This window comes from Eumetopias jubatus, unplaced genomic scaffold (assembly GCF_037043125.1).
Source record: "Eumetopias jubatus isolate StellerSeaLion01/CBP00866 unplaced genomic scaffold, mEumJub1_p1.0 scaffold_12, whole genome shotgun sequence".
Classification (NCBI taxonomy): Eukaryota; Metazoa; Chordata; class Mammalia; order Carnivora; family Otariidae; genus Eumetopias; species Eumetopias jubatus.
In genome coordinates, this window is record NW_028274818.1 from 93758145 (window position 1) to 93989213 (window position 231069).

Here is a 231069-nt window from a genome sequence, read left to right on the forward strand (position 1 = left end):
GGAAGCAGCAGGAGAGGGAGAAGGGAGAAACAGCCTCCCCGCTGAGCTGGACTCTGGGATCCAGGACCCTGGGATCATGACCTGAGCCAAAGGCAGCCGCTTAACAACTGAGCCACCCGGGCACCCCCAGGAATTTAGTTATTCCCAGTGTTATTTGAAAAAAACTTATTTTTCATCAATGGCTTCAATTATCATCTATACACTGATTATTCAAAAATCCCTATCTCTAGGCCATACACTGAAGTCAAGTTTAAGGTCCATATTTTCAAATGTGTTTTTTATTTTTTAAGATTTATTTATTTTATTTTAGAGAGACAGTGTGTGTGTGTGTGTGTGTGTGTGTGTGCGCGCGCGCGCGCGCGCGCGCGCGAGCGCGCGCATGTGCACAGGGGAGGGGCAGAAGGAGAGGGAGAGAGAGTCCCAAGCCGACTCCCAGCCAAGCACGAAGCCTGACGTGGGGCTCAATCCCACAAGCCCCAGATCATGACCTGAGCCAAAACCAAGAGTCCAACGCCCAATGAATTGCACCACCCTGGCACCTCTCAAATGTCTTTTTATTTTTATTTATTTTTTAAAGATTTTTATTTATTTATGGAGAGAGAGAGAATGGTAGAGAGAGAGCATGAGAGGGAAGAAGGTCAGAAGGAGAAGCAGACTCCCCGCTGAGCAGGGAGCCCGATGCGGGACTCCATCCTGGGACTCCAGGATCATGACCTGAGCCGAAGGCAGTCGCTGAACCGACTGAGCCACCCAGGCTCCCTCAAATGTCTTTTTAAAAGCTCCATTCATGGGCGCCTGGGTGGCTCAGTCGGTTCAGTGACTGCCTTCGGCTCAGGTCATGATCCTGGAGTCCCGGGATCGAGTCCCACATCGGGCTCCCTGCTTAGTGGGGAGTCTGCTTCTCCCTCTGACCCTCCCCCCTCTCATTTTCTCTCTCTCTGTCATTCTCTCTCTCTCAAAAATAAATAAAATTTAGAAAAAAAAATAAAAGCTCCATTCATTTGGGGCACCTGGGTCGTGCAGTTGGTTAAGCATCCAACTGGTGATTTCCACTCAGGTCATGATCTCATGGGTTTTGGGATCAAGACCCATGATGGGCTTCATGCTCAGCAGGAGTCTGCTTGAGATTCTCTGTCTCCCTCCCTTTTTACCTCTCCCCTCACTTATGCACACACACTCTCTCTCTTTCTCTAAAATAAATCTTTTTTAAAAATTAAAAAAAAAAAACTCCATTCATTCAACAGACATTTGTTGAGTGTCCCCTGTGTGCCATGAACTGTTCTAAGTTCTGGAGATCTAATGGTGTGGACATAATCTCTGGCTTCAAGAGTTCATAGTTTTGTCTATTCCTGGTGTCTTACAGGCACCTCACTTAGTATATTCAAACTGAGCTCATGGAATGACATCGGTGAAAAGGGCAGAATAGAGACCTCTAGCAACCCATCCTCCCCAGAACTACCAAAAAAAAACAAAACAAAAAAACAACAAAAAAACAAAAACAGAAAAAAACCTGTCAGAATGAACATATCAGAACTCTGGAAGATAGAGGTTTACAGCAACCATGTGAATTCTTAACCAACAGGAACTGGGTAAGAGAGCTTTGTGGTGTTTTAATGTTAACCTTACTCCACCCCTTCCTGGCACAGTGACAGTCTTGATGACTGTTTCTGGTGTGGGTACCTGGTCCCAAAGGGAACAGAATGGACCTTGTTCCCAAGGAATTATATTTGTGTGTTTTGACCTGCTATGGGTTCCCTGAAAGACTGATGCAATTATTTTGTCTAATTCAGAACACCCTCAGGGCAGAGAAGCAGCTACATGGAGGACCTTTCCAGAAAACATTAAAAGCTAAATGAGGGGCGCCTGGGTGGCTCAGTCATTAAGTGTCTGCCTTCGGCTCAAGTCATGATCCTGGGGTCCCGGGATCGAGCTCCGCCTCGGGCGCCCTGCTCGGCGGGAGCCTGCTTCTCCCTCTCCCTCTGCTGCTCCCCTTCCTTGTGCTCTATCTCTCTGTGTCAAATAAATAAAAATCTTTAAAAAAAATTTTTTTAAGTAAATGCTGAAAAAAAGTTGCTATTCTTGAAGCTCTGTTTGTACTTTATATTATGTAAGATAAAGATCTTGAAATATATATCTTTATTCTGTCAGTGTTGTTCAAATCTGGGATAAATACTAGTATATAATTAGATCATGTGGAAAGAAATTCAACACAGTTTCATTATTTATGACTGCTAAAAGTCTTTGGGGAGCCTGGGTGGCTCAGTTCGTTAAGCGTCTGCCTTCGGCTCAGGTCATGATCCCAGGGTCCTGGGATCGAGCCCCGCATCGGGCTCCCTGCTCCGCGGGAAGCCTGCTTCTCCCTCTCCCACTCCCCCTGCTTGCGTTCCCTCTCTCGCTGTGTCTCTCTCTGTCAAATAAATAAATAAAATCTTAAAAAAAAAAAAAAGGCTAAATGAACAAGTCAGTGCCACCTGGGGCAAAAGATAATAGATGAGGCAAACAATAGATATACCAAAGGCCAGTGAGGAAAAAAAAGGGAAATGAGAATCTTTGGAAAATAGGGCTTTGAAAAACTCCCAGGGCAGGATACATGCTCAGAAAATACATGAAAAGATCATAGGTTTCATTTCTGGCTGGTCTTTAGGTTCAGCACGAGCACTAAATGAAGGCAGAGTTGTGAGTGGCCAGGCTAAGTGCTGAAGGAGTGCCCCAACACAGAGACAAATCTGAAAAGACCCTGAAAGTATTTTTTTCTTTTATTTTCCTTTCCTCTCCTCTTCCCCTCCCCTCCCCTCCCTCTTCCTTCTCTCTCTCTTCTCCACATCATAATTTCAAAATGTTTAGTTTTCAGAAAAAATTACAAAGCATGCAAACAACAACAACAGCAAATAGTAAAATATGGCCCACTCACAGGAAAAAGAAAGTAATAGAAACTGTCCCTGAGGAAGCACAGACTTTGGATTTCTGAGACAAAGACTTTACATTAACTGTCTATAATGTGCTCAATAAGCTAAAGAAAACCGTGGACAAAGAACTGAAGGAAACCAGAACAAGATCTCAACAAATAGTATTAATAAAGAGATAGAAATTATAAAAAAGAACCAAATAGAAATTTAGTAACTGAAAAATACAATAATTTTTTTAAAAGTACAATGATGTTTTAAAATGTGCACAGGATTTATTTTAATCAGGTATGATATGACATGGAAATTAATGTCATAAAGGAAGAAGTTTCTTTTTTTTCTTTTAAAGATTTTATTTATTTATTTGAGAGAGAGAGCATGAGAGGGGATTGGGTCAGAGGGAGAAGCAGACTCCCTGCTGAGCAGGGAGCCCGATGCGGGGCTCGATCCCGGGACTCCAGGATCATGACCTGAGCCGAAGGCAGTCGCTGAACCAACTGAGCCACCCAGGTGCCCATGAAGGAAGAAGTTTCTATACTCAGAGATACCTAGAAGCAGGAAGCACAGCACAGCACACAGGGCAACGTGGAGAAGCAACAGGATCAGTCATGGGGCAGAAGGAGAAGGAGGAAATTTTCTGCTTGATATTCTCTCTCTCCCTCTGTCCCTCCCCCTGCTTGTGCTGTAAATAAATAAATACATAAATACATAAATACATAAATATAAAATCTTTTAAAAATTAACTCAGGGGCGTCTGGGTGGCTCAGTCGGTTAAGCGGCTGCCTTTGGCTCAGGTCATGATCCCAGGGTCCTGGGATCGAGCCCCACGTCCGGCTCCCTGCTCGGCGGAGAGCCTGCTTCTCCCTCTCCCTCTGCCTGCCGCTCTGCCTGCTTGTGCTGTCTCTCTCTCTGTCGAATAAATAAAATCTTTAAAAAAAAATAAAAATAAAAATAAAAATTAACTCAAATGGATCAAAGATCTAAACTTAAGTGCTAAAACTATAAAAATCTCAGGAAAAAACAGAGACAACTCTTTGAGATACTGTATTTGTCAATGATTTCTTGGATGTGACACCAACAGCATAAGCAACAAAATTTTGAAAAAAGATAAATTGGACTTCATCAAAATGTAAGTTTTGTGTATTCAAGAATACTACCAAGAGAGTGAAAAGAAAACCCACAGGAGAAAATATTTGCAAATCACGTATCTGATAAGGGGTTAATATAGAGCATATAAAGAACTCCTAACCAGTCAAAAACAGCAAAGCACAACCCAACTTTTAAAATGGGCAAAGGACTTGAATAGACATTTTGCCAAAGGAAATATACAAATGGCCAATAAGCACATGAAAAGGTGCTGGGCATTATTAGTCATTAGGGAAATGTAAATCAAAATGACATAATACTTCACATCCACTAGAAAGGCCATAATAATAGCAATAAAGAAAGGAAAACACATGTTGGTGAGGATGTGGAGAAATTGGAGCCCTTGTACACCCTGTACATGGGTAGTGGGAATGTAAAATGGGAAAGCCATAGAGGCAGGTAATCAATAAATTAAACATAGAACTACTATACGACCCAGCAATTCCACTCCTAAGCATATACTGCCAAAGTTGAAAACGGGTGTTCAAACAAAAACCTACATACTAATGTTCACAGTGTCTCTATTCATAATAGCCAAAAGGTAAAATTACCCAAATGTTTATCAGCCGATGAATGGATAAACAAAATGTGATGTATATGTATACGCACACACAATGGAATATTATTCAGCCTTTAAAAGGAAGGAAATTCTGACACAGGCTACAACGTAGATGCCCCCTGAGGACATTATGCTAAGTGAAATGAGCCAGTCACAAAAAGACACATACTGTATGATTCCACTTATATGAGGTCCCTAGAGTAGTCAAATTCACAGAGACAGAAAGTAGAATGGTGATTGCCAGGCACTGGGGGGAAAGGAGATTGGAGAATCATTATTTAATGGGTACAGAGTTTCAGGTTGGGAAAATGAAAAACGTTCTCAAGGTGAACAGTGGTGATGGTTATACAATGTGAATGTACATTTGCCATTAAACTGTATACTTTGTAAAAAATTCTTTAATTAACATATAGCTGAATCGTACACTTAAACATGGTTAAAATGGTAAACCTTATGTTATGTATATTTTACCACGATAAAAAAGATGGAGGAAAAAAAAAAGAATGAAGTACTGACACCCACGAAACAACATGGATGAACCCAGAAAGCATTATGCTCAGTGAAAGAGGCCAGACACAAAAGGTCGCATATTATAGGATTCCATTTATATGAAATATCCAAAATAGGCAAATCCATAGAGACTGAAAGTGGCTGCCAGGGGCTGGGCAGAAGAGCTCTAGGGAGTAACAGCTTAATGGATCTGGGGTTTCCTTTGGGGTGATGAAAATATGTTGGAACTAGATAGAGGTAATGATTGTACAACGTTGTAAATGTACTTAATGCCACTAAATTGTACTCTTTAAAATGGTTAAAATGGTAAATTGTATACTACATGTATTTTGCCACAGTTTTTTATTTTTATTTTTTAATTTTTATATTTTTTAAAGATTTTATTTATTTATTTGCCAGAGAGAGAGAGAGAGAGAGAGAGAGGGAGAGAGTGCACAAGCTGGGGGGGGGGGGGTTGCAGGCAAAGGAAGAAGCAGGTTCCCTGCTGAGTAAGGAGCTGGATGCTACACAGGACTTGATCTCAGGACTCTGGGATCATGACCTGAGCCGAAGGCAGCCGCTTAACCAACTGAGTCACCCAGGTGCCCCTTGCCACAATTTTTTATAAAACACTGAGCTTACTAATAATGCCCAGCACCTTTCCCCACTCTCAGAATGGAGACCCACCCTCATCATGCCTTTGCAACACTCCACCATTACAGTACCCAGCACCCGGCTTTCCAGCTTTCTTGTAGAAAATCTATCTCCTTTGGATTGCAAATTCCTGAAAGCAAAGTCTGTTTCACGTTCTCCTCATCTCTATAACCTTAACACTCACCTGGTGGCTGCCACATGGTAGTCTCAAAATGTTGGAGAGTTCCCTCTCCCATTCTCCTCAGTTAACTGTTCCAAATCTTTCCCACTCTCCTCAAATCCTTTACCCAACCTCTGAAACTTCCATCTGAGGTGTCAGCAGATGACCTCACCAGAAAGAGGCCATCAACCACGAAATCCTTGAACTTCCTGCCCTTGCCACATACCCCCAAGCTCCACATACACACTTCCCTGCATACTCATCCAAACTTCCCTCCTTGCCTCTGTTCACAGAAGAACATGCATGTGTCCCTCCTCCCGCCCAAGGCCACTCCCCTCACTATGCTCTAGATGCCCTCTCAACTCCTCAGTGCTTCCGCAATCATCCTTCTCTGCTTTTCCACCCGTATTCATTGAACAAAAATTTACAGAGCAACTCTTTGTGCCTGGATGCTAGGATTATAGTGGGGAACAAATTAGATAATGCTCCAGACCTCATAAAGCTTCCATTGTGGTAAGAAAGATAGACAATTAACAAGTAATTTTGAAATGGATGTGAAGGAAATGAGTATGAAGATATAGGGAATAAGAGGTCATTTTAAATAAGGAGGTCAGAGAGGTATTGTGTTTTGCTTTTGTTGTTGTTGTTTTTGTGAGTGTGTGGAGGTGACATTTGAGCTGATGCCAGAATTTTTCTGTGTGAAAGTCTGGGAGATAAGCATTCTGGGTAGAAGGAATAGCAGTGTAAAGATCCAGAGAGGAAAGGACTGGCTTGTAGAGAGCTGGGGTGATCACAACATGAATGAGGGGAGGGTGGTGTGAAAAGAGGTTGGAGAGCTACTCCAGGGCTGGGGCCTTGTAAACCATTGTAAAGAGACTGGAGTTTATTATAAAGAGGAATGGGAAGCCAATGGAGATTTTTAAGGAGAATAATGATATGATAATATATACGTTTTGAAGTGATCACTCTGGCTATTAGAAGGAAACAGGTCGAAAGGAGGCAATAGTGGGAAAGAGGAAATTAGGAACAATTCCCAACGTGCAAGGAAGATATGATGGACTAGTGCCAAGGTCATCAGATGGGATTGAAGAAAAGTGGTTGAACTGAAGACACCAGAGGCAATGGGACTTGGTGATGGAGGGAAAGAGAGAAATCAAGGACTCTTCTCTACTGGTTCCCATCCCTCATTCAAAACACACTCATATGCATGGTTTTAATTATCCTCTGATGACTAATTCTAATGGATCCAAAATCTCAAGAGCAAACCTTTTGGCTAATATATCTAACATCTGACTGTCACCTCCAACTCAGCATATCTAAAAGGACTCATAATGAGCCCATGTTCTATCTGCAACTGCGCCCCTCCACTGTTCCCTGTCTTGGTTGACACCACCACCTGTACACTTACCAAGCCCAAAACCTTGGAATCATCCTTGCCTCTTCCTGACTCCTGAACCCTCATATCTAATCAGTCTGAAACCTTACTGCCCTACAGATATTTCTCAAATCCACTCTTCCCTCTGCCTTTCCCCTGCCACTGCCTTTGTGCAAGCCCTCAACACCTCTTTTGCCTGGACTATTGAAGCCATTTCCAGACTTGTTCCCCAGCTGAAATACCAGTCTGATCATTCATCTCCCACTGCTTTCGTGGTAAAATTGAAGCTTCCTGGTTTGTCCCATAAGGCCCTTGGCAGTCATATTCCTGCTGACCTCTGCAGCGCCATCCTCTACTGCTCTCACCCCCTTGTACTTTAAACCCCAATAAGAACTGGGCGCCCGGGTGGCTCAGTCGTTAAGCGTCTGCCTTTGGCTCAGGTCATGATCCCAGGGTCCTGGGATCAAGTCCTGCATCGGGCTCCCTCCTCGGGGGGAAGCCTGCTTCTCCCTCTCCCACTCCCTCTGTTTGTGTTCCCTCTCTTGTTGTGTCTCTCTCTGTCAAATAAATAAATAAAATCTTAAAAACAAACAAACAAAAAAACCAAATCCCAATAAGAACTGAGCATTTATTGTTCCCCAGACATAAGTTACTAATCCAAATATTTATGCCTAAGCTGTTTCTTCCATGTGGATCACTCCCACCCTCATCTGCCTGAAATATCCATACTCATCATTTACATGTTGAATTTATATTTCTGGTCTAGACTTCTCTCTCTCAAACTCCACATTCATATATTTCACTGCCTGTTTGCCATCTCCACTTGCATGTCTAATAGGTCTCAGAGACTTAACATATCCCAAACTGAATACTCAGTCTTTCCCCCTGACACTTGCTTTACCTTCAGCCTTCTTATCTCAGTTTGGGAAACTCAATTTTTTTTTTCAGTAGCTCAGGCCAAAACCATTGAGGTCATTTTTAACTCCCTTCTTCATCTCTCATGCCACTTCCTGCTCAATGGCTCCACCTTAAACACATATCCAGAATCCAACCACTTCTTACCATCTCCACTACTACCATGTTGGTCCAAGCTGCCATCACCTCACTTCTGACTTACTGTATTCTTTGGTTCTACCCTTGTCCCCATCCCACAGTCTAAATACAACATCCAGAATAATCTTTTTTTTTTTTTTTTAAGTAGGCTCCACACCCAGCATGGAGCCCAATGCAGGGCTTGAACTCACGACCCTGAGATCAAGACCTGAGCTGAGATTGAGAGTTGGATGCTTAACCAACTGAGCCATCCAGGTGCCCTGATCCAGAATAATCTTTAAAAAAATTTTTTTTAAAGGAAGATCATGTTACTCCTCTGCTTAAAACCATGCAATGACTTCTCATTTTACCTAGGGGAAAAACCAAAGTTGTCTCAGTGGCCTAAAGGCCCATATCATCTCTCTGACCCCCGCTCCTACTAGCCTTCCACTGGCCTCCTTGCTGCTCTTCAAATATGTCAGGCCCACAGTTACCTGAGAGCCTTTGTGCTGGCTGTTGTCTCTACCTGGAAAGCTTTTCCTTAGATATTTCCTAACTTGCTTTTGTCAAGTCTTTGTTCAAAAATCACCTCCTTGACAAGGTCTACCTGACCACCTTACTTAAAATTACTATTCACATCCCCCTCTACCATAGACACTCCTTATCCCTCTTACACTATTTTGCTTGTTTTTCCATAGTGCCTATCACCTTGCAATATACTGTATAATTTACTTATTCATTATGTCTACTCGTTATTGACTCACTAGGACATAAGCTTCATGAGGACAAGAATCTTTATGTCAATAATATATCCTAAGAACCCAGAACAGTATCTGGCATATAACAGACACTTAACACATGTTTGTTAAATAAATGAATTCTTCAAAACTTATCTCAGATATTGGGTTCTTCACCAAGTTTTCCCTAGCTGTGAACAAGCCCCACTCTCCCTCAAACAGATGAAATGAACCCCTCCCTTCATTGTGCTACCTATGTACCTTGTACCGTTGTTGCATTTTCCAGATAATATTGTAGTTTGCATGTCTAGATTATGAGGGCAAGGTTTAGGACCTGTCCTATTAATTTCTACATTCTTGTGCTCAGGTCAGGACCTGACAATAATTTACATGGATTATTTTGATGAATAAACAAATAAAACCACACCAAGATTAAATGTCTGCAAATACCCCGTTGGTGAGGGTACGGGAAAACGGGCCCACCCTCAGTGTTGATGGCAGTCTAAATTGATTTAAGCTCCCTGCAGGACAGAGTGAAAATATCTATCAAGGTGGACATAACCTTGGACCCAGGAATTCTACCTTTAGGAATTTATCTGACAAACTTATTCATGTATTTCAAGATGCATTACAAAGATATTCATTGTAGCATTGTTTATAATATCAAAACAAACAAAGAAAACCAATGGAATTGTCCCATCAGTAGGGTCGCAATAAAATATGATTCATCTACTAAATAGGATGAGACATATCTACATGTACAGACCGGAAATAAGCTCCAAGTGGAGCTTATTCAAGTGGAAACAGTATAATGTAGGAAAACCTATAGTATGTTAATATGTGTATTTCACAAAAAGGAGGAGATTAGATACACACATGCTTATATATGCATAGTATGTTTTGGAAAGATAAAGGAGAAACTCTGAACAGGGGCTGCCTCTAGACAGGAGAATTAGAGGTCAGGGTGGGGGCGGGAAACATTTTTACGGCATACTCTGTTATTGTTTGAATTTTTTATCATGTGTATCAGCTTTTCAATAATAATTAAAATTTTTCTAAATAATAAAAAAAGCTTCAAAGGTGCATATTGGGCAAGGATGGAGAAGAGATGCAGCCCTCCATTATGCTTCAGGTGATTGATTGATTGAAAAATGACATCTTTTTTAGGAGCCTCTGTCCCAGTATCTCTCTCTTTCTCTCCCTCTCTGTCTGTCTCTGTCTATGTCTTTAAATCATTACTTTTTTGGTCATCTCTTTCAAACTGAGCAGCTTGGCCAGAGAGATGTCTTGTCAGCAGAATGGTCTGGTGGTAAAGAAGACAAGATCTGGGCTGGGAACCTGATCTGGCATAGAGCCGCTCCTTGAGCAATGTGGCCATGGCGCACTGGACTGTGCCCAAAGCATCTTGATTCAGGCTGTTAAGATCCACATAGTACATGAGGGGCAGTCGGAGACTCTATGTAGTGGCTATATTCAGAATGGGGTTCTGAGTAATCAGTTTCTTACAGCAAGGCTCACCCTGACATTATGAGCACAGGAAGACAGTCTTGACTCCAAGGGCCAGCACTGTCCAGGGGAGTCTGGGATGCCAAGGAGTCAGGGCTAGGCCCAGTCCTAGGGAAACTGTTTTGACATTCAGGGAAACTAAGGCAGAAACCTTGGTCCACAGAGCAGAGCAAAGGGGAAAGGCAGGGGCTGGGTGGGCTTAAGATTCCCAGGGCTCTCCTCAGGCAGTCAGAGGAAGCCATAGGTCCCTGGACTTTTTAGAGAATAGATGGAAGGACATATTATATGGGAAATGGCAAGGATACAGAAAGGGAAGTGAGTTAGTGGGTATAAACTCCAGCACCTAGCCTAAAGCTTTTTCTGTTCCTCCCACTTTCACAAGCCAAAGTTGTCATAGAATTGGGTCCCTTGCTCCTATGATTCTAGTGCTGGAAGGGTCCTGAAAGATTCTAACCAATGCCCTGGGTGATGGCAGAATCCTAAATTCTAGGCGCGATTCATATACTCACAGAACTGGTAAAGCCTTCAGAGACCGTGGGACCTGGTATACAAGGCCCTTCTCCTGCTTTCTCCTCGGGAACAGCATGCCTGGAAGAATTTTCCCCACAGCCTTTTCCTGCCTGGCCCCAGTCCCAGCTCCCAATAAGCCCATACCTGAGATAGCTCTGCTTTATCCTCCTCCAGAGCCAGCTGAAAGTCAGGAGGCAGCACACTGCTGCGAAGCCCAGAAAGTCCCCCAGCTTGCTGGTAGTCAGACCAGCTTCATTAAAATGAACTTTGTTCCCCAGGGATTTGATCATGGAGGTGTTATTGTGTACTTGATCACAGTTCCTATGGCTACAGGCTCACAGTGGGAAGGAACCGGTATACATCAGCATCTTCCTGTAAAATAGGGATTTGACCTCATTTATAGTCAAACATGCAGCGGGCAACCTTGCAAATGGCACAGCATGAATAGAATTCAGAGAGTTCTGAATGGCTTAAGTAGAAAAGAACATTAAATAAAACAGTACATGTGAAAGTGTGGGTTCAATCCCTGGTTCAACTTAGGTACTTAATGGCTGTTAACTATTCATCTTTATATTAATCTTTACATCATCCAACTGAAAGGTTGCAAACTGACAGCCCTCAGGCCAAATCAAACCCATAGACCTTACTGTATAATTTCAGACTGCTTAAAACTTGTTTTGAGTTAACTTTTTTATTTTTTAAAAGATTTTATTTATTTTTTTGATAGATAGAGACACAGAGAGAGAGGGAACACAAGCAGGGAGAGTGCGAGAGGGAGAAGCAGGCTTCCCGCAGAGCAGGGAGCCCGATGCGGGGCTCAATCCTAGGACTCTGGGATCATGACCTGAAACGAAGGCCGACGCTTGACGACTGAGCCACCCAGGCGTCCCTTGAGTTAACTTTTTTTTAAAATTTTATTTATTTGAGAGAGAGAAGGACAGAGAGAGAGCATGGGGAAGGGGTGGTCAGAGGGAGAAGCAGGCTCCCTGCCCAACAGGGAGCCAGATGTGGGACTCGATCCTGGGACTCCAGGATCATGACCTGAGCCGAAGGCAGCCGCTTAACCAACTGAGCCACCCAGACGCCCCTTGAGTTAACTTTTTAAAAAATCAGTATCTTTCAGTGGGGGAAAAAAAAAAAACGCCAATTGCTGATTTCCAGTGACAATGCCCTCCTGTCAAAGGCAACCAAGAATACACCTATAATTGAACAAAGTTGGGTTTATTGACTCATTGCAATGAGGGAGACCACACCATATGGGAAATTGTAGGGCATCTCAGTAAGAAGATATTAGAAATGACTTATCATAGGACTTGAGCTTGTGTTAGGTTTCTGGGGAAGGCTCAAGGAAAGGGGATTTGCTGTGGTTTGAACGCTATGAGGAAGTGGGGATAGTTCTGTGATTGGAGATCTTAAAAATTTTTTATTTTATTTACGTATGTATGTATGCATGTATTTAATTTATCTGAGAGAGAGAGAACACAAACAGGGGGAGCAAGCAGGCAGAGGGAGAGGGAGAAACAGGCTGAGTAGGGAGCCCTACCTTGGGCTTGATCCTAGGACCCTGGGATCATGACTTGAGCCGAAGACAGATGCTTAACCGACTGAGCCACCCAGATGCCCGTGGATATCTTAAAAATTTTTATCTAAAAGGTGGGAAGAAAGGAGCAAAACTAAAGCTATAATTGATAAAGGAGCATAATTATCATATTAGCCAGGATGGGGATGTTTGGTCATTTCTGTTTGGATAATGTTCTTGTTTTTGTCTGTGTTCAGTCATGATAGAATGGTCTTGTTTTTGTCTTGATCCATCACAGTGGTGGCCTTGTCTTGTTGTGTTGGTGTTTTGTTTATGTTCATCAAGAGAAAACCACAGTCTAGTTGTGTCATACGGGCTCCTATCAACACCAAAGCCTAGATGCTAGTGCCAGGCCAGCTCTAGGCTGTCAGAGGATGCTTTCTTTTTCCCGGTCTCCTTCTTAGCCAAGGGCAGATGGAGTCAGCCTCAGGACTTTAGTCTACTACCCAGCTCTTCACCATTGCCACGATGTTGCTCATTAGGAGATTGTGGAGAGAACATTCATAGTTAGATTTAGTCGGTCTCACCTTTTCCTTTTGTTACAGCATGAGTTGTTGAGTCCTCTGGCATGATGATGGTTGCACAGTAGCATTTGAGACTCTGAAGTCTCAATTTGGTACATCAGCCAACTACATTCCAGGAAATTACCAGAAACAAACTGGTTATTATTTCTTGTAATAGGCCCTGAAGATAGGGGCCCAGGTTATCAAGTCCAGGCAATGAAAACGTCCCAAAGTCCAGGTTGTCTTTTTTAAAAATTCAAGTGACTTCTTTTAGCAGAGTCACAGACTTTTCTACTTGACCTGTATTTATGCAGGTGCAGCAAGAGGTGTTTGCTAAAGTATAACTTTCCCCTTGGTTAATAAATTTAAATTTAAATTGGTTGTTGGCTGCTGAGTAGATGTTGTATCATTTATGATGTCTGCTGAGGTTAGAGACAAGTTTTGGATCATCTTTTCCAGTAGTATTATCCCTCTTTGGGAGGTGAAGCTCATATTGTATGCATGATAAGAGAGTAGGTTATCCCTCCTGGGAGTTTTCCTGACTAGCTTGTTCTTGTCTCATTTCAGAGATTTCTAGGTACCATTGTCAGAAAAACATGATCCACTGGAGAGGTGGTAGTTGAAAATATCTGAGAGGCTCTAACAGTCACCCTGAATATGCAGGATAAGTTAGTGTGCCGCAGCAGGTAAAAGCTTGATGTCTAAATAAGAAGTAGGACCCTAGTGAGGCATAGGTTGAATTGAGGGATAAATATCATTTATCACAATAAGCGTATACAATATTTGGACTCTTGAGATGGACAGATTCCTTGAGCGGAATTACACAATTACTGTAAGTAGGTTAGAGTGTCTATAGTAAGAATAGCCCCAACATTAATTCCCATTCCTGATAACCTAGGTTTAACTGGTACAGATATAATGACCTCAGCAAAAGCATTTTGTTCAGGTCCAATTTTATAGGACCAAACTTTGGAATTAATTATGTGAGGAAAACTTAAGACCGGAAAGGACTTGTGGAAGGAAATCTACCTTCTGACATATCCGAAGCTATTACTTTTTTTTTTTTTTGTAAGCAGGATTAGGTGGGGAGGCAACAGATCCAGCAATGAGTTAAATTTGGAACAATACAGGGGCGCCTGGGTGGCTCAGTTGGTTAAGCGACTGCCTTCGGCTCAGGTCATGTTCCTGGAGTCCCAGAATCGAGTCCCGCAGCGGGCTCCCTGCTCAGCAGGGAGTCTGCTTCTCCCTCTGACCTCCCCCCTCTCATGTGCTCTCTCTCTCTCTCATTCTCTCTCTCAAATAAATTTTTAAAAATCTTTAAAAAAAATTTGGAACAATACAAATAACAAGTGTTGGTGAGGATGTGGAAAAAAGGGAACCCTCACTGCACTGTTGGTGGGAATGTGAATTGGTACAAGCACTGTGGAAAACAGTATGGAGGTACCTCAAAAAATTAAAAATAGAAATGCCATACAATCCCAGCAGTAATTCCACTGCTGGGCATTTACCCAAAGAAAATGAAAACACTAATTCGAAAAGATATATGCACCTCTATGTTTATTGCAGCATTACAACATCTAGGTGTCCACCAATAGATGAATGGATAAAGAAGATGTGATATACATAAACAATGGAATATTACTCAGCCATATAAAAGGATAAGATCTTGTCATTTGCAACAACATAGATGGACCTAGAGGGGTTATGCTAAGTGTAATAAGCAGAGAAAGACAAATACCATATGATTTCACTCATATGTAGAATCTAAAAAAAGTAAATGAACAAACAAACAAAAACAGAAACATAAATACAGAAAACAAACAGGTGGTTGCCAGATGGGAGAGGGGAGGAGGGGATGGGCAAAATAGATGAAGGAAATTAAGAGGTACAAACTTCCAGTTATTAAATAAATAAGTTATGCAGATGAAAAGTACAACATAGGGAATGTAGTCAATAATAATACAGTCAATAATACTGTAATATTGTTGGATGGTTACTACGCCATATTATTGTGGTGAGCATTGAGTAATGTATAGAATTGTCCAATCACTACGTTGTACACCTGCAACTAACATAATAACATTATATGTCAACTATACTTTAAAAATAGAAAAATAAGGGGCGACTGGGTGGCTCAGCCATTAAGTGTCTGCCTTCAGCTCAGGTCATGATCCCAGGGTCCTGGGATCCAGCCCCGCATTGGGCTCCCTGCTTGGCAGGAAGCCTGCTTCTCCCTCTCCCACTCCCCCTGCTTGTGCTCCCTCTCTCATTGTGTCTCTCTCTGTCAAATAAATAAAATCTTTAAAAAAAATAGAAAAATAAATTTATCTTTTTTAAAAAAAATTTTATTTATTTATTTGACAGAGAGAGATAGCAGGAGGAGCAACAGAGGGAGAGGGAGAAGCAGGCTCCCCATCCAAGCAGGGAGCCGATGAGGGGCTGGATCCCAGGACCCTGGGATCATGACCTGAGCTGAAGGCAGGCGCTTAACCGACTGAGGCACCCAGGCGCCCCAATAAAAATAAATTTAAAATGACATATTGTAGGGCAACTGGGTGGCTGAGTCTGTTAGGCGACAGCTCTTGATTTCGGCTCAGGTCATGATCTCAGGGTCCCGGGATCGAGCCCCACATTGGGCTCCATGCTCAGCAGAGAATCTGCTTGAAGATTCTCTACCCCTCTCCTTCTGCCCCTTCCCTAACTCTCTCTCTCTTTCGAATAAATAAATCCTAAAAAAATAAAAATAAAATAAAATGGTATATTGTACTTTACTTAGATTAGTGATAGATAACATTTAATAGGTGATTTTAATATTTTTATAATATGCATATTATGTAAAATAATAAAGCATTGCCTGCCTATCTGTGAAAAAAAAAACTCAGAGCAGTAGCTAAGGTCTGAGAAATATGCAGCAGCATATTTTTTTTTCCTTAGGTAAGAAAGAGAAACCACTGGGAGGCAAAAGTAATAGAATGATGGAATATACAGAAGATCATATTTTTAAAAGATTTGATTTATTTATTTGACAGAAAAATGTATGTGAGAGAGCACAAGCAGGGGGAGTGGCAGAGGGAGAGGGAGAAACAGACTCCCCGCTGAGCAGGGAGCCTGATGCGGGGCTCAATCCCAGGACCCTGGGATCATGACCTGAGCTGAAGGCAGATGCTTAACCGACTGAGCCACCCAGGTGCCCTGATACAGAAGATCATATTAAGAAAACTTTAGTCAGTTAAAGAGGGGGTGTTAAAGACAATAATAGGTAAGATTTCCAAGAGAACAAAGGGTATGGAAAAGGATACTGAAGAACTAAAAAAATCAATCGTGTTCTATTGTCTTCTGCAGAAGCTGTTCAATTAGCATCTCGTTCCATCATCTGGGAGAGACGCTGCCCACAGTCAACAACTTCTAAGAGAATTGCTAAGAATCCTCAGTGTGAGGTCCACTAATGGACTAGATGCCCAGTACTCAGGAGAAAGTGATATATGTCTTATTTGGGAAATATGAACACAGGGATCAACAACTTGGAGTTTATTGTTGTGTCAGTTATTTGTTAAAAGTCCTTTTTGTAGAGGCTTATGGGCAGTTTTTTCCTGATCCTTTTCCAGAAAACCAAATCTCCAGGTATCAGATCATGCAGAGCTGCTTAGGTGGGTGTTTTGGCAATACAGCTTGTTCTTATTAGTGATAAGTCTGGAAGTATTATACGAGTCTCTGCAGAAATTAGTCATATAAGTTTACAGTGGGATCAATCTAAGATTGAAGTAATTCCCAGATGCATGGAGCAGTTAACTCAGAAGGAAATAACTTCTGAGGATCCTGGAGGGAATTGATCTTGTTGTACCATGGGCAGGGGCAAAGCTTGGGGTTTCTGAGAGTTTTGATAATTATGAGTTTTTGAATTTCTTTTAGTTCTCTTTTTTTAAGATTTTAATTTATTTATTTGACAGAGAGAAACAGTGAAAACAAGCAAGTGGGAGAGGGAGGGGGAGAAGCAGGCTTCCCGCTGAGCAGGGAGCCCGACTTTGGGCTAGATCCCAGGACCCTGGGATCATGACCTGAGCGGAAGGCAGGCATTTAACGACTGAGCTACCCAGGCGCCCCCTGGTTCTCTTATTTTTGCTAAAGATGCCGGATGATATAAAAAGTTTATTTTCCAAGTAGATTGAGAAAATAATGGTACCAGGGAAATATGTGTTTCTATTACCAGAGAGATAAATTGAAACCCCCTCCTTGGGAATTTTAAAATTAAGTCATTTTTTTTCTCTACCAGTATGCGCATAGCTCTCTAGCAAGAGAAAGCCTCAATCCATCCTCCTCAGAATAAACAAAAATAACCAGAACATACTCAGAGTTCGTTTGGAGTTGTTCACAGGGCCTGGAGGTTTTGGTTCCTGTTCATGTCCTACCTTTATAGTACTGCAAGGAATATGTCATTGGCAGTTAGGGTATGCGTTGGAAACATCCTCTGCATTACCCTGCAAGTCACCCCCACCCATGTTGGTTCAATGTTGTTAATTTATCTCTGCTATGTTGGCAATATCAAGTAGCATTCTTGCTAAACTCCACTTTGACTATGCTTACCTCTTAGATAACAACAAAACATCTAAAAGTTCTTAATTTGCTGTCCATATTAGAGGGAGATGTCAGGAAATCTGTTTCTTTTTAAAAATGTAATCACTTTTTATTTGGAATAATAATAGATTCACAAGTAATTCCAGTAATTCCACTGGTGGGCATTTATCCAAAGAAATGATAACAATGTAAATGTAACATCTTACATCACCACAGCACGGGGTCACAATCAGTTAAGTGCTACTGGTACAATCCACAGACAATTCAGATTTCACCAGTTTTATGTGCATTCATTTGTGTTTGTCTGGGCACATACTGAATTTTATCACATGTAGATTTATGTAGCCACCACCATCAAGATACACAACTGTTGCTTCACCACAAAGAGCCCTCATATTATCCCTTTATAGTCACACTCATCCCCTCTCCCTACCCAACCCCTATCTTAACCTTTGGCAACCACTAATCTGTTCTTCATCTCAGTGATTTTGTCATTTCTAGAATGTTATATAAATGGAATCATACAGTATGGAACATATTGTGACCGGCTTTTTTCATTCAGTATAACTCCCCTGAGGTCTAAGCTGTTGCATGTTTCAATAGTTTGTTCCTTTTTCTTGCTGAGCGGTATGATAACGATGGCTGAGAAGCCTAGCAAGAGATGGTAAGGCAAGCCAAAAATTAACAATAGCAGAGAGCTGTTACCACTCCTGGGATGGAGGAACAAAGTGTTAGTGTTACCAGATCCCAGGGCCAGGGTCTCCTGTAGAAGCTGTAGAATCATGGCCGGCCTCTTCCGTGGGAGCTGGACCCATGTGAAAGCTACAGCCATCACAGGAGAAGCTACCTGACATGGGGATGGCAGTGAGGGTGGAGGAGGGTGCTGGGAGAGAAATACCCTGGCTTCTTCCTTCCTTCTTCTGCTTTACATTCTCCCTCCATTGCTTTCCTTTGCTTGAACTGGAAGCCAGCTGACATGGCTGCCTGAGATGTGTAGCCTGTAGCAATCACCCAGCCAAATAACCGAGCACATCAAGGGACTGTGAGGAGTGGATCTGAGGGCAAACAGGCCCAGAACCCGCACAATAGTACATGTGAGTGTTCAATTTTATGTAATAATGCCACATGGATTTTCTAACTTAGAATTTCTATTTCTGATGCACCTTGAAGTCATGAATTAACCTGAAAGTGTAAACCAATAGCAGTATAAATTTTTGTTGTTGTTGTTGTTGTTTTGGTAAAACCTCTTATATTAAGGATATAGACTTCTGTCTTTTACACTCATAAACTGTGGTAAGTGCAAGAGGGAGGATCAAGGATTACAGAAATAACATTATTTGTAAAGAAATAAATAAGGAACTCCCAGGTGACAGTATTTTCCCTATAGCCCAAGGTGCCTGCCCTGTTGAAAACTTTTGTTCTCAAAGCAATGTATAGGTGTGACAGCAATCGTTCCTGTTTAAGAGATAACCTTTAATGCAACTTTTTATCCCCTTTAAAATGGATGCACACAGTGTTTTAGCCTAGGCTCAAAGCTGAATATTCTCCCATCATTTTAATAATTGTTTAGGCATGTCCTATGACAATTATACCGAGTTTCCTCAAACAACCCCCCACCATCACCACCCCTATGTTCTGCTTGTTCATATTCCCTTTACCCTTTTCTCTGCTATTATCACTGGTATCTCTGCTTGTACTTGAAAGTAAAAAGCAATTCCAGATTACAGCCAACTCAATGGCCTTGCTCCATAGTATGGCCCCTGATGAAGAGACAGAAAAGGGGAGAAGCACGAAGGACCATCATGGGATGAGATCAGGCAGAAGCCTGAAGCCCAACTTGTTTTTTAAAAAGAGGCTCTTAGACATGTTCCCAGCAGATAAGTCTTCACTGGCTTGGAGAACAGGAAGGACTACTTCACAAACACCACAGTGTTTGAATTTCTAGAGGCCACCCAGGCCAAGAAGACATCCCTGCAGTGCTTCACCACACATTCATTGCTGCAGTACTCATTGTCCCAGTCCTTACTCACAACAGGAGGGTTCTCACAACCGGATCTCACACATCGAGGCTGGGGTGAGAGTGTCACGGGAGACCCACTCACCAGTTCAACATCCATTTGAGAAGGAGACTCAACCTCAGGAACTACATCTGTGATCATCTCACAGATTGTCTCAGGAGAGGTTTCCTCCACTGTGTGGGCCTCGGGGCTGTTGTTCACAGGCCGCTCAGGACTACTTTCCACAGCTGGTGGGACTAAAGGCGTCTGCATTTTCAGAGTGGGTGGAGGCACAATCTTGATCTGCAGAGGTGGTGGCTGTTGCTGTAAATTGATTCGAACTTTCTGAGGTGGAGGCTGTTGCATGGCCTGCAGTGGGGGAGGCTGCTGCAGAATGGTCACTTGCTGCTGAGTGGGGGGCTGAGGCATCTGTTGCAGTGGAGGGGGTTGTAGTCGGGGTGGAGGCAGTTGCATAGAAGCAGCAGCTGCTGCCGCTGCCTGCAACACTGAGCGAGTGACAATTTGGGCTTGTTGACTGGGCTGGATAGTGGCTGTACTGGTTTGGCCCAGTTGGATCCCCCGGGAGGTCACCACTGTGGCTGGGATAACGGTAACCATCCCTCCTTGAGACATAGTAATAGAAGAGGGCAACATCTGTTTGGTAATAATCAACTTGGTGATATTGGGCTGACCCCCAGCCCCAGAAGATGCCTGGTTTGCCACGTAGGAGGAAAGAGTGGAGTTAACAACAATGGAAGGGGACAAGGCAGGGGGTTCTGTTGAGGCTGGTGCTGGAGATGCTGGGTCAACAGTAGCCATAGGAGGTGGAGAAGGAGTCTGTGATGGTGGCACTGGATCCAATTCTACTGTTTCCACAGTGGCCTGACACTCTTGATTGTCTTTATATGCAGCCAGAGCCTTCAGATACTCTTTCTTGGCAGCTTCAGTTTTCCTCTTGTACACCTGTTTTTGCTCCTCTCCAAGACTATCCCACATGGAGGCCACAATTTTTGAAACCTCCCCAAAAGTGTCATTGGCATTCTGTCCCTTAATGGCAGCCTGTGTATCACGAAAGAATAAAGCATATGCTGAAACTGGCTTCTGAGGTTCATTAGGATCTTTCTTTTTTCTCTTCTTTGGGGCCTTCTGCTTTTTTCCTGCTTCCACCACAACTGTCTTCTGGCTGGGAAGTTGCCTCCGGAAATCCTCAACACCATCCTCATGAAGTGAACTAGTAGGCGAAGGGGTGGTTGAAAGACGATCCTCAGGTGACTGGGCAGGTGGCAGGATGGTGCCACCCCCTAAGCTCAAACCAAGTTGAGAACTCAGTTCTGACTGATCAATGGTGGTCAACTGGCTATGCCCCATCAAGCCAGATGTCATGTCTGTCATTGGTACATCAATTGTAACAGGTGGGTTGGCACTATACTGAGTTCCTATAGAATGGTCCAAGTCCATGGTCAAGCCCCCACTCAGGAGCCCCCCGCCCTGCTCCATCAAGCCATGGGTCATGCCCACAGGCATGTCCAATGTCTGGACCCCATATTGGGCTGAAAAGCTGCCAATCCTGAGAGGAGGAGGGGTCTGCCAGGTCATCAAAGTGGCCAACCACATCTGAGACAGCCAGTGAGGGATCAGAATCCAAGGAAATAGGTGGGATTTCAAATTCCTCATCTCCCAAGCTTGGTGCCTGGACTGTCTCGGCCCCTGACAGGAAGGGGTGCGAGGGCCCTGTGATCGTCAGGCAATTGTCATTTCCTCCGGGAAACTCCATCTTCACACAACGGCTACCACCGTCTCAGTTCAATTTTTTGTTTTTAATATTTCATCAGCATGCAGGATGGGTGAAGGTAATTAATTTACCATCTGAACTGATTTAATATCTGGGGACAAGCCTATAAGGATAAATCCAAGGTTGTGATAACATAGGCTGCTTGGAATTTTTTTGTTTTTTCTTTCTTTTTTAAATTATTAATTGTGGCAAAATACACATATGATAAATCTTATCTTATGGCTTGGCATCTTAGCCATTTTTAAGTGTATAGTACACTTTTAAGGTATTGTTCAGTAGTGTTAAGTGCATTCACTTTGTGCAACCATCACAACCATCCATCTCCAGAACTTTTTTCATCTTGCAAAACTGAAGCTCTGTCATCAAATAATGACTCCTCTTTCCCCCCAGCCCCTGGCAGCCACCATTCTACTTTCTGTCTCTATGAATTTGACTACTCTAGTACCTCTTAACAGTGAAATCTTATAGTATTTCTCTTTTTGTGACTGGCTTATTTCACTTAGCATCATGTCCTCAAGCTCCATCATGTTAGAGCATCTGTCAGAATTTCCTTCCTTTTTAGGGCTGAATAATATTTCATTGTATGTAGATACCATATTTTGTCTATCCATTCATCTGTTGATGAGCACGTGGGTTGCTTCTACTTATTGACTCTTGTGACTATGCTGCTATAAATATGGGTGTGCAAACATCTTTGAGACTCTGCTCTCAATTCTTTTGGTGATATATCCAGAAGTGGAATTGCTGTTCATATGGTAGGTCTATTTTTAACTTTTTGAAGAGCCACTATACTATTTTTCATATGGCTGCACAAATTTATATTCCTACCAGCAGTGTACAAGGGTTCCAATTTTGCCATATCTTTGCCAATACTTACTATCCATCCCCCTTTTATAGCAGCCATCCTAATGGATATGAAGTGGCAACTAATTGTGGTTTTGATTTGCATTCCCCTAATTATTAGTAATGTTGAGCATCTTTTCATGTGTTGTTGGTCATTTGTATATCTTCTTTGGAGAAATAGCTATTTAAGTGCTTTTTTTTAAAAAAAAGATTTTATTTATTTGAGAGAGAGTGTGTGTGTGCACAAGTGGGGGGTGCAGAGGGAGAGGGAGAAGCAGACTCCCCCACTGAGCAGGGAGCCTGATGCGGGGCTCGATCCCAGGACTCTGAGATCATGACCTGAGCTGTAAAAGTATAAAATCATACCTGAGCTGAAGGCAGCTGCTTAACCAACCCAGGTGCCCCTATTTAAGTGCTTTGTCCACTTTTTAATCAGGTTAATTTTTGGTTGTTTCTGTTGTTGAGTGTAGGAGTTCTTTATGTATTTCAGATATTAACTCTTTAGCAGATACCTTGGCAAATATTTCCTCCCATTCCATGAGTTGTCTCTTCACTCTGTTGATTGTGTCCTTTGATGCACAGAAATTTTAAATTTTATGTAGTCTAGTTTATCTAATTTCTTTTTTTGTCTGTGGTTCTGGTGTCCTGAAGCTTTTCCCCTATGTTTTCTTCTAAGGGTATAATTTCAGGTCTTATGTTTAGTTCTTCCATGCATTTTGAATGAACTTTTGTACATGGTGTAAGGTAAAGGTTTAACTTCATTCTTTTGCATGTGGATATCTAGTTTTCCCAACACCATTTTTTGAAAAGACTAGCTTTCTCCATTGAATGATGTTGGTATCCTTGTTGAAAATCATTTGACCATATGTTTGAGGGTTTATTTCTCTATTCTATTCCATTGGTCTATATGTCTATCCTATGCCAGTTGCCACACTGTTTTAATCACTATAGCTTTGTAATACATTTTGAAACCAGAAAGTGTGAGATCTCCAATTTTGTTCTTTTTCAAAATAATTTTGGCTATTCAGGGTCCATTGAAATTCCATATGAATTTTAGGATGTATTGTCCTATTTCTGCAAAAATCGCTGTTGGGCTTTAGATGGATTTGTGTGGGATCAACATCTGAACAATATTAAGTCTTCCAACACATAAACATGGATGCCTTTCTATTTATTTGGGTCTTCCTTAAGACGTTCCTTTCAGCAACGTTTTGTAGTTTTCAGTGTACAAGTCCTTTGTCTCCCTGGTTAAGCTTATTCCTAAGTATTTTATTATTTTTGATGCTATTGTAAATGGAATTTTTTTTAAGATTTTATTTATTTATTTGACAGAGAGAGAGAGAGAGAGAGAGCACAAGCAGGGGGAGTGGCAGACAGAGGCAGAGGGAGAAGCAGGCTCCCCACAGAGCAGGGGGAGCCTGATGTGGGACTTGATCCCAGGACCCTGGGATCATGACCTGAGCTGAAGGCAGTCGCTTAACCAACTGAGCCACCCAGGTGCCCTGGAATTGTTTTAATTTCATTTTCATATTGCTCGTTGTTAGCATATGGAAACAACTGATTTTCATGTGTCGATTTTGATTCCTATACCTTTGTTAAATTCCTTTATTAGCTCTAATGGTTTTTTTGTGCAATCTTTAGGGCTTTCTACATATAAGATCATGTCATCTTTGAACAAAGATGGAGCTCCTGGGTGGTGCAGTTGGTTAAGTGTCTGACTCTTGATTTTGGCTCAGGTCATGATCTCAAGCTGGTGAAATTGAGCCACGTGTCTAGATCCACTCAGTGAGCAGTCTGCTTGAGATTCTCTCCCTCTCCCTCTGCCCTTCCCCCTTCTCGTACTCTCTCTTTAAAATAAATAAATAAATCTTTAAAAAAAGATAATTTTACTTCTTCCTTTCCAATTTGGATGGCTTCCCCCCCCCCCCAATTTCGATGACTCTTAATTTTTCTCTTGCCTAACTGCTTTGGCTAGGACTTCCAGTACTATGTTAAATAGAAGTGGCGATAGCAGGCATTCTCATCATTTTCCTGATGTTAGAGGAAAAACTTTCAGTCTTTCATCATTAAGTACCATGATGTTAGGTATTGGTATTTTTCTTTTTTAAATAAGATTAATCAACAAACATCATTAAAGCAGGGATGTACATGGTAATCTCTAGAAGGTCCTTCCAGGATTTGCTAGTTCCCTAACAGAGAAAAACAACCATGGGCTTCTCCTTCTTCATGTAAGAAAAGAAGGGTGGCTAGGCTTACAGAGTTGTAGTAATGGACAGTAATGTGTAAAAGGAAAATAATAGTATTTCATAAGCAGATAGGCCACCAGCAGCTGAGAACTGGAGTGTTTTCTGTCAGAAGAAGAGTCTTTAATATGGGGAACCATATAGTTAGCAGAAACCTTAGAACTAAAAAGGGAAAGTTTCACACATTCTGCTATTGTTTCTATAGCTCTTAGACAAGGTAGCTATGCCCTCGCTATTGGATCTAATGAAAAACTGACATAAGCAGTAGGCATCTGATGATCCCCATGTAATTGACCAGTGCCCCTAATGCTTGTTCAGACTTTTCATGAATAAAAAGGAAAGATGCTTGTGAATCTAAAATCCTAGAAACAGATCTTTTCATAGATAGTTCATACCAGTCTTTGTGCTTAAAATTGATTATGCTTTTTTTTAAACTGAAAACTATATAACAATGGAACAAAAAAGACCCTAGAAATAAACTCACACTTATGTGGTCAATTAATCTACAACAAAGGAGGCAAGAATATACAATAGGGAAAAGATAGTCTCTTCAACTAATGGTGCTGGGGGAACTGGACAACTACATGCAAAACTGGACCACTTTCTTACATCATACACAAAAATAAACTCAAAATGGATTAACACCTAAATGTGAGACCTGAAACCACAAAATTTCTTAAAAAAACACATCGGGAGTAATCTCTTGGACATCAGCCTTAGCAACATTTTTCTAGACATGTCTCTTCAAGCAAGGAAAACAGAAGCAACGATAACCTATTGGGACTACACTAAAGTAAAAACCTTTAGCACAGTAGAGGAAGCTATCAGCAAAACAAAAAGGCAACCTACTAAATGCAAGAAGATAAATTTGTAAATGACATATCCAATAAGGGGGTCATTGTCTGAAATATATAAAGAACTTATACAACACCAAAAAAACCAAACAATCTGATTTTAAAATGGGCAAAGGATTTGAATAGACATTTTTCCAAAGAAGACATACAGCTGGCCAACAGATACATGAAAAGATGCTCAACATCACTAATCATCAGGGAACTGCAAATCAAAACCACAAGGAGATAATCACACCACACCAGTCAGAATGGCTTGTATCAAAAAGACAAGAAAAAACAAGTGTTGGCAAGGATGTGGAGAAAAGGGAACCCTGGTGCCCAGTCACTGCAAACACAAACTGGAGCAGCCGCTGTGGAAAACAGTAGGAAGGGCCCTCAAAAAATCAAAAATAGAAATATCATATGATCGAGGCACCTGGGTGGCTCAGTTGGTTAAGTGACTGCCTTCGGCTCAGGTCATGATCCCGGAGTCCCGGGATCGAGTCCCGCATCGGGCTCCCTGCTCAGCAGGGAGTCTGCTTCTCCCTCTGAGCCTCCCCCCTCTTGTGCTCTCTCTATCTCATTCTCTCTCTCAAATAAATAAATAAAATCTTTTAAAAAAAAGAAATATCATATGATCCAGTAATTCCACTACTAAGTATTTACTCAAAGAAAATGAAACTACTAATTCGAAAAGATATATGCACCCCTATGTTTATTGAAGCATTATTTACAGTAGCCAAGATATGGAAACAACCCAAGTGTCCGTTGGATAAATGAATGAAGAAGATTTGGTAGGTATATACGATGGAACATTACCCATAAAAAGGAAAGAAATCCTGCCATTTGTGACAACATGGGTGGACCTTGAGGGGGTTATGCTAAGTGAAATAAGTTAGAGAAAAAGACATACCATATGATTTCACTTATATGTGGAATCTTAAAAAAAAAAAGACTCATAGAAACAGAACAGATTGGTGGTTGAAAGAAGCAGGGGCTTGGGGTGGGGGAAATGGGTGAAGGGGGTCAGGAGGTACAAACCTCCAATTATAAGATAAATGAGTTCTGGGCACCTGGGTGGCTCAGTCGGTTAAGCCACTGCCTTCAGCTCAGGTCATGATCCTGGAGTCCCGGGATCGAGTCCCGCATCGGGCTCCCTGCTCGGCAGGGAGCCTGCTTCTCCCTCTGACCCTCCCCTCTCTCGTGTTCTCTCTCTCTATCTCATTCTCTCTCTCAAATAAATAAATAAATCTTTAAAAAAAAAGATAAATGAGTTCTGGGAATGTAATGTACAACATGGTGACTATTTAAAAAAGAAAAATTTTAAGGTAAATAATATATGAAAACTATGAAATTAAATTAACTTTTCAAGTCAATACAAAACGAGCACCTGGGCGGCATGTTAAGCTCCAACTCTTTTTATTTTTTTTTAAGATTTATTTATTCTTGACAGAGAGAGGGAGCATAAGCAGGAAGGGAAGAGGGAGAGGGAGAGAAAATTCCAAGCAAAGAGCAGAGTCCCACCTGGGGCTCAATCCCATGGCCCTGAGATCACAACCCAGCTGAAACCAAGAGTTAGAAGCCCAACTGACTGTACCACCCAGGCACCCCTAAGTGTCTGACTCTTGATCTCAGCTCAGGACTTGATCTCAGGGTCATGAGTTCAAGTCCTGCCTTGGGCTTCACGCTGAGTATGGAGTCCACTTTAAAAAAAAATCAACATAAAAAATAAGAAGGCTTAACTCATGAGAAAACTAATGCTGATCTAATACCAACAAAAATATTGTGTTGGTATTAATTTTACATGGCAAATTAAAATTTAAAGACATTGGATTATGCCCAAAACTCTTCGTTTATCTTAGAACTGAGGCCTTTTCTTATCTTGTACTATAATAACAAAGCCCATTACACAAATACACTTTTCATTGCCCACAAAGGAAACATACATAGTTTAACAATTCATTTAGACATGTTTGACTGTTTAACTATACTAGATGTTCCTAGACTGCACACATTCAAAAGAATAATTTTTGATTGGTTATCTTTTAAGTCTTCCAAGAGAAGAAAATGAACAGCAAAAAAAAGTGAGAGGGAGCTACTTCAGACAATTATAAAATTATCACTCTAAAAGGCTAATCCAAGGGTGCCTGGGTGGCTCAGTCGTTAAGCGTCTGCCTTCGGCTCGGGTCATGATCCCAGGGTCCTGCTCTGCAGGAAACCTTCTTCTCCCTCTCCCACTCGCCCTGCTTGTGTTCCCTCTCTCGCTGTGTCTCTCTCTGTTAAATAAATAAATAAAATAAAAGGCTAATCCATGTTTCTCCTGCAAGGAGAAGGAAAACAGTTTAAACATAGAAAAACACATTGTGTTTGCTTTCTTTCTTTTTATTTTCTGAGAGAGAGAGAAGAGAACATGAGTGGGGGAGAGGCAGAGGGAGAATCTTTTTAAATTTTTATTTATTTATTTATTTATTTTTTAAAAGATTTTATTTATTTATCTGACAGAGAGAGAGAGATCACAAGTAGGCAGAGCAGCAGGCAAGAGGGAGAGAGAGAAGCAGACTCCCCGCTGAGCAGGGAGCCCAAAGTTGGGCTCGATCCCAGGACCCTGGGATCATGACCTGAGCCAAAGGCAGACATTTAACTGACCGAGCCACCCAGGGGCCCTGAAACAGGGAGAGAATCTTAAACAGGCTCTACACCCAGGGCGGAACCTGAGGTGGGGCTTGATCTCACCACACTGAGATCATGACCTGGGCTGAAATCTAGAGTCAGACGCTTAACCAACTGAGCCACCCAGGTGCCCCAAAAAACACGTTTGATGTATATATGTACACACACAAAGAAGAGTGATATTCCAGCCTATTTAAAAAATAAGTTAGGAACTTGGCAATTTAATAGAGCTATACAATTAAAAAGTCAGCATTTATTAATCTCCAAAGTACAGAAATGAAATAATCACCTATGTTAAACAAAATAATCTCTCCCCCTGGGCGCCTGGGTGGCTCAGTCGTTAAGCGTCTGCCATGGGCTCAGGTCAATGATCCCAGGGTCCTGGGACCAAGCCCCGCATCAGGCTCCCTGCTTAGCGGGAGGCCTGCTTCTCCCTCTCCCACTCCCCCTGCTTGTGTTCCTTCTCTCGCTGTCTCTCTTTGTCAAATAAATAAATAAAATCTTAAAAAAAAAATCTCTCCCCCTTCCTTTTTCTTTTTTTTAAAGATTTTATTTATTTATTTATTTGTCAGAGAGAGAGAGCCCGCGTGCACGGGCAGGGGGAGGGGCAGAGAGAGGCGCATTTTCCCTGATGAGCAAGGAGCCTCATGTGAGACTCGATCCCAGGACCCTGGGATCATGACCAGAGCCAAAGGCAGATGCTTAACTGACTGAGCCACCCGGCATTCCCCCCCACCTTTTGTTTTTCCTAAAGTAGGCTCCACACGGGGTGCCTTTTAACAAACCAGACAAATAATCTTCTCGTAAGGGTTTCTTCCTTCCTTCCTTTTTTTTTTTTTTTTTGGTTCGAGGTTCTTGTTAGGAGCCACTGCAATTCTAACTTGTCCCTAGTGAGATTGTGTCAGAGAGATAAGGGTACAAGTTAGTGTTATTGTGAGAAGGAAGCAGAAATTTGGCTGTGCAACTTGTATCTGCAGAACTTGGCCAAAGGCCAATTATCATGGACAGGGGCCAGAGAAAATGTCCTGATTCTGGGCAGAAGAAATGAAACAAAGCAGTTCCCGGGGACACAAACAAAATTGAGGAAGGTGTCCTTACAGCAATTTAAAATGGCAATCTGAGGGGCACCTGGGTGGCTCAGCTGGTTAAGCATCTGCCTTTGGCTCAGGTCATGATCCCAGCGTCCTGGAATCAAGCCTCAGCAAGGAGCCTGCTTCTAACTTCTCCCTTTGCCCCCACCCCGCATGTGCTCTCTCTTGCTATCTCTCTCTCAAATAAATAAATAAAATGGCAATCTGAGGAAAAGTTTATCCAAAAGACACAGGTCTGAGGATACCTTTTGAATTCCATAGCCTCTAAGGCTGGTTGTAGTACAGACTTACTGGACATTTGTTGATGGAGTGATTTTTCTGGTTTATCCTGGTAACAAATGACACTCAAGCATGCTAACTAGTTATATGACCCCTGAGTGGTTGACATCTCCAGCTTCTTAGAAGGACAATCGCTAGAGTTTGAGCAATAAAAGATTTGTGATGCTCTTAGACATTCAGGGCTGCATACCTGTCCTTTCCCTATAAATATTTCCTCTTATAGACAAATGGCATTCAAAACACTAGACAAGAGGACAGATCATAGGAGCAGGTATAAAAAGCCAGCAAACAATTTTACCAAGGAAAAATAAAAATCTAATTGGATAACCATAAAACCAAAGGGGACCTTATTGTAAGGAAAACAAAATAATTCCAACACTGAAGGGTCTTAACAAAACATCAGAGCTCACATTTAGTGAGAACTTACCCCCCAGCCATGGGCAGGATGGCACCTCAAACAGTTAGAGACACAAAGGGTCTCAGATGTGCGCATTATTACTAGAGTTGAGGGTCCCAGTCCAAAGTAGTGAGGGCTTCAGCTGAATCTCTGTGGATTCTCCATTTTTGGCAATGCCCTCCAGTTAAAGACCAGCAGGAGCACACCTGTAGTTGAACACGGTTTCCCGTGTTCCCCACACCATGAGGAACCCATCATGGACATCTCAGCAAGAATGTGTTAGGAAGGACTTATCATGGGATTTGGGCTTGTATTAGATGATTTTCGAGGAGGGCTTGAGAAAAGGGAGATTTGCTCTAGGTTGGATGTTGTCAGGAAGTGGGGATAATTCTTTTTGGTTATCTTAATAATTTTTATCTAGAAGGCAGGAGGAATGGATCAGGGATTAAAGCTGTTCTTGTTAAAGAAGTAGCAGTCACTCAAACTGTGGGGGTAGAGGTTATATTTGGTCATTTTTGTGGTTTGGACGATGTTCTTGTTTTTGTGTTCAGGCATGATTATGAAATGGTCTTTCTCTCAATCCATCAGAGAGTGTCTTTGTCTGATGTTGGTGTTCTGTGAACTTGTTGATGCTCAACAGGATAACACCATAGCCTAGCTGATAGTGCCAGGCTGGCTCCTAGCATTACCAAGGCTTCCAGAGGGAGAGTGTAAACTAGCTCCCAGCAGCCATGGGGTGCTTTTCTTTTCTTTTCTTTTTTTACCAGTTACACTTGAAAAATCAGAATTGGCAACCCCTTTTGGTAAAACATGAGCTCTCTGGGTCACAACAGACCCCGTTACTCCCCAGTACTTTATAATGCCCCACCCCACTCATTTACACTCCTCACTGTCCCCTGGCATTGAAATCTGCACCCCTCACCAAGCAAAATAGGAACCAAGCCCAGAGAAAGGTGACTTGCCAAGGATCACCCAGTGAACTGTTGGTAGGGTGGAAATTACAACTCTGTTTAAATTTTCCTTCCAGCACACCCCCATGCTAGACATTAAGATCCTTTGTTAAATCTCTGAAGTATCAGCCTTTCAAAGGAATGTAGATCCAGTCAGATAAAACACTTCTCAGCACACTTTCTTGTCAATAACGTGTTCCTATCTTATTCCTTCTTTTTTGGGGGGACTAGGTGTCTCGCGATCTTAGCTGGGATTCTCAGACCTTTTCTTGGCAGGTTGCAGCCACCCCTGACATTCATTCCGCTCCTCAAAACCATCAGGCGTGTTCCTGCCTGGGGTCTGTGTATGTGCCCTTCCCTCTGCCCGGAGCTCTCCTCCTTCACACCTCCATGTGGCCCGGTCTTCTCAGCTTCAGCTCTGCATCACCTCCTCAGGGACGGACTCCCTGACGACCTTACCTACTCACACCCTGCATGCCCTAGCACTACTGTCACCTCCTCTAGGAGGCCACCTCACTTTAGCCTCTTGTACAAGTCTCCCTTTGATGCTTTGTTCGAAGCTCTCCTCAGTCTGTCAAAAGCGCGGGGATGGTCGGCGGGAAACCTTGCCCTTCACGCCCGCGAAGCGCCCTGAGGGCAGAGACTAACCACCCGGCGGAGACCTCGTTTTCCGCAGCAGCCCTGTGGCAGAGCGCGTCTTCCAACCGCGGGAGGAGCGCACCTCGCGCCCGCCCCGACCCCGCCGCAGGTGGCGCGCTACCGCTCAACTGGCCCAAGGCCACCACGCATGCTCCGCACCGCCGGCGCGCGAGGTCGGGGGCGGGACCGTGGCGCGCCTGCGCAGCTGCTGGGCCCCGGCTTCCGGGCGGTGTCGGCGCGATGGGGCTGACGGCCAGTGTAGCTGAGTAGCGGCGGCGTGTGGGCGTGCGGGCCGGGCGGGCCGGCTCCAGGGCTCGGGTCTCGGGGTCTTTGGGAGCCGCCGGAGGGCGCGGAGAGAACCTGGGATCGCCGTCCGCCGCCACTCTCTGGCATGTCGGCCGAGGCCTCGGGCCCGGCGGCGGCCGAGGCCCCCCCGTCCCTAGAAGCCCCTAAGCCCTCGGGTCTGGAGCCTGGCTCCGCCGCTTACGCTCTCAAGCCACTGACCCCGAACAGCAAGTACGTGAAGCTGAACGTGGGCGGCTCGCTGCACTACACCACGCTTCGCACCCTCACGGGACAGGACACCATGCTCAAGGCCATGTTCAGCGGCCGCGCGGAGGTGCTCACCGACGCGGGAGGTACGCCGCGCCGCCCTTACCTGTGTGGTCCCGCATCCTCCAGATCGCCGTCAGCCTTCCGTCGCCCAGTCTCCCCATACCCTCTCTCTCGTCTCTCTACCGTCCAGTCACTCATTTCACCTCCCTCCAGCCCCACGTCCCGTCTCATCGCCCCTTTCTCATTCATAATCCCCCTCCTCTCTCAGTCCTTTATCCCCAGCAATAACCAACATTTATGGAACTTCACACGCCCCCGTCCAACAGGTGCTGTGGTAAGTGATTCAACGTGTCACTTCAGAATTTTTATTACCAGTCCCCTCCAGTTCTCCCACCCTTTATTCCTCAGCTCAGACGACTTGGAAACCAGCCCTGCTGTCAGCAGCACCCTTCCGGGCAACGTACATGTTCCTTCCAACTGCCCAGCTTCATGTTTGCCTCTCTACCTCAGCACTGCTAACAACCAGCCTGGAGGAGTTGTCTGTCTCTGTGTTCCTCTAACACAGGTCCCTGTACATTCTAGGGATCCATCTCTAAATGCAGACTGTAGGAAAAGGCTGTTTTGGGGTTTGCCATGGACACCAGAGAGGAGGGTGGACAGTTCTTTGGCAGGTGAACCTCACCTTCGTGGAGTGTTGCCTTCAGGGTTGGGACCCACATGCCCAGGTGGAACTGTGTAAAGTTTTTGTGAAGGTGGGGGAAGGTATTCAGAGGGGGTACAACAAGGATTGTAAGAGCAGAAAAATTAAAGTTTGGGAGGTGGAGGTCAGTCTTAAAATATCTGAAGTTGAAGAATTTACTTATTTTAAACAAGTATTTGTAAAGTGCCAGTTAGTGGAAAATGAATCAGACAAGGTTAGTCTTATGGACTTTTTTGTGGGGACAGGAGGAAAACAATAAGCAAATACACGTACAAAAACACATGTAATTGCAGATAGTAGTAAGTTCTCTGAGTAATATAAAGGTTAAAATGGTAGTGAACTGGAGGGTGGGGTGGATATTTTAATTAAATAGGATGGTCAGGATTAACACTAAAAGTTAGAGTTTGTTGATAAGGTAATCTGTAATCCTTTTCTCATGGTGGGAACTTTTTCAGTGTAGAACAGACTTGGAAGGGAATTCTCTGTCTACGAATGTTAAAAAGGGGTCTATGGGGAACTCACTGGAGTTTTAAAGGATTTTCTTGGATATGGCAAAGGTTTGAGACAGATCAGTATTCAGACTTGTAGCTTTGGAATCTGTTTTTCATAAAAATTTAGTAGCTCCAGGGCCCCCTGCAAAGCCATCCTTCCTCCTGCCTCTCTCCATTCCACCAGGTTGGGTGCTGATTGACCGGAGCGGCCGCCACTTTGGTACAATCCTCAACTACCTGCGGGATGGGTCCGTGCCACTGCCTGAGAGTACCAGAGAACTGGGGGAGCTCCTAGGCGAAGCACGCTACTACCTGGTACAGGGCCTGATTGAGGACTGCCAGCTAGCATTGCAGGTGAGGGGCCCTGCGTCCCACCCGATGCCCATGTCTCTGGAGAGCTGCCCAAGCAGTTAGATACTGGGACATTAAATATAGACGGGAGGCATATGGGGTACTGTCTGGAGAGGCTGCCTGTGGCTGTGACTAGCCATGACCGCAGAAAATTTGGGGGTGCTTTCCTGTGTATCCCTGCTGCCTCAAGAAGGACCTCTCTTACCACCTCATGCCAGGACTGTTGCAGTAGTTAAATGATTGCTCTCTCCTTGCGGTTCCTCCCTGCCTAATCTGGCAATCACACTACCACCCGAGTGATGATCCTTAAACACAGTCGCAATCTATTCTCCCCCTTGCTCAGAAATCTTAAATAACTCCCTGTGCTACCAGGGAAAAAAATATCTAAATTTAAATTATAATGATCTCTGTGTTTTGGTCCTATCCTGGGAGGCAGCATTCTACCCCCAGCCAGGTTTTGGGTTTTTTTTGTTTTTAACTTTTTTTTAGCAATGAAATCTTAGAAGCAGAGCTGCTCCTAATAAAACAGGTTGGGGGTTCCACAGCCCCAACTGCTGGGCTTCTCTTCTGTGGATCTCTTAGGGTTCTGAGGAGAAGAGCTTAGAAAGCATAGTCAGGACCTGTGGGTTAAGTGTCACCTCTACCACAGCTGATTGAGTGACTTTGATTGAGTCATTTCCTACCTCTGGCATTCTGTCCTCTGTTCCAAAAGATAGGGAGACAAGAAAAATAGGTACAGTGTAATGAGTTTTACATAAAGCCTTTTATTCTGTTCTATTTTTACAATGTTAAAAATGTCCTTTCTTGTATGATACAATATTAATAGGAGATTATGAGAGTTTCTTTTTTGATGCCCTTTATATATTAAAAAGTGGCAACTATGAACAACTTTCTGTTGGCTTGGTGAATACTTACTGGTTCTTGAAATTCAAAAGTATAGAGTTTCTTTGGGCAGTATCCATGTTTTTCAGACTTCATCCCATAGGAAAAAAAATGTATTTTATAGTCACATATATATAACTTCAGTCAGAGTTTTATAAATACACGCTGATATATTGTTTTCTTTCTTTTGACTGCTCTTTGGGACTCATTAAACTTACTTCAGGACCCATGAATGGGTCACCACTTGCAGTTGGAAAACCATTGAATTAGATGATCTTGAAAGTGGGTTCCTGCTCTGTAGTCGTACATTTATCCAGTGTTACCTCATATCCACTGTGTGTTGGGAGTGATTCTGCTATCTGCTTGTGTGTACATCTTGTACCCCTGTTCGATACATAGGTGGGAGGTTGGGGATATATCCAAGGTCAAAGAGCCAGCCAGTAAGCCACAGAGCTCAGTTTCAGCCCCAGGTTATCTGACTCCCTGGTGCAGTGCTTTTTCCTCTGCTCCAATTGCCTCCTTTCCAGGTTTCCCTGACACCGTTCCCCATCCTCACCGCACTCAGAGTTTGCTTGTTCGTGTGGAGGTTTTGGTTTTTGTTTTTAAGGTTCAGGTATAGAGGATTGCGTTTATCCTACTCCTCAGTGTGTGGTACTTAATCATCATGGGTCTCTACAAGTCTTTTCTCTTTTTATTTTTCCCCTTTATTCCCAGCCCCTTGCCCACTTCCCTTTTACCCATAGGTACCCCTCCAGTTCTAATGTTTTGATACATATACTTAGATTATGTTTGTACCCTTGAAAAGCTAAAAGCCTCGTTTTGTATATGTATTCGTTTTAAATTTCCATAAATGGTTTTGAGCTATGGATTGTGTGTTCTGTTTCTTAATTCAACACTTCTTTCAAGATCTATTCATGCTGCTGTTTGTACATTTAGTTCTTTGCTTCTAACTGCTACACAAGAATCTTTGGCGTGTATTCACCGTATTTTATTTATATATTCCCCTGAGGTTGGAGACCTAGATTGCCTCCACCTTCCTTCCCCTGCAAACGGTGCCAGCTGCCACCATGAGCATCCTTAAACATGTGCCCTTGTGGATCCTGGGCCAGGGTTTCTCATGTTTGTAGGTGGAAGTGGAATTGCAGGGTCACAGAACACATACAAATGGATTTCAGCAAGTATCATCAGATTACTCTCCCGAATGACTATAGCACTTTATACTCCTGATCAGCAGTACATAACGGATCCCGTTTCTGCATATTCTCAGCAACACCTGGCATCAGCCAGTGTTCTGATTTTGCTAATCTGATTGGTATAGAGTGATCTCATTTTAATTTGCATGCCTCTAATTACTAATGAGATTGAGCATCTTTTCATATGCTTACTTGCTTTTGTGGTTTCCCTTCTGTGAATTGCCTATTTATATTCTTTACCAAATTTTCTACTGAGTTTCCTGTCTTTTTCTTGTTGCTTTGCAGAAGATCCTTGCATATTTTAGTTTAGTTCCTAGGGAGAATTAAGCCCGAAGACATGTAGCCGAAGACATGTATTGTACACAATAAATCTACTTTCCTCATATGCCTCTAGAATGGTACTGTTTTCCTATCATCCTTGAGAGTTGAGAAAATAGGTACTCAAATTATTTATTTGCTGGATTTTGAGATTCAGGTGAGGAATCCTAGTTGAGAAAGTCTGTTTCAGATAATTTCTAGTCAGTTTTAGTTGTCGCCAGTATTTTCTCTTAAAATGTCACCTGTCTGTGGCATCTTTTGTTGAATTGAAATCCTTGATTTTTTTATTATAAATAACCATTTGTTATTTTTAAAGCAGTATATGTATGTATTGTAGAAATTTAGAAAACACAGATGATCAAAAAAATAAAAGCTCCAGATACCCTTCCAGGTGTGTGTGTGTGTGTGTGTGTGTGTGTGTGTGTGTGTGTGTGTGTGTGTGTGTATTTGCCAAAATATATATGATCATGCTATATGTGCTGTTTTGTAATTTGCTTTTTTTGTTTGTTAATAATTGCTCTTTCCATGTCAATAAAATTTCTTCTTATCTAACATCCAGAGTATACACAAATTTCTCCATTTGTTCCAGAAACATCTTTTATGCCTGATTCATCTAAACCAGGACCCAGTCTAGATCCTTGCATTACATCTGGTTATTATGTTCTCTCAGTCTCTTCCAACCCCAGACCATCCCTTTTTTGCTCATGCTGACTTGTTAAAAGAGACCACCAGTTGTCCTGCACATTGACCCACTTTCCAAATTTGCCTGGTGGTTTCCTTATGGTATCATTTGGTTTGGTACTATACCCTGTTCTGAGTTTTTTGTAAACTAGACAGTAGATTTATTTTTTTTAATTAATTGATTAATTTTTTTTTAGTAATCTCTGCACCCGACATGGGGCTCGAACTCAGGACCCTGAGATCAAGAGTCATGTGCTCTTCCAACTGAGCCAGCCAGGTGCCCCAAAAGTAGATTTAAAGGCTTGATACTAAAACATTTTGATTAGAATATATTTTAGGCAATTTTCTATATTTTCTATTGTGTTGAGAGATCCATAATTTTGCTAATATGACCCATCATTAGTAATACTCAGAGTTAGCCCTACATTCAGGTGATGATGGTTGGATCCCTCTATTATAGTTACGCTTCCTTGTTGCCAACCATAAAGTAATCTTTGTGATGTTTAGGCACTGTGTGAGTGGCAGTTACCTATCAACCACACACCAATTGAGAATCCTTACCTGAATCAATAATTTCATTAGAGTTGTAGAGTAATTATAATTGTCATTCCTTCAGAGTTATTACGTGGGATTATTTGTAAAGTCACAGTTTCCGTTGTCAACTGGAGAAAATCTTGATTTTAATGTCAAGTTCCTCTTTTTTTTTTTTTTTTTTTTGCTTAGTGGTATATCCTTGTACGGTCTTGTTTAAAAAGGTTTTTTTTCCATTCTATCTACATCTTTTGTTAGCTTTATAGTTTTAGCTTTCATACGTGGGTCTTGTAATCTAAATTCACTGTTACAAATGTGAATTATGAAGGGATTTAACAATTTTTTGTCCTCCAGAGAGTGAGCTAGTTTTTCCAATGCCATCTACTAAACATTCTGTGGTATCCTGTGTCCAAGATAGCCACCAGCAGTTCTTGCTTCCTCCTTATTCAGGCTCTTGTGTAGTCCCCTCCCACGCTGAACAAAGCTGACCTATGTAACCAATAGGATATTGCAGAAGTGATAGTGTGGCTTCTAAAGCTAGGTCATAAAAGACATTGCAGTTTTTGCCTCTGTCTCGGATCACTCACTCTGGGGGAAACCAGCTGCCACATAAAGACACCCAGTCAGCCCAAGGGAGAGTTTACTTGGTGAGGAACGGAAGCCCCCTGTCAATAGCCAGCACACAGAGCCGGGCATATGGGTGAACTCTCTTCAAGCAGATTCTCTAGGCCCAATCAAGTCTTCAAATAACTACAGCCCAGGCCAACATCTGGACTCCCAGCTTCCTGAGAGACCCTGGTCCAGACCACCCCCAACTAGCCAATCTCAAGTTCCCAACTCACGGAAACTGTGCAATAATAAATGTTTATTGTTTTAAGCTGGTAAATTTGTAGTAATTTGTTACCCAGCAATGGATAACAGATTTGGTATCTGGGTGGGTTCTGTGGTAACAAAAGCCTCAAACGTACTAGTGGCTTTAGAACTGGGAAGTGGGCACCAGTTGGCAGGACTTTGAGGAGAATGTTAATAAAGGCCTGAAGAGCTTTAGAGGGTCTGTTCATGGAAGCCTGATGACCTCAGAGGAGGCTGCAATGGGGAAAATGTTACTGGAAACCGGTGCAGAGGGAACCCTCATCATGTAGAGGCAGGATTTTGGCAACAATGTCTCCTGCAGTAATGTAGAAAGTAGAATGTACCTAATGAACTGGGTGATGTAGCTAAAGAAGTTTCCAGAAAGAATGTTGAAGGGCCCACCAGGTATCTTGTTGCCAACAGTAAAATAGAAGAGGAGAGGATAAGCAAGAGGGAACACAATTAAACAAGGAGGCAGGAATTACTGGGTTCGAAAAGTCCCAACCTTTCCAGATAACACATGATGTTACAATTCACAAATGACTTTCTAGCAAAGATCAAATACAGGGCATTCTCAGTAAAACATGGTCTAAAAGATGAAGCCGAGAATGTGATTGTAAAAACCTTTGTTAAGACTTCAGAAACATCCCAGATGATGCCTCGGAGCACTGTTGATCAAACAACAGTGCTGCCCCTCAGCCATCTCGGCACATGCCCAAAGTAGAGGAGAGCATATCTCACAGAGATTTGTGGGTATGACATCTATCCAATGAACTGAACCCCAAGACTCAACGAGTATCTGCCTATTAAGTTTTTACAAGAATTACATTGGCAGAAACACTGCCAGCTTGGACCAGAAGTGATCGAGACGGTGCAAGAGAAGAGGCCTTTGGGCCCCCAGAGCTCTACAAGCAGGAAACCACGGAGCCGCAAGCATGGACTTTCATGGAAAAGAAGGACGATTCAGGGCAGAGCCAAGAGCCGTAAAGAATCATTTCTGGCAAGAGTAGGCATCAGAGAGCTCCCAACGTTTGTCCAACTGGGTTGCAGAATTTCTACGAAGCAGTGACTTTTGTATGCCACCTACCTCCCCTCAAACCTTTTGAACAAGAGTCCCCCACTGATTATCCTAATGCCTGTTCCACCACTGCATATTAGGTATATGGGAGAGAGAATTTGTCTCTTTAGTTCACAGGTCTTCAGATCAAGAAGAAATGTACTTAAGGAGCTATAGTTAAGGAACTACACCCAAGGAGCCTCATCCCCACCCGGACTGACTTAGGTGACGGGATTCTGTACTTCAGGCTGATGCTGTAATGAGATGAGACTTTGGGGATCTTGGGAGGGGGTGAGTGTGCTTTTCAATGGGAAGGGTTTGGATCAAAGGGGCCAGAACGTGGCCTGTGGAGCCAGCCTCCAAGGCAGTCCCCTGTGATTCTTACTCCCTAGTACTCATTCTTTCGTGTGGTTCCCTTTCACACGGAACAGGGCTGACAAAACCAGGTCATAAAGGACATTGAAACCCCCACCTCGCTCTCTCGGATTATTTGCTCTGGAGAAGCCAGCTGCCACGTTGCAAGGACGCTCAAGCAACCCTACGGAGAGGTCCAGATGACAGGGATCAGATGTTTCCTGCAGAGAGCCAGCACAAACTTGCCAGCCATATGAATAAGTATTCTCAGACCAGATCCTCCAGACCCAGGCATGCCTTCGGATTCCTGCAGCACTGGCTGAGTTGGCTACAACCTCAAGACAGACCCCTATAACAAAACGACCCAGCTAAGCCACTCCTGAATTCCTAACCCACAGGAACTGAGATAATAAATATTTATTGTTGCTTTAAGCTGCTAAGCTTGGGGATAGTTTATTACACAGCAATAACCAATACACACTCCATACTTGCCCCACTGATATGTGGTATCCCCTTTATAAATATCAGTTCTCATATATACATCAGCCCATTTCCAAACTCTCTTGTGTTCCATTGGTTTTGTGTTTGTTCCCCAAAACCACACTGTTTTCATTAGTATGGCTTTATAGGATATCTTAATATATGATAGCATCAGCCCTTCCTCTTGGCTCTTTTTAAAAATTGACCTAAGTAATAAGAGACTTTTATTCTTCCATATTAATGTTAGAAAAAGGTCTCTTTTTTTTAAGATTTTATTTATTTGTCAGAGACAGAGAGCACACACAAGCAGGGGGATCGGCAGGCAGGGGAAGCAGGCTCCCTGCTGAGCAAGGAGCTGATGCGGGACTTGATCCCAGGACCCTGGGATCATGACCAGAGCTGAAGGCAGGCGCTTAACCGACTGAGCCACCCAGGCGTCCCTAATGTTAGAAAAGGTCTTATAAGTTTCTCAAAAAAAAAAAAAAAAAAAAAAGGAAAAACTTCTGGAATTTACAGTTGAGAAAAAGATCTGGTTGAGAGAGGTGAAAGGGGTTTTGGCATAAAGATTCTGGAACAGAACAGAGGAAAGAAGCCCATGTATCTGGTTCTGCCTCAGACCTCATCTCACCCAACCAGGTTCATTTATTCAGCAGACACTGAGCAGCCACTGTATACTAGGCACTCCCTGGGGGAGAAGAGACAGATCATAAGCAAACATATAACAAAATGAGAAAATGTGAGGACCTCAGTGCTGCGAAGAATGAGCTGCTAACGTGTAAAGAAGAAGGTAGAGGATGATGTTTTAGTCAGGGAGCTTTAGGAGACGGACCAGCACCCTCTGAGGTGTACTGTTTTGAGTTAGCTGAATGGCATGAAAGGGCCAGGCACACAGCATCGAAGACCATTCCAGGCAGGGGGAACAGCAAAGGGTTGGGTGGGCACAAGGAACAGGCCGTGGGTGGGGCTGAAGCCCAGCAAGCAGGGGAGAGTGGTAGAGATGAAATCAGAGAGGTTGGAACTTACAGAGCTCGGTGGACCTCTAAGGAGTCTGGATTTTTCCCCCACGGAAGGCAACAGGCAGGTTTGGACAGCTTTTAAGTGGGGGAGCGAGTGACCTTTGTGCTGTTAACCACCTTCCGCTTCTTCTCCAGCAAAAAAGGGAGAACCTGTCCCCGCTGTGCCTCATCCCCACGGTGACATCTCCCCGGGAGGAGCAGCAGCTCCTGGCCAGCACCTCCAAGGTGAGGCCCCTGAGCCCTGTAGGGTGGAGGCTGTGGGCCTCTCCCTGCAGCCTGACCCCACCCTTCTCCGTGCTCTCTCCCCCCACAGCCCGTGGTGAAGCTCCTGCACAACCGCAGTAACAACAAGTACTCCTACACCAGGTGACCACCACGGGGCAGGGAGGCGCCCTGGGGTGGGGGTGGGGGGGTCTGGGCTCAGGCACAGCCCTGATGCGGGCCCCTCCGGGGTGAGGGGGCTGTGGCCGCCCAGAGGGGCAGAATGCCTGCCAGGAAGCAGATTCCGCTCTGAGTACTGTGGGCAGGTCATTGTCAGCCTGGAGGTTCAGTGTGCTCACCCGCAAACTGGGTTTCAGCGAGGATTAGATGAGAGTGGCTAACATTTATTTACTAAGGGCTTTTCCGCAGCAGACGTTGCTTCCCGTGCTTTACCCATATTAACGCCCATAATCCTCACGGTTGTGTGGGGTAGTACTATCTCCATTTGACAGAGAGGGAACCGAGGCACCAAGAGGTGAAGGAACTTGCCTGGTGTCACTTGGTTGCAAGAAGTGGTGCAGTGAGGACGTTAGGTGAAGCCACGGGGGCCCCTCTGCTGTGCGGGGATTTGCTCAGCAAATGATGTTGCTTCTCTGAGGCCAGCTGAACCAGACTCCAGACGCGGGTGGGGGCGAGGGGGAGGGGGACGCGCAGAGGAAGCTCCCTGCTGGGCCCCAGGGCCTGAATGCAGGGTAGGCGGGCCCCTGTGCTGCGGAACAGAGGGAAGGAAGCCAGTGTGCTAAGGCCTCCTGGCCCCCTGGTCCTCAGCACTTCAGATGACAACCTCCTTAAGAACATTGAGCTGTTTGACAAACTGGCCCTGCGCTTCCACGGGCGGCTGCTTTTCCTCAAGGATGTCCTGGGGGACGAGATCTGCTGCTGGTCCTTCTACGGGCAGGGCCGCAAAATCGCCGAGGTGTGCTGCACCTCCATTGTCTATGCCACGGAGAAGAAGCAGACCAAGGTCAGAAGGGGCTCAGGGCCTGGTCAGGGAGGGCTGTGGTGGTGGGCGGCCACCAGGACCCCCGCCAGAGGCGGCGCAGCTGAACGGGCAGCGAGGTGTCCTGGGAGTCAAGAGCTGCGCTTCCAAGTTCTGGGGTCTCGTGTAACCATGGGCAAGTCACCTTCCCCCTGCGGGTCTCTCTTCCTCTGGCATGAAACGAGAGTGTTGGATTAGAGTGGGATTCTTTACCTAGCCCATTTGGGTCTCCAGGCTCCCTGAAGTGGTGTGCAGATTTGGGAGTGTGCATGCATTTTTCCACATAGAAGGACCATAGTTGTTAGAATCTCAGAAGGGTCCGTGACCCAAAATATGTTCTTACAACCTCAGGGCCTTAGAACACACAGGTCTCTTAGAACATGCTGAGTTTGTAAGCCCTGAGTCATTAACCTGGCAGTCATCAGCAGATACTTCCTGAGCACCTCCTCTGCACCAAGCACAGCGCCAGGCTTGGAATCCAGGTGAATGAAAGGCCTAGTAAAGTACCAGCCCTCTGTCGTGTCATCTGTTCCCTTCTGACTTTGATATGAAGGAAGTGCCTCAGATACGCAAGGGTCTGAGCACCCAGTGCTATTTCATACCTCTCCACCTTTGCACATGCTAGTCCCTCTTCTTGGACTTTTTCCTCATCCCCATCTGCCTAATGAACTTGTGCTCAATCTTTAAGACAGAAGCCAAGCACAGCTTTCTTTGGGACACCTTCGCTCATGAGCTTTCAACCTCTCACAACCCCAAAGTTGGTCATACTTCCTTCCTAGTCTGCAGCGGTCAGGAGGGTGTCACATCAGCAGCAAGGGGTTAGCTCCTTGAGGGTAGGGCTCTAGCTTTTCTTCCAGTCTCTCTAGCACTAGACAGGCGCTTATCATGCAGTGGAAGCTAGGAAGCATTTATCGAATGCATGCAGGAATGAATGACCCAGCTTCCAAGAAGTTTCCATTGTAATTGGGAAGACAGGAAGATAAACCAGTAATGAGAATGCAGCTTGTTAAGTTATATTAGCTCTGTCCCTCCGGGCCACACGACACGACACGACACCTCCTCTGTCCCTCTCCAGCACCTCCCCGATTCACCCCTTTCTACTCTCCCTCCACTGTGCCTCCCTCCTGCTGATCTTCAAATACTGTACTAAGTGCACTCCTGCCCCGAGGCTCTTAGCCTTGCTGTGGCCTGTTCCCCAGGCTGCCCTTTCTCTACTTACCCACCTGGCTCCTTCCCTCCCTCCTCTGACTGCTGATTGAATGTCACCCTTTCAACGAGGCCTTCTCTGAACGCCCTCTCTAAAGTTGTAACATTTGTGGCCATGACCCTCCCCACCCCCTTTTTCTGCTGTATTTTTTCCTGTAACGTCACCATCTGAGAGTTTATATTTGATTACACGTATGTCTGGGTCCTCCCCCTTGAACGTAAACTTCCTGCAGGCAGGAACTTTGTTTAGTTCACTGCTATATTCCCAGTGCCTAGAACACCTGGGACGGGGCCGTCACTCAGTATTTGTCAAATGCAAGAACATACCAAGAGACTTGGCAGCAAAGGAGAGAAAACAAGTAACTCTGCCTGACTTCGGAGTTGGACCTTGAGGGATAAGTATGACTTTGCCGAGTAAAGAATTTGCCAGGGGGCTGGACAGTCCAGGCCAAAGAACCTGTGACTGCAAAGGCTAGGGGGTGCGCCCGTGCAGGAGCAGCTGGGCCGGGGGGCTGTCTGTGTAACTGCATCAGAGGGTAGGAGCAGGGGCTTGCTGGCCTTTTGCAGGTGGAATTCCCAGAGGCCCGGATCTTTGAGGAGACCTTGAACATCCTGATCTACGAGACTCCCCGGGGCCCAGACCCAGCCCTCCTGGAGGCCACAGGGGGTGCAGCCGGAGGTGGTGGGGCAGGCCGAGGGGAGGATGAGGAGAACCGAGAGCACCGTGTCCGCAGGATCCATGTCCGGCGCCACATCACCCACGACGAGCGTCCTCATGGCCAACAGATTGTCTTCAAGGACTGACCTTTGACCTTTCTGTGTTCCTCCTGCCACTGGAACGCAGTTCCTCTCTCTTTCCCTCCCCTTCCCAGACCTTAGCCCCGGCTTTGCTGGCCAAGTCGTGGGTCTTCCTTCTGTCCCTTCGTCGCATGGTACAGTTCACTGTGGCCCTTTTCCATTCATTCCCACCTCACTGCTAACAACACGGTATGTTCCAGCCCCTTCCATCAGTCAGAACCCTTCAGAGGGCCTGTTCCCTCATCCCATCCTTGTCTTGCTATCTTCCTCACCAGCTGGTTTAGAATGATTTAGAATTCCCCTTTTCTCTTTCTCTCTCTCTCTTTTTTTTTTTAGCACATCGTACATGCCAAAGTGTCAAGCCAGTCCTTACGGACACCCACCATGTTCTGAGCCGCCTCCCCACCATTGTGCAGGGCAGTTTCCCCCCCGCCTCCTTCCCCCACCAGTCCCCCCCACCCCTTTGACTTTGTACGAGGCTGGCCTGGGCTTGCACCAGCTCAGCCATCTTCTCAATCTATTACATATTATTTATTTTAATTTTCTATTAAATTATTGGAATAAAGTTGAGCTGAGGGTCTGGTGCTGGCTCCGGGGGAGAGGGTCAAGGAGATGGCTTGTGTTAAGGAGGTACTTGGCTAGTTGGATGGGAGAGGACAGGAGCCCCCGCCCCAAGCCTTTTACTTGGCTGGTAGCTGGACGAAGGAGTTAGGAGAGGACTTAAAATCTGTATTTCAGTGTAGGCTGGCCAGTTCCCGCCCGCAGCCCCACCCCACCCCCTGCAGCGGAGAGGAGGTCCTGGCTACCACTCAAGCCATCCCTGAGTAGTGCAGCACCTCTCCAGCCCAGGTGTCTGAAGGGAGCCCCTTCCTTCAAGGGTCTGGCGCGAAGACAAAGTCAAGGGCCTGGCGCTCGGCCCCGGCCACGTTGGGGTGCCAGAGGTCCACGATGAAGACCACCCGAGGCCCGTCTTCAGGGGAGCCTAGGGCAAATGGGGATGGAGACAAGAGAGTGGCTGACATTAACTACTTACCTGCCAGAATACTCACCACATACTCATAACAGCCAGCACTTGGCGATTAAGTGCCAGGCTCTGTTCTAACCCCTTAGACCTGTTAACTCTTACTCATCAAAACAAACTGCAAGTCAGTACCATGATTATTCCCATTTTTATACGAAGTAACTGAGGCACAAAGAGGTTAAATAACTTGGCCAAGCTCACACAGCTAGTAAGTGCCAGAGGTAGGACAGGAACCCGGGCGGTCCAGGCCCAGGGGCTTGTTAACCACTTTGCTGTGCACCTCCATGACCTCATTTAATCCCTGCAGTTACCAGATAAAGCAGGTGGTCGCCCTACTTCACAGGGGTTGGGGGAAGTTACATATGACTTGTTCAAGGTCATGCAGCTGGAAAGCGGAAGTGCCAGGACAGGGAGCCAGTTGGGCCTGATTCCGCAGCCTCTAGTCTGTGCCCCTCCACTCGGTCTCTCTTTCCTCCTAGTAGAACTGGGGCCCATTACCATTATGAGCCACTGTGTGCAGGAAGGAGTCGTCCACCAGTAGACAGTGTCCCTCAGCCCAGCACTGGGGCTCGCCCCCGACCACCAGCTCACAGCCGGGAGGAATCTTCAGGCCTGTGGAAAGAGACCCAGGCATCCAACACCCCCCGCCTCCATCAGAGGGGCCCACCCTATTTGGTCAAAAAGCAGCTTGAAGGTCTTCAAACGCCCCATGTGGTGTCCCTCCTTGCTCTCTGGAAGGTGTCCCAGATGTAATGACAATATAGTAGCAGATGAGAGAAGTGCTGGGAGATAGGGGAAAGGCAGTGCAAAGCACAGTCTGCTGTTCCAGAGAAAAGGGAAGGCTTCCTGGAGGAAGCGGCATCTCTTCTTGGGCTTCTGCCAATTTATTTAGCTGAAGAACCCACTTACTGTGTGCTCGGCCCTCATTAGTATAAAACTAATGGATCCATTTTGGCCCAAGGACCACAACACAGTAAAGTGCCGTGAGAAACCTGAGCAGCCAACTCCAATGATGGGGAATAGGAGGACCCCCCTGCCCAGAGGAGGTGTGGCACCAGAAAGTGGGAGTCCTGAAGGCTGAGTAGGAGTTTTCCAGGAGGTGATAGGTGATAAGGGGGAAAGACATTCTAGGCTGAGGATCAAGTGTGGCATCTGCCAGGATCAGCCAGAAGGTTCTCCTGATCTGATGTGTGGTGGGAGGGAAGGGGAGGAAGGGAACAGGTGGGAGATAAGGTGAAGAAAGAACCTGGACTTGATCCTGAGGCCAGGGTGCTTTGAAGTGAAGGACACATCAAACTGGTGGCACAGGACATGATTTTAGGCAACACAAGGTTTTAAATAACCCTGCATTAAATAACAAAATTGTTTCCTTTTCCATCTTCTCTCAGTCTTTAAAACAAGAAAGGAATCTCAGTTTGGTGCCACCATGACTTTAACACCCCCCTAACACCGCTCCCTTCTAAAGGAAGAGAGGGTAGGCTTCGGTCTCAGACTACAGTATTTAACTAGAATTTTTAAAGCTTTTTTTTTTTTAAGTTTAAATTTGTTTTTATGGGTACTTTCCATTCAGTGCAAGTAATACTGATTATCATTGTTCTATAAAGGTTCCTTTTAAATAAATAAGTGAAACAAAATGTAAGGGGAATCAGTATCAAGAAACATAGTCCAGGTGGTAAATGACCATGGCAAAGCTTATGAAGATGGTTGGCAGGTAATCGAAGCTTAGGAAATGCCGCTGTGGGCAACAGGGAGTCATGGAAGATTTCTGAGAAGAGAGGGATGATCAGAAGCACAGTGTAGAAAGCTTTGGTGGCAGAGAAGAAAGTCTGGAGGAGGAATCGTGGAGGCAAGGAGGTTTTCTGTAGGCAGCATCTACTTACCCAGATGGCATCTGACCCGGGCATTGGTGGGCCCACAGCGACCCTCAAGCCGAGCCCCAGGCAGGAGGACAGAAAAGCCAGCATTGCCGAAGGTGTTGGCACTCATAAAGCTCCGCAGCCCCCTCAGTGCCCGATAGGCCCCCGGACACCGGCGGCAGTTGCTGGGTTGGCACCGGCCTGCTTGGTACAGCAGGAGCTGGTAGCACCCAGGGGCCAGGGGCGGGGACCAGCCCCGAGGCAGAGGAGTAGTCCCTGAGAAGTCCCAGCTCACAGCCCCGAAGTCCCGCAAAATGGCAGGGAAGCTGCTCTCCAGGAGCTCCACGTCATGCCGCTGGGCATCCCGTGGCACGAAGGGGGCTGAGGGCAGGTCTGGCAAAAAAAGCAGGCCTGGGCGCTGAATGCCCAGGACCCCCGGCCCTTCCCCAGGGCCTGGGCCACCTTGAACTGCCCGCCTCACCCTACCCATGCCCGCCCAGGAGTAGCGCCTGGCGTAGGCCCGCAGGCGACGGCTCACTAGGCCTTCTGCCCTGAGTCCTTCCCCAGGCTCCCCAGAGCTCCCTGGGCTTGGCCTGCCAGTCTCAGAGCATCCCCTAGGCCCCCCACTGACACTCCCAGCCCGACTCCCAGCCCCGAGAGCCTGCATGTCTTGGGAGCCCAGGCGGTAACAGTACCAGAGGAAAAGGGAAGTGAGGGCTCCAAGGAGCAGGGTGAGGGCTGAGGAGGCCAAGGGCGATGGCCACGCAGGCATGATGGGCAGGGAGGCCCTGACCAGGAGGCCTGGGGCATCTTCCAGACCCCAGTTCCCCTGTCCTCCCAGTTCTCCACCGGTTCCCTCTGTGGCTGCTCCCGGGTTACCCCCTGGGCTGTTTCCCCTCCACATTTCCCACTCTTGGTTCTCTCTCCTGAGGTCTTCTCTTCACCTTCTATCTCCCTCTTTCTCACCTCCTTCAAGTACCTCCCAACCCTCCTTTCTCTTTCTTTCCTTCTATCTCTCTCCCCTTCTCCTCTTCTTTCTCCTTCAACTCTCTCCTCTTCCTTCCCCCCACCCCCTCTCCTTTCTCCTTCCGGCAGTTTCTCTCCCTCAGCCTCTCCTTTCCCCACCCTCTCTGTCCTTCCCTCTCCTTTCTTCTCTCCTCCCTCTCCTCCCCGCCTCTCTTAGCTCTCCCTCCTTCCTTCTAGCTTCCCCCGACAGCAGTTCCTACCCCACCTGGACCCGGGAGCCCGCAACCAGTTGTCCTCCGCAGCGGCTTCTCTCTCTCCTTCCAACCCCTCGTCCCCTTCTGCCCTCGCTTCTCAGTCGACCCGACCCGCGGGTCTTTCTCTCTCTCTCTCTCTCTCTCTCTCTCTCTCTCTCTCTCTCCCTCCCTTTCTCCTACTCGTTCCTTCCTTGGCTCCCACTCACCCTGACGTCACCCCTCCCCACAGTCATCTCAGCTTAGCTATCCCCGCCCCCACCCAGCGGCAGTCGCATCTCAGCCGGGGTGGGGGGGGCGGTCGTCTCCGGATTCGCCTCCCCTCCCCGCCCCGACGGGGCGCCACGTGGGGCGCAGGGGGCACTGTGCCAACCTCCAGCCTCCCCGCAATGCGAAAAGAAGGGGCGGGGGCTGAGGGAGGGGCGTGGCAAGACAAGGGGCGGGGCGAGCGCGTAGACTGATGGGCAGGGCCGGCGCTCGCGGACTGAGGACAGGGACACTGCCGCCCGCCCGTAGGTCTGCTGATCCCCTGACCAGTCGGCCTGTGACTCCCCTGCCCCCTCCGCCTCCACTAGAACCAGCCCCTCACCCCACCCCCGGGAGCCTGATTGACAGTGAGGGCGGCTTCAGCCAATCGCCCGCGGCGTCGGGGGCCGGGCCCGCTCCGGCGGGGCCGGGAAGAGCTGTCCGCTAGCTGGTGGTGCTGAAAAGGGCGCCCAGAGGCGCTGTGAGGGAGGCCAGGAGGAAAAAAAAAAATCAAAGTTGAAGCTGCCTGGCAGCTGGCCGGGGTAATGTATGTAAGAGAAGGGGTCTCTCCTCCCCAGATCTTGGCCTGTCGCCCCTTCGACTTCTCATAAACGTGGAAATTTGCCATTCTCCTGGAGGAGGGGAAAGCCCATTTCACAGGAGCTGTAAAAGGGAAAGGGAAGTCCCGTGGGGAGGGGGGATGTCTGGATGTGTCTGGATGTGGGCAGGGGGCATATTGGGGAGCTGAGCAAGCGTGAACCCAGCTGTGCCGCCCCTCGGCACCCTGGGAAGAGGAGATTCAGATTCCAGATGTGCTGGAAAGGCTGGGGGAAGGGGTTGTAATTACAGCTAGGACCAGAGTTTCCTTTGCCTCCCCTAGGGGCCGCGGGAGGGAGGATTACGGTCTGGCTCATGTGGTCCCTCCTTCCTCCATCTGCACTTCCTCCTTCTTCCTCCCCTCCCCCGGCGCCCCCAAATAAATCCCAGGCCCCTCCCTTCGCCCGTCCCCAGGATCTGACGTGGGCTCGACACCTTTCTCAGCTTCTCCCTCCCGCAGCTCTAGTGCCCGAGCTTCGGCTCTCCAGGTTCCGCAACCCCCTCCCCTCCCCACCAAGCCCCGCTAGAGCACAGTAGGGACCCTCCCGATCCTCGACCCCACCCCAGACCCCCAGAAGCTATCTTGCCTCTCCCCAGTCCCCCAGCTTGGGATCCAGCTAGCTCGGTGGACCCAGGCGCCCGAGCGAGAGGGTAACCCAGGCGACCCAGCCCCTTCGGCCTTCTCGGTCCCACCCCCTGCAGCCGGAGCCGCGCCCCCTCTCCCAAAGACCTGATAGCAGAGGACAGAGGAGATTGGGCAAGGAGGGGCGGGATCCAGGCGACCCCCAGCTCAATTCTGCCCCTCCATCCCAAGGGGCAGAGAAATTGTCTTCCTTGCTAACTGCTAGCGGGGGGTGGGGGGGGAGAAAATTAAAGGGAAAAATAAGAGGAGACAGAGGAAAGGTGACAGCTAGATTATTTAGAAGAGGCGCAGAGGAGAGAAATCGGTGTGAGTCGCCATGGGGACTCCCAGGGCCCAGCACCCGCCGCCTCCCCAGCTGCTGTTCCTAATTCTGCTGAGCTGTCCCTGGATTCAGGGTAAGGACATGGGAGCGTGGGGGTAGGCCCCGGGAAGGTCCCCAGCTGGGTCCTCTACCATCCTTTCTCTGAACATCCTGGGCTTTCCGAGCTTCTGGGGGAGGGGAGGGGTACAGCTGACAGGGAAGCGGCAAGCCGCGGCTTTCTGGCTTGTACCTGGAGCCCTAAACCCCAATACTGAGAAGGTGGGGAAATGAATGAGGGGAGCTTTTACCAGCGTCTCAGGGGTTAAATCCAGGAAGAAGGGCTGGGGAAGTTGGGGAGATGTCTGCGGAGGCGGCAGAAGCAAGCAGGGTACCTGGGTGGGAGAGATGCCAGGCATTGCACATGCAAATGTTCTTGGATGTATGGACAAAGAGAGATGAACAGAGGCAGTGCTCAGAGCCCACATATTCAGTCCTCTATTCTGACCCCTTGCCAGACTCCAGGGAAGCGGGCAGAGACTGCAGAGAATGAGAGAGAGAGAGAAAGAGAGAGAGAGCCACACTGCAGAGATAGAAACCCGGAGAGAAAGCTGGGCATTGCGGAAGCGAGGGCTGGGAGGTGCTGCCAGACCCTCCGCAGAGCTCCAGGGTTGGGGGAAGAGCACCATCGAGGGGAAAAGGAAGGTAGTTCCGTGGCCCCTCTCCCCTCTGCTGGTGCTGTCCAGGGTTCATAAGAGCCAAGAGGCTCACCGAAGGCCCACACAGCCTGGGGGTGGGGTGGGGTGGAGAGGAAGGTGTAGGAGTGTGAGGGGCAGCTGGAAGCCCCTCCTCCAGTCTTGGCTCTCAGCCCAGTCTGGGACCCTCTGAGCTCCCGCAGGCCTAGCTGACTGAGGAGGGAGGAAGAGTTCTGGAAAAGATCTTTCTGGAGAAGGAAGGAGTGTGGGGCAGTGGAAGGGCTCACACAACTTCATCTCCTAGGTCTGCCCCTGAAGGAAGAAGAGGCACTGCCAGAGCCTGGAAGTGAGGCCCCCACAGCAGCCTCTGAGGCTTTGGCTGAGCTTCTCCATGGGGCCCTGCTGAGGAGGGGTCCAGAGATGGGCTACCTGCCGGGTGAGGCCCCCAGAGTGGTAGGAGTGACATAGAGAAAGAGGGAGGGACATTAACTCGGGGAGATGGGGACCCAAGCCAGGGACATTCCGAGAGAGATGGTTAGAGAGAGTCAAAACGGCATAGACAGAGAACCAGGGCAATTGAGACCAAATGATCAAGAGCCAGAGCCAGACAGAAAAACAGACCGTCAGAGAGAAAGATAGATGGAAACTCAGAGAACCAGAGTCTGAGGAATAGGCGGAGAGAGACACAGAAAGAGAGAGAAATGCAGAGAGTAGCAGATTTAGAATCATAAAATCAGAGAGCCACAAGAAGACTAAACAGAGAAGAGTTCCAGAGAGAGCAAAAGAGAGAAAGAGGGAGGGGAAAAGTGGTGCACAGGAAAGGGAGCCAGGTCTGAACGGGGAAGCATGGAGAGGCTCAAGGAGACTGCCCAGAGAGAGCCAAGCGGAAGGGCCTGGGTAGAGAGGTGGAGAGGGAGGGGTGGGGAGGTCAGGCTGTGGAAGCCTTGGGAAGGGGTGAAGAGTTCGGGTGCGGAAGGGAGAGGTGGGGGGCCTGCACCTTGTGGGGGAGGTCTTTTGGGTTCAGTGGGGGAACCCCCAGTTTCCCTCAGCCTTGCTCCCCCACCCATGGCCCAACAATTTGCTCCTTCTGCGCCCTGACTTCCCTTGCACTGTCCCAGGATCTGATCCAGACCCCACACTAGCCACCCCTCCAGCCGGCCAGACTCTTGCAGCGCCCTCCCTGCCACGGGCCACTGAGCCAGGGACAGGGCCTCTGACAACAGCTGTAACCCCTAAAGGGGGCAGGGGGGCCGGCCCCACCGCACCAGAGCTGCTGACCCCGCCCCCGGAAACTACGGCCCCGCCCCTTCCTGGCCCCGCCTCCCCAGGCCCGCCCCTCGGGCCTGAGGGAGGAGAGGAGGAGACCACGACCACGATCATCACCACGACAACTGTTACCACCACGGTGACCAGCCCAGGTGAGGCGTTTGAAAGGGGATGGGGACAGTGTGCAGGAGCATGAATGTGGGAGAGCAGGGTGGCATGCAGTGGGAGAGGCTGCTGGAAACGTGCGGAAGAAGGAGTCTGGGTCCCGATGGGAGAGGGGCCTCTGCTCAATAATAATAAAGGCTGGCATGTGTTTCTCCTTGCTGTGTACCAGCACCGTGCTGTGTGTTTTCTCTCTATTACAGCTGGGGAAGGGAGTTGTGGGCACGGGTGGGAGAGGGAGCAGCGGATAAAGATGGCGAGGGGTGCTGGGGACAAGACAGGTGAGGGCTCCTGGAGTTGCTTGGCTGGGAGGGCAAGAACACAGGGATTCACTCAACTCCAGCCACTTGTATCTCTTTAGTTCTGTGTAATAACAACATCTCGGAGGGCGAAGGGCACGTGGAGTCTCCAGATTTGGGGAGTGCCGCCAGCCGCACCGCGGGGCTCCTGGACTGCACATACAGCATCCACGTCTACCCCGGCTACGGCATCGAGATCCAGGTAACCGGACTTTGAAGCCCCCAAGCCCTTTCCTCTGGGCCCAGGTGTGTGCACAGGTTTGGCCTGGGAACCAGAGAAACTTTTCCGACTCAAATGGGCCTGTTTTCTGAGGATCTCAAAGACTCTCCTGGAGGTCTATAATCTGGCCAGTGTCACGGTGGTATCTGGGCTGCCACATTCAGGGGAAAGGAAAACAGACGGTGGGGGACTTAGGGGTCACCCACCCTGACTTACTTGTCCTGGGGGGCGGGGGTCTGGGTCTGGCTTCTTTAGGTGCAGACGCTGAACCTATCTCGGGAAGAAGAACTCCTGGTGCTGGCTGGTGGGGGGTCCCCAGGCCTGGCCCCCCGACTCCTTGCTAACTCCTCCATGCTGGGAGAAGGACAGGTCCTTCGGAGTCCAACCAACCGGCTGCTCCTGCACTTCCAGAGCCCACGGGTCCCCAGGGGCGGTGGCTTCCGGATCCACTATCAGGGTGAGGATGCTGGGGTGCTGGTGGAAGGGCAGGGCCCACACTGGGCACAAGAGACATCTCTGCGGGGCTTCTAAGCACAAGGAGATATCAGGGCCTTTTCCTCCAGACTAGGACCCTGGGGGGCAGAGCCCTCAGAGGAGATCTATACACACATATTTCACACACTCACAGACCTGTGTCTGGGTGTGCTCCCATCCAAGTGGCAGTTCATCCATTCACTCAACAAATGTTTATTGAGCACCCATTTCATACCGGCCCTGTGTTGTCCGTGGGGAGAGGAATGAACAAGCCAGATATAAATCTTCAAGGAACTCAGAATCTAGGTAAAGAGATGGACAAGTCATCAGGATGATTATAATTCAATGAGATAAGGGCCTATATCCCTATGAGGAAGGAAACACAGGCAGAGGGAACAAATTTCAAAGGGACCTAAATTTCTCCTAAGGAATATAGGGACACCTTCTTGGAGGAGGTAACGAAGCTGGGACCCAAAAGACAAGCTACTAGGGAAAGGTGGGAAGGGGAGAAAGAGAAAGGCAGGTGTCCAGATGGATGAAAAAGCATGACCCCCTTGAGGAGTTGAAGTAATTCAGCATGGAAGTTAGAATTGTCCTAGCCATGTGACCTGGGGTGAGTTACTTAACCTTTCTGTGCCTCACTGTCTCATCTGAAAAATGGGGATCATAATACTTGGCTCATGGTGTTATCAGGAAGACCAAATTAACTAATAATACATATCAAGGGCTTAAAATAGTGTCTAGTACACAGTGAGAGCGCAGAAATGTCAGTCACTGCTACAAAAAAGCCCAGAAAGTGGTGGGAGAGAAGCAGGCTACAAGAGAGCAGACCAGGAGGCAGGTTGGATTCAGATCACGAAGGGCCTCATCAGCTTCGGTAAGGAGTACAGACTACTTTATCCTGCAAGGGACATGGAGACATTTTGAAATGTTTTAAGCAAGATAGTGACAGCCTCAGATTTGTGACCTAGAAAGATCCTGCTGACTTCAGGGGGTGTGGGAGGGGATTGTATCCATGCATGACTGCATTCATGAGCACCACCCACAGAAAACCTACACACAGGTGTACATCCGTACTCACCTGTGTGTACGGGAACCTTCCCACAGTGCAAGCATATGTTCTAGCATATGTGTGTGTGTGAGGCCAGGGGCCCGGCCCACTGTCCCTTTCCAGACATTGCTGCCATCTCCAAAGTCCCTTCCTGTGCTGCTCAGAAACAGAGAGGGAACTGTGTTTTGGGCCAATGTCCCCTTCACATCACCTCATGGCCTTGCCTGCCCCTTGTGTGCTCTGCTGACCCCAGATCCCTTGTGGGCCTTATCCAGGACACATACAACCCGTCTCCCTGCCTCACACCCTCTCCAGTTTCTCCTGAGGCCTCTGTTTGGGCCCCAGGGACTCATATGTGCAAGCTGGAGAGACCTATTCACGGAGGGGCCAGTGAGTTGGGGGCCACGTAATTGGCGGTCAGGTCAGCAGGGAGCAAGGGCATGCCTGAGGGCTTAGGGCCAAGGGCTGGACTTCCAATGGTACAAAATGGCTCACTGCTGGCTCCCTTACGCAGCCACTTCCCTAGGGCACTGAAAATAGGACTCTTTAGACAAAGTGGAACATTTGGGGAAGCAGGGCTATTGCATAAATTGGCCTTCATTACCTGCCTCAGTCTTCCCTGCCTTGCGGCTTCTCCAGGCACCTCTGGGACCGAGGCCCTGTTTAAGCCCTCCCCAGTCAGCACTAGCTGGGGCCTCTGGTCCAGAGTGGCCTCATTAGCTTCTCTGAAAGGCCAAAGGCTCCGTCACTGCTCGCCCCAAGCCCAGCAAACATTCCCGTTTACAAAACCCTGGCGCCAACTGTTGTTTCGTGCACTTCTCGCAGCCCCCCGAGGGTGGCCACTGGCCACTCCACCCTGAGAGGAACAAAGGCTTATAGGGATCGCTCAGACACCCGCAAGCACACCGCAGAGTAGGGAGGCACATCCTCAGCCCCGACTCCCAGTCGTTCGTCAATCGAGACTGAGGGACAACTGCTTAAGATTTTCTGAGCACTTTCTATGTGTGAGGTGCTTTGCGTGTCTCTTTCCTTTAACTGGAAGGCCGGTTGTCAATGATGGGACTTATTACTGCTATTTACAGGTGACAGCCACCCCCCCTGCCCCGAGGTGGCATCACCCGCTCAAGGTGACACAGCGAATAAGTCGTGGAGCTAGAACTGGAAGTCGGGTGTACCCGTCTCCCAATCCAGTTTGTATGGTTGCATACCACCTCTGGGCTGCATCGATGGATCGGTTAGGCTAGGCTTTTGGGAGACAAAATAAATAAGGCCTGGTTCAGTCTCACCATACAATAGGCAGCAGTTCATGTGATGATAAAATTATGCATGCACAGGTGTGGAGGCAAGAAAGAGACTAACTCTATGGGAGAGGGGAGGGGTCAGGAAGACTTCCTGGAAGAGGTAGTACTTAAGTTACTCCTTGAAAGATGAGAAAGAGTGGGAAAAGGGCCTTGCAGGTAGGGGAAATGATGTCACAAAACTACACTGTGTAGGCTATATGGGTTGTGGGTGCTAAGAACTGAAGCTGGAGGTGTTGGGCTGGACGCAGTGGTGGAAGGGGCTTGAATGTCAATCCAAAGCATTTGGGGTTCATTCTGTTGGTCGTGGAGAGCCATCAAGAGGCTAATATTCATTTAAACCACTGTGTTCTAGAAGCTTTTGGGGTCTATCTCAGTAGACTGTGGACTCTCAGAGGACAAGGCCTGGGTCTTTTTCACCTCTCTGCACTAGCACCCAGCCAAGGAAATGCTTGTTGAATTTTGAAGTAGGGAGACCAGGTCTCTGACAGAAACACTCAGGGCTGGAGAGTCAGCAAAAACAAAGGCCCACACAAGCTGGAACCTCCCAAGCATGGCTACCCAGAAACAGACACACAGAACTGTGTCAGGACCAAATTTAGGGTCCATTGTCTACTGCCAAGTCACTTCCTTCCTTCTTTCCTTCCTTCCTCCCTCCCTCCCTCCCTTTCTTCCTTCCTTCCTTTTTTTAAAAGTTTACTTATTTAAGTAATCTCTACACCCAACGTGGGGCTCGAACACGTGACCCCAAGATCAAGAGTTCCACGTTCTTCCGACTAAGCCAGCCAGGTGCTCCCCCCGAGTCACTATCTATTTATTTGTTTTATCTCTTGTGATTCCACAAGAGTTTCAGGAGGCTTGCAAAAAAGAGTGCAGCAAAATTAAATGAAATAAGAAAATGGGTACCAGGAAGTGCTTATAAAGATGAAAAAAATAGAATGTGGATGGACAAGCCATCGTTGCTAGGGACAAGCCTTAATCTGGTTCTGAGCTTCTTAGCAGCCAGCACAAAAAGAGAGATCACTCAGTTCTCACTGCAAGAGAGAAGAGAAACCAGTTCCTTAAGGAAAGCAAAGCCCTTCCTAGCACTTCGGCTTCATTGAGGGGGGATTCATTGAGGGGGCACTGAGTATTAAGGTCTGCAATGACAAGATAGTCAAAGCTCCTAAAGGAGTTTCATGTGGCTCCTCTGGATGAAAGCTGAGGGTCTATTCCCACCATGCACCTCAGTGAAAGAGCGTGTGTGCAGAGGGGAGAAAATACTATGAGGCACTTAATAACCAATTGCTACATCTGGAAAATGGATCACAGCCTTACTCTGGCTACCTCAAAAGCACTGCATGAACTCATTTTAGAAGCTGGACAAGCTCTGCAAATACTATATGTTATTATTAGAGCTGGATGGGTTCACAGTGGTCAACTGATTTGCGTGAGGTCACCACAGCAAGTGAGTGCTAAAAGCCAGAATTTCTTTGGGTCTCAGATACTTCATCTATAAAATGGAGGCCAAAGTGGGTGGATTACAAAGACTAGGGGAGAGAAGGAATGTTGAGATTGCCTCTTCGTGAGACCAAGTGCCCATATGAGAACTCCAGTATGGAGCTGTCTGTGCCACCAGGGGACCTGGGAAGAGGGAAGGAAATGCTAGGGGGTTGGTGAGAGAGGTTGGCATGGGAAAGAAAGTCCTCCTTCTCCCTGCTCTGCCTGATCCAGCCTACCTCCTGAGCTGCGGCTTCCCTCCCCGGCCAGCCCATGGGGATGTGAGTGTGACTGACCTGCACCCTGGGGGCACTGCCACCTTCCACTGTGATTCAGGCTACCAGCTGCAGGGTGAGGAGACCCTTATCTGCCTCAACGGCACCCGGCCAGCCTGGAGCGGTGAACCCCCCAGCTGCATGGGTGAGTCTCCTGCACGATAGGTGGGGCTTCTGTTCTGGAAGCCCCACTGGGAGGGTACTATCTTGGCAGTCCCTATCTTTGGGGAACATCCATCTTGAAGGGGTTTCTGCCTGGAAGAGGGCCTATCCTGGTGTCTCCATCTGGAGCTCTTTACACAGAAGGTCTCTACCCTTGGAGAATCTCCATCCTTGGCGGGCGCGGGTGTCTCTATCTGGGGATGTCCTACCTAAAGTGTTTCCATTTGGGGAGTCACCGTTCTGGAGGTCTCTTCTTTCAGAGACTCCTCATCCTCCAGGAAACCGTTCTGGAGGTCTCTTCTTTCAGAGACTCCTCATCCTCCAGGAAACCGTTCTGGAGGTCCGTATTTAGAGGATCTCTGTCCTGGGGAACTTTCATCCCAGGGACCCCATCTTGATTTCCATTTGAGGGCTTCAATTTTGGGGATCCCTCATAACTCCCCATGCCAGGGAGTGTTCATATTAGCAGGATTTCCATCCTAGGGGGTGTCCATTCTGGGGTTTTTCTATTCTAGGACTGGTTCCCTCCTGGGTGATGGCCTTGGAAAAGGTCCCATCCTCTGGGCTGAGCCCGTAAGGCAGAGACCACTCTGAGTCCAGGTCTCAACCAAAGGTGTGGATGTAACAGCTCTGAAGACATGAGGACAAGTCACCTTAACATGTCTCCCCTCTACCCACAGCATCCTGTGGTGGCACCATCCACAATGCTACTCTGGGCCGCATTGTGTCCCCTGAGCCTGGGGGAGCGGCAGGGCCCAACCTCACCTGCCGTTGGGTCATCGAAGCAGCTGAGGGGCGCCGGCTTCACCTGCACTTCGAGAGGGTCTCACTGGATGAGGACAATGACCGGTGAGGGTCTGGGCCTTGGGTCAGAGGTCCCCACCTCCGGGAAATAGGAAGGCTGCAGTGGGGAGTCAGACAGATCCAGGGTGGATCCCAGTTAAAATGTGTGTCAAACACAGATTAGTCCTTCCCCTTTCTTAGGCGGTACAGCTGTGCAAACTTAGACGAATCATTGACCCTGTGTGTGCTTCAGTTTCCTCTTCAGTAGAACGGAGATCATAGGACCTCCTTCTGACGGTTTCTATGAGGACAAATGCGTTAAGATACGTGAAGTGCTTAGAAGGGTGCCAGGCACACAGTGAGCCTGGTAAATGTGTTTGTCTTCGTCATCATCATCGGTACCATCTCTTGCCTAACAAACCGATACCTCAGCGCTACCACTAGTGATGTTGGGCAGGTGACTCTTTCTGGGCCTCAGTTTCCTCATCTATAAAATCAGGGATAATAAATCGTACTGACTCGAGGGCTCTTCTGAAAAGTAAATGAGATAAAATGTGTGAAGGCTTAGCGTACATGGTACATAGTCAATGCTTGAAAATAATAGCTGTGAAAGTGAGTTAGGAGAGCCAGCAAGAGGCGAGGCAGCTTCTGAGGGGAAACTGAGCTCCTGGCCACCCTTCTGTTCATCCCAGGCTGATGGTGCGCTCAGGCGGGAGTCCCCTCTCCCCAGTCATCTATGACTCGGACATGGATGACGTCCCAGAGCGGGGTCTCATCAGTGATGCCCAGTCCCTCTATGTGGAGCTGCTTTCAGAGACACCTGCCAATCCCCTGCTGCTAAGCCTCCGATTTGAAGGTAAGTGCCCTCCTCCGGGGGGCCCCAACTCCTGCACTTTCCCGTCTTGCTGATGGCCAGGTATGATCACAAGCACATACCCTGTCCCTGCTCATCTCTGTGTTTGGATCTCCGGAAACTAACTTCCTCCCCACCCCAAAACTACAAGGATCCCCTCATGTGGACCCCTTCTAATTCCTGGGGTGGGTTTTCCCGTTTAAGTTTCACAGAGGGCTGGATCCAGGTGCACAGCCAAGACACCAGGCACCTTCATGTCTCAGTGCTTTCCTCTGTGTTGGCTTCACCGTCAGTCAGGCTGTCAGTCTGTGGTGCACCTAGCAGTTCCAGACTGACGTACCACCAACATAGTAAGTCCATCAGAAAGAGAAAGGGTACCACTTTGCTAAGAGCTTCAGCAAAAATGCCAGGAAGGGCTCTCATTTTTCTGGCTTAGGTCATTGTGTCCACACCTGAGCCAATTACTGAAGCTCAGGGCAGGTGGTGTTATGATTGGCAGATCCACATCATATGACCATCCATAGTTGGCCCTAACTGGACCTCATAGACTGGAAATGGGTGAGGCATGTGTCCCAAAATGAAAGTAGGAGTGCTATGAACAGAAGAAGGGGGACTAGATGCTGGACAGGTAGAAACAAGGAAGTCAGTGCTCATGGGAGAAGGAAGAGGCATTTGAGCTGGGCCTTACTGGATAGAGAGAATTTTATTATTTTATTTTATTTTATTTTTTAGAGAGTGAGAGAGAGGGGGGTGGGGAGAGGCAGAGAATCCCAAGCAGACTCCATGCCCAGTGTGGAGCCCAATGTGGGGCTCAGTCTCACAACCCTGAGACCATGACCTGAGCCGAAATCAAGAGCCAGACCCTTAACTGCTTGAGCCACCCAGGTGTTCCTAGGATAGAGAGAATTCTAAAAGTGGGAGATTAGGGATGAGCATCTCAGATGAATGGAACAGTGTGAGCAACAGTAGAGAAAGGCCTGGTATTGTATGGGAAATAGAGAATTTCAGTGTGCCTGGAGCAGAGGATTTGTGCAAGCAGTAGCAGGAGAGAGACAAAGAAAGTAAAATGCTCAGAGAGGGGAGGGGCTGGTTTCTGGTGTGAATCAAGGGAGAAATGGAATTGGCACTGGGCCCTGATGGATGCATAGGATTTGGACATGACACCTCATCCGGTTTAAGTAACAGTGAACTAGAACAGTAGATCTAGTTAATAAAATATAAATTGCCTGTTAGATTTGAAAATGTGAAAACAATTCCCAGGTTTGAGGTCTGCCTCCCTAGTTGTGGACCACTGCTGCTCCATGAGCTTCAGATTCCTCTGATCGTTTTGCAGCTAAGACACGATCACGTGGGCAAAAACTAAAATGATCTCCAAATGTTCATTTTTGCTGAGTTAGTCCAAAGTCAAAATTGAGTAGCTTCTGCATTCACTGCATTTTTGGATTCTAGCTACAGCATGGATAATCAAGGGTGGGGAGAATCTGTTCTTTTTTTTTTTTTAAGATCATTTATGGGGCACCTGGGTGGTCAGTCATTAAGCGGCCGACTCTTGGTTTCAGCTCAGGTCATAATCTCAGGGCCGTGAGATCAGGACCCAAGTTGGGCTCTGCACTCAGCAGGGCATCTGCTCAAGATTCTCTCTCTCCCTCTCCCTCTGCCCCTCCCAACCCCTGCACTCTCTCTCTCTTTCTAAGATTTATTTATTTACTTTAGGGAGAGAGAGAGAGAGAGACAGAGAGCATGAGCAGGGGGAGCGGCAGAGGGAGAGAAAGAATCCACAAGTAGACTCTCCGATGAGTGCAGAGCCCAATGTTGACTCCATTTGATCCCACGACCCCGAGGTCATGACCTGAGCTGAAACCAAGGGTCAGACACTTAACCCACTGAGGCACTCAGGTGCCCCTCTACTGTTATTTTTGAGGAGAGAACACACCTGCATGAGCCAGTTCTCCAAAGGCACCCTTTCCCCTCCCTCCTCTGCAGTTTCCAAAACCAAGTGGCTCTGGCAGGGAATCAAGCAATCTGGGTTTGAGACCTGATTCTGTGTGACATTGGGCAAGCGATTTTTTTGTCTGTAGACCTCAGTTTCCTTATCCGTAGAATGAGGGCTGGGATTTGACTAGCCTAAGGGTTTCCCTCTAGAGGCCAGGAAGGTAACATATATGTGTGAGTGAGAAGGTTAGGATTTTCGGGAGACTGGAGAGTGAAAGCTAAGCCCAAAGGCATTCCATTTTAAACAGCCCACCAAGTGGCCAAAGCACACTTGAATTCAGCCCAAGTCTCCCCAACTCTGAGATCCCCTGAGGCCCATCCTCATGCTTACTTTCTGGGACTGACCCCCTCTCTAGCCTTTGAAGAAGATCGCTGCTTCGCTCCCTTCCTGGCACACGGCAATGTCACCACTACGGACCCTGAGTACCGCCCAGGGGCACTGGCCACCTTCTCGTGCCTCCCAGGATATGCCCTGGAGCCCCCTGGCCCCCCAAATGCCATCGAATGTGTGGATCCCACAGAACCCCACTGGAACGACACAGAGCCAGCCTGCAAGGGTGAGCCCTCCACGTCCGTAGGAGCTCCTTCGGTCTGCAGACTACCCTGAGCTGGGGATCTTAGGGAGGCCATTCAGGAAGGAGACTTGCATATCCAAACCCAGTAAACCCAGGCCTTGGGTAAATCCTTGTCCTTTTCAGAGATAGTTTTCTTAGCTGAATAAATTGGTGGGTTTGTTACAGAATTTAGGGGTCACAACCCAAATGTCCTGAAGAGCTCCAGCTGGAGCTAAGTCATGTGATGGGGGTAATGCATAGGCTGGAGAGTGGGTGGGGTTAGGTGAGAGCAGGGCCGGGGGTTGGGCACAGGTAGCAGGTAACAGGGAGCCTGTGAGGCGGTCTGGTGCACCCAGCTGGGAGTGGTGAGGCCCTTGGTGAAATGAAGACTGAGTTCCGATTCTGCCCCCCCTTGTCCCCAAGCCATGTGTGGAGGGGAGCTGTCAGAGGCGGCTGGTGTGGTCCTCTCTCCCGACTGGCCCCAGAGCTATAGCCCCGGCCAGGACTGTGTGTGGGGCCTGCACGTCCAGGAAGAGAAGCGCATCTTGCTCCAAGTTGAGATGTACGTTCAGGTGCTGCTGGGGGTGTGATGGGTGTGGGCTCAGTGAAGTGTGGTATGACAACACCCTAGCCTGCGCTGTGAGCCTGGCTGGCTGCGCAAGATGAAAGAGGCGACTAAGGGTTCAGGATGGGGGTGTGGGTTGTCAGGTAGACCTAGGTACAAATCGCCTTGGATTTGTCCAGGCGACTCTGGACAAGGACACGGGTAATGCAGCCTTCTGCAGGGGCTATAGTGTGAAAAGAGGGCTCTGGCCTGGTGTCTCTCACTCTTTGGCTATTTCTGAGGCTGCCCCTGGAGGGGTTTCCAGGAACCCAGGCCCAAACTGCGGCCTAGTCACCAACATGCGAGGTGGTGGTGGGTGTGGGGAGAAGCCAGTGAGCTGATTTAGTATGAAATGGCCATGTGACCAGATGGAACCAGAAGTGGGCATGGCCCCAAAGTGGATACTCCTGGCAGGGGCAGGGAGTTGGGCCGCACTTGAGCGAGACTGTGCATCACCTGGGGATGGAGGAGGGGCCAGAGAGTTCGAGGAGTTCCTAAGGAGTTGGGCTGGGAATCAGGAAACAGGAACTGGTAAGAGCCACAGAACGAGTGGAACCCTGAGGGGCTAGCACAGAGAAGCCCATAATTGCTCAAAGGGCGGCCAGACCTGGGATGGGGGAATGTGGACAGAGCTGGAAAGTAGGTAGGGTTACTAATGAACTGGGTTAGGGATTGGGCAGAACCGCATAGGAGGGGCCAATCGTAACCCAGCCTGCACATCTGGTTCCACTCCCTGCAGCCTGAATGTGCGTGAAGGGGACATGCTGACATTGTTCGACGGGGACGGTCCCAGCGCCCGAGTCCTGGCCCAGCTGCGGGGACCTCAACCGCGCCGCCGCCTCCTCTCCTCTGGGCCTGACCTCACGCTACAGTTCCAGGCACCGCCAGGGCCCCCAAACCCGGGCCTGGGGCAGGGTTTCGTGTTGCATTTCAAAGGTACCGAGGTCTAGGGTCCTGAAATGCGCAGGGGTCCGGCAGGCCAGGGATCCCGGGAGGGGCGCGGCCCCCGAGGCTGGAAGGGCTCCCGGAGTCGGTCGCAGGACAGCCTCCAAACTCGCTGTCACCCCCCTGCAGAGGTCCCGAGGAACGACACGTGCCCGGAGCTGCCACCTCCGGAGTGGGGCTGGAGGACGGCCTCCCACGGGGACCTGATCCGGGGCACGGTGCTTACTTACCAGTGCGAGCCTGGCTACGAGCTGCTCGGCTCCGACATCCTCACCTGCCAGTGGGACCTGTCCTGGAGCGCGGCGCCGCCCGCCTGCCAAAAGAGTGAGCCCGGGCCCCGCCCAGGTCTCTCATGGCCCCGCCCCTGCCCGTCGGGGTTTGGCCGCTCCGCTTGGGCCCCGCCCAACCCCTTTGCGGCCAGCTTCTGTCCCTTTTTGCCCCCGCCCCTGTCCCGGCCGAGTTTCTCAACCCTTCGCTGTGGATTCTGCCCGGATCTTACTCAGGCCCCGTCCCTTAAGCCTTTGGGTTCCACTCCTCTGATCCTCGGTGTCCCGAAACTGTCCCCTCTGGACCCCACTCTCATCTCCGGTTTGCGCCCCTCTCCCGTGCACTGTTCCGGGCTCTGACCGGGTTTCCTCTGGGTCCCGCCTTACCTTCTCGTGGTCCCGCCCCCACCCCCTCCTGGCCCCGCCTCTGTCGCGTCAGAATCCCGCCTCTCCCCGGGCTCGCCCCCGTCAACTCTGTACTCAGCTCTTCCCCTTCTAGACCCTGCTCCAGTCTCAGTCCCCCACCCTTGACGTTACGGGGAGTCACTTCGCTGGGGCCTAGGCTGGTCAGAGAACTTGGTTTATTTTAATGCAGTCATTGAAGCCCCATGCTGGGTTGCGGTTATGCAGAGGGGCTGGGGTCCCTCCTGATCCTGGCGGAGCTCGCAGTCCAGAAGGGGGACGTTTAAACAGCTCAGGATATTACAGAGCCGTAACTGCAGGGTGATTCGGTGCAAAGTACTTAACATCTCTGAGTCGTGGCTGCCTCACCGGTGAAACAGGAATAAGGGCTGTGAAGAGTTTTCACACAGTACCTCTGCATGAACAGTTTAGTAGCTGCTATAAATAATAAAGAAGCGCTGTGGGAAGTGGGGTGGTTCATTGTTCCGGGGAGAGGACAGGAGATTTCACAGAGGAGGTGATATTTGAAGGAGCTAGGAGTGTTTATCTCTTAGAATAGCAGAAAGCGGTGGCGTCTTGTCATTTTCTCCAAATTTGGGGAAGCCTGCCACAAGGATATGGGATTGTAGGTCTTCCACCTGGCCCTGGGGGGCAATGGTGGGACCGATGAGGTCAAGTTCAGGAAAGCAGATTTGTGCTGGACACAAGGAAAACTTTCTGGTTGACCCAGCTCCCCATCTCGAGAAGGACTGACAGGATGTCCAGTCTGAAACCCAGACAGGACAGGGGAAGGGATGGAGGCAGGGCCCAGAGGGGATAGGGCCCGGCCAAGGCAGCACATTGAGCCTGAAGCTGAGCTGAGACCCAAGTCTCTGAGTCTCGGCCCAGTGCTCTGGGCCTCTGACGGGGCTGAGGGGCCATGGGCCAGTTATTTGACCACCCTGAGCCCCGCTAGATGAGTCACGGTGACGTCTCGGGATCCTCAGGGTATAGGATACTGTTTGTAAAGCATTTAGCAGAGGTCCATATACAAGAAATGGCTCTGATTGTTATTTGCACAAGGTTGTAAACGAGCACCCGCAGGGCAGGCTGTGCGAGTGAGTGGAGGGTGCTGGGGATGACTGGACGAGCGGAGCAGGAGGGCTGGGCCCCTCTAAAGAGCACAGCTGCCGTGCCGCCTAAGACCACCGTGCGGGGCCGGCGGCGCTGGGATGTAGTCACATGCTCTGGTACGGGGGCAAAATATTTCACATTTCATCCTCAGATGGGGGCCTGGCTTGTCCCCACTGCTCTTTTCTGGAAGAAGCCTGAAATCTAAAGTGCACCAAATTTTCCATTTTTCCAACTTCTGATCTCTTCATTTGGAGGAAATGGTGGGAGATGGGGGTTTGCTTAGGGCGAAAATGGCCCATGGCTCAGGCAGCTCCCGGCCCTCAGCTTCCGGGAGATCTTTTAAGGCCTGAGCTCCCCCTGAACTTGCCCTCCCGCCAACAGTCATGACTTGCGCCGACCCTGGTGAGATCACCAACGGGCACCGTACCACCTCAGACGCTGGCTTCCCTGTGGGCTCTCACGTCCAGTACCGCTGTCTGCCGGGGTACAGCCTGGAGGGGGCGGCCGTGCTCACCTGCTACAGCCGGGACACGGGCACACCCAAGTGGAGCGACCGGGTCCCCAAGTGTGCCTGTGAGCCTGGGGACACCCTGGGAAGGGTGGCTGGGTGGCCTGCTCAGCAGCGAGCCGGGAGGTGACTGACGTATGCCCTGCAGTGAAGTATGAGCCGTGCCTGAACCCAGGGGTGCCAGAGAACGGCTATCAGACGTTGTACAAGCATCACTACCAGGCCGGCGAGTCTCTGCGCTTCTTCTGCTACGAAGGCTTTGAGCTCATCGGCGAGGTCACCATCACCTGTGTGCCCGGCCACCCCTCCCAGTGGACCAGCCAGCCCCCACTCTGCAAAGGTGCCCGGGCAGACAGGGCAGGAGGGGGCACGGCAGGGTCTGGGGAGTGACGGGACTGGGAAAGTCAGGTAGTAGCAAATTTGAGAGCAACGGTAACCCTGCTGAGCTCCCCATTCACCGCCTGTGGGATCTGGTCCTCACAAGTACACCCAGGGGTCCTGGGGAATTTCAAGGTCATGGAATTGTCCTAAGGGATGTAGCAGAGGGGGCCTTGGCTTGGAAGTCTCTTGCCCTCTGGGTAGGTCTCAGGTTCCCCATTTTTGACAAATTCTACAGACCCGATTAGTTCAGACTGCCCAAGAACCCTGAACTTCTCGGGGTCTGGAGAAGGAGGAAGAAGGCCCTGCCCTGACTACTCCTCCCCTGGCCCCCACCAAAGGAAGGCTAAAGTTTATGTTGAGCAGAGGGCAGAGAGAACCAGGCTGTCCAGCCCAGCCCCACTGGGCTCCCGGCCTCTACCCAGCCTCCTTCCCTCCCTGGCTCAGACCCCGTCCCCTCCCCCTCCTCTCCCTGCAGTGGCCTATGAGGAGCTCCTGGACAACCGAAAACTGGAAGGTCAGTGAGGGCACAGGTGGAGACCCAGGCCTGGCCGAGTCGGGAGGGCAAGGCAGAGGCCGGGGGCAGGAGGCCAGGCCCCGGAGGGGTGAGGCCCAGGGTTTGAGGCCCAGGGTTCGAGGCCCAGGGCAGGAGGCTGGGAGAGGCCAGTGGGCTGGGCCCAGCCCCAGCTCACTGGCCTCTCCTCTCCCCAGTGACCCAGACCACAGACCCGTCGCGGCAGCTGGAGGGTGGGAACCTCGCCTTGGCCATCCTGCTGCCCCTAGGCCTGGTCATTGTCCTCGGCAGTGGCGTTTACATATACTACACCAAGTAAGTACCCTACTCGGGGAGCTGCTCGCCAGGGCAGACGTCCTGCCTGCCTGGCACAGATGCCTGGGTGAGGGGGGGGTTGGGGGCTCACCTCTCGATAAGCCCCTCTATCTCCTCCCTCTCCCAGACTACAGGGAAAATCCCTCTTCGGCTTCTCGGGCTCCCATTCCTACAGCCCCATCACTGTGGAGTCAGACTTCAGCAACCCACTGTATGAAGCTGGGGTGAGCTCTTCCCCTCCCCCTGGGGAGCCACATCTCAGCTCCCCCAGGGCTCCAGATCTTTCTCTCAAAGTCTTTGTAATACCCATCTTGGGGATTTCAAACTCAGCTGCAACACAGCAGGTCGGGTGTGCCTGTCGGGAGTGGAGGCATGGTGGGGACTGTGGCTAAGGGGCCAACTTGTGCCCCATCTCGTCTGTAGTGAAAACTTAGGCCCAGTTGCCAGGTCTTCCAGTTGTTCAAGACAACCCAAAAACTCAGATTTGTGTGTGATTTTAAGATACCGTAAGATGAACCAAATATCCCCAGGCCAGATTCAGCCCCATTCCCACCCCATGGCTCCCAAACCTCAGGATCCATGTTATTTTAAAAACCCAGGTCCTTCCCCTCCCTGGTGGATGCCTCCTCCCATTTTGTTCCCTCCTCCATCCCCGTCCCGCTCCAGCAACTGACCCCATCTCTCTGTCTCCAGGATACACGGGAGTATGAAGTTTCCATCTGAACCCCAAGACTAAGGCTGCAGGACCCAGGACGCCCTTCCCCTCCCCACTCTGGGCAGGGAGGAGTACAGGACCTCATCTCTGGCTCCTTTCCTCCCTGCTGTGTAAATAGTCTCCTGGTCCCACGAGGGGGCTTTGACGGCCCCGGGACCCTACAGTAAATAAACCAGCATCCTGCCGCCCAAGCCTCCTCTTCTCAGTTGCCAAACAAGGGGCCTGCCCCTCCCCTCCCGCCCTTCTGGCTTTTGGACCCTGGGAGGGGAACTCAGCCCCTCTGCAACTCCTGGGGCCCCTCCGGCCCAGGGCACCGCCCCCCCCCCAAGGACTGCCTGAGAGTTCTGCTATTCCCTTGGCCCTGAAGGCTCTTCCCAGTTGCTCTGGCCACAGGCCTCACCCCTGGGCTCCGGAGGGTCAGAAGAGGGATGAGGGGGAAAGCAGGAACAAGGCCCCCTACCCGCTTCATGCCATCACCCAGCCCACCATCTCCCCACCTTTGCTTCTGGATTTTTGGTTTTGAGCAATAAACAGAAAACCACCATTTGTAACTGGGCTGGTGGGGTGTGGGAAGGTGGGTCACGGGTGGGCTGGAGAGAGGCCTGGGGGAAAGGGAACAGTTTGGGAAATCGATGGAGCTCCAAGACGGGGAACAGGGCAATGTCAAGGGGGCTGGCCTGGGGACAAAACGCCCGGCTTTCGGCTCAGCCTGTGTGGAGGAGGAGCCCCCTCTGGGCCTCAGGTGTCTCTACCCCCATGCTTGATGCTTCTAGGCTCTTTTAGCCTGAAGATAGCAGCTGACAGCAGCTGCCTCCCCTGAGTGGCAGGAGCCTCCCTCCCTCACGGCTTGGCAGGACGCAAACAGCTCTCGGTTCCATGACCCGTTCACCTAACATGCACGCTCCTTTTGAGAATGTTTGTATCTATCCAAGTGTACCATTTTTTCCCCCAATCTTTTTGGCGCTGTAAGTATATCTGCTGTTACATGTCTACTAAGTAATGGTCAAATCTGTAGCATTTCATAAAGAATGAGCTTGTTTCGTACCCTGTGGGGATCCTTTTCCAGCTTATTTGCTTTTGAACATTTGTCTAAAGGGTCTCCAAATCAAGTGAATTTCACTTAATTCAAATTTTATATTTAAATATAATTACGCATTTTTAGGACACTCAAAAGGACCCTGACATACTCAGAGGAGGCTGAATTTTAGCGCACGATGCAAACTGATCCTTACAATAGCCTGCGTTTCTGGGCCTTTCTTCTGTGCCGGCCATGGTGCTTAAGCACTTTGTATGTGTTCTGTTTTCAACCTCTACAAGGAGCCCGCAAGACAGGGATAGTTATTCCCGTTTCTCAGATAAGAAAACTGAGGCTCAGAGATGTGAACAGACTTCCTCAGGAGGCTCAAATAAGCGACCAGATTCAGATTTAAATGTAAACGCCACCAAGGTGGCTGCATTCCCTTCTGGCGAGCAATGGGGGTGACATGTTCCCCAGGCATGAGGCCCCGGAGCCTGGAGGGGAGGCCTCAGCCCTGACGTTGGCGGCAGAGGTGGCTTCTCAGAAGCAAGGGTGGACCCTCTCAAATGCCAAAGGCCTAGACATTAAGGTGCTGGAGTGTGGCTGGGAGGCTAGGTTCGGATCCGTGAGCTCATCTCCGCCAAAAGGCTGACAGAAAACAGGTCGTTAACTGCCCAAATTAAAGCCATTCCAGTAACATGGAATATGCCATTTCACCCATGTGCCCACATATCTGGCAAGGGAAAAAAAAGAAAGAAGAAGAAGAAGGAGAAAAAGGAAGGAAGGAAGGAAGGAAGGAAGGAAGAAAAATAAAGAAAAAGAAGAAGAAGAAAGAAGAAAAAAGGAAGAAGAAGGAGAAGAAAGAAGGAGAAGAAGAAGAAGAAAAAAGAAGGAAGAAGAAGGAGAAGAAAGAAGGAGAAGAAGAAAAGAAGAAAGAAGAGAAGAAAGAAAGGAGAAGAAGAAAAGAAAGAAAGAAAGAAAGAAAGAAAGAAAGAAAGAAAGAAAGAAAGAAAAAGAAAGGAAGAAAGAAAGAAAGAAAGAAAGAAAGAAAGAAAGAAAGAAAAGAAAGAAAGAAAGAAAGAAAAAGAAAGGAAGAAAGAAAGAAAGAAAGAAAGAAAGAAAGAAAGAAAGAAAGAAAAAAAGAAAGAGAGAGAGAGAGAGAAAAGGAAAGAAAGAAAAAAGAAAGGGCCACCCTTTCACATCTCCACCCCAGAGAAGCCACTCCAGAGCCAGGCCTGGGTTGGGAGGAGGGAAGGACCTCTCTCGGTCTTTTTATTAAAGCCTTTGATTTCTGGTGATGTCCTTGCCAGCTGAGTCCTGGAAAGGTGTGAGATGGTTCCAGAACACCTGGGAGGCTTCAAGTGTGCTGCTGCTTATGACCAGGAGTCCCCAGCAAACCGAAGCGTTAGTGACTTGTGAATGAAGAGGTCTGACGCATGTTCTAGGAGGACACAATGGGGGAGAGCGTGAGAGGCCAAGAGCAGCACTGCAGAAGGTTGCGGTCATCCTCCAGATGTCAAGCTGCTAAGCCCAGCTCCCTAGAAAAGTAAAAGAGCCTCCTGATTCTTTGGACCTAACACTCCTATGTTCTCCTTCTATCCCTCACCTCTCCATCCAACCCCTATCCCCCACTCATCTCTCTACCCATCCACCATTCCCCATTTTCCCCCACCCATTCACCCACTATCCATCCATGCACGTATTTATCCACCCACACACCTACCCATCATTCTATCCATGCATACATTCTACTCATCCATCTGCCTGTCCATCTATCCCTCATTCACCCATCCACCCACTCAGCCCTCTTCTACCTAATAACTCAGCCCCCATTTAAACTTCTCAAAAGCAAGGGAGTCTACCTTGCTCACTTCTATACTCCGGCCCCTACAGCAGCACTGGCACATAAACGTTCAGTGCCTAATAAACCTTCAGTGAATTTGTCCATCCATTTATCCATTCATCCATTTGCCTACCCTCTCCATCGGCTCATCCGCTCACCCATGCCCCGACTCAATATTTTGCCCACCTACAATGACCTATAATTCGAGGGGCAGTTCAAAGATCTGTAGGCTTCCATGTTCTTGAGGATGAGGAAGGGAAAGTCTCTTGGGACCATGGGGTGCTGCCCAGGGGATGAGAGGGTATTGGCTCAGGATGAAATTCTCAATCAAGTGCCATTTGGGAAGGAACAGGAAACCACTGTAGGGACAGATAGGGCCCTTACAGAGCATCTTGTCCAAGGCCCCCATTTGACATATGGGGAGAAAGGAAGCAACTTGCACAAGGCTAACTATCAGGTTGAGAGCAGATTAGCTGTTAAGGCCCAGGGCTCTCCTGCTACTTCAAGCTGCTTCTACCACCAAAGCCCAATTGGGAAAGTTCAAATGTCCCAAAGGCACTAGACGGCCAGCTCCCTGAGGTTAAGAATTGTGCCACTGGTCTTGGTCATGAACATTGGAAGTAGCAGCCCCAGAAAACTGACCATCCCTAACACTTGGTGGAGCCGGCACATACTAGACACTCAATAAACAACTGCGGTCAGCTCCTTCTCTGCCTTCCTCATGACCCCCTCTCTCCTCCTCCACCAACTCCTCACATGGAGAGATTCTTCCAGACTCCAGCCTCAGCGCCCTCTTCCTGCTTACTCTGCCTACCGCCCCCCCCCAACAGCCTTCAACTGCTGACTCCCTCCTAAATCCAATTTCTATCACCAGCCCAGACATCCCTGGTGAGTTTTGAAGCCCTATTTCCAACTCTCTACATGGTATTTCCACCTGGTCTTCCCAGGGGCACTGAGGTCAACCTACCCAAAGGTGGGAGCACGGCTGCCGTGCTCCAGGAAGACTGAGGAGGCTGGCATGGCTGAGAACAGAGGGAGACAAGGCGAACAGTTCTAAACAATGAGGTCAGAGAGACAGTGGGGTGGGGGGGAGGCGAGAGGCCCTGTAAGCCACTGAAGGACTTCGGCTTTTCCTCTGAAGCGGGGAATTATCGTTATCATGGTGTTCAGAGCAGAAGCATGACATCATCAGACTTAAGTTGCAGAAGTCAGAAATGTGGGGGCGGGTCATCTGATTTCCTCTTTTTTTTTTTTTCCCCCTACCATTTCTATTCAATGACCAAACTCAGTTTTCCTGGTCTTTATTTCTCATATCTGCCCCTCTTCTCATCTCTACTATTACTATGACAATTCAGGAGCCGATCCTCACCGGCTTAGTCTCTTGGCGTAACTGCTAACTGGCCTCCACCTCTCATCTCCCCTTTCCAGCTCACTCCCCCCACTGACCACCGGAGTGACTATCTAAAATTACAACCTCGCTTGCTCAAATCTTTTCAGGGGCTCCTGATCTTAAGGCACGCACGCATGAGGTCTCTGAGTAGACCCGGACTACCATGCCTCTGTACTCCAGCACCTAAACTGCCCTCTGATCCCACTTTCTCTGCCCCCCCTAAGAACACAGACCCACTCCCATTCACTCTGCTGAAACTCACCTCATGTCTTTGCTCATACAAGCCCTACCACTTGGAATACCCTGACCAACCCATTTTTTTCCTGGAAGATTCTTTCTTTTCTTTTTCTTTTTTTTTTTTTTTAAAGATTTTATTCATTTATTTGAGAGAGAGAGGAGAGCACGAGAGGGGGAAGGGTCAGAGGGAGAAGCAGGCTCCCGGACGTGGGGCTCGATCCCAGGACACCGGGACCATGACCTGAGCCAAAGGCAGCCGCTTATCCTACTGAGCCACCCAGGTGCCCCTGGAAGATTCTTTCTTTAGATGTCACCTCCACCAGGAAGCTCCATGATTCCTTTCCTTCCTACCCCAAGGCTGGGATAAGCGCTCTTCTCGTTTCCAATTCTATTATAGTCACTGATCCATATCATGTTGTAACTGACCATCTACTTGACTAGCACCACGCTAAACTGTGAACTCTTCAAGGGCAGAGACTGTATCCTTCACTTCTGGGTCCCGAGCTCCTAAAACCGGGACTGGCATATCCTGTGAACTTTAAATGTTTGGTTAATACTGAATGGCCTTGTCATTCGTGGAATCATTATATACCTTGTCACAAGGGGACGGCAGGAGGTGGGCCCTGGTGCAGGTACGGTTTCTGTCAGAACTAGAGAAGGCAGAGGGAAAGGGGAGGGCTGAGAATGTGGAATTCGAGGATCAGAGCAGAAGAGAATCAGACTACACGGTTTTAAAATTTCCCTACCCTGCTAGGATGTTGTTAAACCCTCGCTCTCTCCCCTTCAGTCTCCTCATCCTTCTCCCAGGACAAAGGGCATCTCCCTTGAAGCTTCACTCACCAGGTATCGGTGCCTCGGGTCTTGAAGGACACTGGAAGTAGAGGCCCGCGTCAGAGAAATTATTACTCCCAGAGCCAGAAAGAGATGTGGCTAGGGAGAAAGGGGCTGAGGTGTCCCTGGCCAGCAGTGAGGAGTGGGTACTGGGTGAGTTGGAGGAGGGGAGCACTGCGCAGTCCAAGGGCTGGCTGTGAGTTCAGGGAGGTGGGCCCAGATTGCTGGAAAAGGTCAGCTGTGGTTGGGAGGGGTTAGGGACTGGAACTCGGGGCATGGTAGGGTCTCCGGACACAGTGGTCCTGGAGTGGGGGCGGTCACCATGTTTGGATATCTGAGTCCCTCGATCTTGGGTCTGTTTTTCCTTGGTGGGCACAGACTTCATGTGGCAGCCAGCGATAAACAAGGCCTCATTGGTGAGTTCTGTGCTGATCCGGGTCAGGAATTCCTCAGATCGGGATAATGAAACCTTCTGCAAAAGGGGAAATCAGAGGGGCTCAGCCTGGGAGTTCCCACATGGGAGCCCTGGGTCTGGGTCTAAGGTCTGAGTCTGGTATTGGAGTGCTGATTCTTGAGATTTGGCAGAGAAGGCACTGGAAATGAGAGGCAGTCTTTGAGAACCTCAGGGCCAAGTGCTGGGGGCTATGGGCTCAGGGTTGAGACTGGAGTCTCAAGGCTGGAGGTGTCAGTGCCCTTGGCCTAGGAGCTCTCCATCCACTTCAGCTCACTCCCATGCTCACCAGACTTCCACCCGAGGGGGTTCCAGCTTGGGACATCCTGCTGCCCTTCTCCCCATTCCTGGTAGGTGTGGATGCCATCCCCCTGGAAACAGGTGACACCTGTGTTAGGCTGAGAAACCAGCCCATTTTCCCCAAACCCATCCCACCACCATTCTTCAAGGCCCAGATTTAAGTAAGGCCTTTAGATGAACCATCCTGCTGTCCGGTTCTCCCCCTGAAAAAACAAATCTTTGCCTTAAATCTCCCTGGGGGAGGGAGTGGGGTGGCCCAGGAGCACTCTCCTTCCTCCCACCCGAGGCCCTTCCCAAGACAAGGCGCCAGCCGGCTTCCTGCTCCCCACCTGGCAGATGAGTTGAAATCCTGGGCAGGAGGGAAAAACAGGGAGGGCTAAGAAGCCGCTGTTTAGGTCTCAGGGGACGGGGAGTAGGAGCTGGGGAGGAAGACTGGAAAGAGGGGGACCCGGGGCGGTGAAGCTACCCGTTGTTATAAAAACCTTGCTGTCTGTGGACGTTCTGCAGCCCCGTTGCCAGGATATTAGGGATTCTAGAACCAAAGGCGGGGGCCGGATGGGGGGGGCATTTTCCCAGCACGTCGCATTCGCTCCTCTGGTCTCCGTTCCACCTCCTTTCGGATCCCTCCTTGGGGATGGTGACCCCAGCGCCAGAAGTCTGAGAAACCGAATCCTCCTACCACTAGGGGCGCGAAAGAAGCAACCCCGCCCTCGGCCGCCCTCCAGCCTCTCTAGCCGCTCTCTCGCGGCCTGGAGCCGGCGAGAGCAAATGAGGCCGGAGAGAGGGGACGGGGCAGGAAAAAACAAACTGTGGGCTGTACTAAATAACCTTGCCTCTCGGGGACGCGTAGACCCGGGTGGCGGGGGGCGGAATGTTTTCCCCTTGTCCTGTCTCCAGGAAGCTATACCCTCCGGAGAAAGGAAAGGAGAATCAGTCATCGAGACCCCCTTCTCTTTTGACCTCTCCTTCTGGGTGCCCCCGCCCCCTCCTCGGCGCCGAGGCTTCTCTGCCCCTCTCCTCCCTCTGCGCTTTGGTACGCGCCGATGGAAAGGGGCGGAGGGAGGAAAAGGAAGCGGGCAGGTCTTAAAGGGGCCGCAGCCATTCTTAAGCTTTTTTTTTTTTTTTTCCTCCAGTTTTGCACGCCCGGGTGCGGCTGGGGCGACAGGGGTGGCCGCTGGAGGCGGGAAGGGCTGCCCCCAGGGAGGGCGGGCTGTGCGCGCCCCTACGCCCGACGCACCTCGCGGCCGGCCCATGCTCCGGCGGGCTGCGAGCTCTAACACCTGGGGCCGGGCGCGGACGGCGGGGGCCTGCGCGCTGTGGGCGCGGCCGATCCGCCGAGCCGGAGGGTGAAGCTGCGCGGCGGGGCTGGGACTTGGTTGGCACCTCCAGATCGGGCCCGGGGCGGCAAGGGGGGCCGCCGCGATGCCAGGTGAAAATATCTTCCTGTTTGTGCCTAACCTCATCGGTGAGTGCTGCCCGGGGCTCCCGGCCGAGCGGGAGGGCGAGGGGGCTTGGGCAGGGTCCCTGATCCCACTCTGTCTGCCCCCGTCCATCCCAAGGTTATGCCCGGATTGTCTTCGCCATCGTTTCTTTCTACTTCATGCCCTGCTGCCCCCTCACGGCCTCTTCCTTCTACTTGCTCAGCGGACTTCTGGACGCTTTCGATGGACACGCTGCTCGAGCCCTTAATCAAGGTGACAGACACCTCCTCCCAGCCAGCCTTGAGGCCCAGCCACCCTCTGTCCCCTTTTCCTGACTCCTCAGGACCTGGGGGCGGGCGGGAACTCGGGAACCTGAGGGCCCCGCCCTTCCCATTTCTGTAGAAAGCAGAACAGAATGGCCTACTTTCTTAGCAGAAGGGATTTAAGCTTGCTGTTGAGAAGAACTTACTGACAAGGTGTGGGGTAGCAAGGCTGGACATGGCAGTGCTGGAGGTCTCCCTGAAGAAAAACCCGTTCAACAGGTGCTTCCGGGGGGGCTACTGTGTGCCAGGCACAAGGATTAGGGGTTCCAGAAGCCATGTTTAGAGGGAGAATGGAGAGGGAAGAAGGATGGTTTCTGAAGGGTCAATTAATTTTTTAATCTGTTCTCCAAACCCGCCTGGCAAGACCTCCCCCAAAACTTGAAGTCTGCTTGTCTGGAGCCCTGGACCCTTGGTTCTGGGATTGATGAGCCGCAGAGCTAGCTTTCTCATGCCCCGCTCCGGCCCCCATGCCTCCTCATTTCCTCTCACAGTGACCCCTGCCCGTTGACCTCACACCCAACAGATAGCAACAGCCTATTTTCCTCTCCAGGCAGTGGACAGTGGACATTTTCCATCTTCTTTTAGATTCTGCATCAGAATGACACGCCAAATATGGTTCCTGTCACAGACCCACTGCCCCCGATGGCCCCTTCCCACCTAACCACCCCCATTTTTCAGGGACCCGGTTTGGGGCCATGCTGGACATGCTGACGGACCGCTGCTCCACCATGTGTCTGCTGGTCAACTTGGCCCTGCTGTACCCACGGGCCACCCTTCTCTTCCAGCTCAGCATGAGCCTGGATGTGGCCAGCCACTGGCTGCACCTCCACAGGTCTGCAGTTCTGGGGGTGCTGGCCGGCTGAAGACACTACAGTGGGGAGGGGTGAGGCTATATGGAGGGTGTCTGGAAAGCCTTCAGGCTTCCTGGGAGGTCTCCTTCTTAGCCCAACTTTGTTGAAGGACCCTGGGCAAAGCCTCTATCAGGTCTGGTCCTATTCGCAGGTAGATTAAGCAATCCCTGAAAGTCCTGATTGGATAGTCCGAGAATTCCAAATAGATAACGGCTGGGGGCTTTGGAATGTCGTATTTGAATCCTGACTCTGCTAGGTAATTACCAGCTAGGTAGTTGTGTGGCTTTGGGCAAGACCTCAGTTCTTAGCTGAGCCCCATCTCGTGCCCCGTCTCCTCTGCTCAATAGAGGCAATCCCAGCACCTACCTAGGAGGATTCAATGGACGTTAGTGGTAAGGAGTGCTCATGGATTCTCCCTGCTTTCTCCCCAAGTTCTGTGGTCCGAGGCAGTGAAAGTCACAAGATGATTGACCTGTCTGGAAATCCGGTGCTTCGCATCTACTACACCTCCAGAGTGAGCATTTCCCGCCCCTCCCCCCCTTATTCCCTCACCTTATGCCAAGCCCTGGGCTGAGCCCTGATCCTAGGTTAGGAGAAGGCATGAGCACAAGGAGGGACACGCCAACCCAGGGGAGACTCCGGGGGAGAGAGGCCTGGAAGCTGAGGCATGAAGGAGGGTAGGATTGGTGGGGAGGGTCCGTGTGCCTTACGGAGGGCAGCAGAAGGGAGGGAGGGAGAGAGAAGCCAGATTGGCCTGCGGGGCCAGTTCTCAACGAGCCTTAGGCCATAAAGGAGAAAGTCTTAGGCCATGTGGGCTTTATTCTGGGAGCACAGATAGTGTCTGAAAGGACTTTTAAAGAGAGAAGTAATATGCTGAGATTTCTCTTTCACCCTCGCCTCACCCCTGCACTCCTGTACCCCGGTACGGTATGATATGGTTCCTTTCTGCTACCCATCCGCAGAGGGTTCTGGCCCCTGTCCTTTAGCTGGGGGGAGGGGCGGCACTGCTTAAGCAACCCTTTTGCTCTTTGTGCAGCCTGCCCTGTTTACCCTGTGTGCTGGAAATGAGCTCTTCTACTGCCTTCTCTACCTGTTCCATTTCTCCGAGGGACCTTTAGGTAGGAGGCGAGGGGCTGGGCGGGAGGGTGGGAGGGCCCCCTGGCCTGCCCGCAGTGATGGTGGCCTGGAGGCTGCAGACTCCTGGGCCTCCTCTCCCTCACCTGCATCCCATTTTCTCTGTATCGTCCATGCTCCCTTCCACAGTTGGCTCTGTGGGTCTTTTCCGAGTGGGCCTCTGGATCACCGCCCCTGTCGCGGCGCTCAAGTCTCTCATCAGTGTCGTCCACCTGGTCACAGCCGCCCGCAACATGGCTGCCCTGGATGCGGCAGACCGAGCCAGGAAGAAGTGACCCCGGAATCTCCAGCCCCTGGCCACCCACCTGCCCTGGGGAGTCTCGCTGGGTCGCATGGCTCCCCTCTCCCTCCTGCGAGGGCCCAGGCTCCCGTCTTCCTAATGTGTTGTCCGGCCTGCTGGGAAGGGGGGTTGGCCTCTTGGGTGATGCCGTGTTCTCCAGAGTCCTGAGGACCAGTCCCACCCCTGGGATTCCCAAGGACCTGGACTTCAAATCAGGAAGGATCCTCAAGAGGCCCCGGCCATACGGGCAGTGCTCCTGGGACACCAAGAGGCCTGAGGACCTGGCATTGTCGCACCTGCTGGCTCAGCCCACGGATCTGGCTTGGCCTGGGACTTTAGGGACACTTGAGTGAGGGAGATGGGGTGGGGGCCGGGTTTCTCAAAAGGCGGGGAGTCAGGGCTGTGCCCCTGGCCCCAGGAAGCCTGGGGTACCCCGGCCAGGAGAGAAGGGGGCGTGTCGATCCTTTCCCATCCCATTCTCCTGTGTCCAGTCCTGGCTCTGAAAACCTCCACAATAGGGGGTGTGGTGAGGGGGGCGGAGGCGGCTTCACTCTCCAGGACTTGGTTTCCTTTGAGATACTCTTGGACCAGGGCCTGGTTGAGGGGAGCTGGGGGGAAAAGGAAGATCCAGCTGGACGCTTTTCTCCTAGTTGTTCCCTAACCGGCTCTGCCCTGTCATTCCACCGTGACCTCGGAGAGGGGGCCTCCCTGCCACCCAAGCTCATGCCCTCTCTTTGCCCACCTTCTTTACAACATTGTCACTGGCTGTCTCCATTTTTTTGTACACCTCACATTTTCTACCCTCACCAGAATGTAAACTCCCTGAGGGCACAGACTTTTCTTGTTCCTTCTCTATCCCCACGATGAAGATGAACCTTAACCTGGCATATCATAGCCACTTAATAAAATTCACGAACAGATCAGTTGGTTTCTCAGTGTGGTCCTTAGATCACCTGTGGACTATTATCTTTTTAAAGATTTTATTTGTCAGAACGAGAGAGCACAAGCAGGGGGAGTGGCAGGCAGAGGGAGGAGCAGACTCCCCGCTGAGCAGGGACCTCGATGCAGGACTCGACCCCAGGACCCTGGGATCATGACCCGAGCTGAAAGCATATGCTTAACCGACTGAGCCATCCAGGCGCCCCGCCTGTGGATTATTTCTTAAAAATTCAGCTGTTTGGACCCTGTGCCAGACCTTTTAGAGCTGGCATCCCTAGGGATGGGCCCAGTTGCTATTTTAATAAACAACAGGTGATTGATTCTTCCCCATAATGTTGAGAATTGCTGTTCTGTCTTAAGCAGTTTGGGGGCACTTACTGTGTCATAGACCTTGTTCTGGGCATCTGTCCCTAACAGCTACCCCTGCCATCTGAGCTTTCTCTGCTGTCTGGCACCAGCTTGCTTTTTAAGACTATATTCAGCCTCCCATATGCCAGATCCTGTGCTGGGGGTTCGTTGCAGATGTTACTCATTTCGTCCTTATAATAGCTTAGCCAAGAGGCCCTTGTGTCCCAGCGAGCTGAAATGTAGCAGCTGGGTATTGAGCCTCAGCTCCTGTGCTAGGCCCAGGGGATTGGGTCAGTCCTCTTGGAGGTCACAGGCCAGCCATGAGGGAGATGATAATGCAGTTCGACCGAGCTCGTGGCGGGGATGGGAGAAAAAAGTGCTGGAGCACTTGGGTGTGGCTGAAGCAGGTGGGTGTCTAGAAAGCTGCTAGGGATTGGGGTGGGAAGGGTTAATGTGCAAGCGAGGATGATTCCCAGCGAGGAGAATGGGGAGGCCAGAGAGCACCCAGAGCAGTTGTGAGGAAATGGAATTGGATCGATGGGCCTGGGACACTGAGTGCCGTGGGTTGGGGCTGGAGAGCTGAGGCTGAAGCCAGCCAGGGCCGCCTGAGGAGTCCAGTAGGGCATTTGGACTTAATCCTGAGGGCCACCTGGAGCCACTGAAGGATCTTTGAAGATAATAGGTAAAATATTCCTATGGCAAAAATACGGAATCATATGCATAACAAAAGGCTGACGAGGTCTGCCACCTTCAGCTCTCCTTTCTCCCCAGAGGTGACCACTGCTACTCATTGTTTTTAGGTCCGTCTAGATAAACTCTTCGCGCCTACACACTCGGATTTCCATATTTTAAAGCTCATTCTGTGTATGTAGTGCTCTGCTCTCATGAGCGACCACAGTTCCAAGTGCTTTTTGTGTGCATTCCTTCCCTCCTTTCACCCCCACCCAGGCTAGCCTTCTATTGTGCCCATCTTCCAGAGAGGAAATTGAGGCCCTCGGAGGAGGCCCCAAAGGCTGCACCCTTAACATTGGCCGTCCCCAGGGCCGTCTGCTCAGTGGTGGCACAGAATTCCATTACGTATTTGTTAACCAGCTCCTGCCCCATGAACAATGCTGGTAAACCGCCCGCACCCGCTCTTGGAGGGCACTTGTGGGAGACACGTGGAAGGTTTGCAGCAGGGCAGTGGCTGGGGCAGAGGTACTCCAGGAAGCTAGTGAGTCAGAGCCCAGCTGCCCCTCCAAGTTCTTCGGGTGCCCGCTGCCCTTCACCCTTTGTGAACCGTGCTCTCCCTTGCAGCCAGATGGGTCCTCAGAGCCCTCGCTGAAGCCCCACGGTCCTGCCTCCTTGGCTCTTCAGCCCTAACCATTTCTAGTGACCCCAGGAGTCTCTAACTTACATAAACCCAGCAAGCCCGTGATCTAAACAAGGGGCAGACGTGGCAGGAGAGGGTGTCTTCCACTCAAGTAGACTACACGCCTGAGGCTGGAGGACCCTCCCCTGGTAGGGCCCGGAGGTTGGCCTCTGCCTTGGGTCCCGAGCCCGGTGGCTGGACTGAGCCCAGGAGCAAGCAGAGTGACGTGGAGGAGGACAGTGGGGGAGAGTCTAGGCCGAATTTGATCTAAGGAACGTAGAGGAGCCATATGTTACCATGGTCTGCATGTTTGTGTGCTCGCAAAATTCCTATGTTGAAACCTAATGTCCGATGTGACAGCATTTGGAGATGGGGGCCTTTAGGTCGTGAGCTTTCCAGAATGGGATTAGTGCCTTCACGAAAGAAGCTCCAGAGAGCTCTCTTGCCCCTTCCACCAGGTGGGGACGAAGCCAAAGGTGTGGGCTCTGAACTGGGAAGAGGGTTGTCACCAGCACTCGGCCATGCAGGTACCTCAATCTTGGACTCCAGAACCATGGCATGACTGTTTTTATAAGGCCCCCTGCCTGTGGTGTCTTGCTATAGCAGCCCGAAAGGACTAAGACAAAGGCGCAGCAAGAGCTTTGGGGATCTCATCTGTACGCTTTCAGACTAAATGAATCACCACCATGCAAGACATTCCATTGGCTCGCTCCGCTCAGCGGGCCCTGGCTCCGGGAGGGCACAGCCGGGGCCCCGTGAATCCGCCCTTCCCTCAGGTGAACCTAACTGCTGGAACAAACCTCAAGGCCTACAGCGGCTCAACCACGATAGAAGTTTATTTCTAACTCATGTGAAGTCCTAATCAGGAGCTCCTGACTGGGAAGTAGCTCTCCTGAGGCACAGATTCAGGGACTCGGGCTCTTCACATCTCACGGTACCACCGTTTTCCACACAGGACCCCCCCCAGAGTGCCCTGCTCGCTCACAAGGTGCAAGCAGAGGAGGAGGGGCCTGGAGGATTGCCCGAGGTTGGTGTTCATGGGAAGGCGGGCAATTGACACCTACTGCTTCCTTCCACCTTCCATTGGCTGCAACTCAGTCAATGTGGCCACTTGTTCCCGCAAGGGAGGTTGGGAAAGAGAGATTAGCTGTGGGCTGAGGAGGAAGAGGAAACAGGTTGAGTAAAGAGCATGTTACCTGCTGAGTAGGATTTCACTGATTTCCTTATGCGAGGGGTTCTTAAAGCAAGTACCTTGTCTGGCATTCAACCAAAGAAAAGCCAATTACTCCCTGCTAGAGAAAAACAGGCTGTGTTGAACTTCACCAGGGATCACGCTGTTCTGTATTTCCCAGGCAACTTAAGGGAACTTCAAGGGTAAATTTAGTACCAAGGGACTGGCTTAGCACCTGGCTCCAGGGTGAGCTGGAGCCCCCACTCGGTGGCCAGCAAACAGGCCCGCTTCCCGTCACCGAGGTATACCTGGTCTCCCTCACCCTAGTCAGTCCCGGGCCTGTCCTCATGTGTACGCTTTATCATTTTATTTTTTTAAAGATTTTATTTGACAGAGCACACAAGCAGGGGGAAGGGGAGGGGGAGGAGAAGCAGGCTCCCCACGGAGCAGGGAGCCCAGTGCAGGGGCTCGATCCCAGGACCCTGGGATCATGACCGGAACCGCAGGTAGATGCTTAACCCACTGAGCCACCCAGGCACCCCACATGCGTACAATTTAAAGAACAGCCCCCCAGGGGCATCTGGGCGGCCCATGGGTTAAGCGTCTGCCTTTGGCTCGGGTCACGATTTCAGGGTCCTGGGATGGAGCGCTGCGTAGCAGTGAGCTTGCTTCTCCCTCTCCCCTCCCCTCCCACCCCCTGCTCATGCTCTCTCTCTCTCTCTCTCTCAAAATCTTTTAAAAAATAAAGAACACCTTCCCCTATGACCTTACTAGTTTCCATAACCTCGTGGGGGTACACGCAGTGGTCAGGGTGGGTTAGATTAGGCTCTGATCCCAGTGCGAATTCTCGCTCCTGCTATGGGTCTATGGCTGTGGCTCTGCTTCCTGCCCTTTCTCTCTCTGGGACCCGCCTCTCTTTGGAACATTGCCCATCACCATGGAAAAGGGAAAAGAGGACAGTGATGTCCCTTCCCCTTGCATTTCACTGGCTAGAACAAGTCATATGGCCACGCCGGATGGCCACTAGAGAGCCATGGGGAGCCATCAGATCCTCAGCCGGAAAGGAGTCCAGAGTTCAGGGGTGAGGTCAGGGATGGGGAACTGCACTGGAAGTCCGTGGGCTAGAGATGCCCTAAAGCCGTGGGACTGGCCAAGATGGTCACTGAGAAAGGACAGGGTTCCGGGCGACCTGTGATCTAGACGGAGCAGAGGAAGTGGAGGCGGCCAGGGAAACGGAGGCGTGGGCCCTGAGGTGGGGAGGAGGCGGCGTGGGTGCCTAGTGGCGGGACAGGCTGCACAAGGAGCACCGAGTGCGGGCTCTAGGGCCAGGGACGTCCCTGGTGACGCCGATAAGAGCAGTTTCCAGGCAGGAAGGGTGGAGACAACAGCTAACTGGAGTGGCTTGAGAAGATAAGGAGAGGTGAGGAATGGAAACGAAGAAACATGGCTGCGAAGGAAAGAGAGGAGAGGGGGGAAGCCAGGGGGAAGGCAGGGCTGAGGGAGAGCCTGCGTGCTGGTTCCGTGGCCGGAGCGTAGAGGCCGCTCACCTGCCCGGGACAGGGAGCCGGAGACGGAGAAGGTGATGGTGCAGCCCAGAAAGGAGATCCACGGAGGAGTGGACTTGGGGGAGATCCCCAGCATTTAGAGCCCAAGGGGAGGAGTGGGGCCCAGGGGGAACGGGAGGCAGGACAGAGCCCGGGTGCTGGTAGTTTGCTAGATGAGCTGCTGGGAAGCAGGGGGGCCTCCTGCCCAGTGTGCTTCTATTTTCTCTCAGAGGTGAGAGCAAGTGGGTGGGGACGTGGGAGGCTGGGAGGAGGGGTGTGTGTGGTTGTTCTGAGCAAGAGCTCACAAGAGCAGGAGAAGCAGAGTCAGAGGCCCTAGGTCTCCCTTGAGATTTGTTGCCGTGAGTTTAAAATGGAATCAAGTCAGCATGTGGGTTGTACCTCCCCCAGCAACACGCAACTGGTCCAGGGCGGACCGAGAGGGCGGTAGTTGGTTTAAGGAGGGGCTAGGCACCCCGGGGAGGGGGGGGAAGGGGAGAGGTGGAGTTAAGGAGGGAGGTTTTTGGTCAATCACCTGGAACACAGGGCAAGACTGAACTGAAAGGGTGGGTGTCAATGTTGAGAGGGTGGTTGGGGTCAAGGTCACTGAAGCCTTGAGTTGGAGGAATGGTTTGGGAAGGGGAGGCAGCAGGGGCCCACGTTTCAGAGGTGGGATGATTATTAGTTGGGGCAAGGTCAAAGGACAGCCTCGGGAAGGAACATGCCCACACAGGACAACCTTGCTTGCTGTCCGCTATCCCCAGAGGCCCTTGGCCATGAGCATCTGGTACCTGCACACGTTAATTACTTCTCAAGGGAAGATGCAGGACAGTCAGTTGGAAGCAGGGCAGGCCAGGCTGACTCCCTTGCCTGTTTGTTCAACCCAGAGCCAGCCCCACCAAGTGCTGCGGGCTCCGCAGTCAGCCCGTCGGCCTCCAGCGGGCCCTGAGTGGAGCCGAGCCTCTGGCACATGAAGGCAGTGCAACTCAGAGCGAGACGGGGCTGGTGGGGTCAGCCTCGGCGCAGGAAGAGGAGTAAGACCCCAACACAAAGCATCCATGCAGCCTCCTCTTGTGGAGGAGCATTTGATCCTGCCCGGATCGTTCCCCAAGAAAGGGCTCTGCCCTGGTTGTGGGGACGCCTCCCTCCGTCTGCTCCCGCAGAGCCCAAGCTGCAAGCCCAGGGACGCGCTCCAGTTCCCGCGGAAGGACAAGTGCCCAGGCCTGCCGGGTGTGCAGTGTGACCAGCAGGTGGCGCCACAGGCAGCCTCCCAAGTGCTGGGGGGCGGGTAGCAGGGGGCGATGCTGCAGGGGTGGGTGGGGAGGGCAGGCTGCTGGAGGATGTAGCAGCGAGAAGAGATGCTGCCAGTGCAGGAGCTATTGGGGGGGGTGGCGGCTAGGCAGGCGCCATTCTCTCTCCTGGGGTGTCCTCTCCCAGCCTGGGGTCCGAGAGGACTGACTGCCAAAAGACAGTCTGGCCATTAAGACTGTGGGATCACATTCCTAGCAGTGTGACTTCAGGGAGTTCTTCTCCCTGCCTCAGTTTCCTCCCCAGCCAACACAGGACAGTCTCTAGTAGCTACCTTGAGATTTCAGGGGTATCCCTTAAGCTCCCCTGTGATGCAGACCCCCAGTTGCTTCAATGCCCAGAAGTGTTTTATTCATGAGTGCAGCAGGGAGCTAAGGCATGACATGGTTGCCCCCAGGGGCCTGAGGGGCGGGAGCGGACTGGAGAAGCAAGCCCTCCCGGGGGCCCGGCACACCGGTCGCCTTCTGGGCCGGGTGCAGGGCCTCAGACCCAAGCCCCAGCAGACCTAAGGCTGTGTTGAAGAGGTTGATGGGAGTGGAGCCATCGGTGATGAGGGTTGATTTCAGGCCCAGGCTCTGGAGCAGTTTTACCTGGAAGAGCAAGAGGGGAGCGAGAAGGTAGAGTCAGGCCCTTGTCCCTTTCTCTTGGCTCCTAGGCCACCATCCGCATGGATCTGCCACTGCAGCTGCCACACAAGCTGTCCTTACCGGGGGAATCAGGGGTAACAAGCAAGGAGCACGAGGGGAGCCTGAAGGTTTCGCCAGGGCGCAGGATGCCTGGAGGCCCGGCTGCCCCTGTCCTGCCTCCATCCGCTCACCGTGCCACCCTAGGTTGCGGCCATCCAGTCCTTTCTGTGCCTGAGCACACTGAGTTTTGTTCTCTGTGTCTGTGCCCTTGGACCCTCTCCCAGGAAGCTCCTGTCAACTCTACATCGACCTCAAGTAGCCCCTCCTCAGAGTGGCTCTCCCTAAGCCACCTGGCATCACCCTAAGCCACTTCCTTCAAAGCACTGGCCAGACTGGTGGCCCAGCTGCTTACCGTCCGCCCCGGGGGCTGCAGCTCCCTGCTGAAGCTAGTGCAGTGCCCGACAGAGGACACCGGACACGGGATACAGGACAGTCCCATCTCCACCTCCCCTCACCCCTCTGCCCCCAACATCACTCCAGGTACATCTGCCACCCCCCAGTGCTGCCTTCTTGGTTCCAAGTATGGTCCCAAGACATACACACTCCCCTGCACCCTCCCCACTCTCACCTGCATCTCTGGGCCCGCCACTGCGAGGTCCCTGATGGTACTGGGGCCCAGGGCTTCTGTCATCTGCTTGAACTTCTTCACCTCCACCTCAGCCAGCTGCTGGGCCTTGCTTACCTCCAGCTCCAGCTGGGCCCGGGCGTACACCAGTTCTAGCTCTCGCACTTTCTGTACCCGCTGGAGCTCAGCCTCCTGGAAGAGGGGAAAACGCAGCATTCTTTCCTTTGTGTGGCCCCTGGGAACTGCCCAGCAAGTCCCCCTAGCCAGCAGGCCTGAGGGAACAGAGGCCCAAGGCATGGAATTGCAAACTGCTAGTCAATTGGCTGTGGATCCTGGCGGGGCTACCTTTTAAGCTAGTGACCTGTGGGAGTCCTTAATCTAAGCCTTGGTTTCCTCAGCTGTCATCCGGAGATAATACTTACCCCCTTAGTGGGATTTCAAGCATTAAATAAGACCATGTGCGTAAGACAATACAATAGTTAGCACAAAGCCGCCAACATTTGCACGAATATCACACACAGGATGGAGGTCATAATACCTGCCTGGGGTGAGGTGGTAGAAGATTATTAAGTGAATAGATACAGGGCAAAGGAATTTATAAACCACAAAGTATTTAAGTAGGGCTTTACAGGGGCGCCTGGGTGGCTCAGTTGGTTAAGCATCTGACTCTTGATTTCAGCTCAGGTCATGATATCTGGGTTGTGAGATCAAGCCCTGTGTGGGGCTCCCAGCTGTGCATGGAGCCTGCTTAAGAGTCTCTCTCTCTGTGAAGGGAACCAGAGGGTATTATGCTAAGTGAAATAAGTCAATCAGAGAAAGACAATTATCACACGATCTCACTGATATGTGGGATTTAAGAAACAAGGCAGAGGATCACAGGGGAAGAGAGGAAAAGATGAAAACAAAACCAGAGAGGGAGACAAACCAAAAGACACTCTTAATCTTGGGAAACAAACTGAGGGTTGCTGGAGGGGATGAGGGTGGAGGGATGGGGTAACTGGCGATGGACATTGAGAAGGGTATGGGTTGTGGAGAGCTCTGGGTGTTATATAAGACTGAGGAATCACAGACCTATACCCCTGAAATAATATGTTAATTGAATTTAAATAAAAATTTTTTTTAAATGGGGAGAAAAAAAGATTCATTCTCTCCCTCTGCCCTTCTCCCCCTCCCCCCACTCCCACTTTCTCCAAATAAATAATTAGGGCTTTACATTCAGATACCTGGCATCCTACACATCCTCAGGGACTGCAGTGATGGGGCCTCTTCCAGACCCCAAGGCCCCGCCCTCCCACAGGCATCACCCCTTGACTCACCGTCTCAATGGCCAAGGCCTCTGCTTTCAGCTTGGCCTGCAGCACGGAGCCTTCTCCCTCGATGCGCAGGGCCTCTGCACGGGACTCGGCCTCCGCCTTGGCAGTCCCCGTGCTCTCCACGGCGGTGCTGGGGGGTGGTGGGGGAGAGTCAGGGGACACCCAGGAGAAAGCCTTTCTCCCTCTGCCCCCCCCCCAACGCCCCGGCTAATGCCGCAGCAGGTGTCATGCGCGCCCCACTCCCTCCACCCGCGATTTTTCTGAGGCCTGGCGCTCTTTTCCTCTGGTTCTCAACCCACCTCAGAGCCTCCAGCTCCAAGAGTTCCCTGCGAGCTTTTTCAGCTTCGGACTGGTCCAAGATCTTCTGCCTCTCAAGCCGGCCGCGGGCTTCTTGCTCAAGCCTCTGAGCCTCGTGCCTGGATGGAACAGGGGACAGGGGACAGGAAGATGCTGGTGTGGGGTCAGAACTCCAGCAGGAACTCCAACAAGGGCAGGGCCCACCCATCTGCTGGGCGCCCGCGGGCGGCACTCAACCCACAAAGGGAAGCAGAAGGGTGCGCGCACGCGGCAAGCCTGGTGCGACTCTCGGCGTGGGCGGGGACGCGGCCATGACCAAGGCCCCTGCTTTCACATAACTGGCCTTCCAGTCAGGAGAAACAAATGAACACGGTTGATTTCTGACAGTGACAAGCTCCCCGAGAATGGGTGAAGGGACAGCATGGCTGAGCATTGGGCTCGGTTTCAGTTGGGGCAGGAAGGGGCTCTGCAAGGAGCTTCAGGCTGAGGCCAGAGGAGGAGAATACCCTAGGGGAAGAGCATTCTGGGCAGAGGGAAGAGCCAGGGCAGACGGCCCTACGGTGGGAACCCAGCTGTGCCAACGAGGGGCAGAAAGGAGCTGGTGGGATCGGAGCACGTGAGCCTGGCGAGAGGCTGGAAGGTGAGGTGGGGGTGGCAGGGCTGGACCCCTGGGTGCCTGGAAGGCCACAGAAGCGAGTTTGGGTTCTAGCACAGGATGGCACATGGTCGTCCTTTAAAGGGACCACACTATCTGCTAAGGGAGAGAGCAGGCGACCGTGGGGGGATGCCAGGTCACCCAGGTCCCGGCAGTGGGCTGAGAGAGGGACCGTGGAGAGGTCTGGCCCACGGTGGGCATCATGGGCAGCGCCGCCCCCTCCCCAGGCCTCACTTACTTAGCAGCTGCCTCCTGGGAGTTGGTGGTGATCTCGATGGCCAGCTGGACACTGCGCTGGAGGGCATCCCGGGTCCTCTGGTCCACGGGCTCCACCGACTGCACGTCCACGCTGCTGACCACCAGTCCGTTTTGGGGGAAGATGGCCCGGTCCCGGGGCTGGGGCAGGGCCCTGCTGTCTGGCCCCTTGGTTTCCAGGGTCTCAAAGCCAAAGACAGCCATGCGAATGATGCGGGCGGAGTTCTTGTGGAAGTCATCGAAGGTGACGGAGGCCACGGCCCCCCGCACCCGGGACGCAATGGCCTTGCAGGCATCACCCACGAAGTCCGGCACCGAGAAGAGCTTGGCTGTCTCTTTAGGGTCCTTCCGGTCACTCACATCGAAGTGCCTGTGAGCAGCGAGGCCCAGAACAGGGAAGCCATTTTCCTCCAGGACACAGCAACTCTGTCGTCTCGGAAAAGGACTCGAACGCCCACCCTCCGTGACCGGCCAGGGTCTCTCTCAACAGAGAGTGAGAATTACTCCCCACCAAGCACCCAGGTGAGGTCCCATTTAATTCTCTCAGCCACCCTGGGAGGTGGGGATGAGCGTTATCCCCTCTCACAGACGAGGAAATAGAGGCCCAGGGAGGTGAAGGGACAGACCCAAAGTCACGTGATATGTGGCAGGCAGTGTGGCTCCGTGGCCTATGCCCTTAGCTGTCGTGCACCCGAAATGTCCGCGCCCATCTGCCTCTGTCATAGTCCTGGTCACTCGGCCAAGAGGTGGCTGAGGTGGAGCCTAGCTTCCACTCCAGCTCTAACTACGTGCAGGGCACTGCTATAACCTCACCGTGCCCTTTCAACAGCCCTGGGAGCCCTGGGAGCCCTGAGAGCCCTGGGAGGTGGACGGTTGCCGTTCTCATTTTACATATTGGGAAACTGAGGAAAGCACCGAGTCGCTTGCCCAGGTCCACAGCTAGCAAACGGCAGGGCCGGGACCCAGGCAGCGAGCCCTGGAGTGCGTGCCGGTGACACGTGCCCACACGTGCCCACTCCGACGGGGCGGGTCTGGCCGACGTTTGTAGAACCTTGCCCTTACGTGGTTGGCTGGACACATGCTGAGTTTAGCTGGGGGTTTCCTCCAGCCATGTCCCCCAAATCCTGCTCCCAGCAGGGGTGTCTGCACCTTCCTGTCACCCCCCTCTTTGGGCATCAGACTGGCTTTCCTCCTTGGCTATGGCGGAGTCAGGCATCCTGCCCCCACGACGGGCCCAGCACGGTGGCAGGCAGCGTCCGTCCTTGCGGTCCCTCCCCACCCCTCACCAGTTGTAGGCGAGCTGCAGCTGCAGCCTGGCATGGTCCGCGGTTTCGATGGTGATGACATCTGTGAAGAAGTCAGGCCCGAGCAGCAGGCAGAGCGCACGGCGAGCGTGGGGACGCTTGGGCCTCCCGGCCGAGAGGGACAACACGGTGAACTGCTCTTCAGGACCCAGTGACACCAGCTCGGGCCCAAAGACCACACTGCAGAGGGAGCCGGGAGTCAGACACATGGAGAGCCCCTCATCTCCCCCAGGCACCTGTCCCACCTCAACCCCCACTGGCCCCTCCCAGCTCGCCGCCCCCAGCAGAGCCGGCCTCTCACCCCCCCAACCTCGCTCGCCCCTCCCCGACAGTCACCTGTCCCACCTCGGGACCCCACCCCCCGACAGTCACCTGTCCCACCTCGGGACCCCACCCCCAACAGTCACCTGTCCCACCTCGGGACCCCCCCCCACACACACACAGGCCACTCACCGAGCTTCCTTCTCCCGGTAGTCATACACCTGCACGGCTGCATTGTGAGGGACCCGGTAGCTGACCACACGGGTCTTGTTCCGGACAGTGGCAGGCTGAGGGGTCTTGGATGTCTCCCTCTCGCCCCTGTCTGCCAGAGGGTCCTGCCCCTTGTTCAGCAGCTCCTCCACCCCTGGAGGCAGCTCTTTCTCCCACAGGACTTCGTCCTGGGTCAGCATGTAGGTGCTTCCAATCACAGCACGTACCTTGAGAGAGGATGACAGGGGACGTCACCTGGGAAGGTAAAAGGGAGAAGGACCCAGCCAGCTATCCCGAAACAGGGGCTGCTATCCTGGGGGCGGGGGGTGGGGTGGGGAACAGTAGAGCACTTGGCTGGGCTCGGTCTCTGGAACGGGGCTGCACTCGGATGCACCGTCTGCTGGCTCGGTCATCTGGGGCAAACAACCGTGCGTTAGGTCCATGTCCGTAGAATGGACCCGCTGCCGGCTACCTCCCAGGGTTGAGGAATAAAGGACCTCTCCTGTGTCTAGTGCGGAGAACCTGGCATGTGGTTAATTAAGGGTTCGATCTTATTTCTTCTGGAATTTTCCTTCTTGGGGCAACTTGGAGGGCATCCTAGGGACAGAGGCAGTCGATCCTAGGAAATAGGTAATGTCCACTAACATTTCCTAGGATTCCAAGCCCTACTTCTTGGTAGGATTCTTAGAGAAAGAGGTCAGAGATGTGGTCCTAGGTCAAACCAAGGTCAAGGCTTCAGATGAGGGGGCAAAGAGGAAGGATTCCACCAGGATAAGCGCATGGGAGAGGAGGTTGATTCTTGCTGTTCCTAGGCCACTCCCCAGTCAGACCTTTATCCTCGGGCCAGAGGCCCCCATCCTAAAACCTGGCTCATCTTTGCCCTCGGTGGTTTCTCAATTTTAAAGTGAGCTATTTAATGGGGTGCCTGGGTGGCTCAGTCGGCTAAGCATCTGACTCTTGACTTTGGCTCAGGTCATGATCTCAGGTCGTGAGATCGAGCCCTGCGATGGGCTCTGCACTGGGTGGGGACTGCTTAAGATTCTCTCTCCCCATCTCCCTCCGCCACTCCCTGTTCTAAAAAGAAAGAGAAAAGGAAGGCAAATACTCCACAGAATGCCCTCATACCAGCAGCCGGCCAGCTCAGATGCCACCATCAAGGCTGTTGAAGTCCCCTCCCCTGTCTCCACCATGCACCTCTCCCCGTCGGCCCCACGCAAGCCACCACGTGGCCACACTGCGGTGATGGTGCCCATCCCTCAGCCATTACCCTTCCAGTCTTGACATCCTGCACGTAGATGCCCTCATTCTCATCCAGAGGGATGGCCTGACGCTCCTCCACCACCTCCACCTTGGCAGAGGGCACGTACTCCAGGGGTCCGCGGATGAGCCAGCGGTCCCCAGCCTGGTGGGAGACCTTCTCTCCTTCTTCTCCCTCCTCCAGGGGCTGCAGGGCCCTCAGCAGCAGTCCCTGATGCTCTGACAGCACATATACATCCTGGATGCCTCGTTCCAGTCGCTCTCCAGGCTGGAGAAAAAAGGACTTCTCGCCCTGGTGGAGAGACACGGGGTTAGGAGCGGTCGCCACCCAGGGTTGTGCCCCTGACAGCACCTCCTGCAGCCACAGGCTTGTGCTGACAACAGGAGCCCACATTCCCACTGTAATGCAGTGAGGCGTCGTCTGGACCAGGAGGCTCTCTACAAATGCCTACAGACCTCATCTGGTCGAGCCTGCCCTTGAGGAAGTCTGTACACGGTCATGACCGGGACCCTCACAGGCTCAAGGATTAAGAAAGAACCTTCTGTTGCTGTTTCTCCCAGGCCTTGTTTTCTTAGAATGGTGTAGTCTGGACATTGGCAGACTCCATCGTTGGGCCAAATCTGTCTTTTTTAACTAAATGTTTGAGATATAATCTATATGCCATAAAATTTGTTCATTTAAAGTATACAATTCAAATCACTGACCTCTACTTCTGAAACCAGTAATACGTTATATGTTAATTGAATTTAAATTTTTAAAAAGGGAAAAAAATAAAGTATACAATTCAGGAGTATCTGGGTGGCTCAGTCGGTTAAGCGTCTGCCCTCGGCTCTGGAATCAAGTCCCACATCAGGCTCCCTGCTCAGAGGGGAGTCTGCTTGTCCCTCTCCCTCCGCCCCTCCCCCCCACCGCTCATGCTCTCTCTTTCAAATAAATAAAATCTTTAAAAAAAGAAGTTAAAAATTAAAGTATGGAAGCCTGGGTGGCTCAGTCAGTTAAGAGTCTGCCCTTCGGCTCAGGTCATGATCTCAGGATCCTGGGATCGAGTCCCGCATCGGGCTTCCTGCTCAGCGGGGAGCCTGCTTCTCCCTCTGCCTGCTGCTCCCCCTGCTTGTGCTCTCTCTGACAAATAAATAAAATCTTAAAAAAAAAAAAAAAGTATACAATTCAGAGGTGCCAGGCTGGTTCAGTCAGTGGAGCCTGCAACTCTCGATTTGGGGTTTGAGTTCGAGCCCCATGTTGGGTGTAGAGGTTACTTAAAAATAAAATCTTAAAAATAAGTAAATAAATAAGGTATACAGGTCAGTTGTTTTGGGCTATCCACAGAGTTGTCCAGTCGTCACTATGATCCAACCTCAGGGCATTTTCATTACCTGAAAAACCCCATACTAAACAGCAGTTAATGTCCGTCCATCCCCACTCAACTGTAACCACTCATCTATATTCTATCGCTATGGATTTACCCATCTGGGACATTTTATATAAATGGAATTGTGCAATATGTGGTCCTTTATGCGTGGCCTCTTTTGCTTAGCACAGTATTTGTTGATCCATGCTGCAGCAGGTGTTAGTACACGATCATTCGTACACGAGCATCAGTACGCGTTCGTTTCTTTTTACAGCTGAAGGATACTCCATTGTGTGGACAGGCCACGATTTGTTAGCCATTCATCCGCTGACAGATGGAAGCAAAATGTTACAGGAACACAGAGGCACTCGTTCATGTACAAGCTGTCTAGGCTTTCGCTCCAACGGCACAGTTGAGTGGTCTTAAGAGAAACACACCGCTCATGAAGCCTGAAATATCTACGGTCCTCCACAGCAAAGTGTGCCAATCCCCGACAGGCCAGTGCGTCATTAGGAGAAGGGTGAGACAGGGGTGGCGAGAAGGGTAAACCAAGACGTTTGTTTTGTGCAGGAGAAGGACAAAGGTTCCCGGACGGCAGGCATGGACAGGGCCCGAGAGGTGCTCCCAGAAGAGACCGTGTGTAAACTGAGGTTGGGGGCCTCAGGGAGATCAACAGGACAGTGACACAAAAGACAGAACTAGGTGTGCAAAGTCCCAGAGGGAACCAGAACAAGCTTGAGGCTTCTAAATGTGTACCTGGGGTGCGAGGAGGGAAGGGAGTGGTCCCGGGGCCGCACGCCCCTCCAGGGCATTCAGCCTCCCCCAAGAGCTGGAGGTATTTACCTTGACCACACGCTTTTGCCCCAGCTGGTTCTTGCCATCCGGTCCGACCGGGTCGAGAATCACACAGTAGTTGTGGGGGCCCAAGGTGGTGATGGGCACAATCCCCAGCACCTCCTCACAGACATCTGGCACATGGGCCTCCGTGTCCTGCACGGTCACCAGCCACTCCTCCCCGGTGCGGCGGCTCACGCCTCTCAAGTCTCGAAAGTTCTGCCGAGCCCGGAGGTGCAGGGCCGTCTGTGGGACGAGATGTCGGGGCATTTGAGGAAACTGACCTCCAATTTCCTCAGGGGAGCTGGGGGCCCCACTGGCCACTGAGTGCTCCCGGGCCGGGATGTCAGTCTCTACCAGCCCAGGAGGACTTTGGAATCCTCTCAGAGGACCCAGGAGACTCCTCAGGGAGCTGACCTCCACAATTTTCTGTTAGTGGCCCCAGAAATATTGCTTCTCCTCTACTTTCACGGTCTCTGCCACTAGGAGTGAGGCCTCCTCCAGGGTCCCTCCACCCCAAGAGCACAGACCTTTTCTGTGAGGATCACAGCATCCACCAAATCCAGAACCTCCTCGAACACTGCTGGGAGATATGCGCCCACGGCGCGGACCAGCCATTCTTCTCCTGGGCCAAGGGTGGAGAGGGGAGGGTCAAAGGGCACCTAGCCTGCTCCCAGCTGCCCCTTCCCGCAGCCTAGACAGCAGGGCACCCGCCGGGCTCTGCAGGTGAGATTCCACCCCCTCAGGCTCCAGGGCCTGACAGGAGTGCAGATATTAATTTTTTTCTGAGGCCAGAGGAAAACCAACCCCTACCCAGGACAATAAGGAAAGCCGTCCAAGGGCCCAAGCTGCTGCCACGCCTTCTCTGAGCTCCAAAGACCAACTTTTTCCCTTCCCCTGAAACTGGCAGAACTGCCTCTAAGAGAGTTGGAGATACGGTCTACTTTCTTGGAGAAGCAAGAGTGCCTGGCCACAGCCTGGCCCTTGCTCGCCTTAACCCCCGGCAAGTAACCTCACTTCCGTGCCTCAGTGAGGTCATATGGAGAATGGGAATTGCAGGGCCCCGAGGTTGTTCGGGGACTCAGTGAGTTCCCATTTGTAAAGCATTTTGGGACCACACCTGGAACAGACTGAACATCACACGGGCCAAATACGATTGCTAGTTGTATACGAACACGTGTGTTGTTGATCTAGAAGCAGACATGACTGCTCCCCATCCCCCACCCCCGGTAAAGCCATGTCAGCATGTTCATGATCACAGGGTCAGGGTACAGCTGGCATGAAGCTGGGGTGGGGAAAGCAGCCGTGGGCGGCCCTCAGAAGCTTCTAAGAGATACCAGGGAAGCACTTCCTCTCAGGCTGCAAATGGCCATCCCCACCCCTGCAGGCAAGGCACGGCCCGCCCACCCCCATCAGCACCCCTCATCGACCCCACCTGTCACCCTCTCCTTGCCCTCCCGGTCCCAGCACTCCTTGCGGGCCCTCAGCCGCAGGGCCTGGTTCTGCTTGATGACTGTAGCCTGAATGATCTCCAAGACCTCCACCTCCTTCCGGGGGATATAGGTGCCTGGGAAGGGAAGGGGAGGCAAAGGTTGAAGACCAGCAGGTTATCAAAGCTGTAATAGAAAGGCAGGGAGTCTTGGACCTGGACTCCGGCCAATGCAAGGAACTTACCAGGCCCTTCAAATAGCCACTCATCTCCTGCCACCACCTTGTCTCCGTTCTTATCCTCATAATCCAGCAACGCCTTAAGATGGAGGGCAGTGTTGGGCAGAACCACCTGCAGGGGGGTGATGTCCTAACAGGGGGAGAAGGGAGGCCATGGGACATTCAGTACTGTGACCCCAGGAGTCAAACCCGATACCTTGGAGGTCAGAGGCTACAGCAGCAACCTTCCCATGTCCCCAGATAAGCCCCCAAGTGGAATGTACAAGGTAGGGGTGGTCCCAAAGCCATCTGGTCTGAAGAACGAAGATCGTTGAGAAAGCAAGTGGATGCACTGCCAATGAGCCAAGGACACACATTGCTCTGGAGAAAGTGCTTAGAATTGGTTCTGAACTACAAATCTGGGCGGGGAAACGCCTCAAGGCCTCGTGTGCACGAGGGCCCTCTACAAACTGTAAGAAGTGGGAAGTTTGAACAGCTCTAAGAGGCACGCTCTGGGCACGTGGTGTGGTTGTCAGGGTTGCTTCATGGTCACAAGACAGCCGTTGGACGGCAGCCATCACATCTCCCTTCATCGGGAAGGGGCACCTGGCAACAAGTACCCAAACCTTTTAGAAGTCTGTAGAAATGTTTCTATGAGTAGGACTTCACTTGGTCTTTGGTCTGAGGGAGGCAGGAGAGCAAGCAAAGAGAGCCTCACAGAGGCTAAGAGACGTGCCCGAGGTCCCACAACAAGTAAGAACGGGATCAGGACTGGAACCCCAGTCTTGGTGAAGGCTGCCTGCCACTCTTAGTGGCCTGGGGTGGAGAAGGTCAGGTAACCCCACTCTCCCCGCTGACCACACACGGGGTTGGAGGCTCACTGGGCAGGCAAGCCCTTCCTTGTGCGCCTTCAATGTACACAGCACCCAGTTGGCTGTGGCGGGGGCAGGCTTGCCCCAGCTTTGTGGATTGCAAGTTCCAGGAGGTGACAAGACAGATACAGACCCTTCTCTGCAAGCAGACTGTGGACAGTGTCGGGGGTGCGGGGGATGGGAGGCAGAGAGGCTGCAAAAGCTCAAAGGAAGTTAGAAAAGTCCCCCTGGAAGTGGCATTTGAGCTGGGGCTCAGAAGAAGAGCTGGCTTCTGATACAGAGGTGTGGGAGGAGGAGGAAATGGTACGTGTTCTGGAAGGAACATGTAGGCCAGCGGGTTTGTCACCTCCCACATCTACTCTAGCATCACTTGCTACCTGTTCCATCAAAAGCAAGCTCTGCCTTTTTCTATCATGGCCATTTCCCTCGTCTGAGCTGCCAATATCTCTCACCTGAATGATGGAAAGATCTAACTGGTCTCCACCTGCCACTTTTGTCTCCTTCCAGTTCGTCCCCTGCATCACTGCAGGCTTCCAGCTCGGGTGACTAGGCACCCAGCAGTATCATGTGCAATTGGGAATGTGGGAGAAGAACAGCTCCAGGGGGAAGGGAAAGTAGCAGGTTTGCACGTCCAGGAGGAGGCGGCTGTGCGATGCCCAGGAGAGGGCTTTCCACAGGCAGCTAGGGGCTCTAGGGACTTGGCAGCTCCCAGTGACGGTACTGAGCTAGGTGGCTCCAACCTCGACAGAGCGCTTAAGGGCACGAGAGCACGGAAGGGCATGCAGGAGGTTCAGGACAGAATCTGAAGGCAGAGGGGAGAGAGGAAGAGGGTGAGACATCTAAGAAGATGGAAAGAGACATCCACAGAGTGAAACAGGAAGACAAGTTTTAGCAGGGGCACGGTGGGAGAAAAAAGACAGGTTTTAATAAGAGGGCGGGTCGACAGTAGTTGTGGCTAAGAAGGCCCACTAGACACAGAATGTCCACAGGGGCTGCAGTTAGGAGGCCTTGGGGCTTTGCCAAAGCGAGCTCAGTGGAGGGGGGTGGGTGGGGGCCAGATGCAAGGGCTTATGAGGAAATGGGGTAGAGGACATCAAGTAAAGGGTTATCAAAGAGTACGTAAGAAAGGAAAGAAAAAGCAGTACAAAACTAGAAATCGAATTCACAGGGCCACTCATAAAGGTTCATACTTTTAAATTTAGTGTGCATATCCTGGGATCCAGCAATTCTTAAGAGTTTCTACTTTAGGGGCACCTGGGTGGCTCAGTCGTTAAGCATCTGCCTTCAGCTCAGGTCGTGATCTCAGGGTCCTGGGACCAAGCCCTGCATCGGGCTCCTCACTCAGCGGAGAGCCTGCTTCTCCCTCTCCCTCTGCCTTCCCCACTGCTTGTGCTCTGTCCAATAAAAAAAAAAAAAAAAGTTTTTTTGTTTTTTTGTTTTTAAATTTTAAGTAGGCTCCACGCCCAATGAAGGGCTTGAACTCTTGACCCTGAGATCAAAGTCAAGTCATACTGGCTGAGAGCCAGCCAGGCCCCCCAATATTTTCTACTCCTGAAAAGCAGCAAACCTTAGCATGCACCAGGACACACAGACAAGTACATTTGTGGCAAAACTGTTTTCCCTTATAAATTGGAAACATCCTAAAAGAAACTCAAGAGGAGAATGGCTGAGCTTGCGTACATCATATGGGATTACGTATGACAAATAAGACTTATGCACCAGCGTGCAGAAGTTCATTCAAACTACACAGGCAGGGGCACCTGGGTGGCTCAGTCGGTTAAGCATCTGGCTTTGGCTTAGGTCAGGATCTCAGGGTCCTGGGATGGAGCCCAGCTCTTGTTAAGAGCTGTAGTGATCAGAATCGCATGGTACCGGCACCAAAATAGACACGTAGATCAATGATACAGAATAGAGAGCCCGGAAATAAAGCCATAATTATATGGTCAATTAATCTTCGACAAAGGAGGCAAGAACATGCAATGGGAAAAAGTCTTTTCAACAGACGGTGTTGGGAAAACTGGACAGCTACATGCAAAAGAATGAAACTGCGCCACTTTCTTACACAAAAATTAACTCAAAAATGGATGAAGGAACTAAATGTGAGACCTGAAACCATAACAACCCTAGAAGAGAGCACAGACAGTAATATCTCTGACATTGGCTGTAGCAACATTTTTCTAGATATATCTCCTGAGACAAGAGAAAAAAGCAAAACTAACCTATTGGGACTACATCAAAATAAAAAGCCTCTGCATAGTGAAGAAAACAACCAACACGACTAAAACACAACCTACAGAATGGGAGAAGATGTTTGCAAATGACATATCCGACATCCAAAATACATAAAGAGTTTATACAACTCAACACCAAAAAGTAATCCAATTAAAAATGGGCAGAAGACATGAACAGACATTTCTCCAAAGACATCCAGATGGCCAAAAGACACATGAAAAGATGCTCAACATCCATCATCAGGGAAATACAAATCAAAACCACAATGAGATATCACTTCACACCTGTCAGAATGGCTAAAGTCAAAAACACAAGAAACAATACGTGCCGGCAACGATGTGGAGAAGAAGGAACTCTCGTGCACTGTTGGTGGGAAAATGCAAACTGGTGCAGCCACTCTGGAGAACAGTATGGAGGGTCCTCAAAAAATTAAAAATAGAACCGCCCTAAGATCCAGTAATCACACTACTGGGTATTTACCCAAAGAATATGAAAACACTCATTCGAAAGGATATGTGCACCCCAATGTTTATTGCAGCATTATTTGTAACAGCGAAGTTATGGAGGCAGCCCAAGTGTCCACCAATAAAGGAAAGGATAAAGAAGGTGGGGTACATATATACAATGGAATATTACTCAGCCATAAAAAATAATGAAATCTTGCCATTTGCAATGATGTGGATGGATCTAGAGAGTATAATGCTAAGCAAAACAAGTCAGAAAGACAAATACCCTATGATTTCACTTATATGTGGAATTTAAGAAACTGATAGAGAAAAAAAAAAAAAAAGACAAACCAAGAAACAGACTCTTAACTATAGAGAACAAACTGATGGTCACCAGAGTGGAGGTGTGTGTGGGGGGGGATTAGGTAAAGGGGATTGAGAGTGCACTTACTGTGATGAGCACTGAGTCATGCATAGAGTTGTCCAATCACTATATAATGTAATACTGTATGTTAATTACATTGGAATTAAAATTTAAATAAAAAGAGATACAGAATGATGAGCCAGGTTCCAGGGCCCAGTTGATGGAGGCTCCAGCAGGTAGAGAGGAGAAAAGCACAGATATCAAGTAAGGGAAGGGGACACAGACCCAGAGCCTGCCAGATGGCCTTGACTTCTAAGTATAAAACAAATTTGTTCCAGTGAGGATAGAAAACAGGAAGAGGGCGCCTGGGTGGCTCAGTTGGTTAAGTGTCTGCCTTCAGCTCAGGTCATGACCCTGGAGTCCTGGGCTCGAGCCCCTGCCTTGTCCTAGAGCCCCCTGCTTAGTGGGGAGTCTGCTTCTCCCTCTCCTCCTCCCCTGCTCATGGATGCTCGCTCTCAAATAAATAAAATCTTAAAAAAATAGGAAGAGAGCAGAAAATTATAAATATTTAGAGGCATGCAGAGAGAAGTAGAGAGAAAGTGGTTAGGAAGGAAGAGAACCACTGAACAGGGCTTGGGTTGGGTTGGAAAGAACCGCTTAACCCATCAGCTACTTGTAATCCTGTCGTCTTGGTGGATCTGTCCCCAAGGCTAGGAAACCCCTCCTGAGTTTGAGAACTGAAAGGACGGGTGGGGGGGTCACACCGAGCCAGGACCGGGCTTTGCCATGGGTCCTGCACACAAGAGACTGTTAAAATGACTAGCTCCAGTTGGAGTAGGAAAGAGACGAGGAAGAGAAGAATCTGAGAGACGGGACAGAAGACAGAATGAAAAGCCCTGAGGGGCCATGAGGACCCAGGAAAGGGGGGCTGATGGTGAGGAGGTTGGGGTTGAATTTCCAAGGTGGGCCAGGTGGGAGTATAACCAAGTCCTCAGTGGACAGGGCACTGGGAGGGGCTGAAGCAGAACGGAAGAGGCAAGGGTCAGAGTTGAGGTCAAGAAAGCCAAGTCATGGACAGGGTCATTATAAGGACATTAGTGAGGCTCCCAGGAGTCAAAAGGGGAGGAGGAGGGAGGACAGCGCCAGGGGTCACCTCAGTGGAGACCTGGAAAGAAGCCATGTGGGCAGAGAGGGGCCAGAGTAAAAAGGGAATGTCTCCATGGCATTGGTCTCTGAGGAGGGAGAGGCCCAGCCCTTTGGCCTGGAGGATGTGGGGTGTGAGAGAACGGGCAGCGGTGGGCTGGGGATCCTAGGGAGCTTTAGACACTGGTGCTGATGACCACCCCCCGACACACACACTGCTCCCCACCCAGAGGGGGGCTGAGCTGAGCTGATCTGTGGGAGGACCTGGGTATGGAGATTTTTTAGCTTTTGACAGTTTCCGACTTACACAGAAGTTGCAAGAATAGTACAAAGAATTCCCGGAGGCTCCTCACTCAGATTCCTCAAGGGTTAACATTCTAATTACTCGTCAGCACTTTCTATCTCACACGCACACACTTCTCTCCCCAGGTGGCTGCCACTTAGTGGGCAGGCAGGTCTCAAAGCTCCCTGGGTGGTGCCTGGAGGCTTCTGGGAACAAGAAGCACTGGTTAGTGGAGGCGCCCAGAGTAAACCAGTATAAACTGGTGAGGAGGTAAAGGCAGAACCGTTAAGGACATAAAGGCAGATGCCCACTTGCTCGGGCCCAGGGCCTGAGGGCAACGCGGACAAGGGCCCGGCCAGGAGCGCAGGCCTGTGATGCCTTCCCGAGGGGCAGTCACCGGCGTCAGAGCCCGGGCCTCGTCTCGTCCACCACCGTGGGCACTGCCCACCAGTGTCTGGCACCGTTTGAGTGAACGGAATGCTCACTCTGGGCAAAGTCATTTAGCACCAAACTGGTCAGGAGCTTCTAGCAGGCTCTGGAGCCTGGAAGGTCAGGTGGGGAGATGGCTGACAGCTCTCAGAGGAGGGGCAAGTCTGTCGTGGGCATGTGAGGAGGAAGGGGGTTGGGGTTGGTGAGAGGCAGGTGGAGGAAGCAAGAACTCTGTCCTTGGTGAGATCCAGCAGATGTCGCCCCCGCCCCCTCCCACAGCCCCACTTGGTTTCCCTCGGGAAGGCAGTGCAGAGCCCAGGGAACAAGGACGAACGGTCATGGAGGAAGCAAGCCAGGTACCTTTTCCAGCACCTCCCCCGGGTACAGGGGGAAGGGGTCCTGGGTCAGCCGGATCTCTAGGTCAGCGTGGCGGAGCCGGACTTGCCCCGTGACATCGAACAGCACAGAGCCCTGAGGGTCCCGGGACACGGGGTTGGCCACCGTGCAGTAATGGCGTGGAGGGACAGTCACCATGCGTAAGGGGGCAAACAGGACCCTGTTGGAGGGTGGTAAGAAGCAGCGTGAGGACCCAGGGGGCCCCTGTTCCCACTTCTGAGGGGGACACTGAACGGGAGAGAAAGCTCCCCATCACCCATGCCACGGCCAACCCCTCCTGGGGCAGGAAGGAGATGGACGATCGAGCCAGCCAGACGAACAGGCACCCCACGGCCCAGTCCCAGCACCCACCTCTCATTGTCTTGCCGGATGTAAGTCTTTGGCCCGACCTCCACATGGGACACGTTGCTGTTCTGGTCCAGCACGTGGATGTAGTGGTACGGGGGGATGCGGATGATGGACTCTTCGGTTGCCATGGTGACTCCTGTGGCCCGGGCAGCAGGCTGACAGACAGGTGGGGAGCGGATACAACAAGATGAGCACAGGGGGCCTGGCAAAGGCAGGCAGGAACCTGAGGCCCAACCGGGGATGAGGGAAGGGGCCCTTCCTCCTCCAGTTCATGTCATTTCGCCCTGTAACATCCCGCGCCGGCCTCTGCCTTTCTTCTCCCCACTCAGGGCAACGCAGACCATCCAGACCCTGCCGAGAACTGGCTCCAAGGACGCAGGCTCCTTTATTTGAGGGGATCCCGAGGCCCTAGCTGTACTGAAATGTTAGCCCACAGCCCAAGAACATTTGCACAATCTTTGTCTGCACCTCCCCCTGCACGCACGCACACGCACGCTTTAAGCAATCTAGGATATACTGTTCAGACGTGGGCCACCTCTCAAGGGAGGGATCCCCTGCAGAACTGGGACTCCAAAGAATCAGCTGGATTAGAAACACCAAATTAGTCTAGTCCTTTCCTCCCCAGTTCTCTCTGGTCTCTTGCCACTTTTGGTTTCCTGCAGTTGTAAGTCGGGTGGGAAGGGAAAGGGAATAAATGAGTACATATCCCACCCACCGCCATCCTACCTGCTTCTGAATCCTGGGTGGTTCTGATCCATGCTTGGCCTGTTCAAGGAGGTCACACCCAAACCCCATCCCTGCCTCCAGCATGCCTTGGACTTTGGACAACCTATCCCTTGGAGTCACACAGGGGAACCAAGTTTGCTAGGGGACTCAAAGCCTTGTCCTCTGAGACTTCGGTCAGACATTTTTGAAGCCACCACCAGAAAGGAGGGACACCTCCCCTACTGGACCATTCATCCAACCTCCAACCTGAGTGAGAAAAGGGGAAGCAGGGAGGGAGTGGCTTGCCACAGGAGAAATAGGCAGAAGTCACAAAATTACAGAACCGAGGCAAGGCCCAAGAGTTTTGCTTCATTTACACAATCTGTAAAATTTCTTTTTTTGTTTAGCAATTACGAGTTTTCAGACTCCTGACTGCTGCTTCTCTTGAAGAATGAGAAGCCACACCCTCTGCTCCCGCCTAGCAGAACTGGATAGAGCCGAGTCTCAGCTGCTCCCTTTGGATGGGACACAAGCTTCCCTGCTTACCACACTCTGCACCTGTTGTCCCTGCTGTCCTACACCTGGGCCGCTGCACTCACATCACCTGCTTCAAATCCTCTACCTCAGCATCATCCAACAGAACTCTAATGATGGACATCTTCTAAACCTGTGCTCTTTGGGCTGGCCATGTGTGGCTACTGAATACTTGAAATGTGACTAGTGTAACCGAGGAGTATTACATTTTGATGAAGGTAGCCAAATAAGGCTGGTTGACCCCAGATAGAGTCCCAGCAGGGACTCTGCATCATTCAGGGCCACCCAGCAAATTAGTGGTACCATCGGGATGAGAATCCCGATGGAATGGCTGGTTCCGTCCTTCTCCCGGGGCAGCATGGCACAGTGATTAGGGGCCCGGAGTCAGCCAGACTGCCCATGCTTACCGTTCTGATTTCCCACCTTAATGTCTTACCTCATTTTGAAAGGCTACAGTTTTGACCTCTTTTCCCGGTCCGCTTTTGGACATCAAAGGAATGTTCTGCTCTCTCTTGCAACTGTGTATGGGATTTGACCTTGATACTTTTCTGTGGCTTTTTATGTGAAGTTAATTTCCCTTAATTTGTAGGAGTAGCTTTTCTAACATCAGAGCTCCCCCTTCTGTTGTGTTCAGGTAATGTTCGACTCTCATCCCCACTCTCACCTGGACCTTCCTGTTCCTTCCGGTCTACCGCCCAGGCCCTCCCAGCTGTGCTTCCAAAGTTGCTCCCTGATGAAGCCCCTGAAGAGCCCCCAGGATCCTTTACTGGATGGGTAACCTCAGACAATTCTGTTGCCCTCCCTATACCCGTTTCCCAGGGTTATAAACTGAGAACGGAGAGGGCATCTACCCAAGTTATGAGGACTGAGGTCATCATAAAGCAGCTGGAACAAAGCCCAGCTCTTCAGAAGCACTGTGTGGCTTACTGCTGAGGCAGGAAGAGCCTGAGGCTCAGCTCCCTTAATCGGGGGATGTGGCCTAGCACCAGAGGCTCCCTATGCCACCTGGCCTTAACCACCGCCCCCACCCCCTTGTTGACTGGTCAGAAAGGTGGCAGGTCTCCTGTCACCCCAGCTGTGGGGCTAAAAGAATAGCAAAGAAGGGGCATCTGACAGCCAAGTGAAGCCTTTTCAAGCTCTTCCTCTGCCAAGTTCTCTGCAGGGTGGAAGCCTGGCCAGGAAGCCAGATGGGGGAGAGGAAGGGCTAGGGCTATAAATGGAGGGGTGGACAGGGCTCCATGAGGCCCCCCAGGGAAGATCTGAACTCTAGAAGGCCATGCAGGGCTGGGAAGCAGGCCCCAGGAACAGCGTCCAATGACTCCTTTTTGGACAATCCCCCACTCCCTACGGCTGAGGCCTCTCCACCATCTGTCACCCCAGCTGGGTCCAGTCAGCGGGGCTGAGAGTCTCGCCTAGCTCAGCGAGTCAGCTGAGAGTCTGCCTTCCAGCTGATCTGCCTGGGCTTCTGCCTTGTTCCAAAGCCAAGGCCTTGTTTCAGTACCAGGACCCTGTCTTAACCCACCATGCCCTACGGCTGTGCCTTCCACCTAGACCACCTGCTCTTCACCCAGGAACAGACTTTGCTCTTTTCCTTTTGTCACCTGCAGAAGGGAGCCTTGAGGTAAGGCCTCTCCTGGGAACCAGGGAAACCACCCAACTTAGGCAACATGTTTATGACAAGTCCCAGATTTAGACTTTTGTGGTTTACCAGATGACGTGTACAGTCAGAACATTTTCTTCCCAATATATCAGGACCCTCCAAAAACAACGGTCAAGGATTGTGTTGACCTTTGGAAGTTCCTGCCCAGCACCTGGGTTTGACCGCCATACTCCAAATCCACCCAGGCCTCCCTTTGGTGCCTGCTTCCAGGATCTGCCCCCTCATCTGCTTTCCTGGCACATGCACAGCGTTGCCTGATCACACGTCCCTCAAGGGTCATGAGACTCCTGCAAGAGCCAGTCAACTCTTGCCCAAAGTCTCGGACACTGCACCACATCCACGAAGAAAAGAGCAAGGTAATGGGTGGCGGGGCAGAGAACAAAACAAGCTATAAGCAGAAGTAGGGTTCATCCTCGAGTTGAGAGGCGGTTCTTAACACTACAGCAAAACTTCATGAGTTTCTTTGGTCACTACCAGTCACATATCTTCAGGGTCAACCTCATGTGAGTGCCTGGCACAGTGATTCTAAAAGCAGGTGCCCCAGGGACCAGCTTTCTTATTTCTTACTGTGTGCTGGTCTGCGGAGAGCACTGTCGGCCTAACCTGAAGCTTGTTAGTGAGGGGGATTCTCGGGCCTCACTCAAGGGCTGTTGAATCCGCCAGCATTTTAACTAGATCCCTAGTGATTTGGGCGCACATTAGAGTACCAGCAGCTCTGGCCTCAAGCAGCCACTCTCAGTCCTGGCTGTACTTGAGAATCACCTGGAAGTCTTTGAAAACCACTGATCTCTGGGGATTCTGACATCAGGGGGGTGGGGTGGGGTGAAGCATTGCCTCCCCTGCCCCCACAGCCACCAGCAGGCTCTACACCCAGCATGGGGCCCAACACAGGGCTTGACCTCATGACCCTAAGATCAAGACCTGAGCTGAGATCATGAGTTGGATGCTAGGGGCGCCTGGGGGGCTCCATCAGGTAAGCAGCCAACTCTTGATTTCAGCTCCAGTCACGATCTCAGGGTCATGAGATGGGGCAATGCGTCGGGCTCAATGCTCAGTGCGGAGTCTGCCTGGGGTTCTCTCCCCAGACTCTGCCCCTACTCCTTCCCCTCCCCCATGTCCACAGGCTCTCTCGCTCTAAAACTATATCTTTTTAAAAAAAGAGTTGGATGCTCGACAGACTGAGCCACCAGGCGCCCGGAGCATTGCTATATTTAAAAGCTCTCCCACTGACTAATACCCGGCAAGGATGAGCTCTGTCATGCTCTTGGGCCACTTGCTAGCTCTGAGCCGGAGTGTCCTAGACTGAGAAGTGGAAAGAAGAGTGACTGTTTCCTGGGCTTGAAGAGATTAGTGGCCACAGGATGTGTCTAGTGCAGGGGAGATCAAAGGTGGCTGGCAGGAGAGAGAATAAAGAGGAGCTCAGATTAGACTGCTCCTCAGGGGCAGGGCATTTGGTTATTCTCCTCCTGCCCCCTCGCCAACACAAGCCCCCTGCCCCGAGCAGGCTGGAAGGTGCAGGGGAGGCCGGTGACTCAGCCTGCCACCATCACCTCTATCAAGTTCAGGTTTAGGACAATGTACATGATGTTCAGCGTAAACAGGGGCTCATCTTTGCAGTTTCTCTGATTGTAAACATTCTACACTTTGTTTGGAGAATGCAAGAGTCCCATTACTCAGGGATTGCACCGAAGCTGTTTACACACTGGCTTAGTTTAGGGAAATTATTTCCAGCTTTAGGGGACTAGAAGGGACATTTCTGAGGCTTTGTCTCAGCAATCACGTTTAAGAGCAAAGCTTTAGGAACTTTTCTTCCTATGAAAGAGGAAGCAGCTCCTTCCTTCGCTGAGCTCCAGTCCAACTACCTTGTGGGAGGAGGAGGGGCTTGGTGGCTTCACTGGGGACAGAACAGTTTTGGCAGCTTGGAATGCTGCTTGTCCTATCTTCATTCTACCTCCTGGATGCTGCCAATTAACGCTCATCATCGAAGGCAAAGATTGCCTAGTTGAGAAGTGACCCAGGAACCAGGCTTCAGAACCCCCGATCGAGACCGTTTTCTAAACTCACTCCATCATAGGACCCAGCTGAGAGTGTGGCTCCTGCACATGCTGATTCCAAGGCCTCGCCCAGACCCGCTGCACCAGTTTCTGGGGGAGAGACTCCAGAACGTGTATCTTTGGCAAGAGCCCCCAAATAACAGCTCCCACTTATCAAGGACATAAACTGTGCCAGGTGTTGTGTTAAGTGCCCTTAATTGATCCATCTAACCCTAGAAGTTAAGGAACTTCACTCAGGATCACACAATGATCAAAGAACAGGGTCAGAAATCCACCCATTACCCTGTCTGCAGAGCTCTCAAACCAGGAAGTAGCCTGGCTTCTCAGGCAGAAAGGGAAGGTTCTAAACCCAGAACACGCACTTCTGACCTGGGTGGGGCTGGGTATTCTCTAGGAGATAGGCATTTCACAGGTGAGCACTTTCTGCAAGGGGAGGGGTTTGGGGGGGCAGCCTCCATCCCACCAGGAGGCCCGAGTTACCTTGGACCCCTCAGGCCGTTCCTCGGCCATCCACTCTATCAGCTCCGACCCCACCTGGAAAGCTTCACACACACACACACACACGCCCCCGCGCCCCCCCCCCCCCCCCCCCCCGCCTCCCGTCAGGCTGGGCGCCCTGCATGCCAAGGGCGGAAACAGGCAGGAGCTCCCAGGGAGCACTTGAGCTGGCACTCCGTGTAACAGCGGCTTTCTCCTCACAACCCAAGGTCCCCTCGGGGCACAGGGACATCTACCACAACCACCATCCCCCATCCCTCCAGATTTCATTCCTGGAGGGCCAGCCCTAAGATCTTCACAATCACAGGCTGGCAGGGCCCAAAGGAGTTTTGCATTTCTTCCTTTCACCCTCCCAAAGAGAAAAAGAACTTCGCTCACCAACCTCCACACCTTCTAGAAGTCAAGCCTACCTTAAGATTGCTATGCTAACCACTTCCCACATGGTCCGCAAGGGCCACGGCTGGCATAGCCTTAAGTGAGGCAATAGTAAAGCCTCAACATTTGGCAGAGATGAAGGATCTGGGGGTGGGCAGGAATCACACTCTAAAAGCTCAAGAGAACAGGCCAGAGCCAGGGGCCCCGGGGGAGGAAGCAGCAGAGGACGGCGGCAGGGACCCAGGACGGAGTCTGAATGGCCCCAAGTTTCCTCTGTCCTTACTTCTGATGTGGGAGCCTGAAGTGGAGAGGCCTGAGATTTTGGGGGGTCGGGAAGTGTAGGCAAGGTAACAAGTTGACCTACCTTTACTTCAAAATGCAGTGGGGGAAAAAATCCAACAAGGAAAGTAAAACCTCCCAAAGGTAAGCCTCCACCCACCTTCTTCCTCCTCAGGCTCCGAGAGGTCTTACCTGCCCCAGCAGAAGCAAGCAGTGCTAGAAGGCCGGTCGGGGCTCGGAGAGCCTGGGGGGACACAAGGCCCCACCAGGGGTTTGGGGGGCTTTGGGACCAGTACGAAGTACCCGGAAGAGTGCCCGCCGTCTGAGACCCCTCGGAGGGGGAAACTCCGTAGCCTAGCCCTAGGGATCACTTCCCGGCAGGGCAGGCTCAGGGGTGGGGCTTGGCCATTTAAAGGGCCCTCGCAGCTGGTTCTCGGTGTTTCTCCTCTGGGCGGCTTCTCCGGCAGCTGAACGGACTGCAGCTCCTTCAACCCTCAGGAAGCTCCCGCCTCAGAGCCCTCGGGCAGTGCCGGAATGAGCCTGGGAAGGGTCAGAGGGCCTGGGACGGGGAGGGCAGGTGCAGACTGAGCTCGCCTCTGCCCCATGTGGCTTTCATTTCAATTTCCCCAACTGGGTGTCTGTGATCGATCCCGCCGCTCTGCAACCGTCTGGGCTGCCGCAGCCCACCCTCTAAGAGACGATAACTTGGCATTTTTTTATTTTAGATTCAGAGAATTCAGCCCAGGTCTCCAAAGAGATGTTCAACCGAAAGCATATATAGGCACATACACTTTCTCTTTCTGGCAAGGGGCAGTGTTGGGAGCTTGGGAGTCTCTCTGCTCTTGCCCAGTGTCCCAGCGCCCTGGGCTTGGGAAGGGGGGCCCAGAAGGTATATGCTCTGCGCCCTAAAGGCAGCAGCAGTGCTCAGTATTTCCGCTGCCGGGGGAAGAGAGTGCTCCCTGAGGACCGGAGCGGGGGGCTGGTGGGGCTGGGGTCCTCTGAGTCTAGGCTGAAGAGGTCCCTGCCAGTACGAAGGATCTGCTCCTCCAGCTTCTTGTGTCGCTTCATGTCGGAGAGAACCTTGTCGAGGCGGGCCTCCCGTTTCTGGCTCCGGGCAGAGCTTCCTGGAGGAAAGGAAGGTAAGAAATGTGGATGGGAGTGAGGCGCTGTGTACCAGACTTGCCCACATGTTACTAATTATTTGGGGAGCTCATTAAACATACAGATTTCCAGGCCTCTGTCACGGAGGCCCTGAGGTTTGGGGTTGGGCCTCAGATGGGGTAAGCAGTGAAGGTCTGAACGATGAGAAGGGACCAGTAATGTGAAGACCAGGGTAAAGATACCCAGGTAAGGGAAGAGCAAGTGCAAAGGCCCTGAGGCAGGAACAGGGAGGTCTGTTCAAAGAAAAGTATAGAGAGCTGGGGGGTGGTGGGGAGATGGAAAGATGTAGTCAAAGAAATGACTTAGAGGCCATGATGAGGGGTTTGGATCTCTTAGTTTAAATAGAAGTAAATGTCTTTGGAAACCTTGGGGGCCCAGGCAGTCAGGGGAAGTTGTGGTGTTTGGATTCTCTCTTGACATGCTCTTTTCCCCAACAATGGAATCCTCTGGAGGATTTTAAACAGAGTAGTGACATGATTTGTATTTTAAAAGGATCATGCTGGTTGCTGAGAATGGAAGCAGGGAAACCAGTTAGGAGCCACCACAAATATCCAGGCAAAAGAGATGATGGCTTGGGGTGCCTGGGTGGCTCAGTTGGCTGGGCTTCCAACTCTTGATTTCGGCTCCAGTCGCGATCTCAGGGTCTTGAGACTGAGCCTCGAGCTGGGCTCTACGCTGCGCGTGGAACCTGCTTAAGATTCTCTCTCCCCCTCTGCCTCCCCTGTCCCCCGCACCCCCCCATCCTGTGCCCAGGCCTGCTGTCTCTAAAAAAAAAAAAAGAGAAAAGAAAGCAATAATGGCTTGGATGAGGCTGTGCTGTTGAAGGTGAAAGTAGCAGACGAGCTTGGAAATGTGGAGGTGGAGCTAACAGGACTTGCTGCTAGCTTGAATGTTGGGGTAAAAGAGAAATCAAGAATGGCTCCAGAGTAAATTCCAGGAAGGCACACGGGGTGTGAAATCAGGTCAGATTAGGAGATGTACACAGTAGTATAGGAATGAGGATCTAGATAATAAGGAATGGCCAGGAAGACTTGAACTTCTAGGGAGATGGAGATAAGAGGAATGGGAAACATGACAGAATCATGTGTGAAAGTCTTCTAAAGGAAGACAGGGTGTCTATCCAAGCTGTTAGGATGGCACCGCTGGATGAATGCTCTCTCCTACAGCTACAAGTTGCATAGCAACCAAAGCACCAAGCATAGGCCTCTTTTAGGGAGTCACCTTTTAGATCAGTGGGAGTAGAGGTCCTTCACCTTCCCCTCCCCCTTCCTGTCCCCCTTTGTCTGTACCTGGGGTGCGTCTCCGGTCAATCAGGGAGTCCTTTGGTGTCATTGGCTCATCGTCAAAATCAAATTCTGTAGGCATGTGCGGTCTGGGACAGGTGGACAGAAAGTGAAGGGTGAGGGTGGTCTTCCCAAATACCCCGGCCTGCGGGTCTCCCCTCCCCATTCCATCCCTCCACTTTCCATGCTCCAGGGTCCCAGCTCCCCTCCCAATTTCCTCCTGGCACCAAGGGAGCAAGCCCCAGGAACAAGGTGTAAGGGTGTGCCCTCACTTTTCTTCTTCCTCCTCTTTGGCCTCAGGCTCCTCATCGGATCTCTCCTCTTCACTCTGGGCCTCAGGCGTGGGTGGCCGGCGGGGCAGGATCTCAGCCTGAAGCTCCAGGGTACCGTGGGCTGCCAGTAGTTCATAGAGCCGCTGGATTTCCGAGGGGGGCGGCATCCAGGCCTGCCCATCCGAGGGGAGCTCCATCTCCTCATCGCTGCAGGGCACGCACCAGTCTTCGGAGTCTCCCTTGGCATGCTCTTCCCCTTCAGCGCTAGGGGCTTCTCCCTGCACCTCCTCGGCCCCAGACCCCTCATGCTCGGTCTCCTCCCGGCCTCCTTCCCCCTCTTCCTCGGCTTTATTGGCCGAAGCAGAGGAGCCTCCAGTATCCTCCACGGCCAGAGCTTGGAGGCCAGAGGTCACTTCCCCTTCTTCAGAAAGAGGCGCCGCCGTGGTGGCCGAAATGTCTCCATGACCACGAACAAGGGACATAGGCTACTAGGGGAGGGGCCCTGCGATGATAGGAGATGCAGGAGTACTAAGCCGAGGCGGGGGGGGGGGGGGGCGGCGGCGGCTCCCGCTCTACTCTCCCAAGGGATTGGGTTTCCCAGGAGTTCAGGGATTGTCTCCAACCAATGAGGCTCCAACAGCGGTCCCAGCGACGAGACCGCCGGTTCCCAGGAGGGGGCGCTGAGTCCCCTCCAAGGACCCCGCCCCACGGATCCAGATACGGTACTCCGAGATTCCCCGGGACCAGCGGAAACCACTTTCTGGGCCGGAGAAGGGCGGAGCCGCTCTTCTCGCCTTCACACTGCCCCTCTTCACATCTGGATCCGGCGCCCTCTCCCCAAACTTCCCCGCTTCAGCTGCCGTACGCACCTGGAGCTAAGACCCGCCTCCCGGGCTGCGCAGGGTCACAGTACGCAGGCGCACAGAGACGGCGCGGAAGGCTCCGCTCTGAGCCCAAGCTACTCGGAAAAGGAAAGCAAGGGGAGGATTGCACATGCGCAGGTAGGCTCGGGCACAATTGGCTCCGGCCCACAGTAAAGATGGCCACCGGGACGGCGCATGCGCATACACCCAATAGGTTCAGCCCGAAAGGGGGCAGTACCGCGGGCCCCGGCGGCGGACAGACGTTAAGGACCAACTGAGGCTGGAGGCGAGTCTCATGCAGTCTCCGTTTATTGGTGTTTCAGACTCATGCAGCATCCGGCATACAAAAAGGGAGGATCTGTTTGATGTGTCCTTTTTTTTTTTTAAGACTTTTAGTTTTTCCCCCTCCCCACGCCTTTTTTTTTTTTTTTTTTTTTAAGAAAACAAAACCCGCCAACTCCGAACAGCGTCGTAGCTCGGTCCCCGCCTCCCTAGCGGACTGTCGCGTGCAACAAACCTCCCTCGTCCTCTTGGAAAATAATTATAGAGCTCCCCGCCCCTCACTCGCTCCCTGCATCTGGGAGCTTTGGTCCTATTTCGGGGTTCTTTCGTTTCAAAGCACGGGAATGACCCCAGCCCCGACGCCTTATTTAAGAAACTCGCTGAGCGGGTTTAAAAAAAAGCCCAGGTGGGGCAGGTCAGCTTGGGCTGATCGGAAGGCTTCAACAGCCGCGCCCCTTCCTCCTCCCAGGTGCGTGCTGCGAGCCAGCAGTCGTGCCCGACACCCTGCCCAAGTCGCCAGACAAGGCCTGGCTTGCCAGCTCTGCGACCCAGCGGCGCCCTGGGGGCGTCAGAACCTGGGTGGTCCCAGCAGAAAATAGTCGGAACCTAGGCTGGGGAGCCCTCCCCGTGACACCGCTTCCCTCCCCCAGCCTGATCTAAGTGCTGGAGAAAACGGTGGCAGGAGGGAGAAGGAGAGGATCCTGAGGGGAGGAAGGGATGCTGAGGGGAGAGGAGGCAGGAAGAGGAAGGGGGCAGAGGGTGTGGAGGGGGAAGGGGAGATGATAAAGGGAAGAAAGAAGAGAGGAATGGGGGAAGATGCCAAGACACTGAAAGTTGAAAGGGGGACAACCAGGGCTGAGGTGCGGGGAATTCAGGAAGTTGGGAGGAGTGCAGGGAGGCTGGGAGAGATGCAGGGAGGCTGAGAGCAGAGAGAGTTTGGAAGACGTTCAGGTCAGGGAGGTTTCCAGAAGTGCAGGGAGGTTGAAACAGTGCGGGGAGAAGGGAGGCCTACGGTTGGCACAGGAGCCTGGCAGGATGCAGGAGCAGGAAAGAAGCTGTAAACAAGGCCGCTCAGGCTCCCTTGGTCCCTATGGGTGCGGGCCTGGGCCATCGATTGGGCTCCCCCCAGGGGAGGATGGGCCCAAGGCAGCTCCCAACAGGAAAAAAGGTCTTGGAATGCGGGGCAGAGCCCCTCACTTATACACTGTGGGAGAGGAGAGGGAGGGACAGAGAGAGACGGTGGGGGGAGAGACAAGGAGAGACAAAGGAGAAGTAGGGAGGACAGACAGGAGAGAGCAGGGGCAGGGGTTAGTAAAACTGCCCTTGCCAACCCTTCCATTCCTCCCGGCCTGTCCCAGACCCCCACTCACCGCCTAAGTTGATGACGCAGGAGGCGATGATGATGAGGACCCCCCCTACCAGCGCCACGATGCTTAAGAGCTTGGCCACGCGGCCCAGACGCTGGGCCCCATCCACGTCCCCCTGCTGCAGGCTGTTCCGCGACTGGGGTTAGGGTGAGGGGTGGGGCACGCACCGTGGGCCCAGCAGGGATCAGGTGAAAGAGTTGTCCAGAGGAGACAGGCAGCCCAGCAGGGATCAGGTGAAAGAGTTGTCCAGAGGAGACAGGCAGGCCCCGTGGACAGTGGTTAGAGGGGGAAAGAGGGTTGGAGAGGCAGGGGGAGGAGGGCACAGGTCAGCAAGGCTGTGTGAAACATGTCTTGACCTCCCTCCCGCCTGAAAGGGTAGGGCAGTGGTGGCTCAGAAGGGAATGTCCCAGGGAGAGGCCAGAAAAGGCCCCATACTTGGGAAGTGAGATCCATGCAGAGAGGAGAGGAAAGGCAAGGCTTCTCCTGGGGTTCTGTCCCGGTGCTGGCAGGAAGCTGGGAGCCACAGCAGGCCTGGGCCAGGGTCCCGTGGGGCTCACCATGACAGCATAAGCGAAGGCCACGATGTTGACAGGCCACATGGGGCAGAAGCAGGACAGGATGGCGAGGATGATGTAGTCCCGAGGCTTCTGGGTGCCTTCACCCCCCTCCACCCCAGACCCTGCCAGCTGGGAGCTGGGGTGGCGGCTCAGGCTACCTCGGGGAGATCCTGGATGCCCACTGTGAGCCCTTCCTAGTCGGTCCTCCTCGACCAGCTGCTGCAGCACTCGGGGAGGAGCCCCATTGGCTGGGTGGGTTTTTGTTGCGGGTGGCGAGTGAGGCTGTGGGGCTGGGCCTTCTTCCCCGCCACCAGGCTGCAGGGGAACCACTGCCCCATTCTCTTGCTTTTCCCCCACATTCTCAGTCAGGACCTCAGGGGTGGGGTCCTCCTGGGTAGGGGGCTCTGGGTGAAGAGCTGATTTGGGGGTGGGCTGGGAACCTGGCTGGCAGTCTGGCTGAGGGTCTGACTGGGGGTCCAACTGGGGAGCAGGCTCTGAGGCTGGCTCAAGTGGGGCTGCAGACCCCAGATCGGACCCCTGGTCTTCGGTGACCTCTTTATTCCCTTCTGGTTTGGGTGCTGGCTCTTGGCATGCTTCTTCGGGGCTGGGGTTGGCATTTGGTTCCCCTCCTGGGCTTGAGCTGAGGTCCTTGGCCTGGGCTGTTTCTGGGGACCCAGTTGGGGTCTCTGTGGTTTCTGGAGCCAGCCCAGCTTTGGCTTCTGAGTCCACAGGGGCCCCAGTGATGTCTGGGCCCGGCTGCGGGGCCTCTGGCTTATCTGGGACCCCAGCTGGGACCTGGAGAGGGCCAGTTTCGGCTTCAGAATGGCCAGGCCCTTCTCCTTGGGTTTGGGGACCCTCTTCTATCCCCTTCATCTCTGAGCCCTCAGAGCTGCTGGCTGCCATCTTGGGAGGGGAGAGGGGAGAGGACCTCGATGGGGAGGCTGGAGCAGCAGAGACAGCAGCAATCCTGAAAGAGGAGGAGACAGGTTTGGTGTGAGGAGGAAAGAGGTGGCTCTCGGCACTGCAGCTCCAGAGGGCTCTGCTCCTGTCTTAGGGCCAGCCTTGGGCTGCCTCTGGGGAGAGGAAGAAAAGTTGGGGTTTCCTTTGCCTTGGGGTGGGACATCCCCGGGGAGGAGGAGTGCTCTGCTCAAAGTCTTCTGCTTGGAGAGCCCTGGGAAGATTAACCCGTTTGTAAACAGGACCCTCCCATGGCCTCTTCCTGGGTCTGCCCGACAAGATCCAGACTCTCAGATCCTAGCAGATGCCCCAGCATCCCGAAATCAACAAGCTGTGCAGACGCTCGCACGCTCCGACAGGCAGACAGGCACACTGGGCAGAGGACCGATACTCACATTCCACTCCCTCCGCATCCTCCCTTCCTCCCCGGGCGCCCGGCCGGTGCAGTTTCCTCACTGCGCGACTGGGGCGCAGACGCCCCCGCCCCTCCCTGGGGGACCTGGGCTTCTCCTCTGAGCCCCTTGTCAGCCCCTCTCGCAGGGATTCCCTCGCCCCCGGGGGACCGGCGCCTCCTCCTCCCACTGGCGTGGCGCGCCCAGCACCGCCAGCCAGTCCGCCCGGCGCCCGCATTCCGGTGCAGCCCTCCCGGCGTCCGCCGTCTGTCCGCGCACTCCTACCCGCAGCCTCGGTCCAGCCCCGTCTCACCTCGACGCCGGCCTCTAGACTGCTCCCGCTGCTGCTGCCACCGCCGCCCCGTTGCAGCAGCCGCAGCCCGGGAGGGAGCGAGTCAGCGAGGGAGGGAGGCGGCGGGTCTCCCCTCCCCTCGGCTCGTCCCCTCCTCTCGCTCCTCTCAGGTCCCCTCCCCTACGCTCCGCTGCCGCCGCGCACCGCCCCCGCCCCCTCGCTCGCCTCCCGCCCCTCCCCGCCAGCCCGAGGGAGCCACGCGTGCCAGGCCCCGCGTTACCCGGGCAACCGGCCGGGTAGCCACTCGCGCCCCCTCCCTGCCCCTTCCCACGCGCCCTTCTTGGGGGTGCCCCCTTCCCAAGCCCCCGGGCCCCTCCCGCCAACGGTCACCGGGGGTCCTGGCAGAGGCAGGGGGCTGGGGGAAACGGAGAGGGGTCTGCGAGGAGACAGGACCTGTGAGACAGGCGGGACCCGGTGGTGGCACCCCGACAAGCCGAAAGAGGGGAAGGGAAATGAGGCAAAACTTGGGGAGGCTGCTCAGGAGGAGCAGGGTGGGGTTTGAAGAAAAGAGAGCCTGCAGTACTGGAAGCCCCTCTCCCCGCGAGGAAGCAGCAGCCGAAATGGGCGCTGGAAGGCTCCCGGGTCCCTGGAGCCGGACTCAGAAGGGAATTCCAGAGCAGAGGCTGCAGGGGCAGTCTGGAACAGGAGGGGGCTGGGCCCCGGAGCCCGCAAGCGCTGAATGGACCACACCAAGAGCCAAGGGGGCAGGTGGGGGGAGAGGCGCAGTTTTCCTCGGCACCCTCTCCGCTCCCAGTCCCAGGGCTGACGTCCCCATCCTTTCTGCAGCTCCATCGCCCACTGTCACCCCTCAGGGCCTTAAGGGTGTGCAGGTACTCGACTGGGGTCTGAGCAGCAGGCAATGGGTGTGAGTGGGGGAGAACAGCATTTATGTCTGGTAACTGTTGGGGTTTCTAACTCAGGCCTCTTCGGACCTCCAGTGGCTATTCTGGGCCTGCCCAGGTTGGGTATTCCCGGGAGACCTGGGAGTCCTGGAACCTGCTCTCCAGTCACTGGAGCCTCGGCCCCACCCTGAATCTGGGCTGCAGCCGCTGGTGCTGCCCCCGGCCAGGGAGGAGCCAGAGCCCAGGAGCCACACAGGCCGGAGCCCGGCTGGGACTGGCTGGGTCTGGCGCAGGAAGAAACGCCTGCGGGGGGGGCGGGGGGGGGGGAGGGCGGTGCGGACAGGGAGCTTGGGGAGAGCAATCCATCCACTCCAAAATCAGAGACAAGTTTTTATTTAAAATTTATTGTAATGGGGTCCGCGCAAAAGGAGGGGCTGAAGGGTGGGGAACATGCAGGGGACACAGGAACACGATGACATGGCCAGGGCCACAGCTTCTGTCGTGGGGGAGAGGGATGAAAAGAAAAGGCCAGGGCTGGAGCTGGGGTGGAAGAGGGACGGGGGAGACACCATGACTGCATTCCCCCCACCCCCAGGAAGCACCTCTAGTCCCTGGATCCCCCCATCTACCCTGGCACCCTAAAATTCCATCTCTTGTCCTGCCTCTGGCCCTAGTGGCTCCTTCTTTTGCTCCCCTTGACTTGTTTTCCCCTGACAGATTCTCAAGTAGGACGACGTTTGGGGCCTGACCCCAAACGACCCCACCTCATGAAGGTACTACCATTGCCTTCCCTGCTTCTGCCCCTTCTCCAATCTCACCTTTTCCCCTCTCTGGGACAGAATCTTTGATTCCCCTCCTTCCTCTCCTCCCTCCCCCTGGAAAAAAAAAAAAAAAGCACCAACTCCCCAGGGAGGGGCAGCAGACAGTAGTGGGGGGCGGGTGGAAGGAGGAGAGCAAGGACCATCAAGGAGAAGGCTCACAGATCCCCGGCAGGGCAGGGCGTTACAGAGAGGAGAGGGGGTGAGGGCAGTGCCGCTCCTGTCCTCTGCCGCCCCCGCCCACTGTCCAGGGGGCTTCAACACAGCCGAGGGGACAGGTGTGGGTGGGGTCAGGTCTGATAGGGAGAAGAGAGGAGCAGGAGAAACAAATCGTTAAAACCTAGCGAATTCCCCTAAGAAACATCTCTTCCTCCGATCCTTCTGGAGGCTCCTTGGTCGGTGGGGGAGGAGTGAGAAGTTGGTAGGAAGAGAGAGGGGAAGAGGAGACGGTACCAAGGGACTTTCCTCCACGTTCCACTCTCCCCGCCGCCAACCTGGAGCTCACCAGGGCTGGGAGGGAAGTGGCTGAGAGCTCACGGGCACCCCCTCGGCCCCCGAGAGGGAGCCCACAGCTGTGGGGGGGGCTGTCACCACCGCCGCCGCTGCCGCCGCCGCAGCCGCCGCCGCTGCCGCCGCCATAGGACAGACCTCACCGGTACCTGCGCGGGCGGAAGCACCGGGAGATCACAGCGCAATCCCATCGGCAAGAGCCTCGCCCCTTGCCCCAGACTCCAGACTCGTGCCCAGACTCCCGCCCCTGGGACACAGCCGTTGCTCACTTCCTGTTTGGTCCCCGGAGGCTTCCACCTGCATCCTTTCCCAGTTCTCCTGAAGGGCCCTCCCTGTGCCCAGAAGGCTCCCTAACTTCAGTGGTGGATGGGCATCCCTGGCCTTCCTGAGATCCCCTACTGGGCCCTTTGAGCCCCCTCGTCCCACACACCCCATCCCACCCCCCCCAGCCATGCCCCACGCCTTGCCTGGTGGGTGCGGGGGTCCCCCTCAGCAGGTGGGCTGTGGCTGGGGGGCGTCTCCCGGGACAGGGGGGGCGGCCCCCCCCAGATGGGTCTGCATGTGGCCGGCCAGCTGGGCAGGGGTCTTGCAGTGCACGCTGCACAGCTTGCACAGGATGCGGTCAGCCCGCGGGGCCTGGAGCCCGTGGTCCTTCACCGCGTGGATGCGCAGGTATGCTGCTGTGGTGAAGCCTATTGGGGGGGTGGATTGGGATGGGGGGGATGGGGGGGTCAGCCAGGCGGAGACCCCAGAGACGGGGCTGTTCTCCTAGGCTGGGGACGCCCTCCTCAGATGGCCCTGTCCTCCTCCCACCACATCCTTGGTAACCTGGGGCCAACTACTCTGTTGGGGCTGGCGGGGCACAGCCCCTCCCTCAGCTTGGGGCCTGGGTGAGTGGTGTCTGCTTCTCAGCCTTGGTACCCACAGAACCTATTTTCTGTGGCTAGGGGGAACCTCTCCAGGGGTAACAGAACACTGACTTCTAGCCATTTGAAGAGTTGACCCTCAGCAGAGACGGCTGTGTCCCCTCCCTCCAGGGCCCCGGACGGTCTCAGCCCAATCACTCAGTGAATTCGTGAAGCTTTCTCTGCTACTGGGGCAGGGCACGGGCTTGTTAATCCCCTGCCCGCGTACTCCGCTTTGCCCCAGGAGCCGAAGAGCGCAACGTGTGGACGTGTGGCCGCACAGCCGAAACCCTGTCTTCCCACCCTTGGGAACTGGCTCTCTTGACCACTCCTTCCCCAAAGCAACCCACCCCCAGAGGCTGACTCTCTTTCTGGAAGCTCAGCTTCTCTGGTCAAGACCTCTTAGAACTTAACGAGCTTCAGTCGACCCGATGCTGCTCCATTTGCTTCCTAAAGGGCTCTAGATGCCGTGAGCTCTTGACTACAGCACCTTTAAGCCTCATCTGTGGAAGGACCTCTGGCTCCGAGCCCACCCTTCGTCCCTGGCCCTCCCAGCATCCCTCAGCACGTACCTTTGTTGCAGAGCTCACAGACGTGGTGAGGGCCCTGGCTGTGCACCTTCATGTGGTCCGAAATATAAGCCGAGCTCAGCATCTTGCCACACACGTGACATGGCACCTTCTCCTCGTGTCGGACTGTGTGCGCCCGCAGTCGGTCCTTCGTAGCAAAAGCTGCCTCACATTTCTGGGGAGGGGGGAGGGGCGTGGGGGGTGTCAGGAGAGTTAAAGCTTTGGGGAGTGGGGACAGGGGAGCAAGAGGTTAAAGGAATCAGAGCCTTGGGGATCTCTGATCTGTAGGAAATGGGAGTGAGATGACAAGGCCTTGAAAAAGGGATGAGACAATGGCGTGAAAAAGCAAAAAGAAGAGAGAGAAAAAGGGGGTCTGAGAGGCTGAACTCAAACAGCTACAATGAGGATCCAAATCATGAAAACCGGGACAGGAGGAGGAGGCGGGCTTCCTACCTCACATTTGAAGGGCCGTTCTGTTGAGTGCACTTGTCTGACGTGACTGTTGAGGTGATCCGGCCTGGGAATACGTTGGGGTTGGGGTTAGGGCCCTGCGGTGTGGACGTGCTCCCCAACCGGCCTAATTCTTATTAGCACACCGGGCCTTTCCTAAACTGCCTGCACTTTCGCCCAAGCCCCAGGCTCGCGAGTCCCTGTGCGGCAGGAAATCCCTCCCCCTGCCGCCGGGCGGGCTGGTCCTCCTCCCACGCGAAGCCACCTCCCAGGCGGAGGACCCACCTCCTTGGCTAAGTACCACCCCCTGCTCCCTGGTAACCAGGAGAGGCTTTCCTCCCTCCTCCCGGGGAGTGGCTCCCGGTCCCCATCCTCAGAAGCCGCCTCCCTCCCCGCCAGCCAAGGCCAGGCCACCTCCGTTGCCGTCCCTCCCTCCCCCCCCGCCCCCCCCCCCCGCCCAGGGGGCGGCCGAGGCCCCGTGCACACCGGGAGAAGCTCTTGCCACAGTGGGAGCAGTTGTAGGGCTTGTGCACAGCGCCGTCATGTGAGCGCACGTGGTAGCTCATGCGGTCCTTGCGCTTGAAGCGCTGCTGGCACACCGGGCACTGGTAGGGCTTCTCGTCCGAGTGCGACAGCTTGTGTCGGTTCAGGTGGTAGACGTCGCGGAAGGCCTTGCCGCACATCTCACAGGCGTGGTTCTTCCGGATGCGCTTTCCCGAGGCGGTCGTGGTCACCACGCCACCCGCGGCCACGGCGGCCGCTCCGCCGCCCGCACCCGCCTCTCCCCCTCCCCCGCCGGCTCCGCTCAGCTGGGGCACGCTCAGGAGGCTCAGGGGCACCATGGTGGGCATCTTCATAGCACCCGAGGGGACCCGGCCGGCCTTGGCTCCCGTGTGGATGGCCTCGTGCCTCCGGAGGTTGTAGCCGTTCTTGAACTCCTTGGCGCACAGGGCGCAGATGTAGGGCCCCTTGCTCTTTGTCTTCTTCTCCAAGGCAGAGGCGACAGGGGCCACGGCGACCGTCGAGGTTGGGGCTACGACGGCGGTGGCCGCGGCTGCGGCGATGGTGGCGGCAGAGACAGGGGGCGCGGCCTCGGCCGCGGGCGCCGACACCGGCGGGGGCGGCGGCGGGGGCGCCGGCGGCTGCTTCAGAGCCGCTGTGTCCACTGTGGAGGCGGCAGCCGGGGCCGGGGGCGCAGCAGCGACGGCGGCGGCGGCAGCGGCAGCTGCGGCGGCGGCCGCGGCGGCGGCAGACTCCTGGGCGGCGGCGAGAACTGGGAGCAAGTCCACCTGGAGGGGCTCGGCCGCCGGGGGCTGGGGCGTGGGTGGGGGCGCCGGCGCGGCCTGCTAAGACAAGGCGCCGTGTGGGCCGCGGCCGCGGGTCGGCGCCCTCCCGGCCCGGCCCGCCACGGCCGGCCCCTACTCACCTGGAATGGACTCTGGGCGCAGCCCTGGGAGGCAAAGAAGCGGGACTGGAGCTCAGCCCCGACCTGCAGGGGGTTCTGGGCGTGACCCTGAGGTGGCGGGAAGGAGTTCATGAGGCCGCCCACCCCCCGGGAGTCCAGGCCCAGCACGGGGAAGGGGGGGGCCAGCAGCGTGCAAGGGAACACGGGGAACATGGCCTCGGCCACGGCGGGGCCCCCGGGGCTCAGCGGGGGCCGGGGGCGCGGGCCGCGCGGGGCCCGGGCTCGGGGCGCCGCCCCCGGCCGGCCGGGCTGGGCCGCGCCGAACGCATGGCCCGCGGGCCGCCCCGCCGCCCGCGCACCCCGGCCGGCGGGAGGGAGGGAAGGAGGGCGCCTGGCGGGCCGCGGAGCGCGGCGGCGACGGCGGCGGCGACGCCCCCTGGGTGGGGGCGGGAGGCCCCGCGGGGCCGGGGGCCGGGGGCGGGGGGGGGCGGGGGCCCGGGCGGTGGTGGCGGCGGCGGCGGCGGCGGCGGCGGCGGCGGCGGCGGCGGCGGTTGGAGCCTGGCGGGGCGGGGTGGGGGGAGCGAGGGAGCAGCCTCGGCCCCCGCCGCGCGCGCGCCCAGCCGGCGCCTCGGGGAGGGCGGGGGAGGGCGCGAGGGAGGGAGGGGGACAGCTGCGCGCGCACCGGGCGCGCGGAGGGGGGGTGGGACGGGAGGGCGGGCGGGCGGGAGGGGGTGTGGGAAGGGGGGGTGGGGGGTGGGGGGGGCGGGGGGAGGGGGTTGTTACCTGGAAGATGAAGCTGCTCCAGTTGCCGGGATCCATGGCGGAGGGAGGGAGGGAGGTGGCTCGCGCTCACCCTGGGGCGGGAGGAGGAGGAGGCGGCAGTGGGGGAGGGGGAACCCAGGGAGGAGGCGCGCGGGGCGGGCGGGAGGGGGGAAGGAGGAGGAGGGTGGGGGGAGCGGAGCACACTGCGCGCGGGGAGGGCGGGCGGGGGGCGCGAGGACACACAAGAGGCTGGAGCGGGCGCGAGCGCGAGCGCGCGCGAGGCCAGCGGGAGGGGGGAGGTACGAGAGGGACTCTGGCGGGAGGAGGGACGGGGGAGCCACCCAGCAGCCCGAATCGCCCCAAGCGCGAGACCCCTGAGACGGCCGCTGATTGGCTGACGATGGCGCAGGTGGTGGGCGCGCGGGAGACAGGGCGGCTTCTCTCTTACCCCCCCTTCAAAGATTCCACCCCCCTCCTCCCTCCGCCAGCGGCCGTTATTTCGCGCGCACGCGCATAAAACCGCTGCCGTTGCTGAGCGGGAGAGCAGGGGAGCGCGCGCCGGGGGTACGGATGGGGCGGGGCTAAACTCGAAGCGCGCGCCCGCCTAACGGTCGTCGTCCTCGGGCTTTCGCATTACTTTTTTGTTTCCTTTCGGCCACCGTCCTTCCCCCCTCCCCACACTCCAGCGGTTTATTTACAATCCTGCCCTGCTTCATTCCTCCCTGCTTTTCCCAAAGATGGCGCCGAAAGAAGTTATGCGGAGGAGCTTGTGGCCCATCCCAAGGGCAATTATACCCCCGGCCCCGCCCCCGCAGTCCCAAGAATCAGGCCGAAACACCGGAGTAAAAATTGTATTTACACGACACGCAGTTATATGAGGATTAAAAAAAAAAAATAAAGTGAGGAAAGGAGCTGGCAGTCGGGAGGGGCCTCAGCGCTGGCTCGCGGCGAGACCCAGGATGTTCGCCTGCAACACAGGACGGAAGGGAAGAGCAGCATTAAAGCTGGGGGCAGGGCACAGGCCAGAGAGGAGGGGGCCAAGCGGTGGGCTCACCTTCAGGAATGACTCCATTTGTTTCCCGGATATGCCCTCCACGCGTTCCAGGTCCTCCACCTGGCGGGACGGCAACGATGGCAAGGGGCCTTGGGGGTGTCGCGCTTCTCCCCTCCCGCCCCCCCCAAATCCATTTCAGGGCCGCCCTCCCTGGGCCATTACCTGGCTAAAGGGGCCGTGGAGCTCCCTCCAGCCCACGATGAGCTGGGCCTTCTTTTGGCCAATGCGCTGCAGGCTGCGCAGATCCCGGGCAGAGCCTTCGTTCAGCAGATCTAGTATTTTTTGGCGCCCATGGGCCAGTAGCTCCGGGCTGATCTGTAGCTCCCAGCAGTCCTCAGCCTTCTCCTCTGGCTCTGAGGCATCCAGGGACTCCAGCTATGAGGCAGGGGGAGGTGAGTGACAGAAACAGAGTTTGCTATTCAGCCGGTGGCAGCAAACTGCTTTAGGCTCCTCTGCCAAGGATAGGAGCCTAACAGCAGCTACCTCCCCGCCCTCCCTAGCATCTCTTTCCCTCAAGTGTCTGTCCAAAATCCCTTCTCTCGAGTCACTCTCTGGGCTGACTCTCATTTTATCCTACTTGTGAAAGAGTGGTAGTAGTTGTTGTGAAGATCAAATGAATTAATGAAGTTAAATTTGCCTCATCTCTAAAAAGGAATGAATAAGCGCTCTTGCACTCCCAGGAAGGCACACAGAAGAATAAATCACAGCCACGCCCCCACCACATCGTCTCAGTTTTTAGGTAATTCTTCCAGTGTTGTTTCATTTCTTGAGTGTTTATTAGGTCATGTTTCCCAAAGTGGGCTCTTAAGTTTGTGGAGTGGGACTCAGGCTACACACTACGTAGTAGCTGTTGAGGGTGAGAGCCACCAGAAAGAAAAGGAAGTAACAGGTGATGGATACCCTCTCTGCTAGGTACATACTGCATTTCATCCTAAATTCCCTGTGAGGTATCTCCACATTCAGAGGGTAGGCAACTTGTAAATAGCTGGTGTTTTAACTCCATGGCTAGTGCTCTTCCCATCAGCGCTCACTACCCTTACTTCTCCGCTCCAGATGTAGCTCAAGCATCAGCTGCTCTCACCTTTCTCTTCCGGCCTCTCTTCTTCAGGATATGGATCTCAGCACTTGGGGACACCACCTGCTCCTGAACTAAAGGCAACACTTGTGAACCGGAATCACGGCAGAGGCTACTTTTCACCCGCCCTCACTTGGTTCTATTTCTGATTCCCCAGTTCCCCTCCAGCCCAAGTGAACCTCTTCTTTTGTTGTTTCCATATGACCTTTCTTACACCTGTATTTGAAGGTAGTCTCAACCTGTTAACTGCACGGTAATCAGTCCTGCCCCAGTCAGTCGGCCCCGACCGTACTAAGTGCCTGAGCACAGAGCACCCGAGCTCTATTTCAGACCGTCCTCACCACCACCCCCCTCCCTGGGGTTGCAATATGGTGGGAGCACATGAGTAACATGATGAAAGCTGCTCTGAATACCTCCCACCTTTCCAGGACCTGTCATCTGGGCCCTCCTGGCCCCCACAGCTGAACTTACTCAGTTGTAGGGGCATCACCACAGCCTTTTTGAGGGGCTTTGCTATGGTGACTGTGTGGCAGGCAAGCGGTCGGAGCATTGTGGGAGACGAGTTCTCTTTATCCTTTGGGTCCACAGCCTCCTGTGCCAGAACCTTGGCTTCCAGTTCTTTTTGCTTCATCTTAAGCCTCTGTTGGAAAGGATCAGAGAGACACATGACCCAGAACAAACTTTCGGGCAGCATGAAGGAGGTGGGTTAGGAAAGTGAGCGCAGGGCTCTGAGGCCCTACCTGGCAGGGTGAGGACCAAGGAGAGAAGCTACCGGGAGACAAATGGAGCATAATTAGGGGCCTTCTAATGATCAGGGCTGCTCAGAGGTGGAACAGGCCCTTTTGTGAAACGCTGAAGGAGAGGGACTATTCAGGCAGAAAGTCCTAGCTTAATTTGGGTTTTAGGAAATGACAAGGTCTTACATTTGTTCCTTTCACCTGGATTTCCACCCCCTCACTTCCTCAAAGCTGACCTCAATCATTTTTCAAAGTCCAGCCACATTAAGGACATTTAAGCAGCACCCAGAGAACAGGGATTCCAGTGTTAGGTAAAAACTGGATGCTGGTCCAGCCTTCCCGTGCCTTTCCCTATCTGAAGATGCTCAGATTGCTTCTCAAGGCCAGTAGGAATCCCAGCCCCCACCTCCCCAACACTGACCTCAATCTCCAAATCCTTTTCCTCCATTGTTTTCATGAGCACCATCCGCTCTCGCCTCGGGGTGTTTAGCCCATGGGTCCCCTGGCTCCCCTGGGAGCCTAGCAGACGGTCCAAGCTTAGGAGGCGCTCCAGCACAGCGGGGTCCATGCTACTTAGCTTCTGTAGGGGACTGAGCAGACAGAGGTTACTCCGCACCTAGTCCTTCTCTCATCACCCTCTCCACAGCAGCAGGATTCCCCTCATGATGCCTTCAGTTGCTGTATTCTGTGGTTCCAGACTCTGGTGTTAACTTGTTGGGCAACCCTGAGCAAGTCAACCAGACTTTCCAGGTGCAGTGCTTTGTCAGGTGAATGCGGATCCATCACTACTTGCCCAGGTAACCTCTCAGGGATGCCAGGAGATCCGATGAGAACAAGCACTTCATGTGCACCTGAGTTCCAAGTGTTCATGCTCTAAGACACTGCCCTGCCCTGTAGGCAGTCATGGTCTGAATGGAAAGGCAGAGACTGTGAGAAGATGACAGCAAGGGTTGTGTGCTAGTTTCTTTGGAAGAGCAGATGGGGAAAGATTCACCGAGGTCATCTTCAGCAGGGCTTTGAAAGCCACTGAGGACCTCAAATGCCAAGCCTTCTTCCCACGGACAGTAGGAAAGGCCTCTTGGAGCTGAGTCCTGACTTAATTTGAGCATGACAATGCCTAACATTTGTTCCTTCTATCTGGAAAGTCAATTTGATACCATCTTTCCCATGAACCGCAACTTGACTGTATCTTCCTTCCTATACTGTGAACTAGCTCAAGGACAGTGACTGTTCTGTTCCTTGTGTGCAAGTGCCTAGGAAGAGCAGGATCATAAAACATGGGTGAACACTAGAGGTCAATCCTTCCTGGCTCTCACAGAAGCAGCAACTCCTTCCTTACCACACCCTGTCCTACCTACCCTGCATCATCTACTGATGTTCTTGTCTTCTTTCCCTTCCTGAAACCTGAGCCGCCTGAGGTCAGGATCTGACTAGGTCTGACATACCCCAACTCTGAGCTTACCCAGGGTGCCTGTCTGGCAGAGACTTTGCCTATTCACATGTAACACGCATGTGCAGGGTGTATGTTTCTCCGAGCTTATGCACATAGGAGAAGGGACTGCTGACAGCTTGAGAAGGACAAGATTGAGATGGGGTTCTAAGCAAACACCCTTTCCTGTATGTCATTCATCCTCAACTACAGCAGTGTCGTTCCCCCACCGCCCAGGGCAGAGTATGTACTAATCCTTGACCTCCTCAGGTCACCTCTGTTCACTGGTCTTCAGACTTACACAGTTTAGAGAGGCTTTTTTTGGGTTTGGGTAGAAACCGGGCAAAAGTAAACCTGCAGCTGGCTCCCTAGAATTAGGGGGGGCCCGGTGGCCAGACACAGAAAGCAAGATCACTAAATAGCAGTGACCTAAGGATTCATGCATCCTGGGCCATGAGATGGGGTTATCAGAACCAGCGAGAGAGAGGCTGCACACACAAAAGGGACTTAGTTTAGAGACTTTGGATTGAGGTTAGAAGCAAAGTTAGGACAGCAACAGGCTCCTTATAAAGTCATGGAGATGCTGGACTCTAATGCACAGACTAAGAGGTCTCAGGGAGACATAGCTCTTCGTCTCTTATCTCTCCTTTGCTTTTTATCCTCTAGACCTGAAACACCTGATCCAGATTACTCCTTGAGCCAGAAGTTAAAGTGCTCATCCTTGGGCGCCTGGGCGGCTCAGTTGGTTAAGCGACTGCCTTCGGCTCAGGTCATGATCCTGGAGTCCCGGGATCGAGTCCCACATCAGGCTCCCTGCTCGGCGGGGAGCCTGCTTCTCCCTCTGACCCTCCCCCCTCTCATGTACTCTCTCTCTCTCATTCTCACTCTCTCAAATAAATAAATAAATCTAAAAAAAAAAAGTGCTCATCCTTGAAACAGCTGCCCCCAAATGCGAGGTTTTGCTGACTGCCTAAAAGTGTTGGAAAATGAAAAGGGAGGGGCGAGGTACTCGAGGAGGAGGCTTCCTTCCGGCCCTGGGCAGCAGCACCAGGGCTAGTGATTAAGCTTAGCACTTCCAGTGAATTCAGTAGAGTAGGATTTGGGGTGAATTCGATGAGAGAGGAACAAGTTTGCAGCTCAAAGATCTGACAGGCTAAACCCACTACTCTCTGTACCTAACCCAGACACGACAGCAAAGGGGACATCCTCCAAGCCCCTCCCCTTCTGCTCACCTGAGTTCCTGGGAGGCGGAGGCTGGAGCTGCTGGAGGCTCAGGACTCCCAATCCCCTCTTCTTCGGGGCTGCGGGCTCTCTTTGCCTCTGACGGGCCTAGCAGTTCTTTCTGGGACAGTTTAACGGGTGCCAAGACTAGGAAAGATGTGGGGGCGGGTCAGCCTCTGTGCTGATGCTAGGCAGCTTCAGCACTCTCTCCAGTTGTCCAGATCTGCCCTCTGCACTCTGGCCAACCCCAGTCCTCACCACGAAGCTGCAGACTCTCATTGGTAAAAGGCCGGTTGACCACCTCCTTGGACCTGGCAGCAAAGTTGAGCGCAGAGACCGTATCTAGGTAGAAGCGTCTCTCAGGAGCAATGTTGGCAATGAGGATGCTGTGGGCTGAGCCACCCAGAGAATCCTGAGGGATGGGGATTGGGCAGGATAGGCAGATCAGAAGCCCCACGTTTCCATTCCTTGACTGCAGTTCCCCAGCCTCCCGGCACACCGGAGAACCTCCTTTTCCAGCCCCTTTTCATCCTGAGATGGGTGGCCTGACCTGCAATAGGCGAGTGAGCTTGCTGTCCCGGTAAGGCACACGAGGGAGGCCCTGGTTCAGTGCATCCACCACCTTGCCCAGTACAAAGAGGGAGGAGTTGATGGCTCCGCTTTCCTTCAGCCGCAGACCCTTGTTACCCGTGCGCCGGTTGTCCTCAGAGCCAGCCAAGTCAATCAGGTAGAGTTTACCCTCCCGCTGGCGAAATGGGGCCAGACGTTCCCGCTGATCCACCTGGGGTTAAGAGCAAGGGCCCCCAAGCTTAGTTCAGGCTCGAGGGGCTTCCCAGCTCCTCCCCCCATCAGCAGGCCTCACCTTAACCAGGAGCACAGCATGACTGCGGGAGGAGCGCTGGTTGAGCCGGGTGGCTCCTACGGTCCGGTTTCTACTGGCTGGCAGGAAGTACCGCTCAAAATCAGCAAAGCTAGTGATGGGCTTCTGTGTGAGGCCCGGAATCAGGATGTTTCCCCGACAGTCTTCTCGAATCACCAGGTCTCCTGGTGCAGGGTCCAGGAGGTCTAATACCTGTTGGAGTAGGGAGAGGTAGGGCCAGTTCTCCAGACACAGGCTGCTTACTTCCTGGGCATCAGTCTCCTCCTCTGCTGGACTGTCAGAGATATACCATCTGCTCCCCCAACCTCTGTCTTCCCAGCTCTTGCCTCCTTGCGAGGGCAGAGTTCACAGTCAAGAATTGGATCTTATTTTGTTTGACCTTTGTCTCTCCCCTTCCCAACTGGAGTAGGGCCTCACCTTTTCCTGGTAGATCTCTAAGTAGGACATAGTGACAGAGAGAGCCCATGGCCGGCCCTCCCCGCCCTCCTCCCTTGTGAGCTGTAGGAGGTCCATGAGAGCCCGGGGAATCACTCCAGGTTGCTCTGGGCTGCCCAGCATTGTGTGCGTCTTCCCTGGGGAAAGAGGGAAGATTGCTGTGAGATCTTCCTCCCCACTCTTGAGCCCTCTCGGACCCATAGCTGTTCCCTATCTGGCTCCCTCACCTGCCCCTGTGGGCCCATAAGCAAGCACACTGGCATTCTGTCCTTCCAGCAAGTGCCTTAGGATGGGCTGCACTGATCCTGCATAGATGTCCTGCTGAGAGCTCTTCTCCCCATAGAAGGCATCAAACCTGCAGGCAGGAGAAAAGGAATCAGTAGAGGGTTCTATCCTCCCCCAGATTTAGAGGGTAATAATACTGGCCTCGGATTTAAGCGTCTCTATCGCTTTTCTTGCATAAAGACCTCAGAAAGCATCCAATGAACACCTGTTCTGCCCCAGTCCCCGTACTGGTGTTAGGAATACAGAGATAATAAGTCTGATACCCTGCTCTGGGCAGCTCTGTAGTCTGGTGGGACAGAAAGATACCTATACTTTTCTGTGATTCAGGAAAAGAAGTGGAGGATACACTAGAAAGAGTAACTGATTCTGCTTGAGGAAAGAGGATTTTGCCGGAGAACAGAAAGATATTCCGAGTATCAAAAATAGCACGCAGGGCGCCTGGGTGGCTCAGTCGGTTAAGCGACTGCCTTCGGCTCAGGTCATGATCCTGGGGTCCCGGGATCGAGTCCCACATCAGGCTCCCTGCTCGGCAGGGAGTCTGCTTCTCCCTCTGACCCTCTTCCCTCTCATGCTCTCTCTCTCTCATTCTCTCTCTCAAATAAATAAATAAAATCTTAAAAAAAAAAAAATAGCACGCAGACAAGGCATGGTATGAAAGGGCAAGGCTTCCTGATCTTTTTCCCGACACAGTACACATGGAAAGTAGTATCTGTACACCAGAACAGAGCAGAGGATGCTGCCGCCGACAAGATGAGACTCCACACACCTGCGGTCCGCTCTCCGCATTCCGGAGAAGCCGCGGCTGAGGCCACAGCAGAGATGAGTGTTTTAAGGGGATTGTGTTGGGGGAATGAGGCTGGAAAGAAACAAGTCAAACTGCCAAGGGCCTAGAATGAGGTTGTCAAAGGTTTTCCATAAAGAGCCAGAGAGTAAATATTTTAGGCCCGGTGAGCCACAGGATTCCTTTTGCAGCTATTCACCTCCATCATCACAGTCGGAAAGCAACCATAGACAGTATGTAAATGAACAATCGTTCCACTAGAGCTTTTAGTACAAAAAAGACTCCTGGCCAGATTTGACCTGCAGGCCGTAGTTTGCCACGCCCTAGCCTCGAAAGACAGGCCAAAGAGTCTGATCTCCGATGGGGGTTTAAAGTAGCTGCACCTGGGAGTTCTGTCCCCAAATCTGTATGGTCTTCTCTTACACCACCCAGCTGCAGCCTGGGTTGGCTGGCTGGTCTGTGTTCCTCCAACCCTTCCCACACCCCCCCTAACCCTAGCTGGGGCTTCCCTGCTCACCTTTGCTACTCCTTCCCCTTCCCATATTTGTACCTATTTCCCCTATGAGCCTGTGAACAGTACTGTGTTGGGTTCAGCCTTCAGCCTTCCCCCAAGTATCCTACAGACGACCTGTCACAGTGGACACCCAGGAAGGTTTCTGAAAGACCAAATGAAGGTGTGAGGAACAAAGCTGTGCTAAGGAAGGAGGAAGGATCCTGAAGAGGCACATCTGAGAAACCACGTGGGCAGTGCTAATGTGAGCAGGCCTAGGAGAGAGGAGAGGGGCAGGAGGACAGAGTGGCCTGAACCTTACTGGTATTTGAGAGTCTCCTGGTGGTTCCTCCAGTTGGCAATCTCTAGGGAACAGCTGTCCAGGCCCCGCACACAAGGGGGATCACCTGCTCCATCTGTCCCATCCACAAATGGCCGCAGCCGCACAGCCACCCTGACTCGAGCTGGAGGCGGGCGCCGGCCAGCCCCCGCCTTGCTTAGCCGACAGCGACCAGCTCCTAGAGGAGAGAAGGTAAGTTTTTAGGCATGACATACGGTGGTAGCACAGAGGTAACGGTAGGAGTCTTGCACGAAAAGCTACTTGATACAGCTGAGCTCTGAAGGATGAATAGCAGCTTGCCCGGAGGACGGTCGGAGATTGGAGGAGAGAGATTATATACAGGTCGGGGACTGCAAACCATATCATGTACTTAGCAAACATTAACGTTTATTAAGCACCGACTACATGTCAGGCATACTTTAATCTTCACGGTGTCCCTGAGGTAGATTCTATTCATGCCATTTTACCAATGAAGAAGCTCATGGACGTGCGGCAGCTCTTCTGAGCACCTCAGTATGTTATACCTGGGGCCTGTGCCCATTACATCTTGTTTCGTAGCCCACACTTTGTCCTTTTGCTCCTCAAAAGAATAAGCAGACCCCAAAAACAAAACAAAACCCCAGCATCTTAAGTAGATTAGAGACCCTCATAACCTTGACAAAGGCGCAGGGAAGATGGATTGGAAGTGGAGGCTGAGGTCCAAGGGGACACCTTGGGAGGGCCAGAGGCCCCCAGCTCATTTCAGGGCAACTCCTTCCACCCTGGCTGTATTGTGGGTGTCCCCAAGCTTGGCCCCAGTTCCTTCCTTGCTCTACAAGTAGGTCCAGTGGGGTGAAGATTGTCAGGTTTACACAAATGACCTGGAAGATCTTGTTAAAATGCAGATTTCGGGATGCCTGCGTGGCTCAGTTGATTAAAACATCTGCCTTCCGCTCAGGTCATGATCTCAGGGTCCTGAGATCAAGTCCCACGTCGGGTTCCTTGCTCAACAGGGAGCCTGCCTCTCCCTCTGCCTGCCACTTTCTCTGCTTGTGCTCTCTCTCTCTCACACAAATAAAAAAAAATCTTTACATAAAAAAAAAAAAAATGCAGATTTTGCTTCAGTCCCTGGAACAGTGCCTGAGCTTTTTTTTTAATATTCTGCATTTCTAACTAACTGCCAGATGATGTGGATGCTGCTGGTGGGACATGATTTGGATTGCAAAAGTATTGTAGACCAGCATCTTCCGGGGTTGTTGTAAGGATTAAAAGAGTTGACATTTGCCCCCACCCAAAACCAGTCCATGAACTGCCTGACTTTTCTGTGCTTCTATTTCTTACCTGAGGTTTACAACACATACTTACATGTTTAAGTGTGTATACACACAAAACTGTTAATGATGGTTTTCTCTTGATGGGGATTACGTAGGTTTCTTTTCTATGTTACCCAGTTATGTAATGCCGTAATGTTTGCATTAAAAATGAGTAAGTAAATAACACTGTGGACATCTTCGTTTCAAAGGAGTAAGGCTGAGAGGCAGCCCCCCAGTCCCTTCTGTCCCAGCTCAGCGTGCAAAAGGCATTAACATGCAATCCTTCTCTTCTGTTTGGTTTGCTTCCAATCATTAAATCTAAGTCATTAAAAAAGATTATGAATATTTTATCAGAAAACACAAGATAAAACTTTTTTCTTTTTTAAAGATTTTATTTATTTATTTGACAGAGAGAGACACAGCGAGAGAGGGAACACAAGCAGGGGGAGTGGGAGAGGGAGAAGCAGGCTCCCGGCTGAGCAGAGAGCCCGATGCGGGGCTCGATCCCAGGACCCTGTGATCATGACCTGAGCTGAAGGCAGACGCTTAACGACCGAGCCACCCAGGCGCCCCACAAGATAAAACTTTTATAAAAAAGTCTGTTTGGGGCATATGGAGGGCTCAATCAGTAGAACATGCAACTCTTGATCTTGGGGTCACAAGTTCAAGCCCCACACTGGACGTAGGGGGTTAAAAATAAATAAATAAAAATTTAACAACAACAAGTCTCTTTATTTCCGTGAGGACTGAACGAGCTGAAAAATATCTTAGGAGGGTATTTCTCTATTTTATGTTGGAGGATACCACACTGTAGCTCACAGCTACAGAATTTTTTTTTTTTTAAGATTTTTTATTTATTTGGGGCGCCTGGGTGGCTCAGTCATTGGGTGTCTGCCTTCGGCTCAGGTCATGATCCCAGGGTCCTGGGATCGAGCCCCACATCGGGCTCCCTGCTCCATGGGAGGCCTGCTTCTCCCTCTCCCACTCCCCCTGCTTGTGTTCCCTCTCTCGCTGTGTCTCTGTCAAATAAATAAATAAAATCTTAAAAAAAAAAAAAGATTTTTTCCTTATTCATTTGAGAGAGAATTAGTGAGCGGGAGGGAGAGGGAGAAAGAATCTGAAGCAGACTCTACACTAAGCACAGAGCCCAAAGCAGGACACAATCCACACCTGTGAGATCACAGCCTGGGCCAAAACCAAGAGTTGGACACTCAACCGAGTGTTAGGTGCCCCTAACAGAATTCTAACCTAGATCTCTTGGCCTCCAAAAATCTGCTTTCAATGAGGATGCCATATTGCCTATTACATATAACCTGGGAAAGTTCTTGGCAGCTCTGACTCTCCCCATTTGCTAGTGGTAGCAGCTAGTCGTCAGGGCCACAGGCCTCATATAAGGCAAGAGGCTGGGGGCGCCTGGGTGGCTCAGGTCATGATCCCAGGGTCCTGGGATCGAGTCCCATGTCAGGCTCCCTGCTCAGCAGAGAGTCTGCTTCTCCCTCTCCCTCTGCCCCTGCTTGTGTTCTCGCTCTTGCTGTCTGTCTCTCTCTCTCTCTGTCAAATAAATAAATAAAATCTTTAAAAAAAAAAAAAAAGGCAAGAGGCTGGTATATGTGGCCAACGCAGAAACAGCAAGACAAAAAGGTGGACAAGATGACCCGTGCTGAGAATTTTACACATAGTAAGGCATACCCATAAGCAGATGGCCTACAAGAACTGGGCCTCTGCTCCTTCATCTGACAAACGAAGCCAGTAATTCCATGTTATGATTTACAAGGCACTTGGGCATCGAGTTTTCATTTGATCCTCATGAATCCTGAAAGTCAGTAGCAAGTCAGTAGAAACCTACAGATGTAACCACGCAGATGCGAAAATTAAGGTGCACTGACTTGTCAAAAATGTGTGTAGGGGCAGAGAAAGAGGGCAGATACAGATGCATTTAAGGAAGTTTAAGGGGGAAGGGGAAGTCTATGGTGATGTAGAAAGAGTGTAGACTCGGGTCAGACCGAGCTGAATTTAAATCCCAGCTCTAACACTTATTAGATTGTGACCTTGGGCGAATGACTTAACATCCATGTGCCCTGGTTTCTTTGTCTATAAAATGGGGTGAGGTGGGCCTTGGAAAGGCTTAATGAGAATTAAAAGAAGTGACATGTAAAATGCCAACGCAGTAACTGGCATACAGTGAATAGGTTCATTACTTAAGGTAAGATGGCCTGGGTTCAAACCCCAGCCCTGCCACTTACAACTAACTGAATAAACTGGGGGAAATGATGGCCTATTCCTGTGCCTCAATTTCCACACCTGTAAAACGGGGAATAAATAAAAATACGTCCTCACTGGGTTGTTAAGGCAGTAAATAAAGTAATTGATGTAAAAGTGCTCAGAATGTGCATTTGGCACATCGGTAAAAGCTCAGTGTTTTATTTTGTATTCATCCTTCATTTTCCAAATGTGGAAGCCTCAGTATAGAGGTTGGCTAACTTGCCTGTGGTCAACAGCTACCTAGTGACAGAGCTTCCAATGAAGGTCTAACTCCAAAGTTCATTATATGGGCTCCCAGTCCTCCTTGGCCCCTCCTTTTTGTATGCAACCCCATGGGCCTTGGAGTCAGAGACAAGTTCCACCTACCAGCTGTGTGACTTTGGGGAACCTTCTTAACCTCACTGAGCCTCAGTTTCTCTTTATAACAGTATCTACCCTCATAAGATTGTGAGGAGCCACAGAAAGAATGTACATACAATGTTTGGCTCAGTGGCTGGCAGCAGGTGCTCAGTGAATGTTAGCTATTATTATTACACTCCTTCACTCTTGCTACTCACTCCTCCAGGCATCAGCTCACTTCCGCCCTCACCATTCTGCAGGGTCACCAATGACCTCCTTACTGCTAAATCCAGTAGACATGCCCGACCCCCATCCTATTTGACTTCCCAGCAAGATCCAACACCCTTGATCTGCTTTCTGCTGAGAAATAGACTTTCCCCTAGCTTCCGTGCCAGAGAGCTGAGGAAAATAGCTCTCTGCTCACCCCGTCTAAATTTCTGCCAGTCTTAAATGTTTTTCCTAGGCTCCTTCTATCCTCTCTCTAGCACAGGGTTGCTCAGCTTTGGCACTATTATCTTGGGCTGGACAATTCTTTGTAATAACGCTGTCCCGTGTGTTGTAGGATGTGTAGCACACATATGCATTCCATGGGCCACCGCCCCCCCAACCTGTAACAACCAAAAAAGTCCCCAGATATTACAGATGTCTCCACAGGGAACAAAACTGCCCCTCGTTGAGAACTACTACTCTGATTCATCTCATGGGCATGGTCCCCGGCCTTCTTGGCTTTAATTACTATCTTAAAGCTGATGACTCCTAATCCACACCTCCAAACCAGAGCTCGCTCTCAAACTTAGGATCCAAGTGCCCAGCTGCTGCCCTGACACCTCCTCTGACACAGTTCTCGGGTACGTCAAACCGCACCTGTCCTTTTTTTTTTTTTTTTAAGATTCTATTTGTGTGTGAGAGAGAGAGCACACAGCAGGGGGAGCGGCAGGGAGAGGGAGAGGGAGAAGCAGGCTCCCCCCTGAGCAAGGAGCCAGATGCAGGACTGGATCCCAGGACCCTGGGATCATGACCTGAGCCAAAGGCAGATGCCCAACCTACTGAGCCACCCAGGTGTCCCTAACTCTTCTTTTATTGATGAGGAAACTGAGCCAAAGACAGCATCATTGGCCTCTTCATACATCATAAATAAGAAATCACTTGGGGGCGTCTGGGTGGCTCAGTCGTCTGCCTTCAGATTTTGCACTCTCTCTAGCAGTTTATACATATCTCTCATTGCCTTCCATGATAGTATATATTTATATGATTATCTATTGAACATTTTATAAGCTCGTCTGGGGAAGGGTCAATAGTCACTCAAGCATTTTTATGATATTTACTATGCACCAGACACAGTGAGCCTTGGAAAGGTGAGGGGCGGTTGTGCTCCAAAAGCAACAACATCAGGTGCTTGGGCATAACGGTTAAGAGCAGAGGATCTAGAGTAGGACTGCCTGAGTGCAGATTCAGTACAAATTTACTAGTCATGTGAACTCTGAGCAAGCTATTTAACCCATCTAAGCCTCAGTCTCCTCATCTGTAAAACAGGGACAATAACAGCCAACCATCTCACAGTATTGTGTGGTGATTAAATGATTCCTCACCATAAAGTGCTTACAACTGTGCCTGGCACCTAGCAAGGGCTCAACATGTGTCTGACATTCTGCTAAATAGCTCCGTTTCTCTACAGGGCCTGACAAACAGCAGGACACTCAAATCAATTACTATGGTGCCCACCATAATCACTGACCAGAACTCAGTGTACAGGAAGAGAGCAGAGACATATGTAAACAAATACTCACATACAAGATTCCGAATGTCCCAACAGCCTTTTCAACCCTAAGATAGCATTGACTTCCACGGCTAGAGCGAAAGGAAACAGTCCCTTATTTCCCTGGTGCGTGATCTCAGCACATCTTAGGCTGTCAACTCACACCCAGCTGCGGCCGGTCTGAACCTCGGCCTGTCCTCCTGCATCTCCCAGGGATCTCCCCTCACCCAAACAGTAAGTCATACACAGAACCCTTCCCCCAAAGCGCGCATCCAGCTCCTTTCTTTTTGTCCTTACGGTTAAGTGTCAGCTACTTTTCGCTCGATTACTCACGTCATCTCCCGAGATGGGGTCACTGTCCCCATTCCACAAAGAAACTGAAGCTCACAGAGGAAAAGTGCGCTAGGCTCAAACAAAGCTCTAGTGTCGGAACCGGCTCTTAACACGGCCCACTGACCCGCGCGGAGAGCTGGAAATAGTGAGCAGGAAAGAGCGACCTGGGCTGGGTCAGCTGGGCTGACCAGCTCGGGACTCCCACACTCCCACCTTCCCCTCCCCCTCCCCGCCCCCGCGCCATTTCGGCCTCTCCCCGACAACCCGCGGAACCCGGACCAGACTCCGGCGCATTACCCCACCAGCCTCCAGACTTTGGCTCCCCGCCCAGGCCGGGCTCGCATACCTGAGATCGCCGCCGCCATCTCGCGTCTCCTCCGCGGCGCGGTGCCCACCGCGTCCATTCCACTCCCTCCGTTGGCCCGCCTCTCCCATTCGAATTTCCCGGTGCCTCGCCCCCTCTCCGGGGTTCCACCAATCACGGCTACTCGCCGCCGGAAGCCCCTGCGGTGGCTCGCAACTATCCCGCCCTCTAGGGTTCGCCTCAGGGACTTGCAAGAAAGTGTCCCGTGGCGGAGGACGCATGCGCGCAGGCTGGCAACCCAGCCATGGACGTCGCGGCCCGCGCCCCGCTCGAACTCTGGCGCCGGAGGCACTGGCGGCGGTGGCGGTCGGACGAGCTGCTGGGCGCGGCTGGGCACTGGACTCCCCGTACCTTCTGGCTCTCGGGTTTCCAAGGAAAGATTTGCGTAAGTGCAGACTTTTCGCCTCGTTTTCCACCCACAACCATGAATTTTGGTACGAATCAAGCAGTGATTCAATAGATTTACCCCCAAATTTCCTTGAATTGAATATTCTAAGTGAGCTTCACTTTCTGCAGTTTCTTGCCTCGGGTTGTTTCGCGCCCTGTGGGGTGGGGTGGTCGTTTTTGTGGATTTCAGGACTTGAACTCAGTTTGTCAACGGTGCTTTACCGTCTGGTCACTTCTGTCACTCCTGTAGGTCCGGACCACGCTGTCTGGATGTAGACCGTCATGGTGCACTCACCTCTTGCTGAGCCCAAATCCGCCATGTGAGGTGCAGATGCCAGGTGACATATGTGCCCTCTAATGTCAAATCTGAGCCGGGAGACCAGCTCAGATGTTCCTTACTTTGTAACTCAACACATCGGAGTGGGCGTTAAAGGCGTGTTCAGTCTTTTACCTTGTCAACTTCACCCACGGTTCCACCCACCCAATGTCCTGTGATTCACCTGCCTGTGAAGTAGTTACCTGTCCCTTCTGGAAGCTTAACCAGGGATGAATATCCCATCTTTGAGCTCCTGGTAGGGCCCTGGTTTAGAGATTATGTCCCACCTATTAAAAAACAAAACAAGTGTTAGACCAGTGGTTCTCAAATTTTTTGGCCCTGGAATCCTTTTACATTCTTAAAAAGTGAGGCCCCAAGGATGCCTGGCTGGCCCAGTCGGTAGAGCTGCAACTCTTGATCTCGGGGTTGTAAATTCGAGCCCCATGTTGGGTATAGAGATGACTTAAAAAATAATTAACAGATCTTAAAAAAAAAGGTGAAGCCCCAAAGATCTTTTGTTTATATGGGTTGTGGGTTGTGTCTATTCAGTAGTTATTGTATTAGAAATTAAAACAAATTAAAAATATTTATTAATGCACTTCACAATTGCAATAACAAATCCATCGAGACAGAAGGTAGATCCGGGCTTGGTGAAGGGTTGGTGAATTGGGACTATGGCTATTAGGTATGGAGTTTCTTTTTGGGTGATAGAAATGTTCTGGAATTAGTGTGATAGTTGCACTACATAGTGAATATACATAGTGAACTGAAAACCACTGAAGTGTACACTTAAAAATGGTAAATTTTATGTTGTGTGAATTATATCTCCATTTAAAAATATGCTCGAAAAATTACAATAACAAACCCATTACAGATAATATAAATAACATTTTAATTTTAAAAATAACTTTTCCAAAGCAAAAAATATATATAGTAAGAAAAGTGGCACTGTTTTACATGTTTACAAATATAATGCCTGGCTTAAGAGAAAATAGCTGTATTCTCCTATTTGCTTCTGCATTCAGGATGTTGTGATATCAATATGTCATATAGCTTCTTGAAAACTCCACCATATACTCAAGAAAGGATGCAAGGGGAAAAGGCAAATGGCATCTTAGTTTTATTATGAAAATAGTTTTGGCCTTGCAGACCCTCCCCCTAAGGTGTCTCAGCAACCTCCAGAATTTCCTGGACCACACTTGGGAAACCACGGACTTAAGACGATTGGCAGCTTGGTCTTCCCCACACTTCAGGAAGGGCTCTTCATATTTTCATATTTGTTGCCAGTCCCCAGATATTTGGTAAGATACCTGCCAGAAATGGTTCTGTTGGTGGTTGTAGTTTAGGGAATTTGACCTTTGCTGTCTCCTGGGTGACCGCATCAGCTTGTGCAGATTCGGGCTTCTCTATTCTCCGGAATGCTCACGATGCCTGGCTCTGTGTTTACTTAAAATGGCTCTTTGCCTGCTACCCTCTGCAGTGGGAGCTTGAGGACTCAGTACCAGCCTCTGTGGAGTTCCTGAGGATCCACATGAGGAAATAGTCATAGTTCTATATCACCCAGTTAATTTGGTTAATTTGGTGACCTCCTGTAGGGAGGGTCTTGAGGAGGGCTTTTTTAAAGTAATTTCTACACCTGACATGGGCTCGAACTTACAACCCCAAGATCAAGAGTCCCATGTTCTACCAACTGAGCCAGCCAGGCGCCCCTAGCTGGTGGAGGCTGGGTGGGTGGTGGGGGAGGGGAGGAGTGTTCTTTTTGAAAGTTTGCTTTCGGCTCCAGGTTGCCATCAGAGGAGCTGTGGGCTCTCTTTGTAGCTTGTGGGCCTCTGGGCCCTTCATTCCAGGCATGTTCCAGAGCACACTTCCTACTTGGGGAGACCTCAGGCATGCCCCTGTTCCAGGCCACCTTCTTCATACACATAGCTCAGTTATCCCTATATAGCATTCAACCACTGCACAATGAGGCCAGTTGTTTTCATGTAACAGTAAAGTCTTAGAAATTAGATTTCTAGATGTATGAGCTCAATACATCTTAGAGAGCATGTGACCCAGAGAAGCTCATTTTACAAATGGGTGATTGAAACCCAGAGAGGTTAAGAGATTTGAATGAGACCATGTAGCTGTGCAAAAGTAGGACTTAGCTTTCCCAAGTCCCTGGGCAGTACTCTGTCAACTCACTATGACCTCTAGTAGCTAATAGCTAAATTCCCTGCATTCCTCAGTAATCATTTTATCTAATTTTGGTCAGCAAACTCCTTCACTGCCTGCTATTGTCCTAACTCCCCACCCCCAGCCCTCCTAGGTTTTCTCAGGTGCAACAGGTAGTTTATATGTCTGGCTAGGCTGTAGTCGAGCATTCAATCAAAACTAATCTAGGTGTTGCTGTTGAACACCGGGGCTCTTGACTGGCTCCGTTGGTAGGGCACGCCACTCTTGATCTCAGGGTGGTAAATTCAAGCCCAACCTTCGGAGTAGAGATTACTTAAAAAAAAAAGTTGAACACATAGAAACAGTAGAATGTGGTTGCCAAAATCTGGGAAGTATGGGAAATGGGGAGATGTTAGTAAAAGGGCGCAGACTTTCCACTGTGTCGCATGGTGACTAAAGTTGAAAATATTGTATTGTATGATTGCGATTTGCTAACTTAGTAGATCTTAAGCATTCTCACAAAAAAAAATTTTTTTAAAGGGTAACTATTGATAAAATAAGATATGGGAGGTGACTGGGTGGTTTAGCCAGTTAAGTGTCTGCCTTTGGCTTGGGTCATGATCCCAGGGTCCTGGGATAAAGCCCCGCATTGGGTTACCTGCTCTCTGGGGAGTGTGCTTCTCCCTCTCCCTCTGCCCCTCCCCCTTGCTTGTATGTTCTCTCTCTCTCTCTCAAATAAATAAATAAAATCTTTAAAAATAAATAAGATATGGGGATATAGTATACAGTGTAGCGAATATAGTTAATAATATTGTAACAATTTTTTTAAGATTTTATTTATTTCTTTATTTATTTGAGAGAGAGTTCAAGTATGAGCAGGGGGGAGGAACAGAGTCTGCTGAACATGGAGCCCAAGGCGGGGCTCGATCTCACAACCCTGAGACCACAGCCTGAGCCAAAACCAAGAGTTGGACGCTTAACTGACTGTGCCACCCAGGCACCCCAACCACTTCATAATGTATTTAAAGAGTGAATCACCATGTTGTATACCTGAAACTAATACAATATTCTATGTCAATTATTCTTCAAAAAAATTTTTTAAGGTAACTGAGGTGATGGATGTGTGAGTTAACTTGATTGTGGGAGTCCTTTCACCAGGTATACGTATCAAATCACATTGTACACTTCAAAAATATTAGAATTTTATTTGTCAATTATACTTCAATAAAGCCGGAAAAAAATTTTAAGAAAATTAAGTTACTAAAAGTGTAAAATTTGATAATATAATACATTAATTTACAAGGAAGCAAAAGAACAAAACTGGGGTTTCCCTGAGGAAGAAGAAATTCCACCCATGGACTGCAGCACACCCTCCTGTCCTCGAGTTTCCAGATGGCCAGCCTGCCCTCCAGATTTTAGATTTGCCTCACCCACCTCCACAGTTGTGGAGCCAATTCTTTGCAATAAATCCCTTTAGCTATAGGGGTCGCCTGGTTGGCTCAGTCGGTGGAGCATGCAACTCTTGATCTCGGGGTTGTGAGATCAAGCCCTGTGTCAGGCCCCACGCTAGGCATAGAGCCTGCTTAATATTCTCTCTCTTCCTCTTCCTCTGCCCTTCCCCCCACCAAAAATTAATTAATTTAAAAACAAGGCTAATTTTTCCTTGTACTCCTCATCTTAGAGAGGATCCAACTCTTCCCAGTTGCCGATACTAAACATGGTAGTTCTAGACTTTCCTCCTTCACGCACCTTCATGCGTTCATTTATTAAGTTCTTCTGAGTCCACCCTCCCCCTTGAATCTCTCAAATTCCTCCCTCTCTTCTCTTCCTCACATTGTTGCCTTTGTTCAGATAATCCATCATCACTGATCTAGACCTATTCTCTTAACTATTACCCTGCTTCACCTTCTATCCATTTTCCCTACTTATACCAGAAAAAAATGACTTTCTTATAAATCCTTATCAATCCCTTGCGTGAAATTTTGGTTAAATGGCTTCATGTAGCCCATAAAATAAATAAAGTTTCAATAGTTTAGCATGACATTCATGGTCCCTGCCTGTCCATGAGCTTCATCTTTGCCGAGTTGTACTTTGCATTTTAGCTGTGCTAAACCACTTGTCATTTTCATATGATCGTATTTCTGCATAACCTGGGGCCTGAACCCAGTACCGGGCCCCTGTACGCATGTGCGCACGTGGACACACACACACCCCTTCCTTCACCAAGTCTTCCCTTAGCCTAGAGGAAAAGAATCCAACTTTCAGTGGTCTTTGTATTCTGAAGCACCTAGCAGAGAATATTTGATAAATGTATGATTAGCTCAGTTTAGCAATTTTCAAACTTTATAAGTAAAGAAAAATTTTCTTTAAATCAAATCTTTTACAAAAGTCTAATATGTAGGCTAGACAATAGCCAGGAATCCCATTACTTCATCCTCTTCTGCTGCTTCTGCCTCTAAGGTACGAGTGCGTCCACCCGGCCCCGTGTGAAAGCCACTAGCTTAAAGCGTGTCCTGAAGTTGACCAGATAGCTCTATCAGACTCAGCCATACAAAGGAACAAAGTCCTGACACGTGCTACAGCATCGATGAACCTTGCAAATATGCTAAGTGGGAGAAGCCAGACACAAAAGGCCACGTTATTGTATGATTCCCTCCACATGAAACGTTGGGAATAGGCACGTCCATTGAGACAGAAAGTAGATGGGTGGTTACGAGGAGGTGGAGAAAGGAATGGGGGGGTGACTGCTTAATGGGGATAAGGTTTCTTTCTGAGCTGATGACAGTATCCGGGAATTAGAGATGATGGTTGCACAATCTGTACTAAAAACCACTGAAATGATACACTTTAAAGGGGTGAATCTTATGTGCTTTATATCTCAAAAAAATGTAATTACAGTGACATAATTATTCCATTCCATGGAATTGTTTGAGAGAAATAAAGAAATTGTTATAAAAACAAGCTAGGTATGAGTTTACTTCTATAATGTTAGTATTTCTTTCTAAAATTACATGTAAGGGGGCGCCTGGGTGGCTCAGTTGTTAAGCATCTGCCTTCGGCTCAGGTCATGATCCCGGGGGTCCTGGGGTGGAGCCCAGCATCAGGCTTCCTGCTCAGCAGGGAGCCTGCTTCTCCCTCGCCCTCTCCCCCTGCTTGTGTTCCCTCTCTCGCTGTGTCTCTGTCAAATAAATAAAATCTTTTAAAAATAATAAAATAGGGCACCTGGGTGGCTCAGTTGGTTGGGCGACTGCCTTCGGCTCAGGTCATGATCCTTGAGTCCCTGGATCGAGTCCCGCATCGGGCTCCCTGCTCGGCGGGGAGTCTACTTCTCCCTCTGACCCTCCCCCCCCATGTGCTCTCTCTTTCATTCTCTCTCTCTCAAATAAATAAATAAAATCTTTAAAGTAATAATAATAAAATAAAATTACATGTAGGGACGCTAGGGTGGCTCAGGCAGTTAAGCCTCTGCCTTCAGCTCAGGTCTTGATCCTGGGGTCCTGGGGTCGGGTCCCACATCAGGTTCCTTGCTTGGCGAGGAGTCTGCTTCTCCCTCTGCCTACCGTTCCTCCTGCTTGTGCTCTCTCTCTGACAAATAAAATCTTTAAAAAAATAAAAATAAAATTATGTTTACATAATTGTTATCTTTGTCTGACTGGGGAGAAATGTGACTCCGGCACTCCCCATGATGTGAATCAATCTTTTGGGAGCACTGAGTGACCTCCCCCACCCCCAACCACCACCACCAAAAGACAAAACAAAAAACCGTCACAGCCTTAGGACTGGCAACTAGAGTCCTAAGAATTCTCTCCAAAGCAACTTTATATCCCTGATGTATCTCTGCAGCCACTCTGTTGCTTCTGGAACACTAAGCAGCCCCCTAAGTTCATGGAAACCCACGATGGAAATCTACCCCTCTTGTAATGCCCTTGTTTGAGGATGGTATTGGCAGAGGAGAAGCTGTTGAGGAGGTGGTGGCTTCCTAGGGAAACAAGCCCAATTTTGAGCAAGCTAAACTAAGCAAGGACACCAGTGCTTCTGGGCAAAGGCGGCAGGCCGGGGGGGGGGCGGGCGGTGGAAACTAGGCTGGAGTAACAGGCAAGGTCCTTGACACAAACATAGGCCATGCTTTGGGAGTCAGGTGGATTCTGGGAAAGAACAAAGGAAAATGGCCCAGGCCAGAGACAGCAAGTGAGTTAAAGTCAAGAGCCTTTTTTGGTGGAGAGGCACTATCTCAAGGGGAGAGCAGGGTGAGAGAGTGGAACATCTGGGTGTTTGGCGATGAGCCACAGCTAGGCCTTACCCCCAGCCTTAGAACACCAGTTTGGGTAAACAGTCTCAGGAGCTATCCTTGAAGAAAAGAGTCGGTACAAGCCCGAATCTTATCTCCTCTTGAAAAATTATGAAGAAAAGCCCAAGACTTTTGCACCTCTCTCTCTCTCTCTCTCTCCCCCTCCCACTCTTCCCCAGAATGACGTCCGTCCAACAGATAGCCAGAAACGAGCTTCGCACCTCCAGAGCCAGAGCCAGGAGGCAGATCCCAGCGGCACACCCCCACAGACACAGGCGATAGCTATGTCCTTTTAGCTTTTTTATTGAGCCATGTGGATGAGGTTCATGGTAAAGAGGTTCTCACACCCCCTTGCGGTGCCCGGTCTGGGACGAAGCTGAGGCTCAGCAACTGCCACAGTCACTGGGGTAGATGTCCCAATGCAGGCTGATGGCGTTGATGAGGGAGCCAGCGCGACCACTGATGAATCGAAGCACAGTGTTGGGGTACAAGGGGACAGCATTGAAACCCCTGCCTCTGTCTTTCCCAAAAGGCAGGTAGCGGCCCTTGTCAGTCACGAAGACCAGCCGCCTCACGTAGTAGTTGTACTTGCCAGACACCTGGATCACTGACTCCCCAGGGTGCAGGAAGATCTCCTTCAGGTTTCCCTGCGTGCCACCCACATAGTCGCTCCACACCTTGCCATAGCGGACCTGGAGCCTAGGGGCCGGGCGGGGAGGGAAGGAAGACTGACGCTGAGTGGGGTGATCCGAATTCAGGACCCTTTGGCCTACCCGCTGAGACCTGCAAACTGGTGACAGGGGTGACAGGTCTCCTGCCAGTCCCACAGTGTGTGAGGGATGAGTGAGCCCTTGAGATCATACAGGGAACTTCAACTCATTTTGCCGACAAACACATAGGCTCAGAAAGGAAAAGTCGCTTAGCCAGAGTCACCCAGACCAGACCAGTGTTGGAGCTTGATTTTGAAATCTAGATTCCTTGGGGCGCCTGGGTGGCTCAGTCGGTTAAGCGGCTGCCTTCGGCTCAGGTCATGATGGGATCGAGTCCCACATCGGGCCCCCTGCTCGGCGGGGAGCCTGCTTCTCCCTCTCCCTCTGCCTGCCTCTCTGCCTACTTGGCGCTCTCTCTGTCAAGTAAATAAATAAAATCTTTAAAAAAAAAATCTAGATTCCTGCTGTGCCGCCCACCCCCCCCACCCACACCCCCTGCCCCATGTGAAAGGAGCAGAGGGATCTTTCTGGAAGGTTCTCATGAGGGCAGAGACTTTGTTGTCCCAGGATATAGTCCAGGATCAGAAGGATACACATTTTTGGAAGACGCATCAGCAAAGATGGAGGATGCCAGAGGGGCCTTACACCTTGGACGGGGCCAAACCAGCCACCTTCCAGGCACCTGAACAGCTATGGTATATGACCTGCCCAAGGTTGCATGTGCTGGAGGCTGTGGCAGTGCTGGCCTCAGATCTCTGTCCTCTAACCACTGTCACATATTATCATTGGGACTTCCTGACTGGAACAGATGTAACCCAAAGTGACTGAGAACTTTCCAGTTTAGCAAGATCAGAGAGGATCCCCAAACCCAGAGAAACACAAAGAATCTTACCCTACGATGTAGTATCTGTTGACCCGGATACGGATGGCGGTGATGGGGCCTGCCAGCTGGTAACCAGAATGGGAAAATCGCTGCCCTCCACTGCCTCCATACTCTCCATTGGAGGAGGAGGATGTAGCCTGAACTGGAGGGGACAGCGGGAGTCAGAAGGAGAAATCTCAAGAGCTCAGTTTCTCCCCACCATCCCTATACCTCCCACAACTCAGTGCCCACCACTCCAAGCCAGCTTGGCCACCAGCAGTGCAGGAGGCTGCCTTCCCATGACGCTAGTGTTGGGTTCCTGGCTTCTCACTTACCGGCACTGGCTGAGGCGGATGCACAGAGAAGGGCAAGAAGAGCAATGGTCAACATCCTGGCGCTGAAGTGGAAAGAAAGGAGAAAGTCAAGGGTTAGCCTTTTTCCTCTTTACTTCATTTAGCCAGGCATCCCTGACCTCCAGTTGAGACTCAGCCTTCTTTGTCCTTCAACTGAGACCTAACTGACCCGGTCTTGGGTTTAGAAAGGATTGTCCCTAGTCTCTGGTCCTGCTCCTAGAAGACTGTCTTCTGTGTCCTTAACCCCTCTGTCCTCCCTGGTACGGAGGTAGCCAACTCCCTTCTTCCATCCCAGATCGGAAGATCAATCCTAACCCTCTATCTGGACCAAGCTGTGTTAAGTCCTGTTCCCTCCTGGCACAAAGCAGGAAAGGAGTTTGCAAAGAAGTAGAGACCATCTCCAAATCATAGAGATGGTTGAGTTTCCCAAACCAGGAGTCTGAGCAAAACCTAACTGAAATCGGCCTGTGATGGACTGGCCTGGCTTGGGGGACATCTGGGGCAGAGTTCAAATTCTTAGCTTTGCGCTGGTCTCTGATCAGAAGGAAAGGAGCATTTTAGAGTTGCGTCTCTGTGTCACCCAGGGAGTGGAGTTGATGATAGATGAGACTGTGCCACCATCAGAGTAGTTCAAGCGGAGGTGGATATAGACTGAGAGATTGCGGAAGGAGTTTGGACCAGCTCAAGATAGTAGATGTCAGATGCCTGCTCTATGTGTCGTTCTTTCTCCACTAACACAAATCCGGCCACATCGATGACCCTGAGCATCTCAGGCATCCCCAGTCCTTCCACCGAGACCCAGATATTTTTGCACCTCACTCAGATGCAGAGGCGCCAGTTAGCTGACACACAGGTCTCCCCTGCTGCTCAATCCAGGCAGTTTCCTGTCCAGCTCAGCTTGAATTCCCCCTAACTCGAACCCAGCCATCCCTGTCACCCGTTAGCTCAGGCCTCTGTCACCCCTCACCTGGCAGTTTCAAGTGCAAAGTAACCCCCCCTGAAACTCTCAGATCTTTTATACCAGGTCCAAGCCCTCCCCCTGCTCTTTATCGTGTGAACCTCACCTCCTGAGCAAATATGATCAATCTCTCAGGGTTGATTGTCAGGCAGGGTCTGGAACTTTTTATCCTGCCTCTCCCCCCAAGGGTTACAGGTCACAGTGTGGGGTCCACTTGGGGCCAAGGCCCAGATCTCAGGACAGGCAGAATAAACTTGAGAAAAGGGACCAGAAGCTTTGGGTGGGCAAAGTTACTAATCACTTCTGGTGTGGTCTAAGGTTCTCCCTCCCCACCTTGGGTGTTCTGCAGGTGCTCTTTCCTGCAAGCTGTCATCTTTCAGGATAAACACTGTCCTCTCAGGGCATTTGAAATATAGATTCTCCTGGAAAGGGATTACACTCCCAACGCCCTATACTTAGGAGTGTCTACTATTTTCCAGGCAATTTTTTCTCTGTCTTCCCTGTTACTTTATATGGAAAAAAAGTCCACAAACATATAGAAAAATTGAAAGAATTATACAGTGAACACCCACATACCCCCATGTCAATTCTACCATGGTTAATACTTTGCTGTACTTGTTTTTTTTCCCCTCCGTCCATCCATCCCCAACCTGCCAGACTGTTCACAAACCTTTTCTGAAAAGGTAACATGGTGTTGCAGGTGGACACTGAACTCCTGTAGATCCCCCTCCTGGGAACAGAGGTCCAGAGGGCAAGTGGAAAGCTAAGGAAGTAAAAGTAAACAGGTCGTCCTTTGGGGGCAGTTCTGGGCTAGGGGCCTTAGGACTTCCATCCAGGAGCTATGGCCGAATTTTCTGGGGGCTACAGCCCACACTGGACAGTTACTCTTTCCCATAGGTCTGAAACCTCCCCAGGGTTGATGTCATAGATTTCTTCTCTTTGGAGGCCCTTCCCTTCCACCTAAGTCCCTAGGACAGACCCCTGAGTCCTACTTCCTGACCCCTCTAAGACTGGCTCTTTGACCCTCTGAGTCAGCAGATCCTCCCAAGCAGAGGGAAGGATGGAGCCCAGGGAGGGGCTGGAGTCATTAGTCTCAGTTTTTAAGGACTAGTAGCTGGACACACAGAGCACCCACCCATCCCAGGCTCACCATCTAGGACTGAGGACTCCTCCCAAGAACACAAGGGAGCCACACCCTAAGGAGCCGGCAATAGGAGAGGGCTCTTCACTGGAGATTCCAGAACACGTTGTCTGAGGGCTCCTCTCCAAGTTCCAAAACAAGCCTGTCCTGCTGACATAACTTCTTCATTCCAGATGTTTTGTTCTGTCTCTTGTCCTCTCTGGCTTTCCTTTCTTTCCCGACTCTCTCTTTGTCTTGATCTCTTCCCCTCATCTCCTGTTCTGAGGATTTTTCTTTATATTCCCTCTCTCCGTGCCTTTTTCCTTCTGCCTCTTCTCTTTGTCTCTCCTCCTCCCCCAAACTGTCTCTCTTTCCTGTCTCCTCTCTCACTATTGTTTGTCTCTCTCCTCTTCCTTATTAGGAGTATATCCCACAGGATGGAACCAAACACCAGATACCAAAGATGGCAGCTCTGAGAGGTCTGAGGTGAACACCTTGGGAGAATACCCTCATCCTTCCATGCATGACATATCTGGGACCCTCCGAACAGAAGCCCCCACACTTGTCATAGGTTCACTCTGAGGCACTGACCCCACCCATGCAGAGAGCCAGAGTCTCCCCCATGCCTGCAGACTGGTCCCTGGGTTCCCCACAGCAGGCCCTCCAGCCCCTCTCTGGAGGGTAATAGAGGCCTTTCTTCCAGTGGGAGGGGTCTCAGGGTTCATCCTCTGTCGGTCCCAGAGACCAGATAGGCCATGGTGCGGCTAATGTGGGGACGTCCAGGGTTTGCTCTGATGCGGTGCCTGAAGAGCCAGGAGGAAAATGGTGGAGGCAGGATACCCGGCCCACCTCTGCTTCCACTTCATTAGCTCCTGTTTGAACTTTCCACATTTTACCCATGTGTCTCCTGGGGGCCTACCTGCCTTTGTCCTACAGGCAGTGGGGGTCACCCCTAGGGTCCCACAGGCAGTGGGGGTCACCCCCGTCGGGTCCCACAGGCAGTGAAAGACCAAAGCCTCCCCAGACTTTCTGCTGTTGCAGGCAGCTTACGTTCTCTCCCTGTCTTCTCTGCCCTCTTGGCAAAACAACTTACTCAACACATTTATGGAGCATCTGTGTGTTGGCGACACAGCTCTAGATGCTGGAGAGACAGCCACGGAGGAGAGTCCCAAGTACCTGAGGAGCTTTCGCTCCAGGCTCCGGGGGGGCCGTCAGACAATCGAACAACTGTTGGCACATGACAAGCCGTGAGGAACTAAAGCAGAGTGAGCCTCCAGCAGGGCTGGGGAAGGCGCTCCTCTGCCCGAGGCCGCCCTGCTCCGGTAACGTTCACGAAGACCTGACTGAGCGATGGAGAGAAGACAGGTGTTTGGGTGAAGACTGGACCTGGAGAAGGCACGAGCAGCACAGCCCTGAGCAGGGGTGTGCGGGGCGGTGTGCGGGCAGAGTAGAAAGGGCGGGGGGGCGGGGGGGGCTGTGGTAAGTGTGGAAGCCAGGGGAGGGGAGGTCAGGGTGGTGGTAAGTGTGGAAGCCAGGGAGAGGGGAGGTCAGGGGGCAGATGGTGCAGGGCCTGGGAGGCGGTGGTCAGGAGTTTGGATTCCTCCTGATAGTGAGGGGAGCCATGGAGGGGTTTTGCCTTTTTTTAAAAGTGGCGAATGGAGGGGCGCCTGGGTGGCTCAGTCGGTTGAGGTGGGACTCGTGGTTTCGCCCAGGTCGTGATCTCCGGCTGCGGGATCAAGCCCGCCTCGGGCTCCCGCGGAGTCCGCTTGTCCCTCTCCCTCCCCCTCTGTCCTTCGCTCGATCGCTCTCTCAAAAAAATAAATAAAATGTATTTTTTAAAGATTTTATGATTTTATTTGAGAGAGAGAGAGCACGAGGAGGGGGAGCGGCAGAGGCAGAGGGAGAAGCAGGCTCCCGGATGAGCAGGGAGCCGGATGCAAGGGCTCCATCCCAGCACCCTGGAGTCATGACCTGAGCCGAAGGCAGACGCTTAACCAACTGAGCTACTACGCAGGCGCCCCAATAAAAAAAATTTTTTTTTAAATAAAAAAATGGCGAATGGAGCTTGGTGGGGTTGGGGGGTGGTCAGAGTGCAGCGCGAGCTCTCACACACACCCTACCCCCCCCCATGCCGCTCTCACACACACCCTACCCCCCCCCATGCCACACCCGGCCCGCCGGGGCTCCACTCCTCCCCAGCTCAGCTCCCGGAGAACTACCTCCACTCCCAGACAAAGCAGCTTAAGTGCTCGTGCAAATTCAGACCCCGGGGCGGGGGGGGGGGGGGGGGGGAGGTGGAGGGATAGGGTGCCAATGGGGGGGTGAGAATCTGCCCCCTCACTCCGATCTCTGATTTTCCAAAAGGTGTTTCCAGACAATGGCAGATCTGTTTTCCTGTTCAGAAAACAAATTCTCTCTCTCCTCATGTATGCCTTGTGTCTCCCAGCTGGCTTCATTTGAACAAAGGGTTTTACTACAAAAGCAAAATGAACATTTCTGTTCATCCTTCACTGTTCCAGGGAGGAAACTGAAGTCTCGCGAGAGAAGTGACACCACTAAAGTGGCAGAGAGGGTCCCTCCACTCCCCACCCTCCTGCCCCCAGTGCCCCACATGCCAGCCCCCACAGGGGCACGCGGTTTACTCTTGCCACTCCTGTTGCCTAAATGTTCTCCGCCTTCTGCTCTCCTAGGATCTTCTACCCTCAAGACATTCAGCCACACACCGCACCCCCCCCACGCCACCCCACACCCCTCACCGAGCCTTTTATCACAGGTGTCGCCTCCCCAGCCCCTCCACTACAAACAGAATTCCTTTCTTTGGCCTCCAGCTGTGCTTCCTACATGTAGCACCAGCCCGGCTCCCATTACCCTGCGCTATTATTTATCTGTTTACACAGAAGCCTCCGCTACTAAACCTGGAGCCCATTCCAAGATTCCTGCTCCCCACCTGGCACAGAGCAGGCGCCCCAGAAATGACGCTCAGATGCCCTGGCTACGGAGAGAATTCTATTAAATGCTCCTCCTTTGTCTTTTCATGCCTGTGTCTCTCTTTTGGCAGGCTTATATTTGGGTTCTCTTGTTTTTTATTTCTGAATCTTCTGGCAAAATTCTGTGTTCGGTAGAATACTGGACATAAAGATAGAATTTCGGGTTGAGGTCCTCCATCCCACACTCAGTAGCTGGGTGAATGTAAAGAAGTCACTTATTATTAGAAAGAGACAAGTCTTAAAGCTTGGCTCCTGCCCTTACTCATTCCATGACCTTTGGAGCTTCAGTTTGTTCATCTGCTATAGGAGATGAGACCAACCAATTGTGACAAGCCCCTGGCACGGATCTGGCACACATAAGTACAGAATAAACGTTTATTTTTTTTTCTCTCTAATTCTCCCTCATCTGTTCTGAGGATTTTTCTTTATATTCCCTCTCTCCGTGCCTTTTTCCTTCTGCCTCTTCTCTTTGTCTCTCCTCCTCCCCCAAACTGTCTCTCTTTCCTGTCTCCTCTCTCACTATTGTTTGTCTCTCTCCTCTTCCTTGGCCCTTTTTTTTTAAGAGTTTATTTATTTATTTGGCAGAGAGAGAGAGAGAGAGCACAAGTAGGGGGAAACTGGCTCCCCGCTGAGCAAGGAGCCCGACTTGGGGCTCAAATCAGGGACTCTCTGGTATCATGACCTGAGCAGAAGGCAGACACTTAATCACCTGAGCCAACCAGGTGTCCCATGGCCTTTCTTTTTATATCTTTTTCAGATAAAGTTGATGAGGGCAACCCTTGTCTTTCTCATCTGTAGTTAGCTTTATTTTATGGTTTAACTTAGTTCAGATCCTGGAGCTCTTTATCAAATGCATCATAAGATTTGAAGAAAGAAAAATTTTTCAAGTGTATTTTTTTAGTCATCTCTACATCCTACACGGGCCTTTAACTCAGGATCCTGAGATCAAGAGTCACATGCTCTTCCGACTGAGACAGGCAGGTGCCCCTCAAAGACAGAATTTTCTGTAAGCTGACTTGAACAACTCAAAGTCACTTGGGAATCTGTTTTTAATTTCCTTTTATTGAGCTATGATTACATGGTAATTCTTTTTTTAATCTGTGTGTATGCTTTTTTTGTTGTTTGGTTTTTGTTTTGTTTTGTTTAAGATTTTATTTATTTGAAAGAGACCGTGAGTGAGAGAGAGAGAACACAGAGATAGAGTGGGAGGGAGAAGCAGACTCCCTGCTGAGCAGGGAGTCTGACGTGGGGCTTGATCCCAGGACCCCGGGATCATGACCTCAACCGAAGGCAGACACTTAACCAACTGAGCCACCCAGGCACCCCATGTTTTTTGTTTTTAATATTTTATTTTTAAGGGGCGCTTGGGTGGCTCAGTTGTTTGAACGTCCTACTTGGTTTCAGCTCAGGTCATGATCTCAAGGTTATGGGATTGAGCCCCACATCGGGCTCCACACTGGGCATGGAGCCTGCTTGGATTCTCTCTGTCCCTTTCCCTCTGCCCCTCTCCACCCAGCTCGTGCTTTCTCTCCCTTAAAAAAGCAAAAAAAATGATAATTTTTTTTAAAGATTTTATTTATTTATTTGTCAGAGAGAAACACAGTGAGAGAGGGAACACAAGCAGGGGAGTAGGAAAGGGAGAAGCAGACTCCCAACCGAGCAGAGAGCCCGACGTGGGGCTCGATCCCAGGACCCCGGGACCATGACCCGAGCCAAAGGTAGACGCTTAATGACTGAGCCGCCCAGTTGCCCCAGAAAATAAGATTTTATTTTTAAGTAATGTCTACACCCAACATGGGGCTCTAACTACAACCCCAAGATCGAGTCACGCCAGCCAGGAGCCTCTAACCTCTGTGTTTTTGCCTTCAGCCTCCATACCTCTTACTGACTGGCTTGATCAATTGCAACCCTTTGTGTTTTCCTTTGTTTCCTGTATTTGTTTTCCTCCTCACCAAGAGTAATCACCATCCAGAACATATAACAATATAACAATATCAAATATTGATACAACAATATCACAGTGGGAATGAGGAGAGGTCATTCCACCAGGATGCAGTCATTCTTGCTGTGTCGGGAAGAATTCATCTGACAATATGAGCGGATTTCGTTTCCCTCATATATCTCATGAGGCTCGGTCTTGTGCTCTTGCCCTTGATGTGTTCTGCAAATGCATGAAGATGGGTGGTGTGATGTGCTGGGGATGGGCACAGACAGGCTGGACCCCTCGGAAGCCGGATGCCTGGGGCCAGTTATTTTACTTCTCTCTGCTTCTGTTTTCTCATCTGAAAAAAACAAACACAGACAAAAAGGCGATAAAAATTGTACCTGCCTCTGAGGGTTGCTGTGGTTCTGAAATTGTTCATGTAGGTAAAGTTCCAGAACACTGCCTGGTGCAAGCTGAATGCCAAGGAAATACTTCTGTTTCTCATGGTCTAAGGAGTGGCTCCATCCTGTGGAAATAAGAAAATCATAAAATTCCTAATTACCCTGCACGTTTGACTTATTTATTTTTATCCCTCATGTTTTTAGTTATAAACCTAAATCGTATATTCCTTGCATTCCATTCATACGCTTCAGTCTTGTTCTTTTCTTTTCCCGATTCAATACTTCAATACGCTGCAGACAAACTAAAGCCTCAAAGCCCCGTGCTTGTCCGCCTGAGGCCAGACTTGCTGATTTTAGTGCTTCCCAACTCAGGCCCTATCACATCAAGGTTATGAGATGTCCTGTGTCTCCTCTACCACCATCACCTTTTCCTGTCCACTCAGCTGATAAAAGAATAAGGGCAAAATGGTCAACCAAGCAGAGAACACTGATACGCAGGCCAAGATAGCTTGAACTGAACATCACTGAAAGCACTTACTGAGCAGGCATGGGAAATGGAAACGACGTATCCTGCCCTAGAGGGGCTCACACCCTAGTGAGGGCCAAACCTGATCAAACTGGTCTTCAGAATGCCATGGATGAGCATAGCCAGACACAGAGGGGTCTGGTCAAGCACGGAGGAGGGGACAAGTATCCTGTCTGGGGCCGCAAACCATGGTCACAGAGGCCAGGATTGCACAGTGAAAAGAGAGAAGCAGGCTGAGGTCTGGCTCTGCCCCTTTCCTTGGGCAAATTACTTAAAAGTCTCCGAATCTCAGTTTCCTCATTAGAGAAGGAAGGATAAGATCCACTGCAGGGGTAATTTAGAGGATTAAATGAGACATACAAATGTGCTTCGTCAGGGGCACCTGGCTGGCTCAGCCGGTGCAGCATCTCGGGGTTGTGACTTCGAGCCCTTTGTTGGGTAGAGATTACCTACAAAAAGAAAAGAAATGTTCTTAGTAAATTGCTAGGCACATAGAAGGCGCATGGGCCAGGAGCAGTGGCACTGGAGGAGTGGAGACATTGAAACAAGGTAGGAAAACCAGCGCAGGGGACAAAGTGGGACACATCGTCCTTCACTGTGGAAGAAAGTGTCCCAGCAGACCGGGCTCACAGGGACTGCAGGAAGCCTGTTAAGAATCCCCAGGCAAGCCATGAACAGAGCCAAGAGCGAGCATGGTTTTCATGATTGCTAATCTATCCGTTTGGGGGCGGGGATAAGGAGCCAAAGGGGCCAACCCTACTCTCAGAGGCTGAGGAATGAACAAGGAAGAGAGCTGGAGCTCCTGCCTGAAGGCGTCACCTTTCTGCACAAGAGAGAGAAAGCAGATCCACTGATGGCAAGAGTTGAGGTTGGGCAAAGCCGCTTAGGGAAGCTGTGAGAGGTCTGGAAGAGCAACTGTAGGAAAGGGAAAGAAAGAGCATTGCCCAGATCCACATGACATTGTGCATAACCAGGTAGAGTTAGGGGCACTACGTGTGGTGAGCTGTGTGATTTTCTCCAACGGGGCTCACAAACCTGGTACCAGGATGAAAGGAAAGTGGTCGTAGGGGTTCCAAGGCAGAAGCTTTATGAGGAAGGTGTGGCAGAGGACAAGGCTGGCAAGTGCCAGAGACAGGGTGGTTGGAGCAATACACCACAGAGTCAAGGTTATAGAGGAAGTGGACTGAGATAAGGGAGGGCTGGTCAGGGAGGGACTCCAGGATGTGGTCTCCAAGAAAAGAAGTATCAGTAGGATGGATTGGCAGGTGGAGTGGGGGAAAGGGGAGGCTCAGAGTCTGGGGAATCTGATGGTCAGTGTATAGCAAGCGTGAGTCGCAACAAGATTTAAGGTGGGTTCCTGTTGTGAAGGGGCAGATGGTCTTTCAGAGATGAGAAGCAATGCTGGATCAAGATGGAAGGGGCCAGAAGTGCCGACTGCCTACTTTATGAGGTGCTTTACATAAACTATCCGCTGTTACCCCCTAATAGCCCTTCAAGTTGGGAATTCGTGAAAAATGGAAATCAAGTAGATTGCCAAGGGTCTCACAGCTGTTGAGCCAGGAATCTCACATTTGATCCCAGGGCTGACTGGTTCCAAAACCCAGATTCTTTCCACCTGCCTAGATTTCCCCCAAAGAGGTGGCACTTGGGACCTAATTCATTTTTATCATTTTTTAAGTTTATTTATTTAAGTGTTCTCTACACCCAACATGGGGCTCGAACTCGTGACCCCGAGATCAAGAGTCACATGCTCCTCTGACTGAGTCAGGCAGGCACCCCCATTCTTATAATTTTTCACAGCTCTCAAGGTTGGAATCTCTGACTCTTGGATCCTGAGCAGCTGGTAGGTGACATCCGGCAGGCCCTGAGCAGTGATGAAATGCTCCTGAGCTCAGCCCTGTCTTTATTCCATGCTGGCAGCAAGATGGCCCTGGGAAGGGTGGGGGGAGTCAGCAGGGTAGGTCCCGCTGCAGGTGGGCAAGGGTGAAGGGAAGAGCAACAGGAAGTACCTGGACTCTCTTGTTTAAGCTCTGGCTGTTTCCTGTGATTGACCTACTCAGTAAGTCATTCATTCAGCAGGAGGGGGGAGGTTGGAGATGGTCAGATCTGGGCTCCGATTTAGCACCGGCACTTGAGTGTTGTGACTTTGGATGACATTGACCAACTTTCTCAATTGGCCCAGAATTAAAGGGTTTTCTGGGATGTGGCACTTCTAGTGCTAAAACCAAAATGGTCCTGGGGTGCCTGTCTGGCTCAATCGGTAGAGTATGCCACTCCTGATCTTGGAGTTGTGAGTTCAAGCCCCACTTTGGGCCCAGAGCTTACATTACATACATAAATACATACAGGGGCACCTGGGTGGCTCAGTTGGTTAAGCGTCTGCCTTCGGCTCAGTAATGGTCCTGGAGTCCCGGGATGGAGCCCTGCATGGGGCTACCCGCTAGGCAGGGAGCCTGCTTTTCCCTCTCCCTCCACGCCTCCCACCCCCATTCATGCTCTCTCTCTCAAATAAATAAAATCTAAAAAAAAAAAAAAATACATATATACATACATACCTAAAACGAGGATCATCCAGACATAATTGGAACGGTTGGTCATCTCAGATGGGCTACTCAAACCCTTCTAAAGCCTCAGTTTCCAAGTGTATTCCCGCTATCTGCTGTCTGCTTCTCTGCTCCTAACCACCTGCGGTTGTGCTTTTCAGAGAACACAAGAGCAGGGAACATAGTTTAATTCCATCTAGTCAGAAGAAGCTCAAGGTTGACTGCATGCTCCTTTATCTGCTGAAGCTGAACTTCTTTTTTTTTTTTTTTTTTTAAGCCCAAAGGGAAATGTATTATAAGGACACAAGAACCCAAGGACAGGAGTGAATCTGGGCATCAGGAAGGAACTAGAACCAGGGACTCAAATACCATCAGAAATGGTCTCTCCAGTGCTCCTCTCTGCTGGCTGCTCCTTCCACTTCTCTGGTCCATGTGATGGGAGTGGGGTCACTGAAAGCTCCTAACTTGTACATCTAACAGATTCAGTCATCCAGGCAGTCATTCAGTCTCAGCCCCGAAGTTCCAAGGGAGAAAACTACTTGGTCCAGCACTCGTGAAGTGTTAACCCAGCAACTCATAGCTAGAAGCCAGGTGATTGGTAGGAACCATTCAGAAAAGGTGATTCCTCAAATGGTGGCGCTAGTTAGAGAACCCAACAAGTGCCCAGGACAGGGCAGAAGCTGTGGGACTCCCCCAGGAGGTAGACTAGAGCAGTGGTTCTTGGAATCACCCGGAAGTCCCTAAGACTGCTGCCTGGGTCCCACCTCCTGGGAGACTCTGATTGTCTTGGTCTGGGGTGTGGCTACAGCGTCACGCTTTTATTCTCTTTTTTTGTTTTGTTTTGTTTTTTTAAAAGATTTTATTCATTGCCAGAGAGAGAGAGAAAGAGAGCGAGCGAGAGCACAAGCAGGGGTAGGGGCAGAGGGAGAAGCAGGCTCCCTGCTAAAGCAGGGAACCCGACGCAGGACTCTGGGATCATGACCTGAGCGTAAGGCAGACGCCTAACCGACTGAGCCACCCCTGCGCCCCTACAGCGTGGAGCTTTTTAAAAAAAGCTTCCCACGTGCTTTGGGTGTGCAGCCAAGGTTGTGAGGCTCCACCCAGCGCTGCGCGCCTCCAGATCACCTAAAGCCTCTGATGCGCCAAGTCTGGGCGGAGCCTGAGATCGGTGGCCAAGGCCCTCCCAGGAGATGCTGCGCTCGCCGGCCCTCCGGCCGCTCCGGGCCCGTGAAGTTCAAGTGCAGCACCGCCCAACAGGGCTCTCCGTGGTGGAACGTTCGCGGCCGCACTGCCCAGGACGGCGGCTACCACTAGCTGCCCGCGCCGATTGAGCACCTGAAATTTAATTACTGAGCCTGAAGCACTCCTGAGTATTTTATTTGAATTAAATTGAATTTGAAGAGCCGCATGTGGCTAATGACTACTGTACTGGACAGAACAGGTCTGGTGATCTCAGCTAGGGGGCGGGAGGGCATATCTGAACTGCCTGTGGCATTTCCTAACCCACCTCAGAGTCGCTATTGCTGCGGCTGTCCTCACCCCCCCCCAACTCAGGCCCTAAAACAGTGGAAGAGAACAGGGGAGGGGGGCAGAGGGATAAAGAGTGGGCGCTAGAGAAGGCCCCGCAGGCGATTCTGAAGCCCGGTCCTTGCTCGTCCTTACTCATCCGATGAGAGCCTCCCCGGAGAGCGGTCCAGTTATATCCACTTCGGGGTCACAAACCTCCCCGAAACCTAGTGCCCTAAGGCAGTGAGACTGATTTTTCTCATAAATCGGTTTTATTTTCTTTCCTTTTTTAAAATGAAAGATTATATTTATTTGAGAGAGCAAGCGAGTGAGAGAGCACTAGCTGGGGGAGTGGCAGAGGGAGAAGCAGGCTTCCTGCTGAGCAAGAAGCCTGATGCACGACTCGATTCCAGGGCTCTGGGATCACCCCTGGAACGTAAGGCAGACGGTTAACTGACTGAGCCACCCAGGTGCCCCAATAAATCTGTTTTAAAAAGGGTTCAGTGGGGTAGTCTCTGCTGCACTTGGAGTGACGTGAAAGCTGGGGGAGAGTCATCTGAGGAGTGGCTCACTTACAGGTGGGTGGCTGATGTTGGCTGTCATTTGGGACTGTAGCTGGGACTTTCACCAGGGCACCTACATGTATCCTGGGCTTCCTCACACATGGTGACTGGGTTCCAAGAGGGAACATTGAGATGATAGATAGATAGAGAGAGAGAGAGAGAGAGATAACAGATAGATGGATAGCAACCCCAAGCCCGGTGGGAGCTCTGTCCCTTTTTAAATATTTTTTTATTTTTATTTTTTAAGATTTTTTTTTTAAGTAATCCCTACACCCAACGTGAGGCTTGAATTCACAATCCCGAGATCAAGAGTCATATACTCCACCGACTGAGCCAGCCAGGCACTGCCCCCCTTTTTAAAAATGTATTTATTTAATTTTCTAAAAGTTTGTTTGTTTGTTTAAATAATCTCCACACCCAATGTGGGGCTTGAACCCACAACCCTGAGATCTAGGGTCCACAGACGGAGCCAGCCAGGCATCTCTCTCTCGCTCTCTCTTTTTTAAAAAGATTTATTTATTTTTAAAGATTTTATTTCTTTATTTGACAGAGAGAGACATAGCGAGAGAGGGAACACAGCAGGGGAACTGGTAGAGGGAGAAGCAGGCTTCCTGCGGAGCAGGGAGTCTAACGCGGGGCTCCATCCCAGGATCCTGGGATTATGACCTGAGCGGAAGGCAGACGCTTAACGACTGAGCCACCCAGGCGCCCCTATTTATTTTAGAGGGAGTAAGGGCAGAGGGAGAGAATCTTTCGAGCAGACTCCCCGCTAAGCATGGAGCTGGAAGCAGGGATTGATCCTGAAACCCACAAGATCACAACCTGAGCCAAAACCAAGACTCCGACGCTCAACCGACTGAACCACCCAAGCGCCCCCTGTCCCTTTTTTTTTTTTTTAACCTAGGCTTGGGACATGCTGTCACTTCGACTCTCTTCCATTCATTAGAAGTCAGTCACTAAGGCCAGCCTCTGTTCAAGAGATGGGGGACGAGACTCAACCCTATGACAGAAGAAATGTCAAGGATTTGCAGACATGTTTTAAAACCACCACATACACTTAGGAGGGAAGAGTCCCAAGGACAGAACTGTGCGCACAGCAGCCCACAAGCCGGCTGCCTAGTCTATGAGAATTAAGTTTTCTCTCGCTGGTTCCAGGTATGGTCAGGTTCCTCCCTGAACACCTAGCCCCAGGAGCACCGCTTCAACCCAGAAGACAACCCCCCCAGGGCCTCTTTAATAGACTTCTGACCCAGAGACTTCTCTATTGCACACACTCCTTGAGTAACTTCCCGATTTCTGTTTTCAGAAATTCTTGAGCACTGGAGTGGGAGGAACCTGAGCGTCAGGACATCTGGGTTCTGATCCCTGCCCTGCAGAAGGTTGTAAAAAAAAAAAAATGCAGGCTGGGGCGCCTGGCTGGCTCAGTCAGTGGAGCATGTGACTCTTGATCTCGTGTTGTGAGTTCGAGCCCCACGTTTGGTGTAGAGATTACTTAAAAATAAAAATCTTAAGGGGCGCCTGGGTGGCTCAGTTGTTTAGCATCCGCCTTCGGCTCAAATCATGATCCCAAGATTCTGGGATCGAGCCCCGTGTTGGGCTTCCTGCTCGGCGGGAGGCCTGCTTCTCCCTCTCCCACTCCCCCTTCTTGTGTTCCCTATCTCTCTCTGTCAAATAAATAAATAAGATCTTTAAAAAAATAAAATTTCATTTAAAAAATCTTTTTTTTAAAGATTTTAAAGATCTTATTTATTTATTTGACAGAGAGACAGTGAGAGAGGGAATTCTATACCCATTAAACAACAACTCCCCATTCCCCTTTCCCCCCAGTCCCTGACAACCCCATTCTACTTTCTTTGTCTCCGTGAGTTTGACTGCTCTGGGGACCTCGTACAAGTAGAATTCTACAGTATTTGTCTTTTTGTGACTACTTATTTCACTTAGCATACGGTTTTCTTTTCTTTTAAGATTTTATTTATTTGTCAGAAAGAGAGAGAGCACAAGCAGGGGAGCGGCAGAGGGAGAAGCAGACTCGCCACTGAGCAGGGAGACTGACATGGGGCTCGATCCCAGGACCCTGAGATCATGACCTGAGCTGAAGGCGGATGCTTAACCGACTGAGCCACCCAAGCGTCCCTAGCATATGGTTTTCAAGGTTCAGCCATGTTGTAGCAGGTGTCAGACTGTCCTTCCTTTTGGGGGCTGAATAATATTCCACTGCATCTATACATATATGTGTGTGCGTATAGCATTTTGTTTATCCATTCATCCGTTGATGGATATTTAAGTTTTTTCTACCTTTTGGCTGTTGTGAATAACGCTGCTAATAAACACTGGTATGCAAATATCTGTTTGACCCTCTGCTTTCATTTCTTTTGTATATACATAGAAATATAATTGCTGGATCACCAAGGAATTCTATTTTTAATCTTTTAAGGAACTAGTTAAAAAATGTTAAGCTTTTTTTTTTAAGATTTTATTTATTTATTTGACAGAGAGAGACAGTGAGAGCAGGAACACAAGCAGGGGGAGTGGGAGAGGGAGAAGCAGGCTTCCCGCTGAGCAGGGAGCCCGATGTGAGACTTGATCCCAGGACCCTGGGATCATGACCTGAGCCGAAGGCAGACGCTTAACGACTGAGCCACCCAGGCGCCCATAAGCTTTTTTTTTTTTTTTTTTTTAAGTGATAGGAGAGTTGAGAATTAAAACATGCAGGGGCACCTGGGTGGCTCAGTCAGTTAAGCATCTGACTCTGGATCTCAGTAGAGTTCATGATCTCAGGGTCATGAGATAGAAACCTGAGTCAGCCTGCGTGGTAAGCCTGGAGCCTGCTTGGGATTCTCTCCGTCTTTCTCTGCCCCACCCTGCCCCCACCTCGTTCATGTGCGCAAGCCCATGCTCTCGCTCTCTCTCTCTCCAAAAAAAAATATATATATATATCAAAACATCCAATTTTGATTCCAGATCATAGCTGATCTTCCTGGTTTTAATAATGTTTATCCTTCTAGTGTTTTGTCTTTTTTTTTTAAGATTTTATTTATTTATTCATGAGAGACAGAAAGAGAGAGAGAGAGAGGCAGAGGAAGAAGCAGGCTCCCAAGGAGCAGGGAGCCTGATGCGGGACTTGATCCCAGGATCCTGGGATCATGATCTGAGCCGAAGGCAGATGCCCAACCATCTGAGCCACCCAGGCGCCCCTAGTGTTTTGTCTTTTTAAGGAAAGACTAAAACAGAACATACATAATTTTCAGATTTTACTTATGTATTCGCTTATTTAGATTTTTAAACACTTTTTTTATTGTTGTAAATACATGTAACAAAATTTATCTTAACCTGTTGAGTTTTTTTAAGATTTTCTTTATTTATTTGTTTATTTATTTATTTGACAGAGAGAGCACAAGCAAGGGGAGAGGCAGGGAAGAATCAGAGCAGGGAGCCCGATGCGGAGCTCAACCCCAGGACCCTGGGATCATGACCTGAGCCGAAGGCAGACACTTAACCGACTGAGCCACCCAGGCGCCCCTAATCCGTTTTTGTTTTTTTTTTTAAGTTTATTTATTTTTTTTAATAATCTCTATGCCCAAAGTGCGGGTCGAACTCATGACCCCGAGATCAAGAGTCACATGCCCCTCCGACAGAGCGAACCAGGTGCCCCAATCTTAACCATTTTTAAGTGTCCAGTTCGGTGGTATCAGGTTCAGGTTTTATTTTAAGGCTTATGATCTCATCAAATTATAATCACATCAGGTTTCAGCATGTGTCACAGGGCTGGGAGCTTCCGGATTCTATTTCCACCTACTCCCATCCCATGCCACACTGTGTGCTCCTTCCGGCCCTTTCCTCAAAACTGCCAGGACCGAGCAATGCGAGTCACACTGCCCTTGTAAACCATCTTCTAAGACACTAACGTTTCAATATACATTCAGATACATATTTTTCAGTCTTTCTCATTAAATGGCTGTCATTTTGCAAAAGAAAATATTAATCCCGAGTAAGAGTTGTGTTGTGTTGGGTTGCTTGCCAGACTAGGAATTTACATCTATGCTTCTCCGGTCCGAACCACGTACATGGGTTGTGTGATCTCGGGCACGACACGGCCCTTATGCGGGGCCTGCTTGTCATCTGTCTGCCAGCGAGTTAAACTAGACAATCTCCAAAGGGACCCAAGTGGCTGACGACACTCCCTCATGCCCCACCCCCAGGCTTCTCTTGACCCCTCACCCCAGAAGAAAGGACCGGGGTGGCAAACGTCCAGAGCCTTGGAGATAGGCCTAAGCCTGATTCTTGATTCTTCCCAGAGGCCCTACTCTGCTGCTACCCACACCTCGCCTTACAGATGTCTTCCAACCAAAACTGAAGCTGCATGGTCTGAAGACAAAGAGATGTATGTTCATGAGAAGTTTGGGGAAGGCTGGGTCACGCAGGAGGGGTGTGTGGGCTGGGCGGCAGGAGCAGATTTGGTGGGGCCCCGTGGGCAGGCCAGGGACAGGGCAACCGCCTGCGGGGGAAGCCAGGAGCCTCGGGGCTCTGCAAACTGACCTCTTTCTCGGTCTCCAGGTGAATGTTCTGGGGCCTGGGGCCTGGCTATGAGGTAAGACTGAGTTCAATGCAAGCACAGCCCGTTAGGGCCCCACCTCTCGCCAGGAAATGCCTCCTCACCACATTGACCACATCCCCCCAGGTTGCCTAGGAAACACTCCACTGGGACTGGAGGAGTTGGGGCACCATTGCCCAGCAACAGGGTGTGCCCTCCCTTCCACCCTTATCTGAGGCAACTGCCCAGCACCCTCCTCCACAGGGAGGAGTGCTCTGAAGGGAGAGCCAGGAGCCTTGGGGCTGCCCCGAGGTAAGATGAGGCTGCAGGAGGCCCCTGCAGGTGGGGGGCCCGGCAGGCAGAGACAAGCAAGGGAGACAGAGCCTGTGGGGGGCGGGGGGGGGGACAAGTGCAGAGGTGGGGCCTGACCCCTAGCACGACAGCAAGCAAGGTGGAGCCTGTAGAGAGCAAGACCCACTCCACGGAGAGTCTTGAGGCCGCTGGAGCGTCCAAGGTGCCAGCCAGCAGCGGGTGGGCGCACATACACAGGGTGGGAGCGGGCAGGGAAGAGGGGAGCTTCTCATTTCCTTACCCACCACTTCCTCTGAGGCCCAAGCAAGACCTGGGGCGCAGGGGCGCAGTGGGGAGGGGGTGCTAGACAGGAGGAAAGAAGCCCTCGGGTCCCTTAGGTTTCATCTGAGGCACCCCCGGGTCTGAGAGGGAACCAGGGCTTCTGGTAGTGAGCTGGGGAGCCTGAGCGGGCATGTCCGGTTGCCGGCCACGGAGGGACCCTGGCTCTCCAGGCTTCGGCCTCTCTCTTGCCCTTCTGGGGTTCCCTTTGCTCCTCTGTCTGCTGGGGTCTTTTTCCCAGGCCAGATACCAAGCCCCCTGGGCCTCTGTCTCTCTCCTCACTGTGGTTTGGACACTCATGGCCTCTCTCTCTTTCTCTCTGTCTCTCTAGGCCCACCCTGTCTCATCTGCTTCCTCTCCCGACCCGTCTCTCCAAGATGCCTTCGACTCCAGAGCAGCCCTCTGGGCACACGGAGGGACTCCCTACATCAGAGCTGGGTTCTTGGCCCCCACTGCCCTGCGGGCCCTGCATCCCCATCATGCTGGCCCTGGCCTCCCTCGCTGCACTCTTCCTCCTAACGACAGCTATGTTGGCTGAACGCCTGTTCCGCCGCTCGCAGCACCCAGACCCCAGCACCCATGCACCCACCCTGGTCTGGCGCCCTGGAGGAGAACTGTGGATTGAGCCCAAGGGCACCCCCCGAGAGCGCTCCGAGGACTGGTACGGCTCTGCGGTCCCCTTGCTGATGGACCAGGCCCCAGACCCTCCCACCCCCGGGGGCACCTTGGAGGCCCGCGCAACAGCCCCACCTGCCCCTTTAGCCCCACTCTCCCCATCCGGCTCCGTGGTCCCCCGCACCCCACCCAGGGCCCCAGCCCGCAGCACCTTCTGGGGGCCCCAGGCCTGGGACGAGAGGCCCTGTGTCCCAGGCTTGGTGAGCTGGGCTGAGCCAGAACAGAGGCCAGAGGCCAACGTGTACTTGGGGAGCCCCCAGGCCCAGAGGCAGCGACTAGGAAGCCCTGATCCTGAGTGGGGCCTCCAGCCTCGGGTCACCCTGGAGCAGATCTCCGCTTTCTGGAGGCGTGAAGGTCGGACCAGCGTGGGGTTCTGAATCCCCAGGGCCTGGAGGATTGGCCTCCCAAAGACCCCTGAAGAAGGCCCTACCTCAGAGAGTCTCTCCAACGCCTTCAGGCCCTGAAGCTCCAGCCCAGGAGCCCAAGCTGATACCTGGGTCCCCGGGAAGAATGCTCCCCATCCGCCGCCAGCCTTTTACATCTGGATTTCAATTCCCTGGATCTGGGGCCAGGCGGGCTCTGTGTGGACAGAGCGAGTGCTCCGGAGGAAGCCCAGAGGTGCCTCCCTTTGGCTGCCCAGGCCTGCAGCACAGAGAATTCGGGATGGGGCCAACTCTGGGCCAGAAGCCACCAAAATCACGATGCAGCTTAAGAACTCAAGGTACCAGAGAGGCAGAAAAGAGCATCATCACAGAGACTTCCACCTTCCTTGTGCACCTAAGATGCCGGGATCAGAGTGCGGGGGTCCCGTGGATGCCAAAGAACAGGCTGAGTGTGGATGACGAGGGTCAGTCCCCCCAGCAAGAGAGGACAGGAAGCCAGCCTCCCAGAGCCACAGATCATGCTTCTAGGAAAACACACACAGAGGTTAAGACCAGGCAAAGGAGCATCTTATTACACCTCAACTGTGGCTTTGACCCCCAACTTGCACCAGGGACTTGGTCAGCCAAACTGGAGAGGCCCCTTCCTTGCCTACAGCTGGGACCTCAAGTCAATGGCAGGCAGCCATTGCAGGGGGCGGGAGGCCAGCCAAGGAGACGCGAGTTTGATCCAATACGGAAAGGAACACTGTCCCAGGGCAGAGCGGCTCCTAATATGCGGCCTCTGGCCACCTTCCCTCCCAGCTTGCTGGATCAGTCCAGAGAGACAGATTTGCCCCAAGGCAGGCTTATTTATAAAGCTCCATCCTGAAGAAATGGAGCCCAGAGACGTCCTTGGCCCTACAGCCATCTGTCTGAGCTGCTCTCCTCTCTGGGAGAGGAGCTAGGAGCTGGGGAAAGGGGACGGGGTTTCCGTTCCCGGGGGTCCAGCTTCCCCAACTTCACTCATGAATGTTAGGATTTTTGTCGTATCACTTTACCACCTGTACTATTTTTTACTTTATATTTTTCTTTAAGATGATGTACTATTCGCTTAATAAATTTATTTTAAAAGGAACCTTTTTTGTATCACTTCTGCAAATGGAAAACCAGTATCCCTTGCTATAGATAGAAGGTTCAGCATGAAAAGAAGTACAAGGTAAACAAAGATATTAGGTAGACATTGTTCCCATTCATTGACTCAAAGATCTGATCTGCTCTTTCTTTGTTAAAGGAAAAGAGAACCGATGGATCGGCAAGGGTTAGGAAAGTGTTAGACATCCTCTTACCATCCTGCGGCGTCCTCCCTCCCCCCTCTACCCCCTGGAAGCACTGAGACAGACTGAGAGTCCTACACGGAGAGCGGCCATCCTGTGCTATTTAATGGCCAGGAACCTCCCCTGTTCACACCCGGGAAATGCTGCTGGACAGGGGCCAAGAGTCAGCTCTTCCTTCCTGCCGGGACCTCAAGCACTTGGGCTGGACCTCCCCTCTCACGCCCTGGATGCTAGAAGGAAGGAAGGAAGGAAGTAACAGCAGGGCCCTCCGCTGAGCCAGGCCCCGGGGGCGGAGGAATCAGACCTAGCCCCTGCTCTGGAGGACTTCAGTCTCTCTAGTGGCAGGAGCAGGCGTTGGACGGGGTGACATAAGACAGGGACACATAACTGATACAAGCTAGGGATCAGGGCTCCCATCCCATCTCTGTCACTCAGGAGCTGGATAATGGTGTCACTTCTCACTGTCACCATCAGCTGACAGGACTGGGTTGTGGGGACTCCACCCACGGGGAGCAAACAGTCCACCAAGAAAACACAGAGACACGCAGTGTTCAGAGTGCAGATGCTCGCCTGTCAGGGGCTCAGCAGAGGCAAGGCCCCAGCGCTCCATTTGGCTTTGCCACCCGTGCACTTGGAGACTTCAGAAAAGTGATTGTTGGGGCACCTGGGTGGCTCAGTCATTAAGCATCTGCCTTCAGCTCAGGTCATGATCCCAGGTCCTAGGATTGAGCCCTGCATCGGGCTCCCTGCTCCACGGGAAGCCTGCTTCTCCCTCTCCCTCTCCCCCTGCTGTGTTCCCTCTCTCGCTGTGTCTCTCTCTGTCAAATAAATAAATAAAATCTTTAAAAAAAAAATTGACCTCTAAGGACGCTATGAAATGAAAGGGGGTGTGCGCACGCATGGACGAATGTGATCTTCCTGCTGCAGAGCCCAGCCTGCTGTCCCCAGAGTCATCTTTACGCTCCCAGACCCAGGCCAGGGGCCACACGTACCAGGAGCCCAAGGAAAGCGGAAGGGACGGGCAGGTCGGTGGATTAACAGGGGCCTTAGTTTCACCCTTTGTCCTTTCTCTTTGTTTTAAACCTCTGCCTCTCATTTTTAACACCCTCTTATTACTTTCTCACGTTGAGTCCTTCTTTTAATTCTTCTAATAACTCTGTTGTCTGGAGTTCTAGGGTGCTTCCTTTCATCCATGACAGATGGTTTCCTCTTAAGTTTCTAATTTGGGGTTGTCAGCAGGAAGCCGCGTGACTAGATTTGAGGGTGTCTTTCTAGAGAGGTTCTGGGTTTGCTCCTGTCAAGAATGCTTCAAGGGTATTACCAAGCGTGGACCGTGTTATTTGTTCACTCTATCTGGGCTTCCATGACCATGCAGATGGTGTAAACTTGAACCCCAAATCCAAGCAAGGGCAAACCTTCGGCATTGAGCTCTCAGGAGAGATTTTCTATCACCATCAGATCTCAGGGTGAGCCTGACAAGGTTCTTTTGTGCCCTCTGAGCTGATGGAAAGCTTTTTTTCCTAGTTCACTCTTTCACTGAGGGTGTCCCCCTCTAAGGGGCGGAGCTTCATATTAGGGTCTCCATTGTCGATGCCCCAGGCGAGACCTCATCTCCAATCTCTAGGTGAGAGTACAACCCAAGCGCCTGTGTTGCGAAGATCTACAGCCTCAAAGGTCTGGTTTTCAATTTCCTCTGTGTGGGGGGGGATTCCCCTCACTTTTCTGAAACCCAGCTGTGCATTCTGAAGGATGTTTACTTGATTTTATGCCGCATTTCTACATGTTTCATGGTGGGGACGAGCTCGTCAGGTTATACCATTCATAACATCACAAGACACAGACTGTTTGCGGGCGCCTGGGTGGTTCAGTCGTTAAGCGTCTGCCTTTGGCTCAGGTCATGATCCCAGGGTCTTGGGATCGAGTCCCGCATCGGGCTCCCTGCTCCACGGGAAGCCTGCTTCTCCCTCTCCCACTCCCCCTGCTTGTGTTCCCTCTCTAGCTGTATCTCTCTCTGTCAAATAAATAAATAAAATCTTTAAAAAAAAAAAAAAAGACACAGACTGTTTGCTCTGTAAGCAAGTTCAAATCTCTTCCACCTTAAAACAACCAGCCCACCAACAACCAATTCTCCACCCTTCACCACACGTGATCTCTCATCGCCTTCATGGCCCAACTTCTGGAAAAAGCTGTCTGTCCTAACAGTCTACGTTTTCTCCTCTCCCCAGCACCTGCAACCTGCTGCAGGCTCCAGCATGCCTCCAGCACTCTAGAGAAACTGCTCTCACAAAAATCATGACCTGCATATATTTTTTTAAAGATTTTATTTATGTATTTGACAAAGAGAGAGAGCACAAGCAGGGGGAGCAGCAGGCAGAGGGAGAGAGAGAAGCAGACTCCCGGCTGAGCAGGAAGCCCAATGAGGGGCTCGACCCCAGGACCCTGGGATCATGACCTGAGCCAAAAGCAGATGCCTAACCGACTGAGCCACCCAGGCGCCCCATGATCAGTATATTTTAATTAAAGGACCCTGTACAGCCTCCTGTGGGCAGCATTAGACGTTTTGGTTCTTTTCTTGACCTGTTCTCGCCACTTGGCTTCTGTAACTCCACACACACCTGATTTCCCTTCCCGCCCTCTGGCCATCCTGACTTGTTTGCTGTCTGCCTTCTTCAGCGGTCCATCCTGGACGGCTTTTGTTCTCTCCTGCCACACTTCTCCCGAGCAATCTCACTCAGGCCCGGGGCTTCACCTGCTCTGTCGTACCTGACAATCCCCAAGTCTCCACCACTAACGGCAGCAGATACGGTCCTCCTACATATATGCTCTGCCATTATTCCAGAGGAATAGTAACAGTGGGAGAGAAACAAGATGACTAACTAGAAGATTATCTCAGAACCACTCCACAGCTATCCCCGGGTACAGAGTCAGCATTCGTCCCCAGGATAAAACCAGAAAAAAAAAGAAAAGACAGAGGTCATAAATTGACATGGGTAAAGAGGCCAAGCAGGAGACAAGTGGCCAAGGGAACCAGGTGACAAAGGTGGGAAGGGACCACATGCCCGTCTATAGGGATAGCAGCCACTTGGCTCCTTGAATCATGTTTGTCCTGATTTTCCAACAGAAGCTAGAAATCTGGGTTTTTAGGTAAAATAAACCAAAATGTTGGCCACTTTATATATATGTGTATATTCTAATAAAAGCCAAATGAAGCAAGTCTGTGGGCCACGTGTGGTTCATGAACCATCAGTTGAAGATATCTTTTTTTTTAATTTTTTTAATTTTCTTTTTTAAGAGATCAAGACCTGAGCTAAGATCAAGAGTTGGATGTTCAGGGCGCCTGGGTGGCTCAGTCGTTAAGCGTCTGCCTTCTGCTCAGGTCATGATCCCAGGGTCCTGGAATCGAGCCCCGCATCGGGCTCTCTGCTCTGCAGGGAAGCCTGCTTCTCCCTCTCCCACTCCCCCTGCTTGTGTTCCCTCTCTTGCTGTGTCTCTCTCTGTTAAATAAATAAATAAAATCTTAAAAGAAAAAAGAGTTGGATGTTCAACCAACTGAATCACCCAAGTGCCCATCTTTTTTTTTTTTTGAGATTTTATTTTCAAATAATCTCTACACCCAACATGGCGCTCGAACTCAAAACCCCAAGATCAAGAGTCGTATGCTCCACTGACTGAGTCAGCCGGGTGTCCTTGGAGATCTTCTTTAAACAAACTTGAATAAGTGCCTGGGAAGGCTCCTGAAGTGGGTGTAAAGGGTCTCTCCTTGTCTTGGCCTTTGGTGGTGTGAGGTGTGGCAGCCTGCTCCCAGATGGGCTTAAATCAGGGTTCTCTCCACCTTCAGGCTATTGACATTTGGCCCGGACACTTTGAGGTGGGAGACGTTCCCGTATGCTGTACGATATTTAGCAGCATCTCTGGTCTCTATTCACTAGATGCCAGTAGCATCCCCCTAGATGCCACAACCAAAAATGTCTCCAAATGTTGCCAGATGTCACCTGGGTGAGGGGATCGAAGCAAAGCATATCCATCAATTAATACACCCGCCCACCGAGCTTGCAGCCTGTTCAGAGATAAGCCTTCTGGGGAACCACGGGGACCTGCTATTACTCACTTTCAGTAGCACCAAAAAGGGATTAGGATGAAGACACAGAACAACCAGCCCTGGAAGAAACAAATAAATGAGATAATGCAGCATGAAACAAATAGAGGTTTCTAGGAAGACGTGGTAATTGGAGATCAAGAAAAAGTTCTGGAGGGGCGCCTGGGGGGCACAGACATTAAGCGTCTGCCTTCGGCTCAGGTCATGATCCCAGGGTCCTGGGATCGAGCCCCACCTGGGGCTCCGTGCTCGGCAGGAAGCCTGCTTCTCCCTCTCCCGCTCCCCCTGCTTGTGTTCCCTCTCTCGCTGTGTCTCTCTCCGTCAAATAAATAAATAAAATCTTAAAAAAGAAAAAGAAAAAGTTCTGGAAATTTAAAAAAATACAACTGCCCAGATTAAAAATTTAATCAAAGAAAGGTATGAGACAAAAAAAGTTTTAAACATCTTTCAGGTTGTAGAGCAAAATGACAAGGAAATGGAAAATATGAAAGAAAAGTTAAGAGATGAAGGATCAATCTATTCAATATCCATCTAACAGAAGTTCCAAGAAGAGAGCACAGAGAAAATAGAGGAGAGGAAATAATCAAAGATTCTATTCAACTGAGGGAAAAAAAAAAAACATCTCAAGCAGAGAAAACAGGTCTATAAAGTGGTTGTCACCTGGCTGCCTGCTGGGTCTCCTGAGGAGCTCTTAGAAACACACACACCAAGATCCTCACTCTTCCTCAAGGTGGAGTAACAGGACCTTTAGTTTTCATTTGGTTTACCCTCCCACCGGAAACCACCACCACAACCACCACTACAACAAAACCAGACAAAACACACAAAATAAAGTTTTCAAAACACTGGACACCAAGCAGCAAAAGACAGTAACAGAAACGCTGAGATCCCAGACAAAAGGAAAACAAGCAAGGACACCAGGGGAAGAGCCATCCTTGGAGGGATGTAGTTGTGTGGTGGTTAAGGACTATGGCCAAGAGTCTCAGGCGAAGGATGTCATCGAGGAATACTTCAAATGCAAGAAATGAACAAATAAAAAACTTGGTTCTTGTTCCTCAAAAAAAAAAATTCATAGAAACAAAAAATAGAATGGTGGTTGGTGGGGAGTGGGGAACAGGGGAATTACCGTTTAATGGATGTAGAGTTTCAGATTCATAAGATGAAAAAGTTCTGGAGATCTGTTTCACAATAATGTGAATATCCTCAACACTGCTCAACTGTACAATTAAGAATGGTCAAGATGGTAAGTTTTATGTTTTCTGGTTTTTTTAAAAATATATCACATTGCTTTTTTTTAAAGATTTTATCTAATTTTTTATTTCTTTAAGATTTTATTTATTTATTTGAGAGAGAGAATGAGAGATAGAGAGCATGAGAGGGGGGAGGGTCAGAGGGAGAAGCAGACTCCCCGCTGAGCAGGGAGCCCGATGTGGGACTCGATCCCGGGACTCCAGGATCATGACCTGAGCCGAAGGCAGTTGCTTAACCAACTGAGCCACCCAGGCGCCCCTGTTTTCTGTTTTTTTATCACATGCCAAAAACGTAGCCAGAGACAAATCCAAAGAGACAGAAAGCAGATTAGTGGTTGTTACCGGTTGGGGGAGGACGGAATGGGCAGTGACTGCAAACAAGGACAGGGTTTCTTTGGGGAATGATTAAAATGTTCTGGAATTAGCTGGTGGTGATGGTTGCACAACTTTGTGAATATACTCCAAACCACTGAATTGTACATTTTAAAAGGGTGACGTTTATAGTATGAGGATTATATTTCAATTTTTTAGAAAAAGCAGCCAAAGAAAAAACACACTACTATGGAAGAACAGAGATAAGGATGATGTCAGGTTTCTTGTCAGAAACAATGCAAATGAGGGACACCTGGGTAGCTTAAACCAATCAGTTAAGCGTCTACCTTCAGCTCAGGTCATGATTCTGGGATCCTGGTATCGAATCCCACATCGGGCTCCCTGCTCAGCCTGCCACTGCCCCTGCTTGTACTCTCTCACTCTCTGTCAAATAAATTAAAAAAAAAAAGAAACCTTTTTAAAAATTAAAATAAAATTGGGGCGCCTGGGTGGCTCAGTCGTTAAGCATCTGCCTTTGGCTCACGTCATGATCCCAGGGTCCTGGGATCGAGCCCCGCATCGGGCTCCCTGCTCCGCGGGAAGCCTGCTTCTCCCCCTCCCACTCCCCGGGCTTGTGTTCCCTCTCTCTCTGTGTCTCTCTCTGTCAAATAAATAAAATCTTAAAAAAAAAAAATTTAGGGCGCCTGGGTGGCTCAGTTGGTTAAGCGACTGCCTTCGGCTCAGGTCATGGTCCTGGAGTCCCGGGATCGAGTCCCGCATCGGACTCCCCGCTCGGCGGGGAGTCTGCTTCTCCCTCTGCCCTCTTCCCTCTCATGCTCTCTGTCTCTCATTCTCTCTCTCTCTGAAATAAATAAATAAAATCTTTAAAAAAATAAAAAATAAAAAAAATTTAAATAAAATTAAAAAAAAGGACAGATAACAAGTGCTGGTGAAGATGTGGAGAAACTGGAACTCTTGTGCGTTGCTGACAGGGATGTAAAATGGTACAACATATTTTTTTTAAAGATTTTTAATTTATTTATTGAGAGAGAGAGAATGGTAGAGAGAGAGCATGAGAGGGAAGAAGGTCAGAGGGAGAAGCAGACTCCCTGCTGAGCAGGGAGCCCGATGCGGGACTCGATCCTGGCACTCCAGGATCATGACCTGAGCCGAAGGCAGTCGCTTAACCGACTGAGCCACCCAGGCACCCCTGGCACAACATCTTTGAAAAACAGTTTGGCAGTGCCTCAAAATGTTAAACATGACCCAGGAATTCTCTAGGCGTACTACAGAGAAACTGAAAACATAAGTGCCCACAAAAACTTGCACTATTCATAATAGCCAAAAAAGTGGAAACAAGACATCTGGGCATCAATGATGAATGGATAAACAAAACGTGATCTATTCACACAGTGAAATATTATTCAGCCACAGAAAGGAATGAAGTACTGATGCCCGCTACAATATGGATGACCCTTGGAAACGTGCAAGTGAGAGAAGCCAGACACAAAAGGCCATATACCATATGATTATATTCGTATAAAAAAGTTCAGAATAGGCAAATCCACAGAGACAGAAACTAGAATAAAGGTTGCCAGTGGCTCAGGGGAAGGGTGGATGGGTATGGGGCTTCTTTTGGGAATGATTAAAATATTTGAAAATTGGGACGCTTGGGAGGCTCAGTCAGTTAAGCATCTGCCTTTGGCTCAGGTCAGGGTCCTGGGATCAAGCCCCGTGTCCGGCTCCTTGCACAGTCTCTCCCTCTGCCTGCCTCTCCCCGGCTTATGCTCTCTCTCTCTGACAAATAAGTAAAAATTAAAAAAGAGATACATTTGAAAATTATATAGTGGTGATGGTTTCACCACTCTATAAATATACTAAAAACCACTGAACTGAACACTTCGAAAGGGTGAATTTTATGGTATCAAATTACATCTCAATTTTCAAATGTTAATACATCAAGAAGAGGGGCTTAGCTATATCATTTTAAGTTATAATGATAGCCAATAGGAAGACTACCAAAAAAAGTAAAACTAACAGGGGCGCCTGGCTGGCTCAGTCAATAGAGTGTGTGACTCTTGATCTCAGGGTCATGAGTTCGAGCCCCACCTTGGGTGCAGAGATTAGTGAACTAAATAAATAGATAAAATTTAGAAAACGATAAAACTAACAAAAATAAAGAAAAGAAAAACTGTGAGTAAGCTAAGTTCTTTGTCCTTCGCATGCAAAGTCAATAGAGCCTTAGGAACTATAAATCATCATCTTGACAATTCAAGAGAGCCACCGGAAGAATTCAAAGCGACTCTTTAAAAGTGGCTCTCTCCAGGGAATGGGAGTGAATAGAGATTTTTACTTCTTCATTTTATAACCTGATAACTAAATTAATTAACAAATGAAAACTAAAGGTGAAGATAAATTACTGTCAGAAAAGATGTATGAAGCTTTTTTGGGTTCTATTGTAATTATTTGATGCGGAGCGTTGCTGAGTTGTTGCCACAAAAGGTCACGGAAACTGCTCTCCTGCACCTTCTCTGGCTTCCCCAGTGCACTTTTCATCCATTGGAATTAACTAGATTGGAATTTTAAAAATGCAAGGTTTGCTTTAGCCCCTGGAATCGTCTATCTGGTTGGGTAGTTTACCAAAAATATGAAACTGTTACGTACAATCCTTTACCTTAAACGCTGCAAAACCTCAACGAATTCCCCTTCTGGCTTGTAACATTCCAAGAAAACAAAACAAATCATGGGGGGGAAAATTAAATTTGTTTGGTTCTCGGTGAGATTACAGTTAGAGGGCTATTATCGTTGTTGTTTTTTAATGTGGGAAGAGTGATTTTTATCCAGCCTCTAATAAATCAGCATTGTCCTTCACATATTGATATATTATCCCAACAGAAATGCTTTCCTTTGGCTGAAGAGCAACCAAATATCTAGAAGCCAACTGGGTGGCTCAGGCGGTTAAGCGTCTGCCCTCAGCTCAGGTCATGATTCAGAGTCCTGGGATCGAGCCCCGCATTGGGCTCTCTCTCCCCACTACTCATTCTCTCTCTCTCAAATAAATAAATAAAATCTTAAAAAAAAAAAAGGCAAAGGGCTTGTGGGTTAGCTCTTTGTTGGTACTGTCTCAGGCTTCGGAATCTCTCAGTTGAATTACTGGGGTGAGAGGAAAGAGGTTACCCAGCAACCCACCAAACCAGAATTTTGCATGAGGATCTCTGCCCCTGATCATCTTCCAGGAGGGCTATACTAGATTCCAGGGATCTAAAGAGCACCCCGTACCCGAAATGAAGAAAGTCCTCATAGCCTAGCATCAATCTGAGGTGTATAGTGATCAGTGGAGATCAGCCTCATGGCAAGATTCCCTTCAGTACTTTGTAGTTTGGTCTTAGAAGCTGAGCTACTTAGGGCCTCAGCAAACAGGTTTTTTCTTTTTTTTAAGATTTTATTTATTTATTTGACAGAGAGAGACACAGCGAGAGAGGGAACACAAGCAGGGGGAGTGGGAGAGGGAGAAGCAGTCCTCCCGCCGAGCAGGGAGCCCGATGCGGGGCTCGATCCCAGGACCCCGGGTTCATGACCTGAGCCGAAGGCAGACGCTTAACGACGGAGCCACCCAGGCGCCCAGCAAGCAGGTCTTAAAATGTTACTGAGTAACTGCCAAAATGATCTATTACTCAGGAAGTGATTGGAACAAAGTACAGAGGTACTGAAATATTTATGGAATTTTACCTACCATATTGTCTTGAAGGGCTAGCGATAAATTAATACATGTGTCCACACCACATAATACCACAGTGGGATTTTTTAAAGATCGAAAGCTGAATTGCTTTCAGATACCAATAATGTCTTGCCATTTTTAAATGCCTTCAGTTTTTAACTTGCCTTGGCACGCTCAAACTCATGCCCACTGAGTTCATTGACTCTGGCGACCTGATTTGACCTCTTGCCCTCCCCGCCCCTCTGGACTGAGTGCCCCAGTTGGTGGGTGGGTGGAGGGCTGGAAAGAGGCATGAATAGATGGAAGCGGGTGGGCAGGTGGGTCCATGGAAGTTGGTGAGTGAGTATGAGCCTTGCGATCTCTGGAGTACCCGGGGCCTTAAAAAGTCAGAGACCTGGAGCAGCTGGATAGGGACCTGGCAAGGGAATTACGCTGGAAAAGTGGGTGGAGGAAGGAACTGTTGCACATCTCTCCTCAGCTTTCCTCCCCGCGCAGACGCACTGAGTATTCCTAGCCTCCCCGGCTGCTACCTTTGGAACCTAGAAAGGAAGGTGGAAGCAGAGAAAGGAAGGCGGTGTGATCGCAGTGCCCTCTGGTGGCCATAAGGGGACTTGACATTTGGTATTAGGGTACAAATATCTTCACTATTTCTCCCAACCAGGTACCCCACTAGACTGTAAAGTCCACAAGGACAGGGACTTTTGTCCGTTTACTCATTGGTGTATATCCCGTGTCTAGGATAGTGCCTGGTACGTAGTAGGTGTTAACACATATTTATTGAATGAGTGGCTGATAGATTTCCAATCCTGCTCCACCACTTTATTGATGCATGACCCTGAGCAGTTCTCTTAACTTCATAAATCCTGTTTCCTCATGGAAGATGGAGACGCTCTCCCCCACCCCTCATGAGCCTGGAGGGAAAGAGACCTGCCCAGGCTGAGCAAGGGCGCTCAGTCAACGGGCTTTCCATTCTCACCAGCCAGCCAGCGTCGGTGACCCATCATATGCCGACTGCAGGACCCAGTCTGGTGGGCACACTTGCCATGATGAACATGGGCCTCCGCTGGGCATGGGGCAGCTTGGGGAAACCATCCGAACCTCATCCCAGGCTGGCCAGGCAAGAAAGAAGTGCAGGCAGAGAGGGTGATACCAGGTGAGGTGTGAGATCCCTCTTGTTCCCGTCCCACCCCCATGCCCGTCTCCCCACCCAACTCTTCCTATGGCCCTGAACCCACGGGGCTCCATCTGCCCTCTGAGCCTTGGCACACGCTGCTTCCCCTGCCTGCATTCCCTTGTCTCCAACCCCATTGCCACGACCCACATTCAAGGCTCTGTAGGGGCTGCATCAGCCTCCCCCTTGGCTTCCTACAGCCACTCTGGCCCCCTCACGTGTATCCTTGTGCGCTGGACTTGGTCTACACTGCAAATATGCTTATCTCACTTTCCAGCTTCAGTCTGATTGTTCTCGGGACAGAGTCCAAGTCCTCCAACCTACCATCTTGTGGTCTGGACCCAGCCCAGCTCCTAGCCAGCTCGCCTCTCTTGATCCCATCTTCAAATCTTCCACCAAACAATCCAAGCCATTTCCTGCCTCTGAGCTTTTGCCCTTGCAGTCCGCTCTGCCTGGAAACCCACTCCCTTGCAAGGAAGGCATGTGTTACTTTTGCCTGCCCAGGAGTCTTTTCCTTTTCCTCTGGCAATGGGAGCCGCTCTCAGTTCTCGGATCTGGAGGTGCCTGTAGGCCTGACCCATTTCTGCATTCAAGGGTGAGCTTGAGACTCAGCCTGCTAGAGTTCTTTCTTTTTTTTTTTTTTTAAGATTTTATTTATTTATTTATTTATTTGAGAGGGTCAGAGGGAGGGAGAAAACACAAGCAGGGGGAGCAGCAGAGGGAGTGGGAGAAGCAGGCTCCCCGCTGAGCAGGGAGCCCAATTCAGAGCTTGATCCCAGGACCCCAGGATCATGACCCGAGCCGAAGGCAGACACTGAGCCACCCAAGCGCCCCTAGAGTTCTTTTTCCTTTCTTAATTGGGATGCTGTGGGGTGCAGTATACCTTCCCCAGTTGGCTGCAGCCCACTTCTCTTTGTCTTATTCCAGCTTCTCCCGTGTATTTTATTTGCTTGGGTCCTGGAGGCATTTGAGTTTGAAATTCCTGGTACACTTCGCCCTTCTGCCTCTGTCAGGCTCTGATTCCCCCCTGGATCCTAAGCGTTTTGCCTTCCCATTCCCAGTGCATCCGTGAATCCTGATTTCCTTATCTTGACACCCAGAAGTGCCCCTGGTTCTATGGGCATTCAGTTATGCCCCTTGGGGGTTGAGGAGCTGAGCTCAGAGATCTAAGTTCCCTGGAGCCGGGAAGTCTGCCTAGCTGAGCATGACTGTTTTCCCTGGAAAAAGGGCAGGAGGCCCCAGTGTGTATTAAAAGAGGACAGGTGCAGCCCCAGGGGCATCTCTGGGCTGTGTCCTGGGAGAACGGTCCCTTCAGGCCAGGGCATGACCGAAGGCAGTGGCTCACCACTTCTGCCCAGCAACTTTGCTAGATTCAACTCCACTGTGTGCTCTGAGCCTGGCCACAGCTGCGGCTCAGTACATAATTGCTATGTGAAGGATGGTCTTGGCTTGTCTGGGGTTTTCACATCTGAGATGAGCTCATTGTTTTCTTGATCTGCCTCTTTCCTAGCAAGGGGTCTCTAGGACTCAGGAAGGGGCAAAGGGATAGGTTACCTCCCTTAAGGCAGACTGGGACCCGCAGACTCCCCCTGGGAAAGGAGCTTTGTGGATGAGCTATTTTCCTCTCCTTCTGGCAAAGTGCAGAGAAGACAGTGGGTTCTGGAAGGGGAGTACCTCTCGAGACCGGAGCCTTTCTGGGAAGAGTCACCTGAGTGACCAGTTTATCCTAGGGAGCCCTCCTGTCATGTTTCCTCCCGGAGGGACCCCAGAAGGGTAGGGTGCCCAAAAAAGTGAGTGAGCGAGACCTCAGGTGTGTAGGAGTGGGGAGGCTGGATCTAAACCCTCTGCTTAGACCCCTGAGTCCTGACCTAGCAGGAAAGGAAGTCTGATGTCTGAACAGGGACCTCTACCTGCACCATTCCTTACTCCCTCAACTGACCTTTGTTCTGGCCCCAGCTGCCCTGTGTTCACCTTCGTCTCCCAACTAATGATAGCGCTATGGAACCAGAACCTAAAAGGCCTTCAAGCAACAAATGGAGGATGCTTGGTGGAGTCTGTTGGGGACCCCAGAAGTGAATGGGCAGGTTCTCACCTCCTCCAAAGAGGTGGTCACAGTAGCCAGAGGTGACAGGCAAAGCACTTAATGACCAGTACAACATGGGCATCAACCACATAGAATGTTCCAGCTGAATCTCAGACCTGATGCCATATATCCTCAAATATAAGATGCCATTGACTATAATATATATATATATATATACTATTACTGGAAAAGAAACTTGTCAATTAAACTATGACCAATCTTTCTTTCTTTCTTTCCTTTTTTAAGATTTTATTTATTTGAGAGAGTGCGTGCACATGGGCAGGGGGAGGGTTAGAGGGAGAGCAGCTTTTTTTTTTTATCACTTTCAATTTCTTTCTGGCATCTGTTAAAATAAGTCTCTCGGACTTATTTCCACATCGATTGTTATGTTCTGTCTACAAGCTGCATGCACGGGCCATGACGGCTATGACCGACGCCCCGGTGACAGTGACCACTAGACTCCATGGTGAAAGACACACTTTGACTCAGAGAAGGTTGTGTGTGGAAAAAGGTGCATCTTAGAGTCGATGAGCTATGGTAATTTCTAAGAGTTACTGAGCACTTATTCATTATCATCCAAAGAAATCTGTAAGGTGATCATTTATTAGACCCATTGTACAGATGAGCAAGGGTGAAGTCAGCCCCCCCAGCTCACACGAGCAGTAGGTGGCCGAGCCAGACTCCCGCCCAGGCTAACCCGGAGAGAGTCATGTACTATATTTAAACAGGGGCAACCTTGAGGGTCCCAAGAAACCGTGTTATTCCATGGGCGGTGGCATCCTCTTTGAGTTTAGGACCTGTAGGCCCAGTACACTGGCTCGGTCCCTTCAGCAAACAGCTTGAGGGAGAAATCAAGGGCGGGGGCGGCCTGGGTCAGCATCCCCAGAGAGATGACGTCGATGTGGGGCCCACAGAACTGAGGGAGACTGGCCAACGTGATGCCCCCGCTGGCCTCCACGCCCACACCCGGGAAGCGGGCCTTCAGCGCTGCAGCCGTGGGGTGCAGCTCCTGTGAGACACAAGCCAAGGGGAGATGAGGGTTCCCCCCCCGCCACCACCACCACGGTCCCTTCCCGGGAAGCAGACCCCGCCTCACCTCAGGCTTGAAGTTGTCCAGCAGGACGAGGTCTGCTCCCGCCTCAGCGGCCTCCACAGCCTCCTGCAGACTGCCGCACTCCACCTCCACCTTCAGGGCAAAGTCGGCCACCTGCCGCGCCCCTCGCACCGCCTGTGGGGCAGGCCCGGAGGGGGAGAGTGAGCTCAGTGGCGCCTGGCACAGGGCACAGAGCGGGGCCTGGCCTTCGAGAGGCCCAGGGTGGGTAAGGAGCTGGGGGTTAGGGAGAAGACCAGGCAGCCGGATGATTGCTCCCACACTAGGTGAAACCACATGAAATGACTGCTTGTGTGGATCAGAAAGGTGGCCAAATATCAGCAATATTTGGCAGTTGGACGGGAGTTCAATTTGACTCAAGAATATTAAAACTGCGGGCGCCTGGGTGGTTCAGTTGGTTAAGCGACTGCCTTTGGCTCAGGTCATGATCCTGGAGTCCCGGGATCGAGTCCCACATCGGGCTCCCTGCTCGGCGGAGAGTCTGCTTCTCACTCTGACCTTCCCCCCTCTCATGTACTCTCTCTCTTTCTCCCTCTCAAATAAATAAATAAAATCTTTAAAAAAAAAAAGAATATTAAAACTGGAAGGCAGGGGAGGCTGGGTGGCTCAGTCGTTAAGCGTCTGCCTTCAGCTCAGATCATGATCCCAGGGTCCTGGGATCGATCCCTGCATCCGGCTCCCTGCTCCGGGGGAAGCCTGCTTCTCCCTCTCCCACTCCCCCTGCTCATGTTCCCTCTCTCGCTGTGTCTCTCTCTGTCTAAATAAACAAACAAACAAACAAACAAACAAACAAAACCACTGGAAGGCAGCTCTTTCTGCCCGCGGGTCCTGTCCTCCTGCTATAATAAAAACATATCTTGCACCGAAAAAATAAATAAATAAATAAATAAATAAAACTGGAAGGGGTCTTCAAGAACATTTTCCCAAAAAGGAAACCGGTCCAGGGAGCTAGAGTGACCGGGCCAAGGTGACAGCGCCACCAACACCAGGTTCCGGGGAGCTTGCCCTTTGCTTTTGAACATCACAGCAAGTCCCAGAGCGTCGGGGGAGAAAAGTCGGCCACGCGCCCATCTGACGGGTACTGCGCCCAGGGGGTCAGGGGGTCTAGCAGCCCCGACTCCCGGGCCATCACTGTTCACCAGGGCGTGGTTTGGGGTGGGGAGGTCCCCGGTGGAGAGGAAGGGCTGCAGCAGGGAGGTCGGGGGGGGGGGGGGGCAGGGCACGCACCTTTTCCACGCCGCCCGCCGCCACCACGTGGTTGTCCTTCACCATCACCAGTCCTCCCAGGTCGTATCGGTGAGCGGCGGCCCCGCCCACCAGGAGCCCGTACTTCTCAGCCAGCCGGAAGCCGGGCGTGGTCTTCCTCGTGCCCGCCACGTGCCCGGCCCAGCCCGCCTCCCTGGCGGCCTCCACCGCGGCGGCGGCGGCGCTGGCCACCCCACTGCAGCGGGCCAGTGTGTTCAGGGCCACCCGCTCCCCCAGCAGCAGACAGTGCGCGGGGCCCCGGACCTCGGCCACCCTGGCCACGGGCACCAGCTTTGCGCCCTCGGGGAGGAACCAGGAGACCTGGCAGTTGACTTTGGCAAAGATGGCATCGAAGAAGGGCCTCCCAGCCAGTACCCCGGGGGACTTGGCCCACAGCACCGCCTGCGAGGGGGCTGCGCCCGTGACCAAGGCTGCGTGGTTGGGACCGGGGCAGTCCTCTCGGAGCCAGCTCTCTGCCAGGGCGGCCAGAGTGGCGGGGGGCAGCAGCAGCGCCAGACCTGGGAGGGAAAGACGGACAAGGGGGTTACCTCTTGGCTGCCTCCCTGGGAGTCACGGGTGCTTGTCAAAACATCTAAGCACCAGCGACACTGGGGGCTAGCCAATCAGGGCGAAGATCTGGGGATCCTGGGAGAGGGCCCTGTGGGCTGGACAAGGCTGTCAGGTTAAGCAAATAAAAACACAGGACCCCTCGTTAGATCTAAATTTCTGACAAACATCAAAGGTTTGTTTTAAGTATAAATATATCCCGGGTGATAGTTAGAACATACTGACACTTAAAAATCATCTGTTGATTATCCGAAATTCAGATTTAACTGAGTGGCCTCTATTCTGTGGCAAACCTAGTGCCCGATCAACAGCTCCTGACCAACCAGAGAAGGCCCTGGAAAGCCGTCTGCTGCCTTTGCAGCCGCCCCAGGCGGGATGTGTGTCTGCCCCACGGCTGCCGTATTTCACCGCGGGAAGGCCAGCTCTTTACAGATGTGGAGACTGAGTAAAGGCAAGTCGGCCGAGGTCATACAGCAAACTGGCAGCAGAGTCCGACCGGCCAGGCCTCGTGGTCACGGCCGCCTGTTCTTCTGCCTTTGCACCTCTTGCTTGGAGCAACCCCCCCCCGCCACACACACACACACACACACACACGCGCGCGCGCGCGCACGCGCGCCTGATGTCTCAACGAACTGTCCTCTCTCTAGAGATGCGGGCTGTACAAGGAAGGTGCAGGGGTAAGTTGGGCTTGAGCCCTTGCTCTGTGAGGCACAGCTTCAGGAGTGTAAGCGAGTCCTTTCCCCGTAAAAAAAAAAAAAAAAAAAAGTTGTGCACATGGTGGTCCTTCCTGCCCGCGTCTGGCTGCTAACCCGCCCCTGAGGTCCGTGGAGCGAACCGGTGAGCTCAGGCACGGTGCAACATCGCCATCTGTCGGCCAGGAGAAGGCCTGCAGCCTCATCTGCTCGAGCCCTGGACGGACATTGGATGGCATGTTAGGGGGTTTATTTTGCTTCCTCACTTTTGCTCCAAGTTGAAGTTAAGACCAGGCGTTCTGGCTTGCTGTACTCTCAGAACAAGGCCCTTCTTGCCCACCCTTTCTTCCCCAAAGCCAAGCACCCAGTATTCGTCTCCCCATCCCCCACCCTCACTGACGGTATCTGGCCCTCCTTTTCCACATTCTGCTCCAAGTGGCTTCCATTCCTCACTCAGAGCCAGCTGTGCCCTGGCTGGATGCTGGGAATAGTCAGTAAAGGTGACAAAGACACAGTTCCCATCTCCACTGTTCACCAGCCAGCCAGGCAAAAGGCCTGTGGACATACAGCAGAGATGCAGAAGCTCACACTCCATCCACACCAGGTGCAGGGATGTTTGGTTTTTTTTTTTAAGATTTTTTTTTAAAGATTTTATTTATTTGAGACAGAGAGAATGAGAGAGAGCACCATGAGAGGGGTTAGGGTCTGAGGGAGAAGCAGACCCCCTGCCGAGTAGGGAGCCCGATGTGGGACTCCATCCAGGGACTCCAGGATCATGACCTGAGCTGAAGGTAGTCGCTTAACCAACTGAGCCACCCAGGTGCCCTTTTTCAAGATTTTATTTATTTCTCTGACACACAGAGAAAGAGAGAGAGAGCACAAGCAGGGGGAGCAGGAGAGGGAGAAGCAGGCTCCCCGCTGAGCAGGGAGCCCAATGTGGGCTCCATCCCAGGACCCTGAGATCATGACCTGAGCTGAAGGCAGATGCTTAACCTGACTGAGCCACCCAGGTGTCCCCTGATGTTTGCTTTTTAAAGTGAATGTGAATCCTGGGGCACCTGGGTGACTCAGTCATTAAGCCTATAAAGGAACTAACTACTGACAGACACAATAGGGAAGCGTTTCAAGTGTATTGTTCTAAGTAAAGAAGCCCGATTCTAAAGGCCCTGTGCTATTTGAGTTCATCATCCATATGACATTTTGGAAAAAGCAAAACCACAGCGAGAGAACAGACTGGTGGTTTCCTGAGTGTGGAGGAGGGGCTGGCCTCAAAGGACCGGCACCAGGGAGTTTGGGGATGGGACTGAACTAGTCTACATTTTGTTTCTGATGGTGGTTACACCACTGATGCATTTGTCAAGACGCAGAACTCTACACAGAAAAGGGTGAATTTTACTCTCATTAAACCTATTAAAATAAGGCAATAAAAAAGTATATCACTCTCCTGTTTAAAACCTTACTTTCATTCTATTAGCTCCAGCTGATACTTCTATTTTTCATTTATTCTTTTGACAAATCCTTCTCGAACGCCAGCTCCGTGCCAGGCACTAATTGCTGGATGACAGAGTGGACAGCACTCCCTCTTAGCTTTCAGGCCTTAGCCTATGCTGTTCCAAGGTTGTGCCGCTGCCTGGAAGGCCCTTCCCTTCCCCTCACCTCAGACTCCTCCTTCACCTCCACTCCTCTTTCAGGTCTTCTCTTAGATATCACTTCCTTGGCAGGGGGCTCTGGCAGACCCCCTATTGGGTCACATGCTCAGTCGGTTCCTTACTCTTCACTCATGCCCTACTCTGGAGGCCAAAAATGGGTCATCCAGAGAGTTTTCTGCTCCATTCCAAGTGCCTCACGCACGGAACCATACAAATGTGCTACTTTTATAGGTCAAAAATGGCCAAGTATTGGCAATTTCATATGGTTTTGCTTAATATTGCGTGTTCAGTGATACTCATCCAGGCAGAGAGACTGCACAGTGGAATGAATCAGCACCCAGACTCTGGGGCCATACGGCCTGGTCTTCAGTACTGTCTTGGCCACCTGCAGCTAAGTGATCTCGGCCAAGGCCAAGTGACTGAACATCTCCGGGGCCTCAAATGTGCCTCCTTTGTGACAGGGAAAACGAAAATAATCACCTCGCAGGGTTGTATGAAAATTGAGTGACTATTTGCAAAGCTCCCGGGAACATGGTAGATGTGTTTGCTAAAGGACGACCGCGCCTTTACCAGAGGTCGTGGGAGCACAGAGGAAGAAATGACTAAGTGTCTGTGAGGACGGGGGAGGTAATTTTTGTGGCCTTGAAGGATGAGTAGTGTTTGCCAGGCAGAGTTATGAGGTGATGTGGGGGAGATATTTCAGGCTGAAAAAGCAGGTGTCCGACACTCGAAAGCAAGAAAATAGAGAAATGCTGTAAGGGCGGGCTTCAGAGGAGCAATGGGATGGCCAGGGGGCAAAAGCCTGAATTATTTAGCTGAGCAATTTGGTCAGATCCTAGGGGCCATCATAGAATTTTAAGCACAAGGCAATTTTTTTTTAAGATTTATTTTTAAGTAATCTCTACATCCAGTGTGGGGCTTGAACTTACAACCCCGAGATCAAGAGTCACACACTCTACTGACTGACTGACTGAGCCAGCCAGGTGCCCCAAGCAAGGAAATTATACAATTATGATTTTATTCTAGACGGGTCACTTCAGCCACCGACTGGAGACAGGTTGGGAGGCAAAAGGAGACTGATGCAATCGGCCAGACAGAAAGAGATGAAGCCCTGCACTTGGGCAGGAACCGTAGGAATAGCAAGCAGGGACAAAAGCGAGAGCTGCTTCTAAGGCAGGATCCGCCAGAATGAGCAGCTCATGAGATGTAGAAGCCTTGGGTTTCTGCTATGGGTAGCTGCAACATGCTACAAGGCACCATTCAGAGTGGAGGATGGGGGCAGCAGAAGGCAGCAACCTGCATGCATCTGGGGTGCTGGCTGTGGGCTCCACACTTCTCTTGGGCTCTCTCGTCTGAAACTCACCACAGGAGATTACTCCCATCTCACAAGCACAGAAACCGAATGTCAAGGAGTTTCGTGCACCGTGATGAAGCTGATAAGCAGCAGAGTTGGGGGGCGGGGGGAGAGACTTCAGCTTTGCAGATGTTAAGGTTGAGATGTCAGCAGGAAAATTGTGCATGGGCCGCGTCCTGATGGTGGATCCTGACGTTCGGAGAGACAGTGGGCAAGAAACGGGGATTTTGGAGCCCCCAGCAGACATGGGTGATGACTAAGCACAGCGCGGGTAAGGTTACCAGGTCAGGTAGGAAGAGGAGGGCTCTGGGAAGCACCAGCATTTAAAAAGAGAAGCAGCACCAGGAGGGAGTGGGTGTCTGGAGCCGAGGGTTTCAAGAAGTAGAATTGAGCAGATACAAGTAGGAAGGCTGCAAATGGACATAGTGTTGCCAGAGCATTCTTAGTGCTGTGTGGTGGGGGCAGAAGCCACAGCGTCACGGTCAAGGAGTACATGGGAGGTGAGGAAGTGGAGGTGGTGGGTGTGACCACTCTTCTCAGCAGGACCGAGAAAGCAGGGACCCACCTGAGGAGGTTTTCTAAGAAAATCAGAGGACGGAGGAACATGTTAAACCCTACGGGCGTTCAGCCAGCAAAATTCACACCACAGGAAACTATCAGAGGACAACCTAATTTTTCCAACAAATACATTGCAAGGAAAACAAAAGATTAAAAGAATCTTAAAACAGGGGCACCTGGCTGGCTCGGTCGGTAGAGCATGCAACTCTGGATCTTGGAGTTGTGAGTTTGAGCCCCATGTCGGGTGTAGAGATAACCGAAAAATAAAATCTTTAGGGGAGCCTGGGTAGCTCAGTCAGTTAAATGTCTGACTTCCTTTGACTCAGGTCACCATCTTGGGGTCCTGGGATGGAGCCCTGCATTGGGTTCCCTGCTCAGCGGGGAGTCTCCTTCTCCCTCTGCTCCTCCCCCCTACTCGTGCATATTCTCTCTCTCTCTCTCTCTCTCTCAAATAAGTACAATCTTTTAAAAAAATAAATAAAAAATAAAAGGAATTTTTTTTAAGACTTATTTATTCGAGAGAGCATGCTCAAGAGCGCAGGTGGGTAGGGGCCGAGGGAGAGGGAAAGAGAGTCTCAAGCAGACACGGGCTCGATCTCACAACCCAGAGATCGCACAACCCTGAAATCGTGACCTGAGCCAAAACCAAGAGTCAGACGCTTAACTGACTGAGCCGCCCAGGTGCCACCCCCTCCCGCACAAAAAGAACCTTAAGACACATGTTAACCAATCACAACATATGGATCTTATTTGGATCCTAATTCAAACAAATTGAAACCAAATTAGAGCATTTCTGAGACAACTGGAAATCTGGACACTGACTGGATGTTTTAAAAACACTAAAGAGATTTCAAAAACAAAATTTAGATGTAAAAAAAATTTAGTTGTGATCATTGTATTGTGGTTGTAACAAAAAGAAGAGTCCTTATCTTTTTTAGAAAATACACGCCAAGATGTTCATGTATGAAAAGACTTGAGAGCTAGTTTTGCTTTAAGGTGATCCTGAAAGGTAGAAAGTAGACATGGCATGGATGGAGCCCAGTGGCCAAAAGTCGGTGGTTGTTGAGGCTGGGTGATGGGTACATGAGGGTTCATCATACTTTTCTGCTTACTTTTGTGCATGTTTGAAATTCTCTATCATAACGAAAGTAAGAAAGAGAGAAAGGAAGGGAGGGAGAGAGGGAAGGAGAGCGAGGACCCTCATTTGACAAAGGGCCAAGGGAAGTTTTCCTTAGGATGGGTAACCGCGGTGGTTCTCAACCTTGGCCGCACAATGGAATTCACTGGAGAGCTCAGCAAAATGCTGATGCAGGGACCCCACCCCCAGAGATTCTAACATAACTGGTCTGCAACATGGTAACCTAATTCTAATTTGTAGCAGAGCTGAGAGCTTCGGAACTACAGGAAGGGAATCATCAGTAACATCCACTGGTGCCTACCATATGCCAGGCACTTGCCACATCGCCTCAGGCCTGGCAGTTTGTCACAAATCCTACGCCCAGTTCCTCAAGCGAGAGCTCATTTGCATTTACAGATGGGGATCGGAGGCTCAGAAATGTAAAGGAAACTACTTACGGAGCAGAGCTAGGAAAGGACAAAGCTAGGAAATGACCCGTGTGGACCCAGGTGACGACCTGGGTCGTCAGGCCCCCATGTGGCCTCCACCAGTTGGGGTTACTCTCTTGGAGCCTCGAGACCCATTGTTTGGCTTCTCTGTTGTGGAGGCAGAATGTTACCTGCTCCCTGTTCCGTCTGTGGAAAAAAATTCGTCTGGTTTGCTCCAGGCCCCCACTCTCTCCGGCATTTCCAACAAAAGGGAAGCTTTGAAAATACGGCTCTTCTACTTAGCAGTTGTTATTGAAAGGAACTTTGGAGAAGGGAGCACTGTTTTTGCAGGTGCCTGAGGAGACCTTGCCCAGAAACTGCCACCCAGAGGGGACAGCTGTCACGCCCTGTCCTGCCTTCTACCCTTGCAGTTGCTATATGTAAAAGTTTTCTCAAGATGCCTAGACTTCACAGATTATAGTTTTACCCTGTTGGGATATAACTTTGATCTCTTAATTGGTTGTCCAGAGTTTTATTGAAATTGGCCTCTCTGGTGGAATTCTCTTACACGGTTGGGGGAAATGCAAACTGGTGCAGCTACTCTGGAGAACAGTACGGAGGTTCCTCGGAAAGTTAAAAATAGAGCTACCCTACGACCCAGCAATTGCACTACTAGGTATTTATTCAAAGGATACAAACATAGTGATTCGAAGGGGCACCTGCACCCCAATGTTTATAGCAGCAATGTCCACAATAGCCAAACTGTGGAAAGAGCCCAGATGTCCATCGACAGATGACTGGATAAAGATGATGTGGTATATATAGGAATATTACTCAGCCATCAAAAAGAGTGAGAGCTTGCCATTTGCAACAACATGGATGAAACTAGAGTGCATTATGCTAAGTGAAATAAGTCAGTCAGAGAAAGACAAATACCATATGAGCTCACTCATATGTGGAATTTAAGAAGCAAAACAGATGAACATAGGGGAAGGGAAGAAAAAATAAAATAAGATAACAACAGAAAGGGAGGCAAACCATAGGAGACTTTTTTTTAAAGATTTTATTTTATTTGACAGAGAGAGAGAGAGAGCACAAGTAGGCAGAGTGGCAGACAGAGAGAGAGGGAGAAGCAGGCTCCCCACTGAGCAGAGAGCCTGACATGGGGCTCGATCCCAGGACCCTGGAATCATGACCTGAGCTGAAGGCAGACACTTAATTGACTGAGCCACCCAGGCGCCCCCAGAAGAGACTCTTAACTACAGAGAACAAACTGAGGTTACTGGAGGGGAGGTGCATGGGAGGATGGGGTACCTGGGTGATGGGCATTAAGAAGGACACGTGATATAATGAGCACTGGGTGTTATATGCAACTGATGAATCACTAAATTCTACCCCTGAAACTCATAATACACTATATGTTAACTAAATTGAATTTAAATAAAACAATTTTTTTAAAGATTTTATTTATTCGAGACACAGGGATACAGAGGGAGAGAGAGAGCATGAGCAGGGGGAGAGGCAGAGGGAGAGGGAGAAGCAGGCTCCCCGCTGAGCCAGGAGCCTGACGCGGGGCTGGATCCCAGGACCCTAGGATCATGACCTGAGCCGAAGGCAGACGCCTAACCATCTGAGCTACCCGGATTTAAATAAAATTTAAGAAATTGGCATCCCTGTTTCTGAGAGGAAACAAAGCATCTTGGGATATTTCTTGCACTTTTTTTCTTTCTTTTAAAGTTTTATTTACCTAAGTAATCTTGGGGCACCTGGGTGGCTCAGTCGGTTAAGTGTCTGCCTTCAGCTCAGGTCATGATCCCAGGGTCCTGGGATCGAGCCCCACATCGGGCTCCCTGCTCAGTGGGGAGCCTGCTTCTCCCTCTGCCGCTCCCCCTGCTTGTGCACTCTCTCCCTCTCTCTCTCTCTCTGTCAAATAAATAAATAAAATCTTTATCTAAGTAATCTCTACCCCTAACGTGGGGCTCAAACTCATGACCCCGAGATGAAGAGGGGCATGCTCTTCTGACTGAGCCAGCTAGGCCCTGCACTTCTTTCTTTACAAGTAATGTAAAAAACAGATAAAGTGATGACCCTGGCAGAATATAGGAAGATTTCCCCCATGGGCACTTCTGCTGTTCTCGTCTGGATGGTTGGCTGATGTTTACTGTGTTTCTATGTGGCCTTCACTGGATGGTGGCTCAGGGCCGTGAGGGACTGGGCCAGAATCAGAGCCCCCACGCCTTCCTCTTTACATCCCTCACTTACCTTGTTGCTGTCTGGGATGCATGGGCACAAATGAAGGCTCTGTGAATGCACTGAAGATGAGTAACAAGTGTTTGCTCTTCCTTTTGTGTGTAATGATATGGCCTGTGCTTGCAACTACGCGGCTGGTATGTGTCCCAGCTAAAACCAAGTCAGGCAGGGGGTGCCTGGGAGGCTCAGTCGGTGCAGTGTGCAACTCTTGATCTTGGGGTCCTGAGTTTGAGCCCCATGGTGGGTGTACAGATTACTAAAATTAAATAAACTTTATTTAAAAAAAAAGATGGTTCTCCCCAATTTACATGAAAAAAAAATAACTTAGAAGTTGTCCATTTTAGGGCGCCTGGGTGGCTCAGTTGGTTAAGCGACTGCCTTCGGCTCAGGTCATGATCCTGGAGTCCCGGGATCGAGTCCCGCGTAAGGCTCCCTGCTCGGCAGGGAGTCTGCTTCTCCCTCTGACCCTCCCCCCTCTCATGTGCTCTCTCTCTCTCTCATTCTTTCTCTCAAATAAATAAATAAGATCTTAAAAAAAAAAAGAAGTTGTCCATTTTAAAGATTTCGCCTTCGTAAATTTTTCTTAAAACTGGTGCCCACTACCATTCATCTAGGATAGACTCTGGAATGACATATTGTCTAATCATAATAATGGCTAACACGGGGGCTCCTGGCTGGCTCAGTTGGGGTGTGCGACTCTCGATCCGGGTCTTGAGTTTGAGCCCCACACTGGGGGTAGAGGTTAGCCAAACAAACAAACAAACAAACAGCAGCTGACACTTTTGTGGTCCTTCTGATGAGCTGTGCCAAGCATTTTATATGTATTGACACACTTGATCCTCACAACAACCCTATGAGGTAGGTCCCATTATTTTCCCCATTTTACAGATGAGGAAGCTGAGGCACAGAGAGGCCACATAACACACCTGCAGTTCACACAGCTGGGAAGTGTGGAGTGAGGGTCACGAACTCAGGCAGGTTGGCCCGAGTCCCCTCATTGACCCCACCCCAGCCCGCCACCATCATCTAGCCCTAAGTGATATTTTTAAATTGCTATGTGCTTATCAGGTCAACATTGGGAGAGTTCTGCAAACCACACCCACGGTTCCAGGGCTCTGGCCCCTGGGGTAGTAGGAACATCTGGGAGTCAGAAACACCTGGGTTGGAATCGGACTCCACCACCTGCCCACTGAGTGAACCCAGGCGGCTTGCTAACTAACCTCTCTAAGGGCCAGTTTCATGCAGCAATCCAGGGATTTCCCGCAGTGACGGCCTCCCCACGAGAACATGCCCCTCGCGATGGACCTCCCGCACCCTCCGGGGCCCGGGAAGAGGAGAAGAGGGGAAAAGAAGCAGCGCCTGGCCTAGCGCTAACAGGTCCTTCATGGACGTGAAGTGCCCGGATGCTCCAATCACCGCCGTCTTTAGCCACGAACCATACTTTTGTGAGCTCGCTGCTCCACTGTCCTCTGCCAATCCACAGGAGGAAAAGCAAGGCTTTCGGAGGGATGTTCCTTCAGACCCAAGCAGCACTAAAAGCATCCCGAATCAAGATGAATGGGAAACTATCCAATAAACAGATTTTGGATGAGAAGGGATGAGAAGAGAAAAGGAGGGGAGAGGAGAGGAGAGGAGACAAAAGAGAAAAGGGAAGGGAAGGGAAGGGAAGGGAAGGAAAGGAAAGGAAAGGAAAGGAAAGAAGGAAAGGAAGGGAAAGGAAAGAAGGAAAGGAAAGGAAAGGAAAGAAGGAAAGGAAAGGAAAGGAAAGGAAAGGAAAAAGATTGGGACGCTGGGTGGCTGGGTTAAGGGTCTGCCTTCCGGGGGCGCCTGGGTGGCTCAGTCGGTTAAGCATCTGCCTTTGGCTCAGGTCATGATCCCAGGCTCCTGGGATTGAGTCCCGCATCGGGCCCCCTGCTCAGTGGGGAGTCTGCTTCTCTCTGTCTGTGTCTCTTATGAATAAATAAATAAAATCTTAAAAAAAAAAAAGCGTCTGCCTTCAGTTCAGGTCATGATCCCAGGACCCTGGGACCCAGTCCCGCATCAGGCTCCCTGCTTGGCAGGGAGTCCGCTTCTCCCTCTCCCTCTCCCTCTGCTTGCCACTCACACGCTCGGTCTCTCTCACTGTCAAATAAATAAATACAATTTTTTTTTTTAAAAGGAAAGGAAAGAAATCACAGGGCCGCAACGAGGAGGGAAAGAGGTGACTAGCAGTGCCGGCCCAGATGTCTCTGAACCCCCGGGCGCGACCCTGCTATCTTGTTCTTCCAGCTATTTATTTATTTGTTGATCCATTTGGCTAACACCAGATGGAGACAGAGGCTGGTGAGCACAGAAGCTTCCAGCTAAAGTTCTTTCCTTATCCCCTTCTCTCCCTAGAGAAGAGAAATGACCTCCAAAGAGGGCCCAACAGGATTACCCGTCACACAGGTGGTAAAACGATCTACAGAATTTTAGAGCACAGTGCTTCATTAGAGTAACAAGAGAGAGGGCTGAGCCACAGGACGGGGCCAGACTGAGCAGGCCCTGGAGGACAGGAACGAGTCAGGGTTTTGTTCAACAGGCAACGGGAAAATCACTAAAACTTTGGGTCAGAAGTCGCTTGGAAGTTTGAATACTTAAACTGTGCCTGGTGTTCTTGAAAGATGCAAGGTGGGAGGCTGTCGCCACAGCCCGGGCAAGGAGTAGTGGGCCAGGAGAAGGGTGGTGAGGGGGTCGCTCCCAAGGCTGTAAGAGAGCACAGTACCTATGCGCGTGCGCGCACACACACACACACACACACACACACACACACACACACACCCAGACTGGCCCACTCCCACCCTGCCCTGCTCACACTTTGGCCAAGTCTGACCTCTCCGTCTTTGCCCACCAGCCTGACATCTGCTTCTGCCCCACTTCTGTCCTCTCCCCGCCTTGCCCCCACAACCCCAGCTTTTGCTTCACCCCCTTTGACTTGTCTATTCCCCTCTGGCTTAATTCCCGTGGGGGCCTGGATCCAGCGCCAGCCCACTTACACACACATCACCCGAGTGCAGGCAGCAGCGTGAAGGCGGCGAAGCAAAGGAAACCCCCCCAGGCTGCTCCCCTAGAGGGAGGTGGGAACAGAAAAGGCAGAGGTTTAGGTGACGCTCAGGTGAAGGGACGTCCAAAGGACATGGCCACTGTCTAGATATTGGGGTGCAAGGGAGAATGAGTCATCAAAGATGACCCTGAGGTTTCCAGGCCGAGTGGGAGGATGGTGAGGCAGGAACAGAAATGGAGCGGATCCGGGGGGAGGTCTTTGAGTCTGACATGCCAGGGAGATGTCCGGGTGGAGATGAACATGCAAGGCTTCCAGAAATGGAAGGGGGGCCTGGGGAGCGCTCAGAGCTGGAGAGCCAGTGTGGGGAGTCCGCACCAGCACCAGCATAACCACACTGAGGGCTTTCTGTGTAGCAGGCACTTTATTCCTACTGTGTCACTTAGCCCTCCCCACGACCCAAGGGGGAGGCAACGTTTTCACTTCATCCCTGAGGAAACCGAGGCACAGTGAGGACAAGCGTCTTGTCCAAGGTCACACAGCAAGCAGGTGGCAGGGATGGGACTTGAGCCCAGGCTCTGACTCTGAGGTCATTTCTAAGCCAAAAGCTGGTTAGGCCCCTCCCCGCCCTCAAAAGCTGGTTCCACAGCCCAGCCAGAGGTGCTAGGTGTGTGGGGCCCGTAGAAGCCCCAAAGCAGGAGAGGCGGGTCAGAGCTGGGGAAGAAGCAGCCCAGGGAGGGGAAAGGGAAAATGCAGAGAGCTCAAGAAGGAGCTTCCTGTCCTCCAGGCACGGGCCAGATAGCTTCCATGAGTCTGTCATTTGCCCTCCCTACAGCCCTGTGAGCTGGGAACTAGAACTGTCATTTTACACGTGCACGGAGATGAGGCTCTGAGAAGTCAGGTGACTTGCCTGAGGTCACACAGCCTATTCCTGGTGGAGCCCAGATTCAAACAGGAGCCTTTGACTCCAGAGCCTGACCCCTATCATCACGCACAGGACCTCCTTAGCGACATCACCCCCACCCCAGGCAGAGTCACTGGGCTCGAGCCCCCTCCCCCACCGGGCTGCAGAAGGGACAGGACTTTGCCTCCCCTCCTCCCCGCCTGCTAGCAAGGGGCGAAGTCCAGAGCTGCTCCCCAGACATGGCCTCCTCCGGACCACCCGGACCTTACTTTTCCTGGGGCTCAAGCCCCTTTCTCCCCAGAACTCGTTGGGGCCTATAGAAAGAGAAAGAAGAGGCTTTCCGGAGACAGAAGTGGTGCTTGGGGTTCAGAGAGGTTGGAGGGCGATAGTAGGTGGAAGGGATGAGAATGGGTCTTCGGTAGTGGGGGACGGGGTGGGGGGTAAGGTACTGAGATTACTTGGGACTGGGAGGGAGTCAGGATAGGGGAGATGGTGATGCAGGGACAGAGAGGAGAGGCCTGGGCGGCTCCCTTACCTTCAGGGTCCATGCCGGCTTGGAGGTGCAGTGCTGGTGTGTCCGCTGCTCAGATCCTGTGTTCGCAGGGGCCAGAGTGGGGGTGGGGCTGCCAGAGGAAGGAGGAAGGGGCCGGTCTAGCCAGCCCTTCTCTGGTTCTCTGGAGCTCCTTCCTGCCCTCTCCCAGGACCCCTGGGGGCTGGATGTACCTTCTCCTTTCGCTTTCTACACAGCACAGGAGGAACTCTGGCTTGTCTAACTCCAAGTCCTCTCTTCCCTGAACCAAAGACCCAGTTCCCTCCACACACCCAGGCTTTTGCAGCCTGTGAGGCTGGTGGTGTCAGCTGGAAGGCTCCTCTGATGGGTGCACTGGGAGGATCATGGGCCTTAGTCCTGGGTTCAGACCCCAATTCCATCCTTTCTGATCTTGAATACCTTTTTACCTTTTTCTGCACCTCAGTTTCCTTAGCTGTAAAATGGGATAATTCCTCCCTCATGGGTTCAACTGATAATCAAGTGAGAAAACTCTGTGAGTGACAGGGTAGAAAATCAACACTTCCTTTCCTTTAACTCCTCTTCCCAAGGTCCACCTTGCACCTGGAACCTTGCTTGCTTCAATCTCGTCCAGGCCCCCAAACTGTTTTCTCCTAGATGCCATTTTTATCCCGGTTTCTCTCTTAAAGGCTTTTTTCTGTCTCTTCCAAGTCCTTCTTCCTACATCCAACCTCACATTTCGGTGTTCCCTCTGTGCGGTGGGACTGTTTCTCTTTTTCCTCCTCGGCACACAGCTAAACTACATTTCCCAGCCTCCTTTGCACTGAGGCCACCACGTGACTGAATTCTGTCCAATGGAATGTGAGCAAAAGTGATACCGCCACTTCCAGACCTGGGCCCTTGAAAGTGTTCCTTGTGATGTGGCCCTCTCTCCCCCCTGGGAATGGCAGAGCCACAGAATGGAAGGAGCCTGGGTCCCTGAATGACCTTATGGAAGGCCACATTCCAATACCAGCATTGGACTGTTACACTTCTCCTGAGTTATACCCCTGAGATTTGGGGGTTATTTGTAACAGCAGCTAGCCTGCTCTGGTTAACTCCTGAGATTCTCTCCACAGCTGCCTTCTCATGCTGCACAGTGAATGACATAGTTTATCCAACGATGCCATTATTTATTTATGTATTTATTTGTGTATTTATGTATTTATTTATTTATTTTAAAGATTTTATTTATCTATTTGACAGAGAGAATTATAGTGAGAGAGGGAACACAAGCAGGGGGAGTGGGAGAGGGAGAAGCAGGCTTCCAGCTAGGCAGGGAGCCCGATGCGGGGCTCGATTCCAGGACCCTGGGATCATGACCTGAGCTGAAGGCAGATGCTTAACCGACTGAGCCACCCAGGTGCCCAGTTTGATGCCATTATTTAAATTGCTATCTAAAATCAGATGACCCTCAAATCTCTCTCTAGCTCTGACTTCCCTCCCAAGTTCTAAAAATGAACTCATTATGTTCTCCCCTTAAACTGCTCATCTCTCTGCATTTCTACATAATGCCATCTGTATCTCCTCCACCTCCCAAGATAGAAATCTTGAAGCCTAACCTCATTCTTCCCTCCATCATCCAATAGCCAATTAGGTCTAAAATCTGATTTTCTGAAAAAGTGTATTTCAAACTTGACCTTCTTTTTCCCATTAAGTCAGGCCCCCATTATATCCAAATTGTACTAGAATAATGCTCTCACCTTGGGCTATATTACCTTCAGGCCATCCTCCTGGATGCTAAGTTCACTCAAAAGAGATCCAAGGGGCACCTGGGTGGCTCAGTCAGTTGAACATCAGACACTTGATTTCGGCTCAGGTCGTGATCTCGGTGTTGTGGGACTGGGCCCTACATCAGGCTCCATGCTGGGTGTGGAACTTGCTTGGGATTCTCTCTCCCTCTCCCTCTGCCCCTCCCTGCTTGAGTGTGTGTGCATTCTCTCTCCCTAAATAAATAAATGAATAAAATCTTAAAAAAAACCCCCACAGATCTAAGCTTGCCACAAGTTTAATTAAAGCCATCATTTGTTCATTCATTAATTCCTTTATCCCTCCATTCAGTAAACACATATTGGGTGGCTACTGAGTGCCAGACCCTGGACTCTGAAACCACAAAGATGACCCATGGATTTGGAGGGGCTCCACTCTAATGAGTGAGGGACACCTTCACGTAATTACAGCCCAGTTGTGCTGTAATTGTGTTACAGCCCACACGACACCCTGTGGAAGAAATGCTGTGTCTATTGGGCTGGAACCTGCAAGGGCAGCTTCACAAAGGCCGTGACATTTGAGCTGAATCTTGACGTTGAGGAGTCTGGCGGGAAATCAAGATATGTGTGTCTGGGGCAAGCTGGGCGTGGGCTGGCTTCAGGCAGAGCACCTACAAATGTAAGACTGAGTAAGTGGCTCTCTTCGTGGCCAACCTCCTGGGATGGATCTGGCCCATAGTCTAGCTGGGCCGTCCAGACACCACAGACTCGGCAAGCAGGTACTGAGCACCCAAGGAAACCGAGGCACACAGGCGTCCATTTGCAGCTCATTGTCTGGAGCAAATAGATTGTCTTCACAGTACCCTGGGCTGCTTCTGTCCAACGGTTCTACCCTGAACCTCCCCCAAAACAGGACAGCCACCCACCATGTAGGATACTCAAGCAATACCTTCTTAGAGTTTGAAAGTTTTCTCTCTACTTTTGGCTGGGTCAGCTCTTGCCACTACTTTGGGAATCTTAGAACCTTCTGATTATATTCCTCTCTTATTTTGTTGACAGTTCCAGCTTCATCTGCCTCCAGGCATGGTTGCTGAGCTTCGGGGCTCAGAGATGGGGGTCTATTTCCCATTCCCTCAGCCGAAGGGCTTGGAGGACTCAGAACCGACAGGTGTTCCCCTCCGCTTGCAGCCCACACTTCACAGGTTCTGCCTGCCAAACTGAACATGGTCTGGGGTCAGAAATAGGGATGCAGAGGACGACTACGTGTAAATATCCATGTTCAGAAATGAAATGTCCTTAGGATCATGCGTGGAGGCTCTTTTTCTGTCTGCAAAATGAATTGCATTAATAGATTTCTCAAGACCTTCTCTATCTAAATCCTTTTACCATCTGGAATTTTCATTTTGTATGGCAAAGCTTTATTTGTAAGCATAATCTTAATGTGTACTTTTACTGTCTGGACAGAATAAATATTTTTAGCATTTTAAACTATACTCCCCCCCCAACACACACACACATCAAGAAAATCATATGTCATATTCAGGGAGTTACCAGGAATTTGATGAGACTGGAGGGCATAGTGTTTGCACCAAGGAATGACCAGGAAGAGTCCAGATCCTAAACGGGTCTTATCATGCAGGCTAGGGCTCTATCTCGACTGCCGCAAGAGGTGCAAGGATAATCTGGACAAAGTGGCCTTTTAGAAGGATCACTGGGCAGAAGATGGAAGTGATTGGGGTCAAGAAGCCCAAAGAGAAGACCGGGCAGGACCCAGGCAAGGTGTGTTAGGACCTGGGAGAAGGAATGTCTCCAAGGGACTATGGAAGAAGGGTCAGAGGAACTTGGCACCCAAGAAGAAAGGATAGGAAGGAGTGGGGGTTCATGATGGTTCTGAGAAGATTTGGAAAAGCCTAGAACAGACTTAGGTTTGGTAAACTCCCCACTTCTTTCAGAACTGAATTCAAACTCCCTTGCCCTTCACAGTGGGACTCCAACCTGCTCTTCCAGCCCCCTCTCCTTGAACCAGACACCCCATCCCCTCAGCAAACACCTTCTTGTTAATGTGTTCTCTAGTTGTAAAAGTGATAGGCATTTATTATATAAAACTTGGAAATACAGAAAAGTATAAACAAAATAAAAATCGTTCATAAACCTATCATCTGATAGATAACCACAGTAAACATTTGGGATATTTCCTTCAAATCTTTCTTTTATTAATGTCTATGTTTTTGCATTTTCTTTCCTTTTTTTAATTAAAAAATTTTTTTAAGATTTTATTTATTTATTTGACAGAGGGAGATACAACGAGAGAGGGAACACAAGCAGGGGGAGCGGGAGAGGGAGAAGCAGCCTTCCCGCTGAGCAAGGAGCCTGATGTGGGGCTCGATCCCAGGACCCCGGGATAATGACCTGAGCTGAAGGCAGACGCTTAACGACTGAGCCACCCAGGCACCCTTTCCTTTTTTTTTTTTTTATTTGTTTATTTGAGAGAGAGAGAGCTCGAACATACGAGGGTGGGGAGAGGCAGAACGAGAGAACCTCAAGCAGATTCCTCGCTGACTGTGGCGTCCGACATGGGGTTTGATCCCATGACCCTGAAATCAGGACCTGAGCTGAAATCAAGAGTCGGTCCAACAGACTGAGCCACCCAGGCACCCCTATGTTTTTGCATTTTCATTACAAAGTTAGATTCATACATATTTACAGATTAGTAAATAACTTTTGTTCCCAGGTTAACATTATATTATAGACATTTTTCAAAGTCATTGCATAGGTTTTGAGAACAGTTTTAGCATCATTCATTCACTCAAATGAATATTTACTGAGGACCCACCATTTGTTGGCACGATAGCCACCCAGAGCACAGCGGGCAATCAGACTCTGAGCTAAGTCAGCCCTTGGGTGGAGCCTCCTATCCTTCCCCCAGGAGCAGTGCGTCACTCCCTTCTTTCAGTACACTCATAAAATTTTGTCTGTACCTCTATTTGAACACTTTTCACATATTGTGTTATTTTCTGGGATGTGAGAGCCCTATTGGGTGCCATACATATCCTGCCCCACTTCCTTCAGGATCCGCCCAGGACCCAGAAACCAGTAATAGTTCAGAAAAGTGACGGCATGTGTCCATCGAAAGGGGGTAGAGCCGATGGCCTCTGAGTTTGTGACAGTATTTTCTAAACCTGAATGAAATTGGAGCGCTTTGTTTAGCAAATCTGAAACAACAGTTGTGGTGTGTCTGGGGGACTCTGGGGACTCGCTCCTGCTGCTGGGGCTAAGGCTCGTCCAAACATCGCCCTGTAAGAACCCAGGTGGTGCCTGGCTTAGCTGGTGAGGGCTGCATTTCCGTCCCAGCTCAGCCTGTCCCCAGACCAAGCACAGGTGGCACAAACCCTGGTGGCTGTGTGGACCCGTGGTCACATTCTGTTCCTTCTCTCCCCTCCAGACTCCCCCCCGCCCCCCTGCCTGCCCTACGCGGGAACAGATGCACCCAGGCGGTTTCAGATCTTTCCCTCCAGGTCGGGCAACGGGGCAGTCATACTCCCGCCCTTTCCAAGGACCTGTCTTACTGTAGGTCAACCTGTCTCTCAGGCACCGAGCCCTCTGACTCAAAAACTTCCTCTTTGCAAATTTCCTCTTTGTCCTGGGGAAGTACCAACTGCCTCTGGGGCACGTGGGCCCCTGGGCTCTGGCCTGGGGTGGGGTCTTGTACCCCTTACCCCCCATCACATCCCATCCCGAAGCCACAGGGGAAGCTCCTGGTTCTGGGGGGCCTGTCAGTCTCACTGATTCCCCTTGGAGAAGGGAAGCAGCTCACCCCCTCCCTGGGGAAGATGAGATACAAACACCTTACATGGGTGACAGCAAGCTCCCCGCTTTCAGCTCTCCTCTCCCCCTTCCTGGAGGGCGAGCATGAAGGGGTGGGGGAGGCTCCGAGCAGGGCTGACAGCGTCTGAGCCGAAGAACCACAGGTCACACAGGCAGTCTTTCTATCAGGCCCCACATTCTTTACTGGGCTACAGACAGAGGTAAATCTGCTACCTCCACCTCACCTGAGCAAAGATGAGGGCCTGAATGTTCTCAGCGGTCCCTCAGGGTGGCTACTCCGCTGCCGCCCCTCCTGCCCCCTCCTCACACCAGCTGTACACACCACCACGATTTCACACTCAGAGCCAAGGCCTTGCCTCGTGCACGCCAACGGTGCCCATGCCCAGACCCGCACAGGTGCTGGGGTTTCTGAGAACCACACCTGCCCGGAAACTCCTCTCACCTCTGCCTTTGGGAGAAGTAGATGCTGCCTCTGGCCGCCTCGGTCCACAGGTGGGGGGAGGGTGGGGGTGCGGGCCAGGGGCCGGCCTAGAGTCCAGGTGCTGTCAGCAGCACACCCGGGAGCACAGCTGGGTGACTCCAGGTGGCCCCCTGCAGGGCACCGCACGGAGTTAAAGGAGGGTCCTGGGCTGACCCAGTAGGACTGTCCTAATCTATGGGGCCAAAAGCACTTTCCAGAGTGATCCAAGGTGGGAGTTTGCTTCCATCCTGCTTCCTAGACTCTGGTGTCCCTGGGGAGTCCTCTGAGAAATCGTAGGCATTGTGGAGACTCAGCAGCTGGTCTGGAGGACAAAAACGTGGAGAAGGCAGTGGGGAGAAGTCAGAATTCATGAGGAAGGGTTATTGATTCAGTCTGAAAGCGTCCCATGGGGGTAGGCCCTCTGGGCACCGGGGGTGGGCGCCGGCGGGAAGATCCTGGGTTTGAGAAGCTGGATGAGGGTTCAGGATGAACATGCTGGGAGACAAGGAGCCTGGAGCTGATGACCAGACGGAAGGTGATGGAAGCTGGGAATGATTCCGACCTCCACTCTCGTTCTTCACAAGCACTGAGGGGCCTCCACCTCCCCAGCTTCTGGCCCCTCCGAAGCCTCATCCTTACCGCCCACCAGCGGCTCCTCCTCCCCCTTTAGGAGGGGAGCTGACCTGGCCTTCAGCTCCTCCAGCTCCAAGGAGCACTGTTGGGACTTGCCTTTATCCAAGAAGGTGGTGAGTGTGGGCTGCTGGCCAGCCCCTTCCCTCTCAAGCCCCCCAGAGCCCTTCTCGGCCCCAGAGCCCCCTGCGGTTGCTGTCAGGGCCTCCTCGTCAGGCACCCGGGCCGGCCCAGCCCAGGCATCGACCACCCCATTGCGCTTGCCCCCCCTGCTTAGTGTCAGGGCCCCCGTCCTCCTTTTTTGCCTCTGCCGCCACAGCAAGAGTAGGACCACGAGGACAATGACCACCAGCAGGGCTATAAGCACAGCCACCAGCAGGGTGCTCTTTGTCCCCTGATCTGAAAGTTGGGTACTGCTTCTGTTTTTGGAGGACGCTGAGGTAGTCACGGTGGGTATTTTTACCATGGAGATGGGGGAGCCACTGGTCCCCTTGGGGATCGGCAGAGAGCCAGTTGCCGTGGCGACGGGGGGTCCACCGGCTACATCAGAGGTCTCCAGGGAGCCAGTTGCCGTGGCGACGGGGGGTCCACCGGCTACATCAGAGGTCTCCAGGGAGCCAGTTGCCGTGGCGACGGGGGGTCCACCGGCTACATCAGAGGTCTCCAGGGAGCCAGTTGCCGTGGCGACGGGGGGTCCACCGGCTACATCAGAGGTCTCCAGGGAGCCAGTTGCCGTGGCGACGGGGGGTCCACCGGCTACATCAGAGGTCTCCAGGGAGCCAGTTGCCGTGGCGACGGGGGGTCCACCGGCTACATCAGAGGTCTCCAGGGAGCCAGTTGCCGTGGCGACGGGGGGTCCACCGGCTACATCAGAGGTCTCCAGGGAGCCAGTTGCCGTGGCGACGGGGGGTCCACCGGCTACATCAGAGGTCTCCAGGGAGCCAGTTGCCGTGGCGACGGGGGGTCCACCGGCTACATCAGAGGTCTCCAGGGAGCCAGTTGCCGTGGCGACGGGGGGTCCACCGGCTACATCAGAGGTCTCCAGGGAGCCAGTTGCCGTGGCGACGGGGGGTCCACCGGCTACATCAGAGGTCTCCAGGGAGCCAGTTGCCATGGTGACGGGGGGTCCACCAGCTACATCAGAGGTCTCCAGAGAGTCAGTTGCCATGGTTCCATCAGTCATAACGTGGAGTGCCAGAGAGTTTCTTGGTAGTTCAGCAGGTTTACTGTTTGCATTAATTTCCAGGTTTGATGACTCCTTGGTGGAAACTTCCCAGAAGACTGTTGACTTAGGTACATGGAGGTCACTGGTGGCAGCAGCGGAAGCCTCAGGAGAGGACATTTCACGGGCTGTATAGAGGTCTGAGGAAGGTGGGGAGATCTGGTGCCTGGTGCTGTTGCCCTTCTCTGGGACCCTTGTTGTCATAGGGTTGGCGGCCACTAAGTTGAGGTTTGGGGCCTCAGAAAAAGATGAGACCAAGGAAGCAGAGGACCCTCCCGGTACAGACATCTCCAAAGTGGTTGCGATGCCCAGAGACCCTGGAGTCACCTCTTGAATCCAGATGCCCCCAAAGAGGAGGAAAAATAAGGTCATTCCCATGGCAGCACGCATGGGCAAGAGTGGAGACCTGAGTGTGGGGAAGTTGGAGAAATACAAACATAGAAAGAGCTGAGGGGGGAGAACCTGGCCAGGCCCTCCCCTTCTGCCCACTTCCCTGCTAACTGCCAGACCCAACTTGTGGTTTAACGGCTTTTTCCACCCTTGCTTTTACTATTATCAGAAAGAACAAGGGAGCAGACATGGACAGCTCTGCCAACAACTCAGACCTACAGACCCCCTCAGGCCTCGGCTGCTTGCACTCCAGCAACGGCCGCCCCTCCCGGCCTTCCATGACCCTATTCAGCCCCGATGGCTCCCGATCCTCTTTTCCCATCATCTACCAGGGTCTTTCCAAGCCACAGCATATTCCCAGGTCCGCAAAGGCCCCTGCCCCCCAGGTCGCACCACTTACCAGCTCACTTAATAACGGCACAAAGTTGGGGCCAGGCCGGTCCAACTCCTCCTGAAGCTGGAGCAGGACTGGGCAGATGGGCCCCAGGGGGAAAGGAAGTGGCCCTGGCTCCACCCACCCCACCCCAGCATCCTGCCCCACCCACACTGCTCCCCCAGCTGTCCGTGATGACAGCTCCATCACTTGCTCTTTCTAGGGTCTGAGATGGCGCCAAGGGTTCTGGGGTCTCAGCTGAGGCAAGAGGGGGTTGTGGCGGGTGGGGGGATCTGGAATGGGGACTTAGCTGGGAATTGGGATGGCAAGGGGTGAAGCTGGGATGGGGATGAGGGTCAGAGCTGGGGTGATGCGGAGGCATGCTTGACAACAAGGGTGTGTGGAGGAGAACATGGGAGGGAGGGTGGTTTCCTTTGCCTTTGTGGTCCCCAAGCTGTTAGGCCCAGACCCAGGGTAGCACCATTTCCTGCCCCAAGAGTTCCCAGGAAGTACCAGGGCAAGAAGAGGCCCCGACTCTGGCTGGGGGCAGCGAAAGCGTTTGCAGACTGTGTGCAATCCCTGGTGGGTTCTTGATGACTTCTCCAGAAGCTGGGGGGGGTCACCACAATGGCCCCCAGCTGCGGGGTGCTTAACTAGACCGAGGCAGTTGCTAAGCATTCATATGTTAAAATTTTATTTTTGTGGAAGACTAATAAATGTAGGACTCTATATGGAAAACAGTCTGGAAAAATATCGATTGAGGCATTAATCTAGTTTCTTTGGACAGGTGTGAATAGGGTTCTTTATTTTCTTCTTTGGGTGGTTGCTGTTTCCTGAATTTCATCTAGTTTTTTTTTTCTCCTCCTCCTTTTTTTGTATGTGTATATATATTTTTTCATGTTTTTCTTTCTTTTTATTTTTTAAAAATATTTTATTTATGGGTACGTGGGTGGCTCAGTTGGTTAAGGGTCAGCCTTCGGCTCAGGTCGTGATCCCAGGGTTCTGGGATCGAGTCCCACTTCGGGCTCCTGCTCCACGGGGATTCTGCTTTTCCTTCTGCCCCTCCCCCCACCCAGGCGCCCCTGTTTTGTTTTTGTTTTTGTTTTTGTTTTTTTCAGGCGCCCCTGTTTGGCTTTTTTTTTAATTTATTTAAGTGGGGCGCCTGGGTGGCTCAGTCGTTAAGCGTCTGCCTTCAGCTCAGGTCGTGATCCCAGCGTCCTGGGATCGAGCCCCACATCGGGCTCCCTGCTCTGCAGGGAATTTGCTTCTCCCTCTTCTTCTGCTGCTCTCCCTGGTCCTGCACTCTCTCTCTCTCTCTCAAATAAATGAATAAAATCTTAAAAACAAACAAACAAAACAGGTTGGTCTAAGGGCCCAAGACGCAAGATAAGGATAGCCCAGGTAGCACGAGGGTCGATACTTAATTACTGTGCTGCATTTAGAGACATGTCTCTATAAATAATTCAAATAAAAAAAGGAATGTAGACTTTAAAAATGACCAATCTGCGGCCACCATATAATTGATTCAGGTAAGAATGGGTGTTAAAACTGTTGAGTAAAATTGGGGCAGCAGGGAAGGGGTGCATATATGATATGTTTATAGGCTTAAAGTATCTCCCCACAAGATACATGTTCATTACCAAGGAAAAGTAGGAGCTTCATGGTTTCGTGGTGGAGAAATCTAGTAGACATCAGCTTAACCAAGTGATCAAATGTTTTTTACAAATAGATTTATTTATTTATTTATTTATTAAGATTTTATTTATTTGAGAGAGAGAGAATGAGAGATAGAGAGCACGAGAGGGAATAGGGTCAGAGGGAGAAGCAGACTCCCTGCTGAGCAAGGAGCCCGATGTGGGACTCGATCCCAGGACTCCAGGATCATGACCTGAGCCGAAGGCAGTTGCTTAACCAACTGAGCCACCCAGGTGCCCACAAATAGATTTATCTTTTTTTAAGATTTTATTTATTCATTTGAGACACAGAGATAGAGAGAGAGAGAGAGCATGAGCAGGGAGAGAGGCAGAGGGAGAGGGAGAAGCAGGCTCCCCACTGAGCCAGGAGCCCGATGTGGGGCTCGATCCCAGGACCCTGGGATCATGACCTGAGCCGAAGGCAGACGCTTTAACAACTGAGCCACCCAGGCGCCCCTCTAAACATAATATTTTTAATCAAAGTAATGACATTATAAGTACAGAGAATTTATCACGAATGGCAATTCTCCTCCCCTTTCCTTCCCAAGTCACGGTCCCAGAAAAAACATTTTTTAATGCTTTTAACTTACCCTACTCTCGGTTCTTCTGATGGGTCCATATCCCTAAATGGTCTGCTAATTCAGCTATTTCTTACCGTATGCATTTTGACTGCCAGAATCTAGCAGTTTCCAGCTCAGTTGAACATTTGACCCACTGGCCCTGTCCCACTTCCCAGGTCAGCTACATCCTTCTTTTTTAGGCCCTCTGTAACTATAACTAAAGTTGTTTTTGTTATTTTAAATGGTAGCACTGGCTACGGTCATCTGGTTAAGCTCCACAGTACAGTTGTTAAGGGAGTAGACTTTGGGGCCAGAGTTTCTGAGCCAGACCAGACCCAGGCTCAGCCATGGGCTGAGTGTGTGATCCTGGGCAGCAGATGTGTCCTTCCCATGTCTGAAGTTGCTCATCCATGAAAAGAGGTTGGCCGTCGCAGTATCTGCCAGGCAGCCCAGTCTTGAGGATTAAATGAGCTAGGACATGGACAGCGCTCTGAACAGTGCCACGTACACGTGGGCTGTAATAAGTCCGCCATTGTCACTTTGTGGCTTCCCTTCCTTTAGCTCTCTTCAGTTCAGTTTCTGTTACGTGTACATTTGCTTTTATAAGGCTCTAGGTAGATCATACTCGCGTTCTCTTCTGGCATCCTCTAGAGCTGTAGTATCCAGTATGGCAGTCACTAGCCACATGGGGCTATTTTAATTTAGATCAGTGAAAATTAAATAACTTTTTAAAATTCAGTTCTTCTGGGGCGCCTGGGTGGCTCAGTTGGTTAAGCGACTGCCTTCGGCTCAGGTCATGATCCTGGAGTCCCGGGATCGAGTCCCGCATCCTGGTCCCTGCTCGGCAGGGAGTCTGCTTCTCCCTCTGACCCTCCCCCTCTCATGTGCTCTCTCTCTCATTCCCCCTCTTTAAAATAAATAAATAAAATGTTTTAAAAAAATAAAATTCAGTTCCTCTGTTGCAACTAACCAGTTACATTTCAAGTACTTGAAAACCACATGTGGCTAATGGTTACCTTACTGGATAGCACCCCAGTAGCATATTTGCAGCATCTCACTGGCTGGCCCAGAATTTGAGTCTAACAATGAAAAACTATTAATTGTCTTTCCTTTTATTTTATTTTATTTTATTCATTTAAAGATTTTATTTATTTATTTGACAGAGAGAGACACAGCGAGAGAGGGAACACAAGCAGGGGGAGTGGGAGAGGGAGAAGCAGGCTTCCCGCGGAGCAGGGAGCCCGATGCGGGGCTCGATCCCAGGACCCTGAGATCATGACCTGAGCCGAAGGCAGACGCTCAACGACTGAGCCACCCAGGTGCCCCAAATTGTCTTTCCTTTTAAAGGTTATATAATTTGGGGGGCACCTGGGTGGCTCAGTTGGTTAAGCAGCTGCCTTCAGCTCAGGTCATGATCTCAGGGTCCTGGGATTGGGCCCCGCGTAGGGCTCCCTGCTCAGCGGGGAGTCTGCTTTTCTCTCTGCCTCTGCCCCCCTCCCCTTGCTCGTGTTCTCTCTCTCTCTCTCTCTCTCAAATAAATAAATAAATAAAATCTTTATTTAAAAAAAGGTTATATAATTTTGTTCAGTGCACAGCCAATACTTTACTATGATTATCTACCCTGAAATATACATCTTTTAATTTTTCCTAGAGTTTCTAATTGCTTTTCATAATTCCTTGCACCAAGAGGAGGCCTACCTGGCCCCTGCCTCTCCCTACTGCTATACAGTTTCATCCTAGAACCCGTGGCTCTTTCTCTCCCAGGTGGGCTCCCCCATTTCCTGCACCCCACATCCTCCTCTTTCAAAGGCTTACCCTCTCATTTTTATTTTTATTGTATTTGTATAAGTAAGCTCCATGTCCAATGTGGGGATTGAACTCACAACCCCAAGATCAAAAGTTGCTGCTCTACCGACTGAGCCAGCCAGGTGCCCCCTCATTTTTGCTGGAGCACATCCTCAAATCATTTCCTAATAAAGAGACCTTCCTAAGAAGAAGGTAAACTTTCTGATTTATCTTTCCCCTAAATATGCCTTTATTTTATTCCTACACTTGCTTGATATAGAATTCTAGGCTAAAAATTATTTCCTTAGAACCTAGAAGCATTGTCTTATTTTCTAGTAGGATCTGAATACTTGATTTTACTGAGGAATAGTTTGATGCTTATCCAAGAGTTTTTCTCAAAAAAAGCGGGGACAGGGACTTGAAAATCCAACCTCTAAGTTAGAAAGCCCTACTCCAGTACCAAAAGCCCCAGTCAGTGTTTAGTAGCTCACTCTGAAAGATGAAAGGACTTTGAAGAACTACCAGACATTCAAAGAAGCCCTGCAAAGTGGAAATAAAGCACCAAAATGAAACTATCCTATCAACCATTCTGCCCCCCTCCTTCCTAAAGAACCCCATTTTGTGCAGAGGCCCACCCTCCATGCATGTCAGGAACACTGAGCCCTTCTTCAGCCCCAGGAGAAGCCTGATTAGGGGCACCTGGCTGACTCACTCAGTGGAGTGTGTCCTTCTTGATCTTGGGGTTGTAAGTTTGATCTCCACATTGGGTGTAGAGATTACTTAAAAATAAATAAATAAATAAATAAATAAATAAATAAATAAATAAATAAAGTTTGATTAATCTAAAGGAACTACCCTCACCCTAGCCCATGATTAGAAAGGGAAATGTACCCCATATATAGTGAGATGAAGGAAGGGAGTGAAATGAAGGAAAGGAGGTTTCTTGGAAAGTTCTTCTTTATTTTATTTTTTTCTTAAAGATTATTTATTTATTTATTTATTTGACAGAGAGAGACAGTGAGAGAGGGAACACAAGCAGGAGGGCATGGGAGAGGGAGAAGCAGGCTTCCTGCCAAGCAGGGAGCCCGATGTGGGGCTCGATCCCAGGACCCTGGGATCATGACCTGAGCCAAAGGCAGACGCTTAACAACTGAGCCACCCAGGTGCCCCTCCTCTTTACTTTTTAAAAAATTTTTATTGTTATGTTAATCACCATACATTATTAGTTTTTGATATAGTGTTCCATGATTCATTGTTTGTGTATAACACCCAGTGCTCCATGCAGTACATGCCCTCTTTAATACCCATCACCAGGCTAACCCATCCCCCCACCCCCCTCCCCTCTAGAACCCTCAGTTTGTTTTTCAGAGTCCATTGTCTCTCATGGTTCATCTCCCCCTCCGATTTCCCCCCCTTCATTCTTCCCCTCTTGCTATCTTCTTCTTTTTTTCCCTCTTCTTTACTTTTAAAAGAAAACCAGGGGCACTGATTTCCCTCTCCCATTAGAGATGATTAAAGACTCGTCCAACAACTCTGAAAGGAACCAGCTCTTAGATGATGATAATATGAGTGGCACAGCAGGGAGACAAAGAGCATGAGATCCCTGAGGCAGTGTAAAAGCTGGTCAACCGACATAGGCTGAAAGTGAAAAGGTAGAAAAAGATATTCTATGCAAATAGTAGCTGAAAGAGCAGCAGTGGCTATGCTAATCTCAGGCAGAATAGACTTTAAATCAAAAGCTATCATAAGAGGTTAGGTTTGAGGTTGGTGTTGAGGAGAATAACTACCATGACTTCCAGTGCTTTGACGAAACCTCAGATGCGAGGCCTTCTGGCCAAGCGTCTGCGATTTCATATTGTTGGAGCGTTCGCTGTATCCCTAGGGGTTGCAGCTTTCTATAAGTTTGCTGTGGCCGAACCAAGAAAGAAGGCATATGCAGATTTCTACAGAAATTATGATTCCATGAAAGATTTTGAGGAGATGAAGAAGGCTGGTATCTTTCAGAGTGCAAAGTGATTTGGGAATGTAAAGAATTTCTTTGGGTTGAGTTCCATTGAAGTCGGTCACTGACCTGTGTTCTGAACTATGAAACACGAATACTGGCTTATGGAATAATTTGTCTTGATAAATAAACAACTAACAAATAAAAAAAAAAGCTATCATAAGAAACAAAGGACATGATGTAATAAAAAGACCAACTCACCAAGAAGATATACCAATCATAAATATTTATGCACCAACCTTCACTGCTTCACTGTACACTTAAAAATGGTTATGATGGTACATTTTATGTTATGTGTTTTTTTATCACAATAATAAAAAGAACCAAGTCATTTCCTGTATTATCTCATAAAAAAAAAAAAGCTGGTCAACGGGCCCTGAATACCACCTATCCCCTTCTGTGGTCTTCCTAGAAGTTATTTGTAGTTAAGAGCATTGAGGCACCTGGGTGGCTCAGTTGGTAGAGTGTCTGACTCTTGATCTTGGTTCAGGTCTTTTTTTTTTTTTAAGATTTTATTTATTTTTCAGAGAGAGAGAGCATGCACGCATAAGCAGGGGGAGTGGCAGGCAGACGGAGAAGCAGGCTCCTTGCTGAGCAAGGAGCCCGATGCGGGGCTCGATCCCAGGACTCCAGGATCATGACCTGAGCGGAAGGCAGCAGCTCAAACAATTGAGCCACCCAGGCGCACCAATTGGTTCAGGTCTTGATCCATGGTCGTTGTGAGTTCAAGTCCCACGTTGGGCTCCACACTGGGCATGGAATCTACTTAAAAAAAAAAAAGAATGTAGTAAAGAGTATTATATGTATATAAACAAAATGAAAAATAATCTTTGAGGAAACAGTGGAAGTTATATAGCAAGAAAAGAAGGAGGGAAGGAAAGAAGGAAGGAAGGAGAAAGAAAGAAAGAAAGAAAGAAAGAAAGAAAGAAAGAAAGAAAGAAAGAAAGCAAGCAAGCTCTGATATTCTTGGAGAATTTGAGAAGATATTGCTTCCTTAAAATAAGAACAGGATGCTATTAAAAAGAAATAGAGTAAAAGACTGAATTCTTAGAAATTAAAACTGTGATAATGAATTAATAAAAGTATTAGAATATAAAATCAAGGGCACCTGGGTGGCTCAGTCGTTAAGCATCTGCCTTCGGCTCGGGTCATGATCCCAGGGTCCTGGGATCGAGCCCCGCATTGGGCTCCCTGCTCCACAAGAAGTCTGCTTCTCCTCTCCTACTCCCCCTGCTTATGTTCCCTCTCCCGCTGTGTCTCTCTCTGTCAAAAAAAAAAAAAAAAAAAGAATATAAAATCAAGAAACTATCTCCAAAGATAGAACCCTCCAAAAGTGGAAGGTGGGGGAGAAAATATGAGAGACAATATGTAAAACCATATTATTTCAGGTAAAGCTATGTGCTATAACAAAGAGATCCCATAATGTGGCCAAAAGAACAAAGTAGATTATTTCTCTTTAATGGAACAAGTCCACGTTAAGTGGTGGTGCTGGTGAGACACCTCTGTACCTCACATCATTCAGGGACAGACCACTTCCTAGTTACTTTTCTTTTCCTTTTTTTTTTTTAAGATTTTATTTATTTATTTGAGAGAGAGAGAATCAGAGAGAGAGCACATGAGAGGGGGGAGGGTCAGAGGGAGAAGCAGACTCCCCACTGAGCAGGGAGCCCGATGCGGGACTCGATCCAGGGACTCCAGGATCATGACCTGAGCCGAAGGCAGTCGCTTAACCAACTGAGCCACCCAGGCGCCCTAGTTACTTTTCTACCATCCACTGGTGCTTAGATAAATCTGCTGTCTTGAGTTTTAACTGGCAGGAAGAAAACAGAGTACAGAGGAGGCATGCCTTCTTAGATGTATGCCTAGAAGTCTTTTTTTAAAGATTTATTTATTTAAGTAATCTCTACACCCAACATGGGGCTTGAACTCACAACCTTGAGATCAAGAGTCACATGCTCTACTAACTAAGCCAGTCAGACACCCTTGTATGCCTGGAAATCTTAAACATCAATTTCAAAACATTCTGTTGGTGAAAACTTAGCCAGATGATCATGCCTAACTACAAGGAAGGCTGGGAAATGTGGTACAGCCATGTTCGCAGTGGAAGAGGGGATAATTGGATTTTGGTAGACAATGAGTAGTGCTCACCTCGGAGACACAGCAGATCAATTCAAGAGGCTCAAGCCAACCATACCAGGAGGAGACCACCAAGAAACCGGAAGAGGGATAATTATCAGAGAAATAACATAAGACACACACTCAGCTGAAAAACATACACTTTCAGACAGATCCCAATAAAAGACTACTTGGTTAAATTTATTCCTATGCATTTTGTTTTATTTATTTATTTTTTAGAAGAATTAGTAGAAAGTCTCTTATTTATTTATTTATTTGAGAGAGAGAGAGTGGGCACACGGAGGTGCAGAGGAAGAGGGAAAGAGAGAATCTTTAAGCAGGTTCCATACCCAGTGTGGAGCCCAACACAGGACTCAATTTCATGACCCTGAGATCATGACCTGAGCCGAAATCAAGAGTCAGATGCTTCCCGGACTGAGCCACCCAGTTGCCCCTTCTTATGTATTTTATTTTCTTTTTGATGCAGTTTGTTCTTTTTGATGCAGATTGAAATGCCCAATAAAAGAAGACTCATGCCCAGACACTTCACAATCCCAAAGATGCCACTTATGACTGACCTCTTTCCTAAGGAATAGAAGGCAGCTGAGTCCAAAAAACATAGATTAAATCAGAAATGAAAAAGGAGACACTACAACTGATAATACAGAAATACAAAGGGTTTTGAAAGACTATTATGAACAATAACATGCCAACAAATTGGACAACCTAGAAGAAAGGGATAAATTCCTAGAAACATACAACCTACCAAAACTGAATTGTGAAGAAATAAAAATAAAAATATCCGACAGGCTGATCAACAGAAGGAGTAATCAAAAACTTCCCAACAAACAAAAGTCCTGGACTAGACGCCTTCACTCATGAACTCTACCAAACATTTAAAGAAGAATTAATACCAATTGTTCTCAAACTCTTCCAAAAAATAAGAGAGGAGAGAATACTTCCAAACTCATTTTACAAGGTCAGCATTACCCCGATATCAAAATCAGACAAGGAGACTACAAGAAGAGAAAATTATAGGCCAATATCCCTGATGAACATAGACACAAAAATTCACAACAAAATATTAGCAAACCAAATTCAACAACACATTAAAAGGTTCATATGCTATCATCAAGTGGGATTTATTCCAGAGATGCAAGGGGGTTCAACATCCACAAATCAATCAATATGATACCACATTAACAGAATGAAGGGTAAAAATTATATGATCATTTCAACAAATGCAGAAAAACCATTTGACAAAATTCAACATCCAGCTATGATTTTTTTTTAAAGATTTTATTTATTTGAGAGAATGAGATAGAGAGAGAGCATGAGAGGGGGGAGGGTCAGAGGGAGAAGCAGACTCCCTGCTGAGCAGGGAGCCCCATGTGGGACTCGATCCCAGGACTCCAGGATCATGACCTGAGCCGAAGGCAGTCGCCTAACCAACTGAGCCACCCAGGCGCCCAACATCCAGCTATGATTTAAAAAAACTCTCAACAAAGTGAATATAGAACATAATATCTCAACATAATAAAGGCCATATATGACAAGCCCACAACTAACATCAAACTCAATGGTGAAAAGCTCAAAGCTTTTCCTCTAAGATCAGGAACAAGGTAAAAATGCCCATTCTCACCACTTTTAATTTAACATACTATTGGAAATTCTAGACAGAGCAATTAGGCAAGAAAAATAAATAAAAGGCATCCAAATTGGAAAGGAAGAGATAAAACTGTTTCTATTTGCAGATGACATGATATTATATAGAGAAAATACTAAAGACCACCAAAAAACTGTTAGAACTAATAAATGAATTCAGTAAATTTGCAGGATACAAAATCGATATACAAAAATCAATTGCGTTTCTATACACTAACAATGAATTATCAGAATGAGAAATTAAGAAAACAATCCCATTTACAATTGTATCAAAAAGAATCAGATACATAGGAATTAATTTAGCCAGTAGATGAAAGACCTCTACACTGAAAACTATAAGACATTGATGAAAGAAATTGAAGATGACACAAATAAGTAGAAAAACAGCCCATGCGGGCGCCTGGGTGGCTCAGTCGGTTGAGCGACTGCCTTCGGCTCAGGTCATGATCCTGGAGTCCCAGGATCGAGTCCCGCATCGGGCTCCCCGCTCGGTGGGGAGTCTGCCTCTCCCTCTGACCCTCTTCCCTCTTGTGCTCTCCATCTCTCATTCTCTCTCTCTCAAATAAATAAATAAAATCTTTAAAAAAAAAAAAACAGCCCATGCTCATGGATTGGAAGAATTAATATTGTTAAAATGTTCATACTACCCAACATAATCTACAGACTCAATAATCACATTGAAAAATCCCAATGGCCTTTTTCACAGAAATAGGACAAACCATCCTAAAATTTGTATGGAACCACAAAAGATCCCAAATAGCCAAAACAATCTTGAGAAAGAACAAAGCTGGAAGCATCACATCATGCCTCCTGGTTTCAAACTATGTTATAAAGCTGTAGTAATCAAAACAGTATGATATTAGTAAGAAAACAGACACATAGACCAACTGAACAGAATAGAGAGCCTAGAGGTAAACCCATACATATATGGTCAATTAACTCATGATAAAGAAGCCAGAATATACAAATGAGGAAAGGCTAGTCTCTTCAATAAGTGGTATAGCGAAAACTGGACAGCCCATTAAAAAGAAAGAAAATAGACCCCGATCTTACACCATACACAAAAATCAACTCAAAATGGATGAAAGATTTGAACATAAGACCTGAAATCATAAAACTCTTAGAAGAAAACATAGAGGGTAAACTCCTTGACATGAATCTTGGTGAAGATTTTTTTGCATTTGACAACAAAAGCAAAAATAAACAAGTGGGACTACATCAAAAAGCAGAACCTAAAAAGCTTCTGCACAGCAAAGGAAACATTGGCAAAATGAAAACGCAACCTACCCCATAGGAAAAAAATTTTACAAATCACATACCTGATAAAGGATTAATATCCAAAATATATAAAGAATTCACACAACTCAATAGCAAAAAAAAAAAATTTCAGTTAAAAATGGGCAGAGGTGGGGCGTGTGGGTGGCTCAGTCAGTTAAGCATCTGCCTTTGGCTTGGGTCATGATCCCGAGGTTCTGAGATTGAGTCCTGCATCAGGCTCACTGGTAGCGGGGAACCTGCTTCTTCCTCTCCCCCCTGCTCATACTCTGTCTCTACTATCTCTCTCTTTCTCTCTCTCTCAAATAAATAAAATCTTAAAAAAAAAATGGGCAGAGGAGGGGCACCTGGCTGGCTCAGTCAGTAGAACGTGCAACTCTTGATCTCAGGTTCATGAGTGTGAGCCCCATGTTGGGTGTGGAGCCTACTTAAAAAAAAAAATGGGCAGAGGATCTGAATAGACATTTTTCTGAAGAAGATATACAGAGGGCCAACAGATTCACGAAAAAGTGCTCAACATCACTAATCACCAGGGAAATGCAAATCAAAACCACAATGAGATATATGAGATATCACCTTACACCTGTAAGAATGGCTATTGTCAAAAAAAAAAAAAAAAACGAACGAAAAAACCCAACAAGAAATAATAAGTGTTGGTAAGGATGTGGAGAATAGAAACTGCCGTGTGCCTTTGGTGGGAATGTAAATTGGTGAAGCCACTGTGGAAAACAGTACGGAGATTTCCCAAAAGCTTAAAAATAGAAATATGTGATTGCACAACTCTACTTCTGGTATTTATCTGAAGGAAATGAAGACCCTAATTTAAAAAGATATCTGCACTGCCATGTTTATTGCAGCATTATATATAATAGGCAAAACATGGAAGCAGGCTAAGTGTCCATCAATGGGTGAATGGAAAAGAAAATATTGTATATATATATATATGGTATACACACACACATATTTAGACACACACACACACATATACACACACTGAAATATTACTCAGCCATAAAAAAGAAAGAAATTTTGCCATTTGTGGCAATATGGATGGACCTGGAGGGCATTATGCTAAGTGAAATAACACAGAGAAAGACAAATACTGTATTGGTCTCGTTTATATATGGACTCTAAAACAAAATAAAACAAAAAAAATGAATTCATTGATGCAGAGAACAGATTGGTGTGGGCCAGAGGTGAGGGGAGGAGGGAGTTGGGCAAAAATGGGTGAAGGGGGTCAAAAGGTACAACCTTCCAGGTATAAAATAAGTAAGTCCTGGGATGTAATATACAGTTTGATGACTATAATTCATACTGTTCTTCTTTATTTGAAAGTTGGTTGGAGAGTAGATACTAGAAGTTTGCATCACAAGGAAAAAATGTTTGTAACTATGTGTCACAATATATGTTAAGTAGACTTATTGTGATGATTCACAATATATGCAAATATTGATACACTATATTGATACAAATACATTATGCTCTACACTTCAAACTAGTATAATACCATATGTCAATTTTGTCTCTATTTAAAAAAAAACAAAGAACATAGATGATGAGGTAAAATAAAAATGAGAGAAAAAAAACCCTGAGCCTAATAAAGGGCTAGTAGAGGGACCAACTTCACATTTGACTCGGAGCTTCCTGGGACTAACTCCGGAAGGGACAATTTACATGATGAGATCCCTTAGTCAAAAAGGAGGAAACATGATAGTTAGTTCCTCTGAGGAGTCCAGAACTCACTTCTAAAATTAGTTTTCATGTGAGAACGTAACTCATGCCAGTTGACGTCATGGATGTAATGGCCAATGGATAATGCATCAGTCATGAGGGAAGGCCTGGCGCTTGGAATCAGGCAAAACCAGTCATTAACTGTGTGCGCCTGGGCACATTTCATTTCTGGGTCTCAGTTTTCCTGCCCCCCCTTTTTTAGAGAGGGTGTGGAGGTGGGGGGCAGAGCTAGAGGGGGAGAGAGAGAATCCCAAGCAGGCTCCACACCCAGCACAGAGCCCGACTTGGGGCTCAATCTCAGGACCCTGACATCATGACCTGAGTCGAAATCAAGTCAGACACTTAACTGACTGAGCCACCCAGGTGCCCCTTCCTGCCATTTAAAATGGAAATAAAGGCTCTGTGTCACCATGTTTTTTAATTTGTTCATTTATTCCACAGATATTTTGAACACTAGCCATGTGTCAGGCATAGGCTATAGTAATGAACCAAATAAAGTGCCACCCATCTGTCTTCCTGGAAGTGACCTTCTTCTGAGGTGAGACAGACTCTAGAAAAATACATAATGTTAAGTATTGTGGAGGATCATAGAGCAAGAAATGGGTGATAGGAATTGCTTATTTCTATAGGAAATCCTCTCTGAGAAGGTGACGTCTTAGGAGAGACCTGTGGGCAGTGAGGACCCCAACCATGCGATCCCTAGGGAAGGGAATTCCAGGAAAGGACAAGGCCAAGTCAAAGGCCCTTTTTATTTTTTATTTATTTTTTCCAAAGGTCCTTTTTATTTATTTTTTTAAAGGTTTATTTATTTATTTTAGAGGGGGTGGGGGAAGGGCAGTTGGAGAGGGAGGGGGGAAATCTCATGGAGACTCCCCACTGAGCATGGAGCCTGATGGGCTCGATCCCAGGACCCTGAGATCATGACCTGAGCCAAAATCAAGAGTCAGATGTTCAACCCACTGAGCCACCCAGGCGCCCCAAGGCCCTTTTAAAAACTGGGTTATGCTTGGTAGCCTCTGAGAACCCCAAGGAGGCTGGTGGCTTGAGCAGAGCACACCACAGGTAGAGGGTGAGAGGAGAGGTCAGAGAGGAAACAGGGCCATATCTTGTGAGGTGATCTTAAGGACTTTTGCTCTGAGTCAAAGGACAGCTGTTGATGGGCTCTGTCTTTGAACAGGCCCCTTCTGGCTGCTGCAGGGTATGTGGGGGGACTATGTAGAGCAGAGGGTAGGAGCAGGGAGACCAGTGAGGAGGCTCCTGCACATGACCAGGACAGAGACCGCTGGGTCTGACCCAGGATGATGGGAGACATGCAGAGAAGTGGTCTGTTGCCAAACATCTTTTGAAGTAGAACCAACATGGTTGTTTAATATATTGGATGTGGGGGTGCAAGATAGAGGATCAAGGACAACACCAAGGTTTTGGCCTGACAAACTGTAAGAATGGAATTGCATTTTCTGATATGGGCAGGCTGGGGTGGAGCAGGTTTGGGGGAGAAGATAAGATAGAGTTTATCTGGGGACATGTTAAATTTGGGAAGCCTATTAGACACCCAGGTAGGGATATCAAGTGAGCAGTTCTGAAGCTCATAGAGAAGGTCTTCACTGAAGATGTAAATTTGGGGGACATCAACATCTGGATGGTGTGGGCTCTTTTTAAAGATTTTATTTATTTATTTGTCAGGGAGAGAGAGAGAGAGAGCGCGCACATAAGCAGGGGGAGCGGCAGGCTGAGGGAGAAGCAGGCTCCCCAATGAGCAAGGAGGCCGATGTGGGACTCGATCCCAGGACCCTGGGATCATGACCTGAGCTGAAGGCAGATGCCCAACCGACTGAGCCACCCAGACACCCACCTGGATGGTGTTTAAAGCCATGAGTCTAGACAGGTTCACCTCAGGAGTGAGTGTTAAGAGAAGAGGCCCAGCGCCAACACGTGAGATGGGTACTACTTTAATTACAGAGAGGACCACAGGGGCTCAGAGAGGTTAAGTGACTTGCCTAAGGACACACAGCTAGTAAAGGGTAGAAGCTTTGGGGCTTGTTGCCCTGGGCTGGTGGTGATCTACCTTCCACCCCCTGATCCATCCTCAGCTCTGCTCCATGCCTTGGAGTTTCCTTTGCACTCTGGCTTCCCCTTGGGTTTGGCTAAAGGTAGGACAGGTTGGAGAGCAGAGGGAGAGGTAGAGTAAAGACAGGACATTTCTTTCTTGCTCCCTTCCTAATCTGGGTCACAGCTCTGGCAGTGGCTTCATCTCCATACCCACGTCTAGCATCTGTCAGGTGGCCTCCTGTGATATCGGGACTTATAATAAGAACTATATATTTGGGGGTGCCTGGGTGGCTCAGTTGTTAAGCGTCTGCCTTCGGCTCAGGTCATGATCCTGGAGTCCTGGGATCCAGCCCCGCATCGGGCTCCCTGCTCCGTGGGAGGCCTGCTTCTCTCTCTCCCACACCCCCTGCTTGTGTTCCCTCTCTCGCTGTCTCTCTCTGTCAAATAAATAAATAAAATCTTAAAAAAAAAAGAACTATATATTTGGTCTTTGTCCCTGTGTCTGGCACAGAGTTCCCCACATCTCTCTCTCCCTCTCTCTCTCTCTCTCTCTCTCTCTCTCTCTCTCACACACACACACACACAGGCACACACACTGGAATTGGTGATCAGGATTTTACCCCGTCCTCTGTATCTTTAGCTTTCCCCTGGTTTCAGTGACGTCATCCCCTCCCCTTCCCCGACAGTCCTGGGGATAGCAGCTCTCCCTTGTTGCTGGCCCCCGAGTGCTTCCACATTCCTTGTAGATTCTTTTAACCATCCCCACCTCTACATGGAGTCCTTATAGTAAAGTCTCTAGAATTGCTTTTTTTTTAATATTTTATTTATTCATTTGACAGAGAGAGTATACACGCAGTGGGGAGAGCAGAGGGAGAGGGACAAGCAGACCCCGCGCTGAGCATGGAGTCTGACGCAGGGCTCTATCAACAGACCTGAGAACCTGAGCTGAAACCAAGGGTCAGGTGCTTAACCGACTCAGCCAGCCAGATGCCTGGGAATTGCTTTTTCTTTTCTTTTTTAAGATCTTAATTATTTATTTGAGAGAGAGAAAGAGAGTGAGCACGAACGGGGGGAGTGGCAGAGGGAGAAGCAGACTCCCTGCTGAGCAGGGAGCCTGACTCGAGGCTGCATCCCAGGACCCTCAGATTGTGGCCCCAGCTGAAGGCAGACGCTTAACTGACTGAGCCACCCAGGCGCCCCTGCTTTTTTCAATATAAGCCTTGGAAAGCTATTTGAATTCTTCTTTTTTTAAGATTTTATTTATTTATTTGACAGAGAGAGAGAGAGCACAAGTAGACAGAATGGCAGGCAGAGGGAGAGGGAGAAGCAGGCTCCCCGCTGAGCAGAGAGCCCGATGTGGGGCTCCATCCCAGGACCCTGGGATCATGACCTGAGCCATAGGCAGATGCCTAACCAACTGAGCCACCCAGAAGCCCCGCTATTTGAATTCTTAAAACTCTGTGCAGTATTATTTTGATAGAAAAATAAACCATAATTTTAAAATAAAAAAGACTTTTAAAAAGAGGAGTTTGTTGTTGAAAACAACTACTTTAATAAGTTAGTTTGGGGTGCCGGGTGGCTCAGTTGGTTAAGCGACTGCCTTCAGCTCAGGTCATGATCCTGGAGTCCTGGGATCGAGTCCCACATCGGGCTTCCTGCTCGGAGGGGAGCCTGCTTCTCCCTCTGACCTTCCTCTCTCTCATGCTCTCTCTCTACCATTCTCTCTCTCTCAATAAATAAATTAAAAAAATCTTTAAAAAAATAAGTTAGTTTGGAAAACAGTATGGGGGGGGTCTCAAGAAATTAAAAATAGAATCACTGTATGATCCAATAATTCCGCTCTTGGGTATTTACCCAAAGAAAATGAAAACACTAATTCGAAAATATGTATGCACCCCTATGTTTATTGCAGCATTATTTACAATAGCCAAGATATGGAATGAACCCAAACGTCCATCGATAGATGAATGGATAAAGAAGATGTGGTATATATAGGCAATGAAATATTACTCAGCCATCAAAAAAAATGAAATCTTGCCATTTGCAACCACATGGATGGATCTAGAGTGTATTATGCTAAGTGAAATAAGTCAGTCAGAGAAAGATAAATACCATATGATTTCACTCCTATGTGGAATTTAAGAAACAAAATAAATGAACAACAACAACAAAAAAGACAAACAGAAAAACAGACTCTTCACTATAGAGAACAAACTAACAGTTACCAGAGGAGAGGTGGGTGGGGGATGGGGATTAAGAGTACACTGGCCCAAGACATCTCTCCAGTAACCCCCAAGCCAGTCACTCTGGCCACTTCTTCAGGAAACTCCTCGGGGTGCCTGACTGGCCCAGTCAATGGAGCATGTGACTCTTGATCTCAGGGTTGTGAGTTCAAGCCCTACGTTGGGTACAGAGATTCCTTAAAAAGAAAATCTTTTTTTTTAACATTTTATTTATTTATTTGACAGAGAGAGACACCGCAAGAGAGGGAACACAAGCAGGGGGAGTGGGAGAGGGAGAAGCAGGCTTCCCACGGAGCAGGGAGCCCGATGCGGGGCTCGATCCCAGGACACTGGGATCATGACCTGAGCTGAAGGCAAACACTTAACGACTGAGCCACCCAGGCGCCCCTTAAAAAGAAAATCTTAAAAAAAAAAGAAAACTGAGAAAGCCCCCACTTTCCAGGCACTGACAGATTTATACCTGGATAACAATAGTACACCTCACCCCCTGTTGTATAACATGTATATACACACCCATGTTATGTTATCAGGTAATTAACATGTATATAAAACTTAGTCTAGAGTCTAAGTGCACATTATTAGTGCTTAATAAATTTGGAAGTTTGGACTTCTCCAGTGGGCGTGAGGTAGATGTCACGTATCCAGACTCCTCGTGGATCCCAGATTAGGTGGCAGCTGTAGGATCACAGGGAGCCCATGGCCGGGATATTAAAAGCCAGGCTCTTTCGGCCGCCCTGCTCTCCCTTGCCTGCCTCTCGCCCACATTGCTCAAGTGCTCATGAACACAGAGAATAGTGCCCTCTGCTGACCTCCGTGGAGAACTCTGGGTACATTTGTGGAAAACCAGAAGCTGCCCACTATTACCATTGCTATTGGGGCACAAGATGGGGTTGGGTTGGGGCACAGCATACTGTAATCAAAAAGCCTGACTAGGGCTTCTGACCAGAATGAAGAAATAGGGACCAGATATACCTGATGTGGAGAACAAAGACAAAAGGAAAAAATTAAATTTCCTTACAACTTACAGCCTATTGACAAGTCTTTGAGACAGGCAGAGTGAACTTCCTCTAGGAACTCAACTTCCTCAATGTTAATACCCTGCAAAGGGAGAAAGGCAACAGTAGCTTAACATTAGCCAGACCTCCAGCATCTGTAAGTCTCTCTTAACATATAAAAATTCCTTTGGAAAATTCCTTTATCTCTACCCCCCAAGATATATGTTGTCAATCATCCTCCAAGCATATGACCCACCAGCATACATCTGAAGGGTCTCATGACTAAGGTTTTACTAGATGGTAATAAACGACTTTTTCTTTTTTTTTCTTTTTTTAAAGATTTTATTTATTTATTTGACAGAGAGAGACACAGCGAGAGAGGGAACACAAGCAGGGGGAGTGGAAGAGGGGGAAGCAGGCTTCCTGCTGACCAGGGAGCCCGATGCAGGGCTCGATCCCAGGACCCTGGGATCACGACCTGAGCCAAAGACACTCAATGACTGAGCCACCCATGTACCCTTAAACGACCTTTTTCTAACAACAGCTAGCCCCTCAAGGTCCTGAAAGCCTTGCTTCCAAATTCCTTAGAGACTTCCGCTATCCCTAACTCCCTCCCAGCCTGAAAGTCTATAATCAGTCCCTCCTCACAAGCCCGGTGCAGCAGCTCTTTCTGCCCACGGGTCTTGTCCCCGTGCTTTAATAAAACCACCCTTTTTGCACCAAAGACATATCAAAAATTCTTTCTTGGCCGTTTGCTCCCAAACGCCAACATTTTCACATCAATACCTGCCTATCTTAAACAAGAAAAAAGAACTTTTGGTCACTGGACAACAGGCAATGCAGGATGGGGGGCTGTAGGGCTGGGCTGGCTCACTGCCTGGGGAGAATTTCTAGGCTGTAGCACAAGAAGAGGGAATCCGAATAGACTCCAGCAGTCTCCCTGGGGTGAGGAGCCAGAGTTCCACAGGGAGACTCTCCAGGGCAGAGAGAGAACTCTAGACCCCAGCACAGGTTGCCACACACCTTCAGCAGAGTACCAAGCTGGGTAACAATCCCCAGGGCTTAAACCAGGTGGAAAGATCTCATGGTTCCGCCAGCCAGAGTGAAAAGATCACCAAATGCACAGGCATCTAGTAGAGGACTCAGAAGGGCATTGCCTCAGCAGTGGGACTGAATTAACCCTCGGTGGAAGGCTATTCTGGTCTCACCTAACATGTAAAGGCAAGCCTTGAAAGGATCAAACTGTTTCCAAGGCATTGAGACCCTCCAAACTCTTTGGATGAGTAATAGAACTATTTCCCAGAACAGGGTTCAGAATATTTAAAGGAGGAGATTCCCACCTATGGTTGAGTGAGGAGGTCAGCAAATCCTCTCCCCAGAAGCAACTATAAAGCTGCACAAGATAAACAAAACAGCCACTCCTGGGCTCTGAGATCCGCCAAAGGCCGACTACAATCTGAGAAGTATATCGTCTTGAAACCCACTCAACTTTGGGTTAGAACAGGGGGAGTCAGTGGTGTTCTTGCTTGGGGCTGCTCCATCTCTCCCCCTTTCCAGCTTGGGAGACACAGGCTCTGCCAAGGTGGGGTGGGCCTTGAGGACTGGCAACTTCACTGCTACAGGGGGGTTATTTGAATTGGACACATGGACGATGGCTGTGCCCCGTGACATTGCCAGAAGAAGTGGCCATCTTAGTGGCAAGTGAGTGGGGAGAGCCAATGGCTCTATTAACCTGATGTTGCAGTTGTGGTTGAGGCAAGCATACTCCCTGCTGAGGTTGTGTGCATTTGCAGCAGAAAGAGCCCACGTTATCTGTTATCCACTCTTGGCTAACACTGGGTCTGCATGCGCAGAGGAAAAGAAAGCTGGGGTTACCTTGAAAATGGCCCAAACTTTGTACTCTCCTACCTACACATAAGTCCATTGGCAGAGGACAGAATTCTCACTGGCTCAAGGTGAGTGTACAACCTCTGTTCAATAATTAGCTGACCACTGGGGCGCCTGGGTGGCTCAGTCGGTTGAGCAGCTGCCTTCAGGTCAGGTCATGATCCTGGGGTCCTGGGATCAGGTCCCATGTCGGGCTTCCTGCTCAGCGGGGAGTCTGCTTCTCTGTCTCCCTCTGCTGCTCCTCCTGCTCATGCCCTCTCTCCTTCTCTGTCAAATGAATAAATAAAATCTTTAAAAAAAATAATTAGCTGACCATTAAGCTACACAGACACAAGGGCATTCCTAGAAATCCAAGCTTAAAAACAAAAACAAGAATTATTTTAAATGGGGCAGTGATATCAGTGGCCACCCACCATGGGGGAAGCAGATTTCACAAATTTGGACTAGGCAAATTAAACAAAGAAACAAATAAAAACCAATGACAACAACAACCTGTAGAGGGCATCTGAATCCAGTCTAAACTCCGGAAAAACAAGTTATCAGTGGAACCTGTCTCTGAGTGTCCCCAGATGTTGCATTTAGCAGACAAATACTTTGAAGCAGCTATTATAAATATGTTCAAAGAACTAAAATAAAAGAACTCAAAGGAAAGTGACAACAAATAAATCATCTTGATAAGGGGATAAAAAAAATTTTTTTGAGAGAGTGTGGGAGGAGCAGAGGGAGAAGGAGACAAGTAGACTCCCAATGTGTGGGGAGCCCAATACAGGGCTTGATCTCACAGCCCTAACTGAGATGATGACCTGAGCTGAAATCAAGAGTTGGTCGCTTAACTGACTGAGCCACCAGCTGCCCCAGAATTTTTTTTTTTTTTAAGGAATGAAATACTGATATGTGCTACATCGTGGATGGGCCTTCAAAACATTATGATAATTGAAAGAACCTGGACACAGAGGGAAAAATATTGGGTTTTGAGTTTGGGATTTTTTGGTTTTTGTGTGTGTGTGTTTTTTAGAGAGGGAGGGGAGGGGCAGAGGGAGAGGGAAAGAGAGAATATTAAGCAGGCTCTACACCCAGCATGGAGCCCAACATGGGGTTCGATCTCAAGACCCTAAGATCATGACCTGATCCAAAATCAAGAGTGGACCGCTTAACCGACTGAGCCACCCGGGTGCCCCCAAAAGGAAAAATACTGTATGACTCCACTTATATGAGGTACCTAGAATACACAAATTCATACACAGAGACAAAAAAAAAAAACAGGTTATCAGGAGCTGGGGGAAGAGAGGAATGGGAAGTTGTTTAATAGATACAGAGTTTTTGTTGAGAAATGAATAGTACTTGTACTTAATGCTATTGAATTATACACTTAAAAAATGGTTAAAATGGCGGGGTGCCTGGCTGACTCAGTTGTTGGAGTGTGCAACTCTTGATCTCAGGGTTGTAAGATCAAGCCCCACATTGGATGTAGAGGTTACTGAAAAATAAAATCTTTTCTTAAAAAATGGTTAAAATGGCAATAAATAAATAAGCAAATTCCAGAGTTGAAAAGTACAATAATAACTGAAATTTAAAATTCACTAGAGGGGTATCTGACTGGCTCAGTTGGTAGAGCATATGACTCTTGATCTCAGGATTGTAAGTTCGAACCCCATGTTGGGTGTAGAGATTACTCAAAAATAAAATCTTTAAAAAAAATTCACTAGGGGGGCTCAACCACAGATTTGAGATGACAGATGGCAGAATCAGTGAACGTGAAGATGGATCAATAGAAACTATCCAACCTGAAGAGGGGAAAAGGCAAGAAAAAATGAGTCCTTACTCAGAGATCTGTGGAACAGCATCAGGTATAACAACATAAACATAATAGGAGTCCCAGTAGGAAAGGAAAAGAGAAAGCAGAAAAAAATACTTGAGGAAAAAATTGCAGAGCTTCCAAGTTGAGTTCCACAGAGTTCCACATACCAGGATGGTGGCACACCCCATTTTTATGGGAGCAGAACCTCCTGAGCTTGGGACCCTTCCAGATCCCACCCTATGTACTTCTTTATCTGGCTGTTCATCTGGTTATCTGTATTCTTTATAATATCTTTTATAATAAAGTGGTAAACATAAATTAATACTCAAAGCAATGAAGTGACTTGTCCAGGTTTGCACAACTAGTAAGTGGCAGACCTGGAATTGAAACCTGGGACTCTGTGACTGGGAAACCAAAATCTTAACCATTTTGTCACAGAATATGTCACCACGGGAACTCATAGAGTACTTTATCAGGGAAAAGGAAAAAAAGAGAAACAATGGCCAAAAACTTTCCAAATTTGATGAAAAAATAATCTCCACATCCAAGAAGCTCAATAAATGCCATGTAGGATCAATGTAAAGATATTCATAGTCAGACACATCATAGTCTAACCATTGAAAGAGAAAATAATAAAAGCAGCATTAAAAAGACTCATCGTGTGCAAAGAAGCATTGACACTGATCTACACGAACTTCTCATCTAAAACAATGGAGGCCAGAAGTCAGTAGAATGACATATTCAAAGTGCGACAAACCAAAAATGAAATTAAGAAAGTAACTCCGTGGGATGCCTGGGTGCCTCAGTCAGTTAAGTGTCTGCCTTCAGCTCAGGTCATGACCGCAGGGTCCTGGGATCAAGTCTCGAATCAGACTTAATCTGATTTTGCTCTCACCCTCTGGCTGCCAGTCCCCCTGCTTATACTCTCTCTCTCTCTCTGACAAATAAATAAATCTTTTAAAAAGAAGAAAGAAGAAAGAAGAAAGAAAGAAAGAAAGAAAGAAAGAAAGAAAGAAAGAAAGAAAGAAAGAAAGAAAGAAAGAAAATTCCATGAACAACTTTGTGCCAGTAAAATTCAATCACATAGATGAAATGGACAAATTCCTTAAAATTAGCAAATTGTCAAAGCTCACTCAAGAAGAAATAGAAAACTTAAATAGCCCTACATATAATTAATGCAATTGAATTTGCAGTTAAATCTTCCCATGAAATTAAATGGAGCTCTGTGCCTAAATAAAAGCATTATCTTTGGAACCAGCACAGACTTCTAGGCACTGAGAGGAAAGGTTTTTCTCTTTTATTCCCAGAAATACTCTTTCATCATACAGTTTTTTGTTGTTGTTGTTTTACACGAGCCAACTTTCAAAATATTTGGAAGCAAAAGGATTCACTCTCAGGTTTCTCATCATTGTTTTGCTGGTGAACTTGATAAAACCAATTGAACTCTTTTGTGTTTCCCATATACCAGAGACACGAAATGGAAATATTCAGGGGAAAAAATTTCCTACAAAGAAAATTCCAGGTACAGATGGCTCCATCGGTAAATGTAGTATTCTACATAGTAGTAATTCTACATAGATTTAACATTATTCCCATCAAACCCCAACAAGGTTTTTTGAGAAATTGACAAGCTGATTCTAAAATTTGCATAGAAATGCCAAGGACATGGGCGCCTGGGTGGCTCAGTTGGTTGAGCGACTGCCTTCGGCTCAGGTCATGATCCTGGAGTCCCGGGATCGAGTCCCGCATCGGACTCCCTGCTCGGCGGGGAGTCTGCTTCTCCCTCTGACCCTTTTCTCTCTTGTGCTATCTCTCATTCTCTCTCTCTCAAATAAATAAATAAAATCTTTAAAAAAAAAAAAGAAAAAAGAAATGCCAAGGACATTGACTAGTCAAAACAATTTTTTTTAAAGATTTTATTTATTTATTTGACAGAGAGAGACACAGCGAGAGAGGGAACACAAGCAGGGGGAGTGGGAGAGGGAGAAGCAGGCTTCCCGCTGAGCAGTGAGCCCGATGCGGGGCTCGATTCCAGGACCCTGGGATCATGACCTGAGCCGAAGGCAGCCGCTTAACGACTGAGCCACCCAGGCGCCCCTAGCCAAAACAATTTTTAAAAAGAAAAAAGTTAGAGGATGTTCACTACTTGATGGACTCACTATAAAGCTACAGTTATCAGGGGTGCCTGGGTGGCTCAGTCGGTTAAGCATCTGCTTTCAGCTCAGGTCATGATCCCAGGGTCCTGGATGGAACCCCATGTCCGGCTCTCTGCTCAGCAGGAAGTCTGCTTCTCCCTCTCCCTCTGCCTCTGCTCCTTCCCCCATACTTGTACTTGCACTCTCTCTCTCTGTCTCTCTCTCTTAAATAAATAAATATTTTTAAAAAGATTTTATTTATTTATTTTACAGGGAGAGACACAGCGAGAGAGGGAACACAAGCAGGGGAGTGGGAGAGGGAGAAGCAGGCTCCCCACTGAGCAGGGAGCCCGATGCAGGGCTCGATCCCAGGACCCTGGGATCATGACCTGAGCTGAAGGCAGACACTTAATGACTGAGCCACCCAGGTGCCCCTTATCTTAAAAAAAAATAAAGCTACAGTTATCAAGACAGTATGGTATTGGGGGGTACCTGGCTGGCTCACTCAGTAGAACATGCAACTCTTGATCTCAGGGTCGTGAGTTTGAGCCCCATGTTGGGCTTAGAGATTATTTTTTAAAATATTAAGAAAAAAGACTGTATGGTATTAGTATAGAGATAACCATAGAAATCAATGGAATAGGGGTGCTTGGGTGGCTCAGCCAGTTGAGTGTCTGACTCTTGATCTCAGCTCAGATCTTGATCTCAGGATCGTGAATTCAAGCCCCACATGTGGAGCCTACATAAAAAAAGAGAGAGAGAGCACCTGGGTGGCTCAGTCAGTTAAATGTCTGCCTTCAGCTTGGGTCATGATCCTGAGGTCCTGGGATCGAGCCCTACGTCGGGCTCCCTGCTCAGCTGGGAGTCTGCTTTTCCCTCTCTCTCTCTACCCCTCCACCCGTGCTTGTGTGCTCTCTCTCAAATAAATAAAATCTTAAAAAAAAAAGATTCCAATCAATGGAATAAAATCTGTAATTCAGAAATAGATGAACATATATGTGGTCAACTGATGTTTTGCAAAGGTGGCAAGGCAATTTTTCAACAGGACGAAGAATAATCTTCTCTACAAAGGGTGCTGACACAGTTGGCTAGCCATAAGCAAAAAAAAGTGATGTGTACAAAAGTTAACATGAATGGATCATAGACCTAATGTTAAAGCTGAAACTGTAAGACTTATAGAAGAAAAAGGAAATGTTGGGGACCCTGAGTTTGATGAAGATTTCTTAAATAGGACTCAAAGAGGCACAGACTAAAAGAGAAAAAAAATCAAAAACTGTACTTCTTCAAAATTTAAAACTTTGAACCTTCAAAAGATACTGTTTAAAAACAAGTTAAAGGGGCACCTGGGTGGCTCAGTCGTTAAGCGTCTGCCTTTGACTCAGGTCATGATCCTAGGGTCCTGGGATCGAGCTCCACATCGGGCTCCCTACTCAGCGGGGGGCCTGCTTCTTCCTCTCCCACTCCCCCTGCTTGTATTTCCTCTCTCACTGTGTCTCTGTCAAATAAATAAAATCTTAAAAATAAATAAATAAATAAATAAAAATAAAAACAAGTTAAAAAACAAGCCACAGACCAAGAGAAATATTTGCAAAATATATATCTGACAAAGGACTTGTATCTGGAATATATAACTGTCTGTTACAAATTCAATAATATTAAGGGCGCCTGGGTGGCTCAGATGGTTAAGCGTCTGCCTTCGGCTCAGGTCGTGATCCCGGGGTCCTGGGATCGAGTCCCGCATCGGGCTCCCTGCTAGGCGGGAAGCTTGCTTCTCCCTCTGCCTCTGCCTCTCTCTCTGACTCTCATGAATAAATAAATAAAACATTAAAAAAAACCCAAATTCAATAATATTAAGACAAACAACCCAATTTTATAATAGACAAAAAATAGGAGCGGGAAGCTTTAGGTGGAGGGTGTGACTCTCGATCTCGGGGTTGTGAGTTTGAGCCCCATGTTGGGTGTAGAGAATACTTAAAAATAAAATATTTTTTTTTTAAAGATTTTATTTCTTTAGTTGACAGAGAGAGAGAGCACAAGCAGGGGGGAGCAGCAGGCAGAGGGAGAGGGAGAAGCAAGCTCCCCGCTGAGCAGGGAGCCTGATGCGGGGCTCGATCCCACGACCCTGGGATCATGACCTGAGCTGAAGGCAGCTGCTCAACTAAGCCACCCAGGCGCCCCTTAAAAATAAAATCTTAAAAAAAAATTGGAACAGGCATTTTGCCAAATATTTTGGCTGGACTTTAGGATCCCACAGACCTGGGTTCAAATACTGGCTTTATCACTTTCAGGCTGTGTGACATTAGATAGGTCACTTCACTACACCTCTACAAGCCTCGTTTTTCTCATCAGCAAAATGGAGGAAACTTGTAAGTAAAAGGTAGGTAGTTGAGAAGATTAAGTATACTATTTCTAACTTATTTAGATACTTAAGAAATGCCAGATGCCCTTTTCTTCCCTTTCAAATACAGATAGGTTTAGTTACTGCATGTCAAGCCTGGGGAAAGCCGACATTGTGATTAAGCAAGCTGAAGAGTTTGAGACAGAGAAATGTGTCCAAAACAGGACACTGGAGCTGCTGCCCCTGGGGCTGCAGGGCGGAGATCTTTGGGGTAGTCGGTGGAGCCCGGAAACTGAAAGCAAGAACAATAGCATCAGAACAGGAAAACCAGAGGCGGCCCAAGGAAATCTCAGGCAACATGAGCATCTGCAGTGGGTGGTACAAGCTTGTCACGTGCTGTGTTTACACAGGTAGGAGGGGTCTTACCTTCAGGGCCAGCTGGGCCAGGCCAGCCTCCTGGAGAACAAGGGGCTTGGTGGGGGCAGGGTGTCAGCAGCCCCCACTAGACCGAGGGAGATGTGCGCTGGGATGGCCCCTTGGAGGGGGCTAAAGCTGTCTGGGGGCCACTGCACCTACCACAGAAAAGCACACCCTTGAACCTAGGGAATGGCCACAAAGAACCAAGGGGCAAGCCTGGCCTCCATGTGCAGGTCAGAAGTGGCTACTGACCGGAAGAAACCTCATCCACCCTTGGGCCTCGTGTAAAACAGCTGCTTCCAAATCCACCCTTGAAAGACATTCCTCTGGGCTGTGAGTGTCTGGAAGGGCTTGGCATCTCCAGGGCTTCAGCTTGGTTCTGGCTGGGAGCAGAATGGAAGACAAGCTGCTCGGTCCCAGGCCTCCGCACTGCCTGGGAGCCTGGCATTCAGTGACCCTGCCTATAAAAGGTGGCATCAAGCCAGCCAGGTGGGTTTGGAAGGGGTGACAGATGGATCATTAAGAGGCATTCAGAGCCTCTCCAACTCCATGGGCTTTGTGGAGCCTGACTCATTGCTTCTTTTAACTCCTTTTTGCCATCCTCCATGGTCTTTGTCTCCCCCAAGATCCTACAGATGCCCAGGACAGACTGTGACACCCAAAGCCCAGACTCGCCTTCTCCCACTCCTGCTAGTCTTCTGAAAAATGGCCTACCAAAGACAAAAGCCTGCATTTCAGAGGTTCTCATGCCCTCGATACAGCGATGACATCTGCAGCTTTGAACTCGGGCCCCCCCCCTGGAAATTTTCCCATGGCCCCAGGGACACCCCAGTAAGAATGACCCTACTGACCCCTCGGCTCTGCTCCCTGAGACTCTTGGATCTAGACACCTGTGCACTGCGGTCATAGTTCACCCCTTCTGGGGCAGCAAATAGCCCCACCAGCCCCAGGTTTCTGGTTTTGCTCAAGAGGGCAGTGTCCCACACAGGACTAGGAAAGACTTGGCTCATTCCCTATTCATTCATCAGCACTGATCCCCAGTCTCAGGCTAACTGGTGGAGACAGACCAGGAAACACTGCTCTGGATATGGCGTCAGGCATCTGTGCTACTGGGCACAGTGGAAGAAATGCTGACCAAGCTGGGAGATGGGGAGTGGGTTAGGAAGCCTTGTAGGAAAAGGAGGCTTTGGACCTAAGTAAAACATGCATAAATTAATTGGTCTTTCCCAGATAGAGACGAGAGAAAGGCATCACTGGCCAGGCCTGGAGAAATGAAATTGCCCTGTTCTGGGAGAAGGCTGGAGCCTGGAGTCAGGGGAGAGAAAGGGGAAGAAAAGCAAAGGCAGACGTGGAGCTGGTGGGGCTGGCTCAAGCCAGGCCATGGAGACCTCAGTCAGTTGCAAGCTGTTGAAATTTATCTTGAGGGAAATGGAGCCATTAAAAGTTTTCAGTAAAAGGGAAGGGACTTCACCTCCGTGGTCTTCCTCCCCCAAAACCCATAACCCAAATCTAAGCATGAGAAAAATACCAGGCTGGAAAAGCCCACATTTGAGGAATATTTTACAAAACACCTAGTCAATACTCCTCAAAACAGTCCAAGTTAGCAAAAACAAGTCTGAGAAACTGTCAGACCAGAGGTTAAGGAGACATGACAATTGTATGTGAAGGGGAATCCCAGAAGAGATTCTGGAACAGACAAGGGACATTAGGGGAAAATGAGTAAAATCCAAAGAAAGTGTGAGGTTTAGTTAATGGTAATATAGTATACATCCATATGGTGGAATATTATTCGACAATAAAAACGCATAAAATACTGTTATATGTTACACGGATGAATCTCGAAAACTGGCCAAGTAGTAGACCCAGAAGACACAAGAGACCACATGTTTAGGAGTCCATTTGTACGAATGGCCAGAATCGGCAACTCTACAGAGACAGGAAGTAGATCAGTGGTTGCCAGGGGCTGGAGGATGAGGAGGGTGGGGAGGAAGGGGGAGCGGCTGCTGATGGGTGGGGTTTCTTCCAGGGTGGACAAAAATGTCCTAAAACTGGATTGTAGTCCCAGCAGTACAACCCTATGAATATACTTTAAAAACCACTGAATTGTACACTTCAAATGGGTGCATTAGGGGCACCTGGGTGGCTCAGTCGTTAAGCGGCTGCCTTCGGCTCAGGTCATGATTCCAGGTCCTGGGATCGAGCCCCGCATCGGGCTCCCTGCTCCGCGGGGAACCTGCTTCTCCCTCTCCCACTCCCCCTGCTTGTGTTCCCTCTCTCGCTGTGTCTCTCTCTGTCAAATAAATAAATAAAATCTTTAAAAAAAACAAATGGGTGCGTTAATCTCAATAAAGCGGTTGATAAAAATAGTAATGTTTGTTCATTAGTTTTAACAAAGGTACC

General features: G+C 50.3%; 15 protein-coding genes, 2 long non-coding RNA genes and 1 pseudogene across 31 annotated transcripts; 6 read left to right on the forward strand and 12 right to left on the reverse strand.

The window, feature by feature from the left end:
- Positions 1–19265: 19265 nt before the first annotated feature.
- On the reverse strand, positions 19266–21521 carry LOC114214547 (TOX high mobility group box family member 4 pseudogene; annotated as a pseudogene).
- A 10159-nt stretch (positions 21522–31680) lies between these two features.
- KCTD13 (potassium channel tetramerization domain containing 13) lies at positions 31681–44732 on the forward strand. Its single transcript, XM_028109919.1, has 6 exons — positions 31681–32097; positions 33390–33559; positions 41056–41145; positions 41234–41286; positions 41950–42145; positions 43934–44732. The coding sequence occupies exons 1-6, from the start codon at positions 31851–31853 to the stop codon at positions 44168–44170; spliced, it is 993 nt and encodes a 330-aa protein (XP_027965720.1). The 5' UTR covers positions 31681–31850; the 3' UTR covers positions 44171–44732.
- A 232-nt stretch (positions 44733–44964) lies between these two features.
- On the reverse strand, positions 44965–48050 carry ASPHD1 (aspartate beta-hydroxylase domain containing 1). The gene is made up of 3 exons (XM_028109922.2): positions 47066–48050; positions 45684–45797; positions 44965–45146 (listed from the first exon to the last, which is right to left on the reverse strand). The coding sequence occupies exons 1-3, from the start codon at positions 47943–47945 to the stop codon at positions 45037–45039; spliced, it is 1104 nt and encodes a 367-aa protein (XP_027965723.2). The 5' UTR covers positions 47946–48050; the 3' UTR covers positions 44965–45036.
- Positions 48051–49983: 1933 nt separating this feature from the next.
- On the forward strand, positions 49984–67556 carry SEZ6L2 (seizure related 6 homolog like 2). Of its 2 annotated transcripts, XM_028109920.2 has the most exons (18): positions 49984–50139; positions 51042–51173; positions 51856–52155; positions 52527–52666; positions 52940–53141; positions 57221–57406; positions 58104–58272; positions 58899–59062; positions 61408–61608; positions 62029–62167; positions 62949–63145; positions 63284–63478; positions 65317–65508; positions 65592–65783; positions 66300–66338; positions 66533–66650; positions 66778–66874; positions 67344–67556. In XM_028109920.2, the coding sequence occupies exons 1-18, from the start codon at positions 50061–50063 to the stop codon at positions 67371–67373; spliced, it is 2772 nt and encodes a 923-aa protein (XP_027965721.1). In that variant the 5' UTR covers positions 49984–50060; the 3' UTR covers positions 67374–67556. The 2 variants fall into 2 exon arrangements, with proteins under 2 accessions (XP_027965721.1, XP_027965722.1); XM_028109921.2 differs by lacking the exon at positions 66300–66338.
- A 2063-nt stretch (positions 67557–69619) lies between these two features.
- On the reverse strand, positions 69620–74440 carry LOC114214427 (putative protein T-ENOL). 3 transcript variants are annotated; one of them, XM_028110067.2, is made up of 6 exons: positions 73918–74440; positions 73425–73506; positions 73006–73156; positions 72694–72724; positions 72446–72503; positions 69620–69921 (listed from the first exon to the last, which is right to left on the reverse strand). In XM_028110067.2, exons 2-6 carry the CDS (start codon positions 73500–73502, stop codon positions 69886–69888), a joined length of 354 nt encoding a protein of 117 aa, XP_027965868.1. In that variant the 5' UTR covers positions 73503–73506; positions 73918–74440; the 3' UTR covers positions 69620–69885. The 3 variants fall into 3 exon arrangements, with proteins under 3 accessions (XP_027965868.1, XP_027965870.1, XP_027965867.1); XM_028110069.2 differs by having other exon boundaries at positions 69620–69824; positions 73902–74438; XM_028110066.2 differs by having other exon boundaries at positions 69620–69824; positions 73918–74436.
- A 331-nt stretch (positions 74441–74771) lies between these two features.
- On the forward strand, positions 74772–78367 carry CDIPT (CDP-diacylglycerol--inositol 3-phosphatidyltransferase). The gene is made up of 6 exons (XM_028110065.2): positions 74772–74900; positions 74995–75129; positions 75858–76011; positions 76463–76544; positions 77067–77148; positions 77294–78367. The coding sequence occupies exons 1-6, from the start codon at positions 74858–74860 to the stop codon at positions 77437–77439; spliced, it is 642 nt and encodes a 213-aa protein (XP_027965866.1). The 5' UTR covers positions 74772–74857; the 3' UTR covers positions 77440–78367.
- A 6064-nt stretch (positions 78368–84431) lies between these two features.
- On the reverse strand, positions 84432–107750 carry MVP (major vault protein). Its single transcript, XM_028109769.2, has 15 exons — positions 107546–107750; positions 101252–101403; positions 100865–101060; positions 94763–94886; positions 94524–94655; positions 93619–93713; positions 93098–93334; positions 90916–91197; positions 89631–89875; positions 89160–89357; positions 87857–88243; positions 86966–87082; positions 86670–86796; positions 85357–85545; positions 84432–84692 (listed from the first exon to the last, which is right to left on the reverse strand). The coding sequence occupies exons 2-15, from the start codon at positions 101374–101376 to the stop codon at positions 84474–84476; spliced, it is 2673 nt and encodes an 890-aa protein (XP_027965570.2). The 5' UTR covers positions 101377–101403; positions 107546–107750; the 3' UTR covers positions 84432–84473.
- A 299-nt stretch (positions 107751–108049) lies between these two features.
- PAGR1 (PAXIP1 associated glutamate rich protein 1) lies at positions 108050–111027 on the reverse strand. The gene is made up of 3 exons (XM_028109770.2): positions 110070–111027; positions 109804–109886; positions 108050–108477 (listed from the first exon to the last, which is right to left on the reverse strand). The coding sequence occupies exons 1-3, from the start codon at positions 110549–110551 to the stop codon at positions 108278–108280; spliced, it is 765 nt and encodes a 254-aa protein (XP_027965571.1). The 5' UTR covers positions 110552–111027; the 3' UTR covers positions 108050–108277.
- Positions 111028–111726: 699 nt separating this feature from the next.
- PRRT2 (proline rich transmembrane protein 2) lies at positions 111727–114123 on the reverse strand. The gene is made up of 2 exons (XM_028109768.2): positions 113139–114123; positions 111727–112717 (listed from the first exon to the last, which is right to left on the reverse strand). The coding sequence occupies exons 1-2, from the start codon at positions 114039–114041 to the stop codon at positions 112523–112525; spliced, it is 1098 nt and encodes a 365-aa protein (XP_027965569.2). The 5' UTR covers positions 114042–114123; the 3' UTR covers positions 111727–112522.
- Positions 114124–116058: 1935 nt separating this feature from the next.
- Positions 116059–121209, reverse strand: MAZ (MYC associated zinc finger protein). Of its 8 annotated transcripts, XM_028110159.2 has the most exons (7): positions 121122–121209; positions 120360–120446; positions 119420–120279; positions 118937–119000; positions 118487–118658; positions 117477–117701; positions 117072–117158 (listed from the first exon to the last, which is right to left on the reverse strand). In XM_028110159.2, exons 1-6 carry the CDS (start codon positions 121155–121157, stop codon positions 117499–117501), a joined length of 1422 nt encoding a protein of 473 aa, XP_027965960.1. In that variant the 5' UTR covers positions 121158–121209; the 3' UTR covers positions 117072–117158; positions 117477–117498. The 8 variants fall into 8 exon arrangements, with proteins under 8 accessions (XP_027965963.1, XP_027965964.2, XP_087885205.1 ...); XM_028110162.2 differs by lacking the exon at positions 117477–117701 and having other exon boundaries at positions 116059–117158; positions 119420–120276; XM_028110163.2 differs by lacking the exons at positions 117477–117701; positions 121122–121209 and adding an exon at positions 116059–116177 and having other exon boundaries at positions 117005–117158; positions 120360–120625.
- A 727-nt stretch (positions 121210–121936) lies between these two features.
- Positions 121937–136964, reverse strand: KIF22 (kinesin family member 22). Its single transcript, XM_028110158.2, has 14 exons — positions 136156–136964; positions 129810–130005; positions 128159–128286; positions 127914–128068; positions 127479–127688; positions 127167–127397; positions 126875–127028; positions 126628–126763; positions 124388–124556; positions 123701–123869; positions 123236–123303; positions 122317–122529; positions 122155–122214; positions 121937–122067 (listed from the first exon to the last, which is right to left on the reverse strand). Exons 1-14 carry the CDS (start codon positions 136211–136213, stop codon positions 122032–122034), a joined length of 1983 nt encoding a protein of 660 aa, XP_027965959.2. The 5' UTR covers positions 136214–136964; the 3' UTR covers positions 121937–122031.
- LOC114214487 (uncharacterized) lies at positions 122288–126274 on the forward strand. Its single transcript, XR_003610429.2, has 4 exons — positions 122288–122893; positions 123263–123930; positions 124613–124763; positions 126062–126274. It is a non-coding gene; the product is annotated as an uncharacterized LOC114214487 (long non-coding RNA).
- CUNH16orf54 (chromosome unknown C16orf54 homolog) lies at positions 136401–165101 on the forward strand. Of its 5 annotated transcripts, none has more exons than XM_028110164.2 (3): positions 136401–136558; positions 161968–162149; positions 163261–165101. In XM_028110164.2, exons 1-3 carry the CDS (start codon positions 136418–136420, stop codon positions 163979–163981), a joined length of 1044 nt encoding a protein of 347 aa, XP_027965965.2. In that variant the 5' UTR covers positions 136401–136417; the 3' UTR covers positions 163982–165101. The 5 variants fall into 5 exon arrangements, with proteins under 5 accessions (XP_027965965.2, XP_087885208.1, XP_027965968.2 ...); XM_088029082.1 differs by lacking the exon at positions 136401–136558 and adding an exon at positions 162323–162356 and having other exon boundaries at positions 162087–162149; XM_028110167.2 differs by lacking the exons at positions 136401–136558; positions 161968–162149 and adding an exon at positions 162474–162611.
- ZG16 (zymogen granule protein 16) lies at positions 143672–145277 on the reverse strand. Its single transcript, XM_028110170.2, has 3 exons — positions 145223–145277; positions 144918–145050; positions 143672–144014 (listed from the first exon to the last, which is right to left on the reverse strand). The coding sequence occupies exons 1-3, from the start codon at positions 145275–145277 to the stop codon at positions 143699–143701; spliced, it is 504 nt and encodes a 167-aa protein (XP_027965971.1). The 3' UTR covers positions 143672–143698.
- A 3817-nt stretch (positions 165102–168918) lies between the features above and the next one.
- Positions 168919–170114, reverse strand: LOC148162860 (uncharacterized). The gene is made up of 3 exons (XR_015766519.1): positions 170057–170114; positions 169409–169458; positions 168919–169292 (listed from the first exon to the last, which is right to left on the reverse strand). It is a non-coding gene; the product is annotated as an uncharacterized LOC148162860 (long non-coding RNA).
- Positions 170115–178276: 8162 nt separating this feature from the next.
- QPRT (quinolinate phosphoribosyltransferase) lies at positions 178277–197184 on the reverse strand. Its single transcript, XM_028110168.2, has 4 exons — positions 193360–197184; positions 180269–180804; positions 179027–179158; positions 178277–178939 (listed from the first exon to the last, which is right to left on the reverse strand). Exons 1-4 carry the CDS (start codon positions 193370–193372, stop codon positions 178721–178723), a joined length of 900 nt encoding a protein of 299 aa, XP_027965969.2. The 5' UTR covers positions 193373–197184; the 3' UTR covers positions 178277–178720.
- An 87-nt stretch (positions 197185–197271) lies between these two features.
- On the reverse strand, positions 197272–202102 carry SPN (sialophorin). Its single transcript, XM_028110061.2, has 2 exons — positions 202008–202102; positions 197272–201623 (listed from the first exon to the last, which is right to left on the reverse strand). The coding sequence occupies exon 2, from the start codon at positions 201605–201607 to the stop codon at positions 199943–199945; it is 1665 nt and encodes a 554-aa protein (XP_027965862.2). The 5' UTR covers positions 201608–201623; positions 202008–202102; the 3' UTR covers positions 197272–199942.
- A 5674-nt stretch (positions 202103–207776) lies between these two features.
- Positions 207777–208072, forward strand: LOC148162861 (cytochrome c oxidase subunit 6C). The gene has a single exon (XM_088029085.1). The coding sequence runs from the start codon at positions 207808–207810 to the stop codon at positions 208033–208035; it is 228 nt and encodes a 75-aa protein (XP_087885211.1). The 5' UTR covers positions 207777–207807; the 3' UTR covers positions 208036–208072.
- Positions 208073–231069: the final 22997 nt, after the last annotated feature.

Excerpts from the sequence above, each read along its gene's own strand:
- SPN (XM_028110061.2), bottom strand. The coding sequence starts at position 201,607 with ATGCGTGCTGCCATGGGAATGACCTTATTTTTCCTCCTCTTTGGGGGC.
- ZG16 (XM_028110170.2), bottom strand. The coding sequence starts at position 145,277 with ATGTTGACCATTGCTCTTCTTGCCCTTCTCTGTGCATCCGCCTCAGCC. Across the intron at positions 145,051-145,222 it reads ATCCGCCTCAGCCAGTGCCG|TTCAGGCTACATCCTCCTCC; the intron begins GTAAGTGAGAAG and ends TGTCCCCTCCAG. Across the intron at positions 144,015-144,917 it reads AACAGATACTACATCGTAGG|GCTCCAGGTCCGCTATGGCA; the intron begins GTAAGATTCTTT and ends CCCGGCCCCTAG.
- MAZ (XM_088029081.1), bottom strand. The coding sequence starts at position 120,551 with ATGTTCCCCGTGTTCCCTTGCACGCTGCTGGCCCCCCCCTTCCCCGTG. Across the intron at positions 120,280-120,359 it reads GCGCCCAGAGTCCATTCCAG|CAGGCCGCGCCGGCGCCCCC; the intron begins GTGAGTAGGGGC and ends GCCTTGTCTTAG. Across the intron at positions 118,659-118,936 it reads AACGGCCCTTCAAATGTGAG|AAATGTGAGGCAGCTTTTGC; the intron begins GTAGGAAGCCCG and ends CCCCCTCCCCAG.
- PAGR1 (XM_028109770.2), bottom strand. The coding sequence starts at position 110,551 with ATGTCCCTTGTTCGTGGTCATGGAGACATTTCGGCCACCACGGCGGCG. Across the intron at positions 109,887-110,069 it reads AAAGAGGAGGAAGAAGAAAA|ACCGCACATGCCTACAGAAT; the intron begins GTGAGGGCACAC and ends CACCTGTCCCAG. Across the intron at positions 108,478-109,803 it reads TGACCGGAGACGCACCCCAG|GAAGCTCTGCCCGGAGCCAG; the intron begins GTACAGACAAAG and ends CCTTTCCTCCAG.
- MVP (XM_028109769.2), bottom strand. The coding sequence starts at position 101,376 with ATGGCAACCGAAGAGTCCATCATCCGCATCCCCCCGTACCACTACATC. Across the intron at positions 91,198-93,097 it reads GGCAAAAGCGTGTGGTCAAG|GGCGAGAAGTCCTTTTTTCT; the intron begins GTAAATACCTCC and ends TCTCTCCACCAG. Across the intron at positions 89,358-89,630 it reads TACCGGGAGAAGGAAGCTCG|TGTGGTCTTTGGGCCCGAGC; the intron begins GTGAGTGGCCTG and ends CTCCCTCTGCAG.
- KIF22 (XM_028110158.2), bottom strand. The coding sequence starts at position 136,213 with ATGGACGCGGTGGGCACCGCGCCGCGGAGGAGACGCGAGATGGCGGCG. Across the intron at positions 128,287-129,809 it reads CAGGAGACTCTCAAATACCA|GTTTGATGCCTTCTATGGGG; the intron begins GTAAGGTTCAGG and ends TCCTGCCTGCAG. Across the intron at positions 123,870-124,387 it reads AAAAGGATTTGGAGATTGAG|AGGCTTAAGATGAAGCAAAA; the intron begins GTCAGTGTTGGG and ends CCTTTCCAACAG.
- LOC148162861 (XM_088029085.1), top strand. The coding sequence starts at position 207,808 with ATGACTTCCAGTGCTTTGACGAAACCTCAGATGCGAGGCCTTCTGGCC.
- LOC114214427 (XM_028110067.2), bottom strand. The coding sequence starts at position 73,502 with ATGGCATCCACACCTACCAGGAATGGGGAGAAGGGCAGCAGGATGTCC. Across the intron at positions 72,504-72,693 it reads ACCCGAGGCACCGATACCTG|TTCTGACAGAAACCGTACCT; the intron begins GTGAGTGAAGCT and ends TGCCTTCTCTAG. Across the intron at positions 69,922-72,445 it reads TGCCGTCCCCTTGTGACAAG|GGAGCTGGGCTTAGCAGCTT; the intron begins GTATATAATGAT and ends TTACTTTTCTAG.
- CDIPT (XM_028110065.2), top strand. The coding sequence starts at position 74,858 with ATGCCAGGTGAAAATATCTTCCTGTTTGTGCCTAACCTCATCG. Across the intron at positions 76,012-76,462 it reads CACTGGCTGCACCTCCACAG|TTCTGTGGTCCGAGGCAGTG; the intron begins GTCTGCAGTTCT and ends TTTCTCCCCAAG. Across the intron at positions 76,545-77,066 it reads GCATCTACTACACCTCCAGA|CCTGCCCTGTTTACCCTGTG; the intron begins GTGAGCATTTCC and ends CTCTTTGTGCAG.
- KCTD13 (XM_028109919.1), top strand. The coding sequence starts at position 31,851 with ATGTCGGCCGAGGCCTCGGGCCCGGCGGCGGCCGAGGCCCCCCCGTCC. Across the intron at positions 32,098-33,389 it reads GGTGCTCACCGACGCGGGAG|GTTGGGTGCTGATTGACCGG; the intron begins GTACGCCGCGCC and ends CCATTCCACCAG. Across the intron at positions 41,146-41,233 it reads TCCTGGCCAGCACCTCCAAG|CCCGTGGTGAAGCTCCTGCA; the intron begins GTGAGGCCCCTG and ends CTCCCCCCACAG.
- QPRT (XM_028110168.2), bottom strand. Across the intron at positions 179,159-180,268 it reads CGGCGGGCGGCGTGGAAAAG|GCGGTGCGAGGGGCGCGGCA; the intron begins GTGCGTGCCCTG and ends CCTGCCCCACAG. Across the intron at positions 178,940-179,026 it reads TGGACAACTTCAAGCCTGAG|GAGCTGCACCCCACGGCTGC; the intron begins GTGAGGCGGGGT and ends TGTGTCTCACAG.
- CUNH16orf54 (XM_028110164.2), top strand. The coding sequence starts at position 136,418 with ATGGACGTCGCGGCCCGCGCCCCGCTCGAACTCTGGCGCCGGAGGCAC. Across the intron at positions 136,559-161,967 it reads GTTTCCAAGGAAAGATTTGC|GCTTCTCTTGACCCCTCACC; the intron begins GTAAGTGCAGAC and ends CCCCACCCCCAG. Across the intron at positions 162,150-163,260 it reads TGGTCTGAAGACAAAGAGAT|GCCCACCCTGTCTCATCTGC; the intron begins GTATGTTCATGA and ends CTGTCTCTCTAG.
- PRRT2 (XM_028109768.2), bottom strand. The coding sequence starts at position 114,041 with ATGGCAGCCAGCAGCTCTGAGGGCTCAGAGATGAAGGGGATAGAAGAG. Across the intron at positions 112,718-113,138 it reads CCTTCGCTTATGCTGTCATG|TCGCGGAACAGCCTGCAGCA; the intron begins GTGAGCCCCACG and ends CCCTAACCCCAG.
- SEZ6L2 (XM_028109920.2), top strand. The coding sequence starts at position 50,061 with ATGGGGACTCCCAGGGCCCAGCACCCGCCGCCTCCCCAGCTGCTGTTC. Across the intron at positions 61,609-62,028 it reads CACAGAGCCAGCCTGCAAGG|CCATGTGTGGAGGGGAGCTG; the intron begins GTGAGCCCTCCA and ends CTTGTCCCCAAG. Across the intron at positions 65,509-65,591 it reads CCGGGTCCCCAAGTGTGCCT|TGAAGTATGAGCCGTGCCTG; the intron begins GTGAGCCTGGGG and ends TATGCCCTGCAG.
- ASPHD1 (XM_028109922.2), bottom strand. The coding sequence starts at position 47,945 with ATGTGGAGGGGAAACAGCCCAGGGGGTAACCCGGGAGCAGCCACAGAG. Across the intron at positions 45,798-47,065 it reads CCGGGTCAGATGCCATCTGG|GCCTGAAGATTCCTCCCGGC; the intron begins GTAAGTAGATGC and ends CTCTTTCCACAG. Across the intron at positions 45,147-45,683 it reads GCACACAGTGGCTCATAATG|GCTCCCCTGAAGACGGGCCT; the intron begins GTAATGGGCCCC and ends CATTTGCCCTAG.